The sequence below is a fragment of the Perca fluviatilis genome, chromosome 23 (assembly GCF_010015445.1).
Source record: "Perca fluviatilis chromosome 23, GENO_Pfluv_1.0, whole genome shotgun sequence".
In the NCBI taxonomy this organism is placed as follows: domain Eukaryota; kingdom Metazoa; phylum Chordata; class Actinopteri; order Perciformes; family Percidae; genus Perca; species Perca fluviatilis.
The window spans coordinates 10847844-11136201 of record NC_053134.1 but is presented as its reverse complement, the minus strand read 5'-3'; the positions used below and the strand labels follow the sequence as shown (position 1 = coordinate 11136201).

General features: G+C 40.4%; 6 protein-coding genes and 5 long non-coding RNA genes across 30 annotated transcripts in view; 6 read left to right on the top strand and 5 right to left on the bottom strand.

The window, feature by feature from the left end:
• Positions 1-43527: 43527 nt before the first annotated feature.
• LOC120553063 lies at positions 43528-44012 on the bottom strand. Its single transcript, XR_005638092.1, has 3 exons — positions 43978-44012; positions 43672-43736; positions 43528-43561 (listed from the first exon to the last, which is right to left on the bottom strand). It is a non-coding gene; the product is annotated as an uncharacterized LOC120553063 (long non-coding RNA).
• Positions 44013-112443: 68431 nt separating this feature from the next.
• LOC120553009 lies at positions 112444-116976 on the bottom strand. Its single transcript, XM_039791047.1, has 3 exons — positions 116577-116976; positions 114712-115358; positions 112444-113283 (listed from the first exon to the last, which is right to left on the bottom strand). Exons 1-3 carry the CDS (start codon positions 116600-116602, stop codon positions 112922-112924), a joined length of 1035 nt encoding a protein of 344 aa, XP_039646981.1. The 5' UTR covers positions 116603-116976; the 3' UTR covers positions 112444-112921.
• Positions 116977-126096: 9120 nt separating this feature from the next.
• On the top strand, positions 126097-149192 carry LOC120553011 (proline rich transmembrane protein 4). 3 transcript variants are annotated; one of them, XM_039791050.1, is made up of 4 exons: positions 126097-126245; positions 132411-133567; positions 139688-139822; positions 146440-149192. In XM_039791050.1, the coding sequence occupies exons 2-4, from the start codon at positions 132502-132504 to the stop codon at positions 148497-148499; spliced, it is 3261 nt and encodes a 1086-aa protein (XP_039646984.1). In that variant the 5' UTR covers positions 126097-126245; positions 132411-132501; the 3' UTR covers positions 148500-149192. The 3 variants fall into 3 exon arrangements, with proteins under 3 accessions (XP_039646984.1, XP_039646986.1, XP_039646985.1); XM_039791051.1 differs by having other exon boundaries at positions 126101-126241; XM_039791052.1 differs by lacking the exon at positions 139688-139822.
• An 808-nt stretch (positions 149193-150000) lies between these two features.
• On the bottom strand, positions 150001-187917 carry impdh1b (IMP (inosine 5'-monophosphate) dehydrogenase 1b). 11 transcript variants are annotated; one of them, XR_005638076.1, is made up of 18 exons: positions 187036-187917; positions 182962-183060; positions 182714-182794; positions 170780-170828; positions 155713-155814; positions 155542-155616; positions 155320-155325; positions 154943-155149; positions 154717-154804; positions 154439-154638; positions 153837-153927; positions 153524-153619; positions 152797-152940; positions 152458-152602; positions 152200-152343; positions 151996-152079; positions 151390-151473; positions 150001-151288 (listed from the first exon to the last, which is right to left on the bottom strand). XR_005638076.1 is itself a non-coding variant. In XM_039791053.1 (17 exons), the coding sequence occupies exons 1-17, from the start codon at positions 187257-187259 to the stop codon at positions 151452-151454; spliced, it is 1857 nt and encodes a 618-aa protein (XP_039646987.1). In that variant the 5' UTR covers positions 187260-187916; the 3' UTR covers positions 150001-151451. The 11 variants fall into 11 exon arrangements, 10 of the variants coding, with proteins under 10 accessions (XP_039646987.1, XP_039646988.1, XP_039646992.1 ...); XM_039791053.1 differs by having other exon boundaries at positions 150001-151473; positions 187036-187916; XM_039791054.1 differs by having other exon boundaries at positions 150001-151473; positions 182714-182791; positions 187036-187916.
• Positions 160869-175842, top strand: LOC120553014. 3 transcript variants are annotated; one of them, XR_005638079.1, is made up of 5 exons: positions 160869-160935; positions 174711-174796; positions 175074-175211; positions 175371-175538; positions 175769-175842. It is a non-coding gene; the product is annotated as an uncharacterized LOC120553014 (long non-coding RNA). The 3 variants fall into 3 exon arrangements; XR_005638080.1 differs by lacking the exon at positions 160869-160935 and adding an exon at positions 173762-173791 and having other exon boundaries at positions 175077-175211; XR_005638078.1 differs by lacking the exon at positions 160869-160935 and adding an exon at positions 173762-173791.
• LOC120553015 lies at positions 167954-168563 on the bottom strand. Its single transcript, XR_005638081.1, has 4 exons — positions 168554-168563; positions 168388-168462; positions 168165-168170; positions 167954-167997 (listed from the first exon to the last, which is right to left on the bottom strand). It is a non-coding gene; the product is annotated as an uncharacterized LOC120553015 (long non-coding RNA).
• A 5459-nt stretch (positions 187918-193376) lies between the features above and the next one.
• LOC120553801 lies at positions 193377-195824 on the top strand. 2 transcript variants are annotated; one of them, XR_005638210.1, is made up of 3 exons: positions 193377-193634; positions 194568-195506; positions 195644-195824. It is a non-coding gene; the product is annotated as an uncharacterized LOC120553801 (long non-coding RNA). The 2 variants fall into 2 exon arrangements; XR_005638209.1 differs by lacking the exon at positions 195644-195824 and having other exon boundaries at positions 194568-195610.
• Positions 195825-203558: 7734 nt separating this feature from the next.
• si:dkey-159a18.1 (sortilin) lies at positions 203559-219500 on the top strand. The gene is given in 22 exon segments (XM_039791981.1): positions 203559-204176; positions 204609-204671; positions 205056-205132; positions 205231-205327; positions 206771-206938; positions 207133-207206; positions 207463-207509; positions 209158-209294; positions 209411-209463; positions 209465-209492; positions 210755-210815; positions 211785-211937; positions 212632-212729; positions 212846-212945; positions 213088-213262; positions 213381-213574; positions 214237-214429; positions 215637-215753; positions 215840-215984; positions 216136-216242; positions 217157-217274; positions 217399-219500. Coding segments are annotated over 22 exon segments (2478 nt in total). The 5' UTR covers positions 203559-203918; the 3' UTR covers positions 217414-219500.
• LOC120553495 lies at positions 208348-221267 on the bottom strand. Its single transcript, XR_005638173.1, has 3 exons — positions 221109-221267; positions 211764-211855; positions 208348-209277 (listed from the first exon to the last, which is right to left on the bottom strand). It is a non-coding gene; the product is annotated as an uncharacterized LOC120553495 (long non-coding RNA).
• fam3c (FAM3 metabolism regulating signaling molecule C) lies at positions 219625-225865 on the top strand. Of its 5 annotated transcripts, none has more exons than XM_039791983.1 (10): positions 219625-219728; positions 220246-220296; positions 220398-220502; positions 220802-220828; positions 221164-221287; positions 223429-223487; positions 223891-223941; positions 224026-224110; positions 224255-224381; positions 225083-225865. In XM_039791983.1, the coding sequence occupies exons 2-10, from the start codon at positions 220281-220283 to the stop codon at positions 225170-225172; spliced, it is 684 nt and encodes a 227-aa protein (XP_039647917.1). In that variant the 5' UTR covers positions 219625-219728; positions 220246-220280; the 3' UTR covers positions 225173-225865. The 5 variants fall into 5 exon arrangements, with proteins under 5 accessions (XP_039647917.1, XP_039647921.1, XP_039647919.1 ...); XM_039791987.1 differs by having other exon boundaries at positions 219629-219728; positions 221167-221287; XM_039791985.1 differs by having other exon boundaries at positions 219639-219743; positions 220198-220296.
• Positions 225866-284390: 58525 nt separating this feature from the next.
• btg1 (B-cell translocation gene 1, anti-proliferative) overlaps positions 284391-288358 on the top strand; it is a 9240-nt gene continuing 5272 nt past the window's right edge. Inside the window, exon 1 of the mRNA XM_039791369.1 lies at positions 284391-284857. Coding sequence (XP_039647303.1) covers positions 284713-284857 — 145 coding nt within the window. The 5' untranslated portion in view covers positions 284391-284712. The remainder of the gene's footprint in view (positions 284858-288358) is intronic.

Below are 288358 nucleotides of genomic sequence, written 5' to 3'. Positions count from 1 at the left end.
TAAATATGGCCTTTTGCATAGAATGCATCTTTCATTAATATTAACCAACAGCGTCAATGGTGCAAGAGAGCGTCTATTAACAGCAGTCACTACAGGTTGACAACCGCCGTCTGTTTGTAGTTTTATTTGTGGCTGTTGTTGACGGTTTTACTACTCTCCCTGTCCTCTTTCAGATGACGTAGCTGGTTTGCAAAGCATGATCCAATATATTCTTCTCCTGCCAAGTCACCAAAGTCAATTATGTTTGTTGTTTATTTGGACGTTGGAAGATTATGTGACCATTTGCCAAGCTTGAGACATAATCAGCTGCAAATTAATCCTGTGAGGATTCATATTGTTTTGGCACACACTTTTTCCCCCTCAATGTGTCCGTATTGCCAGAAAATTGAGTAGTTGTGTGAAATAAAAAACAAGCATCTGAGACTAGACAACAAAGGATAAACAAGGCTGGATATAAACTAAATGATTTGGTGACTAGCCAGCTATCCATCCATGAATTAGCTTTTCTAGGCATCTAACCTTTCTAACCAATTCTACAAATACAGTCTCTTCCTTGTGTGTAAATAATCCTCATGTCACATGTTCGAGTCCGACACAAAGCCTCCCTATGCTGCAGCCCAGTTCTCCACAAAGGCCCAACCCCATGACTGTAAGCGCCTTCAGGCCAGTGACAGGCAAGCTGGGTGCCTCATAGGTTAAAGCTTCAAATTCTGTAGTTTCCTGGAATTTATTAAAGTAGCAGACACATCTGGTAGATTCAATCTGGGAGTTCAGGCTCTTAGGTCAGTTATGGGGTTTTGTCCAGAGGCAGAACAATGAGTGGTGTCTGAGCTAGATCTAGACATGAATCAGGCGTGCAGAAGTGCATTATATGCTCCTCACAACAAAACATTCACTTCCCTGCTGATTTTCCTGAATCACCATGATGATCCACACCAGCCGTCTATCTGTTTCTCAAAAGGAACCTCCTGTGGTGCTCAGCGCTCTCTCCTATGAGCTGTTTGAGTCCATTGAGGGGATTCCCCTTAATCTGCTGTGTTTGTAGATAGCATTGTTGCAGCCACTAACTTGGAGTTGTTCTTTCTATTCTTAAAACAGCTTGGGCTCGGTTAAGAATTTTAGTTAATCTGGGCCTGTAAAGCCTTGAATGCTGGGCAAAACAAATAAACTTGAATGTTAGGTCCAGGATGGTGCGGCTCAGTGATTTTCTTTTCTCTTTGCCTCATGTGGCGTAGACGGAGGGGAATCTAGAGCATGGGTTTTTGAAAGTTGGATTGATGAACAATGTAAAGGCATGTACTTTTGCATACAATATATTTATAAGCCAGAGGTCAGGTCTGACCTCTGTTGGTCAGTGTTAGAAATATTGCAGCATGCTTCTTGCTACATATAGCTAGCATGCTGCATTGAATAATGGTGTATCAGTGTGCCTCCAGATGGCTAAAACAAATACATTTTAACTCTTCTTTAATTTAATAAGGAAGTAGCGGTAATAGTTTGCTTACATTGAAAAAAATACATCTGTAATTTTGACATCTACGCATATGTACTCTGTCATGCGTATGTGCTGTCAGCCTTGAGTGCTCTTATCTTCCCTCTTCTGTTCGCAGTATTTTCCTATTCATTAGGACTTGTACACAAAGACTGTGGTGCCATCTCTGCCCTCCCAGCAGATTCTTTCATCCCTCCCCCGGCAGTGACTGGCAGCACGCTGAGCCCCCGGTGAGTCTGGTAGCAACTTGTTAAGTTTGCTACAAGGTTTCACCGCATACCTCATTAGCCATTCACGATCATCCGGTGGCCTCACTTCACCGCGCACATTGATGCTACATGGCGGAGGCTGCCGCTTGGTTTCTCACTGATTTCTTTCTGCTGTTCTGGGACACACTTTGCCCTTGCTATATTGACACTCCAATACTAATGAGCAAGCATTGGCTGTCATATCTTAGTTCAAGCACCTGTAAACCTTGGCGTAAGGACACAGGGAAAACACAGCGCCTGGAGGACTGTCCTTAACACCTCAAGTGTTCTGGATAATACTAATTAGTTTGTAAAGGACGAATCATTTAAGAATAATGAAACATTCACTTTAATTAGGTTGCATTTATTTAGCCAGTTCAAAGAAAAAAGGCTTTTGTGTAACTTATAATCAATGTACAGGAAAGCCCATGCACACATGTATTCATTACATTTCAGAAGGCACGTGTCAAGAAAAGCCTTCATAACATAATATGTATGCATATGATAAATGTGCGTAGACACTGGTGTGTGCGCTAGTACATGTTCACACATGAATTAATCATTTTTCTAATGATTAGCTAATCTGGTATGGCTTTCTAATTAAAATTATAATTAAAAGTACCATAATAATACAAAACATGAGAAACTGTCATCGACTTGATTTATTTGTAATCAATCAATATTTGCTAGCATTATTCCGGTCTGCAACCACTGCCCACATTACTGTATGTTGAAGCATTTGGCACTGTGTAGGCTGCATCCCTATTGTCCACAGTCTAAGGTCAGCTGCTAATAGAGCCATTTCAGTAATTGAGCAAACATTGTGCCTTCACAGCATAGTGGTGTTTACATCTACCATATTTGCAGTAACGTATGATTATGTCCTTCACACATCCTGATCAATTTGTCTCATTCAAGTTAAATAGCAGCATCGTATAGATGTTTCTGGAGGGACAGATAAATCACTGGTTGAAATTTCCTGAGCATCTGCATTTTTTTGTGTGAGTTTTGGGGGTGGCGAGGCTGGCAGGCACACGCTGAGAAGGATGAGTAATGACGCCGAATCAAGACGCGGAGGAAGTAAACACACTGGGCTGTTGTTTCTATTGGACATTTCACCCTGGGGCTGTCGTCACAGCAACCCTTTCTCCTAAAATTTATTATGGTCTGCCTGTACCTCCTACTGCAAAAGCAAAATAATTTTAAACCAAGGGTCCTCAGAAACTGCTCTTTGCATGCATTTTTCTTTCCTCTGGCTCTTTGTCTCTGTCTTTCTCCCTCCTCCCTCGCCAGGTATGGACTAAGTGGTTGCTGTCAATTGAAACGCATTGTTTCATGCTACACACAGATCCATGGGGTGCCTTGCCCCTGACAAAGGCCAGCTGAGATGAGCACACAGTCCCATCTTTACAACTCACCCTTAATATGCATGATGCATGAGCTTACCATCCCTAACACTACACTCTAAAAGCCAGAAGACAGAGTCCAGCCACTTTATTTTCTGGCCCTTCTTATACAGCTGGGTCAAGCTACGGGGGCTGGCCCATGGCCCAAGTCTCAGGGATGAAGCTAAGCCCGGGCACATTCCCAGCCAGGCCACCTGCCAGCAGGCCCCACAATCCAAGGCAGTGGATGGATGGAGAGCTTTCTCCCTCCTACTCTATCCCTACCATCTTTTTTTCTTGGATTTAAAGGTTATCTGCAGCCATCCTGTCTGGTGCCTCTGGCGTGAGTTGGAGAGAGCGGCCGGCCCACCACAGGTGTGAGCGCTGCCGATAAGCAAAGGAAGGCTAGGCGAGGAGGCAATGAGTGAGGGGCGGGGCAGAGGGTGGCAAAGAGATATGGAGGTTCATCGTGGGCCGAGACTGACCTTCATTCACAATATTGTACACAGATGGAGTGCTCCTGGGATGAAAAAACAAAAGGGATTGTTACGCATAGCCAAACCATATAGCTGTAATCTTCCCTACTCAGCAAGGCTGCTTTCGTTTTTTGTTTTTTTAAAAGGGAGAGCGAGAATGAGAGAGCAACAGAAACAGAGAGACAAAGGGTGGTAGTGGCACTGGTTGAGCGAGAGACAGTACATGTAGCTACAGAATAAAGTATTCATCATGGAGCATTTTAGAGAACATCGAAAATGAACTTGGCCTCAAAATGTTTTTTTAAGGGCTGTACTAAAGTGAGGGATTAGGATCAGGGATATCATCTGTTCTTCCAGCTTTACAAAGTGAAAACACAGCCAGGGCTGGGACAGAGCGGCCAATCCCAGAGCTCACTAGCTCACTTACAGTGTGTGTAGCTCCTCCATTAATAACTAATAGGTGGAACATTAGGGGGAAATGGTGAGTATATCTTGAGGGCTTACATTAGCCTGGTGTACAGCATCTCCTTATCTGGGTGTAGGACGAGAGAGAGAGAGAGACGGGATGCGTTGTCCTCTCTTTGACTTTCTTCCTCCATTAACCGCCCTGGGAGGATAATTCGAGTGCCACTAAAAGTGCACAGAAACAGCACAGATGTATGCAGACTGCTGAGCATAAGCACATGTGCTTTCAACAAAGCAAAAGTCTACCCGTTGAGTACCCATTAAACAGTCCTCTATATACATGTGATCACATGTGCTGGCATTTGCATATATGCAAATAACATGTGGCTGACTACATCCATGTACATATAAACACATGCACAGACATGTGCATATTGTGCATAAATAACGCATAACCAGAACAGTCATACCACCACATCATCTGCATACATGAAAACTAGTTAGAGGTTGTGTTGCCATTGTAATATTAATTCTGATTCCAACCAGCAGCCATATTGAGTGCCTTGTTTCCAATTTGACTCTTAATGCATTGCACTCGACTTGTCAATATCAGGAGCTACAAGATAATATGCAGGCTACCCTGTTACTCATTATCCACATAATGAAATACATTATTTGTATCTTCTTCTTGGGCTTCAATTGTTCCAGTGCCATACTATTTCAAGTCATTTAGGAGTCCACATTGAATACTGTGAGGGTTAAAGATGGTATTGAAACCTACAAAAAAATGAATGTAATAAATATTAATTATAATTGCACTGCAGTCAAGTTTCATTCAGTAGAGAGCAGTAACACAATTATTTTATTATTAAAATGTTTCCTAAAACATCACCTACAGTGTCAGTGGTGAAAAAGTTATAAATAAAAATTATTCTTGAATCAACACTTCTGCTACACGGCGTGGTTTATGCAGCATTGGGAGAGCTACTACTGCTTTTTGGTATGAAATGTGCATAATTATCATAATAACTAATGATGATTCATGGATTGCTTTTCAGAGATCAGTGATGCACACAGATTGTATAGTGATTGGGGAGGGGAGTTGCCCCTGTGCATTCAACTAGAGTGCAACCGTTTTTGAAACACAACACCTAGAGCATACCAAACACATATGTATACACACACACATGCACAGAGAAAGAGAGAGAACCGCTCTTCTATGTCTCTGGCTAATTTCAGACTCTGGCTACACAAACATCATTAATCAAGCTGACTAAGATTAGTCACAAGCAAGCTCCCCTACTTGTTTATTATAATTAAATCGATGTATGTGCCATTGCAGGCATGGACCCGAACTATTGCAGAGGCGGCTATACTCACTACAAAAAGATGGGCTGAAAAAGAAATAAAAAAATAAGGGAAAGCTAGAAAATGAGAAAAGGAGAAATATGTGATGGAGGTAAAGTTTAGGCCGGGAGGTGGCTGCGCATGGGCAAAACTGGATATGAGTTAAGGCTCGCAGATTGGAGAAGGAGGTGAGAGGTGCCTTTTGTTGTTCTGTACTTTATAGATAACCTTGGCTACATCTGCAAAAAGGGGTCCACATGGAAAGGTTCTATTCAATGCAGTTCAGATTGTATAACCTACCCATTCACAGTCTCACAGCACAGCAGAAAACATCTCACAAAAGAAAGAAAACATGACGGAAAAGCAAGCTGGGGGCCCAAAAAAAAGAGAGAGAAAAGAAATATCCTTTCAGGAGCTAAGCACATTTAAGTAAACACTCCCCTGTGTGAGCTCCACAGGCCAACTGAAACCTTAGATTGTGTATTTCTTTTTCTGTATTTTTTTTTCTCACATTGTGTCTGGGGTCCTCTCTGTGACCGTCAGGAAATAAAATTGTACAGCACACTGGCTTTCTCACGGAACCACTGTGTGCTCAGTGAGTAGATGGAGAGCGCCGCTCCACCTCTCTTTACATATCCAAGAGAGGTGTAGAATGTGGAGGGTAGAGAAGCTGGTTGAGTGTGCAGCCATGCAGGAAGGCAGATATTTGATTTGTACCAGATACTGGGGGAGCACACAAGAGATAAAGGGAGAATTTCTTGTAGATAACGTGACATGGTAATGGCTCATAAAGAGAAAGTAAATTGGGAGGATAAGGTTTACAACCATAGTGGATTGGGCAGTAGAGGGCCAGAGGAAGGAGCAGCAGAATGACAGTGTGTTGGGACTCATATCGGGGCAGCACTTATGGATACCAGGTCTGCCATAAACTCTTTTCTGCCATAAAAAGGCTTTTTCTGTGAGGGATTTTGATAACGGGTGCTGAATGTTTTATGTACAGGAAATTGTGGCGATACTCCAAAATCTGCTCAAGTTACTACAGTTTAACCAGCTTTAGGGAATGAGCCTGCGGATACAAAACTAGCTATGTCAATTTAACTTTGATGATCTGAAAATTCCTGTTTCAATTACGGTTTCAACAGAACACATGTATTAAATCTAGACATACAGCAAAATTGGACTGCAGATAAGGTGGCTGGAATGACTGCCATTTGAATGGAGGAACGAGAGAGGTGAACCACCTGCATGGTGAATAAAACATGAGAATACCAATAGGGCTGCACCCACCAAAATGAGACAACTATGTCTTTGTACTGCATCAACCCTTGACCTCGTCGTCAAATTGGTTGACATCCCACACTCCGCACACACCTGGCAAGGGTAGTGAGGCTTGTGATTATATGGGCTCCCATTTACATTGCTGGTGGCAAGCATAGCACTTATCTCAAAACGAACATCACATTTCCTTTTAACTGTGTTGTCGCAAAGAGGCTGTAGCTGCTTGTGCTCTCTCTCTCTCTCTCTGAAGTTTTGCAAATGCTTTAATATATAACAAGACAGTTAGAAGCCAAAAACTACCCTTAGCAGCTTTTATTTGCAAAGTATTAATGGTTTCTGTCTCGTGCTGTTAGCAATCCAGCTGATGTCTTGTGGAATGCAAATACAGTGCAACAGCCAACAAGGGTAGCCAGTGTTCTCAGGGAGGTTCTCACTTGTTCACAGTACCTATACCGAATGTGGCAATGATTTATTGATGTTAAAATGCTACATGTAATACATCGCAAAATACAGGTTAAAATGACATTACCAAATGGATATCCAGGTGGAATACAGAAAAATACTTGCCCACCACCGCAGAGACACAGAATCTCTTGACAAAGACACCCCTAAGGAATCACAATCACTACATTTAGAAGAAAATAATTGACATCAAACTGGCCTGTATGTTTGTTTGTTTTGCACTGTCACTTCGTTTAGTTCAGATTCAGTGTGCAGAGAGAAACAGAGATGTGGTAATGGACCCCCAACGGACAGCTGAGAGGACTCACAGGAGAATATGCTTACTGCTTTCAATTAGATACTGCCAAGTGGAGCTTGGTGTGCAGATTCCAAGCTCTGGGCGTCGTATGAGGGCCCTTGGCAGGCTGCTCAGCTGCACCCAGCCCATGATCAAGAGGCCAAGCTCTGCCATAAAATACCACAGAAGCAGGCTTGGCTAGAGCTCCCAAATCTAACTCTAGGAAGTGGAAAGCCTGCCCAAGGCAGTGAGAGTTACAGGCTTTTCTCATCGCCAGCATCCATGCACATGCCATGGCTGCGGTAATGGTGTTAATCAGATGCTGCTTTGGAGGAGAGGATGAGTCATGTGCTTTGTGGGTGTTTGAAGAGAGATGTTCCTGGGTCAAAGTAGGTCACGGGGTAAATGGCTGTGTATTTTATCTTATGGGTATTAGGACTACATCCCTTATATGCTGATGGATGGCTGATGTCAGCTCATTAGTGGTGCTACCTTCGCAAAGTCATCAGTCCATGTAGGTGCAGCAGTGCTCATTGGTGTTACAGGGGGCAGAATGAAAGAGGGATACGATAATATTGGGATAAAGTGCTAAAGTTTACCAACGCGTTAACATATGCACTGTATGCATTGTTGTAGGCAATGTCACAATGATTCAAGTTATATAATTTATTTCCAAATTGGACACTGCTGTGTTGTTGCGATTACACATAAAAGGAAAACGCTGATTAAACGATTGGAAAAAACATGATGAATGCAGATGCTTCCATACAGTGTCTGATGTACCTATTTCAAGAATGCTACAGTAAAAAGGCAGGTTTATTGTATTACTTACTAACAGTGTCTCTCATAACTATTTGAGAACTTGGTTTTGCACAACCAACATTACAAAACCAAATAAATCCAAACAGGCTTTAAGTGACCTGGCTGGTTGTATAAGCGCCCTTGGGGTTTTCTGCACGAAAACACAGTCTGGTTTATATCTCTATTTTTATACTTGTTAATTGGATTGCAATTCCAAGCATACATACAGAGGTAACCTTTTAGCGGTGATAAGGTTAACACACTGTTGGTCTTCGTAATGAAGGCTTAAATAAGCACAAGTTCCGCTACCAGGGTTGTCAAGGAGGTGGGGGCCACTGAGAGAAAACCATGACACATTTTCTCAAGAGCAATAGAGAGAGAGGGAGAGAGAAATTGATAGCACGCAGAAGCGGCAGCTCTCATTCTATAATGGAACGCTGTGGCGGGTGGCATACCACACGTTGTACTGGTTGCCTGGAGCACCATGGCAACAGGGAGAGAGAAGGATTGAGAGAGGTGGAGGTTCAAGGACTTCACTTGTTCCAGCATCATTTTAATTACTTTAGGCGCCGGCATTTAGTGAAACAGATGCATTCTGGAGCTCCAGCAACAACTGGGAGAAACCCCCAGAGATTCTGGTGCTTGAGAGTTTCATCCCTCCACGCCGGCGTTAGCCGTTGCCTGAGGCAACACGCCGTCCATCCGCACATACGTCTGTATGTCGATCCATCAGTACATTCATCCGTCCGTCCATACATCCCATTCTCGTGAACGCTGTGTCTCAGGAACGCCTTGGAGGAATTTCTTCAAATTTGGCACAAATGTCCACTTGAACTCAAGGATAAACTGAGTAGATTTTGGAGGTCAAAGGCCAAAGTCACCGTTACCTCACAAAACACGTTTTTGGTCAAAACTCGATAATTAATATGCTAACTATGACACATTTTCACATAAGTGATGACATTTTCTATTCAGAATCTCAAAGGACAACTTGTGACATCATAATATTCTGCAAAAACACTTTTCTGGACATTTTTCATCGCCAAAACTCAGGATCAGAAGGGGAAATTGTGACTATATTTCACATTTGGTCGGATACTGAATTGGTGACCCTAATCTTGGCCCATAAGGCACACTAATTAACATACAGCAGAACAACAACAAAAAAGCTTAACAAAGTCAAGTCAAATAAATGTATCGATTTATATATCCCTACATCACAAATCAAAAGAATGCCTCAATGGGCATCACAATATGTGCAGCAAACAACATCCTCTATTTTTAGACCCTTGATTCAGATGAGGAACAACTCCCAGGCTTTGATCTTGTCCTTCATCCTTCTCTCTGCAACAATCTGCCACAGCTTGTTGTAGAGACGGTGAGAAGGGTCATCCAATATGGCTTTGATTTTGTCTGTTTTCCTCCTCTTTGCCATTGCCTTCACACTGTCCAGTTCCAACCTGATCACCTGCTGGCCTTCCTTAACGTGTTGGGACTGTTGACCTCCAAGCTTTGATGCCACCACCCCAGCACATCACCGCGAAGAACAGAGCACTGGCTACTACAGACTGATAGAAGATTTGCAGGAGCTTGATGCACACACTGAAGGATCTGAGTCTCCTCACGAAGAACACTCAGCGCTTTTCTTTCCTGAAGAGGATTTTGGTCCAGTCCAGTTTTTTACAAACTGGACTTGTATGAGTCCAACTTCTTCACTTCCATTCTCTGGATGACAACCAGAACAGGGGGCCTCCTGTTTCTCTGTTAGTCCACCACAAGCTAATTGGTTTTGCTGATATTGAGTTTTAGGTGATTATTGTTGTATGTTTCTCATTTGAAAATATTCAGCCGAATCATACATATAAATGTTTATACATTTTCCGTTTTGCCAAAAATACACTTAATACCTTTTTTTTTTTTAATTCCTTCAAAGTTTTCACTACATATATTACATGAGTCTGGACAGACATGGATGTAAACTGCAACATGATTTGTTGGCGGAGGCATACAACTGGGTTAGGTTTTTTTTTTTTTTTTTAAAAGCCTTTCTCCCCTATCATCTTTGTGAAATTACTGCAAAAATTGGAAATACAGAAAGATTAGAGAAGCAGACTGATAATGAGAGAGGAAGACAGAGACAGGGAGAAGGAGAAGAGAAAAAAGCAGCACGAGAAAGACGAATGAGAACAGAGATGAGGCAAAGCGAACACAGATAGAGATCGACAGTATAGGAGATACAAGCTGTTTGAAGGAGGTTTGTAAGAGATATGAGGAGAAAGGACCAAGGGAAAAAGGATTGGGGGTGATTTGTAGGGATATAAAAGCTTCAGTATTCCATATAGATACACACACACACACACACACACACACACACACACACACACACACACACACACACACACACACCGAGAAAGAGACAAAAAGTAATTATTTGGAGGATGCAAGGATCAAGAAGAGTTTTGCTTTACTTTGTCTGGCAGCTACCAGAGATGTGGCACATATAGCGTCAGTGTTCGCAACCTGCTTAAATGCATATGCATATCTGTATGTGTATTTTTGTACATCTGTTTGCGCGTGTAGGTCTGTGTGTGAGAATATAGCAACGAAAGCGCCCTTTTCTCCTGATGCCATGGCTAACACGATCAGCACTCATTAAGAGCTCTCCAGAGCTCAGGCACCTCACAGACAGAAACCCTCTCCAAAAGACAGCCCCCGAAACCCAGTAAACACACATGGCTTCCTGCCTGTAAGCCTCTTCTCCAGTGTAAACAAACTGGCATCCACTTAAAGCACTGGCAAGGTTATTTATATAAAATGTAATCGACAAAAAAAATGAAACCAAATGGTTCTCTCTGCCCAAAAACCTCCTAAAAAAGTTTAATTTCTTCCTCATCATTCAGATCATGACTGAAAATGTATAGTTTGTGATTTACATATCATTGGTTTTACAGTATTCAAGTATTCCTGATGAGCATACAGTATTTAAGGTTTGGCTTTAAGAAGAAATCTATCATCATTTCATCACCTTCTCAGAATTGATTTTTGTAGGTTTGTAACTATCAGATTATAGTGCCACTATTTCTGTAACATACTGTAAACCATTACTGCCCAAAACAGTCCAATGATAATCCTACACCATATTCCTTCAGGGAATATTGGTCTACCTTAAAATCCCAAATTCATGTTGTCGCATAGAGTACTTTAGCCTAGCTTCTGCTGATGGTGGAAGAAGCAAAAAAGATATCAGGAAAGGAGCAATTTAGATAGAGAAAGGCTGCTTTTTAATAAGAGGTCATATGTGCAAATCGCATCTGCTAGACAAGCCTGATAATGTGCTACGACAAGCTAATCCATTACACCTATGGACGTTACATCTGATGCAGTGCTGTAATCTGCTGCGCGAGAGGAGGCGACGGAGCACATCGGAGGTATACAATTGTCCTTGTCCGCGTCATGTTTCTTTCTTAGCGTAGCAGGGGAAGTATTTAGATCCCCAGGGATACACTCAGGGATGAGAGCGGCCCGTGGCTTTCCCTTTGTTGCCTGTAATGGATTATTTCATACAAACATGCAATTGGGCTGCGTTACTGATGGATAGCAGCCATTGTTATGGTAAAGTCACTCCATCGCCTTCCCTGGGTCCCCTATTAATCTCAGTCAAGTCAATGGCGCCATTGTGCAAAATTCCCCATTAAACCATAACACCTTGACAACAATGGGAATGTCAGTGCAGCACCTTCCAGGCTCTTCCCAGGAAGGAAAGAAAATGGAATGTTTTCCAAACCGATTACATGGATTAATTGATGTATTTCTAAACCTGTAGAATGTACGAGAAAGAACAGATGGCCGTTTATCTCATTTGTAATTGTATGAATGTTTTTTATTTGGATGGTGGATTGTCTGCAGGTGCAGGTTAAAGGTGACTAAGCTCATTTCCTCAGTGAGAGTGAACCTGGCTGACCTGCAGTGTTAAACGACTTTAGCCTGTGACCCTGGGCTGAAAGATGGGGATGGAAGGAGATAGAGGAGAGGAAGATAGACTGATAAGAGGAAAGAGGGACAACTTGAGAGAGAAAAGGCAAAAAGGAAAGAGAAAGACAGGTAGTCTACCGAGCGACAGTCTGCTATTGTCCACTCTTGCTTCACGGTGTGACAACATTTTTCTCTCAGGCTCTGTCGCTCTAGTTTTCCTCATGCCTCATCTCCCATTCTTGTTCTCATTCTCTCCTTCCCTGTCCGTCAATTTGTGAAGGCCGCACATCATTACTGTCAAAACTCACACTGCAGTGCCAATACAAAAGCCACACACATACAGTATCACATATACAAGCACACACACTCGTACTTGACGCCCACTCATGCATTAAAAAAGAGGGACTTCTTTTCTCCGACTGGGTTCTGACACTCAGCAGCAAGCTTTTCCCACAGGAATCCTGAGTGAGAGACAAGCAGTGTGAACTCAGAAGAACTGGAGTCTTTGATTTTCCTGTCAGACACTTTTAGCCCCCTGGTCCCCCCCCAAAAAAAACACAGTTTATCTCTATCTTCATCTGATTGTGACATTACCTACTGCAGATACAATCACATTCATAATCTGTGCATCTCGAGCCATACGCATCCCAGATCGCCGCATGATTTCAGTAACCTTTGGCTCTCTTCGCACCATAGACATTTGTTTAGAAGACCATAACACAATCAGCTCAAATTTCTACTGAGGGATAATTATTGTGAAGGAGGGACAAGAGAGAATGAGAACATTCAAGATCATTTAACTGCAGGGTGCGATGAGAAGCTAAAACCCGAAGCCTCTTAGAGTCAGAGAGGTAGGTGATTAAACCCTGTCATCAAATCTCACACCTCCTTTTCAAGACACGTGAAGCAGCTGGAGAGCCCTGATTACCATCGATGACACTCCACCCCATCCATCTGATCCCCTTAAGGAGGTTGTTAAATCCAAATAGGCTCCCCCGTTAAAAGTGGTGTCAAGTAAATAATAGATATTTTTATCTATAGGTGTGGGGACTGGATAAACATGAAAACGAGCTTATCAAAACTGAAAGGTGAACAAGTTAAAAGGTGCTCTAATCAGATCTGGCACTGACTGTACCTCTCGGCAACTGATGGAGCTGCTCTGGTGTGACTGAAATGGGTGGCTTTGCCTTAAAGCCAACTACTGTACATGTATCACCACTTTCACCAAAGCAATACGTCTGAGTAATTGGAGACCAGTGACGTTTTTACATTTTTAGCCATTTAGATAAGATCCTTGCTCTGAGAGATTACACTTATACCCAGTCAATGTTAGTGATTCTTGTTTCACCAGTAGTCAAAGTTGATGTATGAACATTAACTGTTGCCATGGCAGAGCAGTTAGAAAGATGGGACAGACTAATGACTTTTTTTTTTTTTTTTTTTTTTTTTTTAAGCCTTGGGTTATTGGCTAAAGCCTGATGATGAAAGTGAAGTATTTTTCATTGCAGTGACTGTTATTTGCAAAATACAGGCAGAACATTGATTATGATGCATTCAATAGAAATGGAAATTTCGGCACATGCCCCGGTTGATTGCCTGTAGCAAAAAGGTCTTCATGTTAAGGTGTTGACTTTAGTATTATTTTTACATCAAGATAGAAGATATGCTTATACATTTATAAATCATGACTGGTTATGTGTGTTAAAGCCATCTTCACCTTTGTAAAAAAACAAAACAAAGGCGAAGATACACAGAGCAATGGCACTTTTGCACCACTGTAGAGAATGACGACATTCAGAGACACCTGCTGCAGAGATGTGCAGCCCCTAGAGCTCCAGCTCTAAGTGTCTCAGGCAGCTACAAACAGCCCATAACTCTGCTTTGCTGATAGCAGGACTGGGGATTGTCTCTACTACCAGGGTTCACCCCTCCCCTCTTTTCTTTTTCCCCACCCGCCTCGTCCCCCACCAATACCTTGTCCCACCGGAGTCGTAAATCGCTCCAGTGGCACCCGCCAAGAGCAATGAAGCAGACACGTGACAACTTACACACACATGCATGCCGGTACACTTGTTCAGACACAGTCGAACATGTTAACACACATCTGAGTGCAGACATAGCACCCTAAACTGGAATACACGAACACCACCAAAATGTGCCTGATCATTAGTGCAGAATCCCCACTACTAAAGCAAGAGATGGAATGTGATGGGGCTAATGTTATTGCTAATCTTGTAGCAGACCGAGTTATTAGTGCTTTAAAAGGAAAAGCCTGTAGAGATATGGTGGAGAGATGGGAATGGAAGGTGGGGACTAAGACAGACACACTGACAAATGAAGAAAGCGAGGGAGAAGCTCATTAGGCTACAGTGGTTGAGGGAATAGTCAATAAAAAGCAAAATGATGAACACGGGGGAGCGAGGAAAGAAAAAGAGAAATAGATGAGAGTGGAGACTGAGGAAGAAAAGGAGATAAGCGAAGAAGGATGAGAATAGGGGACGAAGGGAATTGGGGGATGTTTTGAAATGTGGAAATAGAGTTACAGTACCGTTATTGCAATCCTATTCTTTCACATAAACCTGTCTTGATGCAGAAAACCACAGAGTGCAAATATATGAAGTTTTACCAGGTTCATGCTCATTTGGATGAGGCATCTGGATGTTGGTTGTTTTTTATTCTGTCAAGCTTTATTCACAGTAGCAGCAGTCCTTTCTCTCGCTCTTTTTTACCGCTCCTTTCTTTGAGTCTCACTGGGTGGGTGACAATCAGCTGTGGAGTCACTTCAGTGTCTGACAAGGGCAAAACAGCCATATCCTATAACAGGTATTACTATGCACATCACTCTTGCTTTAGTGCCAGTGAATGGAAAATAAACCACCTCGCTGAATTGCACTAAGCTCGTCATCTACTTACTAGCAGCAGCAAGGTACAGCCAGAGTGCCTTTTTTTTACCAAGGATGAGTAGATGTGTGTGTGTATGTGTATATATATATATATATATATATATATATATATATATATAGATAGATAGATAGATAGATAGATAGATAGATAGATAGATAGATAGATAGATAGATAGAGAGATAGAGATAGAGCCAAGGGAGGTCTTTATTTTTTTATGAAAGAATTGTCTTCTTTGCATATTACTGTAAACTGTGAACTTTAATGTTGTTGTTTTTTTGACAGCATAATAAAAGCTACAGGCCTTCACCAAGGACAAAAATGTTTCTCTGCACATCGCGATCTTAATCATCCCACTGCTCATTGCCCTGAGAGACTGTGACTTTCCTCTTTCTAAAATGCCTGACAGTAGCCCATTAGCAATTAAGAATTACGGTTCACCGCACTTCCAATGACAGAGAAAGACAAACTTCCATCATACATTATACTGTAGGTGTTGAACTAGCATCAGATCTTAACACTATATTTATGTTGTTAATCCATGGATACCAGTTTTATTATTTAACAATTTTATGTATGACATTATTGTAAACAAAATTAGTCATGATACATTCACACACTCACAATCTGTGGCATATATATTTTTTTGTATTTGATGCTATAGTTTTTATTGGCCTATGATAACCCAGAAAATATATTTGCAGGTATAAGTGCAATTAAATAAGTACATTTTTAACAGCCTGCATCCCTTAAAGCTTAGTTGAGATTGAAATCTACCTTGAAATGTAGCTTGTGGCAGTCTGAGCCACGTCCTTTCCTGTCCAATATGTTTATTGGTGATACCTGACTGCCTTGAGCACTTTTATAATTCATGATTAAGCTTGCCAGAAAATATCAAAGTCTCAATTACTTTAATAGCTTTTCCTGCAGAATAAAAAACGATTGCAATGTAATATCACCAAGTTGTGCACACACTGGTCAAAGTGTCAGGTCCGATATTTAGTTTTACAGTTTCATCATTTCCCGGTCTAATCCTACATTATTCCCAAAGACGTTGCAGATTATCTATTAAAAGCATTCCTATGAATGCCCTAGAGGAGAGACTGGTACAAAATGCCCATTTGTAAAATTCATTATATCAAGACTACCGAGACACAGATTTCTTTGATTCATGTGGCCATTGAGAACAGGTTTGAACACTTTGGACATAGGGCAACATGTCTTATTAACTACTTTGTTTGAAGTATACTGAACCCTTCAAAGAGATTCGAAACACAGATCTGACAACAACTCTGAATTCTTCTATCAGGATAAAGAAACATGTAAGGAGGGTTGCAGAGATTACAGCAGCAACCTTGAACAAGACAATCTTTTGCTGTTAAGCCAACATCCCTCACTCACCTCAAACATTCTGAATTCTGCAAAGAAATCCATCCAATAAATGTCTATTCTCAACAAACTTCAGCTGGCAAAATAAAGAGTGATAATAAATGTGTCAACTAATGATAATCCCAATGAAACGGTAAACAAACAATAAATAATCAATCAAGCGTTATGCAAGAATTGGACGTGTTGCATTGACATTTATTTTATGCATGTTTAGAAAGAAATACTATACCAATGCTTTTTTTGTTTCTAGTTTTTGCAGGTCAACTTGTTATGCACTGAGGCTACTGTATGTGCTGCCTGCAAGTCCTCAGAGTACAAAGCACTGTTGGAACCACACAAAATCTAATATGATCAGCATGTTGTGAATGCCTGCCAAGAATCACGGATAGACAGCACTGAGGCAGGATAAAACCTATTAACCCATGTTTATTTCCTAATTCATTCTTTGATTCCCAACGTGACTCAAATCTAATTTCCATTTCCTGTAGAACAACAATTTATCTCCAAAATAATGAACTCTATTAAGATATCGCTGTGAGAGCCATTTTTCTCCCCAAAACATCCATTATGGAAAATAATATCTGAAGCTGCAGTGGCCATTGATCCAAATGATGCTGGAATTTCAATCTGTCACATCTCACAGAACTGAAAATAATCACAAAAACACATCAACATCATTAGCCCATATATAATAGCATGCAGGCTGGAGTTTGAAGTTCTTAAGCCAGTACTTACTTGACTAAGACCCTGTTTACACTTTGTTTTTAAATGCGTCTTGGGCAATCGGACCACAAGTGGACAGCGCTAAATACAAGTGACCACCAAGACATGTGGTGATCCTATCACTCAAAACCACTTCCCCAGGTGGTCTGGACCACATATCTTGGACCACAAACACTAATGTGTCCTAATGCTTCCCCGACAACGTCATCAATGTAGGACTTGGTGGTTGCTTTGGTGACAGCACTAACGCTCTATAATTTGTCCATTTTACAACAGGTTGGACAAAGTGTTGCGGTGAGAGTGTGGACCAAATAACCGGGGCGGGGCCCTTCTAGCGGAAGTGACGTAGGCAGGAACGAAATCTGAACACAGGTGGGCAGCTGGAGACGCATTAAGGCCGGGACACATCAGGCCGATTATCGGCCGTGGGACAGTCTGGCGAGGTCAGTGACTCAAATCTGTTCGGTGTGTCCCGTGCCATCGTCCGTCTGGGGGTCTGTCGGCGTTCATTTTGGCCGACCTGACATGTTCGGTCGGCGGCAGGGAAGTCGGGACTCACCCGGAAATGACGAGCGGAATGAGGCGACTAGAGTCTCTCAAAATCTGATGAAAATGTTTTAAACTGACCTTTGTTGAGCTGAAATGAAGACATGGCTTATTTCTCGCTTAAAATGTTTTCAGAAACACGTTTCAGTGAACTATTTTAGTACAATATGAGATCGTATTCTGAACGGCCGCCATGACAGTCTGGCTCTGAATTTCCGGAGAAAACAAACCCATGTGACGCGTTCGTCCAATCAGCTGCCGGTTTCATTTATTGGGCAACATTACAGATTAGCGCCGCCTGCTGTTATAGAGATGTATTACGTCTCGTCTCCTCTCGTCTTTTTGGTCTGTTCTGTGGCAGTTTTTTGGACCTCTGGGACGCGACTGATCTGTCAACGGTCGCCCGTCGGCTATATGTGTCTACACCATTACAGACACAGTTGTGAACGGTGATGTGTCTCAGCTGTCCACTTGTGTTGCAATCACACGAACACACGATAATTGGTGTGAACTCAAACATGCGTGTGTTGGCTGTTGATAAAGCAAACCGATGGTCTCCATAAACAAAAAAGACAGTAGCCATGAAGCAATGCTAAAATGGTGAGGTACAGAATCATATTCAGTAGTATTTCTATTAAATTGGTATATACTGGAAGCAATGAATGAGTATACAATCCTAGCTGCCTGTAAGATTTGGTTGGTTGGAATGGTGTATAAAAAGAGTCTTAAAAGAGAGGGTTCAGGGAAAGTGTCACCATTCCATTTAATATTATTCAACTGAATCCACGGTCCCCTCCTTTTCTGCTTTATTTCACCACTCTCACTGTTCTCTTTCCATTATGCAAACTCACTCTTTGATCTCAAACAATGAAAGGTGGCTTTATCTTAGAACAACAGGGAGACAGACGATCAGAAACTTAGTACACCTCAGAGAAATCCGGAAGAGAATAGAAAGGTAGAGGAAAAGAGAAGGAGAGTGAGAAAAAAAAAAGAGTCAGCTCTTGAAGGAGGGAAGAAACAAAATATGATATACACCTGGCCCATAACACCATACTGAGCCTTTTTACCAAGGGCTACAGCATTAGAAGAATATTAGATCTCTAGTATGCTATAAACAAGAGTTGTCGAAAAATGTATTCATAATGAACAATACTGCAACATAATATAAATGTTGAAATTGAGAAGAACCTTATTAGTGTAGCCTTATCAAAGAGAACATTGTAATAATGCATCAACTATAGGGTCACGACCTTAAGGGTTTAGTATGCTTAGCATGCTATGTCTTTTCAATAAAAAAGCAGACTGCTGCGCCGGATGACGAAGCTATGAGAGCTGTGACAGTGTACTAAACCAGTAAAGTTGTGGGCCAGAAAACCAAAATAACTAGCTGAAAGATGCTAAAACAATCCATGGAGATAAGGAGAACTGTAGAGTAAGGTTATACTTCTCTGTGGGTTAATCATTACGAGGGACCCTCTTCTATCCCTTCAACCGCCTCTATGTTAATCTATAAATAGTATTATTGCCACTTTACACAGAGGCCTTCTGAATTGCTTCTGCTTTATCACCTGATCAAAATATTAACATATTACAGATACATACTATATTTGTTCGCACTGGCTGAAAATGTCTCAAACGTGTAAAGAAAGAATCTCTCTTATGTGGGGTGAAATCTAGGAAGATTTTTTATTTATTTTGCATTTCAAGAATAAAGTCAAAATGTCGAGAATAAAGTCAACATGACGAGAATAAAGTTGAAATACTTTTTCGAGAATAAAGTCGAAATGTTGAGAATAAAGTTAACATGACAAGAATAAAATTGAAAATACAGTTTAGAGAATAAAGTCAACATGTCGAGAAAAAACCTGATATTTCAAGAATCAAGTCGGACTTTTGAGAATAGCCTAAACCAAACTACTAGCTTTACCTAATGTCTTCTACAAAATGCCTTGTGAAGGCCTATATGAACTCGTGAAATTATACTTCAGAATCGGTTTTAATAACAAGGAAATTGTATCTCTTTTAGCACACAAACACAGTATGGTGATAAGAATTAGGACTTTGAAGAGATTGTGCCGAAAATTGCGTCAGTTCAGAAGGAGAAACAACACAAACTTGGAAGAGGTGGCCGTATTCCTGCAAATTGAAATAGCTCGTAATGGACAGATGCAAGGCTATCGATGGTTACACCTACGCGCAATACAGAGAGGATATGTTGTATCACAAGACACAATGAGACAATTGATCAAATTGTTTGATCCTGAAGGAGTTGGGGCTCAGGCGAGCGCGGCATTTGTTGAAGATAAAAAAGTTAAAACCATGCTTATGTTTTAGTACAATATACTTTTAGGTAAAAAAATTTAACTTAGAAATGTAAACTGTTGTGTGACTGAGTGACACTGAAACTGAGTCGAAAAGGATTGTTTCAACACTGATTAAGCCTAATCAGCATTTGACTGCCTCACCCCAAACCTAGTTTCTAAAGAATTAATTAGGTCATGTCTGTTTTTTAGCATGAATGTAGATGCTCTAGAAGACTTATTGTTTAAACAACTTTTGGGGAGCCACTCCCTGCGGGGCCAGACTTGATTAGAACGAAGGAAATGCAAACTCTGTAAACTTGAATAGAATCGGCACTACCATGATAAACAACCTTTTTCTGTTACCTGGAGTAAACCTGAAATTCAGAGGTGTGTCCTTAACCTGAGAGACAGGAATATAATTCGTAAACAGAGATGATTTCAGGACTGCGAACTGTGACCCGACAGGGGAAGCATGTTTGCAGTCCGCTGTTTACAGTGTATTATTTGTCATGTCACATGACTGTTCTTATGTGACTCCACAAGGAGAAGCATGATTTCAGTCCGCTGTCAGCTGCAGTGTAACATTTGTTTTTGTCATGTCGTTTTCATCATGTTGTTCATTAAACCTTTTGCTTAACTTTCAATTCGACCCAGGCCTCTCCTTCCTCCTCAGAAATCAAACAAACACGTCTTTTAGGATTTCTTAACACACTCCAAGGATGTAACCCATATCTATGAGGTTGCCTACATGGCAGCTGGCATGGCGGACAGTCGCTCTAATGTGATTAAGTGATAAAGGAGTTGAATTTATTCACGTCAATCTCGACATTTCGACATTATTCTCAAAATGGTAGTTCAACTTTATTCTCGTCATGTTGCCTTCATTCTCGACATCTGGACTTTATTTTCGAAATGGTAGTTCGACTTTATTCTCGTTATGTTCAGCGCCGCATGATGCTCTATTTTTCTGGCTTAACTCTTCTTAACACTTCCGTGAAAGGACCGTCATCTGGCGGTGTCTGTACCCAGCTCTCAATCACCTAGTAGCGACTGAACAACTGCCGCTGATAGCCGCTCCTGGAGCTCTGTAGCGGTTAATACAATCAGCAAATGCCACTCTGATTTTAACGTTCTATAATCACATTACAGCGCTTAATTTGTTCATACTTGTAGCGGTTAATGGAACCAGCAACTGCCACTCTGATTTTAGCGTACTATAGTCATGTTACAACGCTTTACTTAGTTTAAAATACTTCTATTTTAGGTATATAGTATATGATCTATTGGTGAAGAAGCATTGATAACTGAGGGGGGAAACATTTAGTTGCCACTGGGGAACATCACAACATTTTTTCGTTGGTGTTGTTGGTCATGATAACCCCGCCCCCAGCCCCTGACGTAAGAAAGACTTTGTTCAAGACTGGTTCAAGACCATCAAAGAGTTGGTGCCGCTATGGAACCAGTTTTCCTGGCCGAGAGACAGTTCTTTGGCTGTTGAAACTCGAAGAACTGATTCGAGATTAGGCACCAGCTCCGAACCGGTTCTTAAAATGCCTTGGTGGAAACAGGTAACAGAGAGAGACTTACAGAGACAGAGATAGATAGAGAAACTAAAGGCTAAGGATTTTTTCAAAGCAGAGGACAGCGAGATTGCCCTTGCAGTAGGACCACCTTATCAATTTGATTAGAGCGTGAAAGGACACTTAAGATCTCAATTGCCAGCATATTAGTAGTCTACTCAGCCCCCTGCCGTTGAATCCAGTGGCTAATGTTTGGGAGTAGCGGCAGAGTTTAAAAAGATTATTTGATTTCACTTAGATATGCCCCTGCATGTGAAATCAAATAGCGATTAGATAATGTGTGAGCTGTATATGAAAGGGCCTGCTTCATTTGAAACATTGATTTGCATTTCAAATGTTTTTGCCAAGCCAGAAACACAACAGTCAGCTCCACAATATATGTAAAAACATTCAAATGGCAAGACCTATTAGATGACAAAAATTACAATATTTCTGCTCTGCCACTCATGTAGATTAAACTTTTAAGAGCCCTTAAAAATGGTTTAAAAAGACAAGCTAGGATGTAGATATGAGATAAAGTTTTCTTATTTCCCTCTGCTCTTGGTCAAAGAGTGCAGCAGTAGGCAAAAAGTAATAATAATTCAGTCTGCAAAAAAATATTCAGAAAGGATGAAGGGGCTGAGCAGATTTCCTATTAGACCTACTTTATGTTCAGCCTGAAAACAAAGCAGAGAGGAGAGGAAAGGAAAAGAGAAGAGGGTGGGCGTCAAAAGGGAAGTTATTTTCACTTTGTTTCTTTTATCCTTTGTTGTTGTTCTGTGTCTCGCTTCATCATGCAACTTCTCAGTGCCATTTTTTCTGACTAACACAATCCTTTTTGGGAGAGCTGGTTGACAGTAAGCTTTTAGTGGGACAAAGATGTGGAGGAACAAGACCACCACATTGTTTACCAAGACAGCTAGTGAAAACCAGAGCCCTTGAAGAGAGAGTTGCGTCATTGGAGGGTAAAAAACGCTACGGTCACGTGCTTCATGGGTCTCCAAATAGTTCCAAGCGGGTAATTTGAATGCATTGGATTCTATGAGAGCTGCGGTAACAATGGCAATTTGGGGTATGATCTATAATATGAAAGCTTTTTAAAATGCTGCAAATTTACATGTTAGATTAGTTATATTTACAACATAGCATTGCATAATATTAGTGTAAAGATGACCTGAAATTAGAAGGTTAGAGTGACTAAGGGCGGGTTGGCACCTAATAGTCATGTGTGCTGCTTGCTTTAGCTAGCTATTCACTGTGTCATACCACAAAACAGGGCTGTGGTTTATCTTCTTTACTTGTTGAACTTTCAGATAACATCAACGAAGGTGTGAACTGAATATTGATCCATCCAGATTCTCTTCAAGTGCCTTGAATCAAATGACTGACGGCAGTTGAGGGCATTTAAGTGGACAGCAAACATAATGATCAGTGTGCTGTCATCGCTTTTAAAAGAAGTCACTTGACAGGACAGCGAAGTAGCTAGTAGTCCTATATACATTGCATCAGTTGTATTTTTATTAGATGTAAAAATGCCAAATGTATTATCCCTGTCAAATAAAGTGAAAATAATTCTGCTAACACTAACAAAATCATTACTTAAAATTTCTTTAGGCTCCAGACAAAAAGTACCAGTGACCTGTCTGGTAAAAGTATTAACCTAAAGAGTTAACATGACTAGAATAAGTAGATTAAGAATGCAATGCATTAATTATCAATACATAATCTGTTTGTACATTTCAGTAATTTAGTTATTTAAAAAAATAGTTTATTATGGTTTAAAAGCAGAGACAAATGTCACCAATGTATGTACAGTAAATGGCTGTTCTTAATTAAGTATACCTTTATTGTATTATTGCACACACAAAGGCTATAATATATAAATATACAATAAAATGACAATAACAAAAGCAAGTACAATAATTTTAGTTGCATCAATGCACACACTGAATGAGTACATAGTGAAATGCACTTACTTGGGTGTTAAAATCATATATTCAACTTAATGCCATTTGAAACCCAGGCGCAGTTTGTCAACTAACCCAGTTTAAGCGAAACCATTAACAGGACTTGAATGAATAATTTTACAAGTCTGAATAGATTAAAAATGCAATTAAGCATGTGTTAAGGTGCAGGCTACTCTGCGGAGCCTCCTGCTCTCCCCGCCCGCCGTGTCGATTTCCTCATCTCTCATTGCGTTTCCGCTCAGCAGCCACTCCTTAGAGTCTGGCTCCTCCATTATCTAGATGCCTGAACCAGGGTAGAAGATGCAGATTTAGGGTCTCTTTAGATAAATGACGAATTGTGTGAGGATGTACAGCACGTGCAGGTGCCCCATACCAATTGGACAGTTTGCGTCCTACCCCTGTGTGTACTGAACTCCATCTTGTGCTACAGATTTCACCGTGATTGTTTGGAGGTTGGGCAGGCTGATCTGGCTTGTCTGGCTCAGAGGGAGGGTATAGATCAGGGTTAAGATCAGCTGCTGGGCCTGGGCCTGCCCCCTGGGGCAACTGGTTTGCCTGGACCTACAGAGAATGGGACACGTTAGTAATCTATTACAGCACAAAAACACAACATGCTACTTCAATAATGTGTATTATGTAACTCCTTGTAGATTACCTGGAAGGTCTGCCACTGGATCTGCCCAGTAGCATTGACAGTTTGGGCCTGGATGAGGAAGGTCCCTGGGTTGCACTCTGTAGAGTCTGACCTGCTGCAGGCAAGCAGCATTCATGTAACAAGCACATACAGTGCCTTGCGAAAGTATTCGGCCCCCTTGAACTTTTTGACCTTTTGCCACATTTCAGGCCTCAAACATAAAGATATAAAACTGTAATTTTTTGTGAAGAATCAACAATAAGTGGGACACAATCATGAAGTGGAACGAAATTTATTGGATATTTCAAACCTTTTAAACAAATAAAAAACTGAAATATTGGGCGTGCAAAATTATTCAGCCCCCTTAAGTTAATACTTTGTAGCGCCACCCTTTTGCTGCGATTACAGCTGTAAGTGGCTTGGGGTATGTCTATCAGTTTTGCACATCGAGAGACTGACATTTTTGCCCATTCCTCCTTGCAAAATAGCTCGAGCTCAGTGAGGTTGGATGGAGAGCGTTTGTGAACAGCAGTTTTCAGTTCTTTCCACAGATTCTCGATTGGATTCAGGTCTGGACTTTGACTTGGCCATTCTAACACCTGGATATGTTTATTTGTGAACCATTCCATTGTAGATTTTGCTTTATGTTTTGGATCATTGTCTTGTTGGAAGACAAATCTCCGTCCCAGTCTCAGGTCTTTTGCAGACTCTATCAGGTTTTCTTCCAGAATGGTCCTGTATTTGGCTCCATCCATCTTCCCATCAATTTTAACCATCTTCCCTGTCCCTGCTGAAGAAAAGCAGGCCCAAACCATGATGCTGCCACCACCATGTTTGACAGTGGGGATGGTGTGTTCAGGGTGATGAGCTGTGTTGCTTTTACGCCAAACACAACGTTTTGCATTGTTGCCAAAAAGTTAGATTTTGGTTTCATCTGACCACAGCACCTTCTTCCACATGTTTGGGGGTCTCCCCGGTGGGGGTTTTGGCAAACTTTTATACGACACTTTTTATGGATATCTTTAAGAAATGGCTTTCTTCTTGCCACTCTTCCATAAAGGCCAGATTTGTGCAGTATATCGACTGATTGTTGTCCTATGGACAGAGTCTCCCACCTCAGCTGTAGATCTCTGCAGTTCATCCAGAGTGATCGGGCCTCTTGGCTGCATCTCTGATCAGTCTTCTCATTGTATGAGCTGAAAGTTTGAGAGGGACGGCGGGTCTTCGTAGATTTGTAGTGGTCTGATACTCCTTCCATTTCAATATTATCGCTTGCACAGTGCTCCTTGGGATGTTTAAAGCTTGGGAAATCTTTTTGTATCCAAATCCGGCTTTAAACTACTCCACAACAGTATCTCGGACCTGCCTGGTGTTTTCCTTGTTCTTCATGATGCGCTCTGCGCTTTACACGGACCTTTGAGACTATCACAGAGCAGGTGCATTTATCGCGGAGACTTGATTACACACAGCTGGATTCTATTTATCATCATTAGTCATTTAGGTCAACATTGGATCATTCAGAGATCCTCACTGAACTTCTGGAGAGAGTTTGCTGCACTGAAAGTAAAGGGGGCTGAATAATTTTTCGCTTACTTTTTCAGTTTTTTATTTGTTAAAAAAGTTTGAAATAGCCAATGAATTTCGTTCCACTTCATAATTGGGACCCACTTGTTGTTGATTCTTTACAAAAAATTACAGTTTTATATCTTTATGTTTGAGGCCTGAAATGTGGCAAAAGGTCGAAACGTTCAAGGGGGCCGAATAGTTTCGCAAGGCACTGTACAGGATATTTGCACATGATCATGCCAGATTATCAAAGACAATTCTTAAGTCGAATAAAAGCTGCAAAAATATAAACACGGGGAAATGAATGCAACTATTCTGTGTAGCCATGTTTAGAAATCTATAAAAACTGGCCATGCTACATCTTTAAACCCAGGACTCTCCCATCAACTTAAACAGCCATGCATTGCAAATTAATAGTTGAAAAATATAAAATCTTCCTTCAATTACAGATACATCGCTGTGATGGATAAATCACCGTCAACATTTGGACATCCCCATTTGACCACCACCTATTGTTAACGTTACTCAAACATGGATTTTTATTTTATTTCACTTTCATTTTTACAGGCAAGTCATTAAGAAACGGTTCTTATTTACAATGGCGGCCTGTGATGTATTAAAATAACTCAAACTACAAAGTTCAGTGGTTAGCTAACATTTCCTACCTATACATAAACATGTCTACAGTTTTTTGTTTGTTTCTATTTTACAATGCATGCAAGTAACATTAATGTTACAGACAAGCAGATAACCTAAAACCAAACGCAATGTTATTAACGTTATTATTACATCAAATCTACACAATTTCTAAAATAAAATCATATAGTCCACTGTCTAAAATATATTTATAATTCAACCCAAATGTAATAATATAGTCTTCGACAGTAGTCATTTTTAAAACCAGAATAATTAGGCTAACGTAGCTAGTTTTCCTCAAACCTTGCGTTAAATTGGTTAATTTTATAAACTAAGTAAGGTTGACTTATGCTAAAACGCTCTATTACATCGGCTAAAGTCTAACTACAATAAAGGTTTCAAAAGTAATTTGGACTTTAAAGTCATTACCTCAGTAAGGAGCTGATTAAACAATGCTTCTCTATGGCGACACGGGTGGTAGCTCATGTTGTGTGGAACTGTTGGGGGTCTCCATGAGCCGCCATTGCTGTAAAAAAAAAAAACTAAAAAAAAAACTTGCCCGATGAAGTGAACGGAGATGACGCAACTCTCTCTTCAAGGGCTCTGGTAAAAAAACAAAGCTAAAATGTAAACAGGCCTTGTAGAAAAAAAAAAAAAAAAAAATCTCCTTTTTGAAGACAGGAGAGATTCTATACACCTTAACAAAACAAATCATGGCCAAATTCCTTTCATTTCTATGCCAGCGTGCTCATGCTGTACAGTATACACAGAAAATCATTGGCTTTGCACTCTTGAGTCGCATACCGCAGTGCCTCTCATTCAGCAGTCAAAACCTCATTAAACTCCTACCTCTTTGACGTGAGTAAGGGACTGTCTAAAGCCAGTGAAGAGGCAATTGGATTTGATCTGTCACTTTTCCATAAATACGTTCATTCAAAGCCTGTGGATTGCTTCAGCTGTGGTGCTCATCACAGTCAATTCTTTAGCCCTGGATCCAATTTTCGGGAAACTTATTGGTGAACCAAAATAGCAAATAGGAGCTTTTGACTGCAGATCACCTGGTTAAAAAAAGGTAAGGCGGTCGCTTGCTAGGGTATTATCACCATGGAAGCACACTGAACATGCATGCACACAAGCACACACAAGCTGTCAGACAGAAGGGGAAAAAAAGCGAGGATATCTGGAGCAGTTCCTGAGGTAGTTTGGCAGGTTTTTAAATATCTAATATTGGTTTCATGCTATATCAAAAACACACACTTCCTAGTCTCATAGCGAGACTAATCATTACTAACATAGCAGGATATTCAGCCAATAAAGATGACTCACATCACCAAGGGAACAGAGCAGAACTTCATGCCATTTTTTTTTTTTTTTTCACACTCACATCTTCTCACTCTACAGGTCTGTCTCACCAATTCCTCTCATCCTCACCTCCATTTATATCTTTTCATTACCTCTACCTGCCTTTCTACCCATCAATACCCACCCCCATCTCACGCCATCAAGCTCAGATTCTTTTTCCTCATCTAAGTAAACTGACTGGGATGCTCTCAAAAGCGGTTACTGAGCCTTTACAGCAATCACAGACAGGGTGCCAGAAATCACTCAGGGGCTGGGAAAACACACACATTTCTACATGTACCCATACATAGATACATAATACGCACAGGCACTTATATATACTGATGGCTGGCCTGGGGCAAGGGTGAGATGGGTCAATAGCATTTACAGCTCTCAGTTTTTATTGGAGTTTGTGATGGCCTACGCTTTTTGAGTTCACAAACTCGAACATCTCATCACCTCGCCCATTACGGAAGCAACCACCAAGGACAGAAAGGCAGGACTTGGGGAAAGCAGAGAGAAGGTGTTTAAAAGAAGGATATATTAATAAATATATACATAGTGACGTTGTGCCACTGGTGGTCATTTGCCAAGACAGGGCACACATATTCACAGAAAAAGCGATTAAAGGAATGGAACACAGGGTTTCAAGGAGCAAGAGTATGAGGTAATTTCCCACAGGAAAGAAGAAGGCATAAAGTTGGTTTGTAGTTTGTAGGTTTATGTTTTTATCTGTGTTTATGTGTTTCCATTTGCATTTCTGCATGTGAATGTGTGCAAGTGTGTCCTTTTGCCTGTGTGTGGTGCACATATGTGGGTGAGTGGCTGGCAAGTGGTTATGTAAGGCACTAATTGTCATGCAGTGCGCAGGGTGCAGACACTAAGCACAGACATGAAGCTTTCTCCAAGCCCACAGCAATGAATTTTAAAAATAATTAAGAATAACGTACCCACAGATCCAAGGGAGAGAATGTCAACATCCAAACACTCTCTGTTCACATAGATGTGCTAATTGCTACGTATATAAGTACATTTAGTTTATCTGGCATACATGTACTTTTGAGTGTCAAACTATGTCTTCATGTGTTTGTTTGTACCTACATGTGTCTTTGCCTGCATGTTTCTGAGTTCAAAGTACATCAGAGGAAAAAGCTAAAGAATGTTGTTAATCACATCACCTTAAAACCTCTGAGACACTGACACGGATGTTTGAATTAATAAGCGTGTGCCACAACTAAACACGATGGATGGTCCTAACATATGCATGTTATATTCAGGGGCTCAGAATTAAATTAGTTTGATGCTGAATTGGCTGAAATCCTTTATATTGATTGCTTGTGTTGTGCTCTTTTAAAAAAAAAAAAAAAAAAAAAAAAAAAAAAAAAAAAAGATTTAATTGTGCATGGGTTGTTCTACGATTTATTAGATGAAGTAACTCTGTAGAAATCTTAAGATTTTGTACGCTTTTGGAATTTGAATTCGTAGTCAGCTTCTGTCATATCAGAGAATAATTTACGAATGGGGAGATTTAAATATGGATGAAAATATATCAAAGAGCATAAGGATTTTGATTCAGCATTAGTCAAAAAGAAATTTAATACATTTTGTATAAGAAGGTTCTTAAGCAATTTGCAGCCTGTGTTAGGTAAGACTTTGAAGACCCACCACAATGATGACAATTCATGTGCCATACCTTTATTTTGTCTGCACTCCCTTGAACTCCTGCAATCCAATTATTTAGAGAAATAAGGTTTGTCTTGTCAAGGCATAATCCTTTGAATCTTTTAATTCATTTTACACTGGCTGCTACTGTCTCTAACCCCATGCCAAACATGAAACATGTGTGGCCAAGCCTTTAAATGTCTAATACACTTACAATTACAAACTAAATGTATTTATCAAATGTTCAATTGTTGTCTTGCAACAATAAGGGCTGATGTAATCAAAGACATTCTACACTCTCCAGGAATGTGCAGCTATGGTTACTCTTTGGCTGAAGCATCCTTCTGGAACAATCAAAAATTAAAGCTGCAAGCAGTGATGAACAGGCCCTTGCACTCTGCGCATGTGGGTGGTGCCGGCGGGTGCCAGTCGATGCGGCCGTGTATTTCTGTTACCTCTATTATTACCACGTGTGACTGCTGCCATCTTATTATTATTATTATTATAATTGTAAGAAAGCCTGACAAGCTCTTATCCAACAAGTGATGACATTATTGTCTTCAGAGTCAAGTTTAGTAGAATTTCTTCTTTCTTTGTGAACTTTGAACATGATGTAAGTTGTTATTTATTCTTAAATAGGTGCTTTATGCAGCAGTTAAGATGGTTTACATGTTTACCCTAAACAGGATATATGACCATTTTGTTCTTAATTGGTTTATTAATGGCTTTCATTGATCAGGGCTGCTTTAGGACACACTGCTCCTGACACTGTTCCAGGAAACATTGATGCAGCAGTAGAGACATGAGGACATTCTGAGTAAAACATGCAGAAACACGTTTTTCTGTAATATGAATCACATATACCACATTGCTGCGGAACATCTTCCACAGTAAACTGCAGTGTTGTACATTTCTTAAAATTGTTTTTCCTGCCCTCCAGACAACCATTAACCTCTTACACTCTCGGGACACTGGTGAAGAAATGTACAAACCAACTCTTTGACAGTGTGACAGAGGATCAACGACTGTTTCGAAAAACGTTACATGTCAAGATTTTTTATTTTTTTTTTGTCTCTTGTTCTGTGTCTGTAACTCACCAGGGCTTGGGTCTTGAATGGGACAATAACATGCCAGAGTAGTGTGCAATCAGAGCCCTGCAAGAGAGAGAGAGAGGAGAAACAGGGTGATTGGTGCCACATTTAGGCAATTGCTCATCTCTGAGGCTCACTGACTCTGTATAAATTTAAGCCACATCAGGAGTCAAGATGGCCAGGGAAGAGCAACCGGAGTCTCTGGCTTCTCCTTGGCAACCTAGCTGGCTTGATGTGATTAATTTGTCTTTGGTATGCTGCATTAATACTTTCCATTACATGAACAGCTATCTCATGGGGTTCACACAGTTCATGTTGCTTAGTCTGAAGAAAAAAATGCAATGGGAGTCAGCAGAGATTAGCTAGTAATACAGCTGGGAGTTTTACACTAGAAAAGAAAGAATAAAATGTTTTTTTTCTTCCCATGCAGCCTGCAGGAATAAGATGACTTCCTTGTCGTTCTCACAAAAGCGATTATTTTGTTTCTTTTTGTTGCCAGTGTTCCTGTTCAATTCATTCAAAAGGTGAGACAGAATTCACTCAAAGTCAATCACCTCACAGTGGCTCACAACTGCTCCTTTTCTATAACCACACAATTACAATATTTATGAGAACTCCTGCTGATGGAAAGAATATTTCACTGTCCGCCCCCCACACACCTCTCCCTATCTCCCCTTTTCTTTTGTGGTCTTCATTCTTTTCTGTGGGCTTATTTTAATGAAAAGCGTGGTGGTGAAACGCTCTGGCATTCGGCGGGCTTGTAATTTCCACAACACGATGATGTGAATAACTATGAGCTGATGGTCCTAAAGACACTGACAGTGCCCAGAATAAATACATTAACAAAACACAGGAGAATGAAAGGGCAGAATTCCTCTTTATGTGGCCCCACTTTGCCCCTGAGAGCCTTGAACAATAAATCATATAAAAGCATTGAAAAATGAAATGTTTGTTACAATGACCTTAGACAGTGAGAGAAAAGCACGAGAGAGCAAGGCAAAATGACTGCATTTAAAAGAGGAGCGAACAGAAGGGAACGCAAATGTTCCCATCAGGGTGAATATCTTCTAATACACCTCCGCCGGGGGAAGATTATTGATAGCGAGGGTATGATTGTGGGTGGTGGGGATAGCATTAAAATACTCCTACCACTGCTTCTGCTGCATTGCCTCTCCTTCATTCCATTAAACCTCGCTGCTATAATATGCAGCAGAATTGCTACTAGGTAGCCGTTGCTGTGCTACAGCAGGCAAGTGAAATCTCAACCATTTGCACTTGAGGTTCGTGTCCTGGTGAGAGATGACTTATTCATGGCATAATGTACATACCAGGGGAAGATTATCTACCTATGGGGCACACTCTCCTACCAAGGGCATTCTAAAGAAATGTTGACGTGTGGTATAGCACTTTATATGTTGCCTGAAGCTCATTTTCTCTGAAACAAGAGGGGGAAATATTACAAAACATACATTTTGTATTAAGACTTTTTAAAAGCTGGTTCTATCAAAGTAAGGTATTCATACTACAGGATGTGCAGTTAGGCTACAGCATGGGATGACATAGCTCTGAGGACCATGAATAGCTGTACAAACATTGCCCTCCCTTGAGCCATGCCACTACAAAGAACAGTCAAACTCGAATTGAAGACTATACAAAACTTAAAAAATACTGGATCCTATATTTCCCACAGTGAAACAAGTAGCATCTTGGTGTGAAGGCTGGTAAGTTCTGGAACAGTATCCCCATCAGTGTTAGGGAATGTCCGACATTAATAACATTTAAAACCAAACTTAAAGTGTGGCTTAAAGCAAGCCAGTCTTGTAATCATTAAGTGACTATTTTACTTTTGCCTGTACTTATTCATTTTGGTATTGTTTTTTTTTTCTTCTTGGATTTGTATGTTGTAATGTATGTATCTCTGTAATTTGTCTAGGGACTGCGGATGTAAATTAGCCCTGCGGCTATAATCCGGCGTGTTTACGTCTGTTTTTGTTGTTTCAATGCAGATGTTCATTAATGTGCATTGTCCCTATCAAATAAAGGATTGACTGACTGACTGTTAGGCCGTCTTTGCCAGGTAAATAACTGTGCTTCCATTTGAAATGTAGGCTTTCCATTTTGTAGACTGAAAACCAAGATCAACACAGATAATTGAACTGTACAAACTCAGTAGTACTCCCTGTGACTAGCAAACTGACTTTCAGGTGTATAATCAGTTAAGTCTTTCGAGAAAGTGTAATGGGAATGAAATGCAAAAAAATAAAAATCATATCATTTTCCAGGCTTTCAAGTTGAAACATTTCTAAGTCGTGATGTCAGCTTTTACATGTCAGTAAATGTGAATATGTGATGATTCTAATGCTTATGTGAATGTTTCTGTAAGAGGTCCATAGGTGGGATAACTACCAAATCTCAACATGCAGTACACACACAAACAACTCTAAAGTGAGACTGCTCAGTGTGGAGAACATGGGACTCAGATCATCAGCCCAGCTCCACATTACAGACACAAAGCTGCACCACAATGCCTACTTAATGCTAGATCAAGACATGTAAGATCTCAACACAAACCTCTGAAAGAACACCAAGACTTTACACAGACTTAGGCATGAAGACACAGGCATTAGTGTAGCTCAGGTGTAAATGTCAAATGGCAGGTAGAGCACTCACCAACTGAACATGTAGCTTTTTTTTTCTCCTTCCTTCTAAAAGTGATAACATTTGCAGCCTCAACTGAGGAGAAAACTATGCAGTATCATCCATGTGACAACTGTGAAATGGCACAGTTAATCGCACTTAATTGCATTCACCTGGAACCCCAGGTGTAAAACAAATCCTGATTACATTAGATTTCATCCTGCTGGAATTAAAACCAGCGGGGCTCTGAGTCCTAAGGCAGTACAAGTATCACTAGGACACTCAAGTTAGGGCTTTCTAGGATAATGAAATGAACCCCACACTGCGCACACTCATGCACATCCCTCATCATGACACATTGATTGCCATTTTGTTTTGTATGTACAGTATATGACCGTATCTGGGGTCATCCCAACCGTGCCAAGGCAAGGGAACTGTGGGTAATGGTGGCTCCTGCTCCGGGGACAGCAGCCATTTCATGGCTGGTCACTCTGGCCTCTCCAAGCACTGTGTTTTGATCGATCCACACGCCCTTTCTTTTTCCCTGCCTCTCCCTGCTTCCCTCCCTCTCTCTCTCCTAGGACACTCGACGCTGGCTTACGCAGTGATGCATTTGATTGCACAGCACCTCACCAGGGCCAACTCATCAAAAGCTTGATCCAGGGAGAGGCATGCGGCAGAATAAGTTTGGTGAAGCTATCTCTAGTGGAAACCTGTGGATAAGATAAACTCTGTCTAAAACTTGAGAAACTACAGAGCAGAAAATTTTCACAAATGACAAAATGTAGTGTCATACTATCAGGGCGGTAGCCAGTGTAAAATATGTGCAGTAGATAACAGAGCGAGGTTTGACGGCATGGCTTTAGCAAGAATGTCCCACATCTCTATTGCCACATGAATAATCCTGAAGGAATGTTTAATTTATTAACTTCATCAAACAATGAAGAGTCTACAGTGCATTCCAGCTATCATACAACAATTCCATTTCAAAAGTTCAACGTTAAAGTACAGCAGAACTGGTTCACCTTACAGTTACAGCTACTGTACATCCACTACGGCCCAGCTACCCCATATACTCAGTGTCCTTCACTTAGCCGTGTCACTGCTTTAGACTGCCCATTGAATGATTCAGTGGGCTGTCCCAGCTCTTTACTTAAATTTCTCACAGTGTTGGGCTTTATTATTGATGAGACACTGAGTGCAGGATACTCAAATATGCGAGATTTGCAAACTTCAGTCAAAATGAACACTCTTCTGTCCCAGTGCCTGTGCTGTCACTGCCACAAGTGGAGAAACTGGGAGGAATATTGTTTGTGTGTGTGTGTGTGTGTGTGTGTGTGTGTGTCACTCCACAGGGGCCGTTACAAACCTCTCACTCTCACCTCACACACAGATAGCAGTAGTGATTAGTTAGTTATTATTAGTTGATAACTTTTTCAGGGCAGATAGGCCTTTCTAAACCTGTATGTTCATGTTTATGACAGATGGTAAATATAAGAAACCGGCACGCTGTAGATCGCTCTATACTCACACCAGAAACCAAGCAGGCGTGCTCTTGCTGGATTTGCTTGAGCAAACAAGCTCTGTGAAATGAAATCTGTATGCACAAATGTGAGACATTGTGCTTGAGCGTGTACAGCTCTCAGTGAGAGATCCGGGGAAAACGGCAAAATGACTTGTGCAATCCCTTTTGTAAATGGACAGTCTATCCTTTCATGTCAACCCTTAGTCTTTTGCACACACTTGCTCTCCTACAATTTCCTTTATCTTATCTTAAGCCTTTTCTCTGTCTCTGAGCTCTTTTGTGTTATCTCGGTATCAAATCGATCATACTTGTGTGCTCGTATGTGTACACTCCCACAGTGTCTTTCTCCCTGGAACAATGGTGTTCTTTGGTTGAGGGAGCAGACGGGCTAGATAAGGGCAGAGACTTGATCCCATCTGAGACACACTTCTCACACACAGCTCCAGTGTAATTACAGGCCCCATCCATGTTGAGCATCCCCACTGGGACAGGTTACGTGCACATTGCACTTAAGGGAGTAATGGACGGATGATAGTCAACTGCCAAAGATATGAACAAATTAGGGGTGGTAGAGAAACACCAAGTTTGGTTGATGAAAGTTTCCCCAAAATAAAAGCATGTTAGGAAGGAATAGAGAAAGGACAGTAATCCTTGTTTGTCCCCTGACAGAAAAACTCCATTGATTCCCTAATGCAGACAATTTGGCATTGGATGTTTTATGAGCTGAGTGGATAAATATTGACTCTGACCAAGATGATCGAATGAGAAAAGAGAGAGAATCCCAAGGTATAAAAAAGAAACCGGTTGGCTGTATTCCTTAAGAGCGCAGAGAGCGGTGAATATCAGCTAATAATAATAAGAGAGATAAATAAATAAGTCCAAAAACTCCATAAAAAAAGTTAGAATGCACACGCACAGCTGAATGAATGCATACATGAAAACACTGTTACAGGTGTACTGGACACATTTGTACACACATACATATTAATCAGTCTTTACATATTTTAGAACGATACCAGCCATAATCAGTGCATCCTAACACAACCAACAGAACATTTTTCCCACCGTCTGCTGCCACCCCCTTCTTTCTCTTTGTCCCTCCTTCCTTTTGCTTTTCTGTAAGATTATCTTCCCTTCTCTTCCACCACAGGCTGAGAAAATGGATGGTTTGGGCCAGGAAATATGGCTTTGTGTGCAGGAGATTGTGCGTTTCATTTGCACAAATTCAGTGTCTACGTGCGTATGCAGATGTCCTGCGTAAATAGTCATTTGTAACTAATGCAATTGGATTACAGTTGTGTAGACCTGCTTTTTTCTGTGTAAGGCGTTTCAAATCCATGGGCCTGTGATTGAATTACCTTTTGTTCTAAGTTGCATGGTGCAGCAAGACGGGATGTAAGTGTCCCGTGTTCTGTAATTATATTCAAATACACTAGCAGACTGCTTGGTGTGCTCGTGTGTGTGCGGTATGTGCAGTGTGACCAAGCATGTAATTCCCCACTCAGGGTAGCCGCCTTAGGTTTAGCACGCTACCTTGGCTCCTGCAGAGGTGCCAAGTCACAATGCTGCATTTATGTTGATGTGTCATGTCCCAACAGTGCGGTGGAAAATTACCTCAGAAAGTACAGAACAGCCTCAGAATAATAGCCCTAATTCTGACATTTACTGAAATCATTTCTTTCATTTGTAAGTCACAATGAGTCAACAACACACAGTTCATTAGGTGACTGCGATCTGACCAAGGTTCTACTCATTTGTGAACAAGACTAAAGCATGACATACAGAGAAAAACTATTCACTAAACTGAAAATGATTGCACGACTCAAGGATATGTCTATATGAACTAATGTAACACTACAAATAAATAACAACACCCCTTGGAAAAAGACCAATTAACTTTGGTGTGAAAATAAGAAATGTTAATTCAAACCACTGCACTATTGCCATGATCGTGACTGTAACTGCTATATAAATGTGAACTTCAGCTAGTTGACATCTCACCTCTCCTTTTTATTTTTATTTGAACACCTTGCTTTAAAAACATGGGGGTATAATGAAACATGAATCACCTAATAATAACATAACAGGCACCCACTTAGTAAAGGTACCTGAAGAAAACAAATGTGCTTGTCCCGGAACGTTAATTATTAACATAATATAAAGCAACGATTGCTGCTTAGTGAAGGTTTATTGAGTTTGCCTCTGTCCCAACTTCGTATCTAAAAAAACAGTATAAAAGAGGCTGTGATGCATACAACACCTTTGAAACGAGGGTAGTTGCATAATATGACATTTAATGTTTTTGGATGTCACTATACCTCCCTGGTGTTTTTGGGTTACATTACCTACTCCCCGAAGTGTGATGCTCCTGACAAGGCCATTTTTGAAGCTTTTTAATGATAATTGCACACTGAAAAAGCAACGTATTCAAAAAACTGTTGAAGGGAAAAGCAAAAGATACTGTATTAGTCAGTTTAATCTATTGTATTCGGCATGCTGGAGGTATGAGACGTAGGACTTTCAGGCCCAATCTCATGAGCCCTGAACCCTCACTGACTTTACTGACTTCACCTGGTACGTGACGGAGTGCGAGAATCAGCAAGGGGTTGAATTTCGAAATGGTATAAATAGGAATTGGACAGCACTACTTGTTGTATTACTGTCTTTGAATTGTGTCATGCCCTTCTTTTGAAAATAAAAAAAATAACTGATGTAATGAAATGATTGATGTATAAACCAGCTGTGCTTGCATTCCTACTGATTTTATAATTTACCATCTTAAATCCTTAATGTTAATGTGATGTATCTATGTAACTTTAATACCTCAGGCTGAACACCCACGTGCCACTCCTCCTTCTTTACCATTTTTTTAACACTTTTGGGCTTCCCCCGGTAACTCCGTGTTTTTTTGTCACAATGCTATGAATTGTGGGTACCTCCCTCAGGCAAAGTCTGCAGAAATGCAGACTTACGGAAAGTGTTCAGAAAGGGTTCAAAATGTCCGTGAATGAGCCCTCATGCACTTAACAATTTGACAGTGGGACAGCCCTAAGCCCTTACAGACTTAGCAGGATCGTGCCTTAAAGTCTGTGAGTCTGTGAGTGTGGACATCAAAATTGGTCCTCAGACTGCTACAAGTAAAATATATACTCAGAAGGCCTGTGAAATCATTGCCATTATACCATCATTTAAGAGCTTGTATGATGATGGTTAAAGGGCAGTTTTCCCATGCATTCCTTCACCCAGCTGTAAAAGTGAAATATTGCTTCACAGCCCCAAATGCTGGAAGTATATGTCAGTCTGCGTTGAAGTACTATCACCCCACTAAAGATTCCTGTGTTTTTAATCAATAAATACAGCTGTGCGCTCTCAAAATTATTTGACTGGTTTGCTGCTTCAAGAACAGACTGCATATTTGCTGGTAAAACAAATAAAATATACTTGAGTGAGTTATTACTGTCCATTTTTGAAGATATGTGGAAACAGTCGAAGAGCCAGAAGAACTGTCAATAAAAAGTGGACAAACATTAAAAACTGACTGTTTCACACAAAAAAATACAGTTTCTTTTCAAAAGGTCTTCATGATGACTTCACCATCTCTTGTCCAACATTTCTTTATCTCACACATAATTTTCTAGGCTCACAGCTTAGTATTCTGACAACATAACAGGCTCTGGTAGACGTTACGGTATGTTTCTCATGTGTATTTATAAAAAGGGACACTATATCTTTGCGTACAAACATGGCACCCTCAGAGCAAGGATAAGAGGTGGTAGCAGTGGTGCTGGTGTGTGTGCCTCGTGTGTGTCCACTCTGTTATGGCAGAGCCATTGCGGCTGTCCTTCAGTGATGCTGACGGAGGGTATAAATTCATTACTCCCCGAAGCAGACAACCCATCATTCTCAACACAGTGGTTCTACACACATTCACATACAGTGCACATTTGTGTGTGCAACACCTCAGTGTAGGCGAATGTGTGTTTAGCAGTGAGTGAGTGAGTGAGTGAATATGTGTGTGTGTGTGTGTGTGTGTGTGTGTGTGTGTTTGCACTCACCAGTGTGTGGGTGTCAAAACTGGTGAAGGTCAAGCAGATAGGTGGGGTCAGCTGACTGTTATTTAACAGCAGCCGTAACAGAAGCTGCCAGGAATATTGATTGACAGCGTTTACAGTAGACAGCTCCACTTGGCATGCCATTGACATTAAAATGTAAGACTTCATAAGAATGTGCACATAGATCGTTGGTTAACGTACAACAGGAACGTCTAGTAGCTATTGATAGCCTATTTTTTAAGGGGTGGGAAGAAAAATAGAAAATCATATGTATTGTGATTTTTTTTTGCGACAATTTATCAAATTAATTCTTTTCCCCCAGAATCAATATTTTTTTTACCAATGATTCACCTAAATATTTTCTGCTTAAACAGTACCGCCGACGGCAACTACATCATATCTGTTTCCAGCTAAACGCAAAATAAATGCAGAAAATACATGTTATGTACTGCTTACACATGTACATGTGATGTGCATTCTCCTTAAAAAACAATTAGTTTTTAAACATGTCTCATGATATATATTCTCTAGAAGAGCATTATTCAACTTTTGATTTTGTTAAAGAAAGAAAATAAAATTGCAATACTCAATAATATTGAATCGCAATACTTCTAGAATCGCAATAAATGAAAATCGCAATACAAATCGAATCGGCACTCATGTATCGTGGAAGAATCCAAAATCAGGACAAAAGCACATCGTCGAAGCCCTACTATTTATTTTGCCCAGTAACTTTACAGACTGCTGTGTTGTCCTCTTCATGTCGGTCAAATCAGTGGCTTTGCATCCGGTTGTAAGTACAATTTAACTCACTTTTTGTTTCCTTTAATAATTTTACCATCATTTCTGAATTCGACGAAATACGTGGGGCAAACTATCAATTGCTTAGTGCTTAGCTTACCAGTCAAGTTTTCTAATTGAACCGAATATATTAAATTAACTTCTGTCTCATGTAAAATTAAAACATAGTTGTACAGTGTAAATACAATTTTGGGGGTTTTCCGTTAAATTTTTATGAGGAAGCCACCAATATTTCTATATAAATTGTAATGTGACCCAAATGGGTGTGAAGCGAATTATTTTTAAGATTACAATAATTGTCCAGTTTTAAAAAATAAAAAAGTATTATTTATTCATCTAATGTACCGAAATACATCTGCAGTAAAGTGTAAAGTGGAAGTGGAAAATGGCCACTATGGCCATAAAGGATGCAAAGTAGAAACAACAAAGAAATGGGCGTTCTTGTCTTCCTCTGCTCTACGAAGTGACCAACTCACTAGTCTCGCTTTGCCAGACCATCCACACGCTGCAGAGCAGAGGAGGGTCTGGCTAATACAAATAGCATTCCGGGATGAGAGGAAAACGTGCTCTGGTTTGTTGGCATTTCTTTAAACCAATCACAATCATCATGGGCTGTGCGAGAGAAAACTCAGATTGAACAGATAGTCTAGCTAGCTGTCTGGATTTACCCTGCAGAGATCTGAGAAACAGTGAACCATAGTCCTCATAAATACATTTAAATACAAGTTTAAAATTCCAACACAAACGAAACGGACATCGGCGAAAATACATGCATCCTAAGGCACCGGAGCAATCCCAGAAGTGGAACGTCAAGGATATAGACTACCAACTCACTGACCAACCATGTGACATTGCCATCCCTAGAGCCATGCCAAGGCTAAAAACCTACTAACATATAGAGATACACACACTTTAGGCACATTTGAAAACACACAAGCACATAGTTTCAGAGATGTTTTGAAATGGATTCAATCTTAATTCAATCTTAATAGAAAAGGGTCACTGGCCCATTTCAAATTCCTTTGCTATTATTTGTAGATTATTTAGCCACTCTCATTTTCTACCATTTCCCCTGGTGATTTATGACTGGCAGAGGTATAAAGGATATCGCTTTAAATGGACCAAAAATGGCCCTTTCTCATCCGCCCAATGAAGTTATTCAATTGCCACCCAATATGGCAGGGACAAATGACAGCCATTAGGGTGCAAAGCTTCCACTTGCACTTTGGCCTGAGCTTCTCACCTAATGTTTACACTGGGCATTCATCAGCAAGGTCTGATCACTGGCTAGAATCTCTAAAAAGATCATTATTTTCTTATTACGACTACAAGAGCAATTTCATATATACTTTAACCCTGGAAATTCCACTTGAGTACACATATATGTTCTGTACTACACAAACACATGAAAACTTTTTTTTTTTATATAAGCAACCTTAAAATTTCGGGACTACATGAGAAGTATCCCCTGCTACTAAGTGCTTGAAGAGGTTCAAAGAGGCTGGAAGAGGTCAAAGAGCTCAGACAGATCAGAGACAAAGACATTGTGGTATTTCCTTAAAATGTCATTGTCTTTGATGCCACCCACAGTCTGAGATGAGGTGAAAAGTGAATGAGGACTGGACAGAGAGGCGGAGATAATTTGAAAGCCCTCCTTTTCTTTATGTGAGACAGCAAAAGCGAGATAGAAAGATGAGGAAATTGGATTGAACATCTGAGTGGAACAGAGGACACAAGAGTAGAAAGGGTGGTGAGAAATTGTTAAGAAAGAAGTCAAGGGTATAAAGAGCAGATGAATAGAAGTGGGATGAAAACTAAAACTCTATCACCAAATTATCAAAGCCCCCAGTGTGTGGGAGAAAGAGAAAGGCAGAAGGAAATGGCAGAAAGCGAGACGTGGCTATATTTTTGTGACAATGCATTACGGTGGAGACATTTCCAGATCAATTTGGCATTTGGAAGGTATGCTGCAATTTTGGTTTAAGTATTTCACTGCCTAACTGTTAAGACATGGAATGTGGTGTATCATGTTCTTCACTCTTTTTAATGCCTCTACGAAGCAGGGAAAGTGTGACACGTGACATCCAACATAAAACCGTATGCCATGACATTTAATTATGTTATTGGTTTCTAAGAAAATGTAATTAAGGCAATGTTGTGCTGCTACTGTACCGGAAGACCTTGTGCGTCTGACAGCAACAATTTAATTTATGGAGCCATCAACTGAGAAATCACTCTTTTCACAAAGTTAATGTTTGCTTATACTTTGTGTTTGCAGTTTGATTTCAGTGTTTCCTCTCTACGTCACGGTAAAATTCAGCTGTTTATGAAAAGTCGTAATTACACGACTCTGCAGAGCCGTCTGCTCTACTGAACTCAAGCGAACTGTCATCCGCTCTCTCTCCCCTTAGGGTGAGCAACTGCAACAGTGACAGGACGTCATCACTCGCGAAGTCATGGCAACCAAATAAACAACAGGGCGAGTACTACTTGTCACTCAATCTTAGGCAAAGTGACAAACAGCGACGAAAGCCGCGACATGAAATCCGTGCTCACGCGGGTCCCGTGAAATATGACAGCTACAGCTTAGTGGAAAATGTTTATCAGACCCCAGATGAGACAAGAAGCTAACGTTAGCGAACGCTGCGCTGACGGTCCCTCTGTCTCTGCCTCCCCGCTGCAGGAGACGCTGTATTCCTCTGACACGCTGTATTAATGTTACTGTTTTAACGTTACTGTTTTAAATCCGTTTTCCAGGTTAGTGGGGGTGCATACCGCTCAAATCCAACATGAAAAACGTAGCTAGTAATGTTCACTCAGCATTTTGTTTTGTTGTTAAACTGTGTGTAAAATGAGCGGTGATGTTAAATCAGTACGGTACCGTCTATTTGCTGGATGGTTTCAGGGTAACGGTCAGTCACTGCATGAAAAGTGGGATTTCCGTCCCCGTAAATGCCTGTAAACGCCCGGAAATCCCCCTAATTTTCGGCAGTTATCGACAATTTACAGGCTGCGAACGTCACGTTCGTCTGAACCACATATTGTCGGAAACGAACCATGACGTATGTGGAGAGCCCCCGCAGAGGTGTTAATGGATCTAATTAGAATATGAATAGACGCCTGGCCAGAGAACGTCTGGCCTGGCTGGAATTTCCTCACTCACTATTGGATGAAACCACTACTTTTAAACAAGAAAAATATCTTGTGATTGGTTCCAGGTCTGTCACGGGTTAGGCTATTGGTCAACCTGGGCCATCATTATTATAATAATAAAATTTTATATATATATTTATTTATTTATGTATTACATATATATTTATTAATTTATGTATATATATATTTATTTCATATATGCTATGTTGTATATTCATGTCATGATTATCATAGTTAAAATGATTTGCCAGGAACGTGCTGTTTATTCAAAGATAGAGCTTTATTGACACAAAACACAGACAGAAAAAAACTGCGTACAAAGCATCGGAGACACACAGCACACACAACAAATATCCCTCGCTCACGAGAAGCAGCACCGTCCACACCTAACCTGCGGCCGGCTCGGAGCTGTAGGTAACCGGCAGCATTCTGTCCATTTAGCAGACGTCTGTGGTGCGTTGTCCTGGATGTCTATGTGGCGCACTTCCAAATGACCACCTCACCCGCACCCTGTCTCGCTTCCAGCAGCTGTAAAATCAATCAATAAAGACAATCAGTACTGCGCAATGCACTGCTTATGGACACAACACATCTATGAATGCACCTGAAAAATATTCACATGAACCAAACGGATCTAATCTTACCCTCTTTTCTTCTCGACCGACTCCGAGCTGAACTTTTCACAGCTTCTGCCCGCGATGCCACATCTGGTTGTTTCCAGCTGAAGCTCCTGCGTGCTGTCTCGTAGTTTACAGGCAGCTGGAAAACAATTAAATGAGAGTGGTATGAATAAAAAACATAAGTCACAGTAAAATTAAACAAGGAAAGATGAAAAAGTAAAAATTACTTACACACAATGGCGTCATTATCAGCGTCATGTAAATCTGGACGAGCAAATATAGGTCACAGCCTCGTTATGAGGCGAGGTTAGTCTGAAAAAAAACCAACTATGGTTAAGATCGGTATCTATTAACGTATCTATGTCCTTATACAGAAGAATTAATGAAATTCATTCAATGAAAGCATGTTCTTTAAATCTTACCCTTGCTCCGGTTCGTAGTGCCTGCTACAGTTTATCTCAGAGTTGTGAAGACGGCGGACTGCTTCCTGGAAATTACGAGATAAAAAAAATACACTTTTATAAAACAAGTCACCCGCTCAGCTCTGTAATGAATGGCGCTGAAAGCAGCCACGGCTCTGTGCTGCTCGCGTTTAAACTTGGTGGGGTTTAAAACATTACTGCCAAGTCTAAGTAGCCTGTTTAACATCCAAAGACAGTCATTGTACGATCAAGAGTTAATAAACAGTACAGACTAGCTCGCCGTTTCATTAATAATCATATACTTACGTTGTCTTCTTCTTTTCTGTGAGCGCATCTTTGGAGCCGCGGAGGTGATATGGAGGAGAGAAAAAAACCGCTCCAAATGTCTTGAACAACTCCTGTGTGTTTCCAAGTGAAGTTTGACAGAGTGTACCGACAACTCTTTTACCAGTTGGCCTGAAATATTCCCATATTTCGGAAGTTTTTGCTCTAACTCTCGGACTCATCTCCCATGTCATTTGCCAGTATTTTAAGAAGAGAAATGGTTGGGACCTTGTCATGCAGTGACAAAGCTGATATGCTTTATGTGAAGCACAGTGTTTTGGTGTCAGCAGAAAGACTTCTCTTAGAAAACTGTACAGTGGTGCCTCTGTCTCCATTCCACCAGACAATGTTGGATGAGCAAGACCAAAGACTGTAGTCATGTCACTATGCACAGTGGTTGAGCTAGGAGACTGTGAATGAATCATGGAATGCACATTTTACCTTTGTGGCAAAGCCTGATAAAACTAATTGTTGAAATAAATTATTTTGTGTATCTTTTTTACATAACATCGGTCATTGCTAATGACATACAAAGTAATTAATCTAGCATACGTCCATTAAATAAATCAATTCAAGCTAAAATTGAAGAGTCTACAATTAGGCTATACTGAGTCTGATCTATTTTAAGAGATTTTCTTAAAATTAAGTTAATACCTTTTAGAAAAATGTCACCTGGGGTAAAACTCCCCCTGCTACCCTGATTTGCATTTGTATAGCTCACAGCATTTTCATTTACATGTGAAAGCCTCCCCTAGAATTAGAGGGAGGGGGGTCATGGGGGGACAACTGCCAAGCAAGGCCCACGTCAATTTCCGACAATTTTCGGCAGTTTTCGGTGTTGCCTGTAAATTGCCGTGTACAGCCGTAAACCTGAACTTCCACGACAATCTACAGTGCCGCATACTGACGAAAATCCCACTTTTCATGCAGTGAGTACTACTACTACTACTACTACTACTACTACTACTACTACTACTACTACTACTAGGGTGACCATATTTTGATTTCCAAAAAAGGAGGACACTCGGCCCGGCCACGAGACAAATCCAGACAGGCTTCTCAGAGGTTAATGAATATGCTTTTTTATGCCTCAATGGTGCAAAAATAACTTCTGTAATAAAATCAAATAAAATCTGTAACAACCGGCCTGTAACAAAATAATAGCTCTCTTTTAAAATAAATAAATAATATGAAATAATGTTCTAAATATGAATACAAAATATCTCTTAATACCTTTTCAATTTAATAAGATAAATAATAAAGACATTGAAACATATGTGGCAGTTTTGCACACGGTGCACTCCGTCTCCCACTTGTCCGGTCCCGACCGGGACGCAAAATTAAGAATCCCACTATGGCCACGCCAAGACCTGCCCACAAAGCAGCTCGATTGGTTGGGGTTAGGCATTTCACCTTGAGTGGTTAAGGTTAGGATAGCCGATTGGTCAGGGAATAGGACCTGAACAAAATACCATAAATGCTATTGAAGGGCGGGTCTTGGCCTGGCCATAGTGGGACTCGTAATATCGCGACCGGGACGGTACGTGGGACATTTTTTTTGCTGTTCAAACTGTGAAGCTGCACTAGCTACACTAGTCTTGTTTTATGGTTATGCGCAGGCTCCACGCAGAGCTTTCGCCGTAGTCTACGGCCTGATGTTTATACTTGTGCTCCGCTGTCTGCTCTGGTCCCTGTGTATGTGTGTGTCGCAGAGCCGCCCACAAGGCAGCCTCTCGGGAATTACGTCACACAACAAAGTACTGTAGTATTGTGTGCAAAGCGGTAGTTAATTTAAGTACACGCAAAATGGTCCCATGAAAAACAGTGAAAACCGGACATTTTCATGAATATTCATGAATTTATAAAACCCCCCCGGACGCCACCGGATAGTAGGTAAAAAGTAGACATGTCCGGGCAAAAGAGGACGTTTGGTCACCCTAGGAAACACTGGATTTCCTATAACATATGGAGCTTGAGAATCTAACAACAAATAAACATTTACTCCAATAAATTCAATTTTCTAAAGTGAGTTTCAAGTGTGCAAGTTGATTTTCATTTCATACACTACAAATGGAAACCAAGGACTGTCTGGGCCATAAGAAAAATGCCATTCAGAAATGTGAAAAAACAATAATGTTCTTTGAAAACAGTAAAAACCTTGTAATCCTTTCAGGTGCTTGTTATATGCTGTGTGTACCTCACACACAAGGACAAATCACAAAACTGCTTGGGAGAAAAGCAGGTGGTTTGATCGGTAGTCACTGATGCCAGCCCATACCACATTTAAGATGCCTTTAAATGAATTAAGTAATAGCCTAACCCCCCCCCCACACACACACACACACACACACACACACACACACACACACACACACACACACACACACACACACACACACACACACACACACACACACACACACACACACACACACACACACACACACACACACACACACACACACACACACACACACACACACACCTCCATGTTAGTGGATGGGGCATAGTCCAAACTAAAAAGTACCAGTCAAATAAATGTCCCCAAAGATGGTTTCTGTGATGTTTGTTCAAGTGTGCGTTCACAGCTGTGATTGACTCACAATTGGTTGAGTGGGCGTATGGACGGGATGATACCGCGGCTCCACCACTGCACAGGCTCCAGCTCCAAAATTACAAGATGGCAGTTCCCGTATGATATGTTGGCTTCACTGCTGTACAGTGACTTGTTCATCTCTATATACAGTCTATGATCCCACCCTATTTCTAGCTGCATGACAGTAAAGACCAACAGAAGGCGACGTAACACAATGCAAAGTTTCCCCCCGTTAATTTTCTATGAGACATGAGTGAATCGCTTTGCAAGGCATTGTGGGATTCCAGGCGACGTGGGACTGACCAGCAGAGAGAAAAATCTCTTTTGCAAATGAGGGGAAAATTTGAATCTCCGTAGTGTTTGCTTAAAAACTGACAACGAAAAAATGACAGTGATGGGACAGGAACTTTAGTGTTTACTTGCCGTGTGAAGTTTTTTTGTTGTACATTCTGGGATCCCTCTTTTCTATGTCCCTGGCCTCCAGGTTTACAGATACAAAAAAAGTATTGCTGCTTGGCACAACCTTATGTAAATTTTGAGAGAAAGTGCATGTTGCTAATTTACACGTTTGTTAATGATCAAGCTATTTGTCACTTTGTGAGAGTTCACCGCAATGAGCGAGAACTGGGGGAGGCAATGTGCGATTTGTTCCTTTCCAGTGGGGCTTCTACGTCGCAATGTGTGCCTGTGGGCACTGGATAACAATAAGTTGGCTGCCATGTGAGCCTGCATTGTTAGTCACTTATTTCCGAAAGTAGAGCTAACACAGTGAGACCCCTCGTTTGAGGTGAGACGGTGAAGACGGTAACATTTATGAGCATGTGTGCATCTTCCCACGTGTCTTTTCACCCAGCCTTCAGTCTTAATTATGTGAAAAAGGGATGATGGGCGCATCTAGCAAGGGAGAAAAGCACAGAGTCAAGACAGGCTTGAAAGAACATCTGTTTTGTTTGCCTAAGTGTGGTTGAGCTTGTGAGTTCATTTCTTTGAAACCATATGACCTAAACAGATATGTAGCAATCACAGGAGGATTATTTTATTTTATTAAGAAAGAAAGTAAACTTTCTTCTGCTTATCACCGTTGGACATTGAATTTAAAATTCACCTGCCAGCTGGGTTTTTGGTATAGCAAATAATCTCAGAATAATGTGTTAATACCTTCAAGAAAGTAGTAGTTCATTGTTAACTTCCCACCTGTGGATATATACGTACATACGCAGTATAACTAACAAAAAAGGCCTCATACACGAAACTAAAAATGTTGGAGTTGGAAGAGATTCCTAACACGGTGTATGTGAAGATAAAGTTTTGAACGGTTGTAGGTGACATGACAGAAATTCTCCCAAAGGTCCTTAAAACGAGTGATGTGGGAGATGCACCAAATGATGGCATAGAGGAAAGGTTGATTAGAGTTCATCAACAGGCTCCAGACAGTGGCTTTCGGCCAGACCTAGCAGCTTGGCCATGTACAGCGTAACAACCACAGATCCTCTGGGATCTCAATCCAGGGGCAGGTTGAATGATGTGCTCGGCCGGGCGTGGTTTTCACATATGCCAGGGTAAACTGGGTAACTGCTTTCCAATCCACAACGTTAGAGCTCCAGATACTCAATATAGAATAGGACAAAGAAGACAGATGGAGAGCAGTTCATCATCTTCACTCAGCTCCAAATTAAATGGGATCAAAGGGGATATTGTTGCTGGAGTATTAAACAGTCTGTAGTTAAATATAATACAACTAAACACACAATTTGATGTTTAAAGAAACTTATTTTCCAGCTGCCAGGGTGAATAAATTAAATAATGTGTGGCTTATCATTTATATTTTTGTCTTTCACTGTTGCCTCTTCTCCTTTGATCCATTTTTCATTCTCTCCTAACCTGCTCTCTTTATGTCTTCGTATCAAATGTCATTCCTAAATCGCGTTTCTTTATGCTACATTAGCTCACAGTCTCATAAAAGAAAATCAAATCTGAGAGTGATACCAGCGTGCTACATTACTTTAGCACAAATATATATAGCCCCATAAAGGCAATAAAACTGACAAAATGTGGGTAAGTAAATTAAAAACCTGAAAATGAATGAAGGCAAGGAATGTAGATACTGTAATGATGAAGAATTAAGATTCTTTGTGTGATGCCAAGCTCTCTCTATTTTTGCTGTTTCTTTATCTCACTCATTTAATTCACACTTTTTGTCTGCTGGCTTCTCTCTCTCCAATTGGCCTCTCTTATCAACTTTCCTCCCCTCCATCTCCTCTCATCTCTGAGGAATTATATCATCCACTCCTCTCCCTAACTCTTCTTTTTTCCTTTTACACCTTCTCACTCCCATAATGCTCAGACCTTTGAAGGGCTTAGCGAGCAGCACAGTGAACAGTAAACATTTTACAGCATTTTTGGGAATAATAAAGAGGAGTCGTTTCATCTCAGTCCTAAAAAAAATGTTTAATAATGTCAGTGACTCACTGCAAAGAAGTACACCTCCTCCTTAGTGGGAATATTTACAAAGTTGCCTTTGCTCGCTGCTGCATGCAGTACTGAATGAGGTGTGTGGGTTGGTGCAGGTTTACAGAGTGGGAACACTTGATTGCAAGGGTAAAATGTTGAGGGTTTGTCAAGTGTGCGTGTGCATGTATGCCACTGTGTTTTCACACATATGTGTGTACACATGAATACATGCATCTGTACATTGCACTTAGCTGGTAACATATTATTACTGATTTCCCCAGTAATTATAGTATATTGTAATTAATGTCCCAATTTTAGAAATCGTGAGTTTTCGGTCATCTGAGATTTCAGTAAAAAGTAAGTTAATTGTGCCACTGTCCTCTCTGAATATCATCAAATATTAATATATTATGGAATAATATATTAATATTCCAAATATATTATTAATATATATTTAAAAACAGTGTGTAAAATACGAGGGGATCTTAGAGCCCTTAATTAACATCTAGAACTGCATGTTGAAATGCAATATACTGTATATCTATATATAGATATATATTTATTTTCTTCTATTTGAAAAGCATCATTGTCTTTAAAGACCAATAACAGCAAACGAGTCATATGCAAAATATCGGTCCAAAGTCATATGAAGTGAATTGCTTTCAGAGTTCATAAGAAAAGAAGTTTTCAAGCTTCTTGGTTTGTGTCTGCGGTGTGCGGCTGCACATGCACATTGGGATGACATCACGCACCTAACAGTTTTTCTAGGCACTGGTAAAGTTTTACAAATATTAAAGGCACACTATGCAGTTTCCGTTTTGTCATTTTTGTACTCCACAGCCACCCCTGGAGTCGCTGTGGAGTACTTGTATTTAACGTTTACTGTCGTAAATACCACTCATGCAGAGCCGTCTCTGCACTCACGGCCTGATCCCCTCGCCCCTGTAGGACTGGTCTTATTATCAACAATGGATGATATGAATCAACACCTTCGTAAAAACTGACATACAACAAGCAAGCGCAACAACATACAACATAGAATGCAAGCAAGTTCACTTGACATGTTGCTCAAATGTCAGGAGTACAGTCTTCAAGGTGGCCTTATTAAAGTCTCCTGCGATTATGTGAACACCGTCGGGGTGGGCCCGCTGCTGTTTGTTTATGGTGTTTAGAAGGAGAGAGAGCACCGTGTTTACATTGGCTTCGGGTGGAATACACACAGAAGTGATGATCACTACTGTTAGCTCTCTCGGTAGAAAAAAAGGCCGGCATCTTACAGACATGTACTTGAGGTCAGGGCAACAGTGTTTATCTTTAATTGTCCTGTTATTACACCAGTTCTCATGCACGTAAATACAGAGCCCCCCTCCTCTGCTTACTGGAGTCCCCCCCCCCGCTTTGCTATCGGGATGATTGGCCCTACTACGAGTTAGTTTACCATCAAAATGACTTCAAAGCTGTTATATTAAGGTACAAATCTCGCATATTGTGCCTTTAAACCTCCATGGATTTAAAGTTTATAATACAAAGAGAAGTTTTATTAAAAGGAAAAAAACAGTTACACACACTGTACCACGTATCATAAAGGTGTTTAACATGATTTTGGAGAGGTCTCCTCTGGAGAGTGTTGGTGCACCTCCCACATCACCACTTTTATATACACTACCTTTGGGAGAAATTCTGTCATGCCAACCAACAGTTCAAACTCGACCAATCATTTCATCATTTATTCACCTGGCCGGGTGCCCTTGCACCTCCACTGCCAACAGCCACAGCTGAGCCTATTGATTATGGGTCAAGTCAGGTCTTGAATGGATTTATAGATAATTGCGTGTAAGGCACACAGTATAAAAACATGCCTTAAACCCAATTACCATTTTATGTTTGGTATAATTGGTTGCAGTATTCTTGCACGTCAGCCTGAAATAGCTAAATCATTGACATTTTTTTTTGCATTGGTTGGAGTTTTTTTTTTTTTAAAGAAACGATGAATGTAAGGACACACATTTTATGTAAATCATGTAAATTTGTTGCCCTGACTGACAACTCCCTCTCAGGAGAGGAAACTAAGTTAATTTAAGTTTGAAAGGTCAGAAGCAGATGCTGTAATAAATTACTACCGTCAGCGAGTAATGAAATCAGTGAAGAATAATGATTAACAGATTGTTTTTAATTAATGAGAGCAGCAATACTAATTTTGACTCCACAACTGCATTCCACACATCACACTGTAATACATGAGCGCAAAATTCCACAGGTGAAAAGGAATATTCAAAGAGTGTCATACTGTATGTACAGAAAAACCCTGTTACTCAAACAAGACGTGCATTGTACGGTGCATTATATCATCATAAAGTACTTCTCCCCAGACTACTGACCCTCAGCGTCTGTTTGTAGTTTTCTCGATCAACACTAATGAAACATCTGTCTGCTGTTTCTCCAACAGAGGCGACACAGTTAATTGCAAATAGATTACCCTACTAATTATGTCACTTTTCAATGTCCATGTATGTTTTTGAGAGCTTTTGAGTGAAAAAGGGACGTGGTGTGTGTGCATCTGTCGTCATTCCTCCTTGATCCACAACTAAACAACCTATAGAAAATGTGCCTTTGAGAATGACTTTAGAATAAGAGGATTAGAAGTGGCTGTGTTGTATTTGCTGTGCATGATGTTGTGTGCATTAGTGAGTGTGATCTGGGTGTAAGCTCTGCTTGTCTGTCTGCATTCTTAACTAGCAACCTAGGTAAGAGAAATGATTGACTTTGGGAAGTTTTATGTGACCCCTGATAAGTAATCCTGTCTTCCCTTCATAAAAGGTTTCATTTCTTCTCACAAGCTCTAGCACACATTCCTAGTTCAGAGCACAATGCTATGCACCAATTGCGGAATCTTCAGTAGCCACTAAGAGTGTCTGTGCGTCTGTTGTGGGACTGGGATCCCCTAAGGAGGCTGAATCAAGGGTCTTGGCAAGTCATACAGGACTGCAGACTGCATCCAGTGCCTTCACCTTTCACTCCTCCTTTAGTATAGACAGAGCACAAGAAAAGGAGACACAGGGGAGCATAAAAAGGTGGTTTTGAGATACCTGTGCCTTTCATGTATAAGAGGCGAAGGTGGACAATATGTACAACATTGCGGTGGGAAGTGAAGTAAAAGAGAACAGGAAACACGGAGTGGTCAAGAGGTCAGGATAGACAAGCTGGGAAAATGAAGGAGTAGATGAAATGAAACACGCAGCGGTTCACAGATTCAGACCTTCTTTGGCCGGAGAAAAAATAGAGCGAGAATAATGGCCAGAGACGCTGACCTCAACATCAAACAGGACTCTGCCAGATATGAGCACTAGTAGCTACAAAGAAAGTGAAGACGTTAAAATGCCGTAACTTGAAATTACTACAAATATTGGATGAAAAGAGGCAAGTGATGGAGGGAATTGGGATAAAAATGAAAGTGAGAGAAGGAAGAGAGAGAAGCAGTGGGAGGTACGACGAGCAACGGAAGGAAATGCCAAACTTGACATAAATCAGAAGAGAAGGTGGTTAGTAATTGCATAGTAAGCTATATGGTAAAGTGACCCAGCTGCCCTTGTGGGAATGTAAGTAGGCGTTCATGTAGCAGCCCAGAGGCTCAAGGCATCAAGGGATGCAAAGCTGTTCCGAGGTCAGCTCGAAAAGGCACAGGTATGGGGCCTTTGCATTGAAAGGGCTGCCAAATCCCCGGGCCCCAAGAGCACATAAAAGTAAAAATGCACAAGCAGGAACTATACTTCTACAGCTCAGCTAAAGCATACATTAAACACAGAAAAGGAGGGAACAAAAAGAAAACTGGAATGAAAAATGAAAAAAAGAGGAAAGGAGACAATGGGAAGGTGGGAAAAGATGGAGGGGAGGTACCAAAGGGGATTGGTACTGTAATATACGGAGACCCATTAATCTCTTTTCATGTAAACTAATATTTTTAAATGTGCAAACATGCAAATTACATTGTTGAGGCATTTAATGAAAATGCATACATTTACGATCCTTTCAATTACTTCTAGGATTGGTCTTATGGAGACCGGGACGGGATGATAAGGGACTCTATAAAAAGATGCATTATCAAATATTATCACCTCAAGCATCATTGGCAAGGATGTATAATCAACCTTACTCAACAAGATTGTCACTGATTGTAAACAATTATTTTTTCAGTTTTTCACCTAAATTAGTAGTAAATTAATTAACAGATTGGGTAAAAGAATCTATTGGGCAAATTCTGTGTCTTATGTTTTTTTTTTTACATTTTCAAATCGGATTTGAGGAAGCAAAAATAATGAATAACTGTATTGTGATAATATACGTATAATTGTGTAATATATTGATCCCATCAGTAAACCAAAGTGAATTCTTGAAATAAATGTAAAAAAAAAAAAAAGTAAAATGAAGACTGTTGTATGAGCCTTCTTGAAAAGTTGTGGGCCTAAAAACACAATACATTCCAACTGTTGTATATACTGTATCAATGAGTCTTCACTGTATACAAATAAAAAGACTCCAAAGTTGCCCAGAGGCCCCTAACTGGAGACATTTTATCCAAAAGCCCTCAGAAGCACAGGAGCAACAACCAGGAGACAATGAAAACACAGTTGTTTTCTACTTCAACTATAGGGACTTAAACAAAATGGAGGAAATGCTGATTGTGGTGGTTAACAGCTTGCTTAATGCATGGAAATATGTGCTCAATGCTAAACACGCCCACAGAAAGAGCCTGCCACTTTAAGTCTGTATGTATGAACTGCTCCAAAGATAGTGGTCAGTCAGTTTCTGACACCTGCCAACTGCATGAAACGTTCGTGAGACACTTTGAGGCAATCTGCCCCCCAGAGAGTAGTACGAAAAACAACAGAAACCAGAAGTTTGCCTTTTTTTATACTGTACTCTGTATTTCTTTCCATTAATGCATTTTGCAATTGGTGTAAATATTGTTAGTGTCCAAAGAGGCACTGCTAACTACTAACCAGTTTACTAGTGAGAATTGTAAGAGGTAGCAAAGTCGTACATTCAGTGAACTAGTACAGAGAAAAAGAAGCAATATGGTGACTACATACAGTATACCCACGGAACAAAAAGGAATTCATCAGCTCTGAGGTGGAAGATACACTTGTGAAACTCCCTACATGATGTTACCAGGTTTGAGTCAGATACCTTAATAACAGAAGCCTGCAGAGGCTCTTACAGGAGGAAGTCTTACAGAGGCTCTGACTCACAAAGTACCTGTATATACAGAGTGACAGTAAAACTCGGCGTCCAGCACACTGTAAGCCTGAAGCAAGACATGCGGTAAGCTGCTTAATGTCTCCGCAGAACAGAGCAAAGCAGAGCTGAGGAAAGAGAGTGGGATAGAGGAAGGCAGGAGTATGAATGGATGGATGGAAGAAAAGAAAGAGAAACAGGGATTTGGGCCTGTGATGGGATGTCACAGGATGGGTGAGAAGGGTGAGGATGACAAGGAAAGAAAAGGACGGGTGTGTATTTGAGAGAGTGTGGGGTGCGAAGTAGACAGACAGTGAAATGAAAAAGCCCTTCCAGACAGCTTGGTGACAGGCCTAAGTAACCCCCCCAGTCAGTCGGCATATAATCCAGGTAACGTGGCACGAATAATAGATGAAACATCAAACAGCGACCCCCTCCCCCGTCAACCTCCCACCTTCAGCTAACCAACTAGCGTTTGCACCCCTGCCAGCCAGCCCATCCCATCCAAAATCCCCTTTCATGTTACCTCCGAGCAGCACGCTCCAAAAGCTTATCACAGTTGACAAATCCCCTTTTTTCCAATTTGCTGGGTAAAATAGAACAGAAGTGTTTTATTGCATACATATTTGTGATGCAGAGATGAAGAACAAAAAACAGTGATATGTTAATTATTTATTTGTTTGAGGTTGTCAAAGGTTGTTTCCTTGTGGTGCTGGGTGGTGGGTAGCTAACATGCTGTGAAAGATGTGTGGAGTCCCAGCGCGTGGCAAGAAGACAGAGTGTTAGTGCTCCCACGGTGAGAATTTGAGGGGATCGTTACATAAACATGGGACCTATTAAGTATGGGGAATGTAATTTGTGGAAGTGACAGATCATTCTTTGTATGTTGTCTGGTAATTGCAGACGCTGCATCATTGGGGCTGTGAGTGAGACAAATACAGGAGGAGTGCTTAAAAGTGGATGTGGTCATCCGGGGTAGAGGGTGCTGTTTATGTGTGACTGTGTGCATTTACCCACTCATACACAATGATGGGAAGAAACTTTTGCCCCTTCTAGCGAGCTACTATGGTGCATTGCACCTTCTGGGCCCTAGTTAGTGGAAGCTGCTACCAGATAATTGAAAGTGGCAGAGAACTGTCTGAGCACCGCTGGAGGCTGACAGGAGGTGGGGTTTCATCAGGAGTTGTGGGTCACAAAAGGATAAGAAAAAGAGAAGGCAAGGGGTCAGGGTGGATGTCCACCTCTGTGAAGTTACAGTACCTGCTGGGGTGTTTTTGATTGAGAATGACTAGAGCTCAAGCTTTTCCTTCCTCTTTCCCCTGACTGCTACACATATCAACACATACACACAAGTGGCAGCACACGCACACTGTTTTTGAGAGTCTGAATTTAACTCATCAGAGCAGAGTCCTTGGGGCCTGGGGGTGGGGTCTCCTCTGCCCCGCTTCTTCTCTCTTCCCCTCCTTCTCTTTCCCTCTCACACTTTCTCTTCACAGAGCCCCAGAGCCGAGACCTTAATGAAGACGAATGTGAGGAATCAATTTGCGGCATCTTCCCTCCATCTGGCTGAGGTTCGTCTCTGCACCTCAATTAGCACGGCAGCTGGGGGAGAGCTCCTCCAAAGCAGCCCTATTACACACACCAGCGTCTTGTGTAGCAGCTACGGGCTACGGGCTTTGCTGAGAGAGGAATGTATTAATATGGGAGGAATGTGCTACTTAAAGCTTAGCAGCGAAAACCTGTTTTTCTTCTGAACCAAGGAATGAAATGATAGCTTTGGCAAACTCCACTCTAACTCCAACATTAAATGTTCTCTAACAACCCGGTTGATAAACAATACTGAGAATAAGATGTTCAAGTCAATTATGTAAGTTGTATCATTTCTGCTTTGTTGTGGAGGCAAATTTGGAAAGAATTACATTATAATATACTAGTAATTGCTTGAGAAATTTGTTATCAGTATACTAACAAATAAGCAATTGTTTGTGCATGTCCTTGTTGGAAAATCGGGAAAATCTTCCACCTGTTGCATCTACAAAGATGAAGCTATACAACTGCACCGATGACCAAAAGTGGTTAGCCACTTAGCGAGCGATAAACCCCCATAAAAAGTAAAACCATGTACACAACCGTCTACATGGAAAAGCTAAGAAATAATTGGGCTAAAGACGACGCCTTTTACAAAAACTGACAAGGCTTTGTAGAACCCGGTTTTTAGGATTCAGTCTTACATTGCTCTTTCCACATGAAACAGGGAGAATCCACTGGGATCTCACTTAACAACAGGAAGGATAAATAACGACCAATAGGTACCTACAAATGTGGGTGTGTGTGTGTGTGTGTGTGTGTGTGTGTGTGTGTGTGTGTGTGTGTGTGTGTGTGTGTGTGTGTGTGTGTGTGTGTGTGTGTGTGTGTGTGTGTGTGTGTGAAGGATATGTTGCTAAGAATTTCTCTCTGGTCTGTGCTTACTTTGTTATCTGTTGATTCAACAGATACTGAATCCAAGACTGGCGGCTACCCAGACACAAACATAAATACCGGCATCTACTGTCACTATCTGCTGTTTTCTCTGGATTACATCAATGTAAGTCCAACGTTACACACTGACCAACACTGACCAAATATTGACAAGCTTAAACTGTTGGCGTCCATCATCCTGCATATCAGATTAGCGTGAAGCTAACCAATAAGGGCACAGCAGCGTACTGCCAATATCTAGCTGAATCTTGGGCATTTACAGAGTAAGCTTGTGGTGATGACAAGCTTGGCAATGGATGGCTGGGGCAGATTTTAACACCAGACTAAAGAGCTCAGGCAGACAGAAGCTTTCGTTCCTCGGAGGGACAGCTCACTCTGAGTTGGACCGCTGAGGCTACGAGGCTCAAATGGAGGACATCCAGTGTGACCTGGTACAGGAGGTGACCGAGGCACTCCTGGAAGCTATTTGGTAGGATCAAGCCTAATTAAGTGAGCAAGAAAGAAAGTAGGTTCACTATTTGCTCATTCGTTTGGCAGTAGCTTGCTGCAGAGTAGATTAATTGTCCTTAAGGTAAAGGAAAATTGAGACCCAGAGGAGAATTGAAGTCTTGGATGAAGTCAAGCCTTTACTTTGGCCAAACACTTGCACTAGACTTTTAAAAGCCCTATTTCGTTTTAAATCAAGGTGAAGTGTTGCTTTTAAAAATCAAGTGACTAGCTAATTTAAATGTACTCAATCACACACACCTTGTTGAGGAAAGGCGCACAATCAACAAGCCTTCTCCAGCGGCTAATGCCAACATAAAAATGCTCGTTACTTTGGCAGTAATGTGAGCTGCTTTTGTTATTATCTTTCATGCTAAATGGTCCCTTATCAACCTGCGTAGGTGTGTGCACTCACCTAATTGAGTTCCCACATATAGGTCATGCATGTGATTCACAACATGCCTGCACATAGATCGCTTTCTCTTTCTGTCTCTGTACTCATATTCTCTCCCACTCCCACTCTAGTTTCTTGATGATGAGAACAAACATTCTGCAGATATGTTGAAGCATAAAAATGGCAGGTGATTTCAGTCTGACTGCATTGTGCGGCACACGGTTTGCGACAAAAATATACACGGAGTTGGTGTTTAAGGGGTAGATGGGAGGCATGGACAAACAGGGAAGACGGAGATGAGGAAGCATAATATGCTACGCATACACTCATATATATAAAACATGCACACATATGTATAGCGCTACATTTATAGAAAGCCATGCATCTTTGTACAGTTTGGCTTCAAAAATCCCTGCCCTTCAGCCTGTGACTCACACATACAGCTCCTCCAACAGCATGCCCTGCAGCAATGGATACACACTCCGCTGGATAAGCTGTTCTAAGCTCTATGGGGATGAGAGATGGGGAAGACCCCCTCATGCCAACATAGAGGTGCATCTGACGTCCATGGCGGTGTATGTGTATGTGTGTGTGTGTGTGTGTGTGTGTGTGTGTGTGTGTGTGTGTGTGTGTGTGTGTGTGTGTGTGTGTGTGTGTGTGTGTGTGTGCGAGCGCGCGCGCATGCTGATGAGTCAGAGTGAACACTGAGACCTGCCTGGGGCATCACTCCTCCCTGGCAGTGGCTGTGTCAGCATCAGAGACATTTCAGCCAAATGTCAAGCATGCTACCACTAGTACACATCTGTATTTATATTTTCATATGAATGGCTGTACGTACTGCAGTTTAAGTATGCATACTTAATGCTGCAGAGCAGGTCATCTGTAATTGTATCTAGCTGGTGTGCTGGGAAATAACTTATTTTTGCTCGACACTGTCCTTTTACTGCATACAGAGTTCTTTAATCATAATAAAAAAGGCTACACTTGGATAACAGAGACAATCAATTTGGTTGTTGTGTAACATCCCATCTGTGAATAAAGATCACATACAAGAAAGGCCTTGAGCCATATTCAATGTTCAAATGTAACAAGTACATGTCTCAGTTTGTGCGCTGAACCATCAGGATGCCCTTGATAAACATTAAAAAGGCCCGTGAGGAAGAGAAAGAAGCCGCCTCTTCCACTCTGTATGATACTTCCACTGTATGTCCTACCGTGCTCTCTGGCCTTGCCACCTCCCCCAACCACTCAACCACTGAGTGACTACACTCTCTCTGAAGTCAGTCCGCACCAATTAGCCTTTGCTACAAGCTGTTCCTTCACACTGTCAGTGCAGATCACCTGCTAGTTCAACACTGCCTATTAAAGACTGAGATGACTGAACATGGAGGTGGTCGAAGAGGCTGGCTCTCAGGAGTGGTACTTGTCTGCTTGTTGCGTGTTTGGCTCGAGAAGAGAGAGACATCTGCACCAATTCTAAAGCACAGTCTTCACATTCCCTTTTTTCTTTTCGTTTGCCAAATTTTAAAAAGGTAAGAAAGGGAGGGGAAGGGAAAGGGAGAAACATGCATGTGTGTGTGTCCGTGAGAGTGTTTGAGAGAGAGAAAGGGATAGTTAGTCTTTGTTGGTCTATGTAAATAGGGGCATAGAAAGTAGTCATAGGAAAGCTGCATCTCTGCTGCCCCTCTCAGGTAATACAATGTAACTGCACAGTCTCTGCTGGGAGTTTAAAGGTGTTTCACAGACAGACACTCTCTCAAATCTCCCTGCTTCTCCTCTCCCCTCCTCCCAACAATTATTTTTTGCTTTTTTCCAACATCATTTTGCAATTGTTCTCTTTTGCTTTCCCATTTTCATGTTGTCTCTTTCATAGCTTTGTCACTCTCTCTGTCTCCCTGTCTGACGCTCCCTTCCCCTCCCTTTTCTTTGTGCTGCAGTACTGTGTAATGGATGCCCATGGGTTATGTGTACCTGCTGCACTGTGAGCCCATATAATCTGTCAGCATAGATACATTAGTATGCGACATGAAATTGGGAAAAGAGAGATGAAAAAATACAAAATAGATCCTTTAATAAGGCAGTGGTCTACATATACAGAACATGAGTTGTATTGTTATCTATGAACAGTAAATTAAAGTGTGCCCTTTTATAAAATATTTCACACAACTCTATATAATTGAACTGCAGTCACATTACTGAGCTAAGTCCACTGGAGACCAATACAAGGACCGCTGGTAATGTCACAATTAATTAAATGCAGACAGCCATTGGAAAATAGGCATGTTTTTACCATAGCCAAGCATCAAATTAAAGAACTACAGTATTTCCTAAAATCCATTTCCACTAAAATAATACTAACCTTCTTAGTGAGAAGGTTAAGACTACCATTAGACTAGTCTGGATCAACGGAAGTACATTGCCAGTATAAGCCAGATGTTCGGCTATGCCCCTTAACAACAACCTCCAAGCTAGCAAGCTAACATTGCACGATGAAAATGGCAAGTTTTGAAGAAAATTTGATTTGTGCAATAACGCAGGCCTGCTTGGTTCTTTCGGTGAATGTTTGTTAAGATTTATAAAGAATGTGTTTACAGCATTTACTATCTATCTGGGATGTTTCGGAGCCGATTGGCGGGGATTGCTGAGGACGAAGGACACACGGCAATACACTGGTAAGAGGAACTAACCTTTAACCATGTATCCAGTTAATTTAAAAAGCTCACGTTACTGTATTATGTGGACAGTTAACTTCAGTTAATACCGATGAGGCGTTTTTATTTTGTGGGGTGCCAATGTTCCATCAAAACAAGTTCCTTTCCGAGACCATTTTGCAGAGCCACCGTCGCTGCGTCCTGAGTATAGCGCCGCCCAAGATGACTGTGATTGGTTTAAAGAAATGCAAACAACCCATAGCGTTTTTCATCCTATCCTAGAATATATCTGTGGTGTAACCAGACCTTACCCCACAGTGCTGTGAAGATAGGTCTGGCAATGCGAGACTGCCATAAGACTAACAACTTCTAAACCATACGGTACTGAAACACAAATTACTGTACCAATAACAATTAATGAGCATTTCTACCACCCTTGAAATCAAAAAGCCCTACCCAGTGGTCCACCTACATAGATATGCTCCCTTAGTTTGCTTTATTATTATTATTATTTAAACTCCTTCTCAGGACTGTGTGGAAAGATAAAGACATTGGTCTTTACATTATATTATCTCTGACCCTCCTTTTGTTATTGCCACACCTGTTTCGGTGGGATAAATTAAACCTTTAAAATGATTAGGCTATTAGTTTGGCCTAAATTCCAGCATAGCTCCAATAAGCTTCAACACACATGAGTGGGTGTACAGGGCCTTTAAGGTAAAGTAAAGTTTAGAAAAAATTTACTTAAATAAGTGTCAGATTGGGGTTATGGTTAAGGTTACAAGTGTTAACATTTAATGATGGGGGACCATGGTCGCTGGTGCAGAAGTCACAGACTTTGCGTGACCTGTTCTCTAATACTTTATATGGCATGGTATAACAATGTCACACTACTTCTTCCTTCACCACAGTCAAAAACAAGAAAAAAAAACAAAAGAAACTTCTCAGGAAAATGTAAACATGGTTTGCTTTAAGTAATAAAACCAGTGCTGTTGTTTTCCTTATGAGCACAGTATTCATTAGACATGTTCATTAGGGTGATGATTTTAATAGACGTTAATATAAACTTTTAAAATACAAATTTAAAATGCGCTGCATACAGTAGCTGTGATGAGACTGAATGCAGAGTTGCTGTCCTTGGTCCTGAAACACACTGCATGCTGACAGGCTGGGTCTGGAGCTGTCTATGGTGCTGAAAACAAACCCAGACAATTACCAAACTAAGATGCTCAGTCCCACAAAGCCATGGAGCTGAAGTGTGACACATATGCAATTAAATGTACGGATTTTGATCGCTGCAATTCTCATAGTATATTCACTGCAATCAGTTCAATATTTAGTCCCAAACTATTTGTGATAAAGGCAAAGGGTACTGAAAATGTCTATGTTGTGCTTGGGTAGTAGAAGCTTTACAGCAATGCAGTGACAGCACCACAGCTAAGTACAGAGTCTTGGGAAAATGTACTTAGAGCTTTAGTGGCGTATGCTAGACAGCAAAAGCTGACTGCGGCGTACTGAGCACCATAGGGTTGCCAAAGGGAGACACGAGAGGGAGCAAGACAGAGGGAGAGGGTGAGGAAGGGAAAGAGAGGAGGGAAGAAGGGGGATGACAGGGGAGCTTCCATTACTAAACAGAGGGAACATTAAGAAGATTTAATTTGCCTAATGACAAAGGCAGATCCCTAAATGGCTGCACACTATATTGTAGTGAAGCATATTCCATTAATGCAATACATCTCTGAATATTTACAGTAGGTCTGGCTCCCTCAGCTTTTTTTGTCTCTCTTCAGATTTTCCCTCCTTCCTTTTAGCTTTTTTGCTTATACCCCTCTGTGCCAGTTCTTTTTATTACATAATATTGCGGACAAAAAGTGCAGAGAGAGGCTGGTGCATGTGCATCCATGCTCTCTTTATGACTCCCTCTCCCCTTCTACTTCTCTATTTCTTTAATCCCTTTACTCCATCATCATCACAAACACACAAACAACACACATACCCAGCGCAAATAAGCACAGATACACTAAAATGCACACATCCACACCCGTGACGATAACAAGGGCAAATCCAAATTCTTGTCTTGTTTCACACATACTCATTCAAATCAAAGCAGTATGCGATTAACATCAAAGCAAAGTTTACATACCAAGCTCAAGGGTGTGGGTAAAGCTTGCGCATTTATAATTGATGGCAAAATACACACACACACACACACACACACACACAGACACACACACACACACACACACAAACAAACAAACAAACAAAAGGGGTCCTAACTTAATACTTCCAAAGTTGCCATTACTTAAAATGAGCTAGAGGGCCAACACAAAAGAAATGAAGACATATATTTGTAATATAAATGGATGCATTCACAAGTCTACACATACTGATGCATGCACAGAACTCTGCCAAACATACAGTAACCCCCATTAACCCAAACACTACCTTTGGCCCATAGAAGCACCGTTAGAGCAGAGGAAACCTGTACATAGTGAGTGCATCATTAGTATACACTTATAAAAGATGGATGATCATGTTTGCTTGACCTTGATTGGTGGAGTTTGTGTTTTTGTGAGGCTTCATTTGTTTTAGGTGGTGCTCCAATTTGTTACACGTACGCAGCTCATTTCTCTTTGTTAGCAGGCTAATAATGTTATAAAGCAGAGGACTTTGTTTTGTGATGCCAGAGAGCCGTTTGAGGGCTGTAACTCTCTATTCTCATATTCTTCCCTGTGTAGCTATGCTCGCCTTTCTTTTCGGCTGTCCCGTATGACCTTGCTTTCTGCGGCTGAGTTAGAGATTAGAGGGTAGATGGGGGAGAATACAACTGGGGCAATTTAGATTGTTAAAGAGAATCTACGGTTTTAAGCAGGGATGCCAAAAAGAAAAGAAAGGTCTTAAAAGATACATGAAAGCGGAGACGCAGCAGTACTGGGAGATGAGAAAAAAGGGAGAGGGGAAGGGCCTGGTGCAAGTGCGTGTGCGTGCATGCTTTCCTCTTTGTATGCCTTCAGCTAGACGTGGCGGGAGGTCTGTCGTTTTTATTCCAACACAGTTGTTAATCCTCTAATTGTGCTTAATTACCTGATGGCTCTAATTAGGGCCATTGATGGTATGAGAGGAGTGACCCTCCTCATCGACCTGAGAGAGTCATAAAAACACCCCTGGCTGGCTGATGCCCTCTCAGTAGTGTAGTCTATGTGTTTGTGTGTATATGATGGACCAAGCAGAAGAAAGAAGATAAAAAAGGAATTTGATGGAATGAGGGAACTTTTGCCAAGTATGGCGTGGATGAAAAATGTGTTGGTATTGCAGATGATGAGGGTGAGATCATGACTGTTGATGAAGTGCGTGTATGAGATATAGAGACAGAAAATGAGTAAAGTGATTGAGCATATGCTCACTTGACGTCTGTCCCTCTCCCCTTCCTTTTCACCCACCATCTTCTCCTTCTTCTGCTCTCATTTTTTCTCCTACGAATGATGAGGGGTTGACATGGCAGTGGGCCTGCTCTGTTAACCAGCTTATGTAACCATGCTCTGGCGGCTTGGAGGATGTGCTGACAGCATGCTTTCTCAGCGTCATTAGCAGAGTTACACAGCTGGCTCCGAAATAGGGGGAGGAGCGAGGAAGAGCGAGAGATGAAATAGAGGGAGGAAAAGAGGAAAGAAAGTGTGACTAGGGAAGTTGGGAGCAGAGCAAAGGCATCAGCAGGGATGAGGTGGAGGGATGGCTGAAGATAGGAGGCGGGGTGTGGGAAGAAAGGAGAGGATGCAGGGTTGCCTGGAGCTATGGGACCTCCAGGAGGTCTATCCCAAACTTTCTCAGCTGAGCATCTAGCTCAAACAGAATTCACACACCTTGTTTCCACATTTACTCAATTTTCACTGCAGCAATGCAGCAGGAGCGCCGCTGTTCCGCCTATTGTTTTTTTAGCCTCAAAGGAGACAGACATGAAAGAAGAAAAAAAGAATTGCTCTTCTCCCTTAGGGCGTTCATACTGCATGCTATCGTGCCCCACATCAGAGGCAACAGAAAAGCAATTCACATGCAAATACCAATCTCCCTGTGTACTGAACATAGATTAGAAAAACAGCAACCTTGCATCACAGACCCCGAACAATGTCGGGGAAGACGCGTCATATAACACAGATGTAACGTGTCTAAGAAACATCAGACGGAGCCGGGAAACTGCGCAACAGAGGAAGCTGTCAATCAAGATGTCTGAACTCCAGCACCCTGTGAGGATCAGACAGAGTATAAAGACAATGTACCACATGAGCCAACTTTGTTTTGTATTCCTTATTCCCATTCTGCAGTGAAAACAACTTGTGCAGTGAGTGGTTAGTGCAGTCAACAAACCCGTTTTGATTTGGCTGTAAAGCTGCCGTGTACATAAAATGAAACACCGCAACAGCAGTTGAATCAGCAGCCAAAATATCTCTGAGGCAGTTATGAGCAATTTAAATTAGGCTACAGCAGCTATCATTTCTTGGCCACAGGGCTGGACAGCGATAGGAAGAACACATGCATCATAATGAGGACAACTGGTGATGGAGAAGACTGATAAACAGTTGATGGGGTGATACTAAAACACAGGTGCAGAACTATATTTTCCACTCTGTTTTTTTCTTTTTTAATCCAACGTACATAAACCCAAACTCCCACAAAACACAGACACGCACACCCACACGCTTTTCTGTCTCTCTCCCCTGCGTGGTTTAGCACAAGCTGCTTGGCTTCAAGCAGAGTACGATTGGTGGAAGGCCCAGTCCACCGAGAGCTGTGAGCTCAGGGCCTGGATAAACATCCGTTGGGCACAGCACCGAGTCAGAGAGAGGTTGGGATATACTGCACATCTCCAATACCCTCGCCACCAGCAGCAGCAGAAGCAGCACAAAATCCCCTTTTCTTAAAACTTTGATGCTGAGGGGAGACACTGCTGCAATCTGAGGCCCCTCGTCTTCAAGTGTTGACACTGAGATAGAGTAGAGTCTGGTGGAAGTCTTTGGGTAAAGCATGCTTATGGAAGTGGGAATAGTTAAGGACTTGTATTAAGCTTTTAGAAGTGGTGTCAGCAATAGGGATGGTTGCATGACTGCTGGAGGAATGATAAAAAAAGAGTGCATATACAGTATGTGAATATATGTATGTGGGAGAGAGAAAGAAGGAGACCATGAGGCCGACATATGCATTTTTTAATGTGTTGTTCAGTGCAGTGTATAAGACTTTAAAGCCTTCGTCAGTCAGTCAATACTTCCAGCTCTGACAGCTTCCAGTTTTCCTACCTTACATCTTTTATTTTTTTTTTTTTACTCATTCTCCCACCCTTTTGCCTCAGTTACACACACACACAAACACTGATGTTATATTGTAATTCTGCTCTTCCCTCACTCTAACACCATTTCCCACAGTCTCTGCCTTCGTTTCTTCTGTTTGCTACCGCTCCCATCTCTGATGCAACTTTCTCTCTCTGGAGGGGGATTTCTGTGGGACAAGTGCCATGTCATGGTTTATGGTTATATAACGTCTGTTTTGTGTGTGTGTGTGTGTGTGTGTGTGTGTGTGTGTGTGTGTGTGTGTGTGTGTGTGTGTGTAAGCCTGCAACGGTGACGTCACAAACAGGCTAAAACTTTGATGAGCCCCACAAATGTCTTGGGGCCGTGCAGTGACACGGATTCACCTCAAAACCACAGAGACATCCTGCAGCGGCGCTTAACACAGAGAGCAACGGCTCTGGGCTGATGGTGAGTCTGACATCTCCACGTACACACAGAGGTGCCACGCCTAAGGAGATGTAAACAACAACAAATAAACGGGGAAATGAAACATGCCAGCAGGGTACAAACTCATTTGCTTATTCATGGAGTTCCTCCATACTAAAGCGTGACTAATATTTTAGCAGGCGGGTAATATCAGCTGATATCTGCTCCTTACAGATATATGGATATAGTTCTATAATCTTTTCTACTGTATTGTTGACCATAGGGCTGCAACTAACGGTTATTTTTCATTGTTGATTAATCTGTCGATTATTTTCTCAATTGATTGATTAGTTGTTTGGTCTATAAAATGTCAGAAAATAGTGAAAAATGTTGATCACTTTTTTTTTTCAAAGCCCAAGTTGACATCCTCAAATGTCTTGTTTTGTCCACAACTCAAAGATATTCAATTCACTGTCACAGAGGATTTAGATGCTAGATAATATTCACCTTTAAGAAGCTGGAATCAGAGAATTGTTACTTTTATTTTCATAAAGAATGACTCAAAACGATTACTCGATTATCAACATTTGTAGTTGGCGATTCATTTAATAGTTGAATACTAATCAATTTAATTGATTCATCTTTGCAGCTCTAGTTGACCACCCTTTTCCATAATTAAAGTTAGTTACTGTATTTTTGAAAATGGAAATCCGGTGAAGTTTACTGTTCAAAATGCAATGATATCTTGCGTGCTGTTATTGTCTTTTTTGGCACATTGAGTGGCGTAAACTCAGGTTCATTCTGCTGTGCATCCCTAACATTTATGTCTTGAATGATAATAAACTTTACCTGGTACCTTGTAACTTAGTACACACTGTTGTCCTGCAAAAACTGATTATAATAAAGCCTGTCTAACTTTTAAATGAAATTATATTCTTTCTCGTGAAAATAAAGTTGAATTTGTAAGGAAATAAATGCACCCAAAGACGTAAAACATATTTTTATGCAAGTTTTTTTTCTTCGTTATCCTTTTTATTATCTGGTGAGCCCTACAAATTATTGCATTACTTATTTATTTTTACAGGTGAAGTTTTCACTTTTACAGCCAGTCAAAGTCAAACATTTGACCCATTCGCCATTGTCAAAAGTGGAGTCCCATGATTTTAACTGGATCTTTCAAAGTGAGTTGAAACGTGGACAATGCAGTGATACAGCATTGCCTCGGGGCCACAATACTGCCAAACTGGCACTAAGGCTTCTTCTAAGTCGGTTGGTACTCGCTGTGCTTTGGCTGCTGAAAGAACATCCCTTGAAGAGGGAGACAGAGAGGGAGAGTGATAGATGTGAGAAATGCTACAGATTTTCTATTCTGTGTGAGGTGCGGTGCCTGCGTGCGCGTGTCTCTTGCTAATTTTTGTGTTTTTTCAGAGCTTCCTTTTAAGTTGCACGCTGCAGGGGAAACACAAATATCCCTAAGGCTGGGGTGGAGGGAGAACTTGAAGTTAGGCACAGAGAGAATCGATTAGGACACACAAATACACACAGGGCCCCCAGACACTTCCCATACACACACACACACACACACACACACACAACAAACACACACACACACACACACACACACACACACACACACACACGCATGCATGCATGAATAAATGTTACACAACACCTACCCCATATCCCTTGCTCTCCAGAACTCGCCCTCTATCCATTTATCATTCACAGTTTTCTCATTTTGTGCCATTTTCCCTGGTCTCTGTTCTCTTCCTCCCCTTTCCTCCACATCCCAAACGCCATGTCTCAACATTATTTCTCACAACACAAGGGAGACACACTTTCTTGTTTTTTCACTCATCCCAGAATGAATCCTTTCCTTCTCCTTGACTTTGATGAATCATTCTGTCCCCCCTGAAGAGTCCAATTATATCTGACGGAATAGCTTCCATGTTTACCAAAGCTAACTATCCATTGCCAGGACTCCGCTGCTGGTTACAACATGGCTGTCATTTACTTGGCAAAGTTGAGAGTATAAAAAGCTGAAGTGGGGTTCTAGCTGCCAGTGGCAAAAGTAAACACATCACAGTGAGCCAAAAGGGTGACATAAATGTCATTGTTAAGCAAGCAGAACAGTGACAAGGCCCTTTTACACTGACTTCAATGTTTCTCCTTGGAGACAGTCTGTAAGCTAAATACTTTAGGACATTTTTGACACAAATGGCACAAAAGACAGATTAATAAGAATAGTTTGAGCATAGGCTCTGTGTGGTTGTGCTGGTAAAAAAAAAAAGATTGGATTCGGTCTGTTGCCAAGCTGCGCTTTTTCAGTGCACTCTCGGTTTTGTAAATCACTTTGGATAAAAGTGGCCGTTTAATTATAGATTAAGCACAAACCAAAATTGCACTTGTGATGAAATTATTTCTTTTTAAGAGACGCTGCCAAACACAATTGACGCCGGCTGGCTTACAACTGGGTGCAGGTGGTCAGAGCTCAGCAGTGTTTGATTAGGGTTTCTACATAATGAGTAGATACATGCACTCGTATGCAGGCACAAATTCAAACACACACACACACACACACACACACACACACACACCATCAGGTTTGGGTCCTCACAGTATAATATACTGTAATCAAGAGCCAACACACATACTGTATTTGGCATAATGTCCACCTATTGGTATTCAACACAAAGTGCAGTCTTGCTTTGATCTTTGTCCCGTGCTCTCCCCGTTCGCCCTCTCTTTCTCACTCTGCCTCAGATCACTCTATTTACCTCAAAGACAGTTTGTCCATATTTTAGTCTGAGTTGCATGACAGCCTTGGTGAAGCTGTCCTCTAAGTCAAGGTGGAAGAGGGACTGTTTGACAACTTGATCATATCAAAGCAAACTGGGAGCCGCCAGCAAAAATCAATAAAAGACAGAGCTAGTGACAAACGCTCAAAACCACGTAAATCTGTTGTTTGTCAGGTGTGCCGAGATAAGTTCACAGAGTGAAAACACTATTAATGAAGGTTTAGAGATTCAAGTGGTTCTATTTTTTACAACCTTATGGGTTTGTAATTGGCTCTCAGTCTCCCAAATGGTTTTATATCAAGGCCTAACAATGGAGATGACCCCCAAATGTCCAGGGGAACGTCATTTGCACAGATTCATGCCGTCTGTTTCTGGAAAGTTTGAAAGTACACCAGAAGTTTATGAACACTTGCCTGCTCTCTTCTGCTCTCTGCTGCTGCTGCTACCTGCAGTTAGACGAGTGCTTAGGGACGTCTACAAATTACAACACCGAAAAGAGATACAACAAAAATATTTATTAATTTAACTTTTTTTTTTTAAGTAAGTGCTGTAGTATAACTAGCAGGAGACAAGTAATGATTGAGGTAAGTTTGGAGACATTACCTTATTTAATCATTAAATTAATAAATATTTTTGTTGTATCTCTTTTTGATGTTTTTTGTAACGTAACACTATGTAAACTTTCAGGTAACAACACAGCAAAAAAAAAAAAATTGCTGCATAAAATTTCTAGAACTAACCTTACAAACTCCATCGTTTTATGAGTGCATAACCTATTTGTACTAGTGTAGAAGTTTGTTATCATTTCGGGCATTATTAGTGGGGTAACTTACGAGATACAAACGTGGGTCCATTAGCCCCTGCACTAAGCTAATCAGCTGATAACGCTACTCTACGCTAACTCTCCCAATGTTCGACCCAGGTGAAAAAAGCTTCTGGGGGTGTGTTTGGCTCGAGGTCATGGTGCAAAGGACCCTAGGGTGAAATTACTCCAAACCATCACTTTAATTAATCAATCAATCAATTATTTGGCCTATAATATGTCACAAAATTGTGAAAAATGCCCATTGCAGTTTCCTAAAGCCCAAATGAACACATTCAAACACAACAGGTTTACTACCATAGAAGGACTAAGAAATCCAGTGAATATTCATATTTGAGAGGCTGAAACCAGCGACTTCTGGTCATTTGTGCTTAAAAAAGTTATCATTGCTTAAAGTATCAAAACTGTTAATTTTCTATCAATAAACTAATCAATTAATTAATTAAGCATTTCAACACTAGCATTATGTACATGTAAAAGCAGCAAAATGCCAAATTAGTAATGTACAGCTGACAGTGACCTAAAGGCTCCCTGGAACTTCTTAATACCCACTTTGAATACCGTCTCACCAAACAATAAAGGTTCTTATATAACTTGCAGCGCAACAGGGGCAGGTGTGCTCTCAAGGGGCTGTCATGTGTTGTAAAGTTGCAGGCATCTTGTATACATATATTTGATGTAACTGAAGGTTAAGAAGACAGAGACATTGAAGAGTGCTCTTCATCAATATATGCTCAGCTATGGCTTCTTTCCCTTTGATCTCTAAAAATAAAAAAGGCAATTCTGAAGTTAGACGGGAAGAGCATTGATCCGGCCTCGTGAAAATATCAACTACGCATCCAGCCACACTTGGCTGAGCTCGCCGATCGAACTTTGGCAAGCCATGATGTGCACGTGTGAGTGTGCGTGTGTGCACATGCAGGTATATGAGCAGTGAAAAGACCTCAACCCGCTGCCACAACCACACACAGTATCCGTCTATCCAATAAAACTGGGATTATGGGACTAAAATTGGCGACTAAAATGATGTCTGCTCTCTTTGCTTTAACATTATAGTGTGAAACTAAGGCAATCTTTTGGCAGTGTACTCATGCAAACTCTGACAGCCTTGCCCCTGAGTCGCCCATGCCTGGGGAAATGTGCTGAGTTAAGAGTGCTTCATTAAACCCTCGCACACATATACAGACACACACATACAAGCACTCCCTTTCCTGTAGCCACTATAAATGTGCAGGTACACCACCACACATACAGTACAAATGCATACATAAGCACAAATACATACACACAGAGATAGGACCCTTTTTGCCTGCAGTGGGCTTTGCTGGCACACTTCCTCCACCTAACTGTTATTGCATTAGCTGTGTAATGTAATGATGGGCAAGGTTTTGACTGTTTGCCATCCTTAAGGGGCCTAAAGACACTGTACGCTTTCACACAGTAGAAAGGGACATACCAAGGGCAGGAAGGATTGAGGCTGACACATGAGTGTGTAAACTAAATTAAAACGACGTGTTGAAGCAAGGCACTCAAGACGAAGGACATGAGAGGAGTGGAGAGGAAGTGACGTGCTTGTGTGCGCAAGAGAAAGGCAATGACAGAAAATCTTTTGTGTTGATTCAATTCTGGAATTCAATTCAGCACAGTGTTATATGGAAACTTGTAGTCAGTGATGAGCAATTTCCTCAAAGTCATATCGGCTCTCCGTCAACAAACAATCAACATGTTTCTACAACTTGCAAAATGTGAATAAAAAACGTTAATTGATGATAAACACGGCAGAAAATGTGCTGTGTGGCTCTAAGTCAAGTTTTCTGTAGGTAACTATAAGTGTAAATAGAACACATGAAAACAAGAAATTTACATTTACATTTCAGTAAATGGAAAGATTGAGGGAATGGTATGAAAAAGATAACACAGAAATCATAATCCCTGTCTTCTAAATTACTAAACAAAGATTATAATAAGAGAGGTTTTCTTTTTGTTCTTTACTGAAGAGAAAATCACTGTTTATAATTAAAAAAATTATATAAATGAAGCAATGCCTTATAATGAATAAAACCCAAACTCTAGAAAGAGAAGGACAAAAACATATGTTTAAGAAAGAAAGGGATTCATGAAAGCGGCTCTCAGAAATTAAATGTAAAGAAATTTACAATGTATTAATCTCAAGAAGAGCAATATTCTTTGGTGCAGCAAAGTGCATAATGGCCAGAAATGAAACTCAGTTACAGACAAAATAAACAGATGAAATAACCTTTTGAATAAATGCAGTAATATAGAGGGGACTGTTCATAGTGGAACATATTAAATAGATATCTTAGATACTAGTGTGTCATGTTGCATAGCAATAAAAAGACTGAGTGACGGCTCAATCCAAACTGATTGACCCAAGTAGTGTTTACAATTGTGGCCTGCTAACAGCCCTAACACAGGTGCAGTTGGACTGTGTGACCTTGTTCCATTTTCTTCTCCTATAAGCTAAAAATCATGGGCTGCCATTTTTTGTATTACATACTAAAATTTGTATTCTGAGCATTTTTGAGAAGCGGTTTAATCCGATTTATAGCAAAAAAAGTTGGCAATTCGGCAAATTGTTTAAGTGATTGGACACCAATAAGTCTTTGTCACTTACACTTGCATTTAGCGCTGTCCACTTGTGATACGATAGCCAAAGTCGCATTTTCAAACCAATGGTAAACAGGGTCTCTGTCAGCTCTAGTTCATTAAAGTCAGCTTGGTGTGTAAGGATTCGGTGATGCCTGCTGGTTCATTCACGCTGACTCACACATTTCAAAATTCATCGAATGTACAAAGAAAATAAAATGATAACCTACAAGATTTAGCTGGCTATGAGGGTAGAAGAAATTACGAGACATACTGTACACCACCTTGAACGTTATCAAAATTCAAAATACCTTTAACTAACTAAAGGCATCATTCAGCCCTGCTGGTTGTCTTCACAGAAAATTAAGTACTGTAGTATCATAAATAATTGAAAAAGCGATGATGTTCATTGGTAACAACATAGGTTCTAATCAGATGGTAAGTGATGCTGACACATTACTCTTCTTATCTCCTGTCCTCGAGGGAGGATCTTATGAGCACTGAAGTTGAAACAAAGACCTGTCCTTCAAAAAGGGTTTATCTGTGTCAGAGCAGGGTGCAAGTCAACTTTTAATGCTCTTATTTCACCTCTCATGCTTCTCCTTCTAGAAGACATGAGACATTTCGATGAAGAAAGTTAAAAGAAGAAAAGATGAGAAAAGTTGGAAAGGAAGAAAAAAAAAGGGATGTGGCCATGTTTCAGCACTGTAAATTGAGATAAGGTGACCTCTAAAAGAGACTTTTGATGGAATATAAATTAAACTATAAATCATGTCAAATCTGTTCAAGTCATTGCATTGTAGCGAATATAGGGTGGACTTATATTTCCATGGAAATTTATTTCTAAACAATGAGTTGGCACTCTTCTACTTCTAAGATGGAGATTTATTTACTAAACTGGATTTTGGCAACAATAACCGTGTCTATAGGTATTAGGATATGATACTGATGAAATTATCAGTTATAACAATTGAATTGGCTTTCAGATCTCAAAACTGATGGCTGATATAAAAGTTGGGTGAATAAATGAGTGATCAACCAACTTAAGTATATGAGGAGGAAAATCACTTCATGTAGTAAAAACTATGACGGTTCAGGGATTCTACGATCAAAAGATGTGAGAATTGTCATATTTATTGTAAAGAAGACCTTGGAACATTCTATTAGCATAATCCTGTATGATAAATAGACAGTTCCCAAGGCAGTGTGCATTGAAGGCTGAGGGTTGGGTCGGCAGTGTGGTTTGCTGGCCCCGTGCCAGAGCACTCAAGGGTCAATTAGGGCATATCAGCTGAGAGCTTGACAGTCTGTTGGAGATCTCAGCAGGCCACACACCACTGAATTTTTAGGGTCCAGACAGGCAATTAAGGTTCTCCAGGTGAGTGGAGGTTGATAGAAGCCGGGTTTTTTTTTGTTTTTTCTGCAACCACATTGTAGTGAAAGCTGCTTAAATGATCCAACACTGGTTGGATGGTGGTGGCTGATTTAGGCAATTGCTGGGACAACTGCAGCAAGGGAAAAGTCAAACTCAACTTGATGGGTGGGCTGGCTTCCTGGCCGGACAAATCCAGGAGCCTAAATGGCACATGCCAGTGTCAATTACTGGACAAATATGTTTTCTGAGGCTTAGGGACAAGAGGCTGCTCAGATTTTTAGAATGAAAAAATGACTTGAAGTCTGTGTTATTCGGTTTTATGACCAGTAAAAATTCTTTGATGGAACGTACTAATGGAATAAAGGTTCTCCAGAGGGAGTCCTGGTTAATCTGTGTCTTGTCAGATTTGCTATTAATGCATGAAGGGGCAAATGAGAGAGGTGAAGTGGCCAAAGTTCTGTGCTGCAGGAGTAGGGGGCAAAGTCAGCCTCCTGGACTACACATCCCACTTTTGTGTGCTGTATGTGTGTGTCACATTAGTTTGTTTGCGTACACACCCACTTAGGCATCTTGACAATGACAATGTATGGCACTGAAAGCCTGCAGCCAGATCCCTGCTAGAACAGCATCCTGCATAGAGGACACAGCCACACACACACACACACACACACACACACACACACACACACACACACACACACACACACACACACACACACACACACACACACACACACACACACACACACACACACACACACACACACACACACACTTTACAAACACTGTCACAGGAAGTTGGGCTAAAGTGTAGAGGACAGATGCATACTCAGCTGGGGAGAGAAGAGTGAAGCTAAAATCGAAGGGCACACCTACAGTAACACTACAATCACAGTGAGAGTGAGAGAGAGAGAGAGAGAGAGAGAGAGAGGGAGAGAAACAAGTAAATCAGGTAGCAAAATCCGTACAAAGCACAGGCATCAACTTCAACCTTGAGGTTGTGCCACTGAAGTTCAATTTTAAAGCCGATCACTGCAGGAAAATATAATAAGGACAAAAAAGTGCATCTTCAATGCTTTCCTTGCTCTGAGAAGTAATCCAACGTGATGTGTAATTAATTCTGGTTGACTTAGAGATTAAGGCAAGAAAAAGAGAGAGGCAGAAGGGGAGGGGAGAGCTGATTTGAAATGACCTTGTATAAGGTCAGGGCAGGTGTTCGGTGGTGGATGGACGTCTGTGTGTATGTGTCCTGATATTTGCTTACAGCAAGACAAAGTTATGCTGCATCAGATAAGATATACAAAATACCTTGTCATTTTCTTTATTTGTTATTTAAAACAAAAAGATGCAGTATCTCTCACTTAATATTGTTATTATGACTGTATAAGTGATCACCCCCTGGTGGCTGGCTGCAGTACAGGTCATGAATCCCACCCCCCTCCATGTTAGCGGATGCAACATGGGCCAAATCAAAGTTCACCTACAATACATTTCTCCCAAAGATGGTTTGTCATTTTAGGTAGCTCTTATCACACTGTTTGTTCAAGTGTTCAAGTTATATATATATATATATATATTGGTCAAGCGGATGTATGGGCAGGACTTAGATACCGCGGCTCCACCATGGGATCACTACTGCGGAGACTCTGGCTCTAAAATTGCAAGATGGCAGTGCACGTATCTGGGATATTTTGGCTTCACTTTTGTCCAGTGGGAGGAAGTGGAGACACATCGTCCATCTTTTTTTACAGTCTGTTGCATACTCACGCAGACATACATACATGCTGAATACCCCTCAATAAAATTGTATAAAGTCCATCAACTTTGGATTTGTAAAGAAATTATGGTCTTCACATATTGCTTCCTCCAGACGATCACATTCAGTACTCAATTTTACTTCAGCTGAATCAGTGTATTCTTCCTCTTTTTCTATTTAATGGCATGTCTGAAAAGAGGGGCCAAATGTACTTTTCTTGAGTGCTGCACAGCAAACTGCAAACCTTAGAGGAGTGATAAGTTCAGAGTCTAACCTACACTGCACTCCGTTGTGTGCTTTCAGCAGGCAGGGACAACACAATGTTCCGTCAGTGTCTACACAACTGACTTTACCACAGCCTATGTGTATTGACTCTGTGGCCTTCATGTCCATTGTGCACACACATTTCTGACTCATCTCACCCACAGATACATTCGAAAACATTGATTATCTCCCGCCCATTTTTTTTTTTCTCTATCATAGTCATGTTCTTGCCAATCTGTTTCATTGTCACTCTGTTAAATGTTTTGTCTGTTTATACTCCCATTCAAACTCTGTGAAAAGAGACATTTGGCAAGGGAGAGAGAGGCGACAGTTCCTTTTGTACTGCTTATCTACTCTCTCCCGTTCACGCGGCTGCCGCCTGAGGTTTGATCCCTGCTGGGAGTGCGGACGCAGGAACAGACCAGACAAGAGGCTCCTGGATTTCTCTGAAGGGCGGGAGGTGGTTTGGGGGTTGGATGTTGGGGTCCGATGGGGTGAGGGGAGTAGTTGCCCTGTTATATGAGTCCAGACACACTCTCCTCTTTTGCTAACAGCTCATTCCCCAGCAGAGCTCCCTTCATGTCTGCACAGCCAGCATCTTAAATTAACAGTCTGGGGTTGCAGACAGTGGCAGCAAAAACAGACAAACTGTTCGAACCCACAGAGAAAGACTCACAAACACAAACTGCAGTCTAACTATACTATATAATGCCACTGACAAGCGAACCTGATGAAACGCGTTGTTCGCACAGTTGCACTTGTGATTGAATAAATACTGTATGGGCTTATAAGGAATACTGACATGAGCGTCCCAGTGTGCGATGAATTACTGTCGCTACTAGAGTCTTGCTGTCGTCAGCAGGGACAGCACTGCTGTGCAAGAAGCAGTCTTACTTTATTGATACATTTTCACTGACTTCACACAATACCTAAGCCCTAATCCGAACTTTAAGCCTCACCACAAAATCCTTAACCCTTATCTCAGACGAAACATGATCCTAATTCTAGTCTTAAACCAAACTTAAAGTGTTACATTCGAGATGTCCAAACTACAGTTATGTCACTTCACTGTTGCTGAATATGCAGTGACAATATCATTGACCGACCAACAGCTGAGGCTGATGGGAAGGTCTGTTTTTCAAGGTAGTTGATCATAAAACAAAGTATTGGTCATTGGACCGCCAAACTTAGGAAAGTTCATCCTGTGGGCATCATGAATGTCACTTTCATGGCAATCCATCCTATGCATGTAGTAGTACTGTCACTGACCGACTGACATTGTCTTACATGGCTAAAAACATTCCAGATTTCAGGTATAAGTCCTTTATCATAAAGTGTCCTGGAAAATATCCAGTTCAAACTGGTTCTCACAAGGAGGGCAACAAATAATTCACACATACTGTACTACGCATCGAACAACACGGACACATGCTCGTCAAGCAACAACCATCATTGATTTGTGTACGTATGGGCACATGCTGGCACAAACACAAACCTGTCTGCTATTCACACACTCCCAATTCTATGTGGCATGGTAGAGAGGATCAATGTGTCAACACAACAAAACCAGGGTGGTGGCCTCCTCGCGGCATGACAAGGTGGGAGATATTGAGTGCCTGGCCCCTGATCCCAGTGGTGGAGACAGACCCTCCAGGGAGGAAAAATAAAATGGAAGCGAGGAGATGGAGAGACAAGAGCACTCAAAAAAAAAAGTGATGGCAAAAATAATAAAGAGGGAGGGAGAGTAATGATGGGAAAAGAATGAGACAGGGAAGATGAAGGTCTTAGAGGCATAGTGTAAGGGGCAGAGGAGGGGAGGAGGGAGAGACAGCTTAGAGGAGAGGGAAAGGTAGATAAACACTACTGTATGAGGGAGCGTGAGAGAAACTGTCGAGTACGTGTGTGTGCTGAAGCTGAAAAAGTGAAAGGAAGAGAAAGAGAATGTGTGTGTGTGTGTGTGTGTGTGTGTGTGTGTGTGTGTGTGTGTGTGTGTGTGTGTGTGTGTGTGTGTGTGTGTGTGTGTGAGAGACACCACATATTACACACAGCACATCAATATGTACAAACAGTAATTTACAGGCATTGAATTATATTTAAAAAAGCTGCCAAAAGTCATCAGAGCAAAATCCCAGCTTCACTCATCACAAGGCACTTCTTTGGTGTTTTTCTGTGATTTGCCTTTGCATTTTATCCTCAGATTTCACAAGTGGATGAGCACTGAAAGGAGTTGGCCAATGATGTTTGTGGATAAAGAGTTTTTTTTAGTTTGATTCTACGTGTGCATGCAAGCAAATGTGTTGTCACTGCCATTATTGGTAAATGCTGGCAGCAAATGTTGATTTACATACTGATAGATATTGAAGAGTACCTATTAATATGCAAAACAACAGTGTGTACAACTATATACTGTACATACTGCTGAGTGAGTGTCTCGCAGCCTCTTTGGGTTTACATTTATGTCTGGGAGTGTCTCTAATGACAATATAAATGAATCACTTCCATGTTCATGTGTATGAATGTGATACAAGCAGTGCATTGTGGATGCAGTAGGAATACATAACTGTGTTATATTTGAATATCTATACGAGCTTGCCTCTGATGGCTATGGGGCCTCACTCCCCGCTACAATACTGCATTGCGGAGGATTCCCCTGGAATCCCTTTACTTCATACAGAGCACAGAGACATTAAAGATGTAACTGTTCTCTGGCCAACATCCTCTATCTCTGGTCTTCACAAAGAATACACTCCCTCTCCTTCCCTCGGCGTATGTCCTGTGAGCAGAGACACATAGACATTCAGGTGTGCACAGAGAGGGTTGTGTGTGTCTGAATAAATCTTTCCATCAGTCTGCATGACCTTGCACTCATGAAAATGTGTTTTTAACTGAAGAATGTTAGATAGGAATTACAATTGAATAAACAGAGGTGACGTCTGCACAGATGTGACAAATCAACTCGTACTAAATGCCAGCATATACAGTACATGAATGCGTGTGTATGTAGTATCCACATGTATTTGTTCTGTACATCTACAGCTATGTCAGTTTGTGTGCATAACTCTGTGTTTGCATTTATGTGTGTATGCTACAGTATATGTCGTATTGCGTATCCATACACTATTTGCATGTTTGCTCTGCTGAGAGTAAATCCGTGTGTATGTGTATGCCTGTGTTTGTGTGTACACGCGTTGGTGTGTGTTTATTCAATGCGGCTGGCTTCAGATCCTGATGGCCCAGCTCTGGGAAAAAAGAGAGGGGGAGTCAGGGAGGCAAGAAAAAAAAAAAAACGAACGGGTCCAATCCTCTGAAGCTGATGACTGTGTGTTTGTCAGAGTGAATTTATTTATCACAGATGCCAGGGAAATTAGCATTGAAATGATTCTGGTGACAGACTCGCCCTGGATATCTCCGATGGCAGACACCCAAAATGTTTATGTTTACAGAACTTCAGGGGAGAGTAGGAAGGGAGAGAGAGAAAGAGAGAGAGAGAGAGAGAGAGAGAGAGAGAGAGAGAGAGAGAGAGAGAGAGAGAGAGAGAGACTATGCGGTATGGGGAGATAATACGAGAGGTAAGATTAGGTAGAATAAAAAGCCAGGGCAGGAAAATTGGAGGAAAGAGATAAAATATGTAAGAAGACAGAGAAAAAGAGCAAGACTCTAGAGGACGAGCTCCGCTGTAGAAATAGTTGAATTGCAAGTCACGCTTGATAAGGACTTCAGCTGAAAAAAAAAGTATGCTCCTCCTACACAGAGAAAAGAAGAGCATAAAAAAACGAATAACAAAGAAAGATACTTCTCTATGTATGGGAGCGATACTGCCCATAGACCAAAGATGCTGGGAGAGCAAAAAATGCAAGGGGGGATTTTTATTTTTTTTTTCTTAACATAGCGGAAAAAGTTTTGGGGAGGGAAGCAAAAAAGCAGAGTCAATGCAGAGGACGACATCAAGATGAAAGCTTCTAAGAAGAAGTGACGAAGCGGAGAGAAAGGGAGGGAAAAGGGCACAGAGGAATAGAAAAAAATTGCCAGAAACGGAGCCAGTAGTGCAGATAAAGGCACAGGCAGGTATATAAAGTATATATAACTTCTTCCTCTATGTGCATAATAATATAATCCCCTCTATAAGCCTTTTTTATTATTAACCAGCATATCACCGTACAGCCTACCTCCTGAAGTACTGCTGCACTGCTGGCTAAGGAAGTGGATTGAGAGAATGAGGGGAGAAAGAAAAAGAAGAGAAGAATAACAGTGTCAGAGAAATAAATTGATGAAGAGAAGAGAGAGGACATTTGCTTCTGGAGGAATAGGAGAGTAACAGTGTGTTGCCATGGTAATGGATACACTAGTGGCTAAGTCTGTCTGTGTGAATACAAATGGACGTGAATGTGAATTTCTGCAATTCATTAAAAATAAATAACTCAATTGAATTCTCTCACTTATTGCACCTAAGATTTGAATGCCAGGGTCTGTCATCATGATCCCCACATGCAAGGAGCTTATTAGGTGTAGGTGCAGGCATCCCAGCAGGCATCCCATTAAGGCAATCTAATTGCTAAATGGAATGTGTGCTTTCATAGAAAATGAATCAAGTCAAAGTTTCTCTTAAGACTCATACAGCTTAACAGAATCTTCGGGAAGAACTTATTAATAAGAAATGGAATACCACCCTGCAGATAATATTCGCATCAAACTGAATTCCTGTGATATCTGACTGTGACTAAACAAGGAAGGATCGCAAAGCATTATTCATCTTAGAGCTAGACTGTAAGCAAATCCATGAAAACATTATTAAAGCATGCAATACAACTTCAAATTAACCACTTATCCTCTTCATGTGTGTTGATTATTCATGAAATCAAAAGCTTCATCTAATGTTGTTTTTGGCCAGTCAATAAGGCACGTAATTGTTCACTGTAAACCGGCCAATATTATCATCAAAATGTCTACTACTAACAGAATCAGAGCACACTCTTGTGCAGAATTACACCAAACACAGACTAAAAAGTAAAGTGAAGCCAAACAATTATTAATGCCTGCATTATACCATATCAAAAGTATGACTTTTTACAATTCAAATCAGCTATGTTTACCTTAGGTTGAGTTTAAATGAGATAAAGCAGAAGTAGCAAAGTAAACAATCCTGGCGTATAATCTTCTAATGCGGAGATGCTACAGCATAAATCCCTCACAGGCTCAGAAGTACAATTTATCCTTCTGTTTACCAATGTTGTGCAATTAAGCAGCATATTAAAAAGAAGAAAAAAAAATGCATCTTCTTTATATAAAATAAAAACATTAATAAAGTACAACAATAAACAACTCAAGGGGATACACTGCACATGTCCCTAGACTGCACAATCGACTGTTGTTTCTTTAGTTACTTTGTCTCACTCGTTGTGGCTGCTGGAACAGAAGGAAGAAGTTGCATAAGCACAGTGCAAGTTGAACTCTGTATTCTATGGCCCCCTTTTCTGTTTGTTATCTGTGTTTCATTATGGTAATTAACCACTGTATTATGAGCGGAGGCTGGATGCATAGTGACTCTCTCCCTCTCTCACTGCAGTGATTGCAGCAGTGCCTGGGTGTTGGGGAGAGGAGAGGATGTTTCTGGGTCACCAGCTGCCAACGTTTTCTGCAAACACAGCACTGCTAGTCCTCACCAGCTGTTTTCTCTTACCATCTCTATCCGTTCAAACTTCCTCTCATTCTCTGTTTCTTTTCTTCTCTTTCTCACTACATGTTTCTCTGCTTTTTCCAGATGCTTGCCTGGGGCTAGAGGAAAATTAACTGTCTCCTCTCTTACTACGGCTGTGTGTAATTTAGTTTGCATACTAATAGAAAAGAGATAACTAAGTGAGACTTAGGCAATTCTGAAACATTAGGACATATTGATCATTAGTGTGTTGTGGGGCACAGAAGTATAAAAAAAAGGAGGAAGTGTTGATCATACAGCTCCGAGAAAGATGTGATTACTCTCTACCCTCCTAATCATTTAATTACCACTCTACAACCTTGCAAATGAAGGGAAGATGAAAAGAGGGAGGGAGAAAAAAACTGAGAAATATAAAAAAGGATTTAAAAAAAAGAGGACGGGGAGAGCGCTAGAATGCAAATGGTACTGGGAAAAGAGTAATTGGTCAAAATGATAATTCTAATCCTACAGCAGTTAAATAGGCATAAATTGGATTTAATCCATGGGGCGGCAAATGCGTGCAGCCACAGTGGTAGTAATTGTAAGTGTGTTTTAATAGATGTCCCATATTATGTATGAGCCATTTAGACTGCATGCGGCTGTTTAAAATGCTAATGCATGCCATCTGTGTGTTTGTATGTACTTGGGGGTACTGTGTGTGTGCTTACCTTTATTTTAATTGTGTGCTCAGACGCCTGCTCTCAATTTTGTACACGAGTCTCCTTCATCGCTCTAAAACACCTGTGCGTTTTTTCTCTGCAAAAAGGACATCCAAAAGAATTGTAAGCACAACTCTATCTGTAGTCATGAATATGGATAACAGTGTGTAAAAGCAGGTGTGGAGCAGAGCTAGCACAACTCTTAGCACAACATTTTAGGCCTTTATTTGACAGGACAGCTGAAGACATGAAAGGGAAGAGAGAGGGGGAATGACATGCAGCAAAGGGCTGCAGGTCGGAATCAAACCCGGGCCCGCTGCGTCGAGGAGTAAACCTCTATATATGGGCACCCACTCTACCAACTGAGCTATCTGGGCACCCACGACTCCTATTGTTGAATAATTACAATTTAAAAGTGTCCTCCATAAACTGATGAATGTGCTTCGCCAGTTCTTGCAGGCCTGCACTCCAAATATAATCTTGATCAATATGTTCTGAGCTGGGAGCTAATCTCTTCATAGTCCGCACGTACAGTACTATTCAATTGTTGTGTTTTGGGGATTAAAGATCAAACACAGTCAGTTATGGGGCTTTACGCTAGGAGGTCACATGCACCCCCACACACACACACACACAGATATCCACTGTGATAAGCACACAACCTTAAAGTTAGACCAAGCGCTCTCATGCTTATGTAAAGTCTCACAAAAGTCAAGCTGACTCATTGATAAATGACACACATATATAAGCAATATAAAATCAAGTGAAGCATTTGCTACTTTTGCACACACAGATACACACCTGGAAAGAGGAGATAGTAACACTTAAAGGCAACACTAATTTGATTTTTTTTTTTTTAAAGAGATCAATCACTTTGAGCAAATATTATCATTTCACACACGCGCTTTGAACCAAGGCTGTTAGAAAATGTTAAGCACTCTGACAGCAGCCAACATGCCCTTGAACACACTTCACACATGCCAGTTCGGTGAATCTACTGGGAACAGTTACAGCAAGGTACAGCAGCGCCGCCTTACCACGCCTCAGCTCTTCAATAAAGAAATGAAGAACTTTGGTCTTTAACAAGTCAATATCTTCTGCACCTTAATCACGTCAAAGTACTCTCATCCTGTGTGACCCTGAATATAGCCTAGATACTGTATGTTCTTATATAACTCATCCTATATACTGGTATTTTCAACTTGGATAGCAAAGGCTGTACACTATGACTATCCAGGTGTGTGGTATTTATTAAAAAGGTTTCTATCTTACTCACTCCCAAAACTTAACGAAATGTTATATTCATTAAAATTCACTCATCACATAATTTCCATTTTTTCCCAACCAAATTACACAGGCTACTTTGAAGAAGCTATGATAAATTACCTTCAATCAATTGTTGTTTGAATGCATGAAACTACAATGTGAAATCTAAGAGCGATGTAAATAATGAAGAGAGCTGTAAAGAGTACATAAAGTACTGAACATAAAAATGGATTGCCAATGATTGCCATTGTCATGGTACAATAACGTTCATGGAGTACTGTAGCTAACCTATAATGGCAATCACAGCCACTACTTTGTAAAGGAATGAAGGCATTGCAGGAATAAGCCAGGACCTTCTGTAACAGCTATTGTGATGTTAAAGTAAAAAAAGACAGCAAAAAAGGATAGTACAAGTTAGTACACGTGTTAACAGCATGAGGACAGGAAGAAATGACACAAGCACAGAGATGAAGAATAGGATGTAACATGAAAGGGGTTTGATGTAACAGGAAGGATGAGGGAAGGTTGGAATTAGGGAAAGACATGGAGGATGAACTGTCAAAACCACATAAGCTCTGTCACCATGAAATCCACACTTTCACCAGCTCACTTTACCGCTTAATCAAAGTCTAGCCTGAGTGATTACATGCCCCTTTTTTTCATAAAAGTGCCACTATTTAAAAAAAAAAAAAAAAAAAACTTCTAATACTGTGCTCTACGAATCATTTCTAATTTATTCTCACGAGTCGTGGTCTGCCAGCCAAAGCTATTATAGGAAAGTCAGGATGATGTGCTGTCAGAAAGCAGAGAAATAGATGTCATCCACAGCAATAAGCCTGTAATAACTACCGTCAAATTATTTTCAGGGCCTAAGCAACTTTTCTCTCATCTCCCCGTTTGGCCCCTGGCGCCTCTTTTGCAGCTTGTAAAATGCTTATTATCATAATTGCATAACTACCCATATAGCATTTGAGATGTTGAATTGAGGCAATATATGCCTCATCTCATCATTAACATACAAGGAGATTACTGAGCTCCACTTGTGCACAAAAATCATCCTCTCAAGTATTTTCTCTAACAGTTGTGACTAATACATCTGCATACATGTGGCACAGTCTGCATGTACACCACGGCAAGCAGTTAATTACTAATTACTGTACTGCCTTTCCTTGGCATTTACATTTGCCTCGTTCCCTCAGGAGGATGATTCAGGTGTGTTTGGAAATGAGGCAATGAGTGAAAGAGGACAGGAGAGAGGGGAGGGAGAAAGAGCACTTGGTTGTGTTTAGGGTGGTTCACTGTAGTCAAAGTGACATTTTGGTGGGATGTGCACTTTCCAAAAGCCCTGTGGGGGTGCAAGGGGCATGCCCAGCCATGCCAGCCCTCTCTATGCACTCACACTGTATCCTGACACTAAGCACAACAGGCAGCCCAGGCCAAGCGCCCAAACACATTACACTCTTCCCTTATCTAACACTCAGATAAATACACACTAATTTTATAATACCTGACATAAACACAATACCCTCTGATAATCGAAAATGAAAATATGCACACACACACACCACACACACACACACACACACACACACACACACCCCTTCTGCTGCACTGTGAGATTACACAAAAAAAAAAAAAACTTTTGCCCTCGGGTAGTCCATCTGAGCACTCAAGCGTTTGGCTCCCTGTGTTCTGCATATGACCCATACGGTCTCGGCCCACGGTCTGGCACATGAATATTGGTAGAGACGAGGCTGGGTGACAGAATATGAATGGCTGCAAAGTGATGTGGTTGAACAGGACAGTGGTTTTATATAGGGATTGAGTGAGAATATTGTGTGCTTTGAACTTTGACACCCAGTTATAGAATCATCTTGGGTGGATTTAGAGGGACTGAAAGGCTACAGGGGGCTTTCATTCCCAATGATACACAGCAGGCTGCAGCACTGACTGAAAAGCAACATCACTTGGTGCGGAGAATACACAAAATACACATACCAATCAGTCTGCTATCCTGCTGCGCTAAGGGGGACAGTACGAGCTGAGTCTTGACACACATTTTTGACAGAACCACTAAAGCACACTGTTGGGGGAGCGGGTATAAAAAAATAAAACTGGAGAGAGAGGGACAAAGAAAGAGGACAGGTTATGTGCTAACCAAAAGTCACAACTCCTCTGAGCACAGGTTGGGGTTAATGTTACAGCTGCGCTTCAGTGCCCTGCCAACAGCAGTAGTAAACAAACTGCACACATAGCTTCTGACCTAAAAATGTCAGATATTAATACAGAGTGATTTTTTTAAATCTTTTTTTCAACATATTCCACTTTGTGGCTGGTACATGCAGCATTTTGCTACACAATATAAAATATACCGAGATACACCTCAGTGTACCTTCATGAACAGATTAATTGCCCAAAGTACTTTGTGCTACAGGGGGCACAAAGTATGAAGGATGTTTTAAGCTGTTGTATGTCAGTGTCCAAAGCTAATCTAATCAATAAGCTAGGTGGTATTAGTGCTGGAAACTGTGACATTAGGGTCAGTCAGTGGGTGCCAATCAAAGCCCATTTGCATTTCTACTGCTCAAGCTGCACTTTTAACAACCGCACTGAACTTGGAACGTACAAGGAAGGCATCAGGTGAACTGTGGAACACGTCAAGAAGCAGCAAGGCAGGTTCATCCATCACAACAAGGTGACTTTTTTTTTTAAATAACAGAAGCCACAGGACCTGGGCTGGAGCCAGACGTATGTGCTGGGCTGTCAACAAGAGCTTTTATCATCCACGGATAAGAAATAAAGCCTAGCTCATTGGAAGATGGATAATGTGCAGGGTGATTTGATCTCAAATATGATAAATAGGGTTACCATCGGAACAAGCTATACATTAAAAAGGGATAGATTTCACACAGACTTTGCCCTCTAATGGCACCCAATGGACAGAAGCCCGTACTCTCAGAAATTGCATGGATTTGCACAACCCATCAGGGTGAGCCCATTCATCCTTATGGGGCTCTGGGGCCCTTTTACCTGCTCAGTATAGAAAGTGTAGAGTTATGTTTTACTGAATGAGGACAAGCCAACAGGTGCTTTACTTAGAAGTGCAGCTTAACTCTGCTATGCTTCAGAGTTTTGGTTTTCTTTGGGGACTATAATAGACAGCTACTATTAAGACAAGACACACTAGAGATGCACTAGTGTCATGTGGAAGAAGCTGTGGCTACAATGCCAAGAATTGCCTCTTTGTGAAAGGAATAGTTTTACATTATTCACTTTGTTGAGTGTTTGATGAGAAGACCACTCTCATGTCTGTATGGTAAATATGAAGCTTAGCTCATCACAAAGACGGGAGGAAACTGCTAGCCTGGCTCTGCCGAAATGTAACAAAACAGCACTTCTAAAATTCACAAATGAACACAATGAATCTAATTTGTATACAGTAATATGTGTAAAAGTGTTAAGACCTTTTTTTTTTTTGGCCAGTCTGATCGGAACACTAAAAAGGCAAGCTGTGGATGCCTGTTTGGAGATAAAATGCAATTGTGACACAATGGCACACTGTGTGGCTACAGCCATGATAGTAGTAGTAGTAGCAGCCTTTATTTGTCACATAGTCACAAGTACCAGCGAAATTAGCCATCAACCTGACCATACATATACAAACATACAATATGACAATGGGGTAGACAGGACGGGAAGACAGGGTATTAAGGAAAAAAAGAATACAGCATGACATGAGGAGAGGGGAGGAGAAAAAGGCAACTCCCAGACTATGCCCCTGATAGGAGTACAGTGTGGGAACAGTAAAAAAACACCTCAGCAACATAAGCACATAACCAGTACAAGAGCACACAAGACTCGCACTCTGAGGGGAGTGTTGGGGTGGAGGTAATCCAGCACAGGCAAGCAGCCATCCGGTCCATTACGGCGCTGGTCACAGACCCGCCCGCCTGACTGGGGGTACAAAGCGGCGAAGGCGAGGGACGGGGTGTGGGGGGTGACTGCATATCTGTATATATGTAAGGGTTCGTGTGTGTGTAGGCCTGAGTAGTCAAACTACGTCTGGCCCCGCAATCTCGTTGATGATGTAAACTCTTCCTGTCCTCCATCTTACTCTTCACAGCTGGCAAGACTGATATCCCGTGACAGCATTGTGGTACAGAGAAATGATTTATAATTTGCAGCACATCCCAGGAAACTTCCTCAATATTAGTGGGCACTGTCGCTGGCGAGTGGAGCTATAGGCACAATGCCCAGTCTGGTCCGGCCTCTCAAGGTGATGGGTCTGGGATCGTCAGTGAATGTGCTGCAGATTATCACAGATGAATGGGTGCAATCTATGATTTCACGCTGGGAAGGGAGCTGTTGATCCATCACACTGCTGACTAGTGTTATCTTCAATCACACACACAGAGTATTACACACAGAGTATTGATACTCTGATACGGAGTATGTGTAAGCAATCTCCTCTTATCATGTGGTGTTTTGGCAGACATTCAGAAACCCTATCCTGCCATGTTTTTTTTTTTATAGGGAGCTGGGAAGAATTGCTCTCTGGAAAAATAAAAGCACTGCTGCTTGCTTTGATCTTGGCAAAGAGTGTTTGATTTGTGTGCCATTTTGGACAACAGCTTTCTGCTCCTAAGAAAAAAATACGTCAGTCCTTCCCAAGAACATGAAGAAATTATTCGGCTGATGATGATTCAGCTATAATAATTTTATCCTTCTCTCCAAACAGGGAAAGAAAGGAGAAGTTGCACCCCTTTTAACAGTATAACTCCAGTATAAGCTGAACAATCTTTTCTCCACGGAACTGCCAAACCGACATGTTCACGTTTGCTTATTGTGTGACGTCTGTGTTTGATTTTGTGACAACCATATCTTGCAAATGCCTACATTCTGTTCATCAACAAACTCATAAATCTTTGATTTTGAAGTATTGTACCATTACGTAAAGACAAGAGTCAGCAGCAAACTTTTCAAATAAGTCTGCACTTTTAAATGCACCATCAAAAAGGTAACTTTGACAAAAATAAAACAATACATCAGTGTAATGGATAGCCAAAGCATGTTTAAAGTCTTTCTACAATACTGAAATGAGTCTCAAAAGGTATGAAAAACACAACAATCTATAATAACATTTACTTTGGAGAATGGTCGTCACATCCTGTAAGGAATACATGATTTGATGAGCTAAAAGAGTTGTCAGACTGTTCAAATCTCAGTAACAGTAACTTTTTATGTCGGAATATGATTAAAAAAAAAAAAAAAATGATTAAAATGACAGTATTCAGGCTGTAACCTCGCAACTCAAAACAGTGTCTTAATGAACACTTCAGCGAGTAAGAATACTCCAACGGAAAAGGCAAGGGGAGGAAAAAAATCAAACCCAATCACCTCCAGTGTTAACCACTATACAAGGACATTGCTGGGCTATGACCATCTTCTTAACTTTAATGGAAATAGTTATATGGTTCAACAAGCACAGTCAAATACAGAGTGCTAACAACCTTGCTGACCAAGAATGTTCAATTTGTGCTTCTTCCCCTTGTTATTTTCTTTATATACAGGACTGAAGTGTATATCTCACACACACACACACACACACACACACACACACACACACACAGCCCTTTCTCTCCCCTCTTTTTCTAATCCTGGCAATTAGCGAGAAATAATTAATGATAAAAAATGAAAAAGTTGAGGGCAGACAGCCTTGAAGATAGAGTTCTGCACCGTAAGCATTCAATTCCCCCTGTCAAGGTCCTCAAGGTCCACTGCTCTCTGGCTCTGATCCTCATACAGCTACTTGGGGAGGCTTGAACAAAGGCCTCTTTGATATCAGCCGGCCCTCCGTCAGTCGGTTTTACTCTCTCCTCCATCGTTTTTTTTCTTTTCCTGTTTTTCTAAATGTCTTTGCATAAAACTTACTTACTCATATCTTCTTTTTCTCCCGCTCCCTCTCCCAACGTTGTGGCCTGCCTGCTAAGGGTTTATCTGAATATACTTTGAAGGTTACACTAGACATCTGCTGCACCCCCCTCCAGAGTAAGGCTTTGTTTGATTGCCTCCCTGTGAAATTAATAAGAGTAGCCATTAACAATCTGGTATAAATAGGAGGCCAGTAGATGTGTAGCTGTGAAGGGCTGTGTGAAGCTGCTGAACCTTGATCATGCAGTGCAGCGAAGGAGCTGCAAGTGGTGGGGGAATGGGCAAGTCGTGACCTTGCAAAAGTCACTCCGGGGCCACATACAAGCATTATGTGGTCTTATGATCAGAGAGAAACTGCAAAGTCATCCCAGTCTCGACGCAACTTTGATGTGGTGACTATACAGGCATTTTTCTTTTAATATGTAAAACTGTTTGTAAATATCTACATTTCCCCCGAGGAAATCAATATTCATGTTCATACGTAGTCCAATGTATGTGTGCATTTGTGTGTGTATGCATGCATGTGTGTATCGACATTTACTTTGAGAAGATAAGACAAACAGCTGAAGAGAAGGCAAGAGGGAGAGAGGAGGGAAAAAAACACTCCTGAGCACTCCTGCCCCCTGGTGGCAGTTTGCAGTAGCACTTCAGATGGCGCGAGGAAGGCTGCAAGATACTGGGTTACGGTGGGGACTGCTGTGTGAATAGTCTGGAGGTTTCTGCTTATTGCACCACCTCTTCCTCCTGAAGGGGGGCTTTGATCTGTGAATGCATTTAAATTCCAAAGAGGCAAAAAATTACCAAGGGGTGGTAAAGCTCATTCATTCATAAATGCAGCAACTGGGATTTAGATATTTGATTACAGTGAGAGTCGACATCATTTCACAATACTCTTCAAGCTAATTGTATTTTATTGGACAGATATTTCAAATGCTTGGTATCAGAATTTGAATACTGCCTTCTAAAGAGGTTTTATTGCCATTGGCAGTGATAATTTAGCACAAATTTGGAGGCAGATACACAAGTCCAACAAGAAGCATGTCAGATTTCACCTTTTATCCTGTCTTATTGGACACATCTGTGCGTTTCATTTTATCCAAACCACTGCACACTTTACAGAAATTCAGTGTAGGGAAGCTGATGTGCGAGTGTAAAACTAAAATAAAGTAGAGAAGGCAGGAAAGGATTATCACAGTATTAGAAAGGCTTGTAAAACAGCTTTGTGAAAAGCCTGTAGAAAAGGTATTTGATCTGGGGGATCGGAGTTAACACTTTGACCGCAGATTATGGTTTTGGCCAGCAGATGGCATCAGCAGTTAGTGCAGTGTGCTGTGGTGCAGTGCTACCACCCCACTGTTGCCTGTCGTCTAGGTCAGTGTCTTTAGTGAGGCAGCTGCTATTTGGCAATCTGCTTGTGGACCAAAGACACGTTTTCTTATCCTGACCAGACAAGCTAAGTTCCAGATTTCAGGAAAACTGTGCAAATACATGCACTTTTGCACGACTGGATTCATTTCCTTCAGTCTCCATCAGTCTATGCTTGATATTTCAATCCCCTCGACTGCTAACCCTCCCACACACTTACGCTCACACATGCATCCCTGTCAAAGTGTCTTCGACCTAGCAGCACACCAGTGTGTGTGTGTGTGTGTGTGTGTGTGTGTGTGTGTGTGTGTGTGTGTGTGTGTGTGTGTGTGTGTGTGTGTGTGTGAAAGAAAGAAAGAAAGAAAGAAAGAAAGAAAGAAAGAAAGAAAGAAAGAAAGAAAGAAAGAAAGAAAGAAAGAGAAAGCAAGTGAGAGATCATTAATATACATGCTAAGGAGCATGGTAACACTTATCTGGGGAATCAATAGAAACATCAAAAGGAGGAAGACAAAAATTAGATAATGTATATATAAGTAATGGGGTGAGGTGTGAAAAAATTGCATAGCGAACTGGTGTTTATATCTAGCAGCACTAATGTGGCCAGTCTTTGGATGAAGCATATTTGGTTGGAACTGTAAAATGTACATATAGTATCATCATGAGAATTAAGAGTGTAATAGGCAGTTAAATAATGTGACTGCACAATCACTGCCATATAAAATAGACAAGGGTAAACGTATTCCTTAGATGGATGTATAAAGGTTTAATACTGTCACCCGAGGACAGTAGAAAGCTACACCAAAAACAGTAAACTCAAGAGCTCACTATCCTACCAGGACAGTGCTCTAAAAAAGATAACATTAAAATAACCACCAAAAATCATATTTTGTCCTTGTAGCCACTCTGCTTTTATGCCGCTCATGACATCTGACTCCCAAACAGAGAGAAGTCACAGGAACACACACACACACACAGTATATCATCTGGTCATCTAGTTAAAGGCAATTACCATCATCATCACAACAGTGACAACCACCACGTTCAAACTCTCCAATCAGCACTTGAGATATAATCATTTTGCCAAATCTTATCACAAACAGACAAGATAAGGCACTCTAAGGAGACATACCAGTCAGCGATACAGACAGTAAGTTGCCCCATCCCATCAAATGTATGTTTCTTAATGCAATAAATGCATAATACTCAGTGGACTCAGTGTTTTGCATGGCTTGTATGGATTGAAGAATATCCAAGTAAAATGGTAATACCATACAAGATGTAATAATACCATGGCAGTGGTAAAATGTACACTCATACTGTACCATCATGATAGTGACCAAATTACCATGGTATTGTGCCATGGAAGTTGGTCGCCAAACAGACATGAGGCCTACACCTGAAGGCTGCACTTCAAAGCTACAGCAAGAAAGACAAACAGCATAGCCTATAAGATATTTTACATCACGCAGTAAAAATGTCATTACCTACCAACTCACATGAACAAGAACGTTGAATAAAGAAGTCTATCATATCTTGTAATATGTACATTGCTTCCACTATAATAAATAAAAATAAACAATGAAAACATGTCTAGATCATCTACATACCTGGCATTTCCAATTATGTTGCCAGACCAGGTCGTCCATCAACGTTCTGCAGAGTGCCTTCAATGGGTAATCCAGGTTCCATGTCTATTTTAGGGCTGCAGTTAGAAGTCATCACCTAAAATAAATAAAAAAGTAAGTAACGTTAAGTAAATAAAACAATGGCATTTCAGTTGCATACCATTCAGTCTGGTCTTGCATTGTTAAAATGTGACACCTGTAAAGACGTGTACTGCAAAGGTACTAGCTTATTCACACCTAACTTAGTTAAATCACCACAACATTAGCTGCCGGCTACTTGCCACTTTTAGCCAACAACAAGCTTTTGCTTTGAGCGGCGTTAAGCTAACGCTAGCTTGGGTACCCACTGTAGCCATAATGTAGTAGTAACGTAAAGCTTAAAAGTCGACACTATTAAAAGCCTATCATATACATAGCATGTCATGTTAGTGTAGAAGTTATAAAGCTAAGCAAACTGACGCCCGTCATGCTGCATTGCTGGTAGTGGTGTTTTGAATGTTGCAAGATAACTTGACACTCACGAAACGTGGTTTACTTGGTTTAAAGGGTCAATTCACCTTAATAAAAATGAATCGCACTTCCCCCTGGTGGTATAGTAATAACCCCATGTAGACACAGGCCGGTGACGGACTGAAAATAAATAAATGACTCGAGAATCCTTACAAATGCAGATGCTTTAAATACAGGTGTACTGAATTAAGCAATTAACCTATCAAGCGCTGTATAAAGACACACTCACTAGTTTATGTAGCTCTTTGATGTTTTACTTTGTATCTTATTTTTTTAATACAAATGTGAACGTGAGGAGCCCAGTGCATTTGCTCATATCCATATGCAGCATACAGTTACAGTTACTACAGTGTGAATGTATGTTAGGCTACTCCAAATAATATAAAGTTTGGGTTGATGAAGACGTAGCCTATTGACAAGGTAGATCAGTTTAGATCAGGTAGATTAGTATTGGTGTTGTTATCACCAGAGTTATCCTTATTGATATATTCACCCTGATATTTCTTGGAATCATATCAAAACCAAAATTCCTCCACTGGAAAACTGGCCAAGATAGAATGTGTCTGCACACCACATCACCGTTATATGATCTAGACACACCACCTACATGGTTGATTACATTGTTTGTTATAAAGTTTCAGTTGTGAAGGACACAAAAATAGAAAGTCTCTTTCTTTTTGGTCATGCCATGTGTGAGAAAGTGTCCCTGTCAAGTCCTTGTGTAGGTGAACCAAGGTGCATGCAAGGTGAGCCATGCAGGCTGTGACAATTTTGGAGTGAGAGAAACAGATCTAAAGGCAAACCAGACTGGCCAGATCTGGAGAACGATGTCTGAATTTTGTTTGATCCAGGCATCATCTGTGATTTCATCAGCAGAAATGTGGCGGGCCTTGAGAGAGTACAGGCCTGGCACCACAGGTTCTGTAAACAGCTTTTATTAACGGAAATCCCCCATAGCTGCTGATGTAGAAGTGGCTTCTAATGTTCTAAAGGACATGCATTAATCTCTATCAGATTGATGTGGCACAACATCCCTTTAACCAATTTGGAGCTATTGCCTGTTTAAGTCATGCTGGTGCGGCCTCGTCAGGGATAAATTCATTAAAACCACTACATATGTGACAGAGTCACTTTGTTGGACTGATGCATGTGCATGTTTTAAGTTTGTTGCTGTGTTTTTTTTTATTTGTTTAGTGTTTCTGGATCACGGCGTATTTTTTCCAACTGCCCTTGAACTAACTGAATTGGACAAATTCTGCCCAACCCTGATGTAGAGAACCTGTGTAGCCTTTTTATGGAGTCATAGGCTCCTTTTGACCTAGGTGGCATTTTCGGCTTTTAACTGTATTTTAGCCTTTAAACATTGTAATTTTGTATTGGCTTTTAACCTTGCGATATATAGAAGGAAACAACTCAGGACATCAGAATCTAGCTATTGGCTAGCCTTTTGAGAAATAGTGAGGAGAAATTTACAATGGCTGCTGCTAATTTGAGGGGGAGTTCCAGTTCATGTGAAACCAAACATGGTCAGGTGCAGATAATGATCCATGTCATCTTGGGAAAAGAGGGCTTTGCAGGAAATGCATTGTCCCCCTTGTGCAACAGTTCAAAGTTGCATGTTTCTGGAGAGGGCACTATGGTCCATGGAGAGGGAGGACAGAAGGGTTGCTTTAAAGGTCCCATGGCATGAAAATTTCCCTTTATGAGGTTTTTTAACATTAATTTGGCCCACCCATGAGAGAGAGACATCATGGCTTTCAAATGAGCAAAGTGGCAGTTGGTCAAGGCCCCCACTCTCCACCTTGCCCCCCCTCTCTCATACTGAGGAAAGCTCATTGTGAGACTGGCTCTAGTGGCTGTAATTCTGCACCAAGGCTGAATTTTGGGAAAGAGACTTCAGATACAGTATTAGGGGACCACTAAGGCCTATATAAAAGCATCCAAAGAGCACCATGTCATGGGACCTTTAACACCAAAGAAAACGGGACTTGTGTAATATTGTTGCCACTTCTAATACTCTGTGAAGGGGCAAGCAACAAGGTATGATGCTGAAGCAATCTTGGAGCCCTGTTTCATATCGGTAGAATAATCAAAGAGAAAATAATGACAACTTTGGGATTGGATACTCTCTTTTTCAAAGGACCAGATAATCAGGAAGTGGTGACAGAAGTTGACTTTGTAGAATTCCCTCCATCACTTATCTGCTTTGCTTGTAGCCAAACAGACCACAGAGTTGCGTCATAGCTCACTTTTTTTTGCAGCTAGAGGAATGTTTGAGAGGAATTAACGCTTCGTTTCTCAGAAAAAAGAAAAGAAAAGAAATATGAAAACACACACAAGGTATCTTCAAAACCAAAACACAGAAATAGTTTTGGACTGGTTGGACTTTTTCTTTATTTTATTTTTATTGTTATGATTATTATTTAATGTGGCTTTACCAGAAATGGCAAAATCTGAAAATTAATTGTTAAAAACGTGTAACAAAGATGGAGTACAATCAGCTCTTCTTAGGTGTATTCTTGCGGCCTTTTTTTAGTTGCAGGTTAAGCTTAATTTGGCAATAACTGCTGTAGCACTGTGGATTTGGGCCACAACAGAAGCCTTGAGAAATAAACTAAGCAAATAATTATTAAATATTAAAAGTGAATAGTCACAATGCTGTTAGTGGGTGGTAGAATTACTTGTAATCACCTATAGGCAAGATTGGCAGTTTGTCATTGTGGTCCACTATCATCTTGCGATGCTGATGCTGCCAGAGTTTTCCCCTTTTCTTTTTTTCCTCTTCATCTTCCTTTCTTTAAGGCCACAGCGTGAATGCAGCATCACTACTCCTGTGCCAGTGTGCGGGCCTCCAGCCGGGTGTCACGAAGCTGGCGCGTGTGCATGTTAACACGTGCCTGTATGTGAGCGGTGGTGCACGGTGGGGTGCATTGGAAAGGGGAGGGGGTGCACGTGGCACCGTAATGTCACTTGATCTCGAACATCACAGCAGATAGATGAAGCTAAAGCGATTAAATGGGAGGAGGGCTTTGCATCACTGGAAAGGTGGCTGCCCTGGATAAGTGAATGGATTTAGAGAACTACATGAATGACTACATTAATGAAAGAACAATGAATGAATACTATAGAACTATTTCCTACTTTCAATTTGCCCTCTTTTTTACAGCCCATAGATTCATAAGTTATAAATACATTGCAGAAAGTAGTCTCAAATGGTTTGCTTTATCATAATCATCAGATTGAAGTCAGATGTTATACCTATATTTTACCAACTTACAAACTGACCTGTGACATATTTATTGCACATTTTTACATCATAGTATAAGAGTGGTGTAGGCCTACATTATTTCAAGGATAAGAAATGCCAGTTTTTTCTTAATGTTGACTTATATTGTGGATATTTGCTTTGTCTCGATAATTGTGTTTGTTTATTATTTACTTAACTTTTTTGATTATGTATCATATATGTGCTATGCTATGCTATATTTCTCAAATATAAGATTCTATAAGAGCCGCAATACTGCAAATCTGTCATAAAAAGAGTTCTGGGAAGCTAACCAGATCCCATCCTTGATGAAGGACGCATGCAAAACAGTTTAAAGTACAAGTAATATTCAGGAACAGTATTATATTATTACATTACATTACAGTATTACATTATCCTTCTATGAGCTTTTCTACTATCCTGCTATTTTCCAATTTTTTCAGTTTTAACTTAGATGGCATATTTTTATTACACATATTTAGTCATTTACCATCTTTTAATCACACGTTTATTATTTATCCACATTTGGGTTAAAAAAATTATAATAATATAAATATATATTAAAATAATTATTTAATTGTATTCTTGTTTTTACATTTTTGTTACATGTTCAAAATAAATATTTAAAAAATTAAATGTACCATGAACCATTTGAGCTTGGTGCTGTCAATCATTATTTAAACTGTGATACTGCTGGCTTGCGATTCTAACAGGGGCTTAGTTAAAAACCACGGAACATTTAACCTGCACTCAGTGTCACAGGCATCAAAACCTTCCTGATTAGATGGTAAAAATGACAACCAGCTGTGCATATGTCCAGAGTCCCTGCAGGTCCCATATAACCGCTCTACTGTATGGACAGCTCGCCACAGCTCACTACAGAACAATTCTCCCAAGGCTCGATGACCAATGACTTAAGGTAGGTCCTGCTTTATTTCCTGAGCCTGAGTCCCTGTGTCAAATTCTAGTTTCGAGACTATTGCTTTAGTTTTGTACTTGCATATTCCTAAAATGAATATGTGTTTCAAATCACCTAGTCTCGCTTTGCCAGACCCTCCTCCAAAGCGCGCTGAAGGAGGGTCTGGCTACTCCACATAGCATTCGGTGATGGGAGGAAAACGTGCTCTGGTTTACTGGCACTTTTAAAAATCAGAATTAGAGTCGTCATGGGCGGGTCTAAACTCTGCACAGAGCCACTGCAAAATAGTCATGCGAGAGAAAACTCAGATTGGACAGATAGTCTAGCTAGCTGTCTCAATTTACCCTGCAGAGATCAGACGAGCAGTCAACAATAGTCCTCATAAATCCACAAAATGTAAAATTACAACACATTTCCTGCAGCACTGGAAGTGGAACGTGAAGGATATAGACTACAAATCACGTGACAGACCTACAGGTAGTATTAAACATAGTCTGAATCAACAACAGTAAATTTCCAGGATAATTGCCCCACATCAGATGTCTCTCACCTTTCACTCTGTGTGTTGCTGTTCTCAAACTCCGTTCCCTTCGGGAAACACAAACTGCGAGCTAGCAAGCTACATGCTAAGAATGCCCAGTTTTGGAGAAAATTTGGATTGTGCAGCAAAGCAGGCCGGCTTGGTTCTTTCGGGGAATGATTGTTAAGATTTACAAGGAATATGTTTACGGCATTTACTGTCTAACTGGGACGTTTTGGGACCAATAGGTCAGAATTTGCTACGGACAAAATACACATGGCGATACATCGCTAAGAGCAAATTACGTTTAACCATGCGTTCAGCTAATTAAAATACATCAAGTTACTGTATTGTGTGAACAGTTAACTTCATTTAATATTGTATGTGACATTTTCTTTTGCGGGATGCAAATGTTTCACCAAAATGAGTTCCTTCCAGAGACTGTTTTGCAGAGCCACCGTTGCTGCATCCAGAGCTTAGCGCCGCCAAAGACGATTGTGATTGGTTAAAAGAAATGCCAACAACCCAGAGCATTTTTTTCTCCTATCCTGGAATGTATGCGTAGTGTAGCCAGACCTTACTCCACAGCGCTGTGGAGATAAGTCTGGCAATGCGAGATAGCACTGGTAGTGGGAAAGAAGGGAGGTTAATGGGGCCCACCATTTTATATTTGCCCCTGGGCCCAAGCGCAGGTTACTCCGGCTATGAATTCACCAAAAGGCGTCAGCTGTGGTTCAAGCCTAAAAAATATTTTGTGAAACTATAGAAGCCTCTCTGTTAAGATGCATACTCTAAAGGTTGATAAATGTCAGCAGCTATCTTAACGCTACGACAATGTAATTTTAAGATCATAAATAGGTGCCAATGACATGATGTGTAATGTAGTACAGAAATATCATATTATAGTGCTGAATTTGGGGGGGGTGAGAAGATTGGGGGGGGTGAGAAGATTATGGATTGATAGAAAGAAATAGTGGCCAAAAACAGCCCCCAACTACCCCTTACCCCAACCCCTCCCCCAGCCTGGGGTTTGAATTAATGTGTTTCTATTTTTGGCTCTCCCGTGTTTCCAGGGGAAACCTAATGACGCAATGACGTCAATGCAGGTCACCAGCAAGAAGCAGACTGGAGGAATTGAGTGGCTTCCATTAGAGGTTTTGCAGCATTTTCCAGAGAGGAGGGAGGAGGACAAAATGGATTAAGAATAAGAAATGCAAAGAAATAAAATAAATATAGACCGAAATGAATGGGAGGCAATGCGACTGACGTCTGGGAAGAGAAAGGATGGAGGGAGGGTGAGAGGGTGGAGGTGGAGGGGTGGTGGGGGGTGTGGGGGGAGGGGGGCCCTACTGCTGCATATCAATGGGTGCCGTTCAAATTCCCAGGGATTATTGGAGGGAAAAAGGGGGGGAAGAGAAAAATGATGCACGCTTCCTCGGATCGGTGATGACTGGGTGAGCCCATTCTATTTTTATTATTTCCTCTTTGCTTATTGTTAAAGTGAGTAAAAACAACAACCTGCCATTCTGTTTTCGTGGTTATAGACAGTGTTGCTATATAGAGAGCCATTGAGAAATTCATCCCCGAGTTTTCACGGCGAATCGTGAGTGGCCAGTGTTTTCTCCGGAGAGACGTTTTGATGTGTGATGTTAGGAGAAACAAACAAATTCAACTAAAAGTGTCTTCGTGTTGACTTACACTGAGTTGATTGCAATTCTTCATCATTAACCGCAGCGGTGGACGTGCTCCGTCTACAGCCCGGTTATACCGATGCAATACCAATTCTGCATCCATCCACATATATTCACCGCTGAGAGAGAGTGTGCGCTGAGGGGAAATGTATTTCAGTACGATAATTACAATTTTGAAGACTAGCCGTGATCTTTGAAATGTTAGGAACACCATGAGAGGATCAAGGCAAAGCAGTGTCATCTAATTGCAATGCCAATCACTCCACGTCTTACATCATTTTGAATAGTAACATGTAAACGATTCCGGTGAGTTTCATTAAAATCGAGCTATCTCTAGAAATGGAGCTGGTTGATCATCATTTGTCAAGAGGCTACTTTTCACTGCCGGGCGGTGTGTGTGTGTGTGATGGGGGGCAGTCGTGCTCGTGGAACCTATAAGAAGTAACGTTACTTCTTTTAGTGTGGAATAGCAACGATTAGATCGTTCTACGAGTGCACGCGCGCACACGCACGCACAAACACATATTGCCACTCGGCAGGCTTTCAATGCGTTATGGCAACAAGTGCCAATTCATGCACGATCAATTCATCTTCAGACTGCACACCCCACTGTGACGCCCCAAAAAAGAGAGATTTAATATGGTTGTGTCAGCTGTTTTTATTGTGTTTATTGTATTATTTTAGTTTGGATTTTATTTTATTTTGTTGGTGTTTCTGTTACCTTTCATTCAACCTTTTTAGTTTTTATCAACTCCACTTTTCCCTCTTTCCACAAACTGGGCTCAAGTGCAGGGCGTTTACCACGCAGCGAGAGCTGGTTTCAGCACCACGGACAGCTCACGGTGTAGACAGCGTTCTCTCCTTACATCCGTCGTGTTTAAGGCCGATGAGCAGGTGCCATGCAATAGTCTTTAAACACTGGACTGATTATCCTTTGCTGTAAAGGTGGACCGAGCTCAGCAACTTCTATAAGACGGAGAGCTCACACGGGTTAGGGGCCTAGAACTGACACTGCGAAAAAGGAGATAATTGGACCCGTCTGAATCCCTCGCACATATGCATTAAGTAAATATATTATCAAAACACACAGTCTTCCATCAGTGTATAACTAAGTAAGCTAGGTATGGGACAATGTAGGACACATTTAGAGAAAGAGCAGTAGGGGATGTGACACTTTTTTCCCCCCCACCACATATGACGCATGTGGTGAGGTAAGTGTGGCAGATGCCTACGTGTGCAGATGGTCCAGTCTGCTGGTCCCTATCCGCCCTGGGCTTGACGTAACACCCATTTACACGCATAGGCCCCATCATCCAGATGTGGTCCTGTGCTGTGCATGCCTAAAAAAAAAAAAAAAAAAAAAAAAATAAAAAAAAAAAAAAAAAAAAAAAAAAAAAAATTAAAACAAACAATTTTTCTTTTTTTAAACCCTCTTTTTATGAACTTGTTCTTTACTGGAGCATGAAATTTCATGAAGCAGGCCTGCACATTGAATGGATTTACACTTGCGGTTTAATGTTTGATGCAGGATTTTCCCCTTTTTTTCTAGATTTGAGTTCAGTTGGATCCTCAATTCAAATGATAATTTCCAGATTTCTTTTTTTTAATTGTTTATGGCGAAGACCAAAGCAATTATAGCTGCAAACACAACTCTCAAGATATGTGTTGTAATTATGATTGCTGCAGGTTGAAAAAGATTGCATGTGTAGTGTTATCCTCTGGAATATTCCCCCATTCTCACACTCCCTCCTCTATAGTAGGCGTCACTGCAATGCATTTCAGCAAAAAAAAAATTTTAAGTACCAAATGAATTTCTTACACTAAATGAATTACCAAAAACAACACCTTGCATCGATTTAGCTTTCTGAAAACTGTGAAGTGACAAAACATGTGTTGGCTGACATGACGGATTTAATCGTTTTGTTCTTGATTGTTACAGATAGGATTATTAATTTACAATAACGCCCCTTAAATCAAGAGACAGTTAAAAAAAAGAATGAAGTTATGCTCACAATGTAAACCTGATGAGAAGCACACCAAAGAGACTAAACACACCCTCAATAAAGCTGCAATGGTCAAACATGTAAACGTGAAAATAAAAACTGTTAACGACTTATTACTGTCAGAAAGAGCATTTTATTGCAGTGTTTAAGATTTTTTTTTTAAAGTTTATGTGAAATGCCCACTTACACCATCCTATTTGTAGCCCTCTATAAAGTATGATTTAGGGCCTAGACCTTTAGCAGTGTACACTTTGAGGTGGTGGCTTTGCAGGTCGTTTTGTTATGTTAAGGGTGTGGCATGGAATGGCGTTGAGAGTAACTACCTGTATCACTGAATTAACTATCTTCTTCATTCAGTATGGTGCACTGGCACACATGGTGGCTGGCTTGTGATGGTGGACGGGGGTTGTGGTAATTGAATCTTTTATGCTTGGTGGCTGGTTTTCCTGTAGGACATTTTTAGTTAAACAAAGAAACATTTTTTGTTGTTGTTGATTATCCAACCGATTCAGATCTAGATGAGAAATTAGTTCATTGAATCTGTCATGTTTTCATTCTAACTGTATGAGCTGGACAGAGTGTGGATGTTCTGATTTTATATTTGTGGTTTGATTGCCTTATGCAACCTTGTAGAGCTTCTTTTTAGCATGTATTGGCATTGTCTTAGAGCTCTGACATGGTAGACTCTGATGAAGTTTTGAAAAACTGCTCTGAATGTTAGAGATTTATGGCTGCTGATGTGGTTTCTTAAGTGGAACTCTGAACGGAAAGGGTGGAAACAATATAGTTATTGTAGCATGTTGAATGTTTCTGGGTAAAGCTCAGAATTTCATATTGTGACAAAATCAGGGGTAGGACCTTTTTTTGTTGTTGCTTCAACGCAATAGTATATCAAAACTAGAGTTGGATGAAATAAAATCATTAGTAGTGTGTTTCAGGTGGTCAAGAAGGCACTCCACTACAACAGCCAGATACGTTTAGAAAATGGTTTTACGTAACTGGAATGTAATATTCAATTTTAGCAAAAGGCAATATTTAAGCTGCAATATAGTTTCTTTCTGAGAAACCAAATGCAAAGCAAATCGTTTGTGAAACATTTAGCTGTGAAACTAAATAAAGTTTGAGACAGGTCATACCATAGTGCTATTCTGAGATCATCTCCTGTCATGGCCAGTGCAGAGTTAAAGAAAGCTGAAGAGCTTGAATGTGGGGATGGTGGAGGGAAGTACGTATCACATTGTGGGCTTTACCACCCAAGGAAGAGAACGCCTCACTCCTTTAACTCCTCAAAATACAATATTTTCCACAAAATGTCTGGATCCTGGATCTTCTAATGTGACACATTTTCAAAAGGTTGCATCTGCAAGTTGTAGAAGAGCGACTGGAAGATGCAACTTCAAGAATTCTAGTCTTTCTATGGCAAGCCATTTTAACATTTGATAGCTAGACTGGATATGTATTGCAGATATCCGTAATTCAACTCTTCCTAGTCAAAAAGAACAATTCAGATATCCACAATGACATTCTTCCTCTCTACAATTGTCATTTCAATTGGCTTTCAATTTCAGATGTCCACAACGTCATTCTTCCTATCCAGAATGAACATTCCAGATATCTGCAATACAATTGTTACTAGTCAAGATATCCAAAATGAAACAAACATTCCAGATCTCTATATTGTAACGTTGACTATCCAAAATACATTCTGACTAGTAAAAATGTATATGATATCAACAATTTGTATTATGGCTAGTAAAAATACAATTTCAGATATTTACAAATCTATTGTGGATATCTGCTAACAGGTAGATAGGATGCCATTTTAACATAAAAAGTGTTCATTGACTATCCACAATTATATTTTAGATATCCATAATAGCAGCCATTTTGGCATTCATTATTATCTTTTTGCTTAATCTGTTTGGTGACGTGTTTATTACAGGTCACAGACAGACTACGTCAGTTACTATTTCAGATATATATAATCACATTCTGGATGGGTAGCATTTCTTTTATAGATATCCACAATTGTAATTTTCATAGTAAAATTGCAGTTTTTCGTATCCGTAATGACATTTTTACTAGTCAGAATGTATTTTGGATAGTCAAAATTACAATATAGATATCTGGAATGTTTGTTTCATTTTGGATATCTTGACTAGTAAGAATTGTATTGTAGATATCTGAAATGGGAGTTATTCCTAGTAATAATTCTATTGCAGATATCTGGAATGTTCATTCTGGATAGCAAGAATGACGTTGTGGACATCTGAATTTGAAAGCCCCATACTCATGAATGGGAAACATGACGTCATTTGTACTAAAGAATGTCATTGTGGATATCGGAATTGTTCTTTCTGACTAGGAAGAGTAGAATTACGGATATCTGCAATAAATATCCAGTGTAGCTAATAAATGTTTAAACTGCCAATTAAAATTTTAAAACGATTTTTAGATTCCTTTTATTTAGTTTTGACCAGATATCTTGAAATACCATTTCTACTAGTAAACATGTTATTGTGGAGTTCTTTAAATTACCATTCTAACTGGTGAGAATACAATTTTATCCAGTAGAAATGCTATTATGGATATCTAAAATGTAATTACAGATGGGAATGTGGTTTGATTAAATGTAAAACTGCTTGCCATAGACTTACATTTTGGCAGGAACAAGCCCTCAATATATTGAGCCTGCTGGGTTCTTCATCTAGTTCAGAAGGGAAATGGTAGCTTGTTCTTTTTGGTCTTTTGGTGATTAAACAGGGGAGGAAGAGAGAGAGTGTGTGTGTGTGTGTGTGTGTGTGTGTGTGTGTGTGTGTGTGTGTGTGTGTGTGTGTGTGTGTGTGTGTGTGTGTGTGTGTGTGTGTGTGTGTGTGTGTGTGTGTGTGTGTGTGCTTCATTTGAGGTCATTCTTAAGGCCTTAAGGCTTCAGAACTCAACAAGCATGTTTAAGTCCTTTAGCCACTTTTGTTTTCTGGTTGCAGATGGAGACAAAATGAGTTTGTAAATTTCATAAAATGCAACTTGACTCATGCAGATGGTGGGTCTCACTCACAAAACGTGTGCATGACTAAATTTGATCTTGAAGTGTAAATGTTTGTAAGTCCCATTCATTTTTTTTCAACCTAAATCTCTTTGGCATGGAGAAACTGAGCAGGTTATACATAAAAACTCACATCATCAACAACAACTTTACTATGGAAAAATAAAATGTCACTATAGCATATCAAATCCTCGTATGCTGCAATAGGGCAAGGCCTCCAAAGGCATTTATCTATTTAAAATGTGAGGAAGATCACACTTTAAATGTTCAGTTATTCAGTGACACCAATCTAAACCTCCTTAATGTAGTTGACTGCCGGCAAGGAGAAAGTCACAGCTTTATAACAGCAGTGGTTGTACACTGTGTTGCTGCTGAGGTAGTGAATGGAGGTTAGATTAACAAGAGTCTCATGACAAACTAGATGGTCTTTAGGTTAAGTTGTGACCAAAATCGCTTATCAAACCTCTGATCAGCTGTAAGACCTTTCAAGACCATTCATTTCATTACAGTATGATACAATCACACAGATCACGCCTGGTGTGCTGGAAATCAGCTGGATGTGTTTCGACAGTGCAGGCAGGAAGTCTCCTGTCAAGACCAACAGTGAAAATCAACATTATGAGATCATCCAGTCTAAAGACTCAGTTTAACATCCGATGAAGACAATACATGAATTCAATCAGTGTCCAACTCTGCTGACGGCTAATTAACAATGAAAATGATGCTGCACATCTTGCATTAACGTCTTTATTATTTTGTCTTTTATTTACATTTCACCAAGTGTGTTCATCTGATGTAGCAGTATTGACAGCATCTGTACATTTTAGTTAGTTAGTTTGTTTATTGTCCCTGTGGGAAAATTAGGTTGCAGCAGAAATCACAAGGCATTTCTGACAACAAAAGACAAGAAAACAGAACAACAATGAACACAATTCTATTTTATTTATACATTTCTTGCATGCATCAGGTGTGCTAATGGCTCTTTTTCTCTCTATAGATGCTGAGGAGATCACCACAAGATCATAAAGTCAACGTTTTTGTCCTTTGTGGGTCTTTTTGCGGTCTGGGCTTGCTGTTCCTAAGGCAGTAGCCAGGAAGCCCTTACCCCAAAAAGTATCTGCACTGGATTCTGGCATCTGAAGTACGCGTCACCTTTTCATTCTCCCTGATGGAGCAGTGAGTATCTCTTTCACGCACGCACGCACGCACGCACGCACGCACGCACGCAAGCAGATGAGTTAGTGAAAGTCTGAGACAAAGCAGATGAGGATTTAAAAAAAAGTTGAATTACTTAAAATGTTAGGGATTCTTCTTATATTTTATACCTACATGTATAATGCATATGGCACATTTTGTTGTCATTGTGCCAAATCCCTATGTTTTGCATTGCCAGTGAATGTACATCTTTTATGTCCACTTATTCTAAAACTTCTTAATATGAAAAATCTGCCACTAATAGCCCATCTTCATGTATTGGTGTTGTACATGTTTAATGATTTTGCATCTTCTCTGATCTGTGAATTGTCTGTCATGTTGTGAAAATAACTGGATGTAAAGAATTAGTCACTGCCTGATGCTTTTCACACCACGATATGTCAAAGGATTCATAGCTCTAAATTTATCAATCTATGCCCTCAAAATATTTGAGATCATAATGCTACTATATATTAGTGTTGTCATATGTTATAAAATAGGATCATTCTCAATGGAATGTATACTGTACACAGGCCAGACATTTATGGAATGATATAAATAAGATGTACACAGGGTACAAATGAGCTGAGGGAAAATGAACACGTAGCTTCAAACCCTCTGACTCATGTGTTACGTAAACGTGATCATTTATCCAAACCCGTGAGCCTTAACAATGTGTTTTATTTACATCAAAACCTGAGGCTCTTCTTGTGCGCTGACGAGAACACTTAACTTACACTAACCATTTGACGTCATCGCTCTGGTACTGTTCACATGCATGTATACGTACTGTACATGCAGTTACAATTAGGAGCAAGTGAGATGCAAATGTGTCATTGTAATGGCAGTGAGCATCTCTCTCCATCTCAGCATCCTTTTCACACTTGTCCCTCTTTCTGATTCTAAAGGATTACCTGTTCTCCTGCACTTCATCCACGTTCAGTTTAGTTTCATTCACATTCCTCCTCTGCCCTTCAAAGCAGCTGCTGCCATCTACATGTTCATTATTGCAAACTGGACATTTATGACTTATTAAATAAAACTGAAATAAGAATTAAGAGAAACTATTGTACTGTCTTGTTGTCCGCCCACTATTTTATAACCATTGTACACCTTCCTTTTAGATTGATTGCAATTGTTTTGGTATTGTGTTGACAGGCATACTAAATACTGCCAAATACTAAATTACACAAATACAAAGGTAGAAATTATGTCAGTGTACAAAAAGATTTCTAATTCTAGTTTTTAAGAATTGCTACACAATAATGTATCAGTGTGCTTTAATAAAAATAGATATTAAATATTAAGTACAAGTACACTACAGCTGAAAAGTCTAAAACTGAAATCCCGGACTAAATCACACACTCTTCCTGCCCAATGAGATATCATGACTTTGCGTAAACATTCAAGCCACTTTCAAGCCAAGTGGCATGTTATCTGTACGCATTTTGAGCTATCCACGTGTATGTCTACGCTATATACAGCGGACGGCAGTCTGCAACGTCACAGCGTAAACATATACACCACTTTCTAAAGCTACGTGGCGTGTTATCGCGAGGCTACGTGTTATCGCGAGGCTACGGTTGGGTTTAGGAAATGTCACATGTGGGTTGGGTTTAGACAAAGAAGAACGGGGTTGGGTTTAGGAAACATGACAAGCCATGCGGGTTGGGTTTAGGAAAAGAACAAACGTGGAAAGGAAACCTCACACGCGGGACACGATCCCCGCTCTCATGGGTGAAAGTCCTGTGTTTTACCCATCCTCCACCCGGACCAACCTCCCTACGCTGATTTTCGCCCTTTCATACTCGCTACGGCGTCAATTCACACGCAATCGCAAGGTAATGTAAGTCAATGGAGGCCAAACGGCGTTGATAAACACTCTTGATAACACGCCAATAATGGCATACGAATTGGCGTGTCATACATACGCCACTTCATGAGATGAGTCTGTCCTGCCTTTTCGGTGGCTGCAGTATACAGACTAACACAAAATGGCATGTTTTCCGGGAAGCCGGGCCTCCGCATTCAGTAATTGACCCAACATATCTCTGACTGACCTTCAGATTGGAGCAACAAATTCAGAGTTAAAGCACAGCCGTGGTCCACAAACTGTGTGTCACACATCGCCCTGGGAAATAGGGCAGGGCCTCATCCATGTCATCAGAGAGGGACGTGGGTTGGTGCGTGCACTTTTGCTCCTCTTCACTTGTAATGGAGTAAAATAAATTGGTGACCACAGGCAAAAGACAGTGGAAAAGGGATTTTTTTGGTCTCATGCACAGTATCGATTATGAATATGTCACTTTATACAAAATAAAGTGTTTGATAAGGAGTCAATTTGGGGTATGGATTTAAATTCCCCTTTGCCATTGATAATCATATCACCCAACAGGCCAGATGAGTTTAAGAATATTACTTATTATCAAATAATAATCATATCAAACTGTATCAAAAACATGCCAGTTGAGAACATGCCAATAGAGAAAAACTATGTATTGTTTTGAAGGACAATAAATTTAAATAAATCATGGAGAGCCTTTGGCCAACACCGCAGCAAAATACTTGCTGAGATCCATTGTAATTCAAGGAAATGAATAAGAAAGAAGAATGTCATACAGTGTTGAGATACTGGCGAACTCCTCCTCAGTTGAATCTCTGGGTGAGTATAGCTCTCCAGAGGATGTTTGGAGAACTGCAACCAAGAGCACACTGTGCAGCTCCATCACAGAGACAAACTTCAAAATGGTTTTCACGAGACCCAGCTGAACACAGAATGGGTGCAGCAGGTTTATTCAGCTAAATGATGATATTCGTACTGGTAGTCTTCTCCCCATGACTTATTCACAAGAAACTTACGGTAAAAAGGGTTTAATGTGAATCATTCAATGCCTCGTTTGGTGTAACAAAATATGTTGTCTTAGGACACGTTCGCTATTCTTGGCTTTCGGCCGTCCAAAGATCTTGTATGTCTCTTGGTGTTTTTGCCAAGCATTTTGATTCAAACTCAATGATGATTGATTAAATTCAATTGCCAAAAGCCTTATCATAAAAACAGATTTGAAGTGACTCAAGTGGACTCAGCAGAAAATGAATCTTGTTCCAGTCATTTGTGCTGCTGGTAGGATTGGCAACAATATTGTGTTGTCATTCAGGCCACTGGAGATGACGCAAGAAAAAGCACATCTAGTTGGTAGATGCATATTTCTTCCAAGTGCAAAATGATGGTTAAAACAGCATCATAAGGAGTTAAGTGAATGTGAAAAACCTGCAGATTACAGAATATAGTCACAAGAGAAAACTGACATGGATTATGTCCATGTGGATTTACTTCAACACTGCAGCTGCAACATGAAGTAGAGCTACACACGTCTTTACTTTTAAGAACCCCCGTTTTAAATTAAAAAAAAGGAGAAACACTTATTAGGGGCCCAGCTAATGCTAATTCAAGAGTTAGCATTTTATTACATTTAGGCAAAAGAAAGTTTAACACTACAGCCATGCTAGCATATATGAGGCTGCCCTTAGCAATAGTAGTGCTTTGAGCAAAATGCTAACTTCAGCATGCTAACCTAATTAACACCACATGCAAAGTACAGCTGAGGCTGCCTTATATTGTTAGTTTTGCAGGTAATTGTTATAATGATGGCACACGATAACAACAAGCTGAGAAATCACTGAAGTTATTTAAAATTCATCCATCTCAAAATGTAAGGGCAATCCATCCAACAGTTGTCAGGATTTTTTTTATTTCACAAAAAAATAAAAATATCAACCTGCTGGTGGGGCAAGAGGAAACATTAGGGGATCACCAAAGTCCTTAGGATTCATCCTCTAGGGATCATGGGCGTCTGTACAAAATTGCATTGCAGTCCATCCAGTTGCTTTTGAGATTTTCAGTCCGGACCAAAGTGAACTAACTAATTGGACTTTAGACAAACCTGTCTGTGATGTCTGATCCTTTGAGAGTTTACCGTACAATCATTCTCATTCCTCAGTCATGCATCATAAACCACAATATTTCCTGCAGAGACAAGTCATCACCTAGACTGTTCCCTATCACAGCGATGCACTGAAAAATATATTTTTTACCTTAAAGGGGGTCATTTGGTAAAAAAACTTTACAAAAGGGGGTTGAACCGAGTCTGCCCTGTGCCATGTCAGCTTACTGGAATTGACCAAAGCCTCCACCCTAGTTCCTATTCATGTATCTATCTATTCCAGAAGCAAAGGATTTCCATCTGCGTCATTTTGTTGCTCCGACAAAAAAGGAGCGATGTGTTTGCGGCACCGACTGGATGGGCGAAACAGTAGGTTTAGGCAAGCTACATTTTAGGATTCTCGCTCTCTCAACAAAACTTAACATTAGTTAAAGTTCTGGGAATCTTATGGCACTGGGTCGCCATCGACCGAATTGGGTATTAATTAACACCGAGTTTAAAAGGGGACACGGTGTACACAACAATAGAGACAAGAATGATGAGCTAGTGAAAAGAACACAGAAGAAGAAATCAGTTCACTGGAATAGTTCATGGCTCAGGGACTCATTTTATCCACTAACCATCTGCAAAGGAATGTTTATTTTTGCATAGTTTGCTCAGAGTTATTAGAAGACAAAGAAGATAACTGTGTAAAAACCACTTGGAACTAAAACTTTTAATTGTCCACAAAAGCAGTTTAAGGACAGGTTGGTTTCATATACAGAAAAACTGTCTGTTTTTGTTTGGCTAATGTGGTCCTTCTACTGTTGAATTTAAGCTCCTTCCCGCTCTGATCTTTGTTAATTAATCTCCAGACTCTCCTTCATTCCAGCATTTTCACGCTGTCACATTTTACGGTCACTTTACCAGAGCTTCCCCTTTTAAAATAAGTCCTTGATGGGGTCTCTGCTCTCTGGGTATCTCTGAAGCCCGACAGGTTCAGCTGCAGGACTCTATCACCTGAAATTGTCAGGCCCAGGAAATAGCCACAGCACTGAGAAGCTTGGATGTTGGACACTCTTAGCTTCCTTAAAAAGGTCAGCCAGAGAAGATAGAGTGCATTATGAGCAAATGGAGGCAGTGGTGGAAGATATATTTAGATCCTTTACTTAAGTAAACGTACTAATTCAGCAATGTTAAAATACTCTGTTACAAGTGAAGGTCCTGCATTCAAAATGTTACTCAAGTAAAAATATGTAACTATTGTAAGGAAAATGTACTTAAAGTATTAAAAGTAAAAGTACTCAATGTCGACAAAATCCTCATTTGAGAAGCTGGAAGCTTCTTACATGAAAAATGACTCCATATTTCCCTCGGAATTGTGTTGGAATAGAAGTATTAATTGACATGAAAATGGAAATACTCAAGTGAAATTCAAACTAAAAAATACTTAAATTTGTAATTAAGTACAGCACTTGAGTAAATGTACTTAGTTACATTCCAACACTGCATGGAGACTTTGCATGAAGCAGCCACTTTTGGGAAGAATGACAAAGAGGAACATTCCTGCAAATGGAGCAAAATGGAAAAAAAGTAGTTTTCTCCGCACATATACATCTATTTAGGTAGAACTCGAAAAACACCGCCAGAGACCGCCATAGTTTACAAACTGCATGTGTGCCGTTACTACGTTCATATCTTTAACTTCTTGTTGCTGCTTTTGTCTCTAACAACAGTGATAAAAACACATAGGTAACTTCATAGGAACCTCATACTCAAACTCTGCTGAGAAATCCACACTTCAATCATAGGTATGCTTGCCATAACGCAAACATACAAGCGTATTTGCACAAATAGCTCAGTGTAAACAAAGTAATTTGTCTTTGCACATTTCTTTTTATACGTATTTCTGCAATAATTCCTCTTCCTCTGGTTGCTAAATTAAAGTACATTTTGAGGCGCATATATTTGTATAAGGTTTTATAAAAGTTAGAAAATATAGAACTGTAGCTTTATTTAGTATGATCTGTATACTTGTGTTTATTCAAATTGTTGAAAAAAAAACCAACAGGTTTCGTCCATGTGTTACAATAAAAAGAATGTGTGTTGGTATGGGTATTCTATTATGTGCAAGATATTAAAGAAGTATGGAAAACTATTTGATGAATGTGCAATCTTAATTGCTCAGCTCAATAAAAAAGAAAAGAAAAGGAAAAGCCAGGTCACATTAGCAATTAAAGCATTCATATCTGTCCAGTGGTGTAATCGAACTAGGAGGCCAGGCTACTTATGTCCAATGCTGAGGTACTTTTATGCTACTTTGTACATCTACTTGTTATTGTGCATTTTGTAGGCTAATATGGTACTTTTACTCGCCTAATAATTAATAATAATAATAAATAATAAAAAAAATCAGCCCCACCTTTCCCAGCTGAATCCAGTTGTATGTATATGATTCTTAAATGAGCCATTCTGCATAGTGAGTAGCCTATACTTCACTTTTGGTAGACTACTTTATTATTTTTATTGGGTAATACTTCGTCCACCACCTGTCTTTGTCTAACATCATTAGCCCAAAAAAAAATAAAAATGCTAAGAGAAGCTTCCGCTGCTCAATCCAGCAAACAAGCCTCTTCAGCTAACTCATCCTAGCCAGCAGCACACCATACACCTATGTCTGGAACATCACCAGTTACATTAGTGATGTTACGCTCAAAGCAGAGAACTCGACACAGTTGGACGGTTACATTTTGGCCCCAGATTGAATACAGCCCTCCAAGTCTAATACCCATAGGTAATACCAAGATTTGGCCAGCAGGTGTCGCCATTTTCTATTGCATCAAATGAAGGACGACAACACAAACATCACTATGACAAAACGCGTCATAGGAAGCCTCGTTTGCACTAACTTAACTTGACCCCAGTCACTCACCTTTCTTCTAACCCACTGGCACTGGCTGCATGTCGGCCATGTTTGTCACCACCTGTTTGAAATCCACCTTTTTATACCCGGTTCAGTTAATGGTGACAGACCTTCCTGCTGCCAGCTCTTGGGCCATTTCAGCCTTTAGCTGTCCTACATCATGCCTTTTCAAAACTGCTATCTGCCTGACCTTGCGAACAAACAAAATCCCACCATGCACGATTTAAATCCGATGTATGCAGTTTATAGACATTATGCTGAACTAAATAGAGCAAAGATTAAAAACAGAGGTTAGGAACAATGCAATTCACCATGAGCTTGAAAAGTTTTATTTCACATATTGTGCAAAAACCTCTGGTATCAAGGTGCAACAACAGCTCATGTGCAAAACAAGCATCACGTAATAAAGGCTCCACAGTAATTGATTACATAAGTGCATATCCCTTTAAATGTGACATTGGTTCAAATCAAAACAACAAAGTCAAACATGCTCAAAGCTATAGTGCATAGTTTGTCGCCCCCATGAGGAATTCTAAGTAATGACAACAACACTGTCGGCGCATCCACATGATACAAGCCTTACGTGATCGCAGACGTGCCCCCCCCCACCCTCCCACATGCAGTTGCTAGTAGCGATGGAGTAATTTTCTTCACTTGAGCTTCTGCGCGGGACAGTCACCGGACGACACAATCTTCTGAACATAGCCATGCTTGTAGCCATGCTAGTAGCCCCCCCTCCCCCCCCCACACACACACACACACACACAAACACACCCCCAGCAGTTTACATTTTTGCATTGGGGGAGGAAATGGGCAACGAGTTCAAGAATTTCTCCAGCGTAAAGAGGTAGTCTTCTGGGTGGCATCGCATGTGGGCTGCATGTCTCGACTCCTTCCACTTCCTGCTCTCCACAGTCATGCCCCTCTTCCTCCAGAGGTCAATTAAAGTTTCCATGTCAGCCAGGTTGCACAGGGCATCGTTTTCACTGAAGAAGAAGAGGGCCGGTGCAGTAATTGGGCTGTTGCGGAAAACCTGGATGCTGTTGTTGTAGAAGTCTGCTGTCTGGGTTTTGAAGAGCCAAAAGTAAAGCATGGCGATGTTTTTGATGAAGTTCGAAAAACGTGGCATCAGAGTCTTGCCGAGGCCTGAATACCAACAAGAGACAGTGACATATCAAAAGGGTTAATATTTCATAATTAAGAGTACAATTAGATATACACAATACATTACTGTATTATTCAACATGGCATCATGACTTTGCGTAAACATACACAGCACTTTCCTAAAGCCAAATGGCGTGTTATATGTACGCATTTTGAGCTATCCACGTGTATGTCTATGTTGTATACAGCGGATGTAAACATACACGCGTGTTATCGCAAGAACGTGCTATCGCGAGAACGTCACAGGCGTGTAAAAAAAAAAAGGTTGTGTTTAGGAAAAGAACATTGGGAAAGGCTTTAGTAACCACCCCAACCAACCTCCCTCCGTGGACATCCGTCCTTTCATACTACTCGCTACGGCGATAATTCACACGTAATGTAGGTCAATGGAGGCCAAACACGCTAAAAAGTGATTATGCGTCTTGATGACATGCCAAAATGGCATACAAATTGGCCTGTCATACATACGCCACTTTATGAGATCAGTCTGGTATTATTACTGTAGCTTCAAAACGTTTTGAGTGCCGGCAAAAAATGTGTCTCACTCTCTACCACCAAAAAAAATTATATTAATAGTATTCTTCTTCTTACTTCTATTTGGGGGATACTCATGCTTAAAGTTTTAGAACTACAGTTCCCATATTGCTTTATAGAGTATAACGTTGCCATGGATTCAGTGATTTATGTTGTGGGCAACAACTTGTTTATTGCCTATATTTGTTTACATTTTGGGTAAATTAGCACCATTAAAAGTATGACGAATTAGCTATTAACAGTTCCTTTTTTGCAATGTACCCATGGATAAGCAGACAACTATCACTGGGTATCTTTAAAACTGTAGAAAGCTTATAAACGTGATGATTCTTAGGCAAGTTCTGGAGTTATAAGGGGCGTCTATCTTCTACGATTTCGAAGCAGATTTATGTTTATTCATGTTTCGTAATTGACATCAGAAATAATGGAATCCTGGAAAGTGGTAAGTCACACTGAATCTAAAAATGTGTGTATAATGACTCTGTGTTAAATATAAACTAAAATATTCTAAATTAAGTATACCAACTCTAAAAGATATTAGAATAACCCTTTAAAAAACCTTTACCATGTTAACTCAGGACGTTTAAAACCCCACTTTCTAAGAGCTGCAACTAGTCGATCAACGTGAAATTAATCTGCGAATATTTTTATAATTGATTAATCATTTAGGACATTTTCATGAAAAAAAAAAAAACAGAGAACATTGTAAACCGTTTGCAGGCACTGTCCTGAGGCAGGTTAGAAACAAGCTGTCACAAATAATTCCTGGACTCCTGACAAACTGGAGCAGCAGGTCAGCGGTCTAATGAATTATTTAAAGATCTGACACACATATCCAAACACAAAAGTAACCTGTGGGGAATCACACTCACTCACCTATCGCCATGTGATGCAGAGTGCCAACCACCAAGCTGTCATAGATGTGCCCTATCACCCTCTGGGCCAGCCATGCATGTTTTTTCTGTCCTTGAGCAATGTGGGTGAGTGTCTGGGTAAAAGTGTAGCCACCGATGGAGGAGGCGTGGACCAGCACCGCCCTCCCTGAGAACTGAGGCTCCTCCAGAACCTTCAAAACCTCCAACCCGTGGTCCAGCCCCCATCGAGGCCACAGGAAGTGCATTACATTAGTCTGAACCAGGAGGACATCCATGCCACGGTCCAAGTAAAGGTCCCTGTACTTGCCCACCACCCCTGGCTGGGCACCTAGCCAGGAAAAGAAAACAAGAAGAGGGTGGGAAGTGGCTGCAGAATCGGATTGGTTTTGGGAGGAAACAGGTGTGTGTGAAGGTGAATCTGAGAGCAACGGAGAGGAGGCAGGATCTGCAGAGGTGGAGTCGCTGAGGGGCAGACATGAGTGTGATATGGGGCAAAGAGCAGTGGAGGTTTGAGAGTTTGCTTTGGCAGCACATACGGTCTGTTCCCCTGCCCCGGAGAAAGGAGTGTAATAATAAGTTATGCCATTGCTGATCCTTTTGGTAATGAACCTCCCTCCATTCACTTGTTCAGACATGGGGGCATCATTCCTGAAGAGACAGCAACAAATAAACCAAATTAGTCATTCCCACACTCTGACAGCTCATAGATGTAAATTTGTTAACATGGAATTAGTACTAGTATTATTATTTATATTAGATATTTACTATTAATACCAGTACTTTCAAAACATCTCAGATATGATAAAAAAAAATCATACTGATGTAGATTTTTTTAAATAAAATATATAATGAAATAACATTACATATTTGATATTAACTATAGTGAATATTTCAAAACAATTATACATGTATTATCTTCATCATCACCAGCCTTATCACTAAATGACAACCGTTTGGTCGAGCATGGCTTTACAAAGTAAAGAATCAAACTTCTGAAATGATTGCAGCATATATAATAGAATAACATTAGATGTATCATATAACAATAATGAATGAGCAGAAGTTGTTATTTGATTTGATTAAAAATCACTTTAAATTACATTGGCTTAGCTTCACTACGTCTGGAATGACTTCTTTTGTTAACTTTCTGTAGGAGGGCGAACTAAAAATGTATGCTTTTTACATTACAAAGACATTTTAAAGACATGTTTATCATAATATGTTATGATAAAAATATAGCCAGCTAGCCTACCTTTAACCGAATTGTAGAGATGGCTCAATCAGGTTGAGTTCAGTTTAAACACAGTTTTCAATAAGCTATAGTGACTTAAAATGTGCTCTGCCAAGCAGTTGAGCAGAACGGTATACCGTGCTAACAATTTTGACATGACATGAATGTGTAATTTTTGGTTGCCATTTCACCCATGATCTGTGTGACACATGCTGTAAATACAGTTTGAACTTTTTAAATAATTAACACTTGAAATGACGAAGATTGAGGGGAAGTGGTTTAAGGCATACATCCTATGACGTGTACATCCATGATAGTGTACATCAGTGGATGGTTACCACCTTGTAAGTGAAGGGGTTTCGGATTAACGTTAAACTCCCAGGAAAGGAAGCTGGACTGTGTAGCGATTAATAACGCTTCACTGTTATCCATGTAACCTCCGATGGCGGTGCAACTGGAACACGTTAGAGTTAAGTGTCTCGCTCATTTAAAAGGGCTTTAAAAATGCATCACCGGTTCTCTTGCGAATGTAGCACAGCATCAGCCAGTTGCTTTTGAATATTAAATGCTAGCTAGTTCCGCAAGACAGGTTACACACACGCAATATGTATCACAGCAACATATCATTCTGTTACCCGATGGCGAACAGCAGATTTCCCATTCTATGAGGCTAGAATGTGCGGGAGCGCCCAGCTGGTCCTCCTGGTTCCCTGTAAAATGACTTCGGAAGGTCGGTCAGATCTGCCGCGGTGGCGGTGCCTGCCTGGTCATGAATGTATTAAGAGAAAGTGCCCGGTGCCTAGCTAGCTAGGATGGCGAAGGCATGACCCACGCTACTGCCTCTGATTGGTTAGTAGCCTACTCGTTGCCTTCGTTGTTTGGATTGATTAGGTTTAGGCATGAGGAATGAGATTGGTTAGGGTTAGGGTAAGAATACCAGGTTAAGCCTATCAGAACAATCCTAATTCATATCCTAGGAAACGCTAATTCGTCGTCCGGTGCCGGGTGCCGGCGCGTTCTCTTAATACATCCATGGCTATCTGGCTCTGATCCATGGGTGCCGGTGCCGCCTCAGCGACGTCATCGTAGCAATTTATCTTTCGCGTTCTTCTTTTGAGGTTTTCGTCTTTTTGGGCGGTTGTCAAATCACGAAATGGTGCATGACCGCCACTAACTGTAAAAAGTATGGATCGGTTAATTTAACACTAATCAAAAAAAAAAAAAAAAAAAAAATATATATATATATATATATATATATATATATATATATATATATATATATATATATAAAATTATGATTAATAAATAAATTGACTTTTAATTCTGCTATCTTTCCTTCAATCTGTGCTTAATTACACTCTTAATTTCTGTCTTACTTTCAAATTGATCTACTAATTCATAAACTTTGATTCATGTGTGCTGGTATCCATAGAAACATCACACTCATTTGAATTCTTTATCATGTCTGCTGTAATCAAAATATCTCAAACAGCAAGTGTATCCAACATTTCTAGTGAAAGCCAAGCATTGTAAAGGGTTACTGTTATATACTGTATATATTATAATATATCTATTATAAATTCCATGTGTCCTCTTTTCCAAAACATAGCAATAAAGAGTTAGATATTGCAGTTTAAACAGAGCTTATCTCTGGATCTGTTAGGCTATTGATAGTTCAAAGGAACTTGTGGCCAGAACAAGCTGCCTGACCACAAGGCAATAAGGTCACACTGACCCGTAAATCTAAATAAGGAAACATTAGAAGGTCATGAAGTAGGCCTATATTTGTTCTGACCTACTAATCAAATAACTGCAAGACATGTTAATGCCACAAGATGGAGCCAGAGGCTAACACAGAAAGAATAGAATTTGACTACTTCACTATGTGGAGCACTTTGATGAATGTGTATAATTAAACATGTATTGATTCAGTTGTAAAAGAGGTAGATATGTAATTTCTATGAATTCCTGTGGATTTGATGTCTTGTAAAGCGACTTGGGCCTCATGGTGTTCATAATTCTAAGTTTAAATCCACACCTGGAGAAATGTTTAGAATTAGATAAAGTCATTTAGCTAAATGTCATACATTCCAGCAAATCATTATAGTCATGATTGTATCACCTTCGACAGCAGTTAACATAAACACATCCTGTTTACTAACTGTATATTTCAAAGATTAGGCAATTTCTATCTACCGAGTAGTGCTATATAAATAAACTTGACTTGCTTTACCAGATACCTGGAAACTGTTATTGCCACCTTCATCCAGTAGTGGAAGAAGTATTCACATCTTTTACTTAAGTAAATGTAGATATTCCACAATTAAAAAAAACAAAACACTTTGGTACAAGTAAAAGTTATGCATTAAAAACCTTACTTAAAAGTATAGCTTTTTATTAGGTGTAATGTATTTAACTAACATACTTTTATCTGTGTTTATTTTTCATTTGTCTTATGGTAAAGCACATAACTGTTTTTGTGCTATATAAATAAAGTGTATATTATATATTGAAATGCCTTGTCTTCTTCCATTTCAGTTATTTACATCAAACTTGCCATTTGATCCTGAGATGCTGACCACAAAATCTGATGTTTGCACTTGTTTTGGATCATTTTAACCAGGAAATTCAACCTTAGCTGCTGTAAACATCCTGATGTGTCACGTTGTCTACGTCTAGATTTAGATGGCTCAGTGGGAACAAGGAAGATCTTCCACCAAACCATGCATACTGGCACAGAAACACATGGTACATCATCAACCTTTTTCAAGAGTGTATTTTATCCCCGGTGTATCCTTTAACTCTTCTAACCTCTAGTTTTCCTCTTTGAAATCCCCTTAAGTAGCTTTAAGGTTCTAAAAATCATCTTATTGCACTCTTAACAGCATCTGCATCCAATAGCATCACACATATATGAAACAGAAGTACTGGAAAATATAAGCATCTGCTGCCAACAGCATCACACACTTATTATTTATTTGCTTGTTTTAACTCTTGATTCGAGCTACAGTCTTTACACTGAGTGAGATATTCAAACCTACGTTTTTCTTTTATGGCTGCACCATTCCATCAAATAGAAAAATATTCTTGTGCATACTGTTATACACATCCCCGCAATTCAGCCTGATGCATTTGGTATTATTACAAACTTTGAGATTTCCACTCAAATTTAAAATAAAGCTATGAGGTTTTGAATGAAGCCTGGCTGCACAGCACAAGTTTACCGATTTATGTTTTTTTGCATTAAGCTTAGAAGTGCGTTCGATTTTTCATTGTGGCTATAAAAAACACACAAAAAGTTCATCTCAGTGCAGCTTTCTGTAAGAGGGTTGTCATGACAGTGTTTTGTGTGTAGGTTACTTTAAAATGGCTGTCACAGTTGAGATCAGGTCTTTCCATTCTTTCACACAGAGGCAGCAGAGGCAGTTTTAGGTCATCGCATTCACTCACTTTCTCTTTTTCTTCTCTCTTCCTGGATCTATTTTCCGCAGCCATTTGCACTTTCCCCCACCGAAACACACACACACACACACACACACACACACACACACACACACACACACACACACACACACACACACACACACACACACACACACACACGCACAGTACCTTATATTTTCCAGTACTCCTGTTCATGTTTGACCTTCAGTATGAGTGCAGTAAGTTTCTACTATAGTATTAAAATTTATTTTTGGGTTTGTTTCTATTTACAAGCACATTAATATCCCAGTTGTGACTGGTTTTATGGTATCCTGGTTATGTGTTGCGCATGTAAATAGAATATCCTTGTTTCAGAATCCTGTATAAGCGTCTAACCTGGTTTGGAGAAACCTTCTGGCTGTACTCCGTTAAACTAGGACACTGGCATGAAAACACCTCATCCAGGTTTCTGATCTGGTCTCCTGTCTGTGCAAGTGCCTCCTCAACCCTAAATAGTAGGGGTTTGTCAATTAAACAAAATATTCAATAATAAGCAATGCAATGAAGATATTTCGCTTAATTGCTCTATGTTTACACATAGTCATTTAATCAACTGTAAATATAAAAATCTTTATTAGTCCAGCTTTAATTTCAAAGGTGTGGCTAGCAATTTTATTTTGTGTGCAAACCTGTGTGTGCGACAGAAAAAGCCAGAGCTTTTCTTTGCCTGGCTCAGCATGATCACTTTCAAGCTCAGTCAGGCAGAAAAATGTTTAAGTCCCACAAAAACACAACCCTCAGCCTGGAGGCCATGCGACTGTGTTACCCTCAGCTCCAGCGACCCCTCTCCACCCTATATCCCTTATCCCCATCTTACGCCAACCTCTTAAACAACCCCCCTTATCCCTGCTGATTCTCTATACATTCCCCTCATCAAAACTCTCTCTCTCCCAGGAAAATAAAGCCTCAATCACTCTCTCCCCCCCCCCCCTGTAAAGCTCCAAGGCCCTCTCACCCGTCTTCCCCTCTCAGCACCTCAGACCACCCCAATATTGCTGTCGCACAAACCCCCTGCCTTTCCTTTTTGCATTGTTTCACCATGGCCCCTATTGTCTGAGCAAAGAGAGAAAGTTGGGAATGAAGAAAAAGAGGGGAGGAGGGGAGAATGTGCCCTCTCTGTTATCTGGGCAGGAGGGGTCCACCCACATCAGGGTGTGGAAATTCCGTTGCCGCTTCCTTCTTTTTCTCCCAGTCTTTCCCTTTTAATCCACTCACTCATCTCTGTCAGATTTCCTCCTGGCATCATGTGCCTTCCTAACTCTTCACGCAAAGAATGAAGTTACACCAAGCATGTCTGAGGCATTAAATCACACATGTAAATGACCACAGCAAAACCATCTAAAATACAGGTATTGGTATGTTTTTTTAATTCAAACTACAGCGTAAGGAGTGGCGAATATAACTGTTACTCATGCTTGGAACGAAGGCGTAGCAAATCGCAATGAACCAAGAGCAAAACAGTGCGGAGTTGTGCTTTTATCCAGCAGGGTTTTTTTTCAATCAAATGTGTTTTTGGCTCATCCTGAACATGAAAACTGTAAACTGTGAAGCTAAATAGGAGTCTGTCTGACTTTTGGTTACAATACCTGACTTGCTAATAACTGTACATTGTAAAACTTGATGATTCATTCATTTAGAGCCATATGTGTCTGGCCACTCAGTGAATCTAAGCCCAATATCCACTCTGCTTCTAGCTCTAGTTTGGTCTCCACCATCTCCTTTAGCTCTCTAGTTGCTAATTGTTGCTAAATGTACAGTGGTGTAGAGCTGTTTTACTAAAAACACATGGTTACTTAATCCATTGTTGACATAAAATATTGATAACAGCTGCTTTATATATATATATATATATATATATATATATTCCTCAAAACCTCCCAAAGGAAGCAGCGTTAAGTCTCACATAGCACTGGGCATGTTCATCCACCATTTCTTTATCTCTGTCGTCTTTTCCATCACACTCTACCTTCTATCCATCTCCAGCCATCTTTCACCCTTCTCCACATGAGGGTTGTGATTTGCATTCATGACATGCTTAGAAGCTGTTGTAGTTTATGTGCGACACCTGTCGTCTGAGGGAGGAGCTTTTCTTTATCCCATCAATCTTCCTTGTTGGTATGGAAACCATGTTAAATCCCCAGTAGGTGCACTGAGCTGATGTATTAAACATACAGTCATTGATTACAGATGGCAAGCCCACATCTTACTGGACCCACATGCACCAATATCCCATTTGGAAGCTCTAGCTGTCATTTTGTGTTTTTAAACAATCTGCTATATTGTTAATTTGGGTGCACCATGGGCACGGAGAGTACTGGTTTCTAATGGCAGGTATCAGGTAAAATTCTATAACAGGGCATGCAAGTCTTGCAAGATATATGAGACTGCAGGTATCAGTACTTCTGCTTCATGACACGGCTTTAAACTTGATCTCATGGTTCAGTCTTTTGGCTCTCATCAGTTTAGTTTTCCTAAATGCTCTTTAAATTGAGCTCTCATAGTCACAATTGCTTCATAAAAGGCATGTACTTTAGTATCGTGAGTAGTCTATGGTGATAGCAAATTGATGATGGCACATTATTTATTCCAGAGGATTTTCTGTGTATCTCTTAAGGAAATACAGATGATTTGTCCATCAAGGTCATCTATGATCCTCATCTAACAGCCGTATCAAATCTGCAGGGAAAGCTGTCTGAGAACACATTCATAAAAACACATGACAACTTACACGCATGCACGCACACACGGATGCACGCACACACGTGCACACACGCGCACGCACACACACACACTTTGTTGAGCTTAAAGCAATGTACCAGGAGGAGTGGGGCTTAAAACACACATGAACGTTGTGTGTTACCAAGTGTGTGTATTGGATTTCTCCCCCAGTCAGATTGTCTGGATGGATTATTTTCAAAAGTCACATTTATATCGTTACTGCTGCCGTTCCATATATTACTAAGACCTAGATTAATAGCACGCCTCAGTCTGTTTTTACTTCAGTATATGAAACGTGAAACATCATTAACAAATATTCATAGATGTTAACATATGGTGGCTCAAAGACATGCTTTCTTTAATGAAAGCAGAAGTTAAAAAAACCTTTTTAGCTAAAGTTTTGGGGAGATTTGGCATCTTGACCTTGCTGCCACTATAAAAAGACAACAGAAGGGCTCTAGGTGGGGTCCATATAGATGGCAGAGCCAACAATCTATTGATAGAGTCCACTGTTTTTTAGTATTTTTTTCAAGACAAAGAAACTTTCTTTGACCTCACAATCAGCCATTGTCTGGCACTTTCCGTTTGCTGGAGAAAGCGGACTGTACAACGAGAGGACATCAGTCACACACACACACACACACACACACACACACACACACACACACACACACACACACACACACACACACACACACACACACACACACACACACACACACACACACACACACACACACACACACACACACGGAATTCTTAGTATTCTTTGGGGGACGGCAATCTGCTTCACTGTGTCCTCAAGACGCCAACCAGACCTGAGAAAGCACGACAAGTTCCTTTAACACACTGAAGTCCACTGCCATTAGTCACACTGATAACACAGGAATATGTGTAAAAGTGCATGATACGGTCCACAGAGGTTATCTTCTAGTAGAAGTGGAAATTTTCTCAGTATTACAGTGGGATACTGGAGCTTCTTTGATGGAGTAGAAGCTAAATAACCTCACAGCAGGGGAAAAGCAGTTGAAATAAATAATCTATTGTCAATTAGAGCTGCAACTAACAATTATTTCCTTGATTATTTTATTTACTAATTGATAAAATGTCACAGAATGGTGAGAAATTCTCACCACAATTCCAAACGTTACATCTTCAGCATCACACACTTGATCGTATTAGTTCGTATTACCATATGACTGTTTTTCAGTCAGTATTCATATTTGTTACAAGGACTAGTTACATTTGAGGAGTAATTTGATGCACTTGTGAAGAAATGATAACTTAAATATATCACGTATTTAAGATCATTTTTTTTAATCATTTTATTATCTTCCAGTTAAGGTCTACCAAGTATTGTGATGTTTAATATTAAATATTTGTTAAGTTGTCTGCCCTCAGTCATTTCTTATATTTGTATTACTGCAAAGGGAATATTTAAAATGTAAAGAATAAAAACAAGACAGGAACACTTTAAGGGTTGTAAATAAATAAAGACTGAGCTGGCACTAAAGATCCTTAATTAGAACACACATACTTGTTTCATCTGTTGTTAGAGCTTGTCCTCAGGCACAGTTTAAAGATCAGGCTATCCTGTCCTAAATTCATAACTTCATAAGAAATACTTCAATCTGTCCTGAGATCAGAATGGGAGTTAATTTCACCTTTCATATCTCTCGCTGCTGTTAAGCAAAACCTGCAGGCTGGAAAGAAGCGCTTGTCTACAGTTATTACAGAAATGATTTGATTTCTTCTAGGGCATGAAACCAGGCTTTAAACAAACCCTGTACAATATCTACGGTCTCTAAAAAATGTGTGCTCCTACCCCAAAACAGTTTATTCTTAATAATGAAGTATCAAAAGCCTAATAGACTGGCTTTGTCCCTCCTTTATATAGCATATATTGTAGCAAGTTTTGAAGAATACAGTATTTATTTCAGGTTTTGAGGATATACGTGTCCAATCTAAATCCAATTATTCCATTTAAAAACATGACAATACATCGACTTAAAAATAGAAGAAGCAGCAGTGGTGTAGCAAGGAAACTAGTCTTTTATCTCACCGGGGTAAAAGTAAAGGTGGTAATAATAGTAAGGAGAGTCAAGGTGAAATATGTTATTAAGGCGATGTTGCTTGCGCTGAGCTGGTGAGGGGACCTCATCACAGGCAGGACCGCTCAGGAAATGATGTCTCCTTGGGCTGATAGTTCACTGATTGTTTCTATATTTAGGAAATTCCTGGGGATCATAGAAGCAAAGACCTGGGGAATGTTGGTGCACAACAATGACTCCTTCAATTGATTGGACATCAGTCAGGGACTGCGTTTAACTGTGTCAAAGGTGAGCCTCTGCAACCTTGTGTAAACTTTGTAGCAGGTTGGACATGATGTGAGTCGTTCTGTGCTTCAGAGAGCTGGGATGAAAACTAATTAAACTGATGCTTTATAGGAGAACTTAGGGCTTATTTTGTGGTTTTGGCAGCCCAGTATCTGTACTTCACAGATTGATGTCCAATGCCGACATTTAGTGGCAACACAGGAAGTTATTGTGCAAGATATGTAGCAAGGTGGAAAGTTAGGGTTTGAAGATTGGGATGGTAGATGGGTGTATAGCTACTTTCATGCATGTGACGGCCCTATCCACCGCCAGCATGTAATGTGGGGTAATGGGTTTAATTTTTACAAATGACTACAAACACATTTTTCTTAGAAATGTTTATTTTTTTCATAAATTGTTTGTTTCATAAAATTGTTGATTTGTACCTGTTTTCTGGTTTCTCCACATGCTGCTGTTGCTGAGCCATCTGCCAAAGGGAGAGCTGGAGTTTGAAATTGTCCTTTATACTCCACCACAGGAAGTGGAATGAACCAACTCTTGGCAGTGGGCAGGGGGACTCTGAACTACAAAATACTTAACAACCCAGCAGCATGTGGATACTTTGTTTGTGTTAAATTAATATTGGGTTTTGGTAGTGTTTGTTTCTTTAGTAATCTCTTATGGTTGGTTGTGGGGTTTAATTTGGGTCTTGGTAATTGTAGTAAGTTACATGTTTTTCCCTTTGTGTTTGGGGTGGGCTAGTCTTGGGGTATATATACCCCTCTCTCCAGTGTCTCTGGAGGTCGGGTTTGTTTATGTTAAAGGTACCTGGCATTATTGTTATGTTGACCTCAGTTTTGTTAAAGACCCACTTTTAAGTATTTTTGTTGAAACTTTAATGGCTATAGCTGGCAAAAATAAAGCCTACATTTTTCTGAACAACAACCATGTGTCCTTGCCTATGCTGCTTGGTCCCTGACAATGCAGTAACCAGAGTTCACCTCAGACCTGCATTGAACTTTTGCATGTATATTAACAGTAAACATGATCTTTCCCTAACCCTAAACATACCTTAACTAAAGTGCATTTGCCATAACCACATTTTTTATTATTATAAGATATAGCAGAAAAAGAGAATTTTAAAACTATTGCCATTGAACATAATTCCACATTACATTATTGATGTTCTTGTCTGGCGATGGGGTTGGATTTTATCATAAGCAAACGGAATGATGCCAAAACTACCAAAACAAGACCCAAGTTGTAAAATATTGGAATTAATAGGAAGATAAGCTATTTTTCTGTGGAGTAGTGGGTGATTTGTTTGCAATGCCAAAATGCCAACATCAGCACACTAGTTAGGTCTAAATATAGTGCTTGAAAACAGCTGCATTCAGATTTGACCAGTTTACAGCTTGTGTGCGTGTGCACATGCAGCTGTGTAAAAGCTGCGCATGTGATATTCAGCATGTGTGTTTGCACAACTCTGTTTCCCAGTGTCCGCGGCACTGGGTGATCTCCGCTAATGAACAATTTGCTCGGTGAGGTGTGACCACAGGCATTGTGATGGGAGCCACACAGTGGACTACTGATGCAGTGAGTGAGAGAGATTGAGAGAGAGAGAGAGAGAGAGAGAGAGAGAGAGAGAGAGAGAGAGAGGGGAGAGAGAGACTGGAACTCAATTCCACACAGTCAAACCTACACTGGCTCAGAAAGACGGTCTTCTCCTGCAGCAGAACACACACACTGCTGGCTGTGGATTCTCCATCTTATTCCACACATCTGTAGGTAAGACATGTTTTCATCTCTCTGTTCACATAGCTGTATACTCTCTCCCTACATGTGTGTGTGTGTGTGTGTTAATCAGCTGCTCTGCATCTAGGAATAGGGATATGTGGGTCTGACTCCAATATGCATGCTGTTACACGCTGAGAGACGCACTCAGTAAACACGCTGACACACACAAACATATTTCCTTTAACACGTAAGAGGGCTTGTGTTAATTACAATCAGGATTAAGAAGATCAGAGGGAGTCATTTGGTGGTAAATCTATAGGCAAACATGGAATGTGTGTGTTGGTAGGTGTATTTAAGGAGAGAGTGTGTGTGTCTTTGAGTTTGTCATCTGGATAAACCTGATATGCAATTTTTATTAATATCTGGTTTAGATTATGCAATCATATGTGTGTGTGAGAGTGTGTGGGTTTTGATGTTAGAAAACCAGCAAAGCATGGATTGTTTGTTTGTTTGTGTTTGTGTGTGTGTGTGTGTGTGTGTGTGTGTGTGTGTGTGTGTGTGTGTGTGTGTGTGTGTGTGTGTGTGTGTGTGTGTGTGTGTGTGTGTGTGCATTTGCATGCGAGTGTAGCACACTCCAACAAGCGGAACAGCCGAGTCCAAAAGGTGCTCAAATCCTGAAGATTAGCAAGACGTCTTTGGCTTCAGCTGTCACCATGGCAAAGGCAGCCGGTGGAACGCCTGTGTTTGAGAGCTTCTTTTGTAACCTGCAGTTTCACCACATTCATCAGCTCTAGGGCTAACACAAGCATTAGCCCGGCACAATTAATGTCATTCTCAAGCAAGGGGAATATGTGTCATGAGTGGACAAAGTAGGGGTTTAAAGAGGTGTAGTATAAGGAGGCATGGAAGATGTGCGGAGAGCCAAACTAAAGAAAAAAGGAAAGATTGAGTGAATCAACAAGTTTGTTTATTAACGGTAGGCTAGCGTTCTGATAGGACTTCTGCATGTGGGAAATGGATTTGTAAAATGGCATGTCAAATAATCACCGGAGGAAACGCCACAGATTAGAATAGCAAGGCATTAATCTTGTTTGTAAATAGCATGACTCAGGATGTTGTTTGGTTGTAAAGCCTCCAGGAGGACATTTGTAACCTGTTAGGACTCCTGCCCGTGATGCTGCTCATTGGACCAGCGGTTTGTCTATTGTAGAGTAGCTCTCATTATGGTCAATAATGTCCATGGACTATTGACAGTAGCTGATTGGACTATTTCTATCTGTGGATCTCAGTGATGGGAAGTCAGAGAATCTACTTGAAAATGATGTCAAACAAGGAATTATACAGTTAACTTAGACAGGGACTGATAAAACATAAATAGCAGTAAAATCACAGGTGAAGAATCTGTGTATTTTTATTTTAAATTGGCATGCGCTTAAAGGCCCTGACACACCAACCTGATTATCGGCCGTCCGATCAGTGACTCGAGTCTGTTCGGTGTGTTCCGTGTCGTCGTCAGTCGGAGGAGCCGTCAGCCAACCTGGAAACGACGAGGTGGGATGAGCCTGACTAACGCCTCTCAAAAGCTTGTCGATCTGAAATGAAGACGGATTCAGCAACTGCATGGCCTATTTTTCGCTTGAAATTTTTCAGAAACACGTTTCGGTGAACTATCTTCGTAAAATACGAGATCGTATTCCGAACGAGCCGCCATTATGCCTGGTTGTAAAATCCAGGAGCAGCCAGACCCACATGACGTGTTCGTCCAATAAGCTGCCGGTTTAAATTTTTTGGCCGACAATACAGATTAGCATGCGCAGAACGTACACTCAAGTCGGCGTCGCTACGGTGTGTTCTGAGGCACTTTTTTGACCAACTCGGGGAGGCAGTCACCTTTTCTGCCGTCGGGTTGGTGTGTCAGAGCCTTGAAATTGCAATTGTCCACTTAAAAGTTTGACATTTTGGGATGCTTATTTCCTATCTGGCTTAGAGTTAGATGAGGAGATCAATACCATTCTCAGCTAGGAGAGCGGTACGGAGCTCCTCATCTATCTATCTATCTATCTATCTATCTATCTATCTATCTATCTATCTATCTATCTATCTATCTATCTATCTATCTATCTATCTATCAGTAGGGAAGCAAATAAGACTATTCCTTTAAAATTTGTATGCACTGAAAAGGACAACAGTCTGTCTTTGTTTATAGTCAACTAGTAGTGGCAATGTTACTGCACACAATATGCAGGCAATGAAAACACGACACTCTAGAATACAATAACGTGAGTTTAAATTACAAAATTGATTGGTATGTACTATCTAATCAATCTCTATTGATATAAATATTGTAGTGTTGTCCGTAACGATGAAGTAAAATCGTAAAATGAATCTTAAACAGTAAACAGTTGTTATTTTTTTAGTGAAATGAGGACATTAGATGGATACAATAGATGGATAGTCAGACACTTGGGCACCAGTTAAGCTCTGTAACACTTTATAAAGCCCTTCAAATGTACCGCTTTATGCAGAATAAATCCCTGCTGGCTTAAAGCGGCCAGTCAGATTGAGTCTGTGCAGTATTGACATCCCTGCGTAGCACCAAAGTCAGGAGAGGACAACAGGAAAACAGCATATGTTTACTCCTTAGATGGGAGATAGAGCCCTGTGATGTTAAAGCGCTGCAATCTGACCCAAAAGCATGTGGGAGGATGCACATGTTAATACAATCGCACCTACATATATAACCATGGAAATAACACTAGAGTGAGAACTAGTGCTTGTAAATATGCAAGCCCACACAGCAGATTCAGAAAACTGTCACCCAGCAGCCATTTGCAGGGAGGTAAATTACTCCATTGTCCTGGACTGTGTCATTGATCCACAGACCTCACTGTGCTTATAGCAAGTTTGTTAAATAGGAATGACATGGGCCACATTCAATCGGTCTCCATTTGTGACTCCCCTTAGCATAGTGCCTCTCCATTTCAATCACTCAGGAGTGACACACAACTTTAATTCAGTCACTTCGTTCAACACCTCTCTTCATCTTTCTCTCTGTCGTTAGCTTTAATACAGAGGCCTTAATATGACCAAAGAGGGGCTTGTAATGATACAATACTGCCGTCAGAATAGAGCATTTTCCATAGAGAAATATGTTACAGCAGGTTGAAGGCGGATTGAGATCAAGATGGCTGATGGTCCTGGGAGAAGTGAGAGAGTGGGGGGCTTCTCATGAACACACACACAGACTAAATTGAAAGACAGGAGTCTGTTTGCAGAGTTAATAAAGGAGTCTCTGGCAATAAACTAAAATGAGCATTAGGGAGACTGCAGCAGAGTTTACTCTCCTGGACTACGACTGCCACAACTGAATGTCAATATGGTGTCTTTGTCTCTCTCTTTCTCTCTCTTTCTCTATCTCTCTCTCATCTATTGCCCTTGTCTTTTGCTCTCTGCCCTTCTCTTCTTCCGTCTCCGCTCCATTGAGCACACTACAGTGGAAGGCCCCGTCATTGTTAGGAGCGGCGAGACAAAAACGCCAGCAAAATAATAGAGGGGACTTGTAAATTCCCCACAGACACTTTTTATAGTTCCTTTCCACTTGCTCTGTTGCCTGTCAAAGCAGACAATGCCTTCACTACCAGGCACGTATTTGATGTGGTGACAAGTGGTCCAATCTGGAATCAGAGTACAAGCCCAAGCTGTGGTGTGGTTTTTGATTCATTAGTGGCTAGCACTGTAGATAATGGGTTAGCTTGATTGCTAGTTTGTTTTAAAAACAAAATGTATTTACATGTTTAAGCTGCTATTAGCAATATGTTTGTTTTATTAATCTCCAAACTTTGCAGTTACCCTCAGCTCTATGGAGCGTTTAAGTGTCTTTCAGCTCATGGTTTTGTTTTATGGTCCGCAACTTTAACGTTTTGATTAGCAAGAAGCTCTGATTAACCCACTGTACATTACCCAGCACCAAACTCTACACAGACAAAGTTAGCGACTAGCCGTTGAACAAAGTGGAGCAAAGAGCTGCTAAAGAGTCAGATATTTCTCTCAGGAGTTGCTAGGGGTGACCAGAAACACGACTCCAAATAATGCTAATGCTAATAAGTATCTGCTGGATGTGTACGTATGCTACTGTTTGCTGATAAGTTTACCATATCAACTTAAAAGGTGATAATATGGTTGTGTTGTGTTTACAGCTCAATCCTGCCCACAAATCTTTGCAGGTTTAACAAAAGTGGGGCGACATAACAGTGAATGGCGAAATAAAGTGGGACCTAGGAATATAGCTTATATTAAAAAATCATGACTTTGAAAAGTGTATGTGTATTTTCCAATGATTGATCAACTAAATTAAATCCTTTATTGGGGCATTACAATTGCAATATTATCATCAAAAGTTGAAGTGAATTCTAACTTCAACTACTTTTCTGTAGGTGGAAGACTCAAAAAATATCTATCTTTAAGAAAAGGCGTTATCATGTGTGAATTGACAAGATGAGTCAGCCATCAACAAAATCGCATCTGGTATGTTACTTGAGTCAAAGTACTTGAGGAAAAGAATGGGATGGTGTAGCCTCAATTCTACCTAAAACTGCTACTGTGGTGTCTTTTTGATTGATTGATTCTACAAAATACGTTCACTTAAAAAACATGCTGGAAGATTATACTGTAAAGTAAAGTAAGCGTTTTGCGCTTTACATGAGTTTTCTTTTACCACGCTAGGTGATACTGAGCTAAAGTGATGCTGAAGTGAAACGTGAGAGTGTTAAAAAAAATAAATTATACATACACCCCACTGGCTAAATATTTGATCACTTATTCATCAAATCAACAAAAAGGCAATCAAGGATAGGATATAATTTGCCCCACGCTTTGAAGCTAATTAAAATGTTTCTCTACATAATAAAATACAGTTGGTTTCTAAATAATACAGCTTTCCCTTTCTCTTTAAAAGCTGCAGTTAATAGTTAATTTGGCTTTCTCTAAGCATTTAGAAATAGCTGGCAAAATGTCTTGAAGAAGCCAACAAAGTGTGCATGCGTGGGTGTGTGTACCTACCGAACAGTACATGGGCGAACAAGTACACAATTGCACTAACATGCAGAGTCAGATGCTAATTCATCTACAATCATATCTTTGCACGCATGAAATGTGACCGTGTGTGGGTTTGTTGGTGAAAGCTTGAGATCACAGGCATCTAAAAACAACCTCACCTCATTGGAAACTGATTGTCATGCTGTTCAGTCAAAATGCTAAAACTAAGGAGTGTGTGGGAAGCTTTATGTTTGACCCCCAACCAGTAGTCAGTCTTCATATCTCCGTACCTGACTGTATATACAGGCTGGGTTAGGGATGGGAGGGGAAGATGCCCAGCAAATTCTCTGCTCTGCAGATCAGTGAGAGCAAGCCTGAGACTCTTATAGTAGTGGTTGATTGATCTTGTAGATGCATATTATGTTTGTTTTTTTCTCTCCCATGCAAACAGATCTTTCTCCCTCTGCTTTAAAGAACAAATAAATCTGAGATTGAAAGAGAGCAAGGCCAAAGCTGGGGGAGAGTTGAAGTACAGCTAAAGCATACAGGTTGTTGTTCTCACGGGGGAAATTCCTTTGGTGCTCCAGTCTTTTCACTGAGGCAACAGGCTAGTGACTTTGAACCACTCTGAGCCCCACAAAAGAAAAAGAGGTCCCTCTATTCTTATGTTGGCAACCCGGACCCTAATTCTTCACTAACCTCCCCCAACCCTACTCACATGCACATTATTTGTTGACCAATCCTCACTGAATAGAATACATATGGATGGAGGTTCTTTAAGTTCAAATCCTCTAATTGTTCAGTCCGTGTAGCAGCCCAACCACTGTTACGCAGCATGCATGTGAGCAACAGCCCAACATAAATACTGACCACCACATCTAACGGGACACCACTAATTGTGGGGTGTTCATAATACTTAAGCTCTTGTTGTGGCGGGTGACTATTTTTTTTTTTAGCCTGCTAACTTCAGCAAGCTCTTGTAACGGATGGCATAGTTTCTATACTTGATTTACTTCACAGTCTGGAAAAACAGCTGAAAAGCAGGTCACACTCGAAAATGTTCAAAGAAAAGAAAAAACGAACAGATGCAAAGTCTATCAAGTTTTCCTCAACTCAAATTTAGCCGACCAAGAGTGGATGAAAAGTGTGTCACTCAGTTTCCTGTGTGTTCTTGTCTTTTAGGCCATTTTGCTGGAGAATCAGACAAACCCGCCTCAGGGAGCAGGAGAATGGAGAACAACATGTGACCAATCTGTGCGCCACTGTCGACAGCATGCTTCGCCTCCTCCGGACCTTGGCTTTCTGCTTCTGGTGTTTTTTGCTACTTCACAGGCAGGCTGTGGCTGATGAAGAAGCCCTCTGGGGACCAACGCCCTCAAGAGAAAACCCACCTGAAAAGAAAGAAAGCTCTTACTGGTGGACCCCGTCTCTGCCAAAGCTCCCTGCCATACCCTCACTACCCTTCCGTATCCCCTTTTATGGGAGCTCGAACAGCAACAACGAGGATGCTGCGTTGACCACAACCGCCAAAGGGCTGACAGAACCAATCGATCACCTGCAAGACCACTCAGGTTCAGGGGAAGGGAGTATTTCTGAAGCCTCTGAATCACCCACCACTACGACTCAGGGGCTCCTAACCAGCGTGACAAAGATAAGAACAGAATCACTTCCCACAGGGACATCAGATTCTCCACACAGCAGCATAGCACAGAGTAACAATGACACTCTTGTTTCAGACTCCTACTCTCCCACAAGCAGTTTTATCAGAAACACTCTGTTCACCAACAGTCCCACCAGCACAAGCACTCCTGAACAAAATGCAAAACATACCAACCCACCGAGGGGCACGGCACGAGCGGCCGGACCCAGCATTGGCACCCCTACACAACACCTCCCAGAGGAACACACTGATATAAAGGTGGCTGAAGATTTCACAGAAAAGATCTCTTTGACGATAGCACCAGAAACTACAGTTCCCACTGCCTTGACATGGGCAGCAGCCCAAATCACAACAACCCCAGGACTTGTGGAGGCCACACTGACCAGCAGACACCCTCTGGGGCCTGTAACTCCACCTACGTCCTCAGAAACCACGTTTGTCAGAAAACCACAACACTCTACTGTCAGTGTTACCCTCCATGCTGGAGAGGCCACAATGACGGAAACTCACCCCACTCAGAGTAAGGCTGACCTGGGTTTCTCCGAGGCCAGGTCAATGCCCGGGGAGGAACCACAGCCGTGGGTAATCACCACTGCCATGGGGATCAATCACAAACTAGTGACGGAATCCATAACAAGCACAACTCAGAGCCAAAGGGTTAACTTCTCAATAGCAGGAGGTAAGCAAAGTTAAACCAATCAATGGTGGCTGGATTGACTTTATAGATCAATCATGGGCAGACAGGTCTTAAGTGTTCAATAGCTGGTTGTCAAAAGGCTACGAACAGTTCGGCTTGATCGATGACATATCTGACACGGTGAGTAGTCAAAGGTCCGACATTAGCATAAATCCAGATGTTGTTGAAACCCTGTCGAACACTCATTAGGTACAAGTCTGGAATCTACATTTACAATGATTACAATGATGGGTTATGTGTTGACTATCTGTTTCTGTTCACCTTGAGACCGATTATAATCAGTTGTCCTTCTCATGCAGGATTCCCGTAAGCAATCTCCCTCCTACACGTACTCCTCAGTCAAACAATAAGATCAGTTCATGGGTTATTTAGCAAGGAAATAAGATTTCATTCTAGGGCATGAGATAACACAAATGTCAAGACATGAAATAAACCAAAAGTCAACAGTATCTCTGTGGCGGTTTTAATGTCTCAGGCTATATTGCGATAACACGACAGCTTTCAGAAATGAGAGTTGCACAATACAGCAATCAAAACCATCTACAACCTCTCTTAATACATCCATGTCTACAACAGCATGAAACATATTTATTGTATTTTCAATGCTTGCTTACCACAGACTTTGAGCTACAGTATTCAATAAAATAAGTCCATGGCACAGAGCAGCCAGAACGTAGAATAAAGCATCAAAGTCTGTTGTGCAATCTGTTGTGGATAGATAACCGCTTTTTGTAAGTGATGTGTTGTTGTTGACTAAGTTGATTTTGCATTTCAGAATTGTTATATATATATATATATTGAGTAATTCGTACCATCCTATTTTTTAAAAGAAAATCGCATATTGCATAAGGCATTACCTCAGTGAATGAAAGGAAAGAGGATTTGATTGAAGGCTGCTCGATGGGGGTTTTGTTCGTCACAGAGAATCAAAATGGAAAGATGATGAGCTAAAACAGCTACTGGTAGCCAGTAGGTTCCAGGAGACTTAAACATGACACTGAGGCAACACCTCCTTCTTCAAGGCCCATCCCCCAACACTGGTGGCAGTCTGGTGTCTGTATGCTTAATGAGCTTTCAGAGGAAGGTACAGACGCATTTATCATGTAGGGTCAAAGGTTGGGCCAGAAAATGATGAGTCGATTATTCTCAGCCGGAGAGGTTCGGTGTCCACCTGATACACCCGTGATTGTTAGATGGATGTATACACACTGTAGTGTCTGCAATATGTACATAATAATATTCTGCGGGTGCATATCGATTAAGTTCTATAATGTAATGCTGGCATCCCACCAAATGTCCATTAATATCAGTCAAAATAGATTTTTTTTTTAATAATACAATTTAAATTAATTGTAGTCCTATATAATTACACAAATCATTAGCCAAAACGGAATGAATCAATTAAATGGTAATACATGAACAAAATGATTACCCCTTTTACAATACATAACCCTTTTTCTCTTAAAAATGCAGATTTCTCTCAAATCCTCTTGGCTTCTCTTGTTATTCTAAACAGCTTTTAGCGTACTGCTTGAAAAAAATCTCATGTTAAGGTTAGTAGTGTTCTGGAACTTTCAATCTTCTTTAACAGTTGTCATAGGATTTCCATTTTTCTAAGCACTTTAAGGACTGTGATACAGTGAAAAGCTTGAAAATAGCTACTAAATGGACCTTGAAATGAGACTGTTTTGTCAACTCCTGTTTCCAAGGTCAGAAATGGACTTTGAGACGCTCCTGGATACTTACAGATAGCAATGTATTCCGCTCAATATCAAATAAAGATTTCCAGGGAATGTTTTCTTGCAGTGTTGGAATGCAACTATTCCAAATATTGCATCTCCCACACCTTTACGCAGATTGTATTGAAACTGGTGGTGTTACGTTTTGTCTACAGCGCCCGGTGTTGTGTCTACACTTGTTTTCGAAAGTGCATCGTGTGGCGGCATGCAGAAAAGATAGGGGGCTTGGCCCGGGTGGGTAGGGCTGTTGTTGCCGTGTATCAGTATTCCAAGCGCACACTCAGCGAAACCACCTCGTCTCCAGTGGGACCATCCGCTCGCCAGTCGCTGTTCACGGATGCTGAACATGCTTCTCGCCATTTAGTCTACTCCCTCCCTTCCTCCCTCACAGCTCCCCTACGCCTTTCGCAATCTTTTTTACAAACACAAATCCCTGTCACTTTGTTCCATGGACATACTGTATCATGTCAGCTATGACTGCTTTAAAGGGTAAAACTGTCCTGACAGGGATCAGAGAAGCTTTTAGTCATCCACGGAGAAATAAAAAAACAATAAAAAAATATGGTCCTTTTATGCACCCTAGTAGTCTGCTTGGTGTGGTATTGCAGTGTTTAAATAAGCACACCTTGCTAAAGGACACGGGGAGACTTATATGAAAATTGAAAGCACGACACCCCTGCATTATCATACATTATCCGAATGTGAACATTCTATCCGCGTGCTGTAATGTATTTTAAGCTACACAGGGTGAATCATTCCCTACTGGAGGTGTGGAACATCTTCACCACACAAACGGGTGGGTTTTCATTGATTGAGTGTTTGCTATGTGGCGTTGCCCTTGAGAAGGCTGTCAGGTGTAAAAAAAAAAATTTAAAAAACAGCAATGATCTGCATCTGTGTCAAATCCTCTACTAAAGGACACTCCAACATCCGACAGCAAGGGCAATTATGAGAAGAGAGAGCTAAAAAGGGGAGGGGAGGTGGTGGGGGGTGGGGGGGGGGAGTTGAGGCTGATGAGATGTGGAGGTTGAAAATGTAGGATTTCTAAAGCCTCTCAGATAGCCACTGCTGTTCATTTTCTTACAATAAGCTTTCCTTTATCCTGCTCCTTCTTTCCCCTCCTCCCACCTTTTCCATTACTGTATGCTGTATTAAAAGGCAGAGACTAGACCCTTAACATACTCCATTAATACCTGCAAGGATATATTGTCTCTATGATCTAAGTGCTATAGCAAACAGCTAAAGCACGGCCATCCGCGAAGATTAATTGATTAAGAAAATGGATTCACACGCAGAGCATGTGATCTAATGCCCCAGTATATTTACATGGAAAAAGGGTTTTAATGCAAACCGAAAACTGTGGTGACTTTAATATTATGTTAATCTTCAGACAGTAACTCCCTTAGCGAGACAGAGTCCATGAGTTTTTGAAAACTGAATGGGTTAGGCCTGTTTGTTTTTAGGATTTGACCCACAGCTCTCAGGCTGAATAAAGCTGACTAATGCAAATATGCAATTCTAGAACAATCTGGAATAATTCTCACCTTTATATGGACTGATTTTTTAAGTAAGATAGTGTAATGGAGTTTGAAAATGCCATGAATCCCTTAGTAACTATCTTAAAATGGAACCAAATTAGCAACAACCTGATGCAATTGTGTGCAAGTACATTTGAGATGAGGTATCTCAGTCATAATATCCCATTTTTATGGATCTGATTATGCACATCCGACTCTCTGCTGCACTGCTATCCAACGTATTCCGTTTCTGTCTTATCACTCTAAGCTCAGTGTGTTTGTTACAAAGCAATGTATGCTTTCACAAACTCACTCGGGGCTTACATAGATAAACCAGAGTTTAATAGAGTCCAAGATCATCTTTTGTTAATTATTTCTGGAAGCCGGAGATAATGAGGAGCCTCTGAAACACTATACACTGTGAAGAACTACCACGCCAAAATGGCCATCATTTCTTCAAGGATTTTGCCCACTGTAGGTGCAACTTTAAATTCAATTTAGGCTGCATCTCTGGATGAAACCTAAAAGAGAAATATCCATTCACATCCTGAGGCGGAAGGAAGGATTTTTTTGAGAAACAATGGATACAACATCATACTTTAAGTTCATGAAGGCTAAATGAAATGATGTATGTACTAATTAACAGTAAAATCTCTTTTATATCTTTTTGCTTTAATTTTGCTCTGTCAGCTATGTCATCAGTAATTTTGCTTGTGCTCAAGAGATAAGTTCCACTTGTACTGAGTGAGTGAGTGATATGATCCTTATATATTATTTGTAGCAGATCTTGTTATGTTGTAATTTAATCCGCAGAGCAGGCACATCCGAGCATCTGTACTGCAGATCGGCGATGCTGCAGTGATCCGGCTGTGGTGTACAGTCTCTCCTTCCAATTCACTTGACACGATCAACAAACTACAAAAATGTATATACTTTTTTTTATTGAAATTACAATTGTTTCACTCTGTTGTTAGAACACACTACACACACATGCCTGAAATACACACACATGCTCAGTTCAAAAAAGGTTTGAGGAAACAAATATACAACTATTTCTGCCAACTAGTCATCTTGTTCAGATAACTGTAATGACTCACTCAAATTTAAACGGTGCAGATTCAAACCTAACCTGTGGAGTTTTTTTTTGTAAACAAACATTTTCATTCACATTGAGTGTTCCTCACCAAACAATCTCTGGACCCATCGGCAACGGCCAAAATTTCGGGGGGTTCCGTTATAGCCAGCGAATATCAAGCCAAGAATTCCTCTTTCGTGTGCCGGTCACAGTCTAATTAGGAACCAGACGACAGGTACGGATGACATTTTGGCAAATCTCTATAAACAGATATCTGTATATCAATGCAGAAATCTGTTTAAAAAAAGCTAATAAAAAGCTAAATCCTCGTAAGATGATAGCCGATAGGTTCTGATATTGCCATTCGGCAAACGAGTTGACCTCTTTTGCTCTCCACGCCGACTGTTTCCCTGCATGCGACCAAAGGCATTGTTGAGGTCTTACAAATGTGTCAAATACGATTATCTTCCTCAAAAAACATTTGCGAAGATGATTTTTTTTTTTTTATATATATTTTTAGTCCTGCATTGTTTACATTTATGTTTACTAGCTTGAAGTCTTCTTCTTCATTGCCTTTTGCTGCGTTTTGTTGAAAATGACCGTCTTCCAACTATCGATCAGCTAAATAGCGTGAAAATTGGCGACTGTGTGTTGCGATGTGAGTTCTGTGTGCAGACAACTGACTGCAGACTGGGACTCGGTCTTAAAAACATTTCTGCTCCTACTGGTCATAACCTCCATGGGGTGCCTTTAAAATCTCAAGTTTTGAACAAAATACGCCACACAAACCCAGAAATCTAACTTACAATTGTTTATGTAGTTCAAAATATAACTGGTTTATAGTGGAATAAATATCTATCGTATGTGCAGGTAGGTCGTATGTGTCGGTATTTGTTTCTCAGCAATCTCCCTCTCCTTTGGCCTAGACAGATCTCCAGCTCCAAAAGCAGATTTTGCTTTGGAGACTTTTAAAACTTACGATTAACTCGGGTGCTGTGAGCATGACCTAGATCATACTGTACGATAGGGGCTTGCATTGCCTCGTTGCTGTTTTTTTTCTAACTCATTATTCCTCCCACTAGCCCTATGCCTCGGCGTCTTTCATTAATATTAATACTGAAGTTATAAACTAGCACTGTACCTGCTGCTATCCCTAGCTTCATCACAATCAGTTCATTGTTCCAAATCTCATCTGGTCCATCATTCATTTATAACTGCTGCACTGTGTTGTAAAACACACAAATGCTGTGCAGAGGGCTGACTGTGAACACATATTTTATGAGTGAACCAAAGGGGAAAATAGAGTGATGTGGCTCTTTTTCATTCTCTCTGTCTCTTTCTTTCTTTCTATCTTTCTATCTTTCTTTCTTTCTTTCTTTCTTTCTTTCTCTGTTCTCTTAATGAAACAGGCCTGGGGTCTGGATTTGTAATGGATCAGGATGTACACACACTCTCAAACATGCACACACATATCAGGATGTCAATGTAATTAGACTACAGAGGGCCAGACTACTGTGCTATGGATGACTGGCTACAACTAAGTGGGCGATGGGCCAATACATTTGACAGAACTGGGTTAAGAAATATAGTCCTTCCATGTTGTGCAGTGTGAAGCTCAGACATACTGGGAGCAGAGAACACAGAGGGTTAAACTTTTTCTATTGGCAGGCTCCAGATTTGCTAATCTGTTTTTTTCTCAGACTTCTTGGAGCTACAATGTCGTGTTCGATGTCGTGATCGCTCAGAGGTTAAATTACATGTGTCTTCCCAGAGCTGCCAGGCAAAGAGGATAAGGAGGATGAGGAAGGTGTGGTTCCTTCAGCTGACTGGGATGGTGACACCAGGTTGGCAGACAATTCCACACCATCCGCTAAGCTGCTAACAACGTCCACACCACAGAGCACAGGTGAGCAAACAAATCCCTTGAGATGTGAACAAAAACTTATTTCAAAATCCCATCCATTTAAAGCATGCGTTTACACTAGCATGCTGTTAGGTGGACTACTAAAAGGACTGCAGGCTGTTTGTTTCAAAAGCCGTCCTGTAGCTGTTCCAATATCTGTTTCTTCCAGTCCTTTGACAGATTGACTATTACCCTGCATTCTTTGCCTGAAGCTACTAATTGCTTCCAACGGGAGGCGAAAACTGCTTAGTCAAGCTGCGATTTTGGAGAACTCCAGAGAACAGAAGAGATATGGAACAATGCCTACCCCGATAAACAAATATGTCTCTGTTAAGTAATCATTGATCTGGTGACAATAGCTGCCTTTAAAAAAAACTGAAAATACACACAAGTAATTCAGTGCTGGCCAATGACAGCAGAGTACTTTAAAATGAAGACTTGCTGCCTATTATATATGTGTGATTTAATACCAAGTTAAAGATCAAACACAAAAAAACAGGTGCAAATACTGTCGATAATAATAGACTAAATTAAGGCTGGCAATGTTCTGTATTGTTATTAAGTGCGTTTTCATTGTCCTGTTAAACTTTCTATGCAACTAATCCCATGAAAAGACTGAAACCGATAATTTGACCATCTTTCAATACCAACAAACCTATGTATCCTGTTTGTGACTCTCAGCACCAAGCTCATTGGCTCTTACTGATGACTAATCTTTAAAAACTGCTTATAAATGTATAGCCTCTTTTTTTTTTTTTACAAAAGGCTAAGTAATTTCCTCAAAGAGCTGGGCATAGTAGGTTTTAGCAAACATTACTCAAACAGGAGTAAACAGGGCATTTGTGGGGGGACTATTTTCAGCAGCGGATTAATACACATGGTAGTGCTCTAGGGAGTTCATGGCAACAGGGCGGTGTATGCAGGATTAACTCAAAACAAACTACAAAGCCTATGTTCATGGAAATGAATTGGTTCTTCATTGATGTGTTTTTAATAGTTTGGGGTCAACAATGGAGGTCAATGGCACAGAAAAATGAGCTATATTAGGCTTTTCTACACGGACAATATTAGTAGAAACAATTCATTATTGGTCTTTTCATGGGAGTTTTTGACAGTAAAAAAAATATAGTATATCAATAGCTTCATTAATCAAAAAAGATTCTCATCATCCACTGTAAAATCTGGTGTAATCTCAATGTACACATATATAAGTCTATCATATACTATATTATTCCATCATCATGAACTTGACTTCTGGTAAAATATGTTTATTGAAAGATTCACTTTTAGCCCAGTTCACAGCAGCAGATGTAACCCACATTACCTCGCCCAGAATAGCAGATGTTGTGGAGTGATTTTCAAAAAACAGACCTGTCAAATGTGCCACTTTCTGATGATAAGGGCGCTACGAGGCTTTCTATCTTGGTGTGCCACGAGTGAGTGAGTGAAACAATAATGTTGGTTGTCTGTCTGCATGCCATTTAAATGTGTACTGCCTAAAGCAAAAATCTGTTGTTGATAATATCTGCTGCACTTAAACAACTTTCCAGTTATCCTACGAGCTATCCCATTTGTTTTAAGGGACCCAGATCAGGTGCTTTAGCATTAAGTGCAAGTGTTGAGGAAGCAGATAAACCCTCAGCCTCACACACATACGCAACTGGCTCCTGCTCAGTATGCATGATCTAACTTCTGCATGAGCTCCCACTAAATTGTTTTTTTCTGAGGTGATCCTAATTGAAAATGAAAGCAATCAGATAAAAACGACATGAAGCTCTCAGTTTCACGATGCAGAATCAACACGCAGCCAATTAAGATTTGTGTGGGGTTGTTGCCCATCTAACATCAGTAGAATCATTCACCTTTATTACCTAGGCTGGTCTGCAGATTAAGGTGCCTTAGGCGAGACCTTTTAGGATTTACAAGCAAAACCCAAAGAAATGAAGACATAAATAAAGCCCCTGTGCACTAGATGTGTTTCAACTGAGACCGAAAGGAAACCACTCCTCACAAGAAATCTGAAGCCTTGTAATGTGGGTTAGCTGATTTTCAGAAAGTTAGTGTTCATTTATCTTTTAGACTGTGTGCTATCGGTCCGTATTAATAATTAAGTGAATTGTCTTAAGACAGATCTAAGTTCTTTTCAATTTATACTGAGTGTAACATCAAATATTCACAGAAATCATTACTCATTAGCTGCAGGCATTGTGAAAGAAGGGCTAAACACTTATGTTTTCCAGAGGATGAATCCTACTAACTTGGGTGAACCCATGGCATTTCCCCTAGCGCCATCATCAGTTCAAAATGTTAGCTTGTCCATTACTTTGGTTTGAGGCCAAATACCTACAAATGACTAATGACATTCCTATCATTCTCAACTGTACTTTGTGTTTTGTGCTCATTTGCAAATGTTAGCATGCTAACACGCTAAACTAAGGTGTTAGTTTAGCGTTGAACATGGTAAACACTATACCTGCGTAACATCAGCCTGTTAGTAATGCCGATGTGAGCTAAATGTTAATGCTAGCATGGCTCAAAATACTGCTGTGCCTAAAGACGGCCTTACACGCTTTTAGCTCGGCTTTGGGTCTACGAACCCAAATTCCTGGGGGAAATATCTGGCTTTTTATGGCAAATAGACTGCATATTAATACAGCGCCTTTCTACCTTACACACACATTCATTCACCGATGGTGGAGGAGCTGCCATGCAAGGCGTTGGCATACCCATCTGGCTAATAACACAGGAATTTGTGTGAGGGCAACTTGGAGTTGAGTGTCATTTCAGTGTCTTGCTCAAGGACACTTCAACACGCGGACAGGACGAGCCGGGGATCGCACCGTCAACCTTGTGATTAAAAGTCGACCCACTCCTGAGCCAGAGCCGGCCCTTTAGCTGCTAAATGCTGCAATATGTTAAAAGTTAAAATGACCTCTCAGTTTTGTGTCCACAGTCACTTTGCTTTCAGGCTGTCTGTCTACTGCAGATACGTCTACTGCCCCTAGCATGGGAGACTTGTTCCCACAGGAATGTGTCAGATGACCGAGCGGCATGCAGTGGAACGTAACGCTCTGATCCGTGTACTGTGGCCGTTACATACCAAACCCCGTCCAGGCCGCTCGGCCGGCCCGGCAGCTCAGATGTGACATTTGTCGACATTAGCGAGGCCACAAAACATGGCACTGATTCAATACCTGTCACGTTTTCCAGTCGGCTTGACTGGCAGCCAAATCACCACCATCGCCCTGGAAAGTAAACAGTTGGACGGACGAGTCATAACACTGTACTGAACACCAGCTACTTTATCAGTGGCCCACACATTCAAAATGCCTGCAGCTGTGTGTTTGTTTTATACTCCAGCCACATTTCCCACACCGCTACTGTCTGTTGTGATAGGAGGACTTTGTCAGTGCAGTTATACAGTGCTGGTTTATTAGAACACTGACATAGTTAATGCCCTCATTAAAAGCTGCTAACGTCACTTTAAACAAGATTAATACATCCTCATTTTCACAACATGATACCGGTGTATCAATGACATAGCTTTCATGCATTCTGCACTGATTCAATATGGTGTAGTCACAAGTAATGATTGTTGTCATCATTGATTAATCTGTTGATTATAAGCCACGCTAGCAGCACAGCAATGTCTGTCAATCAGTCGGTCCATCACTTTGGTCCAGACTGAAATATCTCAAATACTACTGGATGGATTACTGTGAAATTTGTTGCAGACATTCATGGCTCCCAGAGGATCAATCCTAATGACTTCAGTGATCCCAACTTCTCTCCTAATGCTACCATGAGGTTCACATGTGTGGTTTAGAGTGAAATATATATATATATATATATATATATATATATATATATATATATATATAAAATAAAGAAAAGTGTTAATTTGTGATCTACAACCGACAAATATTTGGTATTTAACTTCATAAATTACTTATGCGATTCATTTACTGTCACTTTATTGCCTAATTTAATCAAAAATTGTCTCAGGAGTTCAAAGTTTTTTTTTTTTTTTAAACGTAATAGGAGTTCCAGACACCTCAGGTAGCTGCTGTTATTCTAGATCAATAACTGTGTTTATAATTCAGTCATTCCTTCCTGGCAAATTAAACATCAATATGAAACCGAATGTTTAGTCCAGTTGCTAAACTGAGTTTTGGCTGTACTGCTTGTACTTTCCTGGCAGAACAGCACAATGTGTGGCACATCTGAACGTACTGACTAATGTTCACACATCTGGCTAATTCTCTTCCCTGCCATATTTCCTCTTAATATAGTCCAGTATGATGCTGAAGGATCATTATTAGAACAATGCACAAGGGAGCCATCTCAACAGCATTTCACTTTTTGCTATTGAAGATTCACCAGGGTTTAATTAAAAAAAACAGTCCATCAGTGCAAAAACAAAGCCCTTCAAAAATTCATCCATCCTTGTTTTTCTTGCTGTTGGGGACGTGATTAAGCTTCAAATGACAGCTCAGGATGTCTGAAGTAAATCTGCTCTGTCGAGCTACAGTAATAGATGCACCAGCATCTGGCAGTGTGGTCCTATTTCCTCGATCTTGACGTTTTCATCACAACCAGGGACAGTGATTCAGCTCTGGGGTCAGGAGACAAATGAGGAAAAATTATTAAGACTTTGTCAACAACAGGCAGACACTAGGGCAGTGCTAAAGGTAAAGCACTTGTAAAAATCCTCTGCCACTCTTGAGGATCTGACGCAGGGAAAGAGCAAGGCTTTGTTCACCAGAGCTACTGGATTACAGCAAGTGTCAACAGTACAAATAAATGCAAATGCATCGGTACACACTCCAACATGAGCACACATAGACACAAATTGTACAGGAAGCCCACTAACATGCTTTAGGCTGTTTGCATCCCCTTGGTAATGCTAGAGTGCTATAAGCAGACACACGCTGTCAACCATTTCACTCTCCTTCAAAGAGCTGCAGACCTACACATGATGACCTAAACATAATAAAAACAGCAGCTGCCATGCATTGGATCCATACAATTTGGAGGGCCGCAGAAGCAGAAAACACATAGCATGGGAAGAGACTTAAAAAAAATCTGGGCAGTCTAGAAGAACAGAACACTGTCTTAGTTTAAAAATAACAAACCGAGTTTCCTCTTTTTGAAGGCAGATGTTGAAGGGAAATCATAAACAAAAGAGTGAATTAGGGGACCAGGACAGGGTGGGGTGGGAAACACAACAATACAACCCTTAAAGTACATTAAAAGACAGATGAGAGAGACTTAAAACAAAAATACTAAACCACATAGATCCCACTTTTAGATGTACTGTGGAAATGAATTATACAATCTATACGTAAAGATTTGGGGGTTTTGTGGTGCTGATGTCTGCACATTTAAGTTCTTAAACCGGCACATAACATAACCACCCACATAATGTATTCCCCAGGCTTCGCTGGACATATTTAACCCCCTTTTTTCATAGTTTTAGACATGAGCTACGACAATGCTTTCTGGCTGCATTTACACAAATAAGTCTCTCATCTCACATAGAAATTACAGCAAATATATATTTGAGTGTACACTTCACTAAACCTGCCTGATGTGTTAATGTTCTGTCAGTTTATCAAGTTAATTTGTCCCCATCCCTGTGGTCCATTATAGCACCTGGCTCTTTATGGAGGAGTGACTGTCTCTGATCTGCAGGAAAATGACTGATGAGCTCGTATGTGTGCAAATGACAGAGATGCAGTTAGTAGCTGCTTTTCTTCTACTTTTTTTGTTTTTATAAGGCAAGGGTTTTAAACTGCCATTATTAGAGTCAAGTTCTCAATATGTTCTTTTTTGTGGTGAAAATATAGTATGTGCATGGTGATGGTTATGTCTTATGGAAAAGAACAAGGTCTATAATGTGAAACTCAGTAATGTGGAGACTAAGAGGCTGAAAAATCATGTTTGTCTTTTTTGCCCATCTGTGAGGCATTATGCTGTGTAAAACGTCTTGTGTTATATCCCAATTTAAGTCATCCTCCAGTAATTGAACTACATAAACGTACGGCACAGATGAGCTTGGCAGGTCTCTTTGTAGTGTTCACACAAACACATATATACATGGTTACCCCTTATTTTCCAAAGCTAAACCATTTCCTTTGCAGTGCTAAAACACGTCTAACACAATCATGATTAACTGTACTCGCATGGAAACTCCAGATGGCTTACGTAATGCAAGAGAAACTAGCTCTGTGGTTCTGAGTGGGCTGTTCTCTAAAACACACACACACACACATAGCCTCTGATTTGGGCACAGCTCAGTTTAAAGTTGCCTTCCTACAAGCTTTTAAACAGGATTAGCACATTAGGGGGAAAGTGCGCTTTTACCATCCTGGACCTGAGCCAATTTGTTCTCTGGCTCAGATAGTTTGAACCTTGATTAAATGGTTCGGTGTATTCTTATGAGTAAGTGAATAAGTACGCTTTAAAGTGAATTAAAATTAGAAGTTTACAGCTGTTGCCTTTTCCAAGTTTTGGATTTTTCTTGTCTTCAATTGCTCATTAAAATATGAATCTTGTTTATTCTACCAGCTATTTAAAGCAGATTTGATCCAACTGAATTTCTACTTGCTTTCCCCCAGAAACTCCCCATATTCCTCTGTACACTGAAGACTGGACGTCCAACCCGGTGGACAGCGACGCCACCTTCCTTCCAGACTGCAATAAGGAGCGCTCCGGGATCTGCAACCTCTCCGACACCTGGGACGCGATGACCTCCTCGGACGTCAAGCACGCACAAAATATCACTGCCACGAACCAATCAGTCAACCCCCTCCTGATCCCAGCTCCACTCATGTTGGTGCCGCTGTACACTGACTGGAACAGCGCCATGGCAGCCTGGGGCCTGGCCTGGGAGGCGCACGTATACGGTGCTGGTTGCGTCTTTGCAATGCTCACGCTAGCATCAGCGCTTAATCTGCTCTGCTTGCCACTACGATGCCCATCGGGATGTGGATACTTTGCCCTGGTCAGCCTGTTTCTACTAGCTGCTGGTTGCACCAGATCTTTCTCCCTCCTGTACGATGCCTACGGCCACCAGGACCGCTTGCCCTCCACAGAGGCCTCGCTGATACTCTACGAAGCACCGTTTCCCTGCTTGACTGCAGCTTTCGGTCTGGTTTTCCTTCTCCTCTCAATGCGCTCAAGAATGCAGCTCTCCTACTCAGCTTTCCAGAGACCCTGTTTCCTGGCCTGCCTGGTTGTCCTGCACTTTGGTGCCGCATTCGGACCAGTGACATTACTTAAGTTCTACCAGCAAAAGCCTCCCCTTTGCCTCTTTCTTTCACTCATCTCCCGTGGAGCCTTTGTAGCACTGGCCACATTTCTGTCTGCTGCCTATTTTGTGTTCTACATCTACGTGCGGGCGGATTCGAAGCACATTTACCACCTGAATAACACGTCTCCAACACCTGCTGAGCGCTACAACCGATGCCCCTTTGCTGAGAGCCGGGACTGGAACCGTGCAGCTGTAACCGTCTGTATTTCAGCATTGTTTTGTTTAGCATGTGCAGGACTGCAGTTATATGCAATGCTCAATGCCATGGGTGTTGCAGGTGGAGAGGAGGTCTTCCACCCTTGGCCCTGGTGGGCTTTTCAGTTCAGCTGCAGACTGTGCGAGCTCGGGATTTGTCTCACCTTAGCCTTGGTGGTCGCACAACCAGTCTACTGTTCTGACCACCTACCAGCTGCAGGGAGCTGCTGGACTGAACTGTTGGCATCCAAGTCACCCATCCTGCCTGGGAACTACCAGTGGTCCCTGAGCCAGCAGGAGAAGCTTGCAATTGTTGATACAATTGGGCTCGGGGAGACAGAGAGCCTTCCTCTTTACACTCTGGTGGATGACAGGCTTGGCAGCAGTCTGAACGGCCTGGACCTCCTCTACCACAGCAACCGGGCCTTGGCATACCGAGACCTGAACTTGGATTTGGACTTACGTGGTTCAGGAAATCCTGAGGATGGAGGAGCCAGAGAGCCCTCAGGTGGATCCTCGTTTACCAGCGACTCCACCGCAGACCTGCGGCCACCTTCGCCCATCAACCTGCGTCGCAGCATAGACGAAGCACTCTTCAGCGAGGCACTCTTTCCCATGAGTCTCTTTAGCCCTGCTAGGCCTTTTCGCTGCAGTGATCTATCCATTAACAACCACTGTGCATTTCCAAGCAACGGCCTCTGTGATCCTCTCTCAATGGACCCTGGCCTTTATCGGACCTCTTCCTGCGTGGAGATGGCCTCCCAACCCTCTTGTGCCCAAACTCAAGGAGACACTATTGTAGGTGCTCCACCATCTTCCTCCTTGTCATCTTCCTCCAGCTGTTCATCTCGTGAACGTTGGAGGGGCAGCTCTTCCTCCTGTTCCCTCTACCGAGAATCTTTTGGAGGCTCGTCACTGGTCCTCTGCCCGAACCCAGAGAGACACGCGCAGCAGCTTCTCCAACAAGGGGGTATGGGCCATGTGGCATCCTCTGGCCACCAGGGCCATGCTGACCCACAGAGGCAGTATCAAACTCTGGGCGCAGCCTCACAGGAGAGCCTGGACCTGGACATGTCGTCTGAGGCAGACCGATCCGTGCAGGAGGAGTTCATCAGCGTTTGCAGACAAATCGATGCTTTGAGCATCTGCAGCGAGACTATTGATTTATAAAGGACAGTCTGGTCAAACAAGGGTTACACAGAGGACTTATTAAGAAGGATGTCAGAAGGGGGACTATCAAGGATTTGTACAGCCTATTTGATAGTGCATGGTAGCTTTTGCATACACCATGAAAGACATAGCTGCCAAAATAGTTTTTGGAGCTTTGTTATGTGGTCATTAGTGAATGTCTATGAGGGTCTATGTGCCAAGAACGTCAAAAGCCAAATGGTAATTTGTAACTTTTACATGTTTGATAAAGGCTGGTGAAGTTTGATACAGTCAAAAGAATAGTGACATTTTACTGAGTGGAGATAACAAGAATTTGTACAAATGTTTTTATTGCATTCCAACATTCCAATAGATAGTACTGTGACTAAAGTTAAGCACTTATTAAATACTACTGAGGTCTTATGCTTTCAAATTCAGCAGAATTAAATCTCATGTTGAATAAATGAAATTAAAATTAAGTTTGTCAAACTATAAACTCTCCATACCAATATGCAACACATCTTACTAGCAGTTCTGGGGCAAAAGTGCCCTCTACTGGTAAAACGCACACTATGTTGCATTATCCTCCTCCATTCATCACCAATATACTGTGCTTCTACATACATTGACCGCATCTTCTATAACCGGTCTATTTATTTATGTTCAAACATAACTGTGCTCAACAAATTGTTTAATAAAGTTTGTTTTATAACATTTGGCTTGTTTTACTTAAGGTTCAAAGTGACATCCGGCAATGTGAGTTTGCATCTCATGTTCAATAAAAAAATAAATAAAAGAAAAACAATAGTCCACACAGTTTTATTTTTATTTATTTTTTACCATATTGAAAGCAAAAGCAACTTCTCTGTTGAGTGTTTTACTGTAAACATGTTTCAAAGTGATATTCTTATATATAAAAAAAATAAAATAAAAAAACTAATGGATTTATGAATACTGAGTCTTTTCCATCCATCCATGCTTATGGTTTTGGTTGGTGGTTGGACAAGCGACCATTATGTCCTGGCAACTGTAGCTTTGCAATATACTGCAGACTGAAAACAACAAATAACTCACTATTCCCTATATCTGTGCTTTTTAGATGGACTAACAGGACTCGGTACTTTACAAAAAAGACATTTTATAAACCTGAATTCTCTCTTTAGATGGGAAACTGAAAACAAGCAGCAGTCACTTGCAACTGGATATAGGTAGCTACTGTATATATTTCTTCATGTACATTTATTTTGCTATTTAGTCCAATTGCAAGGCTTTTGTTAGTCAAGTGAACCCTGTGCAGGGTCAAGTACATAGTATGTTAGAGAAAGCAACTCAACTATTATAATCTGGGACATTTTATTTAAAGAAAAATAATAATAATAATAATAATAATAATAATAATAATAATAAATCTGGCCAAAAGGACAACCAGTATGAAAATGTTGGCAAAGCCTACCCCTACGTAAGCTAATAACGAACACAGCGTTTCTGTTTTAAAGTAAAAAAAAAAAGAGGCGAGAGGGTGTGAAGCTTTATACTTTTGCACTGAGCCGTCACAGATTTTATTCATCCCCGTTTCAAGGCATATCTCTGGTAAAAAGAAACAAATAAATCAGAACTAAAATACACCTATGGTAACAGAGAACCTATGCCACACTGAGAATGCAGGAATGAACAACCGACAAAGGTAACAAGTGACTTCTTGCGCCAATTTTGGTTTTGAAATTACAAAAGAAAAGTGTCAGAGGAAGTGTAAAGACACTTGGCAGTATGTATGCAATTACAATAAAGCAGAATATAAATACAGCCATGTTTGGCTTAGTGAAAAAACAAACATGCATATCAAAAACACTTCATGCTCAATTCAAAGCCCCCCAAAGACAATACAGGTTTAATATAAAGTTTTTTTCTTTATCTAAAAGTATTCAAATTAAGGTTAGAGAAATAGTACTTTGTCCTCATTGTGAACTATTTTTGATTGATTTGATTAAGTCTTTCTTTCAAACATTCCTGATCTTCAGCTTTTGGTCCCTTCCATGCTCAACATATGAACACTATGCACTAAAATGGGATACTGATTATTTGTCAAGAGATCGTTGAAGGGAAAATGAACGTCCACAGTAGTAAAGACTGCGGGTCTGGGTTCTGTCTAATGATTGTAGGGGACACTGGAGGAACACAGAGTCGAAAGAATAATTGTTACGACCAATATCTCTTACCTCGGGATCCACAATACAGGAAGTAAACAATATGCGCTGAAATATAAGCAGCTACCGTTCATTAAGTAGCTTATAGCTGTGATGACAAAAAAAAAATAAGGTAAGATTGCCATGAAACACCGACACACTGCACATAAAGAGACAAGTGTTTCGTCTTGTTTTCTGCACATACTAGTGTGTGTAAGAGCTGAGATGTAAGAGACTTGAGATGGGGAGCAGGCTGGTAAGTGTGGATCCTAAAAAAGCCAGATAAGATGCTGATGTGATCTGCACCATGGCTATTTTAGACTCCCTAATATTAACACACTGCACCTTCACTTACTTGCCCCAAGACACATTTTAAACTATATCACAGAGTTGGACACACACTACCCTTAATTCACCAAACAGGCACGCAGTTCATTCTCTCACTACTCTCAAGCCACACGCTAAATTGGGATCGGCTGCATACTCAAGATACAGGTGCGTATGTCATTCCGAAATCCCTGATGCGCCACTTCTTGAGTGCAAAAATCCCAGGTGTTCAGAGAGTCGGGTGTCTGTTTGGAGATCCTCCCTTCGCTACTTTGCCTCTTTCCTCCCAAAAGCAGCTGGCTGGGATCGGGGAGAGAGAGAGAGGAACGGTGAATACGACGGAGGATGGGGCAAAAGGGTGTAGTGGGTGGTGCGTATTTTAGCAGAAGTGGCGACTTAACATTTGGTCACTGTTAGATTGGGTGCGTCACGTGCAACGATGATCTGCACTCCATCCCCCCGCTCAGTAAAGCCGCTTCTCGTAACTGTGGAGGCAGAGAAGAATCGGAGAGAAATCAGCGCATGCTCGAATATAAAATGACTTTAGCTGCTAAAAGTACGCTAACTGCAACTCACTTTAATTCAGCAAATTGCATCTACCCGTTAACATGTTTTCTGAATGCATTTGGCAGAAAACTGCTAAATTGCATTTGCACAAGAGTCACTGTGGGACATGCGATACAGCCTGTCCAGTCCTTTTTGATAAAGCATGCTGCTAGTCAAGTTAAAGTTAAAGCCCCTTGTTTTGTGCAACTATGGAACAGGTTTATTTCCCACTGCTGCGTTTGCTAATGCCAACACATAACAGGAAGTAGAGTAATATAAGAGCCAAGCTGTTTCTTAGCAATGTCGTGATAAAAAGCATCTACAGGTATGAGAGTCGACAAAGAAACCACAGTTTAGAGTTCCATGTCTGCTTCTGGGACTGACAGATGACATTACCTGCTCTCAGTGCAGAAACTGCCTCTACAATTCAGTCCAACTTTCAGTCCAGTTTTTGTACTTACGAGTGAAGTCCATGAACTCCTCCCTCCACCTGTGCAGACATGGTCCTCTTTTCAAACTTCAGCTCTCCAGAGTACATCATGGAACTAAAAAATAAAAAATAAAAAATAAAAAAAAAGATAGAAAGATGGAAAGATGGTCAAATATAATGCACATCAAAGTTAATATCAGCATTATAATCATTAATTGACCCACATGCTACTCACCGGAGAACAGAAAGACTCTTTGCCCCGATGTCCTGGCAGCCATGCTGGATACCAGCTATCAGGTAAGGTACAAACTTGTGGATGGAGCCCTTGTCCTGGACCGAGCCTGACACACCCTGGGCTACCTTCACATTGTCGCCCTCACTGTGGAAAGACAAAAAAAAAAAAATAATAAAAAAAAATTTCTCCACTGGAATCACGCATTGTGATCACTGCTCTGGAATTTTTGGCCTTCACTACTTTTAGCCTCCCACATACCTAAAATAGCGTTTCTGGCTGCTGGTGCTCTTCTCCATAGCGTCCAGGGAGCCCATACCACGGTACTTTTTCAGCCGCACACCATCTGAGAAGAAGTACTCCCCTGGAGCCTCAGTGGTTGCCGCTAGCAACGAGCCCATCATAACTGGAGTGGGAGACAGGAAGGAGAGAATTATCTGTCGTTTTATTACCCAAGCTAACATCCTCGCTGCTGTGATAAACACGATTGCTATGAAGACTGGATTTTTCGAAGATTAAAAAACTATGAAAAATGACCGTTAAGACAAGGCCTTCTTCTCACAATGTTACATCTGTGGGTCGTAATCTGTGAAATCTCACCAGTCGATGCTCCAAGAGACAGAGCCTTCACCACATGGCCCACAGTCTGAATGCCGCCATCAGCGATGACTGGCACACCAAAGCGCCTGGCGTATTCTGCTACCTTGTACACAGAGGTCCCCTGGGGCCGCCCACATGCCATGACTAGAAGGTAGAAAGCATATAAACATGACAAAAATTAGGTTTAAAAAAAAAAAAAAAAAAGACAGTCAGATCAGACTTTTGGACAAACAGCAACCAGCTTATAAAATAAGAAGCAGTGTCTATTTCACTGGAGACTAACAGTTATTTTAGGTTCGTGGCTCTTTGCTGCAACATGTCTCTTCTGTTCTTCTTGGCGAACGTGACCCAGTCTGAGCACAAGAGGCCGGTCCCCATGGCAACCCAGAATGGGGCCTTGGCAGATCACCATGACAACTAGGAGGATCTCAGGGTATTTTTATTTTTTTTTACCATTAGCAACCAAGCCTTTTCTTCTCACTGTAGTTTATAGCCAGATTAAGAACAGGTACAGCAAGCACGGAGGTGCTACAGTCTAATATATATGCTTCTGTGTCCCAATTTATTCTTTTATGTGGCCAGTTATGTCATCACAATATTATCTTTTGTTTTAACGTAGTGCTATACATTAACCATTTATCTCAAATGAAATTCCATTTCTGCTTTTCTGATAATGAGAAAATAAAAATCTTTTGTGTTTAGGAGATTTAAAAACAAGGGCAAGTACCTTCCTGAGTGATGCAGATTGAGCCGCAGCCCATGCCGACTCTCAGAGCATCGACACCAGCATCGATCAGATTCTTGGCCTGGGCGGCTGTAACCACTGTAGGTAAAAAAAGAATAAAAATGTGTCAGTAAATGTGTGCAAACCATTATGTTTTGGTGACATTATAAGAAATCTACAAAAAAAAACAAAATGCTTTGTGAACAAAATCAAAGTTGCTTGACTAACACAGTATTTCCACTGACATGAATATTAACTGAGGCAACAGCAGCAACAAGTGTTTCTTTTTTTTTTTTTTTTTTTTCAACAAACTTACCATTTCCTCCCACCACCTGCAATTCTGGATACTTCTGTTTAATATAATTTATCATGTTGATTTGATACACCGAGTTGCCTTGCGAAGAGTCCTGGAGATCCAAAAACATTCATGGTTTAAGTACACTAGCGTTGGACCTGAGGATTCAGTAGTCTTAACAGATAATACAGGCTAAGGAATGCAGACAGCGTGTGTATTATACAGACATATTTCACACGCAGAGAACACACATTCTGCACACTTACTGTACATTTAGACAATACTTTACCTTTAGCGCCTAAGGTCAATTTCCAGATGAAATTATATTAAAAAAATTAAGTTCCCAGTAAGTTATAGTATATTGAGTCATGGAACGCCACCATATTTGATTTATGGTTCTATTAATTTACACTGTCCACAAGTATAGTAGTAGTATTAGCAGTAGTACAGCACACTTCCTCTTTATCAGTGGAAGTCCTCTAAAACAGTATGGATTTTTAGGCAACCTCCGCTCAAATAATGACCTAACTTTGGTTTAACATTCTCACACATTTAATACAGACTGGCACCAGCGATAGGATATACATAAGCCATCATTAATTCAACCATCAAAAAGCACCCACCAGTACAACAACATCCACTCCAGCCTGCACCAACAGGTCCAGTCTGTATTTGTCATCCTCCCTGGTGCCGATGGCGGCACCACACAGCAGCTGTTTGCGCGAGTCTTTGGAGGCCAGCGGGTAGTCCCGGTTCTTCTTCAGATCCGTCCTGGCAATAATGGCCACCAGCTCGTCGTTATTATTTACAATGGGAAGCTTGCCTGGTTACGGAGAAAGTGAGGTTATTAAATTGCATGAGAACTAGAAAAAGCTGCTGCCACACATGAACTTATATTCACCTTTTTTACTGCGCTGCAGAATATCATTGGCTTCTTTCAGTGTAACACCGGCTGGAGCCACCACCAACTCCTCCCTCTTTGTCATGGCCTTGGAGAGGATATAAGCATCATTTCAATGTTAGAACAATTAAATGAGTGATCCCAAAACAAAACATTTTCAACTGATGGATAAACAGTTTCTTAAAAAATAAAAAAAATAAAAAATAAAAAGCATAAAAATACATACCTCCTCAAGAGGTTTGCCACGGTCTTTCTCAGAAAGGAAGTCAATATCTCGGGAGGTGACGATGCCCACTAGTTTGCTGCCCATTTTGCCTGTCTCTGTGACCGGAATACCAGAGAAGCCATGCCTTACTTTGGCCTCAAACACATCCCCAACTGTCTGGCGTGGACTCATCACAACTGGGTCTGTGATAAAACCCTGCTCAAACCTCTGGAAACCAAACAAAAAGGATTGCGGTTTGTTTTTCCTCTTCGTTTGTGTACAGTAGCGCAAAACATCACACAGCAAGAAACACACATTAATATGCCAATACAAGAAAACAGTAACACACAACACACACAAAAAACACACACACACACACACACTTGGAAGACAATTACCAGAACCTATATAGGGACAAAATGGTACAAGAGGAGAAGACAGGTCAAGGTGAGATTTTAGTCCTTTTGATGTATTTTAGTATTTTGTTTTGTACAGGCATGCGAGTGTGTAATGGTGAGGACAACAAGACTTAACTACGAAAATGCTAAGATGGTGTGACATAAAACACAAATTTAGAAAATGGTCCTTTGTAAACATTAAAAAGGATAATCATAGTTTACCTTAACCTTGCGGACCTCATTGGCTTGGAATTCTGGTGTGCAGTTGTGGTGGATGATACCAATGCCTCCCATTAGCTACCAAAATACAAAAAAAAAAAAAAATAGAATTAAGCAATACATGAAAAATTGGTTTCTTAATATACCAGCAGTTTTGGCAAAGTAGTGTCTTACAGCCATAGCAATTGCCATTGCCGACTCTGTGACAGTATCCATGGGGGAGGAGATGAGAGGGGTCTTCAATGTGATCTTCCTGGTCAGCGCTGATGTCAAGTCCTAAGAGACAAAAAGGAGGGGGATGCACATTTTAATGTAATGTAAGAGGAGCTTGTTTCTGTCATTTTCCACATGAACCACCAGGGGGCAGACTAAACTTGGCAGATTCAATACACTGTACAATTGTGTCTTCAAGTGGGTTTACCTTTAAAGTGCTCATATTTATGCTAATTTTCAGGTTCATTATTGTATTTAGGAGGTTGTACCAGAATAAGTTTATGTGGTTTATTTTCAGAAAACACCATATTTTTTTGTTGTACTGCACATTGCTGCAGCTCCTCTTTTCACCCTGTGTGTTGAGATCTCAGTTTTAGCTACAGAGCGAGGCATCTTACTTCTGTTCCATCTTTGTTGGGAGTCGCACATGCTCAGTAGCTAGGTAAGGACAACTACCCAGTCAGTTGCAGAGTATGAGGGCGTGCCACGCTAGCATCTAGTCGAGCATTATAACGTGTGTTACAAAGTGATGCATGTTTTTCATGAAGTAAAGGCTGGACTACAATAGAGCTGTTTGGAGCAGTTGGTGAACAGTGTTTTCTGTTGGAGATGATAAGTGCCTTTGGGTGGACTTTGGCCTTTTTCACTTTGTAAACCTATAACATAAACAAAAAAAGATATATAACACAATAAAGGAAAGGGAAAAAGCATAATAAGAGCACTTTAAATCTGTTTAAATGACAATGACACAAAGAACATGGAGGCCAATTAGCAGACTTTTTAAAAATCAAGGTACGTTAAATGAGCTCCTTTTAAGTAAAAGTGTACATCATTTAAACTTGTGTGCATGATTTTGTGTTTGTCTGTGATATGAGATCTCTGCAAACAAAAGAAACGGCATGGTCCATCAAAAACACATTTCGTCCTCTCTGGGACAGAAACCTGACGCTGTCTGGAAAAATAGAAATGAGCCATACCACGGTCTCTCCAAATTCCACATTTAACTTTAATATCTGACTGATTCCCACAACAGCCAACACCAGCTTCTGCTATGCGTTAGCTGTGTGTGTGAAAATAATGACATTCCTTGCACATGGGAAACCAGCAAATGAGTTCTATGGTGTCCAAGCTTCTACTCCTTATCTGTGACAGACATAAACTATGGAGGCTTTTCTCAGGGCTTCACGGCCAAGGCAGGAGAACTCAACTAACACCCCTTCTCCATTTAGAAAGCACAACTGCACTAACCTGCTAAATTCAACTGAGAGTTAGGAAAGCATGTCGAGAACATCACGAACCCGAAGAAATTCCCACAACAGCTCCACGCACATGTGGCCCCTCTTCATGTTTCCAACACCTTACAAAAGCTAGACAGTATATTACAAATGTCAGTCCGATCTACCGAGTCCCTGTGTGAACATTAACTACTCCATTCAAATTGGTGACAGAGGCCAAATGTGGAAGCATTTGTGTTATTCAAGCTTGAATTGACTCACTATGCCTGTGGAAAAACTAGGGCAAGACAAAGACTCTTTTGAGACAGCCAGCCCATGACAACATGGCGCGAAGCAGAAAACCATCTCACACAGCAACAAGGGAGTAACTCTGAAGGAAACAGAGAGAGATTAGAGATATCAATTAAATTACAATCCGCTGAGATGGGCCGAAGCAGAAGTGAGGGATTTCATCTAAAGCCCCAAGATTAACTCTCCCTTCATCTGCTGAGAGAGGTGGATGAGCAACAGACCAGACACAAATGTAAACACAAGGGTGAGAGAGCAGCCAGTGGGTGACCACATTGGGCAAAAATAGCAGGGCGAGAAGGAATGACGCAGATGGTTTTAAATGGGCAAAAACCAGAGCTGTCATTATAAACGTGTTTGAGGTCTGGAGTACAGAGGTGTGTTTAAAACTTTATTTTTTTATTTAATTTTTTAAAGAGACTGCACTGTAATAAGTCTGATGGTTTAGGAAGTGGCTCTGCCAAGAATGGTCTGTCTGCTGACAGTGCCACATTATCATCATGAGGGGTGTAGAAGAAACTAAAGAAACGATTGGCTCGTCTTTAAAATACCCAGGAAAGTCTCTTCTCAGATGTGACGGATACTTGCAACAATCTTCTGAAACAACAACCGACCTTACATGCCCTTCTGTATTCTCAAGTATGTCCTTCACACATAGGTGTACTCACCACTTCGTCTGAGGTAAAGTCGATGAAGCCCGGCAATATCAGGAAGTCACTGAAAGACATAAGCCAAATGTAAAGTTAAGGGGCTGATGCAACTAAGCATGGCTGTGATGTTCAAAAGTATCCATTAAAAATAGTAGCAGCTAAAGAGATCATGTTTAAACCAACATGGAAACACATCTGCATAAAGTCAGCAAAATATCTCCAAACAGAGAACTGAAAATGTTTGTCTACATTATAAAAAGGTGCTCAAAGGGTGAATTGGAAAGCAATCAAATGGTGAGTACTATTGAACAAGATTGTGTTTAAAAAAATTATAATTTGGGTAAACACAAATGAGATAGGTAAACAAAAAAGAAAGACTTTGAATGTCAAACAAGTTCAATGAACATTTGAATTATACATGTGTTAGATATTTAATTAGTTTGTCATTACCTGATCTCTTTCTACTCATTTCCTTCTGTATAACAATTTCAACTAGGACAACGCCAGTTTAGAGCCTGCAACCTATTGTTGGATACTCTTTTAGGTCCCCCATGGTGCCCAGACTCGTTACATAGTGGCTGAGTACGACACTGAGTGTAGCTGGGTGCATTCTGTACTTGGTAAAAAGCTACAGTTGATCTGTATCAGTGTATTTGTTTTTAAACCACAGCCTGTATTCATTTAATTTATTTTTTGCATACGTGGGTGTGATAAACAGGGCAGTGGGCCGAAGGAAAGATGGAGGAATAAGGATGGCTTTGTATGCCACGTGGATGGATGTTGGGAGGAAACTTGAGGGAAACTACAGAGCGGGGTATGTGAAACAGGTAGATGGTGAGCAGTACAGGACAGGTGGACATACAAGCGTCTAAATGAGAATGGTAGTTGAGAGTGAAGGTAGAGAGCTGACCCGCTAACAGATCTCTGCTGCTTCTGTTCCTCAAGAAAAAAAAAAAAAAAGATGGGGTGGAAGGAAAAAAAAAATAGTCACCAAAGATGGGACACTACAAAGGGAGGAGTCCTTTTTGTTTCCCTTCACTTTGGAGCTAAAACAGCCACAAACAATGTGGGGACCAGCAGAAGTCCAGCACACATCTGCTAGCATTTAGCAGCAGCCACAAACCTCAGCTGCGACACACAGGCTGCACCTACTGACTCAGGGTCCGCGCTACACCGGAGTTCATTTGAATTTAGGGATGGGTGATATGGCCTAAAATCCATATTGCGATATACATTGTAGCCTCTTGCGATAACGATATATATTGCGATATATAAATTATAATAGAACCATTTCAGACCAGGTTACATAGACCCTAAGGAAAACCAAACTGCTAAATGTATTATTATTATTTATTTTTTAAAGAGAAAGAAACATAGTATGTAGTTTTGAGAACATTTATTGTTCAAAACTGTAATTATACAACATAATGTTGCAGATGAATAAAATTCAAGTACACTAGTTGCAGAGACTTTGACAAGAAAAAGCTTAAAGTATTGGGTGTCTTCTCTTTGAGTGCAAAACCATTCTAAAAGGCACTACACTTAGTAAGTTTAAGTCCTTGGTTCTTAAATGCCACCCAAGATGCAGAGAACAGGAAAAACTGGTGTCTGTTTGGTTAAGGAACAGACACTGTACTGGAAATACTTTCAGTATTAGGCAAAGATGCTTTAAATAAAACTTTAAATAAAACCATATTTCAAACAAAGTTTCTTACCTGCAGCCTAATGTAACGCGTTTGAGAGGGAAAAAAAAAAAAAAAAAAAAGAGAGAGAGAAAAAAGCACTTAACGCTGCCTTGCACGTGTACACACTACAAGAGTCGGGACTTTTTCCCGGTGGGCGGTCTGATAATAGTTATACATTGCAAGTTGTTAGCAACACCATCCGGCGCCGCCGCTGCCTGCTGGTCAGACGTTGCAGCCTCTGCTCAACCGATGCGGCGGGGGACGTACCGCGGTACATTTTTGGTCCCACTACAACGTCTGCAAACACCGGCTGGATTCCAATGCGTCCGTTATATAGTGAATGGTCAGGTTGGTGAAAGGCTCCGGTGGTGCGGCTCGACCACAGCTCCGTTGTGAGACGCTTAAATCAAACCAAGTCCAAATAATGGATGTTGCACCAGTCTTTTTCACCAGCTCCTTGTTTCGCTTTTAGTCATGTTTACTCAAGATAGCGATGACACGTTGCAGCTATTGACATATGGTTGCAGCTCATTGGCTCTAACACTTTAGCGGGTAGATTCCGTATCAACATTAATTATCGTGATAGTGCAATATAATTAAAATCTCTATCGTACACTGTAAACCCGAACGTTCAAAGTAATTAAATAGATTAAGTTGATGTATACTCAAAGTTTTAGAACAAGTTCTACTAACTTAATTTTGTCAAGTTGGTGTAACATGTTCTTCCTTTTGTGTATTGTTAACTAATATTTTTGATTAAATGGAACTATTTTGTGTATAAGTAAGCATAACTTAAAAACATAACTTAAGTACAATGTAATAGAATTGAGTAATAACATACTAAGAATGGTAAAGTCCTGTTATTTCTAGTGTTTTAAAATAGGGATGATTTAAAAATAAACTGAATTTATATAGCACATGTTAAAATACAATAAAATCTCAAAGTGCTTTTACCAAATAAGTAAAATCGATCATAATAAATAAATTGCAATAGCAAATGGTCTGAAATGCATTAGACATTAGTGGAGGACAAAATGTTTTTATTTTATTTAATTTTTGCTTCATCAGTTTAATGTAGCCTATATATTCTTTTTATTTTTATTTAAGCAGCTGCAGGGATAATTTTGTATGGAGAGTTAATCTCTGATTCAACCTCTGGCGAAGCAGAAGGTGGCGCTTAATTTGCACACTACACTGATTCCTTACCGCTCTTTGGAAAAACACAGAAGAAGAAAAGTTTGAACAACGCAGCAAGGCGGGGAAGCAGCAGACAGTAGGGTTGCAGAAACTACCTACGCAGCAGCAATCAGGCTCACTGGACTTACTGTAAGTTTTGAATGTTAATATTCATTCGCTTTTACTTCTTTTATACATTTTGTATGTGTTTGTCTCAGAGAGCGTAGACCTTCTCAAAGCCCCGCCCTTCACTGGCTTATCACAGGGAGTCTTGTAGGGATTGGCAACTTGTCAGATATAGGTTAGCTGCTAAAGAGCTAGCTAGCCACTTAGCGTAGCGACCAATAATGTTACCAGAGACTATTTAGAAGGGACTTTGACGTTCGCGCTCCAGCAGCACAACTAGCGACCTAGCTACCACTAACCGACTCCCTGAAGAATTTGACGACGGATGAATCTAGTAATCAGCCGCTCATTCCCCGCTTAAAGGTGGTGTTAGAAAAATTAGTTGTTAGTAGAAGCACTAACAGACACCTGGTATGTTAGTAGAAGCACTAACAGACACCTGCGTATACGATAGTTAGTTTTTGTTGCTGGAAACTTTCAATAGTGCACAAAAGAGCATAAGCACTCAAACTGAGTTCCTACACTGCAAGTCCGCTCTCTGTGTAGCTTCTAGGGACGCTAGTTTTAAATTCTGTGTGAGCAGACTGTCTGAGACACAGGAGATTGCTGTTAACCAGAACGAGTCAACTGCCCGTGCCTGCCTACTTGTGTTGCCTCGGTTTTAAAACAAAGCGACCCTGCTGGAGACAAGCTGCTTTTCATGACAAAGATGAATAAAGTAAAAACCTTAACAGTAAAGCTTTGGTTTTGTAGAAATGGTATTATTGTTGATTAACCATGCACTAAGGTTCAAGTGTGGCTGCTTTTCTTTACAGTAATGTTAATTTTGCTTGATGGCTTTAGTAACTTGACACTTATGGGGATTAAATGAAAAGATCATTAACAGGGAACATTTATAAATGGGAAGTATTTATAATTTGACACTCTTTGAATCTTTTAATTGTTCAGTTTCAGATCAGTTTATGCCTTTGCATCTTGCTGTTCCAGTTTCAAAGTTTAAGGAAGATAACTGGAGATGTGATAACGATACCAGGGTAATCCAATGAATGTGAATTGTTCTATCACCCTCCCCGCCCTCTAAATACCAATAACTTGAATTGTTGTTTTTTTCTCAGACAAGGTTTTAGTGTGGTAACCCCAAAATTATACGCACTCCAACATACACACATCATTGTTTTTTCTACTTGCCTGTTTGATCAAAATAAAGGTGTTTTGCTGTATTTAAGTCAACAAATAATGAATGTGTTCTGTTCACGGAATACTACTAATCATATTTTACTTAACTTTGTATTTGCTTGCAAAAATTGTTGAAGAAGACTGAGAAGAAACTGACCCTCATTAGAAAGATGATGGAGACCACATTTCCCCTCCCGACAGACCATAGTGATGTCCTGCCCACCAGTGAAACGACCTCATGGACCTCTGGCCTGCTCTTAAAATAGAGTCTGAGGTAATATGGATCAGCTCTCTCTTTTTAAAAAGTGAAAATTGTGATTCTTACTCATTTTGGCTGATATTTTTGCTTTATGAATGTGTGCAAGATTCTTCAAAATTGAACTGTTTTTTAATAAGTGTTGTTGCTGTATTCTCCTCTGGCTGTTATTTCTATGTAGTTGTATGCAGAGTTCCAGCGGATTACAAATCAGAACCTGCCCAACACGTGCTATGCTGAGCTTGACCGCTATCTTCCTCGACTGATGACCTTATTCAGACGGAAGGCACAAAAACTGGGAAGACAGCAGATGCTCTGGCTGAAATTTTAAAAATCCATGATGAACAGGTAAATAGATTTTTACACATTTCATAGGTTGAACTCAGTAGAACATTGAACAGGTTCAATGATTGAAATGAAGCTTTTGACTTTTGCAATTAGTCCACTTTGGTTTGCCATTTGTGCAGATTGCATTAAAGATGTTAACAGGTTATTTGTGGACATATGTTCTGTTTGGACTGTTTAAAATCAGCTTTATGTAAACTCTTCAGTATATGCAATTCTGTTTTTTATCTGAATAGAAATCCATGACATACACACCAAGTGCACTACTGTTCTCCCACGTCCTTCCTGTGTATCTGCGTAGGGGCGTCTCTGGATGTTTAAGAACCTGCACAGTGAGTCTCCTTAAGTCACTAACAGATTCTGCTGTGTATTATCTAACCCTTAAATACTAACATTTTTATTCAATGTTCAGTAAAACATTTTTCTTGTAAATGTCCTTGGTTTCAGTCAGCACTTAGATTCTCTGGTATTTTTGGCTGATTCATGTGTGCCAGAACATGGATCTTATGTTTTCAACTCTTCACAATAGGACCCAGGTCTCTTTTGTAAAAGTGGTATTGGAGTTCAATGGGACTTGGTTAAGGAAGAACAAATTATGTCATCTGTTCTGTTCCATGTGTTAGTTTGTGAGTGTAGTATCTCTTTTTCATTCATTCAGGATGAGTCTGATGAGCCAGAGCTTGATGGTGTTGCAGTGGGCCTCATTACCTTCACCGGTGACCAGTGGCGTGTAGTTCACTACCACCCTGTGAGAATCACTGTATGGCGTCATTTAGAAAGTGATGCGTGGTCAGCCTTCCCAGACTTAGCGATGCCTTCCTGGTAATCTGTGGAGTGATCTATGCACTACACCTCAGCTATCCCAAAGCACGACCAACACTTTTGAATTCACTCTAAAGATTTAGCTTGGTCTAGAAAGTGGTAAACTATCCCGAGGGTTGCAGACCCTCAAGAATGAATTAATGATGTAGAAACTCATCCGAAAAGGCTGCAGGGTAGAAGCATTATAAAGGCTAGTTCAAAGTTATGCTCCCTTTTTGTCTAAATAATTACCTCAAAAAGTTACTGCACTACTGCAGGTGTTCAGCCAATAATAGGCCCAAACTACTCAATATGCCTTTGTTCTTATTAATATAATGCAAAAGTATGCTAATGTTTTTGTATGTTTTAATGTTTTTTCTTAACCATTGTGGGATCGCATAGAGATGACTCACATTTCACTGTGCATTTATTATGGTTTGTAAAAGCATTTACATTTTAGAGTTTAAGTGAAAATGTCATTACGCTGGCTTCTATAGAATATTTGAAATTTCATCCAAATTGCTGCCCTGTAAGCCTTTACTCAGGAATTAGCAAGGGAAGCCACGAAAGCAGTGTTTTTCTTTTCCCACATGGCTGTATGACGATAACTTCATTTTGGTAGTATTGGCCCGAACTTGATTACTCCGTTATTGTTTTCCTAGACTATCATGATTGGATTGTCTGGTCAATATCAGAAATGTGTGCTAAATATTAATTTCCCCAGGGCCTTAAAGAGCACATGCCACCTACCATTATTTTCCGGCTACTCTAGATCGCTCCAGTATAAGTTGCATCAGTCAAAGTATGCCGTCACGAAGAGGGAAGAAACATATATAAATCGCAAACAATACGTAGCACCGAAGAATCGAGGAAATCAGCGATGTCGCAACATAAAAATGACTTTAGCTGCCAAAAGTACTAACCGGGTAACTCACTTTAATTCAGCAAATTGTACTCCACCTAAGCATAAGTTTTCTTGAATGCATTTGGCAGAAACTGCTAAACTGTGCATTTGCAATAAGAGTCACCAGACATGGCGCCCGTCCATCCTTTTTTGATAAAGCCATGCTGCTAAATAAGCAGTTAAAGCCCCTGTTTTGTGCAACTATGAACAGGTTTATTTCCCCACTGCTGCGCTTTGCTAATGCCAACACATACAGGAAGTAGAGTAATATAAGAGCCGTTTTCGTTTCTTAGCAATGTCGCGGATAAAAGCGGATCTACAGGGTAAGGAGAGTCGACAAAGAAACCACAGTTTAGAGTTCCGGCTGTCTGCTTCTGGGACTGACAGATGACATTACCTGCCTCAGTGCAGAAACTGCCTTCATAATTCAGTCCAACTTTCAGTCCAGTTTTTGTAATTTACGAAAGTGAAGTCCGCGGAACCCTCCTCCATCTGTGCAGACATGGTCCCTTCTTCAAACTTCAGCCTCCAGGAGTACATCATGGAACTAAAAAATAAAATAAAAATAAAAAAAGATAGAAAAGATGGAAAGATGGTCAAATATAATGCACATCAAAGTTAATATCAGCATTATAATACACCGATAGCGGCCATGCTCACCCGGAGAACAGAAAGACTCTTTGGCCCCGATGTCCTGGCGCAGCCATGCTGGATACCAGCTATCAGGTAAGGTACAAACTTGTGGATGGAACCCTTGTCCTGGACCGAACCTGACACACCCTGAACTACCTTCCATTTATCGCCCTCACTGTGGAAAAGAGAAAAAAAATAATAAAAAATTTCTCCAACTGGAATCACGCAGTTGTGATCACTGCTCTGGAATTTTTGGCCTTCTCTACTTTAGCCTCCCACATATACCTAAAATAAGCGTTTCTGGCTGCTGGTGCTCTTTCTCCATAGCGTCCCGGAGCCCATACCACGGTACTTTTTCAGCCGCGCACCATCTGAGAAGAAGTACTCCCCTGGAGCCTCAGTGGTTGCCGCTAATACGAGCCTCATCATAACTGGAGTGGGGAGACAGGAAGGAGAAAATTATCTGTCGTTTTATTACCCAAGCTAACATCACCAGCTGCTGTGATAAACACGATTGCTGTAAAGACTGGATTTTTTGAAGATTAAAAAACTTAGAAAAAAATGACCGTTAAGACAAGGCCTTCTTCTCACAATGTTACATCTGTGGGGTGCGTATCTGTGAAATCTCACCAGTCGATGCTCCAAGAGACAGAGCCTTCACCACATGGCCACAGTCTGAATGCCGCCATCAGCGATGACTGGCACACCAAAAGCGCCTGGTATTCTGCTACCTTGTACACAAAGAACCCCTGGGGCCGCCCACATACCATGACTAGAAGGAAGATAGAAAAAACATGACAAAAATTAGGTTTAAAAAAAAAAAAAGACAGTCAGATCAGACTTTTGGCAAACAGCAACCAGCTTATAAAATAAGAAGCAGTGTCTATTTCACTGGAGACTAACAGTTATTTTAGGTTGTGGCTCTTTGCTGCAACATGTCTCTTCTGTTCTTCTTAGCGAACGATTGACCCAGTCTGAGCACAAGAGGCGGTCCCCATGGCAACCCAGAATGGGGCCTTGGCAGATCACACTATGACAACTAGGAGGATCTCAGGGTATTTTATTTTTTTTTACCATTAGCAACCAAGCCTTTTCCTTCCACTGTAGTTTATAGCCAGATTAAGAACAGGTACAGCAAGCACGGAGGTGCTACAGTCCAATATATATATGCTTCTGTGTCCCAATTTATTCTTTTATGTGGCCAGTTATGTCATCACAATATTATCTTTGTTTTAACGTAGTGCTATACATTAACCATTTATCCAAAATGAAATTCCATTTCTGCTTTCTGATAATGAGAAAATAAAAATCTTTTGTGTTTAGGAGATTTAAAAACAAGGGCAAGTACCTTCCTGAGTGATGCAGATTGAGCCGCCCAGCCCATGCCGACTCTCAGAGCATCGACACCAGCATCGATCAGATTCTTGCCCAGCCACCAGGCTGTAACCACTGTAGGTAAAAAGAATAAAAATGTGTCAGTAAATGTGTGCAAACCATTATGTTTTGGTGACATTATAAGAAATCTACAAAAACACAAAATGCTTTTGTGAACAAAATCAAAGTTGCTTGACTAACACAGTATTTCCACTGACATGAATATTAACTGAGGCAACAGCAGCAACAAGTGTTTCTTTTTTTTTTTTCAACAAACTTACCATTTCCTCCCACCACCTGCAATTCTGGATACTTCTGTTTAATATAATTTATCATGTTGATTTGATACAACCGAAGTTGCCTTGCGAAGAGTCCTGGAGATCCAAAAACATTCATGGTTTAAGTACACTAGCGTTGGACCTGAGGATTCAGTAGTCTTAACAGATAATACAGGCTAAGGATGCAGACAGCGTGTGTATTATACAGACATATTTTCACACGTAGAGAACACACATTCTGCACACTTACTGTACATTTAGACAATACTTTACCTTTAGCCTCTAAGGTCAATTTCCGATGAAATTATATTAAAAAAAATTAAGTTCCCAGTAAGTTATAGTATATTGAGTCATGGAACGCCACCATATTTGATTTATGGTTCTATTAATTTACACTGTCCACAAGTATAGTAGTAGTATTAGCAGTAGTACAGCACACTTCCTCTTTATCAGTGGAAGTCCCCTAAAACAGTATGGATTTTAGGCAACCTCCTCCAAATAATGACCTAACTTTGGTTTAACATTCTCACACATTTAATACAGACTGGCACCAGCGATAGGATATACATAAGCCATCATTAATTCAACCATCAAAAAGCACCCACCAGTACAACAACATCCACTCCAGCCTGCACCAACAGGTCCAGTCTGTATTTGTCATCCTCCCTGGTGCCGATGGCGGCACCAACACAGCAGCTGTTTCATGCGAGTCTTTGAGGCCAGCGGGTAGTCCCGGTCTTCTTCAGATCCGGTCCTGGCAATAATGGCCACCAGCTCGTCGTTATTATTTACAATGGGAAGCTTGCCTGGTTACGGAGAAAGTGAGGTTATTAAAATTGCACATGAGAACTAGAAAAAGCTGCTGCCACACATGAACTTATATTCACCTTTTTTACTGGCGCTGCAGAATATCATTGGCTTCTTTCAGTGTAACACCCGGCTGAGCCACCACCAACCTCCCTCTTTGTCATGGCCTTGAGAGGATATAAGCATCATTTCAATGTTAGAACAATTAAATGAGTGATCCCAAAAACAAAACATTTTCAACTGATGGATAAACAGTTTCTTAAAAATAAAAAAATAAAAAATAAAAAGCATAAAAATACATACCTCCTCAAGAGGTTTGCCACGGTCTTTCTGAGGCAGAAAGGAAGTCAATATCTCTGGAGGTGACGATGCCCACTAGTTTGCTGCCCATTTTGCCTGTCTCTGTGACCGGAATACCAGAGAAACGCTGCCTTACTTTGGCCTCAAACACATCCCCAACTGTCCGATGGACTCATCACAACTGGGTCTGTGATAAAACCCTGCTCAAACCTCTGGAAACCAAACAAAAGGATTGGGTTTGTTTTTTCCTCTTCGTTGTTTACAGTAGCAAAAACATCACACAGCAAGAAACACACATTAATATGCCAATACAAGAAAACAGTAACACACAACACAAACAAAAAACACACACACACACACACACTTGGAAGACAATTACCAGAACCTATATAGGGACAAAATGGTACAAGAGGAGAAGACAGGTCAAGGTGAGATTTTAGTCCTTTGATGTATTTTAGTATTTTGTTTTGTACAGGCATGCGAGTGTGTAATGGTGGAGGACAACAAGACTTAACTACTTAAAATGCTAAGATGGTGTGACATAAAACACAAATTTAGAAAATGGTCCTTTGTAAACATTAAAAAGGATAATCATAGTTTACCTTAACCTTGCGGACCTCATTGGCTTGGAATTCTGGTGTGCAGTTGTGGTGGATGATACCAATGCCTCCCATTAGCTACCAAAATACAAAAAAAAAATAGAATTAAGCAATACATGAAAAATTGGTTTCTTAATATACCAGCAGTTTTGGCAAAGTAGTGTCTTACAGCCATAGCAATTACCATTGCCACTGCCGACTCTGTGACAGTATCCATGGGGAGGAGATGAGAGGGGTCTTCAATGTGATCTTCCTGGTCAGCTGATGTCAAGTCCTAAGAGACAAAAAAGGAGGGGGATGCACATTTTAATGTAATGTAAGAGGAGCTTGTTTCTGTCATTTTCCACATGAACCACCAGGGGCAGACTAAACTTGGCAGATTCAATACACTGTACAATTGTGTCTTCAAGTGGGTTTACCTTTAAAGTGCTCATATTTATGCTAATTTTCAGGTTCATTATTGTATTTAGGAGGTTGTACCAGAATAAGTTTATGTGGTTTATTTTCAGAAAACACCATATTTTTTGTTGTACTGCACATTGCTGCAGCCCTCTTTCACCCCCTGTGTTGAGATCTCAGTTTTAGCTACAGAGCGAGGCATCTTACTTCTGTTCCATCTTTGTTGGGAGTCGCATTACGCTCAGTAGCTAGGTAAGGACAACTACCCAGTCAGTTGCAGAGTATGAGGACGCCACGCTAGCATCTAGTCGAGCATTATAACGTATGTTACAAAGTGATGCATGTTTTTCATGAAGTAAAGGCTGGACTACAATAGAGCTGTTTGGAGCAGTTGGTGAACAGTGTTTTCTGTTGGAGATGATAAGTGCCTTTGGGTGGACTTTGGCCTTTTTCACTTTGTAAACCTATAAAACAAAACAAAAAAAAGATATATAACACAATAAAGGAAAGGGAAAAAGCATAATAAGAGCACTTTAAATCTGTTTAAATGACAATGACACAAAGAACATGGAGGCCAATTAGCAGACTTTTTAAAAATCAAGGTACGTTAAATGAGCTCCTTTTAAGTAAAAGTGTACATCATTTAAACTTGTGTGCATGATTTTGTGTTTGTCTGTGATATGAGATCTCTGCAAACAAAAGAAACGGCATGGTCCATCAAAAACACATTTCGTCCTCTCTGGGACAGAAACCTGACGCTGTCTGGAAAAATAGAAATGAGCCATACCACGGTCTCTCCAAATTCCACATTTAACTTTAATATCTGACTGATTCCCACAACAGCCAACACCAGCTTCTGCTATCGTCAACTGTGTGTGTGAAAATAATGACATTCCTTGCACATGGGAAACCAGCAAATGAGTTCTATGGTGTCCAAGCTTCTACTCCTTATCTGTGACAGACATAAACTATGGAGGCTTTTCTCAGGGCTTCACGGCCAAGGCAGGAGAACTCAACTAACACCCCTTCTCCATTTAGAAAGCACAACTGCACTAACCTGCTAAATTCAACTGAGAGTTAGGAAAGCATGTCGAGAACATCACGAACCCGAAGAAATTCCCACAACAGCTCCACGCACATGTGGCCCCTCTTCATGTTTCCAACACCTTACAAAAGCTAGACAGTATATTACAAATGTCAGTCCGATCTACCGAGTCCCTGTGTGAACATTAACTACTCCATTCAAATTGGTGACAGAGGCCAAATGTGGAAGCATTTGTGTTATTCAAGCTTGAATTGACTCACTATCCTGTGGAAAAACTAGGGCAAGACAAAGACTCTTTTGAGACAGCCAGCCCATGACAACATGGCGAAGCAGAAAACCATCTCACACAGCAACAAGGGAGTAACTCTGAAGGAAACAGAGAGAGATTAGAGATATCAATTAAATTACAATCCGCTGAGATGGACGAAGCAGAAGTGAGGGATTTCATCTAAAGCCCCAAGATTAACTCTCCCTTCATCTGCTGAGAGAGGTGGATGAGCAACAGACCAGACACAAATGTAAACACAAGGGTGAGAGAGCAGCCAGTGGGTGACCACATTGGGCAAAAATAGCAGGGCGAGAAGGAATGACGCAGATGGTTTTAAATGGGCAAAAACCAGAGCTGTCATTATAAACGTGTTTGAGGTCTGGAGTACAGAGGTGTGTTTAAAACTTTATTTTTTTATTTAATTTTTTAAAGAGACTGCACTGTAATAAGTCTGATGGTTTAGGAAGTGGCTCTGCCAAGAATGGTCTGTCTGCTGACAGTGCCACATTATCATCATGAGGGGTGTAGAAGAAACTAAAGAAACGATTGGCTCGTCTTTAAAATACCCAGGAAAGTCTCTTCTCAGATGTGACGGATACTTGCAACAATCTTCTGAAACAACAACCGACCTTACATGCCCTTCTGTATTCTCAAGTATGTCCTTCACACATAGGTGTACTCACCACTTCGTCTGAGGTAAAGTCGATGAAGCCCGGCAATATCAGGAAGTCACTGAAAGACATAAGCCAAATGTAAAGTTAAGGGGCTGATGCAACTAAGCATGGCTGTGATGTTCAAAAGTATCCATTAAAAATAGTAGCAGCTAAAGAGATCATGTTTAAACCAACATGGAAACACATCTGCATAAAGTCAGCAAAATATCTCCAAACAGAGAACTGAAAATGTTTGTCTACATTATAAAAAGGTGCTCAAAGGGTGAATTGGAAAGCAATCAAATGGTGAGTACTATTGAACAAGATTGTGTTTAAAAAAATTATAATTTGGGTAAACACAAATGAGATAGGTAAACAAAAAAGAAAGACTTTGAATGTCAAACAAGTTCAATGAACATTTGAATTATACATGTGTTAGATATTTAATTAGTTTGTCATTACCTGATCTCTTTCTACTCATTTCCTTCTGTATAACAATTTCAACTAGGACAACGCCAGTTTAGAGCCTGCAACCTATTGTTGGATACTCTTTTAGGTCTCCCCCATGGTGCCCAGACTCGTTACATAGTGGCTGAGTACAGACACTGAGTGTAGCTGGGTGCATTCTGTACTTGGTAAAAAGCTACAGTTGATCTGTATCAGTGTATTTGTTTTTAAACCACAGCCTGTATTCATTTAATTTATTTTTTGCATACGTGGGTGTGATAAACAGGGCAGTGGGCCGAAGGAAAGATGGAGGAATAAGGATGGCTTTGTATGCCACGTGGATGGATGTTGGGAGGAAACTTGAGGGGAAACTACAGAGCGAGGGTATGTGAAACAGGTAGATGGTGAGCAGTACAGGACAGGTGGACATAACAGCGTCTAAATGAGAATGGTAGTTGAGAGTGAAGGTAGAGAGCTGACCCGCTAACAGATCTCTGCTGCTTCAAGAGTGGGTGGAAGGAAAGGAAGGTCTGAAATAGTCACCAAAGATGGGACACTACAAGGGAGGAGTCCTATTTGTTTCCTTCACTTTGGAGCTAAAAACAGCCACAAACAATGTGGGGACCAGCAGAAGTCCAGCACACATCTGCTAGCATTTAGCAGCAGCCACAAACCTCAGCTGCGACACACAGGCTGCACCTACTGACTCAGGGTCAGCGCTACACCGGAGTTCATTTGAATTTAGGGATGGGTGATATGGCCTAAAATCCATATTGCGATATACATTGTAGCCTCTTGCGATAACGATATATATTGCGATATATAAATTATAATAGAACCATTTCAGACCAGGTTACATAGACCCTAAGGAAAACCAAACTGCTAAATGTATTATTATTATTTATTTTTTTTAAAGAGAAAGAAACATAGTATGTAGTTTTGAGAACATTTATTGTTCAAAACTGTAATTATACAACATAATGTTGCAGATGAATAAAATTCAAGTACACTAGTTGCAGAGACTTTGACAAAGAAAAAGCTTAAAGTATTGGGTGTCTTCTCTTTAGTGCAAACCATTCTAAAAGGCACTACACTTAGTAAGTTTAAGTCCTTGGTTCTTAAATGCCACCCAAGATGCAGAGAACAGGAAAAACTGGTGTCTGTTTAGTTAAGGAACAGACACTGTACTGGAAATACTTTCAGTATTAGGCAAAGATGCTTTAAATAAAACTTTAAATAAAAACATATTTCAAACAAAGTTTCTTACCTGCAGCCTAATGTAACGCATTTGAGAGAGAGAGAGAGAGAGAGAGAGAGAGAGAGAGAGAGAGAGAGAGAGAGAGAGAGAGAGAGAGAGAGAGAGAGAGAGAGAGCACGCGCGCACACGCACGCGCGCACACACACAAGAGTCGGGACTTTTCCCGGTGGGCCGGTCTGATAATAGTTATACATTGCAAGTTGTTAGCAACACCATCCGGCGCCGCCGCTGCCTGCTGGTCAGACGGTGCAGCCTCTGCTCAACCGGTACGGCGGGGGCCGTAAACGTCCCGGTACATTTTTTGGTCCCACTACAACGTCTGCAAACACCGGCTGGATTCCAATCGTCCGTTATATAGTGAATGGTCAGGTTGGTGAAAGGCTCCGTGGTACGGCTCGACCACAGCTCCGTTGTAGCGGCTTAAATCCAAACCAAGTCCAAATAATGGATGTTGCACCAGTCTTTTTCACCAGCTCCTTGTTTCGCTTTTAGTCATGTTTACTCAAGATGACGATGACGCGTTGCAGCCATTGACATATGGTTGCAGCTCGTGGCTCTAACCTTTGCGGGTAGATTGCGTCATCAACATTAATTATCGTGATAGTGCAATATAATTAAAATCTCTATCGTACACTGTAAACCCGAACGTTCAAAGTAATTAAATAGATTAAGTAGTGTATACTCAAAGTTTTAGAACAAGTTCTACTAACTTAATTTTGTCAAGTTGGTGTAACATGTTCTTCCTTTTTGAGTATTGTTAACTAATATTTTTTGATTAAATGGAACTATTTTGTGTATAAGTAAGCATAACTTAAAAACATAACTTAAGTACAATGTAATAGAATTGAGTAATAACATACTAAGAATGATAAAGTCCTGTTATTTCTATTGTTTAAAATAGGGATGATTTAAAAATAAACTGAATTTATATAGCACATGTTAAAATACAATAAAATCTCAAAGTGCTTTACCAAATAAGTAAAATCGATCATAATAAATAAATTGCAATAGCAAATGGTCTGAAATGCATTAGACATTAGTGGAGGACAAAATGTTTTTATTTTATTTATTTTTTGCTTCATCAGTTTAATGTAGCCTATATATTCTTTTTATTTTTATTTAAGCAGCTGCAGGGATAATTTTGTATGGAGAGTTAATCTCTGATTCAACCTGCGAAGCAGAAGGTGGCGCTAATTTGCACACTACACTGATTCCTTACCGCTCTTTGGAAAAACACAGAAGAAGAAAAGTTTGAACAACGCGCAAAGGCGGGAAGCAGCAGACAGTAGGGTTGCAGAAACTAACCTGCAGCAGCAATCAGGCTCACTGGACTTACTGTAAGTTTTGAATGTTAATATTCATTCGCTTTTACTTCTTTTATACATTTTGTATGTGTTTGTCTCAGAGAGCGTAGACCTTCTCCAAGCCCCGGCCTTCACTGGCTTATCACGGAGTCTTGTAGGGATTGGCAACTTGTCAGATATAGGTTAGCTGCTAAAGAGCTAGCTAGCCACTTAGTCGCGACCAATAATGTTACCAGAGACTATTTAGAAGGACTTTGACGTTACGCACTCCAGCAGCACAACTAGCGACCTAGCTACCACTAACCGACTCCCTGAAGAATTTGACGACGGATGAATCTAGTAATCACACCGCTCATTCCCCGCCCGCTAAAGGTGGTGTTAGAAAATTAGTTGTTAGTAGAAGCACTAACAGACACCTGGTATGTTAGTAGAAGCACTAACAGACACCTCGTATACGATAGTTAGTTTTTGTTGCTGGAAACTTTCAATAGTGCACAAAAGAGCATAAACACCTCAAACTGAGTTCCTACACTGCAAGTCGCGCTCTCTGTGTAGCTTCTAGGACGCTAGTTTTAAATTCTGTGTGAGCAGACTGTCTGAGACACGGAGATTGCTGTTAACAGAACGAGTCAACTGCCCGTGCCTGCCTACTTGTGTTGCCTCGGTTTTAAAACAAACGACCCTGCTGGAGACAAGCTGCTTTTCATGACAAAGATGAATAAAGTAAAAACCCTTAACAGTAAAGCTTTGGTTTGTAGAAATGGTATTATTGTTGATTAACCATGCACTAAGGTTCAAGTGTGGCTGCTTTTCTTTACAGTAATGTTAATTTTGCTTGATGGCTTTAGTAACTTGACACTTATGGGGATTAAATGAAAAGATCATTAACAGGGAACATTTATAAATGGAAGTATTTATAATTTGACACTCTTTGAATCTTTTAATTGTTCAGTTTCAGATCAGTTTATGCCTTTGCATCTTGCTGTTCCAGTTTCAAGAAGTTAAGGAAGATAACTGGAGATGTGATAACGATACCAGGTAATCCAATGAATGTGAATTCTTCTATCACCCTCCCCCGCCCTCTAAATACCAATAACTTGAATTGTTGTTTTTTTCTCAGACAAGGTTTTAGTGTGGTAACCCCAAATTATACGCACTCCCACATACACACATCATTGTTTTTTCTACTTGCCTGTTTGATCAAAATAAAGTGTTTTGCTGTATTTAAGTCAACAAATAATGAATGTGTTCTGTTCACGAATACTACTAATCATATTTTACTTAACTTTGTATTTGCTTGCAAAAATTGTTGAAGAAGACTGAGAAGAAACTGACCCTCATTAGAAAGATGATGGAGACCACATTTCCCCTACGCCGACAGACCATAGTGATGTCCTGCCCACCAGTGAACGACCTCATGGACCTCTGGCCTGCTCTTAAAATAGAGTCTGAGGTAATATGGATCAGCTCTCTCTTTTAAAGTGAAAATTGTGATTCTTACTCATTTGGCTGATATTTTTGCTTTATGAATGTGTGCAAGATTCTTCAAATTGAACTGTTTTTTTAATAAGTGTTGTTGCTGTATTCTCCTCTGGCTGTTATTTCTATGTAGTTGTATGCAGAGTTCCAGCGGATTACAAATCAGAACCTGCCCAACACGTGCTATGCTGAGCTTGACCGCTATCTTCCTCGACTGATGACCTTATTCAGACGGAAGGCATCAAAAACTGGGAAGACAGCAGATGCTCTGGCTGAAATTTTAAAAATCCATGATGAACAGGTAAATAGATTTTTACACATTTCATGAGGTTGAACCAGTAGAACATTGAACAGGTTCAATGATTGAAATGAGCTTTTGACTTTTGCAATTAGTCCACTTTGTTTGCCATTTGTCTGATTGCATTAAAGATGTTAACAGGTTATTTGTGGACATATGTTCTGTTTGGACTGTTTAAAATCAGCTTTATGTAAACTCTTCAGTATATGCAATTCTGTTTTTTATCTGAATAGGAAATCCATGACATACACACCAAGTGCACTACTGTTCTCCACGTCCTTCCTGTGTATCTGCGTGAGGACGTCTCTGGTATTTTAAGAACCTGCACAGTGAGTCTCCTTAAGTCACTAACAGATTCTGCTGTGTATTATCTAACCCTTAAATACTAACATTTTATTCAATGTTCAGTAAAACATTTTCTTGTAAATGTCCTTGGTTTCAGTCAGCACTTAGATTCTCTGGTATTTTGGCTGATTCATGTGTGCAGAACATGGATCTTATGTTTTCAACTCTTACAATGAGACCCAGGTCTCTTTTGTAAAAGTGGTATTGGATTTCAATGGGACTTGGTTAAGGAAAGACAAATTATGTCATCTGTTCTGTTCCATGTGTTAGTTTGTGATTAGTATCTCTTTTTTCATTCATTCAGGATGAGTCTGATGAGCCAGAGCTTGATGGTGTTGCAGTGGGCCTCATTACTTTCATCGGTGACCATGACGCAAGTCCAGTTCACTACCACCCTGTGAGAATCACTGTCGTCATTGAAAGTGATGCCGTGGTCAGCCTTCCCAGACTTGGCGATGCCTTCCTGGTAATCTGTGGAGTGATCTATGCACTACACCTCAGCTATCCCAAAGCACTGACCAACACTTTTGAATTCACTCTAAAGATTTAACTTGGTCTAGAAAGTGGTAAACTATCCCCGAGGTTGCAGAACCTCAAGAATGAATTAATTATGTAGAAACTCATCTGAAAAAAGGCTGCAGGGTAAAGCATTATAAAAGGCTAGTTCAAAGTTATCTCCTTTTGTCTAAATAATGCCTCAAAAAGTTACTGCACTACTGCAGGTGTTCAGCCAATAGGCCCAAACTACTCAATATGCCTTTGTTCTTATTAATATAATGCAAAAGTAACGCTAATGTTTTGTATGTTTTAATGTTTTTCTTAACCATTGTGGCGCGCCAAGATGACTCACATTTCACTGTGCATTTGATATGGTTTGTAAAACATTTACATTTTAGAGTTTTAAGTGAAAATGTTCTTAAACTCTATAGAATATTTGAAATTTCATCCAAATTGCTGCCCTGTCGCCCTTACTCAGGAATTAGCAAGGAAGCCAAAAGCAGTGTTTTTCTTTTATAGCTGTAACGAACGATAACTTCATTTTGGTATTATTGTTTTTGATTACTCCGATTATTTTCCTGACTATCTGATTAGTTGTCTGGTCAATATCAGAAATGTGTGATAAATATTTATTTCCTAGGGCCTTAAAGAAACATGCCTACCGTATTTTCCGGACTATAAGTCGCTCGAGTTATAAGTCGCATCAGTCAAAAATGCGTCATGAAGAGGAAAAAAACATATATAAATCGCGACCGGACTATAAGTCGCATTTATTTAGAAATGTATTTCACAAAATCCAAAACTACACAATAGCACCCAGAACAACAGGCTGAATACGGTAGGTGTCCGGTATGTTAACGTAACACATTAACAGTTATTAAACTATACAATAGCACCAGAACAACTACCAGGGTGGCGTGACGTAGCGAGCTAACTGCACCGTTGACAAGCCTCTCCCAGCAGCACGTTGTTCAAGCACCCATATGTGACTCGTTCCTCCAGCTCTGGCCATCTTGCTTTCAGCCCGCGATTAGCCGATTAGCTTTCTTTGTTTTCTTCATTGCATAAGAGTCACCTTTTCGCCAGTCCCTCACAAGTTTCTCCCTTGTTTCAAACTTTCTTTCTGCTGCTCGATTACCGTTTTCGGCTGCATATTTTACTACCTGCAGTTTATCTCTTTTCTCTTTCTCAGTTGTCTTTAGGAGCAGCATTCTAGTTGTCACAAGCATAGAGCCCTCTTGCGGCTGTAGATGGTAATGTGTTCAGTATGAATTAACATTTAAAAACATGTTAAATTATATATATTTTGATATACAAGTCGCCAAGTCACAGGACCAGCCAAAGTAGGAAAAAAAGTGCGACTTATAGTCCGGAAAATACGGTACTTATTGGGATTTATTCACAGTATCCCCCAGAGTTAGATAAGTCCATACATACGCTTCTCATCTCTGTGCGTGTCGATATCTCTGTCTGACACCCACCCCATAGCTAGTTTAGCACAGATCCTGGAGGTATCTGGCTCCATCTATGCTCCTAATAAGTGACAAAATAACGCCAACATTTTCCCTATTTACATGTTGTGATTTGTACAACATGTGCTAAGCTAGGCTAGCAGTGGGTGCGCCAGACAGAGTTACAACACACACTGAGATGAGAAGGGTATTTATGGACTTCTCTAACTCTGGAGGATACGAATATAGACAAAGTCCCATTAAATTCGGCGTGTTCGTTTAAGTGACCAGGAACACATTTGGAAGGATAGGATCAGAGAGAATTTTAGTTTTTCTTCTTAAAAATCTCTCAAATTTATTTATTTATTTAATATACAATTAAAGTATATAAGTATATTTTAAAATTATTTTTTATTTTAATTTATAAATGTTTTTCTATTTCATTTTAACATGTAACTGTTCAAAAGCAGACGTTCACGACTTTAAGATATATTAAGTTAGTTAAACTTAATGTAAGTGAGGCAATCGGTTGCCTAAAAATTTTTAAGTTTTGAATCACATGTTTTTAAGTAAACAAACTCAACATATTTGACTAATGTGTACTTAAAACAATGACAAAACAAACTAATAAACATTGAGTTTTATTAACATAAAAATTGTGTGGTTGTGTACTTATTTTTTTAAGTTCTGTGAACTTATTCCTGTGGTTTGAAAACTCAAAACTGTAAGTCATAATAACTGAAAATAATTGAGTTCCCTTAACAGAAAACTAAGTCATATTAACTGCAAATATTTGAGTTGAGCTAAATGAGCACTTTTAATTTAACTGTTATCAAAAGGTACAAGTAGCAATTCAACCAACCTTTTAAGTTCGGAAAATTTTGACTTTTAAGTTAATCAACTTAAAAAAAGTGAGGCAACTGATTGCCTCACTTTTTTTGAGTTCTGGTAACTTATTCGGGTTTACAGTGTAGGCCAATTTTGTATCGTCTATATCGCCCATCCCTATTTGAATTCTAAAGAAAACACTGGCTTGGTGTTGCCTTATTATAGTTTTCATTTGAGTGGTAAGTGTAGACAAATGCATGATGCTAAGTGGGAGTGTTTCAAAGTACAATCAGAGGCCACAATTGATCTTCCCCTGCTTGTACCGACACGTGTCCTTGCCCAGGCATAAAGGAGAAACACCCCACCCAAAAAACATCAATTCAGCTGAAAGCATGGCACCCAGTGTTTTGTAATTGTAGCAGCAAGTGTAACAGGGTGAACTCAGAATGAGTAACACCTGTTTGTGTGACAAGAAAGGTGGGAGAGGACCATTATTACACTACAGTTAGCAGCAGGGATTTATTTGCTACAGTAGTCGTTCTGTAAGTGTTACAACAATCAGAAATATGTGCTATTATGCCAGCCCTACGTTTGAGGTAATCAACTGCTTCATATTAAACTATGATTTAATAGGAGTTGGTTTCTGTTTGCTGAGTAACTTGGCCATAAGGCTGTAAATGTTCAGTCAATGATCAGTGAACACTCCTCCAGACCACAGATTGAATAACACAGTATGTAGTATAGTGTATAGTTTAAATGATATTAGTTGAAGTACTTTTGTGTCTAGTCAAGATTATTTTTGGCATTTTTTTTTTTTTATTGACAGGACAGCTGAAGACATGAAAGGAAAGGGGGAGATTAAAGGTGGATGTTAGCAAATTTTTTATGTCTAAATGAGTCAAAAACTGAAATATTTTATTCGGCCCTTCAGAGTCCGCTAATACATCGGAAATTGAATTGGGCACACTATTCCCTTATCTGATGAATCAAGTAAAAAACTTAGGTATAATCTGCAACAGTGCACTGAAATTTGATAAACAGATAAATCAAGTAGTCAAAATGAGTTTCTTCCAGTTAAGACTAATCGCTAAAATTAAGCCTTTTGTAACACGGAAGGATCTGGAAAAGATAGTGCATGCGTTTATTTTCTCAAGATTGGACTATGGTAATGCATTGTACTATGGTGTTCATCAGAAAACCTTAAACAGACTGCAACTAGTCCAAAATGCGGCAGCAAGGCTACCGACAGGCACTCGGAAAAATGAACATATTACTCCTCTATTAAAAGAACTACACTGGTTGCCGGTTTTCTACAGGATTCATTTTAAGATACTTTTATTTGTTTTTATCTAATCCAGGTGAATAAACCAAAGAGAGACTTCGCTCCGAGTCATTAAGTCTCTTGGTAGTCCCGCAGACGTACAGGAAAATGAGAGGGGATCGCTCTTTTGTGGCCGTTGCTCCCAGGTTGTGGAATAGTTTACCTCATTATATCAGGGAATGTTCCTCTCTTATAGAGTTTAAACGACATTTGAAAGCTTACTTTTTCACTCTGGATTTGATCATTTATGAGTGCTGTGTTAATGGTGCGATAGGATTTTAGTAGTATTTAGTAGTGGCAAGGTCCAGAATTTAAATGTCTTGATGATTGTGTTATTTTATTTCTTGTACAGCACTGTGGTCAACTTCTGTTGTATTAATATGTGCTTTATAAATAAATTGAACACTGAACATGAAAGGGGGGAGAGAGGGGGAATGACATGCAGCAAAGGGCCGCAGGTCGAAGTCAAACCCGGGGCCGCTGCGTCAAGGAGTAAACCTCTATATATGGGCGCCCGCTCTACCAACTGAGCTATCCGGGCGCCCTGACCCTGTATTTAACATGCCTGGAGCTTGTGTGAGAAAGTGGCATAAGAAGCATGTGATTACAGGGATTGTTTGTAAATGTATTTTACAGTGTATCACCTTAGCTCACAATGTAAAGCTAACAGCTATGAATTCTTCACCCATCTCGGGCTATGATAAGGCAAAAACACAACCTTAACTTTCTAGGCTGTTTCAGCAGTGTCGACAGAAAAATGGAGTTCAAAAGTAGCATTGATTAAAAGGGCATGTTCACAATCATGCCCACCTTGCTGTATCTCTGTTTCACTTTCCCTAGGTGTCTTACTTTTTCTCTAACTAATAACCTAAAATAAAAAAGAAAGTAAAAAGATAAATTAGCAATATCTATCTTGCTTTATTGTATTCTTAGATCCAGTACCTGTGACAGGAGTCCATATGTGTTGATCAAGTCATTGGGGATATACAGGGAAAGTGGTCATACATTTTAAATCTTGCAAAAGAAGTTGAAACACTTCCACTATATCTGTATTTGTCACACTGGAGTTATGAAGGGGTCAGACAGAGGACAAATGGCTTGGAAAGAGTGATGCAGACGCTTTCAACCCCATCCACCCTAAATTCCTCCTGCATTACACAGGTCAATTCAGGCCATCATGTGTGTGCAAACCTTCCTTCGGCCGTGATGCACTTCATTACATTGTGGAGAGGTTGTTCAATCACACGCGGACACACTCAAACACCATTACGTTTTCTATTCAATTAGCTTCTGTAAAGCAGGAGCAGCATGATTAGAGCAAATAACTGGTGGATTTTTGGTTGATAAAACCTTCCAAATAGACTTAAACCTACATTGTGTAATTTTTTGAGTTGATTATTTGCAAAACCCCCTTTGTTCTTTCACAAATATGTGCTCATACATGTTTAATTACTTCCACCAACTAATCAAAGTATTCTCGTAAGTATAGAATCTGCCATTCACAATCATTCAGAATACATACTAGCGAGTCGCTCGAATGACGGCAGCCATGTAGCGCCTCCATCTTTAAAATAAATTAGCCAAAGAGGGACATACATCCGCCTTTCGCGCTTTTAAACTCCGTGGCACCGTGACGAATGCCAGGGGGAGATTAACTCGCAAGGGAAGCGGAAAAGATAATTAAAACGACAACGAGAAGCAACAAGACCAATTGGAGTGGCTCAAACAGATGCATGTAGACAATGGAGATACTAAGAGCTAATTTATGGTTCTGCCCCCGTAGGCGTTGAAATGCACTCGGAATGGTAAGGGCTAGAAAGTAATATTCAGTTGTTTGTCATATACAATTTCACCACTAGATGGGAGAAAGTTTTACACAATATAGCTTTAAATTACTTAAATCGAAAGGCTGTTTTTTTTTGTGTGCAGACGATGATGCGTTATGGAGAATGATCTACCTATATATCATAAAATAATACATTAACTAATGTATTTATGTATTTTATCGTAGTTAATGTATTATTTTATGATATATAGGTAGATAATGGTCTTTCAGGGAATGCTGAGAGGGCATCTGAAGCATTGATTGAAGAGGTTGTTAGAACCTGTGGCAAACATGTTCAAAAGGTTAAGCACTGTGATGGATTTAGGAGAAAGTTTTAAAAGAAATGGCATGCTTCTCAGTGTACACCACCCACTACAATTAAGTTGCACAACACTTTGCTTCATGTTATTCATGATTAGGAAAATAAAAGTGTGGTTACAAGGATTAACAAAGAAAAAAAATTCAGTCAAAATCCTAATAAAGTGCAAATTCAACGCATTTCTTGTTTATCAACAGACTGCTTACCAGAGCTGAGTGAGGTTAAGTAAGAACAAATTAAAGTAGTACTTAATTATTACTTTTAGGTAAAGCAAAGTGATTATAAGAAAGTGCATGAGCTGTTGTGGCATGCATGTTGCATTCACAGGACAGGTCATGCACTTTGATGGGTAGTTGAAGTTAAAAAATGCAGTTATGTGCACTGGAAGCAAATTTGATCCCCATGACCAAGATCAGGTTGAGCATTCCATTAAGCCCAACATTAATCCTCTCCATTCATGCACTTTCATGGCACCAGATTGCTTTGAAGGGACTGTCATTTGCTTCCTCTTAATGGATTCACTAATTGGAGAGACAAAGGATTTTTAACAGCACAGTTTCAAAACGGTTTGAAGATGACTGTGTTACTCACTTGTAAGTCAACCCATCTCCTTTAGAGCATAGCTCTTCAGCCGTATGACCATCGGAGCCAACGCACTGTTGGTCAGATCTGCTGGTTCAAAATGTGTTGGCCATTACAAAGCACTCCTGTGTACACTTCACCCACCATTTCACGCAGGTGAGGTTTTAAAATCAGGAGACCTTACTTTGAATGAATGTCATTACTTTACTGAGATTTTCGGAAAATCAAATCAAAGTTTGTGATGCAGGGAAACTTACTTGTATGTTAGGCCATCTCCAATCGAGAAGAGCTGCTGAGCTGAGAGTCCATCTTCAGGGACATAGCCTGTACCACCGCTGATTAAGTAATCCGCCATGCTGCCAAATGATAAGAGCCAACTTCAATCAACTGTGCAGCCCAGACACTCAGATCAAGATATGTACATGAAGACAGTAAAAGGATGCTCTGCAAGAACACATCCACTTTGCAGGCAGAGCTTTAGTGACCTTCTCACAGAAAGACATAACCATAGCAACATCAACATCCCTTAGCGAGCTGCAGGTTAGTGCGCCTGCGTGGCAACAGCTTCATCTGTTTGCAATAACAAGCTATTAATAATTCGGCAATACACTTGTAACAATGTTGCACACGCTAAATAGAGGCATAGTTTTTTCTGACTGCTACGGATACATCACGGGAGAATTAGATCACACGAAGTACCACAAACGCATATGTCACTGTAGAAATTCAACTAAAGCTAAATATGGCCGGGTGACTTACTAACATTTAACTGAACCACGCACTAGCTACAATATTTTAAAAGGTAATGGTAAAACCATATTCACTGAAACGCTGTCCAAAGAACACGACATCCTCAAAATGTCGTTTTTTCTCTAGTTAGCTACTGGCCTGGTGACCTACATTGCATTATCAGGAGCTAGCAGACATTAACGTTAGCTAGCTAGCTCCTTGCACTGCACATTCGTAACGTTAGTTAAAATATGCTACTTGTTTATACAGTAAAAGCTGCTATAATCTGCGTTATATTACCCATGCAAGTATCCATTTTAGACCGCCACACCTCTCAACTCAGAAGTACCTGGTTAACCATAGCACTGTGCTGGAAACTGACATTATGCACAAAGCAGCACTATTTAGAGTAAATCAAATGTCTGGTTTACATGTGTAGCTAGTCACCAACCATTACGGTCTAGCAAACATTGCAAAACCTTCTGAGAGTTTAATCCATGCCGAATTAAAGAGTGGCTCTTTATTATACTATAGCATCTAAAATATTTTTCTACCCAACAATACGCATTTTCTAGCACAGAGGAAACACTATTTTGGCATTGTTTTGGATTAAATATTGGTGCTGCGTTCAGGCGTAATTCGGGCTTCATGCCAATGTACTGTGTGTACATGAAGGGTGATAAGACGTTATATCTAGCTAGCGTTAACATTTTAGAAATACGAAGCAGAGGTGATGTAACATTACTTTAACGGAAAATAATCAGCAATAGTAACGTTAACGTTACCATTAAAGTTAACGTTAGATGGAAGAAATACGTTCACAACACTTAACACTAACGTTAGCTACACAAATATCTGTTTACAGTCAACACCACAACAACTAATGTTAACTGTTAGCTAGCTAGCTAACGTTACTACTATATAATTGTCCCAACTGGTGTAACGTTAGATGTGTTGAAATAGTCTAGTAATGTACGTGCAACTGAACTTTTGGCAGACCAGACGTGAGCCTAGTCCACACACTACGTTAAACTTACAGACATGTGGGAGCAGCCGTTAGCATTTAGCATTAGCGGCTTGGTTATTTTGGCTTGACCTACAGAAAACGATCCCGAGACTTTAAAAATCAAGCTTTTCTAGCGTTGGATAGATAGGTTACCAAGTGGTTTAAACTACGTAGCTTATTAGCTATCGTACAATAACGTTACAGCATATTTCCTAGACGAAGTCACGTTAGCTAACGTTATAGCTAACCTTTTGGAGCTGATGCCCACGTTGACCAAGGGAAAGCAACTTTCCAGCTGTGAATCTACAGAAGTCAGGCTAAGAAATGCGATGATAGACACAGTAATTTCTTCTACCTTGAAGAACAATCTCGAAGAAAAAACAGGCTGTTCGTGGCTCCAAGATGTAAAAGTACTGGTTGGCAGTAAAGTGATTCAGAAGTGATTGCCTGCCTGTCGCTGCAGACAGTGCGTGTTGGTGTTATGTACTAGCAGCAGCGTCACATCCCCTCTCCTCCTCACAGAGGCGTGTTTAACCGTCTGCAGTTTTGCTACTGTATACAGTCTGTGTCATCCATGGTTTGTATACTCAAGTTCAACTGGTTAACGGTGGAACGAAAAAGGTTAATAAGTGCACATGTTAAAGCGTTGCAAGTGAAATGCTGGCAGACCTGTTAATCAGGGCTAGTCCATTCAAGTTCATTCCAATAGCTATCCTTGGACACCATTTGTTAGAATAAAGATGGTTCCCTGTTTCCATTTTTATCATTTTAACGTCAGTGGTTGTAGTTTTGGCGGAGGTGGAAAGTTACTATGCACCAGTGGTGGAAGAAGTATTCAGATCCTTTACTTAAGTAAAAGTAGCCTATCAATAAGCTACCGCACTGTAAAATAATCTGTTACAAGTAAAAGTCCTGCATTGAAAATATTACTTAAGTAAAAGTATGTATCATCAGGAAAATGTACTTACAGTATGAAAAGTAAAAGTAGCCTACTCACGTGTTTTTAAAATTGGTAACGATCCAAACAGTTCTGTCAATAAACTAAAAGAGTATAATCATTTCAACTGGACGTAACTACTAACTAAAGCTGTCAGATGATGTAGTGGAGTAAAGAGTGCACTATTTCTCTCTGAAATGTAGTGGAGTAGAAGTAGAAAGTGGCATGAAAAGAAAAGACTAAAATAATGTACAAGTACCTCAAATTTGTACTTAAGTACAGTACTAGAGTACATGTACTTAGTTACTCCACCTTTGCTGTGCACATTTACTTTGTGCAGTTTTGAGGTACTTTACTTAAATTCTTCCATAATGCTTCTTTATCCTACCAATAGCCAACATTTTAAAAGGATATTGGTCTTTTTACTCCACTACACATATAGCCTTCTTTTCAGATTAACAATTACCACTTGTATTGCCATGTCATAAAATACTATGCATTGTCATAGATTCAACTTTACAACAGTATGTGTAGTTAAAATAAGTCCAGACTGCAGCAATATTAAAATGCTGCTAATATTGCTTACATTACATACTGCAACTTCATGGACCAGATCAGAGTGACATGTTTCACTACCAATACAGTTTTTGTTGTATCTGCTGCCAAAAAATAAGGGATATTATTTGTTACACTGTTTGTGACAACAGGCAATTAGGTAACTTGAGTAGTATATTTGGGGCTGGCATTTCCGATATATTGATTATTTCTTGCAGGGATGTTTCACTGATTACATTTCAGATATTGAATGCAATAGAGAACCACATGATATTCTCTGTTACCCAATATAATTCAAAGTCCTATTGTTCTATATTAATCACAGGTGATGGTTGGATCTATTTCCCACTCTGTGTTTGTGTCAAATTAAATGTGGGTCATTGTAGATATGGGTCACTGGTTCCTTTATGGACTGTAGCTATTTTGAGCAGTTGATTCAGCCTTGTTTATCCCCCCCTGCAGCATGCTGCTCACTCTTTCCTTGATGTTGCATCACTCAATTGTCTGTGTGCAGAAACAACTTTACAAGATAAGCCATTTTTTGTTGTTTAAGCATCCGCTCATAAGCCATAAATATGATCTACATGGCCTTCAAACAACTCAGAAATGAAGTCTGCCATCCAAAGCAAGGGCTTTCACCTCAAGGGCATTTGCAAACTGATCCAAATGCAAGTGTGTGTGGACATGTAAACTGACCCGACGGCATGAAGTTAATTTACATGTGCAGCCTTATGAAGGCACAGACAGTGAAAGTAAAGCATGAAAGCCAGAGGACTTACATCACATTGTCATTTGATTTCACATTGGATATTGGCATTGAGGGTTGATATTGTTGTGGTATTCTCCCATTTCATTTTAAGTCTTGCTTTTAGAATCAAGATTAGCTGTGAATTCTGGGGGGGGGGAGTTTGACCTTTTACAAATGTTTTTGCAGAACTCACACTTCCTGGTAAGAAATTAAATCTGCAGCAGGCAACTTTGCAATTACAAATAGCTACAAAAAGCTTTCACATTCTGTGAAAATAATAAAACAAACTGACGTATTTTAACCTAAATATTGTTTGAGTTGTGGCTCATTCTCCATATACTTTCTCAGCAACTCACCTCTCTGGGCCTAGACCAGCCTGGATGCGTGTGGCACTGTATCTCTGAGCTGCAGTTTCATGTCCATGGCCATGATGTGAGGTTTGCCGGACATAATGTTGCCCTTCCTGGGATGAAACGTCGGTATCTGGGGGCTGAGTGTCTCCTACGATTCTTCGATAATCCACCTGCTGGCTCTCCCTCGCTGCATCTGCACCAAAGTGCTCATAACCATACCCCTCCATTGTCCGTCCAAGGTCAGTCCCAGGATCCAGTGGCCCTTTCGCTTTGCTTTGCTTTGCTTTGCTGTGCAGCTTGCTTGCTAGCTTTAAATTTAATTTACAAAGTCAGTGAAAATATCCAACAGCTGAAGATTACATGTGTAACGGAAAACTTCTTGAAACCCTGATTTCATATGAACCTCATAACCCAAGTTTGGAGGAGTGACAATTTGCAAAACAAATGCAAACTCTCCATTTGTTTTTAAATATTCTTATCTGAATTCCTTTGTCTGCTCTATTTACTCTGCCTTCCAGACCAGAAATGGAGCTGCATTGGTGTTCCCACACAGAGGAAAAAAAAGACCTGTGTCAGGCTACTCCGTCTGCCCCTGCACAGGATGCACCTGCCTACAAAAAGGCACCAGCCACCTCTAGGCGTGTCGATAAAGGGCGTCACCTAGGAGATTCTCCCACTGAGAGGGTGTCACCGTGGAAATGATGCCAGCAGCAGAGCGTTGTTGTGGAGAGGCTGTTGTGCTGATGTCTTCGAAATCTTGGAGAAGATTTTCTGTCATATAGGCAGAGGGTAATGGAGAGGGTAGATGAGCCCTGTACTGTACTTATATGTAGGATAAAGCACTCATTGCCCTGAGCGTTTCCTTTACACGGTGAATGGAGTGAGTGCTACTGTCCTGCTGAGTGCTCTATCAAGCTCTCTGTGTCCTGCTCCCTCTCCATGTATGGGTTAATCCTGCTTTCTATCGGTGGCACCACGTCACTTTCACAAAGAGGATTTCAGAAATAAAATGAACAGGACTAGAGATGAGCTTTGCAAAGAAAGCAGCACATTTTTGCAGCGCAAACAGCATGATCATCACTATGGTGTGTTCTTTTTATTTTGTCTTGCTGTGCTCCACTAAAACCAAATACATACAACACATATCATTTCTGGAAATATTTGGCACCAAGGAGCATTTTATTTTTTTTTTTTAACGACTCTGGACTTGAATGATAAATTTAGCTTCTCACACCAGGACCCACAGGTATTATTTTGTAATGCTTCTTATGCTTAAGTCCAGGCCTCGTGGAAAATGTGGGTTTCCAATCCATTGCTAAGTGAAACTGGGGGTATACAAAATGAGTCTGTATATAAATAAGCTCTGGTGTAACCACTCCACCTCCTAAAAAAAGGCAGAGGTTAGACTCACAAGCTATCACAACATGTACTTGTACCTTGACTCTGCCAAGTGAAGCTTGCACATAAGTGCCAGTGTTACATTATCACTAAAAAGAATTTTGTTTTCAAAAGAATGCACCCTGTGGTCTGCAAGCATGTTTTTTACATGCAGCACCATCCGTTCACATGTCAAATAGAAATTTGGCTAAATTGAAATTTAGCCAGGGGGAATGTTTCCCTTCCACACAGACACACAAGTGGGCCGTTACTCTTCTCAAAGGGATCACCTCCAGGTGACTGACTGTTTGTGACAGTTGGTGAGACGTTAAGATGGAAAATCCTCTTAAGCCCGTCCTCTGAGGTTCCCCACTTACAACTCCCATTTATCTTTAACACATGGCAACGGAAACCCCTTCCCCCCCCCACACACAATGAAGATAACAAATTAGAAAACTGACTATTAGTATCAAAGATACAGATTCTAAATATATACATTTGTAATCTACTGTAAATGGATTGACAAAATGCTGCTCTTCTGACTGTAGACCTTTGCTGCTGTTGTATGCTAAGATCATGTTATCAATGTCATTAAAGGGTTAGTGTCTCATGCACTAAAAGGGATGGGAGCACACTCTTAATTTCACATGTGCATGTCCTTAAGTTGTTAACTCCACTCACTCACTCATTCATTTACATTTATCATAATGAATGTCATGTGCACAGTGTGGATACTCATTGGCTGGCTGAGGCAAATCAGAGTCATACGATTTACCACAAGGTTAACCATTCCTAACAAAAGAGTACTCCTTGTGTGTGAATGACTGGCCACTGAAGATATAACTTATCAGATGGATGGAAGTCAGGTAGAAGTTGTAATTAACTTCACGTTACTTTACTCTGATGCAGCACAGGCCTCTTTTTAAGTAGAACTGCAGCTATAAGGGACTGGAAATAAATGTGTCTCCTTTTCTATTATGTGGTTCTTTTAAAGACACGTATAATGTCCTCTAAAACAGTCATTTCACTTCAAGTGAAATTGTTATTTATGAGGTTTTATTTCACAGTAATTGCTGCAGTTATTTATTTATTTTTTACCAAAGATAAGCATCATCTCAGGAAGAGCAAGCAAACTATACGTACAGAGTAGGCAGAAGTAGCAGTATAGAGTTGTTAACAGAGGAACATATTAAGAAAAACTCGATTTTACACATCAAGATCAATTTACTAGTCATGGAAAGTACTGAGCAGCCTATAAAAACAGTTGTATAATGTATTCTGTGGCTGTGTTGAGGGATTTACGTCACAGAAAAGTAACAGGGCAGCCTGAGTTACAAAAACCTCAGGGCAATATTTTGCAGATGGTCCACTGCCACCTACCATCCCCTGTGAATATACCCTGTCACACACACATTCACCATTCACCACATGGCAGCTTCATTGTATTCCCAGACACCAAACAGTACATGTGGTGCTTTGATTAAACACTACATACTTAAACTAAATATACAATACAAACAGCATTCTACTGAAATGCAGTAGTGCAAAATTATACTCTCCAAGACTGAAGCCTGTGCTCTGAGCTCTTAACTGTGCTACACTGACATCTAGTGGATGCAATGTTTTATTACCCCAAACACCATTATACTTTCATGAGTAAGGGATTTATTTAAAGGTCCCATGACGTGGTGCTCTTTGGAGGCATTTATATAGGCCTTAGTGGTCCCCTAATACTGTATCTGAAGTCTCTTTCCGGAAATTCAGCCTTGGTGCAGAATTATAGCCACTAGAGCCGGTCTCACAATGAGCTTTCCTTAGGATGTGCCATTTCTGTGTCTGTAACTATTGAGGAGGAGAAAGGGGGGTGGGGGGCAAGGTGGAGGGTCGGGGTGTGGCCTTGACCAACTGCCACTTTGCTCGTTTGAAAGCCATGATGTCTCTCTCTCATGGGCGGGCCAAATTCTCTGGGCGGGCAAAGCAGAGAAAGGGGAGGTAACCTTGCTCCTTATGACCTCATAAGGAGCAAGATTCCAGATCGGCCCATCTGAGCTTTTGAGAAATTTGAGAAAATTCTCAAAAGGCAGAGCAGGATACCCAGGGCTCAGTTTACACCTATCACCATTTCTAGCCACTGGGGGACCATAGGCAGGCTGAGGGAACTCATTAATGTTAAAAAACCTCATAAAGTGAAATTGTCATGCCATGGGACCTTTAACCCATGTGTTATCTTCCGTTCGACCATGCAACTTTTTGTTTTTCTTGGTCAAAATTTATAATTAAACTCTTTTTAATTTTTAAAATTAACACTTTTTGTTGGTCTTTACGACAATTTGGTTGAAAGAAAGCCAAATTTCTGTAATAGAAACTTTTTGAAAATGGGTCTAATTTGACCCGAGGACAACAAGGGGGTTAAGTGCAGTTTTAGCATTGTTCTGCACAGATTTACTGTCCCATGTATCAAAAGGAAATCAGGATCATTTTCCTATCCTTGGATAGAAACTGTGAAATACTAAAAGTGACTACTACGATTTGTTCATGCTAATTTCTTCACTTTTAATGATCGCCCCAACAACATTTGGATGGATTTTGGGTCTGATATAATCTTGTGCTTTCTCATTTTTTTTTGTCCAATTGCCTGTTTTAATGGCTCTGCCAACCTTTCAGTGTACTGTATAGCAGTAGCAGCATACAGCCTATGATTCATTCTAAGAAAAATATGAATATTTCTCATTAAGATTAACCTGTTTTAAGTTTAGTCAGTGAAATGAAAAATGAATTGAATTGAATGTCTGTGTGTAGCTGAGTAATCTGAACTATTGGCTGCCTGTCAATTTCTGGCAGTGAAAACCGCAGAGTAGTCTCTCAAAGCTGCTTACACCATTCCTACGGAACTTTCTTTAAACCTCAGGGAATCACAAGACATGATTATCCGGATGGGAAACAATGGACAAAAGTAAACAGCAACGCACAGAGGAAATGGTTTGGAAGTAATGTCTAGCTGTTCAGGCTTGTGTGAGAAAAAGTTTTTTTGACTCATATCAGTATCATAAATCATACTCAGCATTATTGCCTCGAAAGTTTAGACCATACCACGTTTTAAATTAATGTGTAAACCATGAAGTAGCACTGATGAATCATATACTATCATATCAAATGCTTGGTGTGGATTTAAGAGTTAGCCCAACATCTGTGCTCTTATGCTTCCAGTGAACAGTAGTGACTGTATGTCTGCCTCAGGGGAAGTGAAATCATGACTGTTTAATGAAAAAGACAGAACAGCGCTGCCATTTTGTTCAGCTCATTCTGCTGAATGGGGAATTTTTCAGATAAAAAATCTGGAAACTCCACTCTTGCATGTGAATAAACAGGAAATACCAAGAATGTATGTATTTATTTATTTATTTGGATAAAAGATAACAGGTTTTCTAACAAGTTTATACAGAGTGGATCCTGGTGTTGGAACAGGTCTGAGCGAGCCCATAAATGTATGTGCATGTTTGTGTGTGTGTGCGTGTGCGTGTGTGTCTGTGTGTGTGTCTGTGTGTGTTTGTGTGTGTGTGTTTCTGTGAGTTAAATAGTTATCTCTCTTAATGCTTACTCACTAACTGGCTATGAGTGACTAAGAACATGTCAAATACATTGCTCAACTGTCAACGTTTTCCTTTTGTCATTAAATGTTAACCTAACTGTTCAAACAAAGACCTTACTGACCAGATCCGAAATGAGGAAGTAAATACTCTCAGATATCATCTCACTCTTAATCCTCTTGGTTGCATGTGGGACATAAAGCCATTAAAAAAAAACATTTCTATGGTATGATATGGTATGGAGCTGTTTGTTTAATAGTCAACTCGGAAAAAAGCCAACGTTTTGACGATAAACTACATCAACACAACAGTATGAGGAGTTAAACTGGATGGGCCCAATAACCTCTCAATAGTTCTACTTGTTGTTAAATTTCAACATGGGGGGTGCATTATGTCGGCAGGATAATTTAAAAGCCTACAGCCCTATTTCTGATACCGTGGTGGCAGAAATTTTGCCAGGGTGGGCCCCCACTACAAAATCAACATAGAGGAAACACTGAGAGGTGCCTTATTACACGATCCAACTTTTCTTTAAAGGTCCGGTGTGTAACGTGTTTAGTTGTTGATTATCAACATCTGTGCTGCCCGTTCACAAACTTGTCCTTTTTCATAAATATTTACCACCACCATCAATTCCAAGTATTCCTTTTGGCTTGAAATTTTACATTTGTATTCGCATGAACTGGGGTAGATGCTCCATATCATTCGCCATCTTGAAATACGTTAGCCGGTAAGGGACATACAGGACATATTGCTCCACCTTTCGCTGTCACATGATAAACTCACAGGTGCTGCTTCCCAATTGCCATTTTGGCATGTAGCTTGCTAGCTCAAAGTTTGTTGTTGTTTCTCGAAGCGAAGGGATTTTGACAAAGGCAAACACACAGGGAAAGTAAGGTGATGTCGACAATTAACCTGGAAATGTACTGCAGTTGATCCAGACTATTCCAGTTTTATCTTAAAATAGGAAGTTTCTGTAATATGGCCCCTGGAGTGTTTACATTCTATAATAAAAAAAAAAAATAGCTTAGGCCTATATGGTAGGTATTCCATAGGCAATATAATTAAAATTGACAGGAAACAGGCTTTTGGGAGATACAATCTACAGGAAATATCTAGGCTAATTGAACATAAATTAATAAATAAAATATACAAAAGTGAGTCTTCTTATTTTTTTCCTATTTGTCCTCATATATGACAGTGATACAGTTTAAAAAATGAGCACGACCTAAGAACTGACGAGACCAATTAAAACATCGAAACCTATAGCTATATCAAAGCATATAATGAAGCATAACAACCTCATGGAAACTCCTGAACTCTCCTCAGGTCATCTAGGCCTACTGTAAACATGAATCAGGAAATTGTCTGACTACGTGATGTCACTGGCAGGATACGCGCTCTAATTGAGCACTGCTTGACATACAGCTCACACACAGCAGCGGAGACGGAGGCAGACAGCAGCTAGGTGATTTCAGCTTCAGCGGTGGAAGAGTTTCTCCCCTTTATTATTTTTTGACCAACAAATGTCAGCGGATTTCTCTTGGGCTGCCCTTTGTTTGTTGTTGGGAACTGCCTCAACCTACCTAGCTACGCGAGAGAAAGAAAGATAGACACTGCAAAAGAGCCGAGCATCTGGTAAGTTATTACAACCAACGAAATAGTTCGTCCCAGTTTTAGTAGCGCTTAAAGAAAAAGATTCAAAGTATTCTGGCTGCGTGGTGGTATTTGTTCTTTTCGGTTTTGTTATCGTTTCCAAAGCCATGTGCATTGGATGCTACCTTCATGTTCGTTTCTGAGCGTCTGCATTTGCAATAACTCTTGTTACAAATGCGGTGTTTAGTGGATGTTTTTTTGGAAGAGGGAGAGTAATAGAGTCCTAGATGGTTTAAAGTCAAATGAAGATAGAAAATAAATACTCGCCTGCATCACTTACGGATAAATATTGAAATATTTCCTACAACAATCCCAACAGCCTCAAAATGCACCACTATATGGTTCTTCCTGTGTGGTCTCTAGCTTCCTTGCATATACGCTTTCTCCATACACAAGTCCTTTTTACCCAGTTCACGCACAAAAATACACTGTGCACCACAATAAGTTATTTAACATGTATATTGTCGTTTGGAATTGTCCAAAAAATATAGTCCAAAGTGTATCAAGGTTGGACTTCAACAACGGGATTCTCAGTGAATTGCTTAAACCCAATGTTCCAAGAAAGGGTGAAAAGGTAGCACATCTTCATTTCAGCACATTTCAGTTGTTTATTTGGCTCACATCATCACGCTCTGATAAAGCCTTTGTGCTGTATTTCTTTTGTGATGTGAGCCACATGAAGTGAAATGACAGTATGTTGTCGTCCTAGATTTGGAAATTTGAAGATGCTACCATTTCACCCTATTTTTTGGAACATTGTCCAAAATGTATGTACGTTTTACATTACATTTATTCGGCTCCAGCTTTTATGCAAAATGTTGTTTTTTACTTTATGGGCCAAGGTGCAGTCTGAACAAATGTAACTGACTAACTGTAACTAATCTTTAAAACTGATCATTGTTTTTCTTTTTGCAGCTAATTGTCGATTACCACAGGAGCCATGGTGGCAGCAGTCCTTAAGTTGTATTTTATTGGAACTGCGCTGAGCGTCCTTGCAGTCATTTTTGGAATAGTAGACTCATTTGGTGGTCTGATGTACACCCAGGACCATCACTACATTTTGGACTTGGACCAACAGACACAGAGGCAGCTGTCCTCGAGCAACCACCGGAGAGGATCGCCCGTGACTAAAAACATTGGCTCATAAGGGAAACATCTGGCACAATTTACAAAAAATGGCAGCTGGATGGGCATGCTGGCTACTGTGGCAATGGATCAATAGACAGTGAGACTACGTTTATAAAGACTGGAGATAGCAATTATCCGGATTGTTCTATTGCTGAGTATGGACTTCAATGCAATGTCTAACTTTCTATGCGTTCTGTGTTAGACAGTTTGTTGATATGGATGCATAACCCCACAGCATGTGTTTGTGTTTGCGCTACTCTTTATGCTTTAAACACTGTATCAGCTAAGATGTGTTAAAGAAACTCCAAATTGGATGAGAACTGTAACATCACTACTGACAATAATTAGCACTAAAATCAGAATGTTTTGTCTTTGCGATGTGTGTATTTTGAGGGTTTTAGTATTCAAATAAAATGTATTTTTTTTTTTAAACATTGAAGTGTTGCAATGAGTAAGAACTGCTGCCTCTCTTGGCTACAGAAAGACATGGACTTCCTGTTTACTGAAGAGTTAGTTGGAAGCTGACGAATAAGTATAAAATGAAGTGAAAAATACTGACACAATTTCAGCATTGATTTAGGAACTAAAGGTTGAGCCTTGTGTGATTGCTGAAGTGCTGTGACGCATAGGATTTTTCTCTGTTGAAGCATGGTGACATACCACTGGTTGACTGACTGGCTTTTCAGCTAAGTGCATTGAGGACAATTGGCAAACAATGAGGCTAAGGTAAATACTCATATCTATTAACTCTTTCCACCTGCACATGTATTTTGTTACTGTTTATTTTCCTCTGTCTGACCTTTCTTTTAAAATGTACACATAAACATTAACGTATTGCTGATTCATCGTCTTTTTCATCTTAGCGCCGCGAGGACAGCTGGCAGTGAATCACGCAAACTACGCCTTCGCCTGAGGTTACAGCTAATTACTTAGGCTTTTTCCCCTCAACATCATCCCAACACTCCACAAGACTAAAACTGAACTAATAATTTCCACTGTAAATGAGGATATGTGCATACTATAAGGTGTAAATAGCATTTGGCACAAATATACAAAATGTCTCTTCTTTTTATTACTAATTTATTATAATGTGTTTTTCAGCCTTCACATCTTTCCTTGACCTCATTACCTTTTTTTCATGGAGGTTGAGAAAAGGTGTTTAGGAATAGGACGTAACGACTATTTGACCGCATCCCCTGTCTATTTTGTCTGAATAGAATGAAGACATGCTAATTTCATACCAAATACTACTGTATAATTAAAAGCAAGTGTGCAGGACTTATAGTGGTGAAATCAAGTTGAACTAACTTGTCAAGTCATGCCAAGTGTATTGGCAACGTGTACCAACACGGCCTAAAAAAACAACATCTAAGAAAGACAAATTGAAGAAACCGCAGGAGAGGCAATTGAGGAGAGATAGCTGGTTGCGCAACAGGAGCCATGTGAGCACAGTCTAGATTATTGTGCCTCTGGTCTATGAGTATGTATTAACAATGAATCAAATGGATGCATCCGTGTAATGTAAAAGGGACTGCTCAAAGAGATGAAAACACGGGGAATTATGAGTGATGTCTGGCCCTATGGAGCAATCCAGCCTCTTTTAGCTTATTGTTTTACTTTTATGGAAGAAAAAGACAGACTTTACCCAAGGGGCACTTACATGACACACAGGCCCAAAATGCACACACATGCACAAACAGGACCCATACACATGCATTAATGGAGAGCTGTCAGAGCCAATGAACAGATGCCTGCCAGTGAGCAGGCGCTCCGAGCAGTTGGGGGTTTGGTATTTTTGCTCAAGGGCACCTCAGCAGTACCCAGCAGTACCTCTCCAGCTACCAGTCCACACTCTGTACTTGGTCTGTACAGGGACTCGGACTGACGACGGTCCGGTTCCCAAGACTGAGCTACCCCCAGGTGTGGTTCAGTCTCTTTAATCTCATCAGACCATCAGATAATTTTTCTCTCACGGGGAAATGGAAAATTAATACTGCACTTTCATTACAGTTATCAGGTAGAACAAGAAAGTACATGTTCAAACTAATATTTAATAGAATGTTCGAGCTGTACTATCTCAATCACCACTGACTCTCTCTGACTGAGTCACTAGGTTGTAGGAGTGGAGATCCCCTCACTGGTGACTGAAAGCAACAGTGTCAGCCGTACAATGTGTCATTTCCTGGTTAAGAGCTCATTAAAAACCACAGTAACAAGCATTACGTGTACTCAACTGAATGTAACCTGAACCTGCAACAGACTGAATGTACTCCTAAACTGAAGACAGTTAGAAGCAGCACAAAGCGTCACAACTTTATGAACAACAATGGCTTAACAGTGTAAGACAGTGATTGCCAACCCCTTTGGTCTGAGGTCCCCCCCCACAGATGAACTAACACTCTAACACTATTCATTATATAAAAGTGGATATTGTTAATTTTGTTCATACTTGTTGAACATTCAATATCAAGGTTGGTTCAGTCAGCAATCATACTACTACTACCACTACAACTACTTGAGTTTATCCATTCATTTTAGCTAACCATTTCAGCCGCTTATGCAATACTTTAAAGCTTTAGTGCGTAACATTTTGATATAAAAGGTCCCATGGCATGAAAATTTCGTTTTTTAACATTAATATGAGTTCCCCCAGCCTGCCTATGGTCCCCCAGTGGCTAGAAATGGTGATAGGTGTAAACCGAGCCCTGGGTATCCTGCTCTGCCTTTGAGAAAATGAAAGCTCAGATGGGCCGATGTGGAATCAAGGTTACCTCCCCTTTCTCTGCTTCGCCCGCCCAGAGAATTTGGCCCACCCATGAGAGAGCTACATCATGGCTTTCAAACAAGCAAAGTGGCAGTTTGTCAAGGCCACACACCCAACCTCCACCTCTCCTCCTCAATAGCTATAGACAAAGACATAGCACATACTAAGGAAAGGTCATTGTGGGACTGGCTCTAGTGGCTGTAATTCTGCACCAAGACTGAATTTCAGGAAAGAGACTTCAGATACAGTATTAGGGGACCACTAAGGCCTATATAAAAGCATCCAAAGAGCATCATGTCATGGGACCTTTAATAAACGTCTGTTAACATTCAAGTCATTGCCAAATGAGTTGCTACAAAGCTAATTAAGACTATCAGCTCTACACAACTCCGTCTGTTTGTCACTGGACGATTGTGTCGTCCGGTGACTTTCCCGCGCAGAAACTCGAGTGCAGATAATGACCTCTTCTGAATAGTCCATCCTGTTTTTTTTAATCCTCCTGTCCTCCTTAGCTGCAAGCAACTGCATCGCCTGCAGGGCAGTATTAGTCAGCGGGGCCGGTGGGCCTCATGTGCTAAGGCCAGAGCAGCAGCCAGTCCAATATACACAATCCCCTGTCCCCACACACTTCTGTGTTGTGGTTTTTTTGTTCCAATGTCTTTGTTTTTACAACACAAGACCTATGCAGACCACTTCCACTCATCCAGTCCCTACACTACTGACTTTACAGATTTGTGCTACCCATTTGCTTGATTCATTTCTTTCATTTGTAAATAAATCAATGTGTTATTTGGTATACCCATGTGTCTCCTGTCATTGTCTAAGATCTGTAACATTTTCAGAACAAAACATTTATGTTAACGGTTTGACAGTTCAAAAGGAGGACCCAAAAGCAGAAGACCAGTCGGGCAGGTTGGCAGAACAAAAAGCGAGCTTTAGTAAACATAAGGCTGAATAAAAACAAAATAAGACCACTACACAGAAGAAGATATACTGAGAGCCAGAACAAACAGACACCGAAACCGGAGAACATATACTGTACAGTATACACAGGGAAAGGAGGTTGGTACCGAGGGACAGGTGAAACACATCAGGGCAGGGCAGACAATAACAGAAGAGGGCAAGAAGTAAAACAAAAAAACAGAACATAAAAAATAAAACAGGAAACTAAATAAAACCCAAGATCATGTCTATATAAGCATTCAAATCGAAATCCCTTATTGGCAGGATGACGGTGTTTGTCAGTGGATTCCAATACTATTAAATATGACCCGTACAAAAAAAATTTTTCATAAGACTGTTTTTCAAAAGCCAGAAGCCTGTTACAAACTGAGGGTATTCAGCAGTTCATTGAGTTTGACCCATTCGGGCAATATAATAATAAAATAAGTTACAAGGTGCTTCACAGCTATACAGAAAATGCAATAAAAACAGTTTAGAAGTGGCCAAACAATATGTCAGGCTTTTGGATTTGTAGGCTTATTGTGGAGTTTTTTTTTTCTCCAAAAAAACAAAACAAATCCATGGAGATTTGTACAGTTAAGACTATTAAGCCCTCTGCAGTGGACATGTTTCTTTGTCCTCTGTTCACAGTTTTCCCTCTGCCCCAGGGTGAAGGAATGTACCAGCTTGCTTTAAAGCTTTTTCTCTATCAGGGGTTACAGTGATGGTTACAGTGGTAAGATTCACAAATACACACCCACAGAGTCATCTGAGGTGAGTCATTACAAGGCCATTATCTTTATGAAATCTTGAAATATTGCACAACAAGTTCTCACAAAGTTTTATACTTGGCGGATTTGACCTCTTTTCATTTCATGTGTTTTATGTGTTCAACCTTCTTTTTATGTGTCCGACTTTCCCCTAAACAGCATGTAACCAATATAACCAATATAGGTTATACTTATATGTTTGCCTCCAATTGGATCTCATGCATTATTTCAGATATTAAACATCTGGATATGATTATAATTTGTAAAATGTAAATTATTAACATGAGCTAAAGGACAAAGAAACATTCCAGTTTAGGGAGTCAAAAACATAAATCTGAGGTGAGCCTGGCTTTCTTGCTGTGGTGTGCTGAGTAAGGACAATGACATGTTTTAATACCTCACTACCACCTACTTTTGTATTAACAACTCTACATTATGCTGAATTCCTGTCTGGTTTCTTCAGTTTTTTTTGTTTTTTATAAGGAGTGGCTTCAAACACACATGTAACATAGGCTACTTGTTCGTTTTTACTTCCAGGTGTGGCAGTGGAGTGGCCTATGACACTCGAGAAGCTAAAATTTCCGACAACGCCACTTGGGATAGGCCCAAGACCTTCAAAACACACAGATCCGTTTATCCAAAATTAGTGGTCAGAGACAATAATGTGTTTATAAAAATATACAATTTTATTTTGTTATGTTTCAAATGTTATATATTAAAAAAGCATACAATGAATATTGGAAAAGTAATAAACAAAATACAATTCAAATCAACAAACCAGCATGCATAATTAAAGAAACAAAATAAACCAAAATCAACACAAGGAAAAGAAGGACAAAAACCCACATGCAATATATACACAGTTAATAACAACATTTACAAAGTCGATGTCTGGGTGTTCAAACGCTTAGCCGTATGATCCAAACCAGCTCTGTGCGCCCAGAACAATCCCATACATCCGGACACTTTTTGTACCAGTATCCAGAACAATCTGTACCAGTATCCAGAACAATCTGTACCAATATCCAGAACAACAAGAGTGGGAGGAGAAACGCGCTGGGGAGTGTTGGCCCCTTAGATAACTGTGGCACCGGTGTCGTGCCAAGGTACTTATCCCCGCCAGGATTTGTATCCCCTGGCCGCGGGAGCGCGCGTGCAGTCGGAGCGGAGCTTCGGTCCCCTACAGGTTGTCTAGTACAGCTGCAGCCAAACGTTACATAGTGGAAGACTGACAGGGCTTTCCAAAGTAACAAGGGTCTTGTTTATCTACATAAATACGTGTATTTGTCTGTTACAACTAAACGTTACATAGTGGAAGACTCGACAGGGTTTCCATAGTAACAAAGGTCTCATTTATCTACATAAATAGGTGTATTTGTCTGTTACATTAAGGCGACGTGTGAATTGTTTAAGGCGCCGTTTATTATTGTGGATTATTCGACAGTGTTTTTCAAAGTTCCATATTGACATGCTCCGTAGCTATGCCTAGTATCTACGTTAGTCATGTAGGTTAGTGAACAAAATATCTTTTCCTCGTCTTTGCTAACCCGTCCCTCCCTGCCCTCTAACGTGATTTCTGTTTTAATTTAATTTAGTTTAATATGGCTGTTCAATTAAACGCTTTGTTCACCTGTCTGCCATATAAGTTACATAGGGGATACACAAAATATCAGGCCGTTTTTCACCTGATATAATGTGTATCCCCTCTCCTAACAAGCAAAGGGTCTTTCCTGCCATCATGTGTGCTATTTTCTGACTGTACAGAGTCACAATAAATAACTTGAGATAATATGGACATGTCTGCTGTTTTCTAGCCAAAGTTACATAGGGGATACACAAAATATCAGGCTGTTTTTCACCTGATATAATGTGTATCCCCTCTCCTAACAAGCAAAGGGTCTTTCCTGCCATCATGTGTGCTATTTTCTGACTGTACAGAGTCACAATAAATAACTTGAGATAATATGGACATGTCTGCTGTTTTCTAGCCAAAGTTACATAGGGGATACACAAAATATCAGGCCGTTTTTCACCTGATATAATGTGTATCCCCTCTCCTAACAAGCAAAGGGTCTTTCCTGCCATCATGTGTACTATTTTCTGACTGTACAGAGTCACAATAAATAACTTGAGATAATATGGACATGTCTGCTGTTTTCTAGCCAAAGTTATATAGGGGATACACAAAATATCAGGCGCCTTTTTCACCTGATATAATGTGTATCCCCTTCTCCTAACAAAGGAAGTCTTTCCTGCCATCATGTGTGCTATTTTCTGACTGTACAGAGTCACAATAAATAACTTGAGATAATATGGACATGTCTGCTGTTTTCTAGCCAAAGTTACATAGGGGATACACAAAATATCAGGCCGTTTTTCACCTGATATAATGTGTATCCCCTTCTCTCTAACAAGCAAAGGGTCTTTCCCGCCATCATGTGTGCTATTTTCTGACTGTACAGAGTCACAATAAATAACTTGAGATAATATGGACATGTCTGCTGTTTTCTAGCCAAAGTTACATAGGGGATACACAAAATATCAGGCCGTTTTCACCTGATATAAAGTGTATCCCCCTCTCCTAACAAGCAAAGGGTCTTTCCTGCCATCATGTGTACTATTTTCTGACTGTACAGAGTCACAATAAATAACTTGAGATAATATGGACATGTCTGCTGTTTTCTAGCCAGTTACATAGGGGATACACAAAATATCAGGCCGTTTTTCACCTGATATAATGTGTATCCCCTCTCCTAACAAGCAAAGGGTCTTTCCTGCCATCATGTGTGCTATTTTCTGACTGTACAGAGTCACAATAAATAACTTGAGATAATATGGACATGTCTGCTGTTTTCTAGCCAGAGTTACATAGGGGATACACAAAATATCAGGCCGTCGCCACCTGATATAATGTGTATCCCCTTCTCTCTAACAAGCAAAGGGGTCTTTCCTGCCATCATGTGTGCTATTTTCTGACTGTACAGAGTCACAATAAATAACTTGAGATAATATGGACATGTCTGCTGTTTTCTAGCCAAAGTTACATAGGGGATACACAAAATATCAGGCCGTTTTTCACCTGATATAATGTGTATCCCCTCTCCTAACAAGCAAAGGGTCTTTCCTGCCATCATGTGTGCTATTTTCTGACTGTACAGAGTCACAATAAATAACTTGAGATAATATGGACATGTCTGCTGTTTTCTAGCCAAAGTTACATAGGGGATACACAAAATATCAGGCCGTTTTTCACCTGATATAATGTGTATCCCCTCTCCTAACAAGCAAAGGGTCTTTCCTGCCATCATGTGTGCTATTTTCTGACTGTACAGAGTCACAATAAATAACTTGAGATAATATGGACATGTCTGCTGTTTTCTAGCCAAAGTTACATAGGGGATACACAAAATATCAGGCCGTTTTTCACCTGATATAATGCACGACTAATTCACCTGTTGCAAGAAGCCCTGTTAGCACACCTCCCCCCGGGGTGACAACGCAAGAAGAAGCTGAAGAAATAATGTCCTCTCTGGCTGAAGATGATCCTAACCCCTCTTGCTCCTCTCTCTCCCGTTAAATTGGAACAGCCAGCAGTGGAGAGAGTGGAAGAGCCCATATACATGGCTGTTTGTTAAGGATGGAAGCTTGGGGTGCGTCGCTAAGGTGTAATTGAATGGAGGAATTCTGGTATTCTTCGGTAGCCTGAGTAACTTTAACCGTTGTTCATGTGAAATCTCAAAGACAGCCTGACGCTTTGTTTAGCCTATAGACTATTTGTGGCTGGCTGTTTGCTATTTGACCTATCTACTCCTGTCGATAAAGTATAATAGGGTAAATCCTTTAGTGCATACACTTGTAGCTGTTATGTATCTTTGTAAAAGTCATTGTAAGTCGCAAGCGCACGGCCCCCTGCAGAAAAAGTGGGCTCCCCCGAAGGCCACGGTATAGCTCGAACACTGAATACAAACAAAGCACAAAGGATGAAAAAGCGTCCTTATCACTCCAAAATAACAACCTCTGGCAGCGGCAAAAAGCTGGGAAAATCTGGGAAAACCTCATCCTGTCACACAGGCATTGATTAAAAAGCTATTATTACCGTACTGCAGGAATAATCATTTTGTTGTGCGTAAAAGCGCAAATCCTATCCTGAGGCACCTGGCTGAGAGACAGCCAGCTGCGTGAATACATGACGTCCTCTTGCGTTCAGTTGTGTCAACTACAAATACAACCAGGAAGAAAACTTTCTCTGTGATGCTGCATTTACTCCTCCACCCCACCCCCACCTCTCTCTCTTGTATGTAACATACGAACGCATCACACATTTACCTCTCACAAAGAGTCACACTGATTTCCACATTTTCCTTTTTTGCACTGGTGTGCAAATGGACACAAGATGCTTTCCCATCAAATACACTTGACATGTAAATCCTCCACCAGCAGGTGTTTCTGCCCGCATCCCCGCATCCAGGTGACAGAAACACCTGCTGGTGGAGGACGCACCACTTCACACAGCACTTTTTAGGTTAAGGACCCGGCCGTCCAAGCACGTCCCACCCCCACTTGCTTTTGAAGCGCAACACTAATAACCAAGTCAGTATTGCCAGGCACCTCGGTCTCTGGTACTCTTATTTTTAGTGAGATCCCCTTACTTTAGCATCGGATATGATCTGGAGACTTGTGGTCCTCGGTGGGGTGTGCGTCCTTCTTCTGGGTGCTGAAGGCAGCAGCCGCGGGGGGAGGACGGTGACTTTCCACCGGCCTCAGCAGGATGAGAGCCAGGGCCAAGCGCGCGCACGACCCAGGAGGGATATGAGCAGCTCCTCCGGCACCCCAAGGCCTTTTCACGGTCCTCCCTTCACCTCCTGCCGGACCCCCCTCACCCCCGTCGAGCACAAGGTTCTGGATGACAATACGTATGAGGTGAGGTGTGATTGAGTTATGAGACAAGATTTAGTGAAGCAATGTCCATCAGTCACGTAATCTATAGGATCTGCAGCTTTAAGTTTTATTAAGCATGAAAAATGCATTTCAGAACACAGATAAACTTGTTTCTAAGTGATATTTGTCTTGCGTATGTGCTTTTTCAGGATATTAAAGGTAAGATTTGTCTTAGGTGAAACTGTATTAGAAATAAGTGGAACTATGACACCAAAATAATTATAAGCATGATACTAAACGCAAACTGTGCAAACTGATGATCTACTGTGGTTATCATTGAACATTCTTATCAGTCCATTAACCTTTTGGCAAGCACAGGAAATGAAAATTGCGTATTATAGGATTTAGTTTTGTTGTTTAACTTTAGAGGTAACGCTGTCATATGTGTGAGTATCTCTTCTCTCTTTCTCCTAGACAGGGTTTAACGGTGATGATGGCTCCCATGTAATTCTCACATGGGTGGGCGATGGTACAGGGGTGAGTATCTTAGTATTACAGTACCACAATGTCAGATCACTCTCATTAACACAACATGCTGTAATCATCAGTCTCTTTTGAAATATAGAAACATTAGACTTCATACTGTTCATCTAATCTGTGGCACTGTATGCAGTTTCTTTATTCCAAAATATTGTACTTATTTGTTTTTTAGCCTACCATTATTTAAAAAATAGAGTCTACATACATATATTTAATTTTTTAATTTTAATTTTTTTTAAACAGTCTAACTGAAGCTCGCTCATGCTTAGACATTTAAAAAAGCAGGTCATACTTCAGTTGAAATGATAACTTAATAAATCTTCATAAATAACTATATTTTCTTTTTGGTCAAACTTTTAACCATATTGCTGCATTCCCTAGGTTGTCCTGGTGCTGTCAACATTTAGTGCTCCAATAGATACTTTCCTAGAAGGCGGCTCCTCAAGACTTTATCGAAGGTGAGTTAGTATCTGATATAATAGAGGAACTAACATGAGCAGCACACCCTAAAAAGAACTTAAACACACAGTAAAATCTTGTCTTTCTTTCCTCTCAGCACGGATTATGCAAAATCCTTCCATGACATTTCCCATCGGATCAACAACACCTTCATAAGGGAGGAGTTTGGAGTCAGTGTTGGACCAGGGAGTTCTGTAAGTCAACAGCGGGGCACCCACTGTGTAGCATGTGTAGTGAGTGAGCAGTTTAGAGTTTCAGTTGGGGAACTGTGTTGCCACTCGGTCAGTATGTGAAGTATGTGATGTTGCCTCACAAAAAGTGTGAAGACATCTTGCACGCTGTCTAATCATTTTGTGCCACATCTTCAAACCATTCTGTCAAACCACTGTTTTTGCTCTTGTCCTCACAGGGTTGTGGGCTGACATCAAATGTTCAAAAATACACCCACAGTAATGCATTGATGCGTAGACATTTGGGACCTAGCAGCACTGTCATTAAACAAAATCTTGAAACAGAGCTGAGCAAGATCAAGCTCAGGATAAGCAGGGGGAGCAGTGTATGTTTTTTTTTTGTTTGCTTTTTATACATAATTTCAACTTGCTCATCATGACATTAAGATAATTTGTGAACTAGGGGGGGTTTGAGATACAATTGTTTGGTTTAAGCGGAGTTCAAACATGTAAAAAGACACTTTCTCTGAGATGCAGGCTTTTTTTTTTACTCAGGAATTCTTTTTTTTGAATTTTTGCAAATCAAAATATGCATTAGTAAGAATTGTGATTTTTAGGTTTGCTTCTTTTTAACTTATGTTCAGTAAATGGGGGGAAAAAATCGATACAGCATAGTATCGCGATATTTTCTGTGTCAATACTTTATCGATATAGCCTGGAAATCCAGACCCAAATCTGAAAGACTAAGGATCTGGCAACGAATAATGAAAACAGCCCAATTCGAGGAGCGGCACCAAGCATGAATTTGAAAATCTCACTGCACGCAATTGGATAACACAACGACCAATCACAACAATACACAGGATGACGTATCCAGAGCTTAGCTACCAGCGGCGCTAACTGGTAGATTAAACTGTCGTCATCTGTTTAGCTCGCCTCTGGCCCACCTATATCAGATACACCAATGTGATTGGTGCAGCTCGCCTACAAGGGCATAGTTAATGAGCATCATTGCTCGATGCCAGAGTGACTCGTTGAGCAAACTCAAATTGTGCTCTTGCGAGAACTCTGGATTTCCAGGGTAGTATCGATACACAAATGCCAGGAAACGATCTATTATGATATACTCCATGTGTTGGTCAGTTTGTCTGCTTTACAATCCCATTTCGCAGCAATAAAATTGAAGAAGTGAGATGAAAAAACAGATAAATATATCTTTTTAGATAAAAAAAAGTTTCCTTTTGGGGACATCATTTTTAATTTGGGAAAAATTTGAAGTTGGAAAAAAGGTAATAAATTGCAATATATTGCAGAATATTGCAATATGTTTAAAATCCCAATAATATCGTATCGTGACATAAGTCTCGTGATGATATCATATCGTGAGGCCTCTGGTGCTTCCCACCCCTAGTAAACGCTCATCAACTTTGCATCTCACGTCTGCTTTTAATTTATTAAAACTGACAGGTGATACTGACAGCAGACGTACCGGTGGTGAACAACCCAGGCGGGGTCATCTTCACCTCCACGGATGCCGGTGCAACCTTTAAGTACATCCAACTGCCCTTCCACCTGGCCCAGCCAATCACGTACCACTTCCTCAACCCTGACTACCTTGTGGCCCTCAGCATTGATGTGAGTCGCACTGCTTTAAATGTTTCTCTTACTTTTTTATTTGAATTCACAAGCTCACAGTGGTCTCCCTTACCCTGTTTAATATTCTTGGATAAAACAAACACACATTCCCACACATAATACGTAGCGTTATGCACATACACATCAAGCACAAACCTTGAAAGTAAAGGTAAACATTCCTTCCTGACTTGCAGGGCAGTCTGTGGCTCTCCCTGGACTTTGGCGCTAAGTGGACAAAAGTTCACGATGGAGTGCATTCTTTCTCATGGTGAGCATAAACAGGAAACAAAACCACACACTGAGTGTCTAAAAGAAATCACGTTAGATGAATGTATTTTGTAAAGCTGTCTGCCAGTATATTTACAATTGGTATTTCAATGTTTTGAATGCCTGTATATGATATAATATGCAGTGTGTGTTTTTCTGGAGAAGAAATGTAATCTGTGAAAACAGTTCATGTAGAAATTGTTGTGACATTTTTTTTTGTGGCGTTTGTGAAATTTTTGACTTCCTCTTTCCATTAGGGGGGCCGGCATTAATTTGTTTTTTAGCTACAGTCGAACAGACACAGGTAAGAAGCTATATGAAATGCACTTACCGTACATGATACCAAAAGCTTAAAAAAGTTGTCTACAGAGTATAAAAAAGTCACCAGTTATAAGTGTTCACCTTGCAAAACAAACATTCGGAGTTATCTGACATTAAAGTGCAATCAAATCTAATCTAAAAAAAAGGAAACACTATTGTATGGTTGTTTGCTGTTCACTTTAGAGCTTCATTGCCCCAAGAGGAAATCCTTCCTGCAGTAAGCCAACATTAAAACAATGTATGGAAGTGTGTATGTAGTATTTTTTTTTGTATTTTATTTTATTGATTTATTTGACAGGGACCATGCATATTTATGAACATAGTTGTATAAAAACACCATGTAAATATGCCAGAATTAGTTAAAGTAACTACTTTCCATCTGCAGTCCCTAGGCAGGTAACATAAGACTAACAAAGACAACCAGCAGTCATACAGCGCTCATTAACTACATTACATTAAAAGGTAAACATTGTAGTGACATAAACAAAACAAACAAACAAAACAAAACAAAAATGCTTGATGCACAATACATGACAAAGACATTATTCTTCCACCTCTACACTGCATTCGATCCGCCAGTGAAAGCACATGATCAAAGAAATGTGTGACTGCTAAAAATGAGTGCATCTCTGGTTTTCTAGAAGCCACTGTTTTAAACGAGTTTTAAAAGTGTTGAATGTGGGACACTCTCTTATTATGAGGGGCAAACTATTCCAGAGTTTACCTCCTATTATTGACAATACATTTTGTCCAAAAGTGGTGTGCCCTAAATGGTATAACACAGTCCCCCTTTTACAGAGGCATCGTACTTCCTCCGCTTTCAAGTCTCCGAATGAAGTCACGCAGCGGAGGGGGGGGCAAGATCATGTAACACTTTATATATCAAACACGCATACCTAAAATGTTTAAAATTTTCAAAACTAAAAAATGTATGTCTCTGTAAGATATCGCAATGGTGAAATGACAATGCCTTTTTATCGTAAGTTTTTATGGCTTTCTTAAATAGAGATTCAATACTTTTAAGAGTAGTTACACTAGTTAGTGACCAGTTAATAAAACAATATTCAATATGTGAAAGGATCATAGTATAAAGAAACAACTTGGCAGAATTGTTATCAAGAAATGCCCTAACTTGTTTAAAATTCTGCAAGTTAAATTTAACTTTATTTACCACCCTTTTCACATGACTTTTGAACGTTAGGGTGGAGTCATACATGACCCCAAGATACTTGAATTCATTAACAATATCAAGCTCCTGTCCTCTGACAGTAACAGTGTGATTGCTGTATCACACGATATTAAATACAATAAAAAAAGGCAATTTGACAAAAAATGACAAAAGATAAGAATAAGAATAAAATATTATTACAACATTTTATGGTATATTTGAATAAAGCAAATTCATTTTACTTGGAATAAATGAAAATTTCATCTCAAACAAGAGGATGGTCTGGATTGACTAACATGGATTTTGCTTTCCATCCACACTCCATCTTACAATCAAGATTTTAAAATTTTTTTAGTTTTTAAGCTAAAATTGAAAACTGAAAATTGAATTAAAGCAAAGGGAAAACCAATAAATTAGAGTCCTGAGTATTCCTGTCACCAAGTCTTGCTTTTTGTCACCACAGTTTATGCAGATGAGAGGGGGGATTTAGTGCTGAAGAGGACAAAGGATCTGGGGCAGACCTTCACAACAATCCACGAGGACATCTACAGTTTTGGCTACATCGGTGCCTTTCTCTTCTTCTCTGTGATGGAAGATTCGGTAAGACGTGTGAATACAAAGCATCTTCTTTGCACGCATGTAGTCAAATCACACTAATGCATCGAAATGATAAAGTCAAGCAATAATAACACAGTGATGCATGATTCTGCTCCCAGAGATCCCCTCGTGTCATGTATTTTTCATCGGACCAAGGAGAGACCTTCAGCCGAGCTGCTCCCCTCCGCCTCCACCGAGCAGGTGAGAAAGCTGTTTAACCCTTGTGTTGCAAATTTGACCTGTTTTCAATGTTTTTTAAATCAGAAATATGGGTTTATTTCAAACAAATTGCCCAAAAATAACATGGATGCATGGATGTACGTTGTATGGAACCCATACAACATTATTCACAGGTAAAATGAATGATTACTCTCATTGCATTTTGGGTGTTTTATTCAATTTTATAGCATTTGAAAAAAAGAAATTGAATGGTTTCAAAACAGTATCCTCACTAAACTTTGACATAAACCAGTCTGTAATTCACTCAGCATCCTCTGATCTTAACTCTTGGTAAAAAAAAATCATAATTTCTGCTTTGTTTAAACTAAAAAATGTGTTATAATATCATATAAATGAGGTCTATTAACTAAAAAAAGTGTTGAAATAAGTGACAAATACGTTGTAAAAAGCGCCAAAAATTCAATTTTGACCCGAAGGACAACAAGTTCATGGTCGACAGGAAGACAACACAAGGGTTAAGTAAAGCATTTGGTTCACTACAACTATTGTCTTATTTTTGTAGTTTTGTCCATCATTTCTATTGGTTATGGTAACAAAAATAAAAACCAAGTTGCAATCTTTTCATTGTCTTATTTAGGGCTTGGTATCGAACCACACTGCTTGTTTGGTATTGATAAAGCACAGAGTATCAAAAACTGTCAAGTACCTAAAGTTGGCATTGCTTGTGTACTCCTTTGATCAGATAGATCCTACTTTTTAATCAAAATGTTGCCATTTTAGACTATTTTATTAAGGCAAGGTTTTTCTGCGGCTGCTATAAAGCATCTTTTATTATTTAACAACTTTTTGTTCTTTGGTAGCTTTTGTATCGGCAGTAGTATCCAAATATTTCCAACGATAACCTGCCATACCACAGGATGGAAATGTTCAGATGTTAATGTAATTATGCCCTTTGTCACACGTTTCTCTCCCACTTTCAGTCTGACTTGGTCCCTTAGACAAACACATTGTTTTTATCCCTGGTTGTTTTTTGGTTTGCCTTAAGTTAAACTATTGATGGCAACATTTCCTATTTCAACACCAACTGAAGGAACTTCTTTTCTGGCGAAACACCAACCCACATACACACATTGTTGACAGCACAAACACACTCTATCTCACGACGATTAAACTTGCGTGCATGTCATGGCAAAGATTAAATTAGTCATTGCATTTGTTTGTTTTTATTGCAATTCCAGATTTTTTTCACCCACATCTCACTCAATATATATGTGTGTTTGCAGTTCTACTCCATCCTGGATGGAGATGAAGATATGCTTTTCATGCATGTGGACAACCCAGGAGGTAACAGACAAAAACACACGCACGAACGCTCTGTCCATATTTTCTAATCAGAAGACACACATACACACATGTGAGAAAACTACCTTAAAAACATACTTGACACATATTCACAAATATGCCCATGTTGTGAAGACAGCATGACAGTATTCATAGGTCTCTCAGCCCCTTTTGTTGTAATGGAAAAGCTCAACGGTAAAAAAGGACGGACTGGTTTCACGAGTTCTTGGTATTGCTGACAAATCATTCCATCATACCGAGAGTACATGCAAGTCCAGCTGCACATTCTTTCTTCCTTTGTCTTTCTCCCTCCCCTCTGCGTATCTCTTTCTCATTCAGGTTTCTTTCTGTTTCCTCTCACGTTATTACTATTTTTTCTCCCTGGCCAGTGCTCCAGTTAGTACTGTATGGGTTAGGTGATGAGACTTTTGTACTGCTAAGATAAATAGGGGAGATATGGGGGTAGAGGGGCTTTATCTTTTGTTTGGCTAGAGGGAGGGAGATTTAGTTTACACTGCAAAAGCTGACAAACATATCTTGGGACCAGGGTGTAACACAAGCATGCACACACACACACACACACACACACACACACATCACACTCACACACACACACACACACACACACAACACACACACACACACACACACACACACACACACACACACACACACACACACACACACCACGTCCATCCCCTCCCTCAGCTGAACTTGTCCTTCATGACTTGAAGCTCAAACATGAATAAAGGTGCATTTGCTGACATATCTGTATCTATATGTGTGTGTGAGAGAGAAAGAGCTTCACACAGCAAAAATAAAATTGATGATGACTTTTTGTTATTATGCTGATGTTGAAAGGTTTGTGCCAGCGTGGCATAACTTGTCCCCAGGTGCTGAATCTCTTTGACGGTGATTCACATCTTAATTATCACATCACTAAATCCTCACCTTTCTTCTGTTTCAATACAGACACCTTCTTTGGAACCATGTACACATCAGATGACCGCGGCATCCTGTTCTCCAAATCACTGGAGCGCCACCTGTTTGACGGGCAGAGGAAGAGCGATTTCACCAACATAACATCACTGAGAGGAGTCTACCTCACTAATAAACTAGACAAGGGTAGGGTTCTTGTGTGTAATTTGAGCACTTTTGGCAAATTTTCTACCAATGCAATTAGTGTATTAGTATTTAATTATTGCTTTTATTTTGTATTTTGTCTGAAAACTATTAAAAACACATTATAGTGCCACATTGTTGCACTGGGTGACATGTCCCTTCATTATGATGAGCATTGGCATTGGTAGTTTATTTCAAGTCAATCCCACATACACCCTTCTGCTGCCATAAATACTCAGTAGAGCACCAAATGTGTATTAATCCACCGCTGAAAATAGTCCCCAATAAATGCACCTATACTCAAGTTTGAGTCTAAAATCCACAGTGGACAGCTGTTTTAGAAAATTACTGAGCCTTTTTTTTTTTTTTATGAAACTATTTGCAAGACATTTTTAAAGATTTACACATTGTTGGTTTCCGTCTTCTAATGTAATTTTATGACAATGAAAAATAGAAAAATGCCAGGCTTACAGTATCCTTTAACTCTGTGTAGGTAAGAAAAGCGAGGTGTCCATGACAGATTGATGAAACATCAACTGATATATGCATCTATGAATCTTTTTAACTACATTCCTTACATTCAAAACGGCTTGTCTTTATATATACACACAGCTAATCTGTCAACCAGCCATTTTGTTTACGTTTTCAGTTTGATAAAACACTGTAAGTATGACTTTAATGATGCGCTTTGTTGCAGATGGCCGTATAAGATCCGTCATTTCCTTTAATAGAGGTGGGGCGTGGAGGCAACTTAACAAACCTGACAATGTGGAATGTGGCGAGCAAGTGAAGAATGTATGTTATATGTAGAAAAATCTCATCCCAGTCTGTATGTGCATATTAACATTATACTCACTACTACAAGGTAGTCAGTGTTAACTAATACTTCATACGTGTGTGTTTTTCAACAGTGCAACCTTCATATTCATGGAGAACACAGTCGCAAAAACAGCATCATTCCCATGCTGGCTCTGTCTGAGCCAACTGCAATTGGTCTGGTTATCGCTCATGGTAAATGAACAGCAATGTACCCATATCTACTTTTGATACACAGAACAAATGATGTCCAAGTTGGGATATATACTGTACTGTACTTAAATCTAATGTAATGATGATTTAAAGATGTATCTAGGTGATCTCCTCTCTTCTCAAGGTACTGTGGGTGACTCTCTGTCATCGTCGCAGCACCCAGATGTGTTTGTCTCCTCGGACGGAGGTTATAACTGGAGGGGGACACTGAGGGGTCCTCACCACTACAGCATATTGGACTCTGGGGGTCTCATTGTGGCTGTGGAGGCCCAGCATGAAGGACAAGTCAAGACTATCAAGTACTGAGCAGATATTTTTTACTTCATGCACGATTGAACAATAGTAGTATTTGGCAATGGAGGGCAGCATGTTCTTATATTCTTCTACTCTACTTTTGCTCCCATTTCTCATCACCAGGTTCTCTACAGATGAAGGCCAGTGCTGGAAGTCCTACAACTTCACCCTGCAGCCTTTCTTCTTTGCAGGCCTGGCATCCGAACCGGGGACCAAGGCCATGAACGTTAGCGTGTGGGGCTTCCGGCCTGAGGAGGACGGCCAGCCCATGTGGGTGGCCGTCACCATTGATTTCCAGAGCCTCATTACAAGAGAGTGTGAGTCAAGATGCTACAATATAATGCTGTCTACTACCATGTGTATTCTTCCCCCGTGTTCACCATGCTTTCAATTCAATTCAATTTTATTTTATTTATCAAATCACAACAGGAGTTATCTCCGGACACTTTACATATAGAGTAGGTCTAGACCACACAATAAAGACCCAACATTCCCCCGTGGACCACATGGTATGCTCTAATTCTCCTTCTATATAAATTGCAGTACAGTAGCATAACATGTCATGTCACTCAGTAAAAAACATGTTTTCAGTTATTGGCTGTTTTCTGTTGTGTAGGGTTAGATAGTTAAAGATTTACAAATGTGTCTTATTTTCTATCAGTGGTTATGATTAAACAAAAGCGAAAACAAATGCTATGATAGAGAAAAAAACTGTAAAACTGCATTGGATAATTCTATTTGACACTCACATGGGGATTCCCGCGTACCGCCTACCCTGCCAAGACCTCTTGCCACCCGTTTATCACCCCGTGTAAAATTTTCTAGATCCGCCACTGATTGGTGAACCGATTGGAAAACCACTAGAGGTGTTTCCTGGTCACATACAACTTGATATTTATCAACTTCTTTTTGTTTCACTTTAACCGGCAAAATTCAAATGATTGTCTGTGACAGTTGTAATGTTCATATAATTTATCAGGTAATGACCAGGACTATGAAGAGTGGTTGGCCCATGCTACAGTTGGAGGGGACTTGGAGAGAGAGGGCTGTCTCTTGGGTGTCAGAGAGACATACAGGAGGCTAAAGAAACAATCTTTGTGCAGAAACGGGCGAGGCTTTGTGGTGAGCAAGAAGCAAAGCCCCTGCCTGTGCACCAGAGAAGATTACTTATGGTACGTCGAACACTGAATCCTAAATTGTAAAACCTGACCTTTGAGACCATTTGATCAGAACTTAAAAGGTCCAGTGTGTAACGTTTTTAGTTGTTCATTATCAAAATCTGTGTTGCCCGTTCACAAACTTGTCCTTTTTCATGAATATTTACCACCACCGTCAATTCCAAGTATTCCTTTTGGCTTGAAATTTTACATTTGCATTCGCATGATCTGGGGTAGACGCTCCATATCCATGCGCCATCTTGAAATACGTTAGCCGGTAAGGGACATACAGGACATACTGCTCCGCCTTTTGCGTTTTCGCTGTCACGTGATAAACTCCCAGGTGCTGCTAACGCTGCTAATGAGTATGGTAGCTTCCCGGCCCCTGGCAAGTTTGAAGAAGAAAACATGGAGGACCACACGTATTCAAAATCCAAATTTCAGGAACAGCAGTCTTCTTCTTCGCCCAGAAAAAGAAAAAGGATATTGAAAAGAGCAAGAGACCGGCTTTTTGAAGCATGAAGGCTACCGTAGCTGTAATAAGTACTTTGAACTGTGGGGTGTGAGAGAGTTGATTGCGATATATGATCTCAACGCTAGATGGGAGAAATTCCTACACGTTGGACCTTTGAGCTTGTATGGGAACATGTTTCGGAGCTGTAGAAGAAAAAGTTCTCTCCGGTCCAATTCAGTGGCTGGTTCAGATGTGAAACCACTGCGCAGTGGAGAAAGAATTTCACAAGAAGCCGTAGGATCTCTCAGGTTTTTTTACAAAGTTACAGGAAGCAACAGAATAACAAAAAGCTGAGAAGACATTTGCTCAGAAAACTATCTGAGTAGATTTGGGTCTATATCCAATACCGTCTGCTCAAACTACTGAAAAACTGTCCTTTGTTTAAATGAAGTATGAACTCCGCTGGAGCTCGCTCCGGCTCTAAACAAAAGGTCTCACTCACAGTGACCAATGTAAAATGCCTCTTTTTTTTAACACTAAGCTAGACAAAAGGCAGACAGACTTAATTAATTCAGGAGACACTAGAAGTTTGTTGATCAGAGAAAATAATAGGAACATTATCAGTGAGCAGGAAAGAGGATATAAGGATACAATTAATGAACTAAAATTAATGATGAAAGGTAATTCATTTTCTTCTACAGTGCCAACAACTAAGACAGCATGGAGAATATTCCCTTGTGAAGCCCTAACCTCTGTCCTTTTCAACAGCGACTACGGTTACTATCGCCATGTGAACACCTCCGAGTGTGTGAGACAACCCAGCGCTGCAAATAAAACCTTGGAGCTCTGTCTGAATGGAGAGGAGGATGAGCTGCTGACAGCCGGGTAATAATGGTCGCCCCTTTTAAAAAAAGAAAAATGAAGAGACACACTTCCTCTGCATGCTCAGACACTTCTGACTGTGTTTGTAGGTACCGTAAGATCCCGAGCGATCGGTGTGAGGGGGGATTCAGCCCTCAGCTCGCAGTGCAGACAGTCATCAACCCCTGTGGTGTTAAAACCAGCCCTGGCCCACCTGCCAGATCCTCGTCTCCAGTCACACACTTTGACACACCGGTCAGTAGATGTGTTGCTCTAATGTGTGTGTGTGTGTGTGTGTGTGTGTGTGTGTGTGTGTGTGTGTGTGTGTGTGTGTGTGTGTGTGTGTGTACCTTCAGTTGTTCATGAAGTTTTTAGGAATCTAACAGCTGTTGTGTGTATTTTCCAGCGAGAGAGGCTGGTGTTGATCCTGGTGTGTGCAGGAGCAGGAGTCATTGTCCTGATAGCGATTGTTTCAGCCGTCTTTGCTGTCAAGAGGGTGGTATACAGAAACAGGTGAGCTACACACTATAGGGCTGGGTATTGTTAAAAAAAACGTTGATACCGGTACTGATACCAATGCCAATACCGTGACTTCAATACCGGTTCCTGAGCGATACTTTTTTCAATACCAATTTTATGAAATCCATTTTAATTAGCGCTGTCAGTTAAACGCGTTATTAACGGCGTTAACGGAAACCCATTTTAATGGCGTGCGTTTTTATCGCAAGATTAACGGTCTTTTTTTAGCCTAGCAAACTCTGTAGTTTAACATTAGAAAAACTACAACACCACACCGGATCTAGCCAGACCAGAAACCCAAACAACAGGCACGCCGCACACACCTGTTTGGGTTTGCGAGCCGGCCAAAGAGTAGTAGGCTAACGTTAGGTTTTGAGTGGATGGCGAGCTCGAGACGCCGAAATGGAGGCCAATAAGATTCTGAATGGAAAGTTTACTTTTAAAAAGTTGCCAAATGGTTCCATTGACAAGACCAAAGTGATCTGTGTGTTTTGTCGTTGTGAACTGAGCTATCATCGCAGCACGTCCAGTCTGAAATACCACTTGATGGCCAAGCACACAGCTGATGCGAATTCTCCGCCCCCTTGTCAAAGCCAGGCGACAAAAGCACAAAGCGAGCTGATCCACTTTGTTGATAAGAGCATTAAAATGAGAAAAAATACTGGGACAAAAATAAATCAAGGGACATTTAGAATATATAAAAATGTGTGATTAATTGCGAGTTAACGATGACATTAATGCGATTACCACAGACCCATTACCCAAATCCCCCACCCCCAGTACAATCAGTATAATAACCCACACTCAAAATCATCTCTCTTCAATCTCATGTCCTTTTAATGAAGTGTTTTTATACTTTATGCACCCAAGAGTAGCTGACCAGGCTGGTTTAATATATCCCTTTACAGGGCACCCGTGTATCGTTTCTCAAACCTCCAGATTCTGGATGAAACTAATGGCATCCCAGCTGATCTTGAAAGCGCCACCAGCAGCAATGGCACGGCCTGCCTGCAGGACTCAGATGATGTAAGAGTTATTATAGCTTGTATCATTTTATTACATTTCAAAATGTTGTTTTGAGCTCAAAACCTGTTTTAGATGGCGTGATTTCCCTATACATACTAATACTGTTGTGTTCTTATTTTGCCAGGATCTTATTAAGTGACACATGACTCATTTCTGTGGCTATAATGAGTATTCAAGATTGAGACCAGTTGTGCTGAAAAAGACTGCCAAAGGCATTTTGATGAACTTATTCTTGATATTTTGATGGGAGCACCCTTTGTGGCAAGTTTTGAGTATCTGAAAAGCTTGAGAAAATCTTAATTTATTGAGCGTGCTTAATTTCATTGCTTCACTTTGCTCGATTGCTCTTTGATTTGTATAGTTTTTTTTTTACTCTGTGTTGCATCACCTTTGTACTTGATCATCTGATCAATCAATTCATTAAAAAGAGTGCTGACAGGGCCATTGCTAGAGGGGACTGTGAGGTGCCATATAGACGCACCACATTTGGACAAACTTTGCTGTCAGTAAAGGGAAATAAATATTGGAATATCCCATCACGTGCAATAAGGGAGTGCCCTACATATTCCACGTTTAAGACTCATTTTAAATAATGGCTTAAAGCAAACCAGAACTGTGATCACTTTTAACTTCACATGTTGCATAATGTCTGTTGTCCTCTACTATTTGTGTATTGTATACCTGCATCTATATATTGTTGCTTGTAATGTTCTGATTTTGTTACCCGTTTACGGACTATGGATGTAAATTAGCATTCTTGCTAACTCCGGCAAGTTTAGGCCTACATCTTGTATTTTATACTGATGTTCATTAACAACGATCAAATAAGAAAAAAAGAAAAGAGAATTTTTTTTTTTTTTTAAATAATGTGAAAACAGGCAAACAATAAAAAACAAACAAATATAATAGGGTATATGGTATATATGTATAATAAACATCTCTAACTAACTGTCCATGAGAGGACACTGGGGGCGCTGTAACGTCTTCCATCTGTTTCGAAGTGAACAGAAAAGAAGAAAAAGGAGCAAGTCGGTGTAACGGAAACAAAGATCAGACATTAACAGGATGTCTCACTCGTATAAAACCTGCCCACTCTTGCAGAGTGAAAGAAAAATGCAGAGAGATGGCTTATAAACTAGGCCTAGGCTACATGCAATATTTGGCCACGAGACCACTATTTATTCCATTCTTATATCAAAACCGTGATTTTCAAAAGACCAAGTAGAAGTAAAACTATTGCTAAACGTAGGCCTAATGTTAGTGATTACCATAACACAACCAGGCTATGTATTATGGTAATCGCTAACATTACCTACTGTTGAATTTGCAGGACTTGATCTTGATTTCCCATGTTGGTGTGTTGCAATTTGCAATTATCAAATCTCACATGCTAATTTAAAGTGTAGATCAAATACTTTTTTATGTGCTTTAAACATAAAGGGACCATTGCTAAATACCAAATAAGTATAACCATATCCCCCTATGCAGAGAAATAGGCTACACTTTAAAATTCTAAATATATAAGCCTATCAATTCAAAAGATACTAAATAAAACGAAATTTCACCATATGTATTTGTCAAGAAAATGTCATGTTTTTATAATTGGCTTCTTCATTCAGAATAATGTTGGGGGTGTGAGCCCTGTTACATACTTCCCCTCATATCTTAGACTCTCTTTCTCGGGCCCCCTCTTTTCTCCAGCACAGGGAGTGTTATCTTCACACAACACCCGCCAGGGTCGAGGCCTGTGCTGTGTCTCGTCTTCATTTGCTCTCACGCGAAGCGGTACATTCTGCTCCTGTTTCACTTGTTATTATTACTCAATGTATTTTGCTCGAGGCCACTGTGACCCTAACCATCTTATATTTATGGATTAAGCTAAATAAGCATATACAAAAACACACTTGGTCTCTTATGGAAACCTTTTACATTCTTATTATATGTATCTGCAAATATTAAGAAAATTATTCTACAATAAATACATCAAAAATATCCAACATGGATTTATTGTGGAGAACAAAGAGAGTAATAATGTTATTGGTAACATATTATGCAAATGCAATAACAAATACAAAACTACAACACTAACTTTAAAAAAAAATAATGAAATAACCTCTAATCTCTTTAGACTCGTACATGTGTTGTTTTAGTTTATTTTTGCTCTATTATAATTGTATTAATGATGTGGTCATTGTGAACTTGATATTTCATAGATTAGCTTTTTAAACGACGTTTTCATAACTTGCTCTTCTGCTTTGTGGCCACTAAAACAACTCAATCCCACTGTACAGGTCTGGCTGCTTGTTGGTCTTTGTTTTTTTCGACAGAGTGGAGCATCCTGCCGTCTCTTCGCCCTCTAACCATCTCAGCTCAGCTGTCATTACACGAATGTTGTCAGTGTAGGGCTTCGGGAATCAGACCGAGGGTTTCGTGGTTACCGTGGCAATTGAACAGGTAACGTTAAGCAAGGTGTGGGCATTCATCCAAAATATAATTTTTTTAACGTTACTTCCAAATTAATATTACAATTGCAATTCCCGATTGAGTTATTTCGGTGTCAGTCAGATAGCAAACGTGGGCAGAGATGAGGAAGCTACACAGCCAAAGAGCCATCGTAACGTCAGGTTTAACTTAAATGCTAAACCGTTCGCGCTAAGTTAGCTTTTCAAAATGTAGCTTCCACGCTATGTAACGTCACAGTATGAAACAGTCAGCTAACACTGAGAAAGTGCATCATGACAACCTTGCTAGTGCATTGTAATTACTTATTCAGATAAGCTAAAGTGACTTCAAAATACGCAACTAGCTAGCTAGCTATCTTTCTGTGGCATTAGCATTATCTTATTTCGACTATTAGCAGGCAGCGTACCGTCGTCAGCTAAAGTTAACGTCACTCCATTGCTATTATGCCTTTCTCCCGTAGACCGCGGAGCCACATCGTTCAAATTGACAAATTGTTTTAACACCACAGGTTGTTAGTTGTGGTTCAACTGGCTGGAGGCGAAGATGGTCAGGGCTGGCGGTAAGTGCGTCCCCATTTAAAATATATACAGTAACGTTGTACCCAATAATAACGTTATAACACCTAAAATATCCTAAATGCTATCTATCTACCTTTTTCAGGTGTTTTGAAGTTTGCAGCGCTTATCTTTGCATTCCTCCTAGCAGTCTTTCTGGCTTTTCAGCTGCTAGAGATCAACCTCGACTTCAAACTGAGCAGTGTGATTTGTGAGTAACATTTCTTGCAAGATGAAACTCATCACAATGTCAGTCAGATATTGGCCTAAGCAGCAGCTGTACAAAGGGAGTGGTCGAGTATCAGTTGTTAAGGAACAATGAACCTATTCAATCAGTTATTGTGTGAGAGTATGTAGATTGTGTTTGCATTACAGGAACTAAATACATTACGCTAGGGTTAGGGTTATGTGTTTACGGAAGGGATTTTACCCACAGAGCTGCATTTAAATGACTACCATTGAGGTGTCTACGGGAACTACGTTAAACATCTACTCTTTTCTGCTTTTCAGCAAGATCTATGCCAGTGAATGAAGGCTGTAAGTGTGCTTAAATTATTATTATAATTTTTCTCAACGACTGATACCGTTGATACATTTTACATACATTGATACACCTTTTTTTTAATTATTATTATTATTATTATAATTATTATTATTATTATTATTATTATTATTATTATTATTATTATCTTTCTATACCAGTTAACACAAGAATGGTATTTAGAGTGTAAATACATTCCTTTTGGTAGAGTTTACGTTGCCTTTTGTTCTGTGTCTGCGTTTGTGGATAGGCTTATGTAATCGGACCACCTGTTACCTGATATTGTGCTACCTGGTTCTTGTTGTGTAAATGGAGTTTTCTCTCTTCACAGCAGCAAAGCCAGTCAGGTACAAGTGTGGGCTGTCCAAGTCATGTCCTCTTGGACACTTTGCCTTCAAGATGACGAGTGGCGCGGCCAGTGTGGTGGGGCCCAGAATCTGTCTGGAGGACAAATTGTAAGTGAAGTGACATCGTAAAACCTTTAACACAGGAGCACATATTACTGCGTGCACGGTCACGGCTTGTATCATGTTGACACGCTGACACTTTTGTTGTCATTACTTAGAATTTCTCATGGGGGCAACAGAAACGCATTACAGCTTTAAATAGATGAAGCATAACATGTAAACAGAACTCTTTAAAACAGTATAGCTCATTTTTGTAGTCTTCACAAATGCATGGTTGTCATAGTAACTAATCAAGACATTCATAATGCTATTTTCTTTGAGCTGGATTTCATAGCTCAGCAGCAGTCACCTTCACTTTAAAATACAACAGATGCCTTCTGTGGTTAAACTGCAGATTGTAGTTCTGAAATCGATTCATTGATAAGTCAGTTGACAGAGGATTAATCATGTATTTAAAATCATTTATTAAGCAACATTTTAAAGATTTACTGCTTTTCTCTGTTTTTTAAAACTATGAATTGAATATCTGGGCTGTGGACTGTTGGTCAGACAGAACAAGACATTTTTAAATATTTCATGGATTAAATTATTATTCGCTTAATGGCAAAACAACAACATCCGCATGCAGGCAAAAAAACTTAAACTCGTAAATAAATGAATTGATAATGACATTACTCATTAGTTGCAGCCGCAGCCGATTCCGTGTGCTTTGTGACAAGTTTCAACATTGCAGCAGCTCAGCTGAAACAAAAAAACCTCCTTTCTGTCTTGTTTCATAAAACGTGGCAAAATGACAAGTCACACCACACACCACAAGTCCAGGGAACTGCTGTCCTGTCAAACATATGTCCATTGGGTAACACTTAGAGCTGGGCGATATGGAGAAAATCCAATATCACGATATTTATGACCAAATACATCAATGTCGATATTGTGGCCATATTGTAGGGTTGACTATTGGTGCTTTCCCAAAATATTAACACAATGAGAGTTTTGATAAATGAACACCAATGATGTGGATACAATGACTTAAGTGAGTAAAGACAAACAATAAAACAGCTAGTAAGTCTGGTAAGTTCAGAAAATGACATCACTTTACTGTAAGGCAGCCTTTAAAACCAGGAAAAGACGATAATACGATATCCAAAATTTAAGACGATATCCAGCCTCATATATCGATGTTGATATAATAATCGATATATTGCCCAACCCTAATAACACTGTACTTTAAGTCCTCCTGTTTAGGATTTATAAGCAGTATATAAAAAAAACCAACAACTTAAAGTTGCGCTTTCATGTGGCTCTTTGTAGTTTGGCTTATTTAAAGCTAATGTACTTACTTCTTAGCCTCGTGAGACCGTCCTGATCTCACGAGCTCCAGTTTTCCACTCGCAGATCAGTCTGGCATCTTGAGATAGAGAAAATTTGGAGCTGTTCGCCAAACGACCGGGCCAATCAGCGTTGGTTTTGAGGCGGGTTTAGGTGGTGATAGACAGATGGTTTATCCAATCAGCTAACCAGTATTTTCAGTCAGCGGTAGCCCTAATTCTGTTAGCTGCTTGCTAATGCTTTTTTCTCTTAGATCCTTCTTTTGGAATATGGACCGGGAACCTGAAAGGGTGCCTTTTATTCGTAAAGTCTTGTTACACAAACGGCAAATATCCTTTACCGACTACTTTATGTTGCTTGCTTGCTGAGCTAATGAGCTATGCTTTGCCTGCAGCAGCAGGGGCTTGTAGTTGTATTTTCATACGCTTCGTTGATCTGATTGGCTGATTTGGCCGTCTATCACCAACATAGGTGATATACAGATGGTTTATCCAATCAGCTAACCAGTATTTTCGCCCCTTCCCAAAAGTTCTCCAACGGAAAGTTCCCAGATGGATATGCCAAGCAAATGCGAAGCAATCCATCTGGCGGAGTCAGGTTACTTACTTCTTGCTGTCCGGAGTTTTTACCTTCACGGTTGAAAGCACTTAATTGGAAGTCGCTTTGAATAAAAGTGTCAGCTAATTGACATGTAATGTAATGGAAACATTTAATAAATGGTTTATAAACACACCATATTGTTGTTGTTGCCCTCCACGACTATACAACGTCAACAGGAAGTGTTTTGTCCTCGAGTCATTAAGATGTACACGTGAAAATATCCACGTGTGATCTATTCCCATTGTCCTCCTTTGTTTTAGACTAATGAGCGGTGTGAAGAACAACGTGGGGAGAGGAATCAACATTGCCCTGGTTGATGGTAACGTTATCTGCTCCAGTTCCACACCTTGAAGTCAGTTTGATAAATCGGCAAGCCACTGCTGATAGCGCTACAATACTGCAGCAGTGTTGCAGTCAAAGTGCTACGATGAATGTAGCCATTTAAAAGTCGTACGCCTTTGTACTGCATTTAGGTTCTACTTCAAGATTCACATTTTGTATTATTTCATATCATGTACCTCAAACAACGGTTTGACCGCCCTGCCTTTTGGTAAACCTATAACAAACGGCAATGAACCACCACCAAGATTGTGTACTTGTGTGTAACAAAAGTTCTGTATGCGGTTGTCAATTCATTAATGGCAATAAAAGCTCTAAATCTCCTCTGTTTTATGTAACATTAGATTCAAAGTGGTTTTAAATTGGATATTTCTCCCCCACAGGGAGAACAGGGGATGCTATTAAGACTGAGTTTTTTGATATGTGGGCAGGAGGTGAGTATATTTCAGAATCTTTCTTTTAGACATTTAATACATACATACGGATACCTTGTGCTAACCATGTGCAACCTTGTGTAGATGTGGCTCCCTTCATTAAATTCCTGAAGGAAATTGATGAAGGGACAGTCGTGATGATGGCGTCATTTGATGATCCCTCAACAAAGTAAGGACTCCCCACAATATCCCCTTCCTTACCGATACGGTTTAGATTCTCCCGATTAATGCAAATTGCTTTAGTCATCTCTAATATTGGCTGTGTCGCTGCAGGTGTGGCCATGAAATAATATCTGTCTTCTTTGTTCTGTAGACTCAATGATGAAGCCAGGAAGCTAATTGCTGATCTGGGTAGCTCAGCTGTCAGTAATTTGGGTTTCCGCGATAACTGGATCTTTGTCGGAGGGAAAGGCATCAAGACCAAGAGTCCGTTTGAGCAGGTAACATGGCCGACACACGATTACATCTACGTACTCTCTTAAATAAAGTATTACACAGTGTGTAAGCAACAGCAACAACAGTAACCTAGTCCTTATACAACTCAAAATATTTAAATAGAAGGGGAAAATTTTTTCCCAAAAATAAATAAAATATCAGTGTTCACCCCAACAACTGAAATAAAGAGCTCCCCATCAAATTTACTTTAAGATCTCCTGCAACTTAAATCAAGTGTTTTTTTTTCCAACAGCATTCAATCATTCTGCATTTGATTGTCCTCCATACTCAGGAAGGGAAAGGGGTTTAAAAAGGTGTGTTGTGCTTTGGTCTAAAAGTCAGGGAATTCAGACAGAAAATAGCCCTGTGTTAAAACATCGTAGGGGGGCTGTGTTGGTTTACATCCCATTCTTTTGGCAATAATGGAATTACTGCGTCTGAGGACAAAAAGTGTAACCTTTAAGCCACACAACACCGTCATTCATCATACACTAAACAGCCCAACCCTGTTCCTGTCACTTGTTGAGCAGTGTGATCTATTCCTTCTGTCTGTCCTAACCTTTTCATCTGTTCAATTCACAAGAATGGCACTCCTTGCCTCTTGGGCCTGTCTGAACTGGATACTCTACCCATTGCATTATAAAGACAATGCGGGCTATGTGATAAACCCAGTGTGTGTGTGTCTGTTTTGTGTTTACCTCCTCAGCATATAAAGAACAGTGCAGACACTAACAAATTTGAGGGATGGCCCGAGGTGTTGGAGATGGAAGGCTGCGTGCCTCAGAGGCAGGACTGAGAAGCGTCATTTTTTACAGCTCTCAAGCATGTTATTTTACCGACCAGAACCAAATCTCTCCAGAAGATATTAGAAGAAAAGAGAAGCCACTGTGCCCTGAGCAGGAACGTGAAACTTGGACCTTCTCCCTCTCACTTCTTCTGTTTGGATACCATTATGTAGATGCCCATTGGGGCTTGTTGGGAAGTAGTAGAGTATACTGATTAAAGGGGGCTTACCTTTGATTATTGGCATACTGTCTCGCTTTCCATCGGTGAGGCTCACAGACTTAGCAGTGATAGAGCGTTGCATTATTGAACTGTTGCTGATGGGAATGGATGTCATAGCCCAGATTCTTTGGGGGGGGGGGCTAAGTTTCCATTACCTGCTACCTGCCTTAATCTCATGATCGAATTCCTGGTTTTTAACCAACATGATCTTGTGATTCCTTTTTTATTCTTTCAGAGTTGCGTTTATTTAAAAAAACAAACAAAAAAAAACTACTTTGTATTAACAGGGTTTGAAGATGCTTCTTGTCATGAAATTATAACCAAATGTACCAAATTCACTGTGAAATTTGTAAATATTTGTTTTTAGGGGAGGATTTCAAAGATCCTTATTTAATGAGCATTGTAATAATTATATAATTTCTTAAAATAAATGATATTGTTAGTGATGTGTGAGTGGATTAAAAGTGTTTTATTTCTAGCAGTTCTAAGTAGTTATTCCTTTTTGCTAATGAGTTGTACTGCTATGTTTTTTTAAATATGCATTATACTGTACAGTATTCATCATACTCTGAACAGTTATCAGCTGCGGATCAACTGAACGTCACTGAACATTCAGTATCAACCTAGGTTTTAATCATGACCACAGTAATTTTGCACTTTTACAACCAAAGAAGTTATAGGCTGTTAGCTTTTTCACTTCAAAACAGGTGTTGTTTATGTGGTTGACTAGAAAGGAAACAACTAATATGCACACACTGTATTGTGATACCCAATCATCAGTTTTTGTAATGCTACTTCTGTTAACCATCTGTGACTTCCTGTCTTATTTTAAGTCCAGTTTCTACTGAAGTCCTTTTTTCAAAAGCAGTAATTTACATTGGTTTTAAGATGCAATTCTGCAAGGTAAAAACAAAGCTGGTGACTCCAATCTCATTAAACATGGATACATTTGTCTTTGCCTAAAAAGTGAAAGTAGAACAATGTAAACATTCCTTTGCGGTATGTTCTAAGTTTGTGTGAAAAAAAAATACCACAAAACACTGATGAGCAGCATTTGTAGAACCAACCACCTGGCTGCCTGACACATACTGCTAAGTGGCAATCAACCTAACTTGTGCTGATGTTTGAAAGCCACCCTCATGCTTCTGTTTGCTCCAAAACAAGCTTAAAAAAAACTTCAACTTACCATGAACCTTTTTCATGTAAATGCATTTCCTGTTCCATTTCCTTTGTCGCCCTACTTCTGTGACTAAAACACACTCACACGCCCAGCTAACATTATAATCTCTCACAGTGACTGTAAAGCAAACACTATTACCCCCACAGCTGACCACGTCTCACCACAGACTAAAATGCACACGCACCGACACACTCCGACTCAACCCCATGCCTTCGCAGTATGCTGTAAGTTTATGGAAACAATACCACAAAATGTATTTATTCAAAACTCTGATGAGCAGCATTTTAAGGTTGGTAGAACCACCTGGCTGACACATACTGCTAATTGGCAATCAACCTAAAGTTACACACCTGTCCTGTAATAGGCAGGCACATACAGCATGTATGTAGGGCCCAGATATGCGGTCTGATTGATTGTGTGCTACACAATGTTCAAGTTACAGATATTTTGCATCATTTTTTATTTATTTTTTACATTTTATATCTTCAGTAGACTCACAATAAGTGCAACTGGCAAACTTTTGAAGACATGTCTCACAGCACCATTTTCCTTCACTTATCATATACCCTCTCAGTCTTTCTGTGTTTGTATTAATACACTTCAAAAGAAAAACTCATTGCCTCATGTCTCCTAATTTCACTCTATGCTGTCATATTGTGCAAGAAAGTGATGTTTTGTTGCAACATCTGCTGTTTAAGATTTGCTGTCATGACGTTGACAAGCAGAGGGCGCCGTTGCCTCATTTAATTGTGTGTCCTGTGGTTCGTAGTGCAGTATGTGAAGTATTTGTCGTGTTGTGTTTCAGTAATGTAGATGGCCTGTCTTTTCTCATTAAAGTCTGATTACATAATCAACAACATAAACACCTGCTTGTGCTCTGTAGGAGATTTTATTAGCAGTATTTACATCTCATGAGTGTAAAATCAGCCTATACGTGTGTTTTCCTATGTTGAATAAGAATTTGGTTTAAAGTAACATTTGTTATCTGCCTATTCCATAATTTATATCCCAGACATGAGAAAAATGATCGAAAACACATGCTGTGCGTGTCAATGGAGAGAGTGAACGTGAGAGACTTCAGGCTCTGTTGAGGCCCCTGTTTGTACATTTGACTGTTTTTCTTTGCTGTAACATACTGTATCAGGATGAACACGACCTACGCATCAACCTCACACGATGTTATGACAATTTTCCGTCCTACTCAAAATATATTAACATAGCGATACCTCCGTTTCTATTTATCTGTGCACTCACGTAATACAGTAATCTGACAGCTCTGACATGTACTTTCACTATATTTTGTGTACTTCTAGTCACACATTCATGTACACATCCACACTCATGTATTAGTACATGACTCATCTCAAGGTTTTGGAGTGACCTTCTGAGTTCCCCTCAACACCGAGCTCTACATATTCCCACTAAATGAAGAAAAACATTGCAGTGCTCTCCCTCTGATCTCTTCTGAGCCCCGTGCACGACATCTTATATCTCCGTGTGTGTTTATGTAAGGGAGAGCATTTATTTGGCAGCTGCTCCAGTGCAGATATTGTTTATGCTTCACATTATAGATTCTTGCATGTGGGTCTCGCAAATGAAGTCATGTTATTGTTTGAGAGGTTCGTGCTCGTGAGGCCTTCCAAAGTGTATGTTCGTCAGTGTTCGTGTAGGCTGAACCTCCTCTGAGCGCCCATGTTTCCACGCTGAGAGATGAGGTGTGGGAGTGAATCGTCTCCAGCTCGTCTTATATAAGACATGCTATATGATGCATTATGTATGAACGTAGAATATCTCCCATCGCATAAACCTCTAATGATGAGACACCCCGTGGGAGCCTGAGGGCAAAGCTGTATAAACACAGGAGGACTTTGAGGATAACGTGCTCTCACGAAGACAGGAAAGGAGGGTGATTTTTGTTGTATAGAACAAGTTATTTTTGTTCTCCCCCACTGCTTGCTTCCCAAAATAAATCTGTCCGCTAAACAAAAGTGCTTGCCTCTCAAAGAACCTCTCAGGAGCTCAACTTTCTTATTCCCACTTGCCTCGGTGTGGCCTCTGACCCCTCACCTCTGCCCTTTCAGCCCCTGACCAAGCCACTCTAATGCCTCTGTTTGCCAACACCTTTCACTACTCAGCTTACCATGGACGTTTTTTTCGCATATACATACATTGTGATATAAACTTTGTACGCCCACCTTCTTGTAACTAAAAAAATTTTTGCCCAGCTTACCGTTTATAATCTCTCACAGTGACTGTAAAGCAAACACTATTACCCCCATTGCTGACCACGTCTTACCACAGACCAAAATTCACACACACACCGACAGACTCCCACTCAACCCTAACCCCAAAGAGGCACTTTATCTGTCTCTGTCAGATCTCTGTCTGCACCATTGACTGTATATATTTATAATAATTAATCAATATACGGTCAATGGTCTGCACTCTAAAACTTAGGAAGATCCATAGAAACATTATACATATCATGACCACTGGTGGCCAGAGGTGATATTGCAACAGTCTGTGCTCCTGCATGAGTGTTTTTGCAATATACTTTCTGGTCAGCAGGGACAGCACTGAGCACGCAGCTGCTTCCTCACTCCAGTCATTGAGACAGGAGGACCCATTTTGGCTTCTTATGTTGTTGCATACACTTTAAAGGTGAAATCCACTGATTTTACACATCAACGTAACTTTACTTTATGCTTTATCTCCCATGAGTCTGTATTTTCAACATTCTTTTAGTAAAGGATTTGTTTTGGTTTTCAATCTTCAGGTTCCCTCAGATATCGACACAGGCCATTTTATTTAGTATCACTGTCCTGGATCAGAGCTACTGCTTTCCCAGCATAAGCACAGTTATTTGTGAGTTCCTATAGTGTCTGTAGGCTGTTGCCACTCCCCTAATCTCTCTATTATCTGATACTGAACCCCAAAACCCAGCCCTCTTGTTAACGCCCAGCTCTGCCCATTAACCCCCCTGCCTCCCTCAACACTTTTTCCACATCTGTTTCTTTCAGGTTCCTCAACCCCCACACTCTAGTCAAGTCTAGTCAGACTTTTATTCATACAGCCCAATATGACAAATTTGCTTCAAATGGCTTTACAATTAGCATACAGCAGCCTCTATCCGTAGACCCTCGGAACTCCTTAAAATTAGAAAAATCCAACTCCAAATCCTTTTGAAATCCTAAAGTTAAAGATAGTGGGGACAATGCCAGTTGTAAGTGATACATTAACAATATTCAGCAATGTAGGACAGGTCCCAATTTAAAAAAGGTTTAGCTGGTAGGGGGGGTCAAAGAGACAGGTAGTCGGTTTAGAGGCCAGTACCAGCTTTGATACCATTTCAAGAGCGATACATGTGTAAGAACAGAGACCATCCGAGAATCAACATGTGAATGTAGCACTACCAATTCTGCAGAAGTAGCTGGAGACGAGGAAGTCATTTTGTATTTAATCTTAATCTATTTTTCTGCACACAAAAAGAGAAATTGAAAAAATCACGAGGCATAAAGGGTGAGCAGCCAACAGACAACAGGCTGCTTTTGAGATGGCTCATAATGTCACAAAGAAATCTAGGATTGTGTGTATTGTTACTGTTTAAAGTGATGGTTCGGAGTAATTCACCCTAGGGTCCTTTGCACCATGACCTCGAGTCAAACACCCTCCCAGAAGCTTTTTTCACCTGGGTCTAACATTGGGAGAGTTAGCTAGAGTAGCGTTATCAGCTGAATAGCTTAGCGCAGGGGCTAATGGACCCACGTTTGTATCTTGTAAGTTACCCCACTAATAAGGCCCGAAATGTTACCAAACGTCTACAAGTAGTACAAATAGGTTATGCTCTCATAAAACGATGGATTGGAAATTTTGTAAGTACACCAGAAGTTTATGAACACTTGCCTGCTCTCTTCTGCTCTCTGCTGCTGCTGCTGCTGCTACCTGCAGTTAGACGAGTGCTTAGGGCCGTCTACAAATTACTACACCGAAAAGAGATACAACAAAAATATTTATTAATTCAATGATTAAATAAGGTAATGTCTCCAAACTTACCTCAATTATTACTTGTCTCCTGCTAGTTATACTACAGCACTTACTTAAAAAAAAAAATTAAATTAATAAATATTTTTGTTGCATCTCTTTTCGGTGTTGTAATTTGTAGACGCCCTAACACCACTCGTCTTATAGCAGCAACAACAACAGCAGAGAGCAGAAGCCGGCAGGCAAGTGTTATTTACATAAACTTCTGGTGTACTTACAAACTTTCCAATCCATTGTTTTATGAGAGCAAGAACCTAACTTTGTATTACTTGTATATGTTATGGTAACATTTTGGGCAATATTAGTGGGGTAAATTTCCGAGATACAAACGATGGTCCTTTAAGTCCCTGCTAAAGCTATTCAGCTGATAACGCTACTCCGCTAACTCTCCCAATGTTAGACCCAGGTGAAAAAAGCTTCTGGGAGGGTGTTTGGCTCGAGGTCATGGTGCAAAGGACCCTAGGGTGAATTACTCCGAACCATCACTTTTAGTTAAGAGAAATATGCTGCTTTGGCAGCGCAGAGAGCAAGTTTGTAATTCAACTCTCAAAACCTCTCTGACCGTCTTGTTTTGGTAGAAAAAGGTGCAACTGAATCCATTAGACTAGTAAGGGCTGTGTTTAAGTCACTGGTATAGTGGAAGGAGCCAGGACTCCAGGCTATTGTGGGTTACCAGAGGCTAAGCTAGTAGGCTAAGATCGTTACAACAACAAGTCTAATATGATATGGACTTAGAACAGCGAGGGTAATAAAGTAAATAAGTAGAAGAGTAAAGATTAAGGAGAGTGAATGGATTAAAACGGAAAATTGAACTACATAAATCACCAAGGCGCCATGGGAAGCAGAGTCACGGCGTCGAATCAGCTGGAAAGGTGCAACCCCTTCCCCCCTCAATCCCAGCAATGTCCCGCCACACCTCCAATCCTATAATTGCCTCCCCAACACACACACACACACACACACACACACACACACACACACACACACACACACACACACACACACACACACACACACACACACACACACACACACACACACACACACACATCCAGGCAGCTGTGTTTAGAATCAGTGGGTCTGTGGGAACTTCCTGCTGACCTCAGCTCAGACAGACAAACACCACGCAGGCCGCAGGCACTTAAATGGATCAATAGCTGATCACATTGATCTTTTCATCTTTTCACACTATTTCTAAATGGACACACACAATCAGACTGAATTGACTTGACGGAACGATTTGCACAAAGAATCAGACAGAAGAACTATTTTGCATGGCATTATTTCTCTGAAGGTCAGTTCCCTTGTTATGACAGTGCATGTGTTGTTTTTCCCACCAATACTTTCTCTGGAAAACCTGAAAACGTAATCAAGTTTTTACCCAATGACAGGCTAATGGTGCGTTCTTTTTGTCTTGTAATCGCGACTAGTAGCTCGAGCGTGACGTCACATCCGTGTCGAAAAACTAATAACCGCGGGTTGTTGCATTCTTTTTGTCACACAATACTATGAGTCGGAGAAAAGATGGATTTTTGTAACATTTTTAGTAACATTTAAGATTCTATTTACCCAGTTATTGACATATTACACGCTTATATTTCACAGTTTGATACATGAAAATTACGTTTTGATTAACGTTAACGTTAGGCTACTGCTCTGCTTTCTGCTCAAGACTTGGCTTAAAGCCATTGTTGTCATATAGCAACCGAGCGTCTCTAGCCAATTTCAGCTGCACAAGCTACAAAATAACTAATCAGGCGGTATTTAACTCATAATAAGACTGTAGAGACATGCCTATAGGTAGCAGTATACAGCGCTATGTGTACGACTTCTTCATTTGGTTACAACAAAGACAAAAGTGCTTAAAATTGTAGATAACCACAATGTTTACTACGTGTGATGCACGACGTAGCCATCTTTGAAAGTGAGCTCGGGGTCCTCTGAGTTCAGACGACTTGACGAGTCGTAAATACAACCTCGGGGGCGTTCTTTTTGCAACTTCCGGGTCTTAACTCCGGAAAATGACTCGTAGATCGACTTCGGTGGACAAAAAGAACGCACCATAAGCACTGAAACAGCACTTACCTTTTTACCCTCACTAATAGCTAACATACTCATACTCATACACGAATACACACACAACCTCCGTGGTCTTGTCTGTTAAACAAAGGTCTCCTTCATAGTCGGCATTCTGACTTTCTGTTACTTCTAGCTCAGGGTCCAGGAAGTTAAGGTGGATCAGCTTACTGCTGGTGAAAAATAGATGTCCCGGGTTTAATACACAGTACTGGTTGTACTTTGTGGTACATTTCTGGCATTGCAACAGCAGTAGCTTTGCCTTATTGTGTAGAAGCAAAATATGTGAATATTATCTGTTTTTAAACAGCTGTATAGTATTCACGCATGTTTTCTACTTCATGTTTTGAGAAGTGCTTAAGATATGGTGCTGTGCGTGTTTAGCCAGGGTAATTGAACAAAATAAAACTTTTTTTAGATGCAATTCTAGTCCAGGCAATACAATCAAAAAACAAAACAAACAAAAATCCACTGATGCCGCATGAAAAACAGTTATTTGTCTGACTTAGATATACATGAATGAACTGACAGATTACTTTTCACTGAAATTGTATTTTTATATGATTTTGTGTGACAAATGTATTGATTGATTGATTAAACAGTTTGACTTTAGATGCATAAAGAGACACTGTTTTTTCAACTGATTATATTGCAAGTACCCTCTATATATCCTCACACACCAACATCTATATATATATATATACTACCGGTCAAAAGTTTGGGGTCACTTCGAAATTTCCATTCCACTCCATAGACAGAATACCAGCTGAGATCAATTGTATTATTTTTTTAACCAGAGCAGCAGTTTTCAGATTCCATTATGTGCTTACATAATTGCAGAAGGGTTCTCCAATGTTTTCTCAGTTAGGCTTTTAAATTGATATCAGATTAGTAAACAGAATGGGCCTTTGGAACATTGGATGAATGGTTGCTGATAATGGGCAATGTAGATATTGCATTAAAGATCAGCCACTTCTTTCTACAACAGTCGAGAACCCTTTTGCAATTATGTAAGCACATAATGTAATTATGAAAACTGCTGCCCTGATTAAAAAAATAATGCAATTGATCTCAGATGGTATTCTGTCTCTAATGGAGTGGAATGGAAATTTCTAAGTGACCCCAAACTTTTGACCGGTGGTGTGTGTGTGTGTGTGTGTGTGTGTATATATATATATATATATATATATATATATATATATATATATATATATATATATATATATATATATATATATATATAAACCTTTTGAAGCACCAGAAAACTTAGATTTGAGTATACTCTTTTGAGTGTAGTCTTATATTGTATGTATAAAGAGAGTTGTCTGTCAGTTTGGGAGTGTTTGACTTTTAGTTGTAGGGCATAGCTTGTGTTTACATTTGGACAGATGTACAATTTCTGACTTATTGTTTTTTAAACCTACAGTATTCAGACATTTATTAGAGCATATAAAAGCTGTCTGGAGCAATATTGTTAATGTGGCCGATGGACTTTCACTCCCGTGACCACAAAGTCTGCTTCATTCATTATGCAACAGTGTGTCTACAGTCCAGACAACGCGCTCCTTGTCTTTCCCTGATTGAGCACTATCACCTCGTAGGCTGTGATTCCTTCCCAGAGTAATGCACAGTGCTTTAGGGCATCAGTGCACTTTGATTATCTGGTTTTCATCACATGTATTAAGGGGCTGTATTGATAATATGCATTCATTTATTTTGCTTATTCTCGAGGCTATAAAGGAAAGCATGAGAAATTAACTTCACAAAGGACAGCTAGATGACTTTTATTCCTGTAAACAACCCCATTCGAGTAGATATGTGTAGCATGTGAGAGAGTTACTGTTCTGGTCACCAAATCAATAACTTTGACAAGAATTACTCCACTGTATAGACTGTATGTGGCATAACAAGTATCAGAATGATTACATGCTTACTCACACAGCCATAACTATGCTAGCTGGTGTTGAGAGAGCAGTGAGAGCAGAAAACCACACTGTATTTTTCTGGCAAGCCAGTGCCGCCCTTTCCCCATAAATACAGCCACCTCATGAATTTCATTGCATCAATTTGCATCTTGCATGCCCTTTGCTTTGCAACACACACTTAAGAACAGCATATCATAAAAATGGATGCAGAATTATGAACAGCACTACTCTAAGCGGCTTGAATGTCATTCCAATGAGCTCATGTCATCACAGTGTACTCTCGGTGCGTTTGAAGCCAAGAAATGCATTTCTCTCGCACAGTAGCAAGGCCGACCGTAGCGTTTTTTATGGCCCTATTGGCAAGGTTTTTCCAGCTCAAAATGAAAATGTTTGAATCACTTTGGGTGTTGGCCCTGCGTGTGTGAATTTAAAAAATAATCATCCTAAAGACTCTTCAAGAGTTACACAAAACTCCAAAAGTCAAGTCAAGTATGTATTTTTCAGTTAATGTTTATTTTATATATATATTGAATCAATGCCACATACCACATCATTTATAGTCCAAGCTACTTTGCAATGTTTAGCCCTAGAAGAGTTTTGTGTATTCTTAAAGCACAACAAGAAAACATACATAACAGCACTAAAACCAAAAAGCATAGCTTATCAGTGAATTAAATAATCATAAACAAAACACAGGGGAAATAAGGGTGTAGATAGAGCAAACATTTCAAGCTAAATTGCAGTGGGCTTTGGGTGGGATTCTTCATTTCAGTCAAGGAAGAATGGCAGAATTACACACCCGCCTCATAAAAGGTCTACTGTAGTGATTGGCACAGGAAATTACAAGAATGGAAAACTGCTCAACCACAGATGAGAGCCAGCGGATTGAACGAGTCCTTAAGATGAAAACACCCTATACAGTGTTCGTCTGTAAGCATGTAGAGCTGGATATTGTTCAATTTTGAACCAGTTTCTGCACCAGCAGCCTTGCACACAACCTCAGAAACATGTGGACTGATGTGTGCAGGGGAGCCCCCAGACAAGGGTGGGGTCCTTTACCACGTGTCAGCCATGCTTTGTGGTTTCACTGTATAGGCGATGTGTTATATGATGTCCACATGTGGAGAGAGAGAGAGAGAGAGAGAGAGAGAGAGCTATCATGCATTAATACAGTAGTTGTTTCCCTGGATATTTTGTCCATTGCCCCTTTCGCAGCATCGTAGCAACATTATGATCAGCATATTGAATTATGTACCCTTTTATAGTTCACATTGGTAAGTTTGAACCACCAAAAGACAAACTTTTTACAGATTTTTTAAATTAAAACATGAATAGTTGTAAATGTAAAAATGTTAGACTGACAAACTTTCACTCACAAGACACATACAAAATAGTTTTACACTGAATTTGAACTTATTTTCTACAGTAAAGAGCAGATATCTATCATGACCGTATAAAATCATGTTGGCTGTGGGCTTGTAAAATTGTGAAATCTCGCTGTACTGCAATGCTTTTGACATGGTTTTCTTTTACAGTGTAACTCCTGGAACAAAGTGCAGTAAATCACACCTTGTGACCATCTTTATCAGTTCTGTATCTGAGGTCAACAAGAAACTATTTTGAATTAATAACTTCAGAGACAATGTACATTTAACATTATAAAGGTTACATAAGTCACATGGCATAAGAACCAGAATATCAGAGCCTCGAGTTAAGGTAACGTGATTCACGCTGATCAGCATGCTGCAAGGATTTCCTCTTATTGTACCACTGCCCTGTCTTCTTAGAGTGACATAGAAGCTTGTCTTCTAATCCTCTGCTATATTTCATATGGGTGGAGGTACACGGATCAGATTATTATGCAAGGTGTTAAAAGAAACAGCATGTGGCTATGTGAGACCACTCTTAAGAAGTTTTTAGTCTCTTTCTGCCCTCTAAACGTTCTCATGTGTTCAAATATAGACTGTAATAAATATGCTGTTATATACTGTGGTATAGTGTTTGTGTGTTGTGTATATATTTAATGTGGTGTTGCTTCCATGGTGGTTTCATTTTCTTAAAACAATTTTCTAACACACAAAATTAAATGGTTTCCATACAAGAACTGTTTTGACTGGAAAAGACCTTAGAGTTGAGAGCAGACTGAGCAAACAAAGTCCACTAATGGCAGCCATGTTGCTTTACCAGTTGTGTGTGCATGCTTTGAGATCCTGCCAAGCCGACTGTACAGTATATGTTGCAGGTGATTTCACAGCTTCCCCCGCTCTACAAATGCAGGACTGTCTCCTGTGTGTTTTTTCTTCCATAAAAAGGATCTAGGTGTGTGGGTTCAACCTGCACCTACACCTCATGGTATGCCCCAACACACACACACACACACACACACACACACACACACACACACACACACACACACACACACACACACACACACACACACACACACACACACACACACACACACACACACTGTACAGATATACTGTAGGTCCTGTTTTCATTCATGGTTGCACATTCTGCATATTCTGCAATGTTTGACTTTAAGTTCCATTTGTGTGCCATTTCATGTGAATATACTTTCCAAAACAAAGCATGCAGAAATTTCTGCATCTGTGAGTGTATTTTTGCTTGCATGTTGGACACTAACACCAACTTATTCAATAAAAACATCTCTAGGAGGTGTGAAGCTCTGTTGACAGTCAAAGGCCCTCAGGGTTGAGAACAGTCTGAAGTTATTTTTACCAAAATTCCCCTGGGAGTGTGAGGCAACGCAACTCTCATAGGATCTAATGTGTGTGTGTGTGTGTGTGTGTGTGTGTGTGTGTGTGTGTGTGTGTGTGTGTGTGTGTGTGTGTGTGTGTGTGTGTGTGTGTGTGTGTGTGTGTGTGTGTGTGAAGCTGTACTAAAAACGTATCTTCCAGAAAAACAGTATTAGTCAATGCTACTGATTTCACTCTACGTCATCCGTCAGATGTTTTGGAGTAACAGTGGGTGTGGAGGTCACTGAACTTTTAGAGGGTGTTGCAGTCCCTCTCCTCAGGTGACCAATGAGAATCCAGAAATACCTGGTGATAGGATAGCAGGGGAGTGGCCCCGCAACGCTTGCTCTAGCATAACAACATCTTGTTATTGTGTGTGACAGAATGTGTGCCAGAGGGAGGAGGGTAGATAACAGGATTGATAAGATGATTGAGAAAAAACACACACACACACACACACACACACACACACACACACACACTCACACACACACACACTCTCACGGTGATTGGACAGATGACTGAGGTGCGTCAAACTGGTTCCAAATGTTTTGTATGAAGTGTACATGTGTGATTCTGTGGGTGTGTTTATGTTTTTGATCTATACTCGTATAGATACATTATGTGTTTGGGTTTCATTGTCTGCATGATTGCCTGTGTATATCCACCACCAAAGAGCCACATGTGTTTCATTTCAGAACCAACACAATCCCTCTCAAATCATTTTTCATAACATCTCTGATCTCTGCTCTTCGCGGCAAATGGCGTCCCATGTTACACGAGCCGCATGGAAACAAAACACCATTTGGCCCAAAGCTGTCCAAATATGGCCCGCAGCCCATTTTGGTCACGCCTGCTCATTCCTCAAAGGCTAGCACAAGAAATTGTTCATCATGTTCCTAATTCAATCAACAGCAATTTCATTACAAGAGCACAACAGAGACAGATAACGACGGCTCTCGTTTTCTCTGCCCTGTTTTTTCAAACCATTCAAGTGTTTTTCAATGGTGAATGTAATTATCAGCGGCACATCTTGTGCAAAAGGCTCAAAGCAGCCATGGACAAACCCCCTCTCTGTCTCTATTGGCTAGGCACGGGGAGTGTTTTGTGAGCCATAGAACTCATTTAGGCTCTATTTGCCTTTATTATGTGACCTCAATATCAAGCCTATAATTTTCTCAGCCATTGTTCGAAACCCTCGCCGCTGTTTCTCCCACTCTCTCCCTCCTCCAGCGATCTGCGTCAGTTTGGTGATGATTATAGCTTACTGGAAGCGGTGTGGCTGGCTGTGAGCGCTGTCTTCTTGGGTCGGAAAAGCAGCAGGAAACACAAGGAGACTTCCACTTTTTGCGTGGGTGACTATTGGGTGAAAACAACACAGCCGCTGCTCTTCTCTCCTCTTTTCTTGGTTTCACTTCCTGCCAAAGAAAGTGGGCTGCAGGGGTGGATTCTTGCTGCTGTCATAATTGTATCCCCTTTCTTTTTTCTCACTTAAGCAGTCAGGCATTCATACACTCTCTCACACACACACATACAAAATAACTAACTGCCGGCTTAACTGCTGTGAAGGGAACAGTGATAATGGTTTCCAGTAGAGTGTGTGTGTCTGCCCTCTTCGTACTAAGTACCGTCTGCAGCACATACGTGCATGTGTGTAGTCAGTCTCTGAGGTTCTCATTGGTCTTCTCCTGTTACCCTAATGGCTGCAGTCTTGCCATCCTTTAATGGCATACACAGTTCACCAGGGACGGATGGATGACACGGGTAAGAATGAGACGCACACACATTTGCACACTAGCATGTCGCATGCATGCACACAGTGTATACACATTAATTGTACGAAGCAACAAAGGAACACATCTCCATTACTCGGGACTGTTACTTAGAGGGGCATTTAATCATAGACATAACAGGCCTTCAGCTAACCAGGTCTGGCAGTTTAAAATCCCATACAGCCTTTCTTCCTTATCATATCTTCCTGCACTCGTCTTAGAAGACCACTTTATCAATTCAAGACAATTGGCATGTCGATTTGTACATATGGTACCTCCACATGTGTACAGTATATGCTACAGTATATTCGGTATTCAGTATATATGATGATCTCTACTTGCGTTCAACCATAAACTCCATTTCAGTCATGTAGGGAAGATGCAGATGTTGTGGAGGATATACAGGGATATACTCCTTATGTAAGAGTGTTTTCCTAATGTTTTGCACACTATTCTTTTTGGTTTGCAGTCTGCACACTTCCCCTATATTCCTATTTTTAACTTCCCAGTTCCCCTTGCCTTAGAGAAAGAGAAGTACATTGTTGTTGTTTATTTGCACAAGGCTGAAATTGCTCATAACAGTATTCCTCTGTCATAAGGGAGCCTGTAGCCTAAAGGTTAAAGAGGGGGCTGGCTGGTATCCCAGGATAAGATGAAAAGATGTGGGGGAAGAAAGTGTAATTATCTCCTGTCCTTCAGTAAATAATCTTAAAATCCACTTGAACAAGACATATAATCCATGATTGCCTAATTGCAAACATTAGTACACTATGGCTGTGGTGGGTAGCATTAGTGCATGAGGCAATGTGAAACATCTTAATCACTTCACAAACATACATGAGCTTTCCTATTTTGCAGTTGTAGACGTTGTGGTCCAATGCCTTGCTTTTGAGCACTTAATCAGAAATGTTGGGCTCTGCAGATATAATAGTCCCTCTTGTTTTGCTCAAAAAGGAATAAACACCTTCCTGACAATGCCACGGACCTAATAAACAATGTTTTGCTGCCAACCGTGTCCAATTTAACTGTTTGAAAGTAAGCTATGACCTGTGACATGTGTGGTTAGACAGTAGGTGCTCCTCCCTTGTTTATAGAGAAACTATTGACTTGTGTTTTGCAACCATTGACATAGTTAACCGTTTTAACAAAGAGCCTTTCCCAGAGATGGGAAAGGCTCCACTACGGTCATAAACATATCTCAGTCTGTGCCTATACCAGCACTTGGGCTAATACATTTGGGTATTTGGTTGTGGTTTTGTGCTTGTGATTCAGTCTGTGAGTAGGTGTTTCTAAACATGTACAAGATTACAAAATTACAGGACACATACAAATGCACATACAGATGAATGTACATACAGCATGTCCATTGTAGGAGCCTCATATCATGAATGGAGATTATCAGGTGTCAGCGAGCCAGAACTGTATCATTATAGGCATTCAACCTTATCCTAGAAATTATATTCATATACTACCAATTGGTTTAGGCAGTTATGCTAGCGGCTCGAGGCTACATTTGCCGCTACTAGAATAACATACCCGAATCTCAGACCAAAACGTCAGCAGTTGAATTGCATTGTGGGTAATGTATGAACCAGGTCTTGATAAGGAAGACGAATGCGTGGAATGAAAACAATATCTCTGGTTCTTATTCATCGATCTTTATACTTAAAAAAAACAAAACTGTACATCTTATGTCCGATAACGTTAGGAATGCAATGTTATTTCGTTGTATTTACAGCTGTTGCTACGAGTGGATATTTTTGCAAGAAAGGACATTGTAAGAAGACGAATGAAATAGGTTCCTTGCCAGACATGTTGATTAAAAATGATGATTTTTTAAAGGTTAGTTGTTTTTTTCTTTGTGAATTGCTTTTGCTTTCTATCCCCGTCAACATAATTTTCAGTAAAAACACCTGTTTCTGACTGTAGTGCGTCATAATATACTGAGCCAATTATTTCATTTGAATCGTCATACCAAAGAAGGTGACCCTCTAAAGACCAGAATTACTATAAAAAGGTGTTGCGTGCATGAACAAATGGTAGTGGATGAGCAGCTGTGGCACTGACGTCAGTGATCTTTACCTTTGACCTGGCTGAGTGTGGTTTCTAATGTTGTCCTCTTAATTGTCTGCAATTTGGATAACCACTAAAGGTGATGTTTGTTTATCAGCTCTTTCCGACCCATGTTTCCATTTCCAAAGAGATATGCCTGTGCTATCAGGCTACTTAGGCTCATCCAGATCCTCTGTCTGTCACTCACTCAACACACACACATTATTTGAAACCCCCCCCACTGCTATCACAGCTGTGGCAACTGTCTGTCTGCTTCAGATTTGGAAAGGCCTACTGCTAATCCAGCTCCTTTTGCTGATCACATTCTTTTATTCCTGTGACACTTTCCAAAACAGTGAACACCTCTCTCACAAATTCATTCATAATCACCCCTTCGTAATTCATGTCTATGTCCTTGTGAGAAGCAGCATTATTACATTTGACAAAATCTAGCATGTTACTAGGTAGATCATCAGGTTCTGCAGGTCCACCTCCTACATTGTATAACAGGTGTGGTTGGGTCCCAGGGATTATGTTAGCAGAACAAACAATCTATCTAATTTGCTTAGGGAAAATTGCCTGGCCTACTGGAAAGTGGATGTTTGTATTGTGCGAGATGTGGAAAACTCCAGGTGGTTTATTCTCACTGTCTGATCTCAGTCTTGAGTCTAGACATGGGCAATTACACGTCACCGCACATACAGTAGATTGAATGTGAGAGACAATATAAAATATGCAATTGACGATAGCAAGCTGTTATTGCATTGCTTTTTTGCATTACGTAAGGTTTAAGTTTAGGGAAACATGTTTTTAAAATAAGACATTTTTTTTTCTGTTTTATTAAACCAGTGTGTGAAAAGAGCGCTTTCAGCAGGAAAAAAAAGCTTGTGATTGTAGTTTATACACTGCTTTTTATCTTCTTCTTCCTTATTCTCATCCAGCTCCGATTTTGATTTGCTGCCTGTAATGAAATTGCTCTCATACCCTTTCATTCATCAACTCCAGAGTCAGTAAGAGTAATAGTAATGAGGTAATGGGTGATGTCTGCTTCTCCTTCCGTTGCCTTTCCCACTGCCTCTTTAATGGAGTGGACTCAGTGTTGTTAATTTGTTTTTTTGTTTTGTTTCTTCACTCTTTGCAGACTTTAAAAGATAATTCGGGTTGTTTTTGAGGTTTGTGATTTTCTTGGGATTCAGCTCACAGCAACAGCCCTGTCACTTGTTGGGTAAAAGCAACATAGCTATATAACAGCTAAATTAAAAAAAAAGGTTGCTGTAAAATATGTTATAGAAGTAGTGCCCCTTCAGCTCTTTGGAAACATTGGTGCTGTGGAATGGAAATACATAGCCTTAGTTACTTTGACAAGCAACTCTAGCATAACCTGGAACCACACATGATAATGTAGCTAGCTGAGATGCTCTAAATTCTTGAGTCTTTTGTAGACTTTCTATGTTCATGTTGGTGCTGCATCAAGATATTCGGCGTGAGGTGTTTTTCCATGATGTAGTAGCCTGTAAATATTTTTTTTCAACTACTATCTTAAAGGTCCAATGTGTGGGAATTTCTCCCATCTAGCGTTGAGATCATATATCGCAATCAACTCTCTCGCACCACACAGTTCAAAGTACGTATTACAGCTACGGTAGCCTTCACGCTTCAGAAAGCCGGTCTCTTGCTGTTTTCAATATCCTTTTTATTTTTCTGGGCGAAGAAGAAGACTCCTGTTCCTGAAATTTGGATTTTGAATACGTGTGGTCCTCCATGTTTCCTTCTTCAAACTTGCCGGGGCCGGGAAGCTACGATACCCGTTAGCAGCATTAGCAGCACCTGTGAGTTTATCACGTGACAGCGAAAACGCGAAAGGTGGAGCAGTATGTCCTGTATGTCCCTTACCGGCTAACGTATTTCAAGATGGCGCATGAATATGGAGCGTCTACCCCAGTTCATGCGAATGCAAATGTAAAATTTCAAGCCAAAAGGAATACTTGGAATTGATGGCGGAGATAAATATTCATGAAAAGGACAATTTTGTGAACAGGCAACACAGATTTTGATAATGAACAACTAGACACGTTACAGACTGGGCCTTTAATGACACCAAGGGTTTACTGTTAAATCAAACAGAGGAACTTATTAGATATCTACATTCAATAGACTACTGATCTAAAAGAAAAAATCCTCTCGGTCCTCATATTGATGCAGGAACACAAAAAATATGCTGTATTTTGAATGCAACACATTCTTCAAAAGATATTTCCCATCCCCCTGAAAAGGCCTCCTGGGTTTATCTTTTTTTGTCGTGAATAGTATCTTTAGGGGACACATGCAAATGTAATCCATAAGGCATTGTGTAGCAAAGAAATACACAACACACCCAATCATAGACAATACATTTGACTGACACACTGTTCTCATAGGATCGCATTTCCGCCGCTTTCATAACCAAAGATGTTAAGCTATGATGTGTTCTCTATTCTAATGTATGTAAAACCTTTGGGGTTCTTACAGAAAACGTCCTTGCAGCAAGGTGAGGATGTGGAAATTGTGTTATGCTGTGTCTGTATGAAATCAGGTTATTATTGAGATTGGAGATGGGGGCAATCATGGAGCTGATTGCCAAGTGCAAGTGAAGAGGAGCGGAGATTGATCACAAATGCAATTTTCGACATACGTGGTGCGAGCGCAGAGAGCTGATCTGAATATCGCAAATTTCTAGTACGTGTGCATGTGCTTTGTAAGTAAGTGCAGTTCTGGGTGTGTCAGTTCAATCTCCTGTTTCAACATGTCATTGTTTGTGGCATGAAGCAAGGTGTCATAAAGCTCGAGTGCTCACGGTTCCTCATGCCGAGGAACCTTAAACGTACAATCAGAAGAAGAATATTTGTCTCAAAGATCATTTTTAAATCCATCAATTTATCAAGTCAAATGCTGGGTTCTCACACAAAATAAACGTTTTTCAACCAATGAACACTTGGAAATATAAACGCAGCCTACTTTTCTACATCAGTCTCAATCAACAAGTTTTTACGTCTAACCCGTAGAGGTGAAGGCCATGTGACATTTGGAACACTCAGAAACACCCCCTCTCCTAGCTGGACTCGGAAATGTCTAGAGCCTTGATGTTGACACGCATGAAGAAGTAGTGAGACACTTTTCTCACTCCTGGTAATCTTGTCTTTCTTTCATTTAATTTGGCCTTTATTTAGTCAGTTAGATGAGACAACAGACAAAAACAAAATCATATTTATTCTTTTCTGACCTATATGCATGATACAATATCATATCAATGCAGTAGCCTTTACTGAATATTCTTTATTATCTATTTTGTCATTACCTTCTTCCCATATCTACATAATGCAACACAATACAACATCTTACAGTAAATCATTGATTAATACAAATGAAATATGGCCAAATAATAAACAGGAAAAGGATACAAATACAATATACCCTAAATACAACAACATAGAGCAGCATATTTTCAGAATAAGTATGATGTTTCTTTCTTTATAAGATATTTAGAAAATTAAGCCAAACTTCAGAGGAACATTCTTTAATAATTAGTAGTCCTTGCAATTATTATTTGAAACTTAAATTAGAAAATGACCAACAGAGCTTTAGGGGACCCTTTGACACCAAAGGGTCACAAGATGGGGCTGTGAGATGATAGACAAAAGACTTCTAAACAAAAGAAGAACAAATATTTTCTTTGCCTGACTTTTGTCTAATCTTTGTGTGGCAGTTCTCTAAAAGAAACCATCGCAGAAAGTTACGAGCGGGAATCACTGGTGGAACAGCTCACAACTTACTGACATTATGCAACATGTAAGGATGTAACATATGTAGATGCTTCTTCATTTTAAGGTTCATAAGTCAAAAAGGATGGACGCCACTGCTTAATGTCCCCTAAAAACCCACTGATACATTTAAAGTCTTTTGTCTTCCTCTTCTTATAACTCTCTTCTCTTTTGTACCTCGCTCTATACATTAACCCCATCTCTTCCGGGCACTGTCTAATTAGTGGTCAGATTGATAGTGTGGGTAACAGACATAGCATAGTCCCATCTAAGGGACCAATTTTCCAAATGACTGCTCATGTAAATGTCACTGACTGTGAGGCAAATTCCGAGGCTCCCCGTGGTCAATTTTCATCTGTAAGAGGCCCTTGAGGAGGCACTTGCAGAGCCTATCTGAAGTATGAGAGAATGGTTGCATACATCTTTTAAAAGCATTAAAAAACTGACTTGGCCTAGTTGTTTTTACCGCTCAAGCAATCGTAGTTTCTCTGTCTGCTGGCAGTGAGGCAGTCAAAACAGAGCTGCTTTCCTCTTTCATTTTTGTTTCAGTAATCCCGCTATGGTTTGTGGTGTAAATACATTTATAGAAAAAAGAGGGGAGTTTGAGAGTTACTGATGATGAGACAAAAAAAGGAAAACAGAAAAGCCATAATGGATTTGTAGAAGCGGTTCATATTTTATGGTGCCCACACAATGACAAAATAATGCTTTATTTGTGGACGCAAACTCATATTCTTTCATTTTCGGTTTTTCGCAAACCCACATTATTACCTTCTACTAAAGAGTTTTTTTCAGTACAGTAAACTCATGTAATGGGAAAATGTTTTTGGAAGCCAAACAGTAACACACAGCATTCTGCAGATTTCTCTTGCAGTGCAAAGGTCGGTCAGTTTGCAACAGATGTTAAAAGGCCAAATCACAAGTGGTTGTGAGCGTGGTGAATGAGCTCCTGTGTTCCTTCATGCCTGTCATCTGTCTCAGCTGAATTTGGATCAACTCACATGTGGACCAACGGCCTTAACCAGCGGTTTTTCAGAGTCAAACACCTGCAGTAAAGCAAGGCCTTGTTTCTTCTATCCTCACACAGAGGTCAGAAAACAGCACTAAAGCAAGATAAGGGCTGGGAAATCACCAGTGCATGGGTTGCTGTAGTTTCATGTGATTTGGCAGGACTGCATGACTGAAACATTGCTGGTGAGCTTTGTGTGGCTCTAAAGGCTGAAAGGTCATGTAGCCACAGTTGTAGGTATAAAGGGAGAACCAGTTTTGGACAATACGGCCTCCAGCCTTAAAGCTGCTCATCACCAGATGCTTGGTGGCTCACATTTTAAGCTTCAATAAACAATGATTTTATCACATGGGAGAAAACAGCAAGCAGCTATGTTTTGGCAACCTCTGAGTGAAATCTGGCAGAGTTACGACTTCTCATTCTGCAGAGTAGACTAACAAATTACACAGGAGAACAACATGATTCTAAACTTAGAGCACTTTCTTTGTTCTTGAATGGCATGAACTCTTCCAGTGAAGGCATGAGTCCCGTTTGTCTTCATCGCATTCGTATTTAGGTCTGAAGCTGCTCCTCGAGGAGAAGGTTACGTGCTAATCAAGCTTATCTTAGTTAACCTCTCATAAACCTTCATCTTATGTTGCCTTGAGTAATAGCTCATACTTGTTTTTGCTGCCAAACAATTACTCTGCAGTCTCCAGGTTCTTTTCTGTGTTGTCATGTTGAAGCCAGCGCATGAAACCCACATCTCACAGATCCAACGTTTTTCACGTCTGTGAGACAGTTGGTGAATGTGAGCAGACATGATAACAAATTAGCACTCCCACAAGTATCGCTACACATTTTATACAGAGACTGGCATATCTACACACACACACACACACACACACACAAACACACTCACACACACAAACACACTCACTCACTCACATATATACTGAACCAGGATCCACAGGAGGCTTTTAGCTTCTCGCTCTCCAGTCAGAGGACCTACCAGGCTGCATGGCTCATTACAGCTCTTTAGCCCTGCTGCTTATCCCTGTAATTATAAATCCCCTGACAACTCATTCACATGAAGCCTTTCATTAGCATACAGGAGCACAGGAAAGTATGACTTCATCTTTGTCTGAGATTTCCATCTGACTACCTCTGGGGTTTTAAATTTGCATGTGCAAAACCGCCTGTTTGTTGACAGTGCAGCCCAAAGGGGAAGTTTGGACTGGTTCAGATCTGCTCTGTTTAAACTTTAAACAGAGCAGATCTGAACCAGTGTGATATATAAACACTTTCAACTTAAAAGTGTTTATATATCACATGCCTGTGCAGGGGGCTGCTCGAGTGTTTAATCTGTGTGTTTATGTGTGTGTGTCGCAGCAAGAGGGGGCAAGACAGATTTGGTTTTGGACAAGGCAAAGGAGGTGTAATCAGCGTAGGCAAATGCTGCAGCTTGAGTGGACTGTTTACGCTTATCAGCCATACACACACACACACACACACACACACACACACACACACACACACACACACACACACACACACACACACACACACACACACACACAAATACACGATCCCTGCATTACACACCCATACAGACCTTTTGCTCTCATTCTGTACACACATTCACACACACTTGGTCTTCAGTGGTGCAGGGATTATCGGACCAACTTGTTATGATACCCAGAGAGCAGTTTGACAGATAAAAAACTAAAAGCCATGCCATCAAATCCACACATCGTCTGCTGTCATTAGTGTACCTTTGTTTTTTACAGACAAGTCCTTGGCGATAGTGTCAAATGTGTGTTTTTATCCAAACAGACTCGCTGTCCCTGGGCTGTTTTGTTCCACAGCATGCCCCCCTCGCCCCAGGACATGCAAACACAGCAGATACTATCTCTCACTCACGGCATCTCTGTGGATCCTCATGAGACTCAATGATTTGCATCCCAAACAGTCAGCCATTTTGTGACTGGCTACAGCGTTATGATAAGATGATATACTGTATATCGCCTCCATTTGGCGTGCCTTTCTTTTATGTAAAATTCAGTGACCTATTTTAATGCAATGTCACACTGCAAACATGTTAGGTGCTACATGTTGTTCATGGATGGATTATGAGACAACTGGTCCCACCATCTTTCACACATAGGAGCAAGACACAGACAATGCTTTTGCCTCATTTTTGTTGTCTTGTGTCTCTTTGTGGTTTTGTCCCTCTTTGTGGTCATTTTGTGTCTCTTTGTGGTCTTTTTGTGTCCCTTTTGAGTCATTTTTTTGTCTCTTTGTAGTCGTTTTGTGCTCATTTTGTGTCTCATTGTAGTCATTTTGTCTCTATGCAGTCATTTTGTGTCTCTTTGTGGTCTTTTTGTGTCCCTTTTGAGTCATTTTTTTGTCTCTTTGTAGTCGTTTTGTGCTCATTTTGTGTCTCATTGTAGTCATTTTGTCTCTATGCAGTCATTTTGTGTCTCTTTGTGGTCTTTTTGTGTCCCTTTTGAGTCATTTTTTTGTCTCTTTGTAGTCGTTTTGTGCTCATTTTGTGTCTCATTGTAGTCATTTTGTCTCTGTGCAGTCATTTTGTGTCTCTTTATGGTTGTTTTGTGTCTCTTTATTGTCATTATGCTTCGCTTTGTGGTCATTTTGTGTCTCTTTTGAGTAATTTTGTGTCTCTTTGTAGTTGTTTTGTGTCTCTTTGTGGTGATTTGGTGTCTCTCAATGGCAGACATGGGGGACTCGAGTCACATGACTTGACTCGAGTTGGACTCGAGTCACAAATTTTTGGACTTGAGACTTGCTTGATAAACATTCATAAAAGACTCGACTTGACTTTGACTTGATGTTCATGACTTGAGACTTGACTTAGACTTCAGTCAAATAACTTGAAATGACTTGATTTTCTGTTTAATAAATATATTTTTTCCCCCTCTGATATCGAGGAGGAGTTAACTTTCCGATTTTAGTGCTGTTGCATGCGCAGGAACCCGTTGATATGATGACGCGGCGCGCTGCGGCAGACCTGCAGTAAACGATCCTGGCTACGGCTAGTAACTTAACGTCATGGATCCCTCTGCACAGAAAATAATCAAGTTTGGCTATAAGGATTACACATCTGACCAGGCAAAGAAGAAACGAACGGCAGTTTGCAAGGTCTGCAGTACAAAAATTTTCGACGTCAGACACTTCAAATCGAGAGAGATTTGGGTTCCAGTCCCCATATTCAGCTGAACCACTATTTGGACGTTTGTGATGGACAGAACTCCCTTTAGTTTTTGGCCATGAATAAGCACACCCTCCCCTCTTTGTTCAAGGTGGCAGTAAGAGCGAATAAAACTAGGCACACATACACACACAATACAAACTGCTTTCTCTCTCTCTCTCTCTCTCTCTCTCTCTCTCTCTCACACACACACACACACACACACAAACACACACACACAGACACACACATGCAGACGTAAGTATGTGAATAAAGCTAGGCACACATACAACACACTCTGCACTCTCACACACACGCACATGCACATTCACTCACCAATATTAAGAACTTTTCACTCACTCTCTCAAACACGCACACATTCACTCACAAATACACTGACAAATATCAACATATACTTTCCATTCCATGTGATAAGCAAAGGTGGTGGGATTCAGCTACTCTTAAAGAATATGTTTTGTTCTTTAAGAGAAGGAAAGGTTAAAGGATGTGTTTCTGTCCCATAAAAGTGAGGCATGTTTGAAGAATATTATTTGACTTAGGAACCATTATACTTGAATTGTTTGAAGGAATTTCATGATTTGATGTCATGTTTGAGGCATATTGAACAATTTAGATTTATTGTTGGACTAATATCAGTTTTAGGCTGTGCTTTTTTATCTGTGTTAATTTAAACTCTTCAGATGTATGTGGACGCAATGTCTTTTGAATATTGAGTAGGAAAAAATGCAAATAAACTCCAGCAGTTCATAATCACTGTCTTTAGCTTGTTTAAAAATGGAAACTTTGGTATGACTTGACTTGTGACTTGCTTGACCAAAGCTATGACTTGACTTGACTTGCTTCATTGTCACAAAAAATGACTTGGACTTGCTTGAGACTTGAAGGTTAAGACTTGAGACTTGCTTGTCACTTGCCCATGTGTGACTTACTCCCATCTCTGCTCAATGGTCACTTTGTCTCTTTGTGGTATTTTGTGTCTCTTTGTGGTATTTTGTGTCTCTTTGTGGTCATTATCTGTCTTTGCAGTCTTTCATGTCTCTTTGTGGCTGTTTTGCGTCTCTTTGTATTCGTTTTATGTTTCTTTGTGTTCATTGTGCATGTCTTTGTGGTCGGCATGTGTCTTTAGGAGTCACATTTTCCAGGTGAAAGTCAGAGGAGGCCCTGGGCCTGTGCCCAGTAGGCCCCTTCAGTAATCCATTAATGTCAACTTACGAACTGTTTAGTAATGACACAAATTTTTACACACTAATATTTGCGTTCAGCTCGTGGTAAGTGGTGAGTTGTCTCTCCATTTTTCATCCATCCAACAATTTTGTTCTCTGTTGTGAAATGAACATCATGTCACAAGGGACCATGTAGCTCCTGTTCATCTATCAGTTTTGTTTTCCGTCTGCCAGCTTCCCCATTTAAAACTGTGTATTGTGTTGGATCACGAGACGAGCCGTGGATCGCCCATGCGTTTCCCACGTGCCCACGCTGTTCCCGCTCTGTGCCAGTCTTGTTTGGCACTCCGCTGTTTCTCTCCGGAGATATAAGAGGCCCATTGAACTGGCGAGGCCTCGGCAGACAGTTCTGCGGGAGCTTGCTAATAACAAGCTGCCTATTATGACTCTGAGACAGATGCAGGTTGTGGTGTATGTTTGCTGGAAAGTGATAGTAGGCCTGTGTGTGTGTGTGTGTGTGTGTGTGTGTGTGTGTGTGTGTGTGTGTGTGTGTGTGTGTGTGCAAGAGTTGTTGTGGAGACTGAATGAAATGACCATTGTTGATTATGTCTGTGATGTAGGTCAATGGAGTTCTCCGCCCGCCCCTACTCGCTGAACTTTTTGACCCCGTGCTTTGTAAGAAGCTCCTTTTAGAGCCATTGGCCTGTGGAGACGGCGGCCCAGGAGGGGCGTGTGTGTTGTTTGTGTGTGTGTGTGTGTGTGTGTGTGTGTGTGTGTGTGTGTGTGTGTGTGTGTGTGTGTGTGTGTGTGTGTGTGTGTGCGTTTGTGTGTATGTGTATTGCCCTGCTGAGAGAATGAATGATGTCACCGATCCTTGTAGTACAATCGGTCCAGTTGATGTCTCCTGGCAGACTAAAAAGAAAGGCAGCATTCATTGTCCCGCCCTGTGGCTACACTACACTGTTATTGACCACTCTGGTCAGCACCCAGGATTAAGATACACTATAAACTGTACTTATCTCTTTATAGCAGTAGACAATAGTGAATTAACCTTAAAGGAATAAAATCCCTTAGTGGGGTGGTAGAGTGAGTCATAAAGTGAATGACTAATAAATGAATAAATTAGCTGATGTTACCCAGAAGTGGAAAATATCTCAATCCAAATAGGGAATAATTTTTTTGAAAACAAAAGATAACCTGATCTTACATCAGTTTACAAAGCTGTTGGCTACTACAATATAGCACACAGTCAAATGAGAAAAGCCTCAAGGGTTTGTCCCTAAGTACTCTGTGTTTACTCCCTAAAAAGCTACCATCAACATGGGGCCCCCTACTAAACTGATTTATGGACTGTAACATAGTGGCCACTTGTGTGCACACATACCAGCATGCATAAATCGGGTATGTGTGTTTATGTATGCTACTTCATGCACATTTGCATGTGTTTGTGGTCAAGGAGACTGGAACTTGTAACGTGCCATGAAGGTCATTTCTTTTGCTTCTAAAGTGCTGTCCCACGTGCAATTAGGCCTGATGAGGTGTGACACATTCTGCATGATGCTGTGAAAGGTAATATGTAACAAGGTAAAAGCAACAAACACGATGACCTCTGTGCATCAGGAATAACAACAACACAAAGGGGATACACGTATATGCGGCCAGTTTTATGCCATGGAGGTCCTCGGCTGGTCTTTCATGGCAGGCCAAGGCCACCTTCTGTCTACTCTATCAGTGTAAATCCCATATTCCTCGAACCAGAGCACCCTTTATTCCTGTAGCTGGGTGTCATTGGGATGCGGTTAGTTGTGGATCCCAGTAATCTCTTGGCATTTTTACACCCTGGCCAGCCTCCAGTCATGACTTCATCATCAAAATCCCCCATAGATTCACTTTATCCTCTCACACATAGTTACATAAGTGCATAGAGCCGAAGCAAGTGTGCCTATAGTATACTGTACACCAACACACATTTAAAATGCTAATACAGAAAAAACCTCTGCACAGTCTTGATGGATACATTTTCTTCTAGTTTTCGATGGGCATGGTTATTTATGACGCGATATATTCAACATCATAACATTCCTCTCCCTGACTCACTTACACCCTCCTCTCGTTTGTCTTTTGTTATTTCTTTCAGTGTTCCAAGCCAGCCTATCAAATGATCAACATAATGGCCATTTGTACACTTGTCCACCATTTTTTCATTTAGTTAATTTTTTTTTTTTTGGGCTTTAATATTTGACAGGACAGCTAGGTAAGAAAGGGGAGACACGCAGGAAATCATCACAGGTCGGATTCGAACCCTAGACGTCTGCGTTGAGGCATAAACCTCTCAGTATATGTGCGTGCTCTACCCACTGATCCAACCCGGCCACTTATGGGCTGATTTTTTTAACTGCAATTATGATTGTTTGTGAAGGTAAACAAACAAATAGTCTACTGGCATGCTAGCAGCTTTGTGAGGCTGTACTTAGGCACAGTGCTGCTTGAGCTTGAAATGCTAACACTAGCATGGAAGCATGCTCACAACGACAATGCTAACATGCTGATGTTTATTAAGCATAATGTTTACCATGTTTACCAACTTAGTTTAGTACGTAAGCATGCTAACAGTTGGCACGGAAGTAAAAGATCAAAAATCATTAGGGTTTATTCTCTGGAGACCATGGATATCTGTCCCAATGTTGTTGAGATTTTTGAGTCTTGACTAAAGTGTTGGACTGACCAACTGACTGACATTTCCACCCTTAAAAATGGAGAGAACAGGATGCTTAGTCACATGTTACATGTTACATCATAGTGGGTACTACTTGGAAACAGGGAAGGGAAGCTGATAAGCATGATCTCAAGGTTTAAACACATTCACAAACTCCATAAATACACTGTTCCTATAGCACACAATAATGATGATAATAACCAGATTCACTGTATGCCAGGACTGACACACAGCCATATGCTCACAAATCATTCCATGCTCTCTCTCTCTCTCTCTCTCTCTCTCTCTCTCTCTCTCTCTCACACACACACACACACACACACACACACACACACACACACACACACACACACACACACACATACGGCCCGTGTTAAAAAGTAAGACACAGACAAACAATGAGCTCACATGGATTCTATCCTCCCACTGGTCCCGAGGCTGTGGGACCTCCTGCCTGCTCTGAAGTATCTAATGGGTTTATCTCTTATTTATAAGACTTGGAGGTCAGCACCAGTGAGACACAAAGACCCTTAACCCTTGAGTTCCCATGAGGGGAGAGATGTGATGCAGCATCCTTTTACTTTTTGTAAAATTTTAGACTTTATTTTGATGACCTTTTGTTAGTAAATCATTAGCTTATGTTGATTTCTCAATATGGCCACATAACAACAGCAAGTGACAATCCATCAGTATATTGACACTTGGCTGACGTACCATGTCATGTCTTTTATTAGAGGAGTGCGCAGATGTGTGTGGGGAGGAGAATCAGTCACGTTATCCCCCCTGCTGCCACTTGGTTTCACCCCAGAGGCTCCTGTGGTGTATGATGCTAATAAATTTAGCAGAAATTGCATCAAGTAGACTCACTGCTCCATCGATTGTAAGAATGACATCATCCCTCTCTCGTCTCGGCCCTTTATTACCCCGACAGTGAAGGCAAAGTAGGGGAGAGAATCTTTAAGCCAGAGAGATCCTCTTTCAGGACGAGGGGGTGGCGTCAATGATCGTTTTCACCTGTCTTGTGTTTCTTCCCTCACACAACCAGAGTATGTGCACACGCTCACGAGCATCTGCTAGATGGGGGATTTGCTCTGGCATAGAAGTTTCCATATTAGTCTGCTAGAGACAGGGTAGACAATCTATGAGACAATTGCATTAGCGCGCCAAGAGCGTGTGGAAAAGCTTCTCACACACTTAGGGCGAGCTAATGAATATGGGCCTGTGGGTGTATGTTGGAAAGAGGTTGGTTGGCAGCCATGTATAAGGGTGAGTGAGCGTGCAGCTGTGCTTATTTTCAACCTTATAAATGTTCTTGTTCCATATGAAGTTCTGCAACATATGGACATTTAGAGCTAATTGGTTTTGAGCACTAATGAAAGAAGAAAAGTGTTTTAAAAGGTTGTGGGCCTTTCTGGCTGATTGGAGGCTAAACATATTTTCATTGCGCTTCAGGCTTGGACTGAAGCACCAAGGTTTGTTTCTTTTTAATGAAGAAACTCAATGAAGAAAATATAAAGTAGGCATAAAATGTCAAATCACACATTAGCGTACCCTTGGAAAGAAAGTGTTAGGGTTTCAGAGGATGTAGGACCCAAATGCAGAGACGGACAGGCACTGTGAGCTTAAAGGATTTAATAAACAAAATAATAAAGTCCATATCAAACAAAAGATGTCCCGAGAACAGAAGGCAAATCCAAAAGAAGTACAAGCAGAATCCCCAAAACAGGAACAGGCAAAACAAGGACAAACGAGAAACACCGAACAGCAAACAATAATCCGACAAGAGACAAAGACAGAACAGAGACTAAATACACAGGTCAATGAGAAAACAAGCAACAGGTGACACTAGGCCGGGGAACAGGTGAAACACATTAGGGCAATCACAAGGGAGGGAAAACACAGGAAGTAAATCAGACAAGACAAGACAAGACAGAAAACCAGACCGTCAAAATAAAACAGGAAACGGAACATACAGACATGGGAAAACAAGACAGGGACTACAGCTAGACAAGACAAGGGAGGAAACACGGGCTACAACAGAAAACAGAACAAATACACAACAGTAACAGGAAACAAGAACAGAACCTCAAAACCAACATAAACTCAAACTCAAACCCAAAACCATGACAGAAAGAGACACACGTGTAATAAGAAAGAGAAGCTAAATGAAGTGTGTGCAAGTGAGGATTTACTGCCTGTGATTTTTCAGTAGATTGTATTACCATTGCCTTATTCTCTCTATCCCTCTGTCACCACTACTGAGTGTAGTTCCATTTCTGTCTTTTCTGTGCAGTTGTATGTCCATCCCTGTGTGTGTGTTCAGAGTGCTGGGTAACTCATCCAGGAGGAGCATGCCCTGTTCTATTCCCATCAATTCCAGGCCCATCTACTCTCCGTGCCCTGGGGGATCTGGTGAGAGCTTCTGCCAGAATGTGCACGACCACCTGCACTCTGCAGATACTAGGTTTGATCTGCAGAATACTCTAAAACCACCTTGGGTTATTGGTTAAGGTGTTGTAAACACCAACACAAGGCAACGTTTTGACTTGCCAGACATCAGATGATCAGAGTCTTGTTCAATGTTCGTTGTTTTGTTTTGTGAGAAAGAAATGTATTACACAGATCAGCGATATCCAAAAATTGGTGGATGTATCCGTTGGTTGCCTGACAATCTCACAGTATACTGACAAGAAACCAGCATTAGCATTAGTGATGCTGATTGATCTATTTTGCCCTAGTTCCATATTTACCAGACAGATACGGAGAGTGGTATCAATCTTCTCATCTAACTCTTGGCAAGAAAGTGAATAAGTGCATTTCCCAAAATGTCAAACTATTCCTTTAATCTTCCCATTAGTTCTTGTAAGCCACACACAAACACCATAGCAGTGTAGTGCTATTTGTGGTCTTAACGCCCACTGCAGTTGTTTTCTTTTTTTTTTTTTTTGCATCTTTTACAGTCAAAGTGCCGGGAAACGGTAGCACAAGGCGTGTGTGCATCACGTTAATTTTTGTCTATTATGGTATTCATTTGAATGTCATAGTGACAAGAAGGCAATGCTGTAATTCCTTTGTCTGTACTAGCTGAGTTCACGTGTGGCTCTGTAAATCCTTTTTTGTGTTTCTTTGCATTACATGTTTGGATCAATCTGTATGCATAGCTTTGATTCTTATCTGTATGCACTCAGGAAAATTGTCTTTGGTGTGTATGTGTGTGTGTGTGTGTGTAGGTATTTGAAGTGGAAATCCCTTTTATAAGAGCCTCCCGGACAGTACGACTGGTGTGTATATGTCTGTGTGTGTTTACTCATACTGAAATGATTAAAATGCTCTGACCATTCATCTCTCTGTCATATCTATCAAATATAACAAAGACACACAATCCCTTCTCTCGGTCTCTGTGGCTTTCCCATATGTCCGTTTGGTCAATATTTGTTTCTCTGCCCGCCATCTCTCACCTCTCCATTTATTAATCTCCTGTCCTTTAAAATAGATGACATTTAATTATAAATGGATTAAGAATTCAGGTTGTGACTATTGGGTATAGAAGAGGAAAGAAAATAGATCGAGGGCATCAAACATACCGTGACACAAGACGAATGAGCTCTGTGTAGGTTGTTTCCATTAAAGCCTAATGCAGACAAATTATGAAGAAAGATTGATTAGCTCTGGTCTGAATAGCGGTCACTGGAAATTCCATGGAGCCAGATGATTTCTTCCCAGAGCCAATGTGACTGAGACCAAGGCCTGTGTAGGACAGCGTGGTAGAATTACTGCCTGGTTTAAATTTGCTGGAGGAGCCTCTGGTAGCAAGAAGCCTCGATCATCTTGTTCTTCTTTTCATTTCCTCTTTTTTCTCCCCTTCGCTGATTCAGATGCCGCATTAGAATTCCCATTCAAAGTAGGTCAGCGCCCCCTCTCTCTCTTTCTTTTCCCCATTCTCTCTCTGTGTCTCTCTACCTCTCTCTGTCTCCCTGGCACAGTTCCCTATGTAATCCCTATCCAAAGCGCTTCTGTAAAAAAAAAAAAAGCTAGAGATGAGACTCTGGTGCTTTGATTCTACTTACTCCGCTTCAAGCTAATTTCTTCTTTCCCTTTGTGGCTTTCTTCACAGTCCTCCTCTTGATGTCTGCTTTGCTTTTCAGATCTCCCTAAAACCTATCCTTTTTTTCCTCTTTCTCTGTCCGTCAGACCGTCCTTTCTCCTCTTCACCCTGTCCTTGGGCTATCCATCACTGTCCCTGAAATTATACATGAAGATTGACTCCAACCTACATCTCTCTGATACAGGGTTCGAATTATCTTTTTGTCTTTAAGGGGGTCTCTCTATCTCATAAAAAAAAGTTGGCACACCCCGCACATGGCCTAACAAGGCTATAGGCCTTACAATTAAATAACCTAGGCGCGAGTGGCGCTTTTGCGCAGTTTATGCTCACAGCAGAGATGTTCACAAGTCATTTTTTGGAAGTCCAAGTCGAGTCTCAAGTCTTTGAGGGGCAAGTTCAAGTCAAGTCTCAAGTCTCTGGCCATCTGATCTGTCCCATAAATCGTATGAATTAAAAGCATGTCCAGACAGTACAGCATTAACATCAGTTGATAACTTTATGGGGTCTATTTAACACATCCCTCTAGCCAATACCTGTCAAGTATCCCGTTTTGGCCAGGAAAGTCCCGTATTTTACCCTTCTTTCCCGCCGTCCTCCCGTATTAGTATTTTCCCGTAAATCTCCCGTATTTTAACCTGCGTTATTAAAAAATATTAATGCCCCGGGCCCGAGCGGAGTAAAAAAAAAAAAACATTCCCAATCTGAGCTCTGTCACTAGCCTCGCGATAACTGCCACGTGCAGTAGCCTACTACAGGTACTGTAGGTGGCAGTTGTCGCGAAGTTAGTGTGTGAGGTCAGATGATGAGTGACAACGCGGGGGAAAAAAGAAGAAAAAAAACAGAGACGGATGATGGACGCTACGACAGAGACGGTGCGCTGCCAAAACGTATGAAGGCTTTACTATGCATTCCCCATAGCAATGCAAGTTCAGAAAGGGTGATTTAGCATGGTACGAAAGATTGTTCCAGAGAATAGGATGACGTTAGACAACAGAACTGTTTGCGCTCTACTCTCATGTAAAATTAACCACTCTGGCCCAGCCCACAAATACACTCCTTCCAAAACAGTCTTAAAGAATGCAAAGTCTGCAACAAATTTGTACAATAACTCACTCAATAAAAGAAAAACTGTAAAAGAAAAGCAATATGAAATGAAAAGAATGTGTGGAATGAAAATAAAATGTAAATGTAAAGACAAGCAATGTTATAAATTGTAAATGTTTTCAGCATTCTGCATCAAGTGGTGATTTTAGCTTTCTTTTACACCTGTCTTAAAATGTAAGGGATACTGGAGCTTGGTTGGGGTGGTGGGACTGCTCGAGGTGGGCACCGAAATATTTCCCTTATTTTCAAATCCAAAACTTGACAGGTATGGACTCTAGCCCTCGGACCTGGTGAAATAATAACCTAAGTCTGTCACATCATATGGATATGATTAGCTTGTTTCCTGTGATGATATATGCTAAATCTAACGTCTCTTTCAATAAAAAAAATGTCTAATGTCGAAGTGGAAATCAAGAGAATAGTGGCAGCGCCACACCAGTTAGGCTACAGAACAACATGCATCTCAGTGTCAGTCCAAATTACGCACGATAAGTAGTTTGAAGTCACTGATGTAATGCCATTTATTTATTTTGTAAGTGTTAGTAGGCTCAGTGAAACGGAGTCCAGCGCGAGGGAGACCCGACTCAGAGGAGGAGAGGTTAGAGGTTAGAGGTTAGAGGTTAGCGTCCCCACGGCAGGCATGGATGAAATAGTAAATAGGACTAGGTACAGTAACAGAAATATGTGCCGAATTAAGACCCAGTGTTTGGTGGACCGGGGTACACCTTGTACACTTAATAGCCTCAAATCATCCACGGGATCAATTAAGCATCACATGAGTTTGCCCACCCGACACAGCGTTTGTTCCTGGGGAGATGGATCCGTGCGTCCCGCCTCCTGTGCGCCATGGATGTCTGAGGCTCAGCTACTGCTACAGGCAGATTATATCTTTATAGTTATAACTATAAAGATATAATCTGCCTCTTCCCAGCATTAGCACAGCACGCGGCTTTCGCGGATGGTTAGCTTGTTACCTATGACGATATATGCTAAATGTAACGTCTCTTTTACATTAGCGTGTGACTGACCTATTTAGGTGCGTTTTGAGATGCCTGATGAAGTCCGGCGTTGTTGATCCGGCATCATTTATCTTGGTGCCACATACCTTGCATGTAGCTTTTGGCTTATTTCCACTGTTTACGAAGTTATTGAAAACAAAACTAATGACAAAAGGCACAACTCTGGGAGGACTTGGTATTTTCTGATTCTAAATCTGCAATAATTTTTGGTTTTTTGGTGGTAAAACCGAAACTTGTCAGGGCCGAAAATGAATTCGGCACAGGTGACCTTTTTTTCGGTGGCATAACTGACTAACTGTATTGGTATTTACCTCAAAAGCACATTAAGCTAAAAGCAAGGTCACTTCTTCGGACTTGCGAGTGCTGTGAAATCGATCGTTTGCGGTTTGCTCACGTAGCCTGGTGATGTGGTGGTGAAGTGCAGTCATGCTGCGTTCATGAGCGTAGGGTAGGCTCAGGTCTACGTCCGTAGTAGCCTGTATTTTAATTTAACGTCTTTAATGGTAAGAGATCACACAGGGATGGATAATGAGCGTTGATTAAGATTAAATTACAATGCCACATATGGCAGACACCTTCAGATATGAGAGACCCCCTCAGATTTCTGACTTTGGTGCTTTCATGGGAGCCAGTCCTCACTCTATGGGAGCTCGGCTCCCTCTGGCTCCCACGTAATTCGAACACTGCTCTGATAGCTTCTATACAGCAGTTCAGACAGTTTAGCTAATGCTCTTATTAATGGGACTCTGAAGGACACTTTGACAGGATCAAATGGCTGTTGCAGTGTTATAAAAGTTAGTTATGGGGCTATGTTTCTAACCACCCTGCCATCTTTTAATGCTATAGCTCTTTAGTATGTATAATTCGATGAATCTTGTGACCTTTACAGTGACCTCGAAGCCAGTGTTGGGCAGAAACACTACAGTAGTGCACTACGGAGTGCGGAGACTCCTTAAAGACAGCCATGCGAGCTGTTTCCCCCTGTTTCTAGTGCTAAGCAAAGCTAACTGGCTGTTTGGTGTAGCTTCATAGTATCAATCAGACATGAGTGTAGTATCTTTCTTCCCATCAACTCTCGGCAAGAAAGCCATTATGTCTATTTTCTTAAAATGTCAAACCATTCCTTTAACCCTCCTGTTAACCCTGGGGTCAATATGATATATATAAGTGTATGTATATATATATACATATATATATATATATATATATATATATATATATATATATATATATATATATATATAGAGGTGTGTCCAAAGTTTGGACACACCTTCTCATTCAATGTGTTTCTTTATTTTCATGACTATTTACATTGTAGATTCTCACTGAAGGCATCAAACTATGAATGAACACATATGTAATTATGTACTTAACAAAAAAGTGTGAAATAACTGAAAACATGTCTTATATTTTAGATTCCTCAAAGTAGCCACCCTTTGCTTTTTTGATAGCGCTGCAAACTCTTGGTGTTCTCTCAATGAGCTTCATGAGGTAGTCACCTGAAATGGTTTTCACTTCACAGGTGTGCTTTGTCAGGGTTAATTAGTGGAATTATTTCCCTTATTAATAAAAAAGCAAAGGGTGGCTACTTTGAAGAATCTAAAATATAAGACATGTTTTCAGTTATTTCACACTTTTTTGTGAAGTACATAATTACATATGTGTTCATTCATAGTTTTGATGCCTTCAGTGAGAATCTACAATGTAAATAGTCATGAAAATAAAAAGGAAATGCATTGAATGAGAAGGTGTGTCCAAACTTTTGGCCTGTACTGTATATATATATATATATATATATATATATATATATATATATATATATAAAGTGTATATATTGTTTGTTATTGTTTGTTTTTGTTGTTTGTTTTGTATGAGTAAGCACATTGTGAGCATTGTATAATCCAAAGCAAAATTCCTCGTATGTGTCCTGTCAAATAAAGCTGATTCTGATTCTACATAAAATGAACATGATGATATAGTTGCAGTGTCCTGTATGCATTTTGTACGCATCAGGGTTGACCCCAGGCTGGTTTAGCTGTATAAAACATAGGAAATATGAAAATTTTACACACATTTGTTTAGGTTGTTTTGGCTGATATTGAGGTTCTCTCCATTGAAAATTACCTCTAAGCTAAGTTTTTGTTTTGCCAATGAGGTTTTGTCACAGCTCTTCGACAGGGAAAGTGACATGGAGGAGAATGTGTCTGAGAGTAAGGAATGTTGAGGAGGATCATGATTATGAGGCATCCTCATCTGATGAGAATGAAACTATTGGGGTTGACAATCCTGTTGTCTGTCAACCACCAGCAGATTCTGTTCTACCTTAGCCTCCAGTGGACACGTTACCCTTCCAAAAATGGAAAGTTATCACGGTCCCTCTCCTTACATGAACACTATTGGAACGGTTGGAAAGACTTGGATGGGACCCACTTGCAAGGCTACATTGCGTTGCACATTTTGGTCAATGTCAAAAGGTTAAGCAACAGCAAGGGCAATATAAGACACTCTATGTTTCCTCCCGTGTCATACTAGCCTAGAAATCAAGACGCACCCTAGCGGTAGCAAATTTAATTTGCAGCCAGAGGGGTCTAAGCACTCTCCGTTGACTTGCGAGCTGGAAAAACCAAACTCTAGTCAGGCCAATCACATCGTGTATAGAGTCGGTGGGCAGGCTTATGGCTGCTGCTGCTGCTGCTGGGAACAGCGGTCTTCTGAAAGAGTTGGAGTTAAGCTTTTCTTTGAGAAGAGAACAAAGAACGGCACCGAAATCATTCTTAAAAAGGAAGACGTGTTCGGAGTTTTGCCGACCGGATACGGCAAAAGTTTAACCTATCAGCTTTGCTAACTTCCTCGTTGCTCTGCCTGGTTGTAGCGCTATCCTATTGCGTGCAGAGGGAAATTGAAAGACAACCGTTGATCCCGCCCCTCGGATTGAGCCCTGTCAATGGCGAGTTCCCAGACCCAACATCTTGATGTGGGTCTGGCTTGTCAGGCTAGTGTCATACACTTTGTGACAAACTCCCAGTGATACACAATGTATGGGAGAAGTGGGTCCAGCAATTACTCATTCATTACAGTCCAGGCTCCTACCATACTGTGGATTATTACACGGCTTGGTTGAATTCTAAGGCATTCTGCGGTCTGTTATTTCTTGATAACAGACCATTGCTAAGTATAACACACCGTTGCCATGCATATCAGAGTGTTGCCATGGACGCAGTTCTGTTCACTCTGGAGGAAAGCTATCAATCTGCTGAAAGAAGTCTGGATAATTTATCAGCTGTGGCAAAAAGTGGGGAAACTTGGATGAACTTCTGTCTTCCAATTCAAGCAATGGCAGCAGATCTGGTGGGCGCCTATCGCTAAATTTTTGTCAACGGTATAGCTATACTTTATATACTATGATCGCTACGCAGTAACTTCAGCCGTAGGGACAACAACGGCAATTAGTTAGCTTATATTGCAACATGTTTAACGTTACAGGTGTGTCAACTGCAGCGGCTGTGCAAAAAGGTAAACAAGATGAATGAGGACATAAACGTCAACATAAATATTCCCAAATAAGTCCCATTCACCTTGTCTTACTTCACCGTCAACGGAAATGTTCAATTTAATGTGAATTAGAGCAGCCGATTACGGTGGCCGGGAAGTGCAATGCAACATTACAAAGAATGAAACCCTTTTACAAAGCTTGAGACAAATTTACATTTTGGAAAACAAATTTACATTTTAGAAAACAAATTTACATTTTGGAAAACAAATTTACATTTTGGAAAACAAATTTACATTTTAGAAAACAAATTTACATTTTAGAAAACAAATTAACAAGATGCAAAACACTTTTACCAGTCCTGAAACAAATTTACAAATGACAGATTCTTCACGGAAAGGGAATGTACCACATACCGGAAGTGATGAGGTGTTGTATACATGTCGCCTTGACTACGGCAGTTATGGATCGAATGCGTCAATAGAGCCGCCATCTTGGAACAGGGGAGGCACTCCCTTATATACTGTCTATGGGCAGTCTTTAATGCATCAGCGTCAATGTAGGCAAAGGTCTAACGGAAATAAAATCACTATAAATCGTCATAATCTCATGCGATGTTGTAGTTTTTTTAAACAAAAAGACAAAGAGACTAATTAAGGTGTTAATACAAAGAATATTTATTATAATCAGTTCACAGATATGAGTACAAACGGAAACTTCACCCTTCTGAACTAAGAGGTTCTGCTTCAAAGTGAAGTTTAAACAGACTGAAATGTCCAGGCTCACTCCCCCACTAATGATTCATTTATTTCCGCATGTAGTTATTCATTTAACGAGACTTAAAGTCATGTTTCGTCATCCACAGTCCGAGTCCCGCCAGACTCCCTTTAGGAAACCTGTGATTTAAACTTCAGCAGGTTGTGACAGTCCGCTCCGCTCAGTCCTGGATCTGATTCTCCCGGGCTTCCCTTCCCTCCAGCGGGCCCAGCAATACGGCCTGGGTCTCCAGCTGCGTGGTGTCGTTTTGGCTCCCAGGAATGGGCAGTGAGCTCCAGGTCCTGCAGCTGCAGACGGACTCAGCTGCCCCCCCGCTGTAGCTTCGATCCGGCCGCGGCTGTCGATACGTTCCCCGTTTTTCCAATGTTTCTGTCAGGTCCGCGTCATATAAAAACTCAAAACACCGACCACACGTAAAGTCACCATAAACTTCATTCACGCCATATACTCAACAACACAAATTGACTGCGCTCACCAGCAACACCCGCAACACCTCATCACTTCCGGTATGTGGTACATTCCCTTTCCGTGAAGAATCTGTCATTTGTAAATTTGTTTCGGGACTTGTAAAAGTGTTTTGCATCTTGTTAACTTGTTTTCTAAAATGTAAATTTGTTTTCTAAAATGTTATTTTGTTTTCCAAAATGTAAATTTGTTTTCTAAAATGTAAATTTGTTTTCTAAAATGTAAATTTGTTTTCTAAAATGTAATTTTGTTTTCCGAAATGTAAATTTGTTTTCTAAAAATGTTAATTTGTTTTCTAAAATGTAAATTTGTTTTCCAAAATGTAAATTTGTCTTGAGCTTTGTAAAAGTGTTTCATTCTTTGTAATGTTGCATTGCACTTCCCGGCCACCGTAGCCGATAGCCCGCTAGCTCACTACAACAATTCCTGCAGTGATTAAAACAGCAGCTGGGTAATTTGTCCACCTAACTATAGCTAGCGATAGCATGGCAGCACCCCATAACAGCCCGACTCATATATACTCAAATATACGGCACAGCCCGTAAAGAGAATCTAATGCGTGCCCGGACCGGTGGCTTTTGCCAGAAATGTATTCTCTGCAGGAGGGGGAGGCAATATTTTTTTTCCCACTATGGCCACGCCAAGACCCGCCTTTGGTCCCTAACCCTAACCCACCCTTTTTGTTCAGGTCCTATCCCCTGACCAACCGGCTATCCTAGCCTTAACTACTCAAGGTCAAATGCCTAACCCCAACCAATCGACCACTAGCTCGCAAAATTACGAATCCCACTATGGCCACGCCAAGTGGGTCTTGGCGTGGCCATCGTAATTTTGCGAGGGGGAGATACTGTGGTTTTGAGTGACAGACGGAGGGCAGCTACAGAGTTTACGTTGCTATGGATGCAGGATTCCAACCGTAGAGACAGAACGGACTATTTTCTTTAGCAGAAGCAATACAATCGTATTTAAATATCAAAAAACTCCTTTTTAAATCAATATTTTGCGTCAAATTATTGATTTATTTGGTCAGTAGCCATGTAATAAGCGGGATAATGTAGAGCAAGGCGGTTGTTATAGCGAATACAACCCCTTCAGGCACCCGATAATCCATTTTAAATTACCAAAAACAAAAGCAAAACAGTCACTTCAAGGTGACGATCTTCAAAGGGCCTGTCGCCATGGCAATAGCCGTTGGCAGGACAGACCCCTGTGGCACACATCAGCCTGTGAGCCTCTGTCTTAGGAGTGCTTAGATGCCATCAGATTTTGAGGCCACTGTAAGCGATACAGTATGAAATAAGCTGTACTGTAATGTTTAACTTAGACTGACAAGTCACAGTTAAAAACAGACGCACAAGAGATTTCAAATATCCATAAGGAAATAAATAAATAAATGAATTTGGTCCATTGGTAATGTGACACATTTTCTTCACGGCCGTCTCTTTGATGGTGAGCACAAATTGCAGAGTTTTCCCTGAAGGCAGCGGCACTACAAAACTAAGCTTTATCTTTTACAAACACATGCTGTCGTTTCTCTTTCCTACTGCCCCATATGGTTGGATTTTCTTGGCTGGCCAGACTAATGAAGGGTTGTGTGTTTGTGTGTGTGGTAATGTGTACAGGTACTATCATGCTCCTTTTATTATATAATCCATAAAAGAGCAGCTATCTTTTGTAGACTCATATACCCATATAATTCCTGCAATTTGAAGAGTCTGTACGGTACTTTGTGCATACTGTAAAATGATGTCTCTTAAAAGTAAAACTAGTTTTGATCTTTTAAACACAATAGTTAGAAAATGAGTTTGTTAATGAACACAAGAAATATCCTTTCAAGCAACTATTAACTTGTATCACTCTTATTGGCGCATTCCAGTGAAACAAACTACATTATTTGTAATTGCTGGACTGTTGACCGCACAGGACTATCCCGGAGTTAAACATTCATTGCAACCAGACAACAGGTTGATGGTTGTTTTCCCAACATATCTCCAAAGTTAAACCTTTACCACATAATGGCAGCAATACATTTTTTTTATTTATTCTTTTATTGCAACTTATAAATCCACAGGGGTCAGAAGTACACATGATAAACTCTGATATGCTTCTCTTCTTAGAAATGCCAAACAATGGAGCTGCTAATAGAGAAAAAGTTGTTCTCATTTTTGATACAGTACAGAGAGTTTGATGAAAATGTGTATTTAATAGAGAATTCCTTAAAATGTGTGTACCCTATGCATTATACAACATAGACATTCCCATGGATGTCTTACAGTAAAACACCAATTATGTGTTTACTTTCTTGTTTCCTTATCTAAGTATTAGATAATATGTCAAGTGTGGGTAGTTATATTCCTGATTAGCTGTTACATAATGAATTACACAATGAACTTATATTTAGGCCAATCCTTTTAAAGTTTTAGGACCTTGTGGGAGAATACTGTAAAGTCAGATTGGAAACTATCTCTGCAGTGAAACAGTAAGTGTTTGCCTGATTGGAAATATTTAAACACACTTGAATTCCCAGAATCAAAGAGCTTCTTGAGTCGATGCACTGGAATGCCACTGCCAATTACTATCAGCTGTCTCTCCTCTCTTCTCCACTTAAATTATCCACTTTTTGACACATGCTAAACCATACACACATGTGCACCCTCACACTGACACAAACGCACCCTCATATTAGGGACAGGATGAACCTTTGCCTGGAAAATGTATAATTTTGATTATTCCAGTCGTACTTACTGAGCCCAAATCCAAGTCCAGCAGCAAACAGTATGCTAATCTTCAAAGAACAGCTTTGTTATACATGAAGGGGGCATTTTACGCTCCACTAACCTGTCCCTGCCTTTACTTAATACCACATGGTAGGAAATACCCTCATAAATACAAAGGTCTCAGCTCTGGCTGGACGCAGGAACAAGGAACCCTGTTGTTGTGGGGCAAAGAGAGTTTTAGTCTAGACTGAGCTTGTGTCTGGCTGCTGTGGCAGGTGTGTTTATGCTGTGAATATAACAGTGTTTGTGTGTGTAAGTGAGATTTTATATGCAGCAAGCTTACAAATTAAGTTGTTGCAGGCTGTATTTATTACTAACCAGTCCTCCCTTTTCACCAGCAATTTTGCCCCAACTCCACCAACCACTGAACAATAACAAACCCCATTTGATAAGCCACTAAACCATGGCTAGACACTCACAGGCTCATGTATTACAGTGTCAAGATACATTACCACAATAACTATGTGGCTACTGAGATAATATGTCTCTTTAGCTCATTGTTTTTCAGATCATCTTCATGCAACATACACTTGTGGTGTGTGTCACACTTGGGAGGGTGTTAGAAGGGCGCAGACTGTGTAGAAAGGGGTCATTTTAAGATTTGAATTAAATGTGATCTCAGAGTTATATGTGTGTTTTTGGCCTTAATAAAAGCTGACCTGTTTTTGATCCCAGCCTTACTAGGTTATTAGCCTGAGATATTAGCCTCACACACTCAAACAGAGCAACGTTCAACCCCTATTTTAATGACTCTAGGGACAAACAGACATGCACACAAAAGCATGCATACTGTATATGCACGTACAGTACTTATAATCACATATACATGTACGATTGAACAATAAACTATAACATAGAAAAAGATAATAGTTGAAACAATGAGAAAAAAAAAAATGTGCCAAACCTGCCCTGTGTTCACTTTTATTCATAACTCTACTGTCATTTGTATGCTAACCGTCAGGCTAATATGTCCCCTTTCTACTCTCCGTATCTGCCTTTACTACCAGGCTATTAGACGTTCTTCTCCCTTTGATCTCACCTTTGTCCTTTTCTGGTCTCCTCCACTAGAACTTTGTTAACAAGCCACTTACATTATTGTAGTCGTTTGCTGGCACTGCTGTGCATATCCCCTTTCACATATAATGCCCTTTCCATCTTTTTTTGCTATTTAGAATTAGCAATCACGAAGCAACCTTGACAATTAATCATTCCTTTTGTCTACTGAGTGATCTTACCACCAACTTTTTAAATGTATCCCGTTAAGAAAGGAATGCATTAAATAAACACTGTATCTTTTGTGTTGTGTATCTTCTTATCTGATGATCGACCACCAATAACAATAGCAGAGGGTGGCCTGTTCGGATACCATCAGCAAATCCTCACAAAGGGCGGGTATGTCTGGCCTCCCAGGGCGTGCAGCATGCCAGCGCTTGATCAACAGCCTTGCTGTTGCAAGTAAAGAAGCCAATTAACTTCCTCTGTCACCTTCCAGCTAAGTGGAACCATCGCTGAAGGGTGTACAAATTGCAGCCAGGAATCTAATTTCAGATGAACACACACCTCAGGCCCTTGAGAACAGCAAAAAATCCAATCTGAAGAAACATGAAGACTTGCACTTGCTGCCCAGTGTTTGGCTTGGCCCATCAAAGTGGTGCAGGCTGGGCAGCCGCTCAGTGGATGGTGGAGAGAGTCTCAGCCCAAAGCAGGAACAGTCGTTTTAACATTTTGGAAGATACACATCCAGTACAGTACAGAGGTTGGTCCATGAAATGTAAAGCTTGTGACTTTTAAGCTTAAGCATAAAACTTAAACGCCAGCCTAGCTACATAAAATTTCCATAACTCATCTGGTTTGTTCAGCCCGGTCTCACAGAATTCCGTGAAATGATCACGAACTGTTAACACCGCATTACGTGGTGGTGGCACGGAATGTGTGAAACTTCCGTGTGGCCACCACGGAAAATAATGCCAATGTAAAGTCAATGAGAAGATGACGTAGCATTAGGAGTGACTACGGTATTGAGTAGTATGAAAGCCCGAAAATCCACATAGGGAGATTGGTTGGGGTGGTGGATGGGTCAAACACAGGACTTTCACCCAGGAGACCGGGGATTGCGTCCCCCGTGTCATGTTTCCTAAACCCAACCGTAACCGTCCCGTTCTTTTCCTAAATCCAACTGTCCCGTTGTTGTCCCGCATGTCATGGAAACATAAGCCCACCCCCGACCTTTTCCTTAACTTAAGGGGCCGTGTTCATTTCACAGAATTCTTCCGTGGGCCCATCACGGAATTTTCAGCGATTCGTGTTCATTTCATGGAATCAGGTCAGGCTGATGGGAATGTCATTAGTTTTGCAGCTTATAAACCAAATTATTGGACAAATTAAAATTGTAGAGTGTGGTGTTCACAATCCTAAGGCAAATGGCAACCTTGATGCCATTTCAACATTCATTTTCCGGCATATTGTTGCCAGGCAATCAGCAGAGACGCTGCACAAGTGCTAGGAAAATGTATATCCTATTGTGTTGTCAAGGAATTGTTACAGCATGTGCAGTAACTCCCCCTGCATGAGATCCATGGTGACTAAGAACATTTTAGAACTGCTGGAAGGTGTAATTTTACAAACACAGTTCTCAAGATGTTGAATTCTTAAAACAGTATTTACTGTAGGAAGAGTTCAGAGGTGATCAATGGTTATGGCATTTATACTGCATGTTTTTACTATTGCTTTCACTGCAGCTAAATGCTATCTGTGTCTCCTCTGACTCTCAAGGCCACACTTGCTGTCAACCTGACACAATATCACTTTCTCATCTGCAGTTGTCTCACTAATTCTGCAATGACACCGGGTTGTTCTCACCATTACACAATCTTCACCTCACCCTTGTCCTCAAAGAACAAATTGACGGGAGCGTGGAAACACAACGCACAAGGCGCTCGCCTGCTGGGAAAATGACATCACTCCAATATTCTCCTTGTGTATATGTGGAGGGGAGAGAGGAGAGATGCTGTGACATTCACACTTCCCTCGCTCATTTCCTCTCTAATCTTGACGGACATTTCACTCGAGCTCTTTGTCTCTTGATTTAGATTGTCTCTTTGTTGTCACTTTCTGCCACCTCGCTCTGTTTTCATTCCCTTGTTTCTCTCAGTGCCCACTCTTCCCTGCATCTGCTCTATTTTCTACCTCAGAGCCGCCATCCTCTCTGCCTCCATCACCTGTACCCGCCTCCTGAAAACACTGACAGCAGAGAAAGACGCTGCACAGGGCCAATTTCCTGAGTGCTGCTCACCACTGGCACTCATTTAATTACTGCAGAGACAGAGGTGGGAGGCAGGGCCTGTCAGAGCTTAAGCCCGAATCAGTGTAGTCCCTCACAACTCCTGCTGTCCTAGGGGATGGTGATGGGAGGGTGGTACCTGTCATATTCTATAGCTGCTATATGGGCCTTAGCTGACAACTACAGATTACCTTTCTTTGTTGCAGTCCTGAGAGGCTTGGCAGCCATATGGCCAGAATACAGGATGAATGCCTTTGAGTTTTCTTCTGTCTTTTAGCACACTCACACACACACACACACACACACACACACACACACACACACCTGGACCATTTTTGTGGGCATCTACTGGGATTAAAAATGGTGTCAAAGAGGAAGTGAAATATGTGTCAGTGCATCATGTGCAAGAATTTAGCATCAAAATGTGCAGGTAATTCATTCGCCATACGCTCTGAATCCATGTGTCTGTACTGGCGTTTTTCCATTACATGGTACCTGCTCGACTCGCCTAGACTCGCCTTTTTTGGTTTTCCATTACGAAAAAAAGTCCCTGGTACCTGCTAACAGGTACTTTTTTTAGTACCACTCCAGTCGAGGTTCCAAGCGAGCTGAGGCGATACCAAAAGGTGACGTGAAGACCTGCAGACTAATGATTGGTCGGAGAGAATCGTCACTAGTCACTGCGTCATCTTTGCTAGCGACAGGCGGGGGTGTAATGAACAAACCCGCTGTTTTTAAATAGTTTAGCCAGCTGTGTTTTTTTTTGCAGCCTCCAGCTTCTTTTGAAACAAAATTTGTCTTCTGGCTGTGGCAACAACAACACACCTTTGACGTTCTATGTGTGTGTCGCATTAGGTCACGGCAGTTTCCTGCGGCGGCGCTATGACGACCAGCCGCGCTCGTCTCACGCTCATGCTGAAGCTAATGGGGATCCAAATAAAACAAACAAATGAGACTGTACTTAATCTGCAATGGAAAAAGGAGGACAGGGCACCGAGCAGGTACCAGGTAATGGAAAAACGCCATAATTTACCCAAATGATAACAAATTTATCCATGTTCGAATCCATTAGGTCCTACAAAAACGTTTAACACGGCCTAATTAAAGAATATTTGGTATTGTTCTTGTACAAGTTGATTACTTTGCACTGGGGGCATGGTAAAATAGAGTACATGTACCAAAAAAAGGTCAGTAAAGTAAAAAAAAGTAATTTTAATGACCATTTTTCTGTGTTTATGTGATAAATATAATCTATAATGGAAGCCATTTGTTATAAATATTTGAAGTAAATATGAGAAAGTAAGTCATGGGGACAAAAATATTAATGCCTGTTATAAAGCTTTACACAGAGAGAAGCTTATTAAAAAGCAGTTGTTGGGCTTTTTAGGATTTTTCAGGAGCCACATGACATTCATGGTTATAGCCCCACATCCCGTGTTGGAGTCTGTACGTGATGACATTCATTCCCTCTGTGTGGTTTAATTTGTCCTCCCGCAGGAATGCTCTCTGTGACCGTTCCCGTGCGTTTCAGCCATGATGACTTGAGAGCAGAGTCGTTTCTGATGTTTGGATTGAACCCACTCTCAGGAAGGGAGCACGATCTGTGGACATCTTCATAGCAACTGAGCCCACATGTTCTCCCTTTGAAAACACTAAAAACTGTGTTTGTTTCCACTTTTAAAAAACATTTTAAATACAACAACACATAGCCTAATTTTCAAGCATGTTGATGTTAAAACGGTGGTTTGAGAGAGAAACTAAAGCTTCTGCTGTGTCTCTTTCTTTTTTTGTTATTGTGAACTCTGACATCAGAGTGGCCTGTTTACCTCGTCAGGGTTGGATCCAGCCTGTCAAGTCTTCACAATATTGTGTCGTTGGTGTTTCATGCTTGTTGCTCTGAGAAATTAGACAGGTTGAAGGAACCTAAGAGTCAGTAGCGCCTCTTCAGTAGAGCTACACACTCTGCACACAACTACACACACAACACACACACACACACACACACACACACACACACACACACACACACACACACACACACACACACACACACACACACACACACACACACACAGACAAGTCCTGCTGGGCCAAGTCCCAGATTCAGCTCAACATGTCCTGGCATAACTCCTCAACATAGCATCCTGTTAACTAGCAAGAACACAGCTTAAACTTGGGTTGAGTTCAGTAACACTTCTTCATACACACGCATGCTAAAGTCTACTTACAACTGAAGGGTATGAGAATATACCTGGACATATTTGATTTTTATATCTCTCAGAATCATTCTATCTCTCCTTGTAGTTGCTAAGATCACAGTGTGGTTACGACCACTGAAGATGAAAGTGAAATCTGAGCTGAATTGCTTTATTCTCATTTACCACCCACTTTAACCCCAGCCGTCACACAGATTAACCATCGGTCTGGCAGGTCCTCTACATGTCCTGGCATGCCTCCTGACACTGAGTCAACCAGAAATAGCTTTAACTTTCATATGGTAAAGTATGATCGCCAAAGGGGTTTATTTATACGTGGTTGAGAACCCCCATATATGGTGGTAGTAAACTTATGACAGCTTGTCTAGTTGTTATTTTAGTTTAAAGGATACAGCTGGGGATATTTTATATTTTTGTTATTGTCAGAAACTCTCATGAAAACACTTACACAGACAATGTGTTAGTCTGTCTCTACTTCCTAGTGAAGATGTAAATCTATAATAATAACAAATATATGCTTTTATTTATTTCTTTGGTAAGTAATTTCCTAAATCAGATGGACTCTGTAGCAAAACGTAGCTAAAAAACAAAAGTTTATTGTGTATATATTGGGAACTATTTCAGCTGTGGATTAATACACATTTAGTGTACTAGTATTTACAGCAGAAGGACAGTGTATGTGGTGCTACGTTTACAAGTGGCCGGCTATTTTCATAAACGGACATTTCAACTTCTCCATTTTCAAAAATAACATCGTGCACAGCTGTCAGTTTTCAGAAAAGTTTTCGTTTACATGTACCCGTGTATATATGCCGTCAAGAGCACGCCAAACCTGTAGGTGGCAGTGTAACGAGAAGCTCAAGCCCACGTTAGCCAATCAGAAACCCGAAAATAACAACAACAGCAACGAATCACTTCCTCTTTCTCTCTCTCGGCTGCCTAAACCTCCGTTTGTCTCACATGCAAACGTGCAAACAAAGTTTTCCAAAATCTCCACTCTGGCCGGAGGTTTTAGAAAGAATCGTTTTCAGAGGCGAATTGTCCGTTTGTGTGTAAACGAAGGACACAAACGAAGGGAAATGTCTCCGTTTTACAAAATAACCATGTACGTGTAAACGGGGTATAAGACTGACTCCAAATTGCAACACTGTGGTTCATTAATGTAATTACTTTTCACCAACAATGGAGGCACAGAGGATTAAGCAATATCAGGCTTTAGCTACCCGTACAGTACTAATTTTGAGGATGATTTCATCATATGTTTTGTTGTTTTCGGAGGACTTGACAGTAAGAAAAATATTGTTAAAAAAGTGTGTAAGGAGTGACAGAGTAGCAGTCAATTCAGATTTTCTTTTCCTGACAAGAGGCTTGGACAAACCACCAGACAGATTTTTATGCATGGATACTGTATCGTCCACAACACTGCATTTAGCTGAACAATGTTGCAAGTGCAGCTGCAACTTTGGAGTTCCTTTTAAATCAGGTATAGCTCATTCTTATGATGCCTCCACGCTGACGTCTTTGCATTCCCTACCTTGATCCAAGTTAACGTTTGCCTGTCTCAGCCAAGAGGGTAATACCGCAATCAATAACTGTTTTTTTTCCACACGTCATTGTTCAAAGTGCTCTCTGATATGCTGTGGCAGGCAGCTGCTGGCTTAGCAGCCCACAAAAGGGTCGAAAAGGTCTAAGGAAAGCCTACTGTATGCATCTTTAATTATATGCTGTCACTAATTGTAGGTGAAGGAAAGCTACACTTCTCGCTGTCACAGTGTGTAGGTGCATGAAATGACTCACTTTATTTGACCAACCTGGTGTATAAGCTATCATTTGGTAAAGAAATAGTTTGAATTGTATTTTTATTAACCCCATCTCATGGCCCATCCCTCACGGATGGGATTATAGGACCCCCTCGAAAATGAGATGCTACATCTCAATGGGCTATCCTTTCAATAAAGTCAAATTCAAATTCATGGGATTATAAAACACCTTAACAAAACATCAGCGTTTACAGTTATGATACAAGTTACAGCTTCTAACTGTCATAAATCAGTCATTATGCCAAAACAAATAGAAATAATAATAAATCACAGTAATAATCATCCACTCCTTACTGACACAATATTTTCTTCCTCAACTCCCATGCATTCATGAAACAGCTTGTTAACTTGAAAGTCTCTCTTTTTTATCAAGTAAATATAAGTATAATCATGAAGACCATTGCATTTCTTCTTAATAATTAGTGCAATGTGACGCAACACCAGAGAGTCCACTTCACATTAGAATAGAACATTTACTGTGTTCAATATTGTCATTGGTAAACATACAAATTTGACCTTCGTGATGGTAGCAGCAGAGATACAGCATGGAAAATCCAACAAACCCGAATCTGTGAGTCACAATAAGTAATCTTAGCTTCTAGACACGACAGCCCCTATTGCATGTTTGGAGTCTCTGCCTTTACTATATCTCTGCAGATCTGAAGGAGAGAGCTGTACGCTTTGGGTTCAGCCTGTCTGCACTTATGGCCGTGCCCTGTGTAACTATAGCTTGTGTCATGAATAGCAGCTGCCGGTGAAATGACAGCTTGCATGGGCCCAGACTGGATTTGATCCCAAGCTGTTTGAGGCTGTTTAAAGCGTGAGTCATGTTGAGAGGTATAGCTCCGTCACTCTTGCTTTCTCTCTCTCTTTCTCTCTCATTTGTAGCTCTGACACAGGGTGGCAAGTTAAGACACAGTAGTATACTGACGGGAGTCAATGATAAAACCTGTGTGTCTGCAAGTGTTCCTTCTTATCTACCGAATGATAAGGTCACCATGAACTTTCTATTGGTCTTTCTGAGAACACATAGCAGGGAAAAAACATGGTATCTTTGAAGGAAGTTGACTTTGTTTTCTTGAGATCTTATGTACTAGTTATTCTGAAAAAAAAAGGAAAGTTTCTTGGGAAAAAGCTGAATGCAGAGTTTTTTAAGGACACATGCAACATTTTGGGAAATGAGACTTAAATAAGAAGACTGACATTGCTCTTACGTCTGTACTGTAAACATGAAGCTGCAACCAGTTAGCTTAGCTTAGCATAAAGAAGGGAAACGGGAGGAAACAGCTAGCCTGATTCTGTCCCGAGGTAACAAAATCTGCCTTCCAGCACCCCTCAAGCTCACTAATTAACATGTTTTATCTCATTTTTTTTATCAGGTTAAAAGAACGACATGTTGTGTGTTTTGTATTCTTAATTCAGGGCCTCCATATTTATTTCCACTGACTTTTTTACACAGTATACTCGTATAAGCACATTTCCCAAAATGTCTATTCCTAAAAATCAATATGTGACTCAATTTAGCTGCTGTAGACATTAGTATAAACCTTGTTTTTGTTGCATTCGTTGTAAATTTGAGCATGGGAACCTTTAAACACATGTAGTCAAGCCAGTGTAAAGCATGGTTACAAAATACTTGAAAACTCAAACTTTCCTCACTTACTCACTATGGAATGGCACTTAAATATTTCCTTTGTAAGTATCCATTTCAGCAAAACAAAAAAAATAGCAGCCTCTCTTCAACCAATCAGAATGAAATATTAACTTAGGGCATAATTTAATGTGTCATTCTAAGCTGAGCTGCAGCACACAGGATGCTACGGTCTAGTTCCTCACACAGCAGACTTACATTCAGTATGTGTGAAGACTCTGTCCCAGATAAAGTGAGAAGACCATGTATGTAATATTCATCAAAATGCTACATATTTATATCTCACACAAACGTGCTGCAGTCAGACACTGTGTCTGCTCAGGCTGAATGTGGGGCTGTGTGTGTGTGTGTGTGTGTGTATGTGTGTGTGTGTGTGTGTGTGTGTGTGTGTGTGTGTGTGTGTGTGTGTGTGTGTGTGTGTGTGCATGAGTGTGCATGAGTGTATAATGACTCAGCTGTAGGGCATTGAAACTTGGCCATTCTACCACGGAAAGTCAGTAAGTCACTGCACGAGACCAGCAACATGCCACATGCAGAATGCCACATACACACCAGCTAGTTGGCATGTGTGTGCTCTCTCTGCACTGATCATCCACACACAACATACAACATTTTACAGAAAATATGCACCCTTTAAATAGGGTTACGTCTGTTTAAAGGCTCAAATGTGCAGGCAGAGGACTGAAGAAGTCACAGACTATGGTGCTAACAAACACCACCACAACCTGCCGGGAAAAGATTAAGCTGTTCAAACAATCTTAATGGAAATGCACCACGAGAAATTTGTTTTTGAGTATCAACTCTTGCAAGCAGCTCAATGAGGCACAGTGGTGCTTTGAGCTAAATGCTAATGCCATTGTTATGATTCGGCTTTTAGACCACAAATAATAGGAGAGACACACCATGATAAAGGTTTATAAAAATATACTTTATTAAACCAAATCAAATCAAATTAGAACATTAAGGTGCGGGGTGGGGTTGTCAGTATAGTAAGTGGTATAAATGTGCATTAGTGATGGATGTGTGCATGTGAGCATAAAGTGCAGATAAAGCATAAACATAAAAAAACTAAAACAACATAACCCAAACAGAAGATAAAAGGGGAGAGCTGAAACAGCAGCAACCGCCAGACAGGCAGAGTGAGATCAGAGCTGCAGCCCGGCTAAAATAACCTGGAACACTCAGGTGTTCCGGGTTACACTAATGATCCACCTGCAGAGTCAGCACAGAGACTCACACAGCAAACACAAGTCAGCATGCTAACAGACTCCCAATCAGTGGTGTAAGAAATATTCAGATCCTTTACTTAAGTAAAAGTACTAATACCACACTGTAGAAATACTCTGTTACAAGTAAAAGTCCTGCATTGAAGTATCAAGAATCACCAGGAAAATGTACTTAAAGTATTACAAGTAAAAGTACTCAATGCAGAAAAATCCTCACATTTTAGAAACTGTGTTTAGTCGTCTAATTATTTCAGCTGTACTTGTAGGCCTATATATTATTGGGCAGTTTAATTTGAAAATAAAACATTGTATTTTATAAACTACATGTGTTTAATGTACAAAAATCTGAATTTGTAAAGTAACTAGTAACTAAAGCTGTCAGATGGATGTCATAGAGTAAAAAGTACAATATTTCTCTCTGAAATGTAGTGGAGTAGAAGTAGAAAGTGGCATGAAAAGAAAAGACTCAAGTAAAGTACAAGTACCTCAAATTTGTACTGAAGTACAGTACTTGAGTAAATGTACTTAGTTCCATTCCACCACTGCTCTGAATAATAATGCTAAAAGGCTGAAGCTTAGCAGGTATAACGTTTACCATGTTCACAATCTAAGTTTAGCATGTTAGCATGCTAGCATTTGCTAACAGCTGATGTAAATGTCATTGGCTGCTAGTATTTGGTCATAAACCAAGGTAATAAATAAAAATGTAGACCAGATGATGGTGCTATATGTAAGTAAGTAAGTAAGTAAAGTAAAGTAAAGTAAGTACAAATGTATAGAGCACTTATCACAGACAGATATGGAAAGTCAGGGGATCACCAAAGTTAAGGGAAATGTGAATACCTGTACCAAATTTCATAGCAAATACTTCATGTCATTTGAAGGTGTTGTAACTTTTGACTAGAAACTTTTCAGAGACACCTTTCAAGGCTACAGGCAGTGAGTATTTAATCCTGAATAGATCAACTTTTATCATTATGCAATGGCACAAGCTGAACATCCTTAAAAGGCAATGCAGATCATCAGCAAATAAGTTATATGCAGCTAAGGTGTGTCTTACATCATGGTCTTGCAGTTTGGAGCCCACGCGATTGGATCATGGCAAGGTTTGAACATTTAACTGCTGGTAGGATACTTATTACAATGTGAAAACCATGACACCATGACACTCACACACACTTTGTGGCTTAGGCTATATTTAAAGGTTGAGGAGTTGAATTTGTTGGACTTTGAAATTAAATGTATCACTTGAGCTGTTCAGTTCACTTTAGTGTTACCTGTGACTCGCAAACACATGCAGGTGTTGAAGGGAACATTTGGGAATCAGCTTTTAAAACTGGACACGACTGGCCATGGCAGGCCCTTCACTATCTCAAATGTCACTGCTATAAATACACGCAGACACACAGAGACATACACACACACACACACACACACACACACACACACACACACACACACACACACACACACTATACAGGGTTTATATTGTTCAACTCATAGATGTGTAAAGACACAAAGTGTATGAGTCCTCTCTTCTTGTACGTGGCTTTAACATCCTGAAGAACTGAGTCACTTGGCATGGAGAGCTTCATGTATGAGTGGAAAAAGGAACTGAATAATTTGTACATCAATATGTACAGCTACAGACAAGTTTAATCCTTCCAACTTAAAGCTGGTGCATGCTGAACATTTTGTCTTGCTAAGCACAGAACATGAATAACCCAAGATGTTCTGGAGAGCTATGAGTGTGAAAAATAAAATAAAAAAATATGGAATATAGCTACAGAAAAAAAAGTCAGGGCAGCTTTGCTTGGACGATCCATTTATTCTTAACCTTAAAATGAATTAGGTAAATAAAGAATGTTAAGCTGAATCAGACGTAGGAAAAAATATATTACAGGGAAGTCATTGTAGAAAAAAAAGGATTCCTAAGGCATTCAGTGTGAATGTTGCTCCATTTTTGTGAACATGTCAAGGCCAAGCCACAGCACACCGAGCAACAGTCCAGCGGTAAGGGAGGCTGAGACAGCTTCCTGCTTGAATTAACATCAGCAGAGAGAGAGAGGAAGAGAGAGAGCGAGAGAGAGAGAGAGGAAGAGCATCATGGAAAGTTTGTGGTTTTCTCAGATGAGTCTCTTCCTGGTGACTGATGATCAAAGTGGGAAGGGCGTAGAGAGTTTCCCCACCTTGTTTTAGTGAAAGGTGATTACCCCGTCTGAGCCACTCCCATACTCTCACAGCACAGTGACATCACTTGTGTTTCAGACCTACGTTTCCATTTAGTATGCCGTTTTACATTCTTGGAGTGACATTTCACAAGTTGTTCTGGGTGAGAGTGAGAGTTATATTGGTAATAAGCTGCCCTCTGCTCCTCAAACGTGGGGATATAATAATGATATTAGTAGTAGTAGTTATACTTTATAAAGTAGAATAATATAGAAATACTCAAGTAAAGCACAAACACCTCAAAACCGTACTTAACTACTTAAATGTAAATGCTCATCGCTTCTACCACTGGCACTATATAATTGATCGTTGAGGTATAATCAGGTTTTAGTGCAGTCAACGCAAACATGCAAAGTGGGTTCAGGTAGTGAAAAATCCCAACTATTTTACTGCACAAAGGGACACACTTTGCTGACACTGAAAATGATCCTGATCCCTTGAATGTGAAGGGAGTGTTGTTCAGATCTCTTGTATGTGTTTATGTATGTACTGGGAATGTCAGGGCGTTGTTTTGTCTCATGTCTGGATGAATGCAGCCTATGTTGGTTTAGCTTTTGTATAACCCGCAGATGTTGGTGTCTTTGCTGGTGTATGTGTGTGTGTGTTTGTGTGTGTGTGTGTGTGTGTGTGTGTGTGTGTGTGTGTGTGTGTGTGTGTGTGTGTGTGTGTGTGTGTGTGTGTGTGTGTGTGTGTGTATCTCTTTGTACCAAGCATGAACATATACACCGTGTGTGTTCACCACTGTGTTTGGAAAACTCTGCCCATGCAAGGTCTCTCTCTTCACTCCTGACCTGACATTCTGTCCACTGTAGTTCACGTGCGGTTTCAAGATAAAGGCCTCCATTCATTAGTCTGACTGAGGGCAACAACCTAACGACAGGATACCCCACCCTTGTCTGGCAACAACCAGGGCCATATTTTATCCGGTGCTGGTGGCACTCACATTGAAAAACAACCAGTGGTACAGGACATTTTCTGCAGTCTGTGTGTGTCTGTTTAGGTGCACTGTAGTCTGTGTCCACAGTTTGTCTTGTACTTTCAGTATCAAAAACACCAGGAAAGCTCAGGGGTTTTCCAGGTTTAATTACCCTTCACATGCTTGCTCTGCTCTTGCATCTACTTTTTTTTTTTCTCTTTCTCTTTTATGCTATTTGACTTTTATCTCCCCTGCCGAGCTGCCAAAACTCAATAACACACCCCTACACTCAGTAATGAGGCATTTGCCTGTTGTGTGTGTGTGGTACAGATGTGTGCTATCGTGCTTGCTTGCAAATCTCCTGCTCGCTGCTGCTGCACTCCCAGGAGGGAAATACTGCAGGAGAAATGGGGACAGAAGCTGACTTCCTTCAGCTGTTTGATGTTTGTGAAACATCTCCACACACTGCTGCCAACTCGTGTAACTTGAACTTATTACGTTTAAAGTGATATTAAAAACCTGTCTTTTGAGAATCAAACACTCAACTCGTGTTAAAATATGCACAGAGGCTTCACTTCTTCTTAAAACATCCTGACAATGCACTTCTGGCTCTGTCGTTAATAATTCTGTCTTGATTGCATGCCATTTAAAAAAAAATAAACATAAACAATAATAATAACAATAACAATAACTATAAACAATACAAGATACTAATGAGCTTACAGAGTTGTGTGTGAGGATAATTATAGATGTGCAATTACTGAAGACATATTTTGCCAAAAATATCAATGTTTGGAGCAACATACTGATGGAGAGCAGAGAAGGGGATTCTGCTCAAGGAGTTATTGAGAGGGTTGTGTGGCTGTTTTGAAACTTTATCGATTGTGAAACGTTCTTTTTCTTTATGGTTTACATTAATGTTAATAAATTAACTCTTGAATCTTTTTTTTTCCCCTACAAGTTGTAATAACAAAAAACATGATACAAAAGAACACCTTTCTGATATTCTCAAGTTGACTCAACTTTATTTATTGAACACAACACAGTTGATCCAAAGTGCTTAACAGCACAAGCAGGAAACGGAACAAAGAAAGGACACTAACAGTAGAAGAAACTACTAAATAAAATAAAGAAAGAATAATATTAGTTTGTGTTGACCAACAGATTTTTTAAACATGACTGAACCGATGCTATAACTTCATATGTCAGACTCAGCTACAACTCACTTGACGTTACACTGCATTGGTTCAGTGATACTATGCCCGGGCTTGAAAATATTTCACTCCACTGCTGTAAATATTAGAAGAGGAATGTGTGAGGAGTAATGTGAAAAGTCACAGCTTACATGTGAACATCTCTACATAAACCTAAACAGATGTGATTTGTAGAAAATTAAATTCTCAACTGTATTAATCCACATGTGCAAATGTAACAAATGGGGGTGTGTGTTTTCAAATGTACATCAGTAAAGCAGAAATGTCCAAGCATTCTGTAGCACACCGAAACTCTCCATTATTTCAGAAAATAGCACAGCGGTGCGTAACTGTGGGTGAAACTGTGACTATGAATGTTGGTGTGGGGGTTAACATGTGTGAACTTGCCTGTGATTTGAGGACCATTTATTGAACATGACAGGGGAGTGAGTCAGTTTTTGTGGTAGCGGTTATGAAGAGGCCAGTGAAGGGTGGGACACTAACACCAAATGTGACCACTGTTTTGCAGAATAAAAAATAAAAGATATCCTATTTTAAAGAACCATTTATTATTTTTCTGTATCGGATAAAACACAAACTGAACCTTAGCAACGAACAAACCTTTTAAATGTTACAATTATCTTCCTATATCTAAGAACTGTGTGGTGTATTTCCTTTAATATTATGTGACTGCACTTTGTTGGAAATAAACATGCACTTTTTTTTTAAAGATTATTTTTTGGGGCTTTTCCCTTTATTGACAGATGGATAGACTGGAAAGGGGGAGAGAGATGGGGGATGACACCCATCAAAGGGCAGCGGCTCCAAATTGAACCCACACCACTGCAGGACTCAGCCAACATGGAGCAAACGCTCTTACTGCGTGAGCTAGAGGCCGCCCCAACATGCACTTTTAAAATAAAATAACAGTCCAATCATCATCTCATTATGAAAAAAAAAGAAATACCATCACAGTTTAAATATTTTACTGTGTCTGTCGATGGTTTTATCCAAATAATGTTTTTGTAGTAACAACATGAATTCATAAATTCCAACTGCTAGTTTACACATTATTTCCCATATTTTCAGTAGAAAAACCTACAGTGAAGTAACAATCAAAAGGCATACTCTTATGCATGCAAATACTCTGAAGACAGTTGAGTGGTCAGAAAAGTGACAGCAGGTAAATAAGCCTATACTGGAAAATTTTAGAGTTAGCAGCGTGATTAAATCAAAACACCGATGGTTATTGTGTGTGTTGCATATACACGCACACGTCTACATGATGTGTGCGTTTCTGCACACCTTTAGTTCAGTAATTGAGCCAGTCAATGTGGTCCGTGTCGGTTTGATTGCATCGTGATTGGAGCACTCAGCAGGTCATCGTGACTGTGTCTGCAACAACCAAAGCACAGAGGCCTGTACTTTTCCACTGATTCTAATGAGCACGTAGGGACTGGCCTCTCAAAAGAAAGGAGATTGCACTGCTTCCTGGCACAATGTTGCCTCCTCTGTGTTTGCCGTTGATCACACAAGATGTGCTTTTTCAGTTGATGGAGACTCTTTCTGTTTCATATGTGGATAAACACCCACAGAGCACAATCACACACACACACACACACACATACTGAGAAAGAGAGCACGAAAGAACCAGGCAATGAGGCGATATGAACTTAGGTAATGTAAATGGTTTCTCTCTCTCTCTTCCTGTCTCTGTCTTACAGACAAACACACACACACAAACACACACACACACACACACACACACACACACCTGTTCTCTAGCCTGCCTACCATGGCCTGAACGTAAAATAAGCAGCATTTAAATCATGAATCTGATCCAAATTGAGATCTTGCAGTGTAAATGTATACTATTTTTATTTCTTTAGTCCCAACTAATACAGTAATGAATGTTTTGACCCACGCAGCTTTATCATCAATGCATTCTAATTATGGACAAATGAAAGGGAAAACTACGTATCTCCAAATAGAAGGATTTAGTGGTCCTTTGTGGGCGAAAATTCAACCACTTCCTTAGCTAAATAAACCCCATTGAATTATTTGAAAAATAATGCATTGTCACAAAGCTGAAAACAGGTCTTTCTTAGCTCATGAACAGTTGAACCGTTTGAAGTTTCATGTTTTTTAATGGCAGCAATGACAAGGTATGCTATATAGATTTGATTTTATACTCACATGCCCCTGAACTGGATAACTCAGACTACGTACTGAAACATTACATGAGCTAAACAGTGTAATGTGTTTCTATTTTGGCTTCTTTGTCCTTTATAAACTGAGATGAAAAGGAGGAATTGTATGGGGGATGGCATGAAACAAAGGCAGCTGGTCAGCATGTTAAACTCCTATAGGCCACCAGGCGACATGTTGGAATGTTGGTGAAGGAAGGCTACTGCAACCAAAAACCCTTCTTACATGTGTAAAGTCAAGTGAAGTCAATATTGGGGCAAGTCTTGTATATTCTGGAAGTTTATTCAAGCTTTGAGGTGCATAGTAACTATATGTTGTTTCTCCATGTTTAGTTGTTAGTTAGTTAGTTAGTTAGTTAGCAGACTCCCAATCACGGGCGAAAAGACAATCAGAGATGTTCCTAAACCATCCAGAGGAAGAAAAAAAAATGGATTTTGGGTTAAGAAAACTAAATGTAACTGCATAGGCCTACACTACAATTTCGGTCTCACATTTTCATCTTTTGGTCACAGATGACATTTTAATAGAACACAAAATTAATGTAGCATAGTTGTAGTTACTGCTCCAGCTTCCAACTTTCTTTGTTGCCGTTTGCTTTTGTTTCCTTTTCTCCCTCCAGTATTTCCGACCGCCTGTGAACGCAGCGCGGCTTCATGTTGCGTACCCATAGTGTGTACCTCTGTTTATTTTCAGAGCGGTGACGCGGATGTTGCACTCCTCCTATATGTGGCTCGTCAGACGGTGGCAGGACCACGATTGGTGAGCTGTTGTTGCTGTAGCAGCTTGTGTCGGCACTGTGAAGAGGGAGGGGGCGCTATAAAAACCCGCTCCCCCACTCCAACAACTTCACTCTGGAGGTGGAAAGTGAGCTCGGCGGGTTGGTCTACGTGGCACCAAGGGATCCAACCCCCCTCCCCTGTATTTACCAACAACAGGCGTCTGTTTCCCAACACTGTACCGTCCTAACACACGGACTCGCTCAGAGAAAATCTGTCCTCTACCTCGACAAATAAATGCCAAGAAAAACAACACGAGAGCCAGCAGATAACGTTAAGGATCGCAGCTCTGAAGAGGTGGAGCGAAAGACCAACAATCGGACAAACACGTAGAGAAAACCCGCAAAAGCGAACGGATCGTCGCCGTTGCCTTTCTCAATGCATACCCTTTGTGCCCGGGGAACGATGAAACCAGAGATCAACGCCGCCGTCGGATTTCTGTCGAGGTTTCTGCGGGTAAAAGGACACGTAAACGATCGACAGGTCCAAACATTCAACCAAAGCTTACAGGACATTTTGTCAGGTAAGGAAATCAGAAAATGATCCTTTCGAGCCAAACAAAAATCACCACTTTTAAATAATTGATTTTAAAGTACAACATCACACGTTTAGTTTATGTTTTGTTGTAGCATTAAAATGCTTAAATTCGGCTTTTAATTGGGTTAGGAATGATTGAGAAGAAGCCTTTCTTTGTTCTCGCGAGTATCACTATCAGCACTACCAACGCGCACCACTGTTCGCGCAGGTCGGAGAGGGAAAAACGACCAAGTATAAACACAACGAGTGATATTAAGACGGTTTGTCGACGATTAAATTGATACAATCGAATTTTTTTCACCCTCAAAGATGCAAAACGAGGCAGTTGGCTTAGTTACTTTGTTATGAAGGAGGGGGAAAAAAGAGGAGGGGGATGGAAAGAGGCTCGAACTAGGAAGTGCGCCTCGGTCGATAAAGCTCTCAGAGAACTGAGCAAAACAGCCCCCAGTGAGGCTGCTCAATTACGTAATGCATTTGACGAAATGGGTTTATAATGTAAACACGTCCAATGTCAAACCATCAATCTAGTACTGGAACAAATAAAATAACGGTTTTTTTTAATATAGTTATTACACAATATCTGTAATACAAAAACATCACAGTAAGTTAATGATCGTGTTACACTCGTTTTTGTGTTCTTTTCTCTCATTAATTTGAATGGCTTTAACACAACACATTCACTATTTACAGTGAAATCAAGTCCCCCTTTCTCGATTTATTTTGCAGGAAATTCGGCCGTAACGTCTTCTTAGCTTCACATTTTAATTTCCCCTGGAAAATTAATAAAGGAGTTATTATTATTATTATTATTATTATTATTATTATTATTATTATTATTATTATTATTATTACTACTACTACTTACATGCATACTTCGAGTCTTTTGAGTGTTTTTACAGTGCTGCGTCGGGGATTGTCTCTTTTCCTCGTGTAAACACATTCCAGCCACAGAGCTCTAAAGCTACTATACATCTGCCTCACTCATCTACTAAGCAGATGGCCTACATAAGGACCTCACTTGTATAAAAACACATCTTACTTTGCGGATTGTTATTAAATGTATAAAGTCCCTATCAAAAGCACAAACTAGCAAGAATAATAGCTTTCACTAGCAAAAATAAAAGCACTTAATAGCAAAGATAAAAAACGCTTACTAGCAGTAATATTATCATTGTTGGAAGTAAATGGGAGCATTTCTATAATACAGATATAACCGACCTTCTTTTAAAGAAGGTCAAAAAGAACAATACAATACCATTTAGTACCAAAAACAAACTGCAATTCATTGGAGGGGGCCATGCAATTGCCTGTGTTAAATTATGGTCTTTTTTTTTTTTTTTTTTTTAAGAATTTGTTGAACCCAATCTTGAGCAACATTTCACCATTTTGTTTGTAAACAAGACAAAAGTTGGAGTTGAATGGAGTCTGTGAGGCCTTATGTGTGGGGGAGGGGTATTTTTCTGGTGTGTGCCTATAGGAGGACATTAAAGGCGGAGGCAGCACAGCGTAATCAGCAAGGAAATGAAGGGGAAATCCACGTAACCCACCATTTACTGCACAAAAATATTAACTATTCCAAAGTGATGTAAATTCTAAGGTTTAATCTGTCACATGGAAGACTCGCACACAATTTTATAGTATTTTTTAAACTGGTATTTTTCAAATATAAATGATAATCTAATTAAAAGAAAAAAATATTAAACAGTCTCCTTTTTGAGCACGAGGCAGAAACAAAAGTGAGTGTGTGTGGTAGTATCCTGTCGGGGCTCGTTGCTACTAAACTAGGCCAGCCAGAGCTCTTTTGTGCCTGGAAGCATCACAATCACTCACTATTGTGTCTGCATGCTGAAAAGCTGGGTGCCTAGCTCTTGTTTGTGCAGAGCAAAGGGAAATGGGGGAACTTAGTCCAAATGACCAGATTTAAATCGCGATAGTTTTATAAATTGTAGTCAGAAGAGCTTCAATTTCTTCCTCGTTTGTCAGCAGCAGTGTGATTTGACGCTCTAACAGAATGTGGCTTTGAGTGGGTAAATTCCCAACAAGCTAGAAGAGCAGGCCAAAACACAGAATGTGTTTGAGGTCAGCTATAATGAATAAACAACCCTCTTAAGGTTAAGCGCACACTCCTCTTCTTACTTTTCCATTTCTCAATTCCTCTTCCTCCCATGTGCCCTGGTTTTTAAGAAGCTGAGCTACTTTCCCAGCTGCTCCAGGGTTTGAAGGTAGCGGCTTTTGTGGCTCAGTCGAGGTTGAAAGATCATTCAGCCCCTTGTGCTCTTTCACAAGTGCAAGCCTCTCCATTAGCTCAGCAGTATACAGCCTTCTGTGATAAGACACAGTTGGGGAGGGGGAGGGGGGGGGGGTTATTATCCCCTGGTTGCATACAGGTGGCCTCCGAGCCCCCGGCCTGAATGCTGGCCTACTTCACTTACCCTGTTTTTCTTTGGCCACAATGAAGTTAGCATCAATGGGAATTCAATATGGATGAGCCATGTTAGAGTAAATAAGGGGTAGGTGTGTTCCCTAAAGTGGGGAGGTAAGGTAATGAAAAAAATCTATCCTAGAACGAGAATTAGGAAGTCCTTTTCATATGCCAAAAGTGAACTTGCAAGGAAAGAGCGAGCCAGATTTGACTTCCTCAAACACCCCAAACCAGACAGTCAACCGTCTAATTTTCCTCTCATCGTCTTAACCACTAAAATCAGCTTCAACACAGATGAGGAGGAAGAAAAATAAGGTCCTCTGCCTTTAAGAGGCAGGGGCCCAGTGTCCCAGATGGCCGGCTGGGACTTCGACACTTTTGGTGTTTTTGTTCAGCCAGTCATGGGAGACTTTGTGACACTGACGACGGCCACGGGAGGGATTGTGCAATTCAATGGCCCTCTTTTTGTCACGTAGGCCCAGGGTGCTGCTGGCAGCCTGTTTATGGCTGCTTATCAGGCCTGTAACAGGTGGTGGAGGTTATCATTTTTTTTTTTCCTTTCTTCTTGTACTGCACTCAACTACGCCTTGTACTTTATTGTAGATAAGTACATTTGTTTTGTTTTTTTATAAGATAGGCAAAATCTGACACTTGTATCCCTTGTGTTACTTTGTAACCATAAGTTCCTGTGGATGTTTGACAAGGTTAACAACATAAAATGGATTACAGTAATTATAATGTTCTCATTATCTCTAAATTAGTAGCAAGTTACAGTTCATGCCTATTGCTTAATAATATATTTCATAATATATCCTATATTTTTATAACTCCAAAAAACAACACATGAGATCTGGTCCCTTTTTTAATCATTAAGCCATGTTTTGTTTAACACATTTGATTTGGAAACTACCCAAATGTATACACTGAACAATAGGCAGTAGGGGTGTCACAATTAAATCGATCAAAATGAACTTTCGGTCATCGAAAATCCTCCCGCTTTCCTAAAGTCACAGACATGGCAACATTTTGCCGTCCCCTGAGTTCTGTAAACAAACAAGTAACGGT

Coding starts and splice junctions, on each gene's coding strand:
- LOC120553009 (XM_039791047.1), bottom strand. CDS start 116,602: ATGGGAAATCTGCTGTTCGCCATCGG. Junction 115,359..116,576: donor AATCTGCTGTTCGCCATCGG/GTAACAGAATGA, acceptor CTGTCTCTTCAG/GAATGATGCCCCCATGTCTG. Junction 113,284..114,711: donor TCTGCATCACATGGCGATAG/GTGAGTGAGTGT, acceptor GTTGGTATTCAG/GCCTCGGCAAGACTCTGATG.
- LOC120553011 (XM_039791050.1), top strand. CDS start 132,502: ATGCTTCGCCTCCTCCGGACCTTGGCTTTCTGCTTCTGGTGTTTTTTG. Junction 133,568..139,687: donor TAACTTCTCAATAGCAGGAG/GTAAGCAAAGTT, acceptor GTGTCTTCCCAG/AGCTGCCAGGCAAAGAGGAT. Junction 139,823..146,439: donor GTCCACACCACAGAGCACAG/GTGAGCAAACAA, acceptor GCTTTCCCCCAG/AAACTCCCCATATTCCTCTG.
- impdh1b (XM_039791053.1), bottom strand. CDS start 187,259: ATGGAGGGGTATGGTTATGAGCACTTTGGTGCAGATGCAGCGAGGGAG. Junction 153,620..153,836: donor GCAGGTGGTGGGAGGAAATG/GTAAGTTTGTTG, acceptor TTTTACCTACAG/TGGTTACAGCCGCCCAGGCC. Junction 152,080..152,199: donor AAGAGTCTTTCTGTTCTCCG/GTGAGTAGCATG, acceptor TTTATTTTTTAG/TTCCATGATGTACTCTGGAG.
- fam3c (XM_039791983.1), top strand. Junction 220,503..220,801: donor CAAACTGAGCAGTGTGATTT/GTGAGTAACATT, acceptor TCTGCTTTTCAG/CAAGATCTATGCCAGTGAAT. Junction 223,942..224,025: donor TTTTGATATGTGGGCAGGAG/GTGAGTATATTT, acceptor AACCTTGTGTAG/ATGTGGCTCCCTTCATTAAA.